This window comes from Chiloscyllium plagiosum, unplaced genomic scaffold (assembly GCF_037043375.1).
Source record: "Chiloscyllium plagiosum isolate Xiang-an unplaced genomic scaffold, Cpla_swu_hap1 HiC_scaffold_24, whole genome shotgun sequence".
NCBI lineage: Eukaryota > Metazoa > Chordata > Chondrichthyes > Orectolobiformes > Hemiscylliidae > Chiloscyllium > Chiloscyllium plagiosum.
In genome coordinates this window covers 10,569,825-10,814,258 of record NW_028270162.1, presented here as the reverse complement: position 1 = coordinate 10,814,258, position 244,434 = coordinate 10,569,825, and the positions used below count along the sequence as shown (strand labels likewise).

General features: G+C 46.0%; 2 protein-coding genes and 1 long non-coding RNA gene across 6 annotated transcripts; 1 reads left to right on the top strand and 2 right to left on the bottom strand.

Annotated features, from left to right (window-relative positions):
- Positions 1–907: 907 nt before the first annotated feature.
- Positions 908–58,075, bottom strand: LOC122562517 (tricarboxylate transport protein, mitochondrial). The gene is made up of 3 exons (XM_087999894.1): positions 57,725–58,075; positions 5,508–5,615; positions 908–1,152 (listed from the first exon to the last, which is right to left on the bottom strand). Exons 1-3 carry the CDS (start codon positions 57,816–57,818, stop codon positions 923–925), a joined length of 432 nt encoding a protein of 143 aa, XP_087856020.1. The 5' UTR covers positions 57,819–58,075; the 3' UTR covers positions 908–922.
- On the top strand, positions 58,012–69,053 carry LOC122562518 (uncharacterized). Of its 2 annotated transcripts, none has more exons than XR_006315347.2 (3): positions 58,012–58,070; positions 66,918–67,115; positions 68,460–69,053. It is a non-coding gene; the product is annotated as an uncharacterized LOC122562518 (long non-coding RNA). The 2 variants fall into 2 exon arrangements; XR_015761236.1 differs by lacking the exon at positions 58,012–58,070 and adding an exon at positions 65,310–66,171.
- Positions 69,054–85,260: 16,207 nt separating this feature from the next.
- cltcl1 (clathrin, heavy chain-like 1) lies at positions 85,261–138,528 on the bottom strand. Of its 3 annotated transcripts, XM_043715382.2 has the most exons (34): positions 138,371–138,528; positions 129,368–129,575; positions 124,522–124,790; positions 121,295–121,456; positions 120,852–120,965; positions 119,576–119,749; positions 118,862–119,059; positions 116,175–116,375; positions 115,862–116,014; positions 115,533–115,655; positions 114,435–114,572; positions 112,628–112,792; positions 111,504–111,684; positions 110,250–110,413; positions 108,256–108,381; positions 107,185–107,327; positions 105,860–106,094; positions 104,441–104,563; positions 103,482–103,627; positions 102,909–103,092; positions 102,464–102,656; positions 99,481–99,638; positions 98,648–98,812; positions 98,240–98,347; positions 96,812–96,979; positions 95,927–96,076; positions 95,555–95,686; positions 95,329–95,439; positions 94,370–94,540; positions 94,046–94,267; positions 91,762–91,782; positions 90,438–90,473; positions 88,373–88,448; positions 85,261–86,451 (listed from the first exon to the last, which is right to left on the bottom strand). In XM_043715382.2, the coding sequence occupies exons 1-34, from the start codon at positions 138,410–138,412 to the stop codon at positions 86,342–86,344; spliced, it is 5,070 nt and encodes a 1,689-aa protein (XP_043571317.1). In that variant the 5' UTR covers positions 138,413–138,528; the 3' UTR covers positions 85,261–86,341. The 3 variants fall into 3 exon arrangements, with proteins under 3 accessions (XP_043571317.1, XP_043571319.1, XP_043571321.1); XM_043715384.2 differs by lacking the exon at positions 90,438–90,473; XM_043715386.2 differs by lacking the exons at positions 90,438–90,473; positions 91,762–91,782.
- Between the last annotated feature and the right edge of the window lie 105,906 nt (positions 138,529–244,434).

Sequence of the window (244,434 nt, the reverse complement as noted above, 5' to 3'; positions counted from 1 at the left end):
AGAGGAAGTAATAGATTCCTTTGGAAGACAGGAATAGGCATGGTTTAGAGGGACCTGGGCCAAATGCAGGCAGTGGGACTAGTTGCATTTGGAAAACTCGGTCGGCATGGACGAGTTGGACCAAAGGCTCTGTTTCCGTGCAGTATGTCTCTTGACTCTATAATTCCTATAAAATCAGAGGAAACCCACGCAGACACGGGGAGAATGTGCAAACTCCACACAGTCAGTCACCCGAGGCTGGAATCGAACCAAGGTCCCTGGCACTGTGAGGCAGCAGTGCTAACCACCGTGCCACCCTTTGCTGGGATGTGGGTCATGAAGTCCCTCCCCAATTGCCCTTGAACATGGTGGAATTCTAGTCCATTTCAGAAGGCACTTATACCTGCAGCTCAGTCTTCTCGACCAACCCAGGAAACTAATCCAGCTGCTGCAACCTTTCCACCCGAAACAATCCACTCATTCCAGATATCCACCTCTCCTGAACTGCTCCTTCGGATTCACTAATACTCTTCTGGAGAGGTCTACCATCCTTGCCCAACCTGACTGAGCTGCAGGTATAGGTGCCTTCTGAAATGGACTGGAATTCCATCATGTTCAAGGGCTATTGGGGAGGGGCTTCAGGACCCACATCCCAGCAAAGGGCAGCATGGTGGCACAGTGGTAAGCACTGCTGCCTCACAGTGCCAGGGATCAAGGTACGATTCTAGCCTCAGGCAACTGTCTGTGTGGAGTTTACACATTCTCCCCGTATCTGCGTGGGTTTCCTCTGGTTTCCCTCCACAGTCCAAAGCTGTGCAGGTTAGGGTGGATTGGCCGTGGGAAATTACCCATAGTGTCCAGGAATGTGCAGATTAGGTGGGTTAGATTCAGAAAATGCAGGGGTTACAGGGTGGTGAATCTAGGTGGGACGCTGTTTGGAGGGTCAGTGTGGACGCGATGGGCTGAACTGCCTGCTTCTGAACTGTAGGGATTCTAAAAGAAGGAGGAGGACTGCTGCCTCATTCAGCTCTTTTGCAAACCTGTAAGAGACAGTAGGTAATCGGGGAGTGTACCTGACAGCTGCCTTGGGAATAGATCCATAAAGCAGTGAGCTCAAACCACGATAAAGCCCCTTTACCCCATGGTCCCGAACCGTCTGTTTCACACAGTCACCTAGGGAAACAAAACAAAAACAGCTGGTTCCACTTACAAACAACGTGCATTCATTTACCCCCATTTCACACAGCAGGCCATTCGGCCCCTCGAGCTAATTCCAGCACCGCCTGAAGATAACAGCCCTGGCTTGGGATGGCAGCTTTCACTCCTCTGGATCAGAGGGTCATGGGTTCTGCATCCCACCATCACTGATTTGAGACAATATGGACATTACACATTTATCGTCAGAGAGCAGTTAACAGTCAACGACATCATTGTGGGTCTGGAGTCACACGTGGGCCAGATTTGAGACAACAGTGTGGACGGGCATTGTCAGGTGCTGGGACTGAGGGAGGGCTGCACTGCCAGAGGTACAGCCTTACAGTTGTGCCAAAGGCGATAGGGTTACTCTCAGCAGTTCGCTCGGGTGGATGTAGAAAATTCCATGGATTCCTTTTTTTAAAAATCAACAAGCAGGTATATTCTCCCTAGTCCCTTGGCCAATAAGACCATAAGACATAGGAGCAGAAGTAAGGCCATTCGGCCCATCGAGTCCACTCCGCCATTCGATCATGGCTGATGGGCATTTCAACTCCACTTACCCGCATTCTCCCCGTAGCCCTTAATTCCTTGTGACATCAAGGAATAATTATCCCTCAATCAGCATCACCTAAACAGATTGTAGCATGTCATTAGCACCTTACTATTTGTGGGAGCTTGCTGTGCACAGATTAACTGTTGCAGTTTTGACATTACAATAGCAACTACAAAAGGTTTCTCTTATCTAGCAGGGAGAGGCTAACAGGGCCTAGCATGCATCATTCAGCTTTAACTAACCTCAAACTGAGTGAGCTGCTGAGCCAAATGGGCCTTTATTTTGAAAGGCCATTCACAGGGTCTGGGTGTTGTGTGTGTTTATTGCCCATCGGGTCGTTAAGAGTAAACCACCTTGCGGCAAGTCTGGATTTACATGTAGGTCAGACAGGATTTCTGTCGGACAGCATCAGTAAACATGACGGGCTTCATTTGTTACAAAGTGCCTAAGGTGGATGCTATTTAAATGCACCTTCTTTCAATTCTAGGCATATAAATGATTTGGATGTGAACATAGGAGGTATAGTTAGTAAGTTTACAGATGACACATAATTGGAGATATAGTGGACAGTGAAGAAGATTACCTCAGATTACAACAGGATCTGGACCAGATGGGCCAATGGGCTGAGTGGCGGCAGATGGAGTTTAATTTAGATAAATGGGAGGTGCTACATTTTGGGAAAGCAAATCTTAGCAGAACTTATACACTTATTGGTAAGGTCCTCGGGAGTGTTGCTGAACGAAGAGACTTTGGAGTGCAGTCATAGCTCCTTGAAAGTAGAGTCGCAGGTAGATAGGATAGTGAAGAAGGTGTTTGGTATGTTTTCCTTTACTGGTCAGAGTACTGAGTACAGGAGTTGGGAGGTCATGTTGTGGCTGGACAGGACATTGGTTAGGCCACTTTTGGAATACTGCATGCAATTCTGGTTTCCTTCCTATCAGGAGGATATTGTGAAACGTGAAAGGGTTCAGAAAGGACATTGCCAGGTTGGAGGGTTTGAGCTATAGGGAGAGGCTGATTAGGCTGGGGCTGTTTTCCCTGGAGCATTGGAGGCTGAGAGGTGACCTTATAGAGGTTTATAAAATCATGGGTAACATGGATAGGGAAATTAGACAAAGTCTTTTCCCTGGGATGGGACTGTCCAGAACTAGGGGGCATAGGTTTAAGGTGAGAGGGGAAAGATATAAAAGACACCTAAGGGGCAAAGTTTTCACATAGAGGGTGGTGTGTGTGTTTGGAATGAGCTGCCAGAGGAAGTAGTGGAGGCTGGTAGAATTGCAACATTTAAAAGGCATCTGGGTGGGTATGTGAATATGAAGGGTTTAGAGGGATATGGGCCGGGTGCTGGCAAATGGCACTAGATAAATTTAACATATATGTTCGGCATTTATGAGTTAGATCAAAGAGTCTATTTCTGTGCTGTACATCTCTATGATTCTATAATTACACCATGCTATATGAATGAGCAGATAAATGCTGATCCAACCAATGGCATCCATAGACCGTGAGTGAATAAAACCATCCTTCTGTTTGTAAATGCAGAATCTGTGCAGAGAGACGTGATAAATGGTCAGACCATCAGGTCAAAGGATGGGAGAGATTCTCAGGGCCATAGAGAGAGAGCTGTTAAACCTAGAGCAGGGTAGTGAGATCTTTCCCACCCACTTGAGAAGGCAGATGGGTCTCATCTGAAAGTCTGCACCATCCCCAGTGCAGGCCTCCCTCAGTATTGCACTGCAGTGTCAATCACTCAAAGCCTGAGGGAGGCTTTGGAGAGGTAACCAGACATTCAGAGATATTTTCATCCATTTGTAACACGTCGGGGACGGGGGTCACCATCCAAAGAGAGGGCACAGGAGGAGAAAGGAAGCAATGGGAGAGGGAGAGCGCAAGGGGGAGGGAGAAGAAGGATATAGAAGGTATTTATTAAAAAAAGAAATTCTTCATAAACTAGCCATTTGGAGACAGAACTGGCTCAAAGGTAGAAGACAGAGGGTGGTGGTGGAGGGCTGTTTTTCAGACTGGAGGCCTGTGACCAGTGGAGTGCCACAAGGATCGGTGCTGGGTCCTCTACTTTTTGTCATTTACATAAATGATTTGGATGCGAGCATAAGAGGTACAGTTAGTAAGTTTACAGATGACACCAAACTTGGAGGTGTAGTGGACAGCGAAGAGGGTTACCTCAGATTACAACAGGATCTGGACCAGATGGGCCAATGGGCTGAGAAGTGGCAGATGGAGTTTAATTCAAATAAATGCAAGGTGCTGCATTTTGGGAAAGCAAGTCTTAGCAGGACTTATACACTTAATGGTAAGGTCCTGGGGAGTATTGCTGAACAAAGAGACCTTGGAGTGCAGGTTCATAGCTCCTTGAAAGTAGAGTCACAGGTGGATAGGATAGTGAAGAAGGCGTTTGGTATGCTTTACTTTATTGGTCAGAGTATTGTGTACAGGAGTTGGGAGGTCATGTTGCGGCTGTACAGGACATTGGTTAGGCCACTGTTGGAATATTGCCTGCAATTCTGGTCTCCTTCCTATCGGAAAGATGTTGTGAAACTTGAAAGGGTTCAGAAAATATTTACAAGGATGTTGCCAGGGTTGGAGGATTTGAGCTGTAGGGAGAGGTTGAACAGGCTGGGGCTGTTTTCTACGTAGCATCGGAGGCTGAGGGGTGACCTTATAGAGGTTTATAAAATCCTGAGGGGCATGGATAGGGTAAATAGACAAGGTCTCTTCTCTGGGTCCAGAACTAGAGGGCATAGGTTTAGGGTCAGAGGGGAAAGATATAAAAGAGACCTAAGGGGCAACTTTTTCACGCAGAGGGTGGTACGTGTATGGAATGAGCTGCCAAAGGAAGTAGTGGAGCCTAGTAAATTTGCAACATTTAAGAGGCATCTGAATGGGTATATGAATAGGAAGGGTTTGGAGGGATATGGGCCGGGTGCTGGCAGGTGGGACTAGGTTGGCTTGGGATATCTGATCAGCATGGACGAGGTGGACCGAAGGGTCTGTTTCTGTGCTGTACATCTCCATGACTCTATGATTCATCTGCAATCTCCCCCTCCCCCTCTCTCTATGAGACTGGGTTTCATGAGGCTGTTTGAGTTGCTGGGTATGGAGCGTTTGAGTTGCTGGGTATGGAGCGTTTGAGTTAGAAAGAAAGGTTGGACAGGTTGGGACTGTTTTTTCACTGGAGCGTAGGAAGTTGAGAGATGACCCTATAAAGTTTCTAAAATAATGAGGAGTATAGATAGAGTTAATGGTAGTTGTCTTTCCCTAAAATGGTGGATTTCAAGACTAGGAGGCACATTTTTAAGGTGAAAGGAGAGAGATTTAAAAAAAAAACAGATGAGGCAAATGTTTCACACAGAGAGAGGCCCTACTTTGGTGGATTTCAGCTCTTTTGTCCATGTTTGAACCAAGGCTGTAATGAGATAAAGAGGTGGAGGGATATGGGCCAAGTGCTGGCAAATGGGACTAGATTGGGTTGAGATATCTGGTCAGCATGGAGGAGTTGGACAGAAGGGTCTGTTTCCGTGCTGTACATCTCTAGGACTTTATGAGAAAAGAAAGTAACAGAATCACAGCATTGTTACAACAGGGAGGAGGCCATTCAGCCCATCTCAGTGCTCCCATTAAAAACAAGCGAGAAACAAAATTATTAAACTTAAAAACTAAAATAAGGAGAAACCCACATGGCCGACTGGTAAAATGTCATTTGATGTTTGACAAGGTGAGCAGAAGCCAGTCAGAGAGGGGGTCAGCGTGGAGTCCTTACCAATTCCCTTATACCGTGGTGGGTTTGCTTTCTCATCCAGCTGTAACTGAGTCTTCACATATTCAGTCGGAAAGGTGATACAGATTTCAATGCCTCCAGCAATCCCACCTGCACAAGAAAAATCACCAACATTTAAATTCCAGATAATCACCAGGACGAAAATATTATGATCGCTTCCATGAATAGGCTTCACAAGCTGGGTCCCCACTTCTCTCGGCCGTGTGAAAGAATTGTACTTTATATAACATAGCATGTCTCCCATCCTCACAGCATTCATATAATGCCTTTCCCAACCTCAAGGTGTGATATAGTGCTAATCCCAACCTCAGGATATCACTACATCACATTACAGCCAATGCAGTCCACTGAAAGAGTCACTGTTGTTGGAACACAGGAGTCAATTGACTCACAGCAAGCTCTCACAATGAGATAATAGCCACACAGCGGCAGTTCTCACTGTGATGGTGCATAACGGCCTGGTACAGCAACTGCTCTGCCCAGGACCATAGGAAACCACAGAATGTTGTGTGCACAGTCCGGACCATCACGGAAGCTAAACTCCCATCTATGGACTCCATTCTTGTTTTAAGTCAGAGTATTGAGTACAGGGGTTGGGAGGTCATGTTGCGGCTGTACAGGACATTGGTTAGGCCACTGTTGGAATATTGCGTGCAATTCTGTTGTCCTTCCTATTGGAAAGATATTGTGAAACTTGAAAGGGTTCAGAAAAGATTTACAAGGATGTTGCCAGGGTTGGAGATTTGAGCTACAGGGAGAGGCCGAACAGGCTGGGGCTGTTTTCCCTGGAGCCTCGGAGGCTGAGGGGTGACCTTATAGAGGTTTACAAAATTATGAGGGGCATGGATAGGGTAAATAGACAAAGTTTTTCCCTGGAGCTGGGGATCCAGAACTAGAGGGCGTAGGTTTAGGGTGAGAGGGGACAGATATAAAAGAGACCTAAGGGGCAACCTTTTCATGTAGAGGGTGGTACGTGTATGGAATGGGCTGCCAGAGGATGTGGTGGAGGCTGGTACAATTGCAACATTTAAAAGGCATTTGGATGGGTATATGAATAGGAAGGGTTTGGAGGAATATGGGCCGGGTGCTGGCAGGTGGGACTAGATTGGGTTGGGATATCTGGTCGGGTTGGACCGAAAGGTCTGTTTCCGTGCTGCACATCTCTATGACTATATTTACACCTCTCATTTCCATGGAAAGACTGCTAACATCATCAAAGACCCCTCCCAAACTGATAATACTCTCTTCCATCAGGCAGAAGATACACACACACACACACACACACACACACACACACACACACACACACACACACACACACACACACACACACACTCCAGCAGGTTCAAGAACAACTTCCTTCTTGCTGTTATTAGACTGCTAAATCGACCTCTCTAACTTCAAATAATGTTGATCTAATTAATGATGATCTTGCTCTGTGTACCTCCTGTGCAGTGTAACCATGTATACCTCACTCTGTCTGAGCACTCTATGATCTGTACGTCCTTATTTGCTATGATCTGCCTGTACTGCTCACAAAACAAAACTTTATACTGTACCTAGGTACATAAATTAAATCAAATCTTTTTTATTATTCACTCATCACAGGATGTGAATATCGAGGTCAGCATTTATTATTTATGGATATTATTGCCCAGAGGACAGTTAAGAATCAACCGCGTTGCTGTGGGTCTGGAGTCACATCTCCACCAGACCAGGTAAGGATGGCAGTTGCCTTCCCCAAACGACATTAATGAGTCAGATGGGTTTCTCCAACAATCAATAACGGCTTCATGCTCATCGTTAGACTCTTAATTCCAGATCATTTTTTAAAGTCAAGTTCAAATGCCACGATTAACCGCGGTGGGATTTGAACCCGGGTCCTCAGAACATTATCTGAGTCTCTGGACCAATAGTTTATCGATAATACTACTGGGCCCTTGGTTTGCAAGTCTTCAGGAGCATAGAATATAGAACATTTCAGCGCAGTACAGGCCCTTCGGCCCTCGATGTTGTGCTGCCCTGTCATACTAATCTGAAGCCCAGCTAACCTACACTATTCCATGTACGTCCATATGACTGTCCAATGACGACTTAAATGCATTTAAACTTGGCGAATCTACTACCGTTGCAGGTAAAGCATTCCATACCCTTACTACTCTCTGACATCTGTCTTATACCTATCTCTCCTCACTTTAAAGTTGTGTCCCCTCGTGTTTGCCATCCCCATACTTGGAAAAAGGCTCTCCCTGTCCACCCTATCTAACCCTCTGATTATCCTGTATGTCTCTAAGTCACCTCTCAACCTTCTTCTCTCTAACGAGAACAGCCTCAAAGCCCTCAGCCTTTCCTCGTAAGACATTCCTTCCATACCTGGCAACATCCTAGTAAATCTCCTCTGCACCGTTTCCAAAGCTTCCACATCCTTCTTATAATGTGGTGACCAGAACTGTACACAATACTTCAAGTGCGGCCGCACCAGAGATTTGTACAGCTCATGGTTCCAAAACTCGATCCCTCTATTAATAAAGGCCAAAACACTGTATGCCTTTTTAACAACCCTGTCAATCTGGGTGGCAACTTTCAGGGATCTGTGTACATGGACACTGAGATCTCTCTGCTCATCTACACTCCCAAGAATCTTACCATTAGCCCAGTACTTTGCATTCTGATTACTCTGGCCAAAGTGTACCACCTCACACTTGTCCACATTAAACTTCTTATGTATTTTTTTCCAGGAGCTGGTCAAGGACAGAACATGAGCTGAGTCACAGGGAGAAATACCTCAGCCTTTCTCCGGCTCCTGACGTGGAATCCTTAGCACCAACGTAGAAGACACACCCAGCCAGACCTTCGCTGCTGGGCTACAAGTCCCACGGTGCCTCGAGGAGTCCTGCAAACCCATCCTCAAAACATTACGTATGGGATAACAGGAAGGTGACAGGGAAAGACCAGCTTTGGATTCCTCTGAAAGGATTCCGACAGCAATACCACAAAACCAAAGTCACACCACGGTGACCAATTCAGCTGAAGGTAGTTCTATAACGCGATGGTTGCATTCCTGGGTAACCCTGCGTTATAGAAAAAAATAGTACTTTAGAAACAGTGCTTAAAGTGTTGGCGATGTAATCATGTTACAGCCACCACACATTGCTTCTAAAGCTCAAAGTTTTACAATGTCCCCAATTCATCAATTGCATTACATCGAATTTGTGTTAATATCGTAGCAGAACGACCTGTACTTGTTATCCTGGTTCATAGTAAAGACAACAAGCTTCCTTTAGCATTTAGGAGAAAGTGAGAACTGCAGATGCTGGAGATCAGAGTCGAAAGTGTGGTGCTGGAAAAGCGCAGCAGGTCAGGCAGCATCTGAGGAGCAGGAGAGTCGACATTTCGGGCAAAAGCCCTTCATCAGATTTTCTATAAGGTTTTCTGATGAAGGATTTATGCCCGAAGTGTCGACTCTCCTGCTCCTCGGATGCTGCCTGACCTGCTGCGCTTTTCCAGCACCACTCTCGTCCTTTAGCATTCAGGAGAGGAAGAGGTGACTTGATTGAAAAAATCGAGGATCCTGAGGGGTCCTGGCAGGACTGCTGGTGGAAAAGATGTTTCCTCTCGTGGGAGAATCAAGAACGAGGGATCACTGTTCAAACATTAAAGATCACCAACTGAAACATTTTCGTCTCTCAGAGGAGAGAGAGTTGTTGCATGCACCACATCTTCAGGAAAAGAATTTCAGACTCTTGACATTTTTAACACAGAGATAAATAGGTTCTCGATAAGGCAGGGGTGAAAGGGCATTGGTGCAGAGATCCAATCAGCTGTGATCTTACTGAATGGCGGAACAGATTCAAGGGGCTGAGGGCCCTGTCTGCTCCTGATCCGTAAAGGGGCACAGTGTAGGGAGACATGTTGCTGCGGCCCACTTGCTAGCTCACCTGTTCCTGGCATTACAGGGTAACTCACTCGGACACGCCAGGACAGTACAGAGGGTGTGCAATGCTTTTTTCACATTGAGTCGTTAAACAGAAACCCTGGCTGTCCACTCTGGAGGGTAGGAAAGGTATCACTGCCTTGGTTTTGAAGAGGGAGGGGGACCGTCACCTGGGTCCAGGCCAGTATTTCTCACAGTAACACATCGTGTAATTATCCCACGGCATTCATGGAAGTTTGCTGTACGGAAATTGGCTCCTTACATCTTCCATTCTAAAGACGGACTGCACTTCGTAAGTACGGAATTATTTCAAAAGCATTTCAGTCCTTCCTATCAGTGCTTTCTTTCCCTTTTAATTTACATAATATTTATTGCACTGTGTCAGAAGAAAACGTATTGGAAGCTCCAAGGAGGAAGGACTGCGGTATTAAGACTAATCAACCTGGATTTGTTCAATGATGTCCAAGGGAGTGGGAGATTTGATTCATCTTCCGTTCCTGATGAAGATGGCAGATTCTCTTATGTTGCAGAATGGGGAGGAGCCCTGTCTCTGAACCATAATCACAGAATCCCAACAGGCCATTCGGCCCATCGAATCCACACCGACCCTCTGAAGAGCATCCCACCCAGACCCACCACTTCCCTGTAACCCTGTATTTCCAGATAGTGATCCCACTGAGCCTGCACATCCCTGGACACTATGGGGCAATTTAGCATGGTCAATCCACTCTAACCTGCACTTCTTCGGACTGTGGGAGGAAACTGGAGCACCCAGAGGAAACCCACGCAGATACGGGAAGAATGTGCAAACTCCAGAGACCCGGGTTCAATTCCCGCCTCAGGCGACTCTCTGTGTGGAGTTTGCACATTCTCCCCTTGTCTGCGTGGGTTTCCTCCAGGTGCTCCGGTTTCCTCCCACAGTCCAATGGTGTGTAGGTTAGGTAAATTGGCCATGCTAAATTGCCCATAGTGTTAGGTGAAGGGGTAAATGTAGGGGAATGGGTCTGGGTGGGTTGCTCTTCGGAGGGTCGGTGTAGACTTGTTGGGCCGAAGGGCCTGTTTCTACACTGTAAGTAATCTAATCTAAAAATATAAACAGGGGGAATCCCCCAGCTGTACTTTAAAACCCGCCTGAGAGCCGGAAAGGGGTCTCACACTATCACACCTGAAAGGTCATCACTTCCTAACTGGGCCAGTCCCCCTGAAGCCTCAGGGGGACAGCACCCTCCACAGGGGGACAGCACCCTCCACAGGGGCATCACCCCCTCCTTCCCCTACCATCCCCCCCCCCCCAACACACACACACACACACACACACACGGACATCACCCCCTCCTCCCCCTACCCCCCACAACACACACACACACCAACCCTCCTCCCCCTACCCAACACACACACGTCACCCCCTCCTCCCTACCCCCCCTAACACACACACACTCACACATCACCCCCTCCTCCCCCTACCCAACACACACACATGTCACCCCCTCCTCCCTACCCCCCCAACACACACACACACACACTCACACATCACCCCCTCCTCCCCCTACCCAACACACACATACACACACGTCACCCCCTCCTCCCTACCCCCCCAACACACACACACACGGACATCAACCCCTCCTTCCCCTACCCCCCACAACACACACACACACACACACATCACCCCCTCCTCCTCCTACACCCGCCAACACACAAACACATACACGGACATCACCCCATCCTCCCCCTACACAACACACACACACACACACGTCAACCCCTCCACCCTACCCCCCCAACACACACACACACACACACGGACATCACCCCATCCTCCCCCTACCCCCCAACACACACACACATACATATCACCCCCTCCTCCCCTACTCCCCTCAACACACACACACACACATCACCCCATCCTCCCCCTACCCAACACACACACACACACCACCCCCTCCTCCCCCTACACAACACACACACGTCAACCCCTCCTCAGTACCCCCCCCAACCCACACACACACACTGACATCACCCCATCCTCCCCCTACCCAACACACACACACACACACACATCACCCCCTCCTCCCCCTACACAACACACACACACACGTCACCCCCTCCTCCCTACCCCCCCCCCCCAACACACACACACGGACATCAACCCCTCCTCCCCCTACCCCCCACAACACACACACACACATCACCCCCTCCTCCCGCCAACACACAAACACACACACACGGACATCAACCCCTCCTCAGTCTACCCCCCACAACACACATCATCCCCTCCTCCCGCTACACCCGCCAACACACAAACACACACACGGACATCACCCCATCCTCCCCCTACCCAACACACACACACACACATACACATCACCCCCTCCTCCCCCTACCCAACACACACACACACATACACATCACCCCCTCCTCCCCCTACCCAACACACACACACACACACCACCCCCTCCTCCCCCTACACAACACACACACGTCAACCCCTCCTCAGTACCCCCCCCAACCCACACACACACACTGACATCACCCCCTCCTCCCCCTACCCAACACACACACACACACATCACCCCCTCCTCCCCTACCCCCCTCAACACACACACACATCACCCCTTCCTCCCCCTACCCCCCTCAACACACACACACATCACCCCTTCCTCCCCCTACCCCCCTCAACACACACACACATCACCCCTTCCTCCCCCTACCCCCCTCAACACACACACACACATCACCCCTTCCTCCCCCTACCCCCCTCAACACACACACACACATCACCCCTTCCTCCCCCTACCCAACACACACACACATACACATCACCCCCTCCTCCCCCTACCCAACACACACACACACACAGACATCACCCCTTCCTCCCCCTATCCCCCTCAACACACACACACATCACCCCATCCTCCCCCTACCCAACACACACACACATACACATCACCCCCTCCTCCCCTACCCAACACACACACACACACATACACATCACCCCCTCCTCCCCCTACCCAACACACACACACACGGACATCACCCCATCCTCCCCCTACCCAACACACACACACACACACACACACATACACATCACCCCCTCCTCCCCCTACCCAACACACACACACACACACATACACATCACCCCATCCTCCCCCTACCCAACACACACACACACACATACACATCACCCCCTCCTCCCCCTACCCAACACACACACGGACATCACCCCCTCCTCCCCCTACCCAACACACACACACACACATACACATCACCCCCTCCTCCCCCTACCCAACACACACACACACACACACACGGACATCACCCCATCCTCCCCCTACCCAACACACACACACACACACATACACATCACCCCCTCCTCCCCCTACCCAACACACACACACACACACATACACATCACCCCCTCCTCCCCCTACCCAACACACACACACACACACACATACACATCACCCCCTCCTCCCCCTACCCAACACACACACACACACATACACATCACCCCCTCCTCCCCCTACCCAACACACACACACACACACATACACATCACCCCCTCCTCCCCCTACCCAACACACACACACACACATACACATCACCCCCTCCTCCCCCTACCCAACACACACACACACACACACGGACATCACCCCCTCCTCCCCCTACCCCCCTCAACACTCACACACATCACCCCTTCCTCCCCCTACCCCCCTCAACACACACACACACACATCACCCCTTTCTCCCCCTACCCCCCTCAACACACACACACATCACCCCTTTCTCCCCTACCCCCCTCAACACACACACAGACATCACCCCTTCCTTCCCCTACCCAACACACACACACACACATACACATCACCCCCTCCTCCCCCTACCCAACACACACACACACACACACACACACATCACCCATTCCTTCCCCTACCCAACACACACACACACACATACACATCACCCCCTCCTCCCCCTACCCAACACACACACACACACATACACATCACCCCCTCCTCCCCCTACCCAACACACACACACACACACATACACATCACCCCCTCCTCCCCCTACCCAACACACACACACACACACGGACATCACCCCATCCTCCCCCTACCCAACACACACACACACACGGACATCACCCCATCCTCCCCCTACACAACACACACACACACACACGTCAACCCCTACACCCTACCCCCCCAACACACACACACACACACACACACACACACACACAAACGGACATCACCCCATCCTCCCCCTACCCCCCAACACACACACATACATATCACCCCCTCCTCCCCTACTCCCCTCAACACACACACACATCACCCCATCCTCCCCCTACCCAACACACACACACACACACCACCCCCTCCTCCCCCTACACAACACACACACGTCAACCCCTCCTCAGTACCCCCCCCAACCCACACACACACACACACACTGACATCACCCCATCCTCCCCCTACCCCCCAACACACACACACATACATATCACCCCCTCCTCCCCTACTCCCCTCAACACACACACATCACCCCATCCTCCCCCTACCCAACACACACACACACACACACACACACACACATCACCCCCTCCTCCCCCTACACAACACACACACACACGTCACCCCCTCCTCCCTACCCCCCCCCCAACACACACACACAGACATCAACCCCTCCTCCCCCTACCCCCCACAACACACACACACACATCACCCCCTCCTCCCGCCAACACACAAACACACACACACGGACATCAACCCCTCCTCAGTCTACCCCCCACAACACACATCATCCCCTCCTCCCGCTACACCCGCCAACACACAAACACACACACGGACATCACCCCATCCTCCCCCGACCCCTCACAACACACACGGACATCACCTCATCCTCCCCCTACCCAACACACACACACACACATACACATCACCCCCTCCTCCCCCTACCCAACACACACACACACACATACACATCACCCCCTCCTCCCCCTACCCAACACACACACACACACACATACACATCACCCCCTCCTCCCCCTACCCAACACACACACACATACACATCACCCCCTCCTCCCCAACACACACACACATATCACCCCCTCCTCCCCTACCCCCCTCAACACACACACACATACACATCACCCCCTCCTCCTCCTACCCAACACACACACACACGGACATCACCCCATCCTCCCCCTACCCAACACACACACACACACACACACACACGGACATCACCCCATCCTCCCCCTACCCAACACACACACACACACACACACACACACACACACACACATACACATCACCCCCTCCTCCCCCTACCCAACACACACATCACCCCTTCCTCCCCCTACCCCCCTCAACACACACACACATCACCCCTTCCTCCCCCTACCCCCCTCAACACACACACACACATCACCCCTTCCTCCCCCTACCCCCCTCAACACACACACACACATCACCCCTTCCTCCCCCTACCCCCCTCAACACACACACACACACAGACATCACCCCTTCCTCCCCCTATCCCCCTCAACACACACACACATCACCTCATCCTCCCCCTACCCAACACACACACACACACACACACCACCCCCTCCTCCCCCTACCCAACACACACACACACACATACACATCACCCCCTCCTCCCCCTACCCAACACACACACACATACACATCACCCCCTCCTCCCCCTACCCAACACACACACACACATACACATCACCCCCTCCTCCCCCTACCCAACACACACACACACACATACACATCACCCCCTCCTCCCCCTACCCAACACACACACACACACACATACACATCACCCCCTCCTCCCCCTACCCAACACACACACACACACATACACATCACCCCCTCCTCCCCCTACCCAACACACACACACACACACACATACACATCACCCCCTCCTCCCCCTACCCAACACACACACACACACACATACACATCACCCCCTCCTCCCCCTACCCAACACACACACACACACACATACACATCACCCCATCCTCCCCCTACCCAACACACACACACACACACACACACGGACATCACCCCATCCTCCCCCTACCCAACACACACACATCACCCCCTCCTCCCCCTACCCCCCTCAACACACACACACATCACCCCCTCCTCCCCTACCCCCCTCAACACACACACACATCACCCCTTCCTCCCCCTACCCCCCTCAACGCACACACACATCACCCCTTTCTCCCCCTACCCCCCTCAACACACACACACATCACCCCTTTCTCCCCCTACCCCCCTCAACACACACACAGACATCACCCCTTCCTTCCCCTACCCCCCAACACGCACACACACACAATCACCCCCTCCTCTCCCTACCCCCCAACACACACATATCACCCCCTCCTTCCCATACCCCCCTCAGCACACGCGCACGCACACACACACACACACACACACATCACCCCTTCCTCCCCCTACCCCCCAACACACAAACACACACACACATCACCCCCTCCTCCCCCTACCCAACACACACACACATTACCCCCTCCTCCCCCTACCCCCCTCAACACACACACACATCACCCCTTCCTCCCCCTACCCCCCTCAACACACACACAGACATCACCCCTTCCTCCCCCTACCCCCCTCAACACACACACACATCATCCCTTCCTCCCCCTACCCCCCTCAACACACACACACATCATCCCTTCCTCCCCCTACCCCCCTCAACACACACACACACACACACACACACAGACATCACCCCTTCCTCCCCCTACCCCCCTCAACACACACACACATCACCCCATCCTCCCCCTACCCAACACACATACACATCACCCCCTCCTCCCCTACCCCCCTCAACACACACACACATCACCCGATCCTCCCCCTACCCAACACACATACACATCACCCCTTCCTCCCCCTACCCCCCTCAACACACACACACATCACCCCATCCTCCCCCTACCCAACACACATACACATCACCCCCTCCTCCCCTACCCCCCTCAACACACACACACATCACCCCATCCTCCCCCTACCCAACACACATACACATCACCCCATCCTCCCCCTACCCAACACACACACATTACCCCCTCCTCCCCTACCCCCCTCAACACACACACACATCACCCCTTCCTCCCCCTACCCCCCTCAACACACACACAGACATCACCCCTTCCTCCCCCTACCCCCCTCAACACACACACACACACACACAGACATCACCCCTTCCTCCCCCTACCCCCCTCAACACACACACACACACACACACAGACATCACCCCTTCCTCCCCCTACCCCCCTCAACACACACACACATCACCCCATCCTCCCCCTACCCAACACACACACACATCACCCCCTCCTCCCCTACCCCCCTCAACACACACACACATCACCCCTTCCTCCCCCTACCCCCCTCAACACACACACACAGACATCACCCCTTCCTTCCCCTACCCCCCTCAACACACACACACAGACATCACCCCTTCCTTCCCCTACCCCCCTCAACACACACACAGACATCACCCCTTCCTTCCCCTACCCCCCAACACACACAATCACCCCCTCCTCTCCCTACCCCCCCAACACACACTCATACACACACACACACACACACACACACACACAGACATCACCCCCTCCTCCCCCTACCCCCCCCCCCCCAACACACACACACACACACACACACAGGCATCACACACCCCCACCCCAACACACAAAGAGGCATCAAGCCGCCCTCCCCAACACACAGGGGCATCACCGCCTCCCCCTCCCTCCACACCCCCCCCCCACACACAGGGGCTTCACCCCCTCCTCCTCTCCTCACACCTCCCCCTCCCACACAGGGGCTTCACCCCCTCCTCCTCTCCTCACACCTCCCCCTCCCACACAGGGGCTTCACCCCCTCCTCCTCCCACCACATCACCCCCCAACACACAGGGGCATCACCCCCTCCTCCTCCCCACACATCCCTCCACCCCCCACACAGGGGCTTCACCCCCTCCTCCTCCCACCACACCCCCCCCCACACACACAGGGGCTTCACCCCCTCCTCCTCCCACCAAACCCCCCCCCACACACACAGGGGCTTCTCCCCCACCTCCTCTCCCCACACACAGGGGCTTCACCCCCTCCTCCTCCCACCAAACACTCCCCCACACACACATAGGGGCTTCACCCCCTCCTCCTCCCACCCCCACCTTTCCCACACACACAGGGGCTTCACCCCCTCCTCCTCCCCCCACACCCCCCCCCCCCCCCCCCCCACACACACACACACACAGGGGCTTCACCCCCTCTTCATCTTCCCCCCCACCCTCCCAACACACAGGGGCTTCACCCCCTCCTCCTCCCCCCACACACCCCCCCACACACACACAGGGGCTTCACCCCCTCTTCCTCTTCCCCCCACCCTCCCCACACACAGAGGTTTCACCCCCTCCTCCTCCCCCCACACACACCCCCGCCCCACACACACACAGGGGCTTCACCCCCTCTTCCTCTTCCCCCCCACCCTCCCCACACACAGAGGCTTCACCCCCTCCTCTCCCCACACACACACACACACACCCCCCCACACACAGAGGCTTCACCCCCTCCTCTTCTTCCCCCCCCCCCCCCATACACAGGAGCATGACCCCCTCCTCTCCCCCACACACACAGAGGCAGTACACTCCACACAAACACTCACACCGCCCCCTGACAGACAGACATGGGCTGACACGGGATGGTAACTGCTTTGCAAGTGAATTCTTTGCCCCTGCTTTCAGCTTTGCTCAGACTGTACGCCTGCTGGCAAGCTCAGGGCCAGGAGCATCACCGAGATACATGAGTCGGCACAAATATAAGGAACAGTATTGGCTGCCAGGGCAACACCCCATAAACACTGGCCAATCAACAGCCAGGGCTCCCTCTCAGATTGCAATGACTGTGATTGTTCGCCTGGTGACAAACACTGGCCTGATCTGTTCGAAACGTTTGTTCATCAGTCACCCAACGCTGTTGAACAGAGTGCAGAGTTCACCAGGGTGAACGTACCACCCATTCCATCGCACTCCATCAGTTTCCTAATCCATCATTCACTACAAAGCAGTTATTCCCCATGGAAGTTTATATTCAATAGGAACACTGCACTACCCCTCTCACTGAATTTATAGTAAAGGATAGGCCAACATGGATCTGTGAACTTTCAAAACACCCACACCCCACAAGGGTAGTAATGGTGAGCAGGGGAATGGGTAAGAGGGAGGAGATCGGCACTAGGTAACAGGATGAGTGCAGGCATAGTGGGCTGAATAGACTCGCTCTGCATTCTGTGAAATGCACTCACAGACACACACTCACACACACACAGACACAGACACACACACACGTGCGCGCACACACACACAGACACAGACAAACACTCACATAGCCCCATACACAAACACAGACACACATGCGCGTGCGCGCACACACACACACAAACACAAACACTCACATAGCCCCACACACAAACACAGACACGCGCGCGCGCACACACACGCAGACATGCACACACACACGCGCGCACACACACACAAACACAGACAAACACTCACACAGACACACACAGACACAAACACAGACAAACACTCACACAGACACAAACACAGACAAACACTCACATAGCCCCACTCTCACAGACACACGCACGCGCGCGCACACACACACACAAACACAGACACACACACACAAACACTCACATAGCCCCACACACAAACACAGACACACATGCACGTGTGCGCACACACACACACAGACACAGACAAACACTCACATAGCCCCACACACAAACACAGACACATGCGCGCGCACACACACACAGACATGCACACACACAGACACACGCGCACACACACATAAACACAGACAAACACTCACATAGCCCCACACACAAACACAGACACACACAGACACAAACACAGACAAACACTCACATAGCCCCACTCACAGACACACGCACGCGCACACACACACACTCACACACACACAAACAGTCACATAGCCCCACTCACACAGACACATGCACGCACGCACACACACACACAAACACAGACACACACTCACACACAGACACAGACACACACACAGACAAACACTCACATAGCCCACACACAAACACAGACACACTCACACACAGACACAGACACACACACAGACAAACACTCACATAGCCCACACAAAAACAGACACACACGCGCGCGCACAGACACAAACACAAACACTCACATAGCCCCACACACAAACACAGACACATACTCACACACACAGACAGACATACACACAGACATACACACAGACAAACACTTACATAGCCCCACACACAAACACAGACACACACTCACACACAGACACAAACACAAACACTCACATAGCCCCACACACAAACACAGATACACACGCGCGCACACACACAGAGACATGCACACACACACAGACACACGCACGCACACACACACAGACACAAGCACAGGCAAACACTCACCTAGCCCACACACAAACACAGACACACACGCATGCGCACACACAGACATGCACACTCACACACAGACAGACACATGCACTCACACACAGACACGCGCACACAGACACGTGCGCGCACACACAGACACAGCAACACACAGAGACAAACAGACAAACACAGACACACACAGACATGCACACTCGCACAAACACACAGACATATGTGCGCGCGCGCACACACAAACTCACACAGACACATGTGCGCGCGCACACACACACAGACACACAAACTCACACACAAACACATGTGCGCGCCCACACACAGACACACAAGCACACACAAATACACGCACACTCTCATAGCCTCACAGAGACACAGACACAAACGCGCGCACACACACAGACATACGCATGCACACACACTCACATAGCCTCACACAGCTACAGACACACACACACAGCAAACACAGGGCCGCACCTTAACACGTGGGAACTAAGGGATTTAGCCACACACACACTCACTCTCAATGAGGCAGATTTTGTATCTGTGCAAGTGGTCTTGAATAAATTAAAATCTCATCCAGGCCATTGCAAAGCATCTTCAGACAGGTACAAACTACTAGGTACCTGTACTTTTAAACACACCTGTACTTTTTCAATCTCAGCTTTCTTAAAATGTACAATTTTGGGGTGGAGAGAGACTGGTGGTGAGTGAAGTGTACACAGTTCTGAGGGGCATGGAGAGGAAGCAGCTGTTCCTCTTAGTCAAAGGTTTAGGTTAGGAGAGGCACGGGCCAAATGGTAATATTACTGGATTATTAATCCAGGGCATACTGGATGACAGAGGGTGGAATTTGAATCCAATAAGAATCTGGAAGTAAGAGCCTAATGATGACCATTGCTGAAGGAAACTGTCTGGTCTGGGCCTACATGCAACTCCAGACCCACGGCAACATGGCTGACTCACAACTGCCCTCTAGGCAATAAATACTAGCCCAGCCAGAGGCAGCCACACCCTATGACTGAAGAAAAAAAATGAGGGGGCACAGTAATGCAGTGAACAATTTAGAGGAGAAGGTTTTTTTTCTCCCCCATCAAGAGGGTGGTGGGGGTCTGGAAAGCACTATCTGGGTAGGTAGCTGAGGCAGGAAGTCTTTAAAACCTTGCGTGGATGAGCACTTGAATAGTCTCAACATTCAAGGCCAAGTGCTGGAAAGTGGGAAATAGGTTAGCACAGATTCGATTGGCTGAATGGCCTTTTCTGTGCTCTTTGACGGTGAGGGGTAAATTCCAGATCAGCAGTTCATTTGCACAGTGCCCTATCTCCCTTTCATAATATTTACCGACAGAGCTGGTGCCTACAGAGTGTTCCCGTAAACATGTTGATTCAGGTTCCTGTCTTGTACATGAAAGTGAACAACAAATTTCTTCGTAAACAGCCTTGGTGGCAGAGTCTTGTGTGTGCAGGTGTGGAGAGGTGAGGATCATTGCCAGTAGAAAGCTTGAGGAAGTGGGGCCTGTACTCAGTGGGAGTTCAGAAGAGCAAGGTGACTTTATTGAGATGTATAAAGATTCTGATGGGACAGCACGGGCTGGATGATTCCTCTCGTGAGGCGTCCAGAATTAGGAGAGACTGTTTCAAATTAAAGCACCTCCTTTTCAAATAGAGATAAGGAGGATTTTCATCCCTCAGAACGTCCTTGCACTTTGGAATTCTCTGGCATGGAGAGCCATGGTCACTGAATGTGTGTGTGAGACTGAGATAGTCAGATTTCTGATTAACTAGGGGTCCCAGGGCTACTGGGGTCAGACACAAAATATGGCCACATCAGGTCAGTCATATTGTCACTGATGAGCAGAACAGGCTTGAGGGGCAGAATGGCCTATTCCCACTTCCATTTCTTGCAGATATTTCCTTTTTGACCTGATAGACATAGAATCAATGTCTATGATTGACTCCGAGAACGGGAACCATTTAATCAGAGAGTAGAGGAGGTTCATCTCTGAACCCTCCTGGGCGGCACGGTGGCACAGTGGTTAGCACTGCTGCCTCACAGCGCCAGAGACCCGGGTTCAATTCCCGACTCAGGCGACTGACTGTGTGGAGTTTGCACATTCTCCCCGTGTCTGCGTGGGTTTCCTCCGGGTGCTCCGGTTTCCTCCCACAGTCCAAAGATGTGCAGGTCAGGTGAATTGGCCATGCTAAATTGCCCGTAGTGTTAGGTTAAAGGGGTAAATGTAAGGGTATGGGTGGGTTGCGCTTCGGCGGGTCGGTGTGGACTTGTTGGGCCGAAGGGCCTGTTTCCACACTGTAAGTAATCTAATCTAATCTAATCTAATCTAAGACATTATGACACCTCTGGAGCAAGTGAGGACTCCTGACTCAGAGATAGGGACACTACCACTGCACCACAAGAGCCCTCTATTTCCTACATTCTCATCACTGCTCAAATGACGTGATTTGGGTATCAGTCCATGCCAACATATCACCTTATTTCACAATCAGTGACATTCCGTTGGTACAATATATGGATTATGGCTGTTTTAATTATTACATCCATCAGAGTTACTGGTTAAAGATGTACAATGGTGAATATACTGAGTCAAAGGCAAACTACAGTCAATTGCATCGAGGGGCCCTTTGTCCAGTGTGCCTTGGAATTCACAAACTAGAGCCAAGAGCAATGACTGCAGGTACTACCCTCCCACGCGCTTCACCAATACAATGTCTCTGTCCAACCAGCTGGCTCAGGGATTGGGTCACAGAGCCCCCGGGGGCAGGCCGTTCCATCGTACGGTCGCTCGACACTTTGCTGCAGTGTGGGAACTTTAGCCTATCATCACGTTACCCTGCCAACCCTAACTCAGTAACAAACACAACCCTCGAGTCAAAACCCCACCCTTCACACGTCAGCTCAGAATACTTCCGTGTAGTACTGACAGAACGCCACACTGTCAGTGGGTCGGTACCGAGGGAGTGCCGCACTGTCCGAGGGTCAGAACCGAGGGAGTGCCACAATGTCGGAGGGTCAGTACCGAGGGAGTGCCACACTGTCAGAGGGTCAGTACTGAGGAAGTGCTGCACTGTCCAAGGGTCAGTAATGAGGGAGTGTTGCACTATCAGAGGAACAGTACTGAGGGAGTGCCGCGCTGTCGGAGGGTCAGTGCTGAGGGAGTGCCGCGCTGTCGGAGGGTCAGTGCTGAGGGAGTGCCGCGCTGTCGGAGGGTCAGTGCTGAGGGAGTGGGCACTGTCGGAGGGTCAGTGCTGAGGGAGTGCCGCACTGTCGGAGGGTCAGTGCTGAGGGAGTGCCGCGCTGTCGGAGGGTCAGTGCTGAGGGAGTGCCGCGCTGTCGGAGGGTCAGCGCTGAGGGAGTGCCGCGCTGTCGGAGGGTCAGTGCTGAGGGAGTGCCGCGCTGTCGGAGGGTCAGTGCTGAGGGAGTGCCGCGCTGTCGGAGGGTCAGTGCTGAGGGAGTGCCGCGCTGTCGGAGGGTCAGTGCTGAGGGAGTGCCGCGCTGTCGGAGGGTCAGTGCTGAGGGAGTGCCGCGCTGTCGGAGGGTCAGTGCTGAGGGAGTGCCGCGCTGTCGGAGGGTCAGTGCTGAGGGAGTGCCGCGCTGTCGGAGGGTCAGTGCTGAGGGAGTGCCGCGCTGTCGGAGGGTCAGTGCTGAGGGAGTGCCGCGCTGTCGGAGGGTCAGTGCTGAGGGAGTGCCGCGCTGTCGGAGGGTCAGTGCTGAGGGAGTGCCGCGCTGTCGGAGGGTCAGTGCTGAGGGAGTGCCGCGCTGTCGGAGGGTCAGTGCTGAGGGAGTGCCGCGCTGTCGGAGGGTCAGTGCTGAGGGAGTGCCGCGCTGTCGGTGGGTCAGTGCTGAGGGAGTGCCGCGCTGTCGGAGGGTCAGTGCTGAGGGAGTGCCGCGCTGTCGGAGGGTCAGTGCTGAGGGAGTGCCGCGCTGTCGGAGGGTCAGTGCTGAGGGAGTGCCGCGCTGTCGGAGGGTCAGTGCTGAGGGAGTGCCGCGCTGTCGGAGGGTCAGTGCTGAGGGAGTGCCGCGCTGTCGGAGGGTCAGTGCTGAGGGAGTGCCGCGCTGTCGGAGGGTCTGTCCTGAGGGAGTGCCGCACTGTCGGAGGGTCTGTCCTGAGGGAGTGCCGCACTGTCGGAGGGTCAGTGCTGAGGGAGTGCCGCACTGTCGGAGGGTCTGTCCTGAGGGAGTGCCGCACTGTCGGAGGGTCAGTGCTGAGGGAGTGCCGCACTGTCGGAGGGTCTGTCCTGAGGGAGTGCCGCACTGTCGGAGGGTCAGTGCTGAGGGAGTGCCGCACTGTCGGAGGGTCTGTCCTGAGGGAGCGCCGCACTGTCGGAGGGTCTGTCCTGAGGGAGCGCCGCACTGTCGGTGGGTCAGTACCGAGGGAGTGTACCGAGGGATTGCCACACTGTCAGAGGGAAAGTACTGAGGGAGTGCCACACTGTCAGAGAGTCAGTACTGAGTGAGTGCCGCACTGTCCAAATGTCAGTACCGTACCAAGGGAGTGCCACACTGTCCGAGGGTCGGTACTGAGGGGGTGCTGCACTATCAGAGGGACAGTACTGAGGGAATGCCGCACTGTCGGAGGTTGAGTGCTCAGGGAGTGCCGCATTGTCAGAGGGTCTGTCCTGAGGGAGTGCCGCATTGTCAGAGGGTCTGTCCTGAGGGAGTGCCGCATTGTCAGAGGGTCTGTCCTGAGGGAGTGCCGCACTGTCAGAGGGTCAATGCTGAGGGAGTGCCACACTGTCAGAGGGTCTGTGCTGAGGGAGTGCCACACTGTCAGAGGGTCTGTGCTGAGGGAGTGCCACACTGTCAGAGGGTCTGTGCTGAGGGAGTGCTGCACTGTCAGAGGGTCAGTGCTGAGGGAGTGCCACACTGTCAGAGGGTCAGTGCTGAGGGAGTGCTGCACTGTCAGAGAGTCAGTGCTGAGGGAGTGCCGCACTGTCAGAGGGTCAGTGCTGAGGGAGTGCCGCACTGTCAGAGGGTCAGTGCTGAGGGAGTGCTGCACTGTCAGAGAGTCAGTGCTGAGGGAGTGCCGCACTGTCAGAGGGTCAGTACTGAGGGAGTGCTGCACTGTCAGAGAGTCAGTGCTGAGGGAGTGCCACACTGTCAGAGGGTCAGTGCTGAGGGAGTGCCACACTGTCAGAGGGTCAGTGCTGAGGGATTGCCACACTGTCAGAGGGTCAGTGCTGAGGGATTGCCACACTGTCAGAGGGTCAGTGCTGAGGGAGTGCTGCACTGTCAGAGGGTCAGTGCTGAGGGATTGCCACACTGTCAGAGGGTCAGTGCTGAGGGAGTGCCGCACTGTCAGAGGGTCAGTGCTGAGGGATTGCCACACTGTCAGAGGGTCAGTGCTGAGGGATTGCCGCACTGTCAGAAGGTCAGTTTCACAGGGCTGTCACACTGCTCTCACAAGGTGCCTGTAAATATCACCAGGAGATCTATTAAACGAGATGCAGAATGCCCTGTGGTGCTTTGGCCAATAATTCTCTCACTGGTGAAAGATGATGTCTGTGGGAGCTTGCTGTGCACAGATTAGAAGCCACAGTTCTTGCATTACAATCATCCTCATGCTTCACTGGCTGTAATCTTTAGAATGTTCAGAGGATGCAAACGGTGCTAGGTGAATGCAAACTTTCCTTTCTCACCATTAGACTCTTCTATGATACTGGAAAGCGTGACACATTCGGGGCTGGAGTTGTGGGGGGGTGGGGGTGGGGTGTGATGCTCCAGTTACAAACATCAGCAAGTTTTAGTGTGAGTTAAGTCTCAAAAGAACTATGAGACGATAAGAAACAGGAGCTGAATTAGGCTATTTGGCCCCACTGAATCTGCTGCACCATTCTATCCTGGCTGATAGGTTTCTCAGCCGCATTCTCCTGTCTTCTCCCTGCATTCCTCGATTCCCTTACTCATCAAGGACCTATCTAACTCGGTCTGAAAGACACTCAATTAGATGACCTCCACAGCTTTGTGAGACAGTGAGTCCACAGATTCCCCACCCTCTGGCTGAAGAAATTCCCCCTCATCTCAGTTCCAAAGGATTGTTCAAAGTTTGTGAAAAGATTTGTAACTCGGGTGCTCGTTGTTGTGGGTCTGTGGTCCCAAGCACTGAGGGCGTCACCTAGACAGGGGACGAAACGCCTGCAACACAAATTCCCACCCCAAAGGATTGTCCTTTTACTCTGAGGCTGTGCCCTCAGGTCCTAGTCTCTCCCGCATCATCTCCACATCCACTCTATTCAGACCTCTCAGTATTCTGTAAGTTTCAATCAGATCCCCCTCATCCTTCTAAACTCCATTGAGTACAGACCCAGAGTCCTCAACCATTCCTCATATGACAAACCCATCCTCCTCAGGACCATCCTTCCACAGGCTCCTCGGGATCTCCTCTAAAGCCAACACATTTTTCCTTCGGTACGGGGCCCAAAACTGCTCGCAATATTCTAAATGCAGTCAGGTCACAGCCTTATACAGCCTCAGCAGCACATCCCTGCTCCTGTATTCTAGCTCTCTTGAAATGAATGCTAACATTACATTGACGTTCCTACTGCCAACTGAACCTGCATTTTAACCTGAAGAGAATCCTGAACTCGCACTCCCAGGTCCCTTTGTGGTGCCGATTTCTGAAGCCTTTCCCCATTTAGAAAATAGTCTATGCCATATCCTTCCTACCAAAGTGCATTACCTCACCCTTTTCCAAATGGCATTCCATCTGCCACTTCTTTGCCCACTCTCCTAGCCTGCCCAAGCCCTTCTGCAGCCTCCTCGCCTCCTCGAGATGATCTCTCCCTCCACCTATTCCAGTATCATCTGCTAACGTAGCAATGATGCCCTCAGCTCCTTCGGCCTGATTGTTAATGTATAACGTGAACAGTTGTGGTCCCAACAGTGACCCCTGTAGAACTCCACTAGTCACCAGCTGCGATCCCTTTATCCCTCCTCTCTGCCTTCTGCCAGTCAGCCAATCCTCTATCATACCAGTACCTCACCCATATCACATTCTTAAAGGGGCTTGATAGGGTAAATGGAAACTCAGTATCGCAGAACCATAGAATTATTATGGTGCAGAAAGAGGCCATTCGGCCAATCATGCCCATGCCAGCTCTATTCCCTAGTGCCAATTTCCTGCTTTTTCCACATGTCCCTGCATCCCAATAACCAGCCAATGCTTCAATTTAAAATCATCTAAACTCAGAACAAAACCACTGTCCTTTCAAATGTCACAGAATGAAAATCCTGTTAACTTCCTTCCTTAACAGCACTGTGGCTGTTTGTACACCCCTCATGGAGTGCAGCAGAAAGTTAATTTTAGAGGGGTGACCAGCTGTTGAAGGGGAACTTGTTAAATACCTGAAAGGGCTGGCACAGGCGTAATGGGACAAATGGCCTCCTTTGGCCCTGTGAGATGCTATGTATTTAAATAAGCTTGCAATCTCTTTGTGATGGCAATGATCCACTGGTGTTATCGCTAGCCTATTAATCTAGAGACCCAGGTAATGCCCTGGGGTTCCAATCCTGCAATGGCAAAGGGTAGAATTTAGATCTGATAACAATTGAAAATTAAGCCTCTAATGGGGATCATGAAAGCTGTTTGCTGAACAAACTCGTCTGGTTCACTAGTGCCCTTCAGGGAAGGAATCTGCCGTCCTTACTTGGTCTGGCCCTCTTATGAACCAGACCCACAGCAATGTAGCTGACTCTTATCTGCCCCCTGGGTAATTAGGGATGGGCAATAAATGTTGACCTAGACTGTGACGCCCTCATCCCATAAGCTAATAAAAACAATCCCCAGTCCTGATGTTTACTGATAACATTCCTGATGAAGGACAAATTCTAACTTCTCAAGAGGAAGAAAAAATTTCAAACTATTTGAGAAGACAAATCAACAGAAAGAAGGTGCTGACAATCCCGGGATAATTGACCAATAACGTGATGACTGATTGGCGCAGGCTCTAAGTGCCGGCCTTCCTCACTGGGAGCTGCTCCTGGAACTTGGTTCTCAGGGGTTTCCACAGCCTGGCTGGTCAGTCACTGGAAGGCCCCTCAACCCAGCGCTGCCGGTCACAGGGAGAGACACGGAAGCTGTGATACCAATAACAGGGGATGCCATTGAAACCCAGCACAGCACAGAGCGTCAGCCACGTCACAGCCTCAGGCTCTCTCGGTAACTTGCACAGAAGAGGTTTGACAACGGCCCTTGTGGTGCAGCGGTAGTGTCCCTATCTCTGAGCCAGGGGGTTCAGATCCGACCTGCTCCTGAACACCTCTGATTACAAAATATCTGGAAGAGGCTTGATGCGGCTATAATAATGCAAAGGCTAAACAGGGTGGGAATGTACTCACTGGAAGTTAAAAGGATGAGGGGTGATCTCATTGAGACATACAGGATTCTTAAGGAGCTTGACAGGGTCAACGCTGAGAAGATGTTTCCCCTCAGAGTGCAGAGGGTACAGTCTCAGAATAAAGAGGCACCAATTTCAGACTGAGATGAGGAAGAATTTGTTCTCTCAGAAGGTTGAGAGTCTCTGGAACTCCTTGCCACTCAGAGCTGTAGAAGCAGATCCCTTGTGTGTGTTTAAGGCTGAGATTGATCAAGAATCTACCTATCGGGGAATCAAGGGTTAGAGGGAGAGGGCAGGAAAGTGGATGTGAGGAATGTCAGATCAGCCATGTTGAACGGTGGATCAGGCTCGAGGGGCTGAAAGGCCTCCTGCTATTTCTTAGGTCTCATGAGGAATGGGACTGAGTGTACGGTTGACAGGAAGAAAGGAAGTTGTCAAGAGCAGGTAGAGAGTCTGCAATGGAGGAGGCAGTGGCATCGTGCTAGTGTCCAGGGTTCCCTCAGACTTTCTCATGGCCCAAGCAGAAGTCAAAGTAGCCAGGCAGGAGGCTGGAAGAGCACGGCAAGGCAGGCAGCATCAGGAGGTGGGGAAGTCAACATTTTGGGTATTAACCCCTCTTCAGGACTGGGGGTGGGGGTAGGGGTGAGCTACAGATAAAGAGAGGGAAAGGTAGGGGAGGGTTTTGGGTGGGGAGAGGTAGTGATAGGCAAACATTGGGTAGAGTGTACGACCTGGTTGGTTGGTGGAGGGGGATGAATCCATTTGGTGGCTGGAAGCAAGGGATGGTAGGTGGAACGGAAGGGAGGGGGAGGGGGAGGAGCGGGAAGGATACTTGAGATTAGAGAACTCAATATCGAGACATCTGGGCTGTAGGCTGCCCAGGTGAAAGGTAAAATGTTGTTCCTCTAACATGTAGTCAATGCCATAATCGGCGTGCCAATGCCTATCACCACGCGCAGAATATCACAGCGTTGGTGCACTGCTTAGAAAGAACATTGACAATACCATTGGACCTTTTTCTAGAGACACGGTTCAAATCCCACCATGCCACATAGCAAAATTTGAATTCAAGTAAAATTGGAATTAATAGGAAGTTAGCCTTCCACGGCTGATTATTATCCTTCTTGACTCTTGGGAGCTTAGAAGAATGAAGAGTCAAAATTCTGAGGGGGCTTATTAGGGTGGATAGCCAAAAGATGATCTGTCTCAATGGGGAGACAGGAATTAGAGAATACAGCTTTAAGAATAAGTGATGCCCCTTTTAAAAGAGGGATGTGCTTTTAATGCCTCAGATGGTAGCTCGTGTCATATAAAGGAATGGTTGTGAAGGGGTTAATGATCATGCTACTTTGGCTCTCTATGGCGTCTCCGCAGTAACTCCCCAAGGTCTCTGTAATGACGTCTAACTCTTGTTATACTTGTTGCTATCATGCATAAACCCTGTTATTCAAGAACAGGGCCTTTCTGGAGATACTCTAGCATGATGTCTCTTCTCCCCCAATCACTAGATAGTCCCAAGGCAAAGCAAAGCCAAATTCTCTCAAGCAACTCTTACCTCGGGACTGGGAGAGGTGGCAAATACCTGACAAAATACCACAGCTACAATGTGGAATTCTGTTCTCCCGGAAGAGGAGTGATTGTTGAGATTGAGTCATTGAAAATTACTCAAAAAAGCAAGATTTGATAGGATATTTGATAGGCAAGGGATTCAAGGGTCATTGGGAGGGCGGAGAAGAAAATGGGGTGACACCAAAACACCAGATCAGTCTCTATCTTAAGGAAAGGCAGAGAGGATTGAGAAACAGCTGTAGGCCAATTTTCCTAAACAACAATCAGCTATTGTTTATTGTGGGAGGTGAGGGGTGGTTTCAGAATGACTGTGCAGGATATTAACTTTATTTGGGCGATGTCTGAACCTAGTGGGTTACTGTGTAAGCTACAGGCCAGCCCTCCAGTTCTCAGGTGTAGCTGAACATAGTTACATGCAGCACGACATGTCCACGCACTCAGTGGTGAGGGTGGTCTACCTGGGCCCCCTGCCAGTTGGGTGGTTTGCCAACATCATCATGAGTAGGGGTCTATCAAGGTCAGCCCAGAAGTTAGACAGCAACTTTCCCCAGGTAAGACAATCGAGAATATCAGTATTACCACATTGCGTGGTGTCAGCAATCTTTGAAAAATTCTTTTTTTTCCAAAGGGTCAAGGAACCTCAGGGAGAGGGGAACACGGGATTAACGAATGAGCAAAGCTAAAAACCAATAGATAGTTGTGTGTTTGAGATAAATTTAAGTCTGTACTTCACAGTTTGCTGCCTCTGTAATGAAAAGATTGATTGGATCTGTTACACTTCCTGCCTTTTTTTGAAGTTATTCTTAAGATAGTGGGTGGTGCTTATAGCACCCAGAGTTAACCCTTTCAGCCCACATACATTGGCCCAATGTGTCACCCCAGCTCCTTTTGAGAGCAATCCTACTGTTCCCTCTCTCTGTATATCCTGCTCTGTGCCAAATATCTCAACAATTTCACAGAATCATAGAATCCCCGTAGTGTGGGAGCAGGCCATTCGGCCCTTTGAGTCCACACCAACTCTCTGAAGAGCATCCCACCCAGCCCCATCTCCTTGTAATCCTGCATTTCCCATGGCTAACCCACTTAGCCTGCACAACCCTGGACAAAACGGGCAATTTCCCAAGGCCAATCCATCCAACCTGGACTGTGGGAGGAAACTGGAGAACCCGGAGGAAACCCACGTAGACGTGGGGAGGATGTACAAACTCTACACAGACAGTCGTCCAAGGGTGGAATCGAGCCCAGGTCCCTGGTGCTGTGAGGCAGCAGTGCTAACCACTGAGCCACCATACTGCCCCTAACTTGCTCTTAGTAAGATTATATGGGGGTCTCTGCCTTAATTATTCCTTCCCATTCTCCAACGATCCACTGTGTAAAGAAACTGAACCTAATGGTACAATTACAACATTTGAAAGGCATCTGGATGGGTATATCAATAGGAAGGGTTTGGAGGGATATGGGCTCAATGCTGGCACATGGGACTAGATTCGTATCAGATATCTGGTCAGCATGGACGAGTCGGACCGAAGGGTCTGTTTCTATCACTCTAATGAATTTTTCTCCTGGATAAGCATGCACTTAGACATTGCGCATTGACCAGAACAAGGTATCACGATAAGGGAAACCACAGTTTAACACTAACATCTCCTGGATTGTCTCCTTATACTACATGTTATATCCATAGAGAATGTTCCAGACAGTCTGGGGTAAAAGTAACCAGTCAGCAAATATTATCAAGTCAGCCAGGAGTGACAGACCCAGGGTAGGATCAGTAATCTACACCACAGTGTTTTACACCACCCAGGGTTATCATGGGCTGGATATTTTGTGCAATAGAACTGAAATGCAAACATAGCAACAAGCAAGGCCCAACAACGTCTCCTCTTCCTCAGGTAGTTGAGGGAATTGGGCATGACGGCGAATACCCTTGCCAACTTTTATAGGTGTGCCATCGAGAGCATTCTGTCTGGATGTATCACTACCTGGTATGGCAACTGTACCATTCAAGATCGGAGATGGTTACAGAGAGTGGGGAACTCAACCCGGACAATCACAAAGGTCAACCTCCCATCTATAGAATCCATCAACCAGGCCCGCTGTCAAGGAAAGGCCGCCAGCATTCTCAACGATCCATCCCACCCTGGCAATGTTTTTCTACAACCTCTACCATCGGGGAGAAGGTACAGAAGCCTGAACACACGTACCAGCCGGTTTTTGAAACAAGTTCTACCCTACTGTTGTTAGAATACTGAATGGACTCACAAACTCTTAGCATTCACCTGTCCCTGTGTTTTTGTTTTTGCCACTATTTACCTATTATTTACTATCTTTGCTACTTAACTCTGTGATCTGTCTGTATTGCTCGCAAGACAAAGCTTTTCACTGTGCCTCAGTACACGACAATAAATTCAATTCAATTCAATAGCAACTGACCATTGATCGAAATCTAACCCTTTCACCCAGATCTAGGTCTTTCAGAGTAATATTTTTTGGGAGTATTAACCACCACTCACCATATCTCTCTCTCTCTCACACACACACAGACACACACACACAAACTTTATTTTTTCATGGAATGAAGGTGTCACTGGCTAGGCCAGCAGCTATTGCCCATCCCTAATTGCCCAGAGGGGAGTTAAGAGTCAACCACATTGCTGTGGGTCTGGAGTCACATGTAGGCCAGAGCAGGTAAGGATGGCAGATTTCTTTCACTAAACTAGACCTCATAGTGCATTGCTTCAGATTAATGGACACAGCCTAATCTACAGCAATACATACACACCTACAGCATGTATACCTATAGCGATACATACATACCTACAGCATGTATACCTATAGCGATACATACGTACCTACAGCATGTATACCTATTGCGATACATACACACTTACAGCATGTATACCTATAGCGATACATACATACCTACAGCATGTATACCTATAGCGATACATACATGTCTACAGTATGTATACCTATAGCGATACATACATATCTACAGTATGTATACCTATAGTGATATATACACACGTACACTATGTATACCTATAGCGATACATACATACCTACAGTATGTATACCTATAGCGATACATATACACCAACAGTATGTATACCTATAGCAATACATACAAACCTACAGTATGCGCAATAAACCACTTTTCCAGCCTGAATCTTCAGGCCATTATTCCAGCATCCCTGTCATTGGAACGTTGAAGAGGGAGGAACCTAGGGTCAGGACTGTGGTTCAGTCTGTGGTCTTCTCACCTTGAGGGTTCTGGGTCAAACCTCACTCAAGAGCTCAAACATCATGTTCCAGTGCAGGATACCGGGAGTGCCACACTGTTGGAGGTAGGGTGTTTGGATGAGATGTTAAACGAAGGCCAATCTGCCCATTGACGAATGACTGCCTAGCAGGTGCTCTTGGTACATCAGTGAAAGTTTTCATGGTTCCAAAGGATCCTCTTATTAGACAGAGATTGACCGATGGGGAGTTTAACCCGAGGGTCATTACACAGGGGGAGAAGCTGGAGCTCAGCTGGCGTGGGAACTGAACCCCACTCTGTCAGAGTCAGTTTGCTTCACAAAACAGGCGTCCAGCCAACTGAGCTAACCAACCCTTGAAGGAACATGCCAATTAGGAGGAGGCAGTCCCTCAAGTCTGTATGCCCTTTTGATACGATGGTGGCTAATGTGATTACTGCACCTTCCATCTACCCGCTGGGATTAACTTTGGGAACAGGAGGAGTAGAGAAGCAATGTATACTCCTCGCATTAAACTTTGGAATTCTCTGCCTCAGAGAGCCGTGGAACCTCACTCACAGAGTGTGTTCAGGATAGAAATGGAAAGGTTTCTGCACATTGATAGATCCCACCGAATGACGTAGCAGGCTGGATGGGCTGAATGGCCTCCTGCTCCTGTTTCTGACATTCCAATGTCCAAAAGCCAAGGCTTCAAACAAAGTGAATATCACTGTGTGTCTGTGAACAAACCCAGGGAACCTCTTACACCACTGAGCAATGGTTTGCTGAGTCAACACTTGCCTCTTGAGCAATGTCCCGGGGAAGCCTGTCAGTGTGCTCATCATGAATTGGGAGCTCAGATCCCTGAACGTGGTGAAGAATGGACGTCCGCCCTTGAGTGAAGGTCACGTTTTCCTGCTGAAAGATTCACAGCTGGCAATAAATAAAACCGAGCAGCTCTGACAGACGCATCAGAATTAATAGCTCTCCTGCATTAACATTTGGTGGGACTGACAGGTCATCTCATTTATCAGACCATAGGGACATGGTAGTTTTAGGCCATTGAAAAGGCCATGAGTCTGGATGAACTGGGGGGTGGGTGGTGGGATGGGGGAGAAACATGGGCACTGCAACGCTTCTTACAATTGAACAGCTCACCCCCAAGCAAGTGCTTACAATTTGGGACGAGGGAAAGGAAGAAAAGAAAAATATGCCGGCCCTCCCTTCACCATACCCCCTCACCTCCTAGGCCAGAATCTAGAAAGAACCCCTTAACAAAGGGAGGAAACTGGAATGCTGGACATGAGTCTAGATCAGAGTGGTGCTGGAAAAGCACAATAGGTCAGGCAGCATCCGAGGAGCAGGAGAATCGATGTTTCCAGCAAAAGTCCTTCATCAGGAATGAGGCTTGTGGGCTGGAAACGAACCTGCCTTTACATAGCGCCATTCTCAACTATAGGACATTGCTTTACAGCCCATGGCATACAGCAGCAACACGAGAAATACAGTATACACAGCAAGATCCCACAAAGAGGAACAATGAGGAAATCTGATGGGTTTTATTCGGCAATTTTATGATGACTCTCCTGCTCTTCAATATGGATTCCATGGAATCTTCCACGAAAGATGGAGCCTCTGTTTGACATCTCGTCCATAGTTTGATCTCTCCGATAGTGCGGTACGCTCTCATAACTACAGAGGGTCTGCTTTCACGTTCATCACCTGGGAATGGGACTTGAACCCACAAGCTGTCGGATTCAGAGACAAGAGTGCCAATCCCACGAGCCGCAGCAGGGGGAGAGCAGGGAGTTAAAAACGGGCGCTGTGTGTATGGTCTACATGCACTGCCAGAAATTTGCCAAACATCTTCAGACAAAAAAATCTGCAGATGCTGGAATCCACAGTAGACAAGCAGGAGGCTGTAAGAACACAGCAAGGCCAGGCAGCATCAGGAGGTGGGGAGTCCTGAAGAAGGGTTACACCTGAAACGTCAACTTCTCCACCTCCTGATGCTGCCTGGCTTGCTGTGTTCTTCCAGCCTCCTGCCTGTCTATCAAAGATCCTTAGACGACACCTTCCAAGCCACACCCCATCCTGACTTGGAAATATATCGCCGACCCTCCTCTGTCACTTGGTCAAAATCCTGGAATTCCTTTCCTCAGGGCATTGTGGGTCAACTCACAGCACATGGACCGCAAGGGTTCAATAAGCCAGCTCACCCCCACCTTCTCAAGGGGGCAACTAGGGACGGCAATAAATATGTACCCAGCCAACAATGCTACTTAAAAAGATTATCAATTGGCTTTCAACGTCCAGAGAAGTCCAAGGGAGGGATCCAGCAATCAACTCTCACCCATCTAGAATCTCAGCATTCAACTCTATTTCCAGTTTCCATAATGTGACAGGACACAGCGTCAGTACAACAGAAAAGAAGGCCGATCAGTCCATCAATTCCCTGCTATCTCAAAGTTTTCACTCTCCAACCTCCACTCTACAATTAAACAACAAACACATTCAGCACCTTCTGAGCATGCTCAGCTGCTCTGTATCTTGACCCTCCCTGCCTTACAACCACAGAATGATACAGGACAGGAGGCCATTTGGCCCATTGTGTCCCTGCTGGCATTTTAAAGGGGCCAAGTGAGTCATCCTTTTGCCTTGCCTTTCCCATGATCTCTAAGCCTTGGGGTGTTCCTCTAAATTCCCCTCAGAAGCTGTCCGTCCAACCCACTACTCCTGCTCTTTTAGACAGCACGTTCCAGGCTGAAACAACTCTCAGTGTTAAATATTCACCTCCATTGGCCTTTCGCTCTTCCTCCAATAATATTAAGCCTTCTCTGGTTGCTGACACTGCTATTGTATCCTGAAAAACTTAATACCCTCATCAGAATAAAAATATTTTTGAGGAGTTCAATTAACTCGACAGGTGTGTCTATGTGTGTGCACGTGTGAGTGTGTCTGTGTGTCTGTCTGTGTGTGTATCTGTGTGTGAGTGTATCTGTGTGTGAGTGTATCTGTGTGTGTGTGTATCTGTGTGTGTGTGTATCTGTGTGTGTCTGTGTGTGTATCTGTGTGTGAGTGTGTGTCTGTGTGAGTGTATCTGTGTGTGTTGTGTCTGTGTGTGTGTGCGTGTCTGTCAATGTGTCTGTATGTGTGTGTGTCTGTGTGTGTGTGTCTGTTTGTCTGTATGTGTGTGTGAGTGTATCTGTGTGTGTGTGTCTCTGTATGTGTGTGTCTGTGTGTGTTAGAAGGGCTATAGAGTGTCATAATGTTAATACTAAGAAGTAACTTAATTTGAACATTCAGAGTCTGTTCGGCTCTCGCAGGAAAAAATTGTGGAGCACTAAGAAAGAAAATACTTAGTTCATCTCAGTCACTTGCTGTTTGTCTCTGACAGCTAAGGATTACAAAAGGGGTTTCAGTTCATTGGAGACAGAAACAGGGTGGCAGTTTGTAACTGCAGAGATGGCTGACAGGTAGACAAGCAAAGCTGGCTTATAGTGACATATACAGTGCATCTGGCTGACAGCTGAATAAATTAGCTCATCCCATTACGGGGTATTACATTTATTTTTGCAAAGCTGCAAACTGAATGAAGGTTCGGCTGAGTGGATTGCTTTTCTTTATTCATTCACGGGATAAGGGTGCCGCTGGCCAGGCAGTATTTATTGTCCATCCCTAACTACCCAGAGGGCAGCATTGCTGTGGGTCTGGAGTCACATGTGGAGGAAGGTGAGGACTGCAGATGCTGGAGAGTCAAAGTTGAAAAGTGTGGCTCTGGAAAAGCTCAGCAGGTCAGGCAGCATCCGAGGAGCAGGAGAATCGATGTTTCGGACATCAGGAATCTGGATGAAGGGCTTATGCCCAAAACATCGACTCGCCTGATCCTCGGATGCTGCCTGACTTTCTGGAGTCACATGTCAGCCAGACCAGGTAAGGATGGCAGTTTCCTTCCCCAAAAGGCATTAGTGAACCAGACAACAATCGATTCATGGTCATCACTAGATTCTTAATTCTGGATATTTACTGAATTCAAATTTCACCATTTGCTGTGGTGGGATTCGAACCCGGGTGTGAGCTGGGTCTCTGGATTAACAGCCCAGCGATAATACCATAGGCCATCACCTCCCCGAAGCGAGGCTGCCACCTCTTTAAGATTGGCTGCTTGCTTGTTTTAAAAAGACAGACTTGAGATACTGCCCGTTTCGTCAGAACTATAAGACGGGCGCTCATTAATCCAATCGGGAATTCAGGAGACCCGGCAGTGGTTTATGCAAACACCACAGCAGGAAGTCAGATAAACAGATAAAACAAAAAGGATTAGACAGTACGGTGGTTAGATTTCGATGAAGAGGGCCGAGGGGAAGCCCGAGTAGAACAGAATAAATAAGGGGAGGCCATTCGGCCCATCAAGTTGATGCCCGACTCTCTGGACAGCAATGCTGTCAGTCCCAATGCTCTCTCGCTAATATCCCCATTGCCCTGTAAGGTCATCTCCCTCCATTACACATCCAAAGTCCTTTTGAAATCACTGAAAGTTTGAAATTTCTACCCCTCCGTCCCAGATCATGAGGTCGAGGGCATGACCTCTCATTAGGAACAAACTTTCTGCAAATCCTTCTCCCCACCCCCTGCCAAAACCTTAAATCCTTCTACCCCGGTACTTGCACCATCGGTCACTGGGAAGAGAGCTCCCAGACAGTGGGGAGGGTGGGTGTACAATGGGACCATATGGATCCACTCTGGCAAATGGTGCAGACATGTTTAAGAAGAAATGTAGATGCAGAAGAGCGAGAAAGGAATTGAAAGCAAACAGAATGAGGGGAAGTGAGGGTGGGAGGGAGCTCTTATGGAGTATAAGTGATATACTGGACTGGTTGTGGGGGCACTGGTCTGATTCTGTGCTCCAGACCCCCTGTAATTGTGTAATTCTAATTCCCACCTTGAACAACAAGTGGCTTTCTCCAAGTTAATGCCCTCCCCAACCAGACTGTAAACACAGTTGCCCCTGGTAGTTCATGACTTTATAACACCACTACAAGTCGGATTGCTTCACTCTCTCTCTCTCTCTCAGCTACAACAGAAAGCTGGCAGGGAGGGGGAGTCTTGAGGGGGATGCAGGGCGATATAGACAGGCTGAGCGAGTGTGGGGCAGATACAGGTGAGAGGTTACACCGAGTTCCCTTCTGCCCACTCAGGCAGGTGTTAAAGATCCCGTGACAAACAGTATTTCCTCCCCATTTCTCATCCCATGACCACATCTCTAAAAGAAATAATTAAAACCAGCCATCTCGTCTTGACTTTATTATGGGATCTTGCTGTGTGCCACATTTCCTGACACCGCTACATCTCAAAAGTGCTGTGAAGTGCTTTGATTGAGTCTTAAACTTGCGAAAGATGCTGTCATCAGACACCAGCATGAACCTGATGGAGCGAACGACCTGTTTCTGTGCTGCAAATGCTATTGGGTGGTACATAAATCTATTTTTATTCCTGATTACCTGGTCCAGCCCAAGTGTGACTCCCGTCCACACTTGTGACATGAGTCAAGTCACTGCCTGAGGAGAAAGTGAAGGCTGCAGATGCTGGAGGTCAGAGTTGAGAGTGTGATGCTGTACCTTTGCCCCCTCCTCCCGTTTATCTCTCAGCACCCCCACCCCCCGGCCACAAGCCTCATTCCTGATGAAGGGCTTATGCCCGAAACATCGATTCCCCTACTCCTCTGATGCTGCCTGACCTGCTGTGCTTTTCCAGCACCACACACAATTCACCTCCAGGCAATGATGGGCGAGTAACAAACAGTGAGGGAAAAAAAGACTGAACTATAAAAATAGGGGGAAGGATCAGGAGTAAAGGTTAAGACAAGTTAATTAAACATGAGATGTCTGGAGAATCTTTCTACAAGTGTCTTATTGCTACCCCTCAGTGGAAAGGCTAATCTGTTGTGCATATTTGGCAATCCTTCTACATAATAAAAGCGGCTTTGATAAAACAGGAGTCTGGGTGAATGCCCTTTTTTTGCAGTCACTCAGTAATTCCCGTACACCCTGCTGTGAGGGAAGGAGCTGCCTTCTTTGCTTTTACTGATCTGCTGTGGAGAGATTATCAATGGAGGAGTCGGGAGGGAATATTAATGCAGCTACAAATGCAACACTCTCAGAAACTGAAGGTCAAAGTTCGACGCTCAATTGTCTAACTGACACCAACTCCAAGGAACCTTTTCCTCATAACTACAAAACATCAATTCACATTCGAGTCACATTTAACGGAAGTAGTTGTAGTGTCCCAGAATTCTCCTGATGGGGGCACCTTCTCCATTTGCCTACACTAACTGGCCAATCACAGGACCTTTCAGAGTTGGGTTTAAAAGGGTAACTGTGCTGGAGACTCATATTTTCAGTCACTTGAAGTAATTTTAATAGAAACCCATTAGATACAGAGGAAACTGTACGGGCTACGGAGTTAAAAGGGATTGGGTTAGTGGACTAGTAATCCAAAAACCCACACGCTAATCATTAACTGAATTTAAATTCCAGGTTAAGACATTGCTTGAGTCAGCAATAGTGATCAGGAATGCACTGATTTCTCTTAAAAATGCAACTCGCTCACTAATCTCCTTCAGATAACGAAATCTTAGGAGGGGAGAGGTTAAAAGTGTGGGGAAGGAATATTTAAATATTAAAAAGATCAAGGCAAAGACAGGGCAATGTCCAGAGAATCCTTTGATATTTGTGCTATTATCTATTACAATGCACTTGGACCTTTATTCTTTTATTTATTGTTGTGGGTATCGCTGTCTGTGTAAGCATTTATTCCCTGTCCTGAGATGCCCTGCCTTCTTATACCACTGTAGTCTGTTGTGGTGGAAGTTGTTTCTGAAAGCATGGACTGCAACACTTCAAAGGAATTTAGGGATGGGTAATCATTGCTGGTTCTTCAAGCAACAGCCATTTGCTTCGTATGAACTCATTCAGAAATCAGTAAAGCCCTCAATGGCGTATGTTCCTTTTTGTCTTGGCACCTTATGAGCAAACACACAAATAGATTTAAAGTTCACAAACACAGGTATGGAGGCTAACACAGGAGGTGACCATTCAGCCCGTAATGTCTTCACCAGCTCTCCGGATGAGCGATTCAGAGGCAAACGTTAACCCTGCACATCTTTCCTTTTCAGTTAAGCAATCTCTGCTCAAAAGCCTCGAATTACCTGCCTCACTCTCCATCAGTAATGTGGGCAGCACTGGCTAGGCCAGCATTTATTGCCCATCTCTAAATGCCCCAGAAGGCAGTTGAGAGGCAACAGCTGTGGGTCAGGAGTCACATGTAGGCTGGTCCAGGTAAAGGATGGCAGATTTCCTTCCCTAAAAGACATTCATGAACTAGATGAGGTGTTCTGACAATGGTTTCATGGTCATCATTTGTCTCTTTAATTCCAGACAGACAAAATTGAATTCAAATTCAGTATCCTGACAGGATTCGAACCCAGAACATTACCTGGGTGCCAGGATTAATAGTCCAGTGATAACACCACTAGGCCATTGCCTCCCTCAGTCATTGCTGAGTCCTGCGTGTCTGAAACGAAGGTGGGACAGCCAGTGTCGGCTCCTGGCCTCCAGTTTGTCCATTACTGAAGAGCCAAGTGCGTCAGTACAACGTTCTCCCTGACCAAACACGATAAGCTAGACCACAGAAAGTGTTACGAAGAACACCATGCGATGACACAAGATTATCTTCTTGTATTCTTGATCCGTGTAATTTCAGTTTCCAACACGACACTGAACTGGAAGAAATAAAAAGTTAGCTATGGCTGACCTGCTTCAGAACTTTGTGTAAGGCTTCAGAGAGAAACTCTGGACTCACGGCTGCCTCAGGTCACCTTGCATCTACTAATGGAAACATCCCTGGCAGCATCGAATCCATTATCTGAACTGAGCGACAATGCAAAAATCTCTCAATGTCTGAAAGCTTGCTAATGTAATCGTGGTGAGTCAACATCGAATCAGTCAACATCGAATTACTGGCACTATCACTCAAGTCATTGCCTGCTCACAGCTTCGTGAAGAATCAAGGAGACAGAAATCTGTCTCTATAGCCTTTTTTTTACAATCATCTGACAGTTTCGAACAGCACAGCTGGTCATGTCCACACAGGGCATCGCTAAAAATCACACAACACCAGGTTAGAGTTCAACAGGTTTATTCGGAGAAAGTGAGGGCTGCAGACGCTGGAGATCAGAGTTGAGAGTGTGGTGCTGGAAAAGCACAGCAGGTCAGGCAGCATCCGAGGGGCAGGAGAGTTGACGTTTTGGGCATAAGCCCTTCATCAGCCTGTCATCAGAAAGTGAAGGCTGCAGATGCTGGAGGACAGAGTTGAGAGTGTGATGCTGTACCTTTGCCCCCTCCTCCCGTTTATCTCTCAGCATCCCCCGGCCACAAGCCTCATTCCTGATGAAGGGCTTATGCCCGAAACATTGATTCCCCTGCTCCTCTGGTGCTGGCTGACCTGCTGTGCTTTTCTAGCACCACACTCTCGAATTGGTTTATTTGGAGGCACTTACCATAACCACCTGATGAAGGAGCAGCGCTTCAAAAGCTAGTGCCTCCAAATAAACCTGTTGGACTATAATCTGGTGTTTGTGTGATTTTTAAACACAGGACATCATCCAACTATTCTAACCTTATTCCCCAGCATCGTTTCCAGTGCTCATCCAAATAGTTCTTAAATGACTTGAAGGTGTGTCTCTACCACACCTTTGGGCAGCAAGTTGCAGATACCCCCCACCCTCTTGGTAAACTTTGTTGTCCCAAAATCCTCTCTAAACCTCCTCCTCCCTTCAAAAGGCCCCTGGTTATTGACCCTCTCTGCTAACGTGGGAGCTTTCTCCCCATCTACCCTCAGCTTTGTACTAACCACCTCTCCCCCACCCCCTCATTCAACACTACCTTACAACTCAGGCCTAAATTCCACTTCAACCATTGCAGTTCAAAACCTGAAACAGGATTGACAATATAGAAGATTGAACAGCACAGGCCCTTCGGCCCACGTTGTGCTGAACATTTATCAAAATCGAAGATCCAACCTAATCTACACACCCCTCCATGTGCTTATCCAGCACTTGCTTAAATGTCCCTAATGTCTTTAATCACACTGAAAACGGCTGGAAAGACTCAGCAGGTCTGGCAGCATATGTGGAGAGAGAGAAACAGGATTAACATTTTGGTTGTGAATAATTAAACACTGTTTCCCACGTTCCACAGATGCTGCCTGAGCTGCTGAGTGTCTCCAGCATTATTTTGCCCCGGTTTATCTTTCAGATTTCTAGCTCCTGTAGCAGAGAGTCTTTGTGAGGCTACTTGGATCAGTGAAAGTTCTGGGTGTCATGACCATACACTGGGCGCACCCTCTGGACGATCCAGGCACTCCGAGTTGGTACAAGTTGCACATCAACCCCTTTTTAATTGTCACGTGTCTCGTGACTGAAAAATAACCAATAGCAGAGCCTGCAAACAAGATCACCAGCCCAAAGGCTCGCCCATCACACTTCCATGGTGGAGAGTTGCTTCAATAAAAAAAAACAATAAGCTGAAATATGAATGCAAATGTTTAAAGTATGTTTGGATAAAAGTTACCAGTGAAGGTGAAAGTCAGATCAGACTTTACTATTATTGCCAACCTGGGTTTATTTTAGGATTCCTTTTCTGAAAGGAAGTCAGCAGTCGCGATGGCTTCCATGGTCAAATAGTTGGAGGTTGCTCCCTGAGGTGAGCCCAGAACAGGCCCTGGAAGTGAGTCCAGGCTCCTTTGAACACAGCCACCCTCCAGCTGTTCCTCTTCCCCACATCCTACATCCCTCCTGCAGTCTCCTTCCTGTGAAGTAGTTGCTGCATCAAGATGTTCTTCTCAGACCGTGCCCCTCAGCCAGCTTTTGTCACAAATCAAAACTAACGGGCAGCAAGCAGTCACTTCTGATGAACCGCTGCTTCACAAAGTGAGGTCAGTTCCTTGTGATGTCCTTCCTGTTCAATGCTTCAGAAACTCTGTAAACTCTTGTAAATGGAGGACAGGCTTTGGGTGAGTTACTTGCTGCAAGATTCCTCCCCAGTTACCTGCTCTTGTAGCCATTGTTTAATTGGCTAGTTCAGTTCAGTCTCTGGTCAATGGTAACCCCCGGATGGAGAATTGACCATTTTTTATCATGAAAAGAAATCCCATGTGGTTTGCTAATATCCTTCTGGGAAGGAAATCTGCCCTCCGTATCCAGCCCGGCCTATGTGTGACTCCTGACCCTCTGAAATGGCCCAGCAAACACTCAGTTCAAGGGATGGGGAAACCAATGGTGACTTTGGCAATGATGCCCACAAATGAAGACAGGATAAGGAAATGAAATTTCAAAGGTGTGGACTCTGAACACATGCCTAACCTGAGATGGCCAAACGATTGTGGAAAAAACACCATTTCCTGCTTCTTGGCAGTGAAGGAATATGCTGAAGAAATAGGTTAAATGATTTCAGTCCAACCTGCTTTTCTGGTTTCATCATTAACTTGTTGACTGCCGTTACTCAGTGCATTTCCAAACACACAGAAGTATATTGGAGGGTGAAAAATATCTATCATCTCCAACATTGCTGTGGTATATAACCTGCTTTTTCTTCCTGACTTGCATTGTCTCAGACATTCACAGGTATCCTGGAGGTTAACACTGACTATGATAAAAACAATGACTGCAGATGCTGAAAACCAGATTCTGGATCAGTGGTGCTGGAAGAGCACAGCAGTTCAGGCAGCATCCGAGGAGCAGTAAAATCGACGTTTCGGGCAAAAGCCCTTCATCAGGAATAAAGGCAGAGAGCCTGAAGCATGGAGAGATAAGCTAGAGGAGGGTGGGGGTGGGGAGAAAGTAGCATAGAGTACAATAGGTGAGTGGGGGAGGGGATGAAGGTGATAGGTCAGGGAGGAGAGGGTGGAGTGGATAGGTGGAAGAGAAGATAGGCAGGTAGGACAAGTCCAGACAAGTCATGGGGACAGTGCTGAGCTGGAAGTTTGGAACTAGGGTGAGGTGGGGGAAGGGGAAATAAGGAAACTGTTGAAGTCCACATTGATGCCCTGGGGTTGAAGTGTTCCGAGGCGGAAGATGAGGCGTTCTTCCTCCAGGCGTCTAATGGTGAGGGAGCGGCGGTGAAAGAGGCCCAGGACCTCCATGTCCTCAGCAAAGTGGGAGGGGGAAGTTGAAATGTTGGGCCACAGGGCGGTGTGGCTGATTGGTGCGGGTGTCCCGGAGATGTTCCCTAAAGCGCTCTGCTAGGAGGTGCCCAGTCTCCCCAATGTAGAGGAGACTGCATCAGGAGCAACGGATACAGTAAATGATATTAGTGGATGTGCAGGTAAAACTTTGATGGATGTGGAAGGCTCCTTTAGGGCCTTGGATAGAGGTGAGGGAGGAGGTGTGGGCGCAGGTTTTACAGTTCCTGCGGTGTCAGGGGAAGGTGCTAGGATGGGACGGTGGGTTGTAGAGGGGCGTGGACCTGACCAGGTAGTCACGGAGGGAACAGTCTTTGCGGAAGGCAGAAAGGGGTGGGGAGGGAAATATATCCCTGGTGGTGGGGTCTGTTTGGAGGTGGTGGAAATGTCGGCGGATGATTTGGTTTATGCGAAGGTCAGTAGGGTGGAAGGTGAGCACCAGGGGCGTTCTGTCCTGTTGGAGGGGTGGGGTCTGAGGGTGTAGGTGCGGAATGTGAACGAGATGCGTTAGAGGGCATCTGTAACCACGTGGGAAGGGAAATTGTGGTCTCTAAAGAAGGAGGCCATCTGGTGTGTTCTGTGGTGGAACTGGTCCTCCTGGGAGCAGATACGGCAGAGGCAGAGGAATTGGGAATACGGGATGGCATTTTTGCAAGAGGTAGGGTGGGAAGAGGTGTAATCCAGGTAGCTGTGGGAGTCGATGGGTTTGTAAAAAATGTTAGTGTCAAGATGGTCGTCATTAATGGAGATGGAGAGGTCCAGAATGGGGAGGGAGGTGTCAGAGATGGTCCACGTAAATAAGGGCTTTTGCCCGAAACGTCGATTTCGCTGCTTGTTGGATGCTGCCTGAATTGCTGTGCTCTTCCAGCACCACTGATCCAGAATCTGGTTTCCAGCATCTGCAGTTATTGTTTTTACCAGGTAAATTTAAGGTCAGGGTGGAATGTGTTGGTGAAGTTGATGAATTGCTCAACCTCCTCGCAGGAGCACGAGGTGGCGCCAATGCAGTCATCAATGTAGCGGAGGAAGAGGTGGGCAGTGGTGCCGGTGTAATTACGGAAGATCAACTGCTCTATGTAGCCAACAAAGAGACAGGCATAGCTGGGGCCCATACGTGTGCCCATGGCTACCCTTTTGGCCTGGAGGAAGTGGGAGGATTCGAAGGAGAAATTGTTAAGGGTGAGGACCAGTTCGGCCAAACGAATGAGGATGTCGGTGGAAGGGTACTATTAGGGACGTCTGGAGAGGAAAAAACGGAGGGCTTGGAGGCCCTGGTCATGGCGGATGGTCCTGGTCATGGATTCTCCATATAAATACCATGGCTACAAGAGCAGGTCACAAGCTAGGAATACTGCAGCAAGTAACTCAACTCCTGACTCCCCCCAAGCAATTATCTCCAATGCACAAGCGCAGAATGTTAGGGAACGCTCCCCACTTGCCTGGATGGGTGCAGCTCTAATGTCAAGAAGCCTTGGCACCACGTCCACAAGCATCCACTCCCTCCTGCACCGATGCTCAGCAGCAGCAGTGCTTACCATCGACAGGACGCACTGCAGAAATTTGCCAAATATCTTCAGACAGCACCTTCCAAACCCACAATCACTTCCACCATCTTTGAAGGACAAAGGCAGCAGATACTTGGGAACACTAGCCCTTCCAAGTTCCCCTCTGAGCCAATCACCATCCTGACTTGGAAATATATCGGTTCCTTCATGATCACTGGGTCAAAATCCTGGAATTCCCTCTCTAAGGGCATCAAAGTACAGGACATGGACTGCAGCGGTTCAAGAAGGCAGCTCACCCCCACCTTCTCAAGGGGCAACTCAGGACGGGCAAAAAATGCTGGCAAACCAGCGATGCCCATGTCTCATGAGTGAATTTTTAAAAATTCATTCACAGGATGGGGGCATCACTGGCTAGGAGAGCATCTATTGCCCATCCCTAGTTGCCCAGAGAAGGGGTTAAGAATAAATCACAATGTTATGGGTCTGGAGTTACGTGTAGGCCAGACCGGGTAAGGACAGTAGATTTCCTTCCCTAAAGGACATTATCATATCAGATGGGTTTTATGACAATTGACAATGGTTACATGGCTCCCATTAGTACCATTGTCATCGAATAAAAAGCCAATCTATCTGCCATAGAGTGTTACAGCATGGAAAAAAAAGGCACTTCATGTTGGGGGAAACTAAATCCCGTGTGGTGGGATTTGAAGCTATGTCACCACAACATTAGCCTGGGCCTCTGAGTTGAATTGATTGTCACGTGTACCAAAACACAGTGAAAAGCTTTGTTTTGCGAGCAATACAGGCAAATCACAGAGTTAAGTAGTATAGATAGTAAATAATAGGTAAACAGCGGCAAAAACAAAAACACAGGTACAGGCGAATGTTAAGACTAGCCCAGTGACAATACCATCTCCTAGATCACCATATCCTGCTGGCATTGAGTTAAACTGAGTTAAAGGAGGGTCACTAGCCCTCCCATTCTTTGCTAAAACTGACACCCGTTCCTCTTGGAGGATTTTCCAGGTCAATGCCTGATTTCATTTGTCCGTTTTGACCTGGTAAGATATCCCAAGCATTGCCTAGAACTGTCAGCAAACAGAACATGCTGTAGCGCAACACGGAGAGGTATACTTGGGTCAGGAAGCAAACTTCGAGGAGAAAGTGAGGTCTGCAGACGCTGGAGATGAAGTTTCAAAGCTGAAACTTTATTGCTGGAACAGCACAGCAGGTCAGGCAGCATCTAGGGAACAGAAGATTCGACGTTTCGGGCACATGCCCTTCTTCAGGAATGAGCAGAGAGTGTTCAGCAGGAGAAGATAAAAGGTAGGGAGGAGGGACTTGGAGGAGGGGCGTTGGAAATGTGATAGGTGGAAAGAGGTCAAGGTGAAGGTGATAGGTCGGAGTAGGGTGGAGGCGGAGAGGTCAAGAAGAAGACTGCAGGTCAGGAAGGCGGTGCCGGGCTGGAGGGATTCGGCTGAGACAAGGTGGGGGGAGGGGGGATGAAGAAACTGGTGAAGTCCAAGTTCATCCCCTGTGGTTGGAGGGTTCCCAGTCGGAAGATAAGACGCTCCTCCTCCGACCGTCGCGTTGTTGTGGTTTGGCGGTGGATGAGTCCAATGACCTGCATATCCTCGGTGGAGTGGGAGGGGGAGTTGAAATGCTGTGCTACAGGGTGATTGGGTTGGTTCGTCCGGGTGGCCCAGAGGTGCTCTCTGAATCGCTCCGCAAGTAGGCGGCCTGTCTCCCCAATATAGAGGAGGCCACACCGGCTGCAGCGGATGCAGTAGATAATGTGGGTGGAGGTGCAGGTGAATCTGTGGCGGATATGGAAGTTTCCTTTGGGGCCTTGGAGAGAAGTGAGGGGGGAGGTGTGGGCGCAAGTGTTGCACCTCCTGCGGTTGCAGGGGAAGGTGCCGGGAGTGGAGGTTGGGTTGGTGGGGGGTATGGATCTGACAAGGGAGTCGCGGAGGGAGTGGTCTCTACGGAAAGCTGATAGAGGAGGGGAGGGAAATATATCCTTGGTGGTGGGGTCCGTTTGGAGGTGGCGGAAGTGACGGCGGATGATGCGCTGTACATGGAGATTGGTGGGGTGGTAGGTGAGGACCAGTGGGGTTCTGTCCTGGTGGCGGTTGGAGGGGCGGGGCTCAAGGGCGGAGGAGCGGGAAGTGGAGGAGATGCGGTGGAGGGCACCGTCGACCACGTCGGGGGGGAAATTGCGGTCCTTGAAGAAGGAGGCCGTCTGTGTTGTGCGTATTTTGAACTGGTCCTCCTGGGAGCAGATGCGGCGGAGACGAAGGAATTGGGAGAATGGGATGGCGTTTTTACAGGGGGCGGGGTGGGAGGAGGTGTAGTCCAGGTAGCTGTGGGAGTCGGTCGGTTTGTAGTAGATGTCCGTGTTGATTCGGTCGTCTGAGATAGAAACAGAAAGGTCTAGGAAGGGGAGGGAGGAGTCCGAGACTGTCCAGGTGAATTTGAGGTCGGGGTGGAAGGTGTTAGTGTAGTGGATGAACTGTTCAACCTCCTCGTGGGAGCACGAGGTGCCTGCTCCTGCCCCACCGAACTCGTCTCCGCATACCTTGACTCCGTCCTGTCCCCATTAGTCCAAGAACTCCCCACCTACGTCCGTGACACCACCCATGCCCTCCACCTCCTCCAGGATTTCCGCTTCCCCGGTCCCCAACGCCTCATCTTCACCATGGACATCCAGTCCCTGTACACCTCCATCCCCCATCACGAAGGACTCAAAGCACTCCGCTTCTTCCTTTCCCGCCGTACCACCCAGTACCCTTCCACCGACACCCTCCTTCGACTGACTGAACTGGTCCTCACCCTGAACAACTTTTCTTTCCAATCCTCCCACTTTCTCCAAACAAAAGGAGTAGCCATGGGCACCCGCATGGGCCCCAGCTATGCCTGCCTCTTCGTAGGGTATGTGGAACAATCCATCTTCCGCAACTACACTGGCCCCACCCCCCATCTTTTCCTCCACTACATCGATGACTGTATCGGCGCTACCTCGTGCTCCCACGAGGAGGTTGAACAGTTCATCCACTACACTAACACCTTCCACCCCGACCTCAAATTCACCTGGACAGTCTCGGACTCCTCCCTCCCCTTCCTAGACCTTTCTGTTTCTATCTCAGACGACCGAATCAACACGGACATCTACTACAAACCGACCGACTCCCACAGCTACCTGGACTACACCTCCTCCCACCCCGCCCCCTGTAAAAACGCCATCCCATTCTCCCAATTCCTTCGTCTCCGCCGCATCTGCTCCCAGGAGGACCAGTTCAAAATACGCACAACACAGACGGCCTCCTTCTTCAAGGACCGCAATTTCCCCCCCGACGTGATCGACGATGCCCTCCACCGCATCTCCTCCACTTCCCGCTCCTCCGCCCTTGAGCCCCGCCCCTCCAACCGCCACCAGGACAGAACCCCACTGGTCCTCACCTACCACCCCACCAATCTCCATGTACAGCGCATCATCCGCCGTCACTTCCGCCACCTCCAAACGGACCCCACCACCAAGGATATATTTCCCTCCCCTCCCCTATCAGCTTTCCGTAGAGACCACTCCCTCCGCGACTCCCTTGTCAGATCCATACCCCCCACCAACCCAACCTCCACTCCCGGCACCTTTCCTTGCAACCGCAGGAGGTGCAACACTTGCGTCCACACCTCCCCCCTCACCTCCCTCCAAGGCCCCAAAGGAAACTTCCATATCCGCCACAGATTCACCTGCACCTCCACCCACATTATCTACTGCATCCGCTGCAGCCGGTGTGGCCTCCTCTATATTGGGGAGACAGGCCGCCTACTTGCGGAGCGATTCAGAGAGCACCTCTGGGCCACCCGGACGAACCAACCCAATCACCCTGTAGCACAGCATTTCAACTCCCCCTCCCACTCCACCGAGGATATGCAGGTCATTGGACTCATCCACCGCCAAACCACAACAACGCGACGGTCGGAGGAGGAGCGTCTTATCTTCCGACTGGGAACCCTCCAACCACAGGGGATGAACTTGGACTTCACCAGTTTCTTCATCCCCCCTCCCCCCACCTTGTCTCAGCCGAATCCCTCCAGCCCGGCACCGCCTTCCTGACCTGCAGTCTTCTTCTTGACCTCTCCGCCTCCACCCTACTCCGACCTATCACCTTCACCTTGACCTCTTTCCACCTATCACATTTCCAACGCCCCTCCTCCAAGTCCCTCCTCCCTACCTTTTATCTTCTCCTGCTGAACACTCTCTGCTCATTCCTGAAGAAGGGCATGTGCCCGAAACGTCGAATCTTCTGTTCCCTAGATGCTGCCTGACCTGCTGTGCTGTTCCAGCAATAAAGTTTCAGCTCAGGAAGCAAACTGTTGGTCAACAAGGTCAGCTTTAAAGAAATCTGTCTTGTGGAAGAGAGGGTGAGGTAGAGAAGGGGAAGTTTAAGGAGGAAGTTTCAGAGTTGAACGTCCAGCTGAAGGGATGGCTGCCAAGGTGGAACAATTAAAACGTTATAAAATTTAATTACAACAATTATAAGGGGCGCTTGAGAGGCCAGAAACAGAGGAGGTACGGAGATCTTGGACATTAACAGAGCTCAGCAAGATAGCGGCCATGCAGGGATTTGAATATTCAGAACTGTACAGCACAGAAAGATCTTTGAAAGAACCTCCCAATTGTTACCTTGCTTTTCCCCCAAAACGGTGTACGTTAGTTCTATTCAAATTAACGTTCAACTGCCTTTTGAATCATCCTTGGATTGCCCCAGCCTTGCAAATAAAAATCAGGGCTATTTACCAGAGGAAACAGATGGCTCCTCATTCACTCCATAAAAACACTTCAGAATTTTCAGCACCTTTTGACCATCTTCCCCCCACCCTCTCTCTTGGCCTCTTTATCCTCTCCCCTTGCCTTTACACTTACAGGGAGGTCTCTTGGTATCGTACTGGAGACCACCCCCCCCCCCTCCAAACTTGGAGATTCTCCAGACTGGCCAGATTTGTACTCAATCCTCCAGCCCCCACCTACGTTTCACTTTGGAAAGGTCTAGTAGGCACACCTTGTTTTTATATTCAATGTTCCCACCACCCCGAATATCCGAAACACTGTTTTACCTCCATATCAATCCAAAGACTGTGAGTACGCAACCCCCTAACCCCTAGGCTCTCGCATCCCCTCAGAATCGCAAATTTTAAGAGGCCCAAGAAACAATTGGGGTCAGTGAACGTAGGATGGGTAGATGGGATTTTGAGAGCATTTGGAAATGGTCAGTGCAGGTTTACCAGACCAGTGCAAACCAACGGATGCTGATGGGGCATGGAGCATAAACCCAACCAGTCATTCCAATCAATGAACAATGGGGTTCTTTTATTTACCGCAACACTCGACACCTAAGAGGTATTAAGCCAGGCTTGATAGCTCTGCAGGAGCTATCTCCTCCTATGGTTCACGATAAAATGACTCATTGTTCAGCAGTGAAATTATTCTTTCCTTATCCTATTGCTCTCCTTCCAATGTCATTGCCATCAGTATCTTCACTCTCATATGAGAACTGAAGATGGAGCCCTGAACCCCACCATCCGCCTTAAGTAGAGGTCACTGGGTGCGGAACACGAAACTTTCTGTCCCCTTCCTTGCATTAGCCAGAGGGAAGGCTCCTTTCGCTGTTTCCTCCTGGCTTCCACTTCTTCCCAACAGCAAGTCTCACGGTGCACCATCCCTTTCCGGATGCTCTTCCTGCACTTCGGACCGCCTGGGGCCACTGATTCCCAGGTGTCGGTGGGAATGCCGTACTTCCCCAGTGAGGCCTTGAGGGTATCCCTGAAGCCTATCCCTCTGTCCCATGTGGGGCTGGCCTGCCATTTCAGAGCTGGGAGTAGAGCATCTGCTTGGAGAATCTTGTGAATGACATGCCTAGCCCATCGCAGCCGATCAAGGGGAGGGTCAGTGTCTTGATGCTGGGGATGTTGGCCCGGTTGAGGACGCTAGTGTTGATATGTCTGCCTTCTCAGTGGATTCCCAGGATCTTACACAGGCAGCGTTGGTGGGACTATTCCAGCACCTTGATGTCCCTGCTGTAGACAGTTTGTGTGTCAGAGCCATACAGGAGACTGGGAACCACCACAGCTCTGTATACCATGAGCTTGGGGTTGGAGCTGATGTTGCTGTTCGTGAACACCCTTTCCCTCAAACGGCCGAAGGCTGTGCTAGCACACTGGGGGTAGTGCTGGATCTCTTCATCAGTATCTGCTTTGGTTGGCAGGACATTCCCGAGGGATTGGAAGGTCCAAGGCCTCTCCATGGACCTTGATGATCGGGGATTCGCTCTGCAATGCTGGGCCTGGTTGGTGGGGGGCCTCGGTCTTGTGGATGTTCAGGGTGAGCCCCATGCTCTCATATGTCCCTGTAAAGGTACTGACAATGGGCGGGAGGGACAATCACTCTCTGAGATCACACACACACACACACCATCCACGTCCTGCAGCTCGGTGACACTGGGTTGGGGTGAGTTTGGTTTTGGTTTGAAGGCGGGGGGAGGTTGAATAATTTCCTGCTACTTCTGGAGGTTAGCCCCACTGCAGCGGGGAGCTTGTCAGTGGTGAGGTGAAGCATTGCAGTGAGGTAGATCGGGAACAGTGTTGGGGTGATGACACAGCTGTGCTTGACACTAGTCCAAACGGGCAATGGGTCAGGGATGGAGCCATTTGTCATTAGCATGTCTTGCATGTCATCGTGCGGCAGGCGAAGGATGGGGACAAACTTCATGGTGTAGCCAAAGCTGAGAAGGACACGCCATAATGTTTCCCAGGTGACGTGTGAAAAAGCCTTTGTAAGGTCAAACGTGGCCATGTCCAGGGGGAGGCTCTGTTCCCTGCATTTCTCCTGCAGCTGTCACACAGTGACAATCATGTCCGCTTTGCCCCTCTGTAGACGGAAGCCACACTGCTATTCCAGGAGGAATTCCTCAGCCACAGGGAGGAGATGGTTCAGGAGGACCTTGGGGGTGATTTTTCCGATGATCGACAGCAGGGAGATTCTCCTGGGAGCACGGAGACACCCGGACTGAAGCATGAGGCCTACTGGCAGGAGCCTCCCTCCAGACAGCTGCCTCCTGCCGCCAAACATGCCAGAAGGCTGAAAAAAATTCCAGTTAGCCTCTGAAGACAGATGTTAAGGAGCGCAGCTCCCACAGAAAGTGAGCAGTCTGTCCAATCATCCAATACCCCATCTCCCACCCAACCCCACCCTCTGCTCTGCTTCTTGAAGAGTCGCTCTTTAAAAGCCAAAGGTTTCAGCATTACCTTCCCTGACATCACCCTGCCCCCATCCTGACGGTGCTCAGCAATGCCCTTCACTGGCTGTGGAATACTTTGGGAATGCCAGAATTTCTGCAAGACAGTGCGGAAACACAAGTTTCCACCGTTGTAGTCAGACAGCAGTACAAGTCGCAAGAGAGAAATCTGAGTGATAACATAGCCAGCTCAGTCTGGCCTTCACTTTCAAGTTTTACTGAGGCCTCCGGATCATAAGAAGAGCAGTACTTGAGCAAAGAAACCTTGCACAGCTTGTACTGATGTTCACGTGGTCCTGGTCTATCAAGGTGACAGGGGACAGCTGTACAACTGTGCTCTTCGCAGTAGAAAGGTTTTGAATTTAAGTGCCAAGACCCACCACTGCCTTGATATTCAGGGATGCTGAAATACTTGCCTATGGAGTAACGAGAATCCTGCTTTTGTTTGGAATTGCAGTTCCTGGTTTCATTCATCCCCTTTGGCAAGTTGACCACGAAGTGAGGGTGACAGAATTCACATCAGGTCAACTGCACAGAAACAGGCCATTCAGCCCAAGTTGTGCTTCTATCCACTTGCAGGGTGTGAGTCACAGGATCATATAGTGCAGAGGTCCTTCGGCCCACCTAAACTACACAAGACTCACTTTCCAGCCAACTGAATGTTAAGAAGAAATGGGTATACAAATAGGAAGGGTTTAGAGGGATATGGGCCAAATGCTGGTAACTGGGACTAGATGAGATTGGGATATCTGGTCAGCATGGACGAGTTGGACCAAAGGGTCAGTTTCCGTGCTGTGCAGCCGTTTGACTCCAAGATGCAGTCAGAGCTCGGTCAACAGTTAGATATCTGTTAGCCCACAATGGGGGCTCAAGTATTCATCGAGCGAGCTGAGTGGGGAGGTATTTGTCCATCAGCCTTGGCATACAAGTAGCCTCCCAGTGCCGGAGTGTACGATGGGAAACATAAGTCAGGCACTCCTCAAGGGAGACCAGAGAGAAGGAGGAAAGGAGTTGGGTGAGCTACAGAGCTCACTTGTTGATCAAAAAAACATGGTCGAGGATGTAGCTCTGGGAGTGGAGCTTGGCTGAGAGAGTTATAGGAGCGAGAGCGCAACTTAAAAAGCAGAGCCTCAAATCCTTGGTGGCTGTCTCCAGAGTCACCTGCCTTAGCTCTGTCTGCTCCTCATAGATGCTGCTTTAAGCCTGGTTCACAGTCACCTCATCCAATGGGTCTTTCTTTGGCTCAGCATCAACTTTGGCCTGTCACAGCCTCAAGTCATTCGGTGCAATACAAAAGCAAGTTTTTGTTTTAGAATTAGAATCCCTACAATATGGAAACAGGCCCTTCGGCCCAACGAGTCCACACCGACCCTCTGAAAAGTAACCCACCCAAATCCATTCCCCTGCCCTATATTTACCCCAGACTAACGCCCCTAGCACAATGGGCTATTTAGCATGGCCAATTCACTGGACCTGCACATCTTTGGATTGTGGGAGGAAACTGGAGCACCCAGAGGAAACCCACGCAGACAGGGGGAGAATGTGCAAACTCCACACAGACATTTGCCCGAGGTTGGAATCAAACTCAGGTCCCTGGCGCTGTGAGGCAGCAGTGCGAACCACTGAGTCACCACATTGTTGTTGTTTTTCCTGGTTTGGACCAACAAGTTAGAATTGCAGTTTCCATTCTTGTCTGGATTCTTTAATTAACAAGTGAGCATTGCCAAACAGTGAAATGAAATTATTGGACAAAGGGACAGTGTCTATCCTACCTGCCTGTGCCTCACCTGCTATTTATATCTTATTGCACAGGAATTTTAATAACACTCTCAGAACATACATAAATCCTGTTGAACATCCGGCAACTTTCTTCGATATTATTCATTCACAAGGTGAGGGCCAGGCCAACATTTATTGCCCATCCCTAATTGCTGTGGGTCTGGAGTCACGTCTAGGCCAGACCAGGTAAGGATGGCAGTTTCCTTCCCTGAAGGACATTAGTGACCCAGATGGGGTTTTTCCAACAATTGACAATGGTTTTGTGGTCATCATTAGATTCTTAATTCCAGATTTTTAAAAAATCACTTCACAAATGCAACTGGGAGTTTTTTTCTCTTTGTCTGTCTCTCCCTCCCTCCCTCTGTCCCCTCTCCCTCCCTCTCTGCCATTGGAAATCTACAATCTAATGATAGAAGCCAGATTACAAACAAACATGAAACCGAGATTTGCATCAAGTATATCAGCACAATCGAGGTAGAACAACTGTGGTGTGAGAGGGACAGGGTAGAATTTTAACAGGATACAATTCCGAAACTAGTTAAATTATTCTTCAATTAGCAGCAGCCTATAGACTGACCCGATCATTCATCTAGCTCATGCACACAGTTAGGCTTGACGGGCTGAATGGCCTCTTCCTATACCCCACGATCTTGCTGTTTGTGGATCAAGGGTTTCTTTCTCGAAAAAGCAGGGGAACCAAGCTGCATTTATCTAGAACCAGGTTTAGGTCACAATGGTGGACCACGTGCTCTCGATGTCAAACACTAACAGGGACAGTGAAGAAAATGCTGCAATGATTTACGAGGAGATGGGGCAAGATGGGGCTCTCTCCTCTGGAACACAAGAGGCTAGGTTCAAATGTGGATATGGAGAAACTGTTTCCACGTGTGAGTGAGCAAAAGGGCAGAGAGTGAGACAAAGCACCATTAGCAGATCAAAGGCCTGGGTATCATGGTAGTGTCCCTATCTCTGAGACAGGAGACCTGGGTGCAATTCCCAGAGGTATGTCATAGTATGAAACCAAAAAAAGAGAAAATGCTGGAAAATCTCAGCAAGTCTGGCAGCATCTGTAAGGAGAGAAAAGAGCTGACGCTTCGAGTCTAACTGACCCTTTGTCAAAGCCAAAGAGGTATGTCATAGCATTGCTGAACAGTGTGATTAAAAAATACCTAGATCTCTCTGCCCTTCCTTAAACAGCAGCACTGGTTTTTAAAATTCCAGCTGGACAGAAATCCCAGAGCTGGGCAGTGCGGGTGGAGCAATGAAAACTGAACAGGCGAGATTCTATACAATTGGTGGAGGAGCACAGAAATGCTGAAGGGGTTAAAGGTCGGAGGACATGACATAGATAAGGAGCAGGAGACTTACTAGCTAAAGGTTTTAGAGTTCACACCCAACTCAGGGAGAATATATCCCTGCTGAAGGTGAGAATAGATGGGAGAAATTCTGAGCGAGGTGAGGGGTGGGGGTGGGGTGGAAATAGAATCAGAGAATTGTTACAGGACTGAAGGAGGCCATTCAGCCCATCATGCCTGCACCTAGTGCCAATCTCCCGCCTGTTGCTCATTAACGCCTCACACCATTTTATCCAAATAACCAGCCAACGCCCTCTGTATTGAGGGGTAACATTTCTTATAGAGATACAAGGATCTCCCTAGACATAATCAACATAAAGCAAGCTGTCAAGGAGGAGAAAACACAAATGTAAATTCTAGTTTTTAGTAATTCCTGGGAACCATTTACAGTAAAATCAAAAATGAAACACAAAACCTTGACTAGAGATGTCAATGGTATTGATAACGCATCAGTATATATTAAATACAATACTTTAATTCTTATATCAAAATATCTGATCGCACAAAAATAACCATTTTTAAAAAATAAAAGTGTTCAAGTGGCTTCCAATTGCATTGCAATGATCTGGCTCAGACAGACTCATCATTATTAGACAGAGTTGAATGTGCACTTTTACCTAACTGTCTCCCACAGCCTGACATTTATTATTCAAGAACACAGACCTGGGACTGATCTGGTGACGTCTCAGTCCATTTGCTGATCGGTCCCATTCCTCACTCACACACACACCCACACCCCCAACAGCAAGGGACACAGACAAAACTAGGAGGACACACGTACACAGAGACAAGGACACACCCAAACATAGGCACACACACACACAAACCCACAGACACAATCACACAAATCCCACCTCCCCCATACACAGTGCACACACAATCACACAAACCCATACACACAGAAACAGACACAGGCACAGTGCACACACAATCACACAAACTTACAAAAACACACACACAGGGACACACTCAGAGACAGACACACACACACACAAAATCACACAAACTTATAGACACACACACAGATAAGGACACACTCAGACAGACACACACACAATCCTACACACAGAGAGACATACACAGGCGCACACACAATCACACAAACCTATAAACACAGACACACACAGATAGTGACACACTCAGAGGCAGACACACACACAATCACACAATCCTACACACACAGAGACATACACAGGCGCACACACAATCACACAAACCTATAAACACAGACACACACAGATAGGGACACACTCAGAGGCAGACACACACACAATCCCCCACCCCAACAAACACACACAGATAGATAGACAAACACAGCGAGAGGCAATCCAAACCAAGGTGTAATTCTGACGGAACCCTAAGCCGAGCGAGCGAGCCTGCCTTGTTGTGCATTCTCCAGAGGCAGTGCCTTACCTGCCAGGATAGCTTTGCCCGGGTGAGTCAGCTTGGCTTTCGGGGCTGCAGCAGCAGCAGCGGCGGCTGCGAGACTCGGCCTGTGTGCTGACATCTCTCACTGTCTCTCTGCTGCCTACAGGCGCTGCACTGGGCTGGGTCCCTGGTAAAGTCCCTTCCTCTGCCCCTGTGTGTGTAAGAGCAGCGTGGCTGTGAGAGCCCCAGACCGTACACAGGGCGGAGACTACACCGCCTTCATCTGGCGTCACATCCTCAGCATCTGGCTGTGTGCCCAAGGGTGGAGAGAGCAGGAACATTCAATATGACACAGGAATCAACACTTTCTAATACGCCTGCAAGAAACAGGGTAGGTCACACAGCCCTGCTCATTAATGCCAGCTCTGCTGGGATCTTCACAGAGCCTTGTTTCCTCTTAGTATGTGAAAGACAGAATCTGAAATAGATTGGATACTCCCTACACCCGGAAGGGGCAACACTAGAAGGAAATTAAACACTAAACCAGCCTTTTACAAATTACAGCTTCATAAACTCACCAACGGTCCCAGTGCACAGAGCTATGTCGTAACCGTGTTCCTGTAGACACCAGGTTATAGTCCAATAGGTCTATTTGAAATCACAAGCTTTTGGAGCGCTGCCCCTTTGACAGCTAGGTCCAACACTGGCACCTCCACATTGTGGAGGGGAGATGATGGCCTAGTGGTTATTATTAAAATAAAAGCAAATTACTGTGGATGCTGGAATGTGAAACCAAAAGAGAAAATACTGGAAAATCTCAGCAGGTCTGGCATCATCTGTAAGGAGAGAAAGGGACTGGCGTTTTGAGTCTAACTGACCTTTTGTCAAAGCTTTGACAAAGGGTCAGTTAGACTCTAAATGTCAGCTTGTTTCTCTCCTTACAGATGCTGCCAGACCTGCTGAGATTTTCCAGTATTTTCTCTTTAGGTGAGTGCGTATTATTGTTGGATTGGTAATCCAAGACCCAGCTAATGTTCTGGGCAGCTGGCTTTGAATCCACCACAGCAGATAGGGGAATTTGAATTCAGTTTTTTAGAAACTGGAATTAAAAGTCTAATGATGGCCATGAATTCCATTGTTGATTGTTATAAAAGCCCATCTGGTTCACTAATGTCCTTTAGGGAAGGAAACTGCCCTCCTTACCTGGTCTGGCCTACATGTGACTCCAGACCCACAGCAAATGTGGTTGACTCTTGACTGCCCCTTGGGATGGACAATAAATGCTCCATCGCCAGTGATGCCCTCATCCTGTGAACAAATGATAAAAAATATTCCTGTACTGTAGGGAGAGCTGGACCCTGCACTAACAGCACATGAGAGCACTGGAGACATACCCTCAGCAATGCCTCTGTACTGGGGGGGGGGAACACAGTGGCTCCGTGGTTAGTGCTGCTGCCTCACAGCACCAGAGATCCAGGTTCGATTCCAGCCTCAGGTGACTGTCTGTGTGGAGTTTGCACATTCTCCCCGTGTCTGCGTGGGTTTCCTCCCACAATCCAAAGATGTGCAGGTTAGAGTGAATTGGCCATGCTCAATTGCCAGTAGTGTTAGTGCATTAGTCAGGAGTAAATATAGGGTAGGGGAATGGGTTTGGGCGGGTTACTCTTCAGAGGGTCGGTATGGGCTTGTTGGGCCAAAGGGTCTGTTTCCATACTGTAGGGAATCTAATCTAATCAATGGGAGAGACTATCTAAAACACCTTTTTGAAGGCTGGTCTATAAACGTTCAGGCAAAACCAACTCCAACAAACTATCCCCTGAAGGTCTCTTTTGCAATTCTCAAATGGACAGCAGGCTAGTGGAGAGTTAGAAAATGTTACAAAGACACCAAGCAACATTGGACACAGAACAAGGCCACACCTATGGAAGGATATACAGAAATTAGGAGGGATGCAGGAAAAATTCATGAGAGTTGATTCCTGAGATGAGGAATTAAACTGACATGGCCAGATTGGCAATGTTATCTCAGACATGGTTGAGAGTTGATTTGATGGAAGTTGATGTAATGAGCGTTAGCCCATGTAAATTGTACCACAGAAACTCAGGTTCTTACTGAGGCAGATATCTGCAAGTTTATTAACAACTAACCATGTGAAGCAATGACATCTCAGATTTATAGTCTGGGCAATATGCTTAATTATTACATTGTCCACAATACCATTTCACTTGGCTTGTACCTAAGATTGTAATATTCATCCAGGGAAACTACGCTGGTGAGTGGAGGTCGCAAGCTCTGATTCTTTGTCCTGGTTCATATTGGGATGACTCTGCATTCCTGTTCATACTACTGTACCGTTTCCTCCCTTCTTTCCAACAATGTGTTGTGTTTGTGTGATGGGCTGGTAAGAGCTTGTGAGAGAAGAGCTCTGTAGATCTGCTTTAAAAAGAGGAACTGCCAATGGGGGTAGACCATTGTCTTGAGTATGATGGAACATGGCCATCCTCCAAAACCTTGGCAATTAGCTCCACATTTAGTGAGCACGGACTTTATGATACAGACAGTGCATTCTACAAGAGCATTAGATCAAAGATGGTGAAGAGAGAGAGGATAATGAAGTGGACCCACAACTTTCTGCAAACCTCTTGGAATGGAGTACAGGACTATAACGTTTCACCGAACACCAAGCATACTGAATACGACAGTTAATGTGTCAACTACCATTGCATGGGAGAGATCTTTGATTTATCTCACAAGCGTGAATTTGTTAAATAGTCAACAGCGTGTGGACTTGCCCTCGGACATGGGGAACCTCAGCGGCATGGGGAACATACTGGCACTAGAGGGGGTGCAGAGAAGGGTCTCTGGGTTGATTCTGGAGTTGAGGGGGTTGGCTTATGAGGAGGGACTGAGTAGACAGGGATTATATTCATTGGAATTCAGAAGAATGAGTGGAGATCTTATAGAAACATAAAATTTTGAAAGGAACCGATAATATAGAAGAGGAAAGGATTTTTCCACTGGTGGGTGAAACTAAGACAAGAGGGCACAGCCTCAAAATTAGGGGAGGAGCAGATTTCAGACTGATTTGAGAAGGAACATCTTCACCCAGAGGGTTGTGAATCTGTGGAATTCCCTGCCCAGGGAAGTAGTTGATGCTAAGGTGTATAATTTTTTGAACAGTAAAGGAATTAAGAGATACGGTGAGAGGCCAGGTATGTGGAGCTGAGGTTTTACACGACTTAGTTGGTTGGGCAATGTCTTTATTGATGCCGGGCCAATGGATAGATTCATGTGGCAATCTCTTGGTTTTTGCCCTTCCTGAGTTGAGGTGTACGTGGTCAAGCATAACTTGGCATTGAGCCTGTGGAAGAATCCTTTGAAAGTTACATTCCTGGAGGATGCTAGTCTCTGAATGACGAGAGAGGACATTGTTGCTTGGGAACCCACTGAGGATGATCATTGTGAACTGTTTCAGCCAGATATCATCAGCTGGAGCTTGTTCTCATTGTTCTGATTGGTTGTGACCAAAATCAACATGGAATCCATCCTCAAACTCAGAAACGTGGAAAATAGATACAGGAGTAGGCCATTCGGCCCTTCGAGCCTGCTCTGCTATTCAATATGATCACGGTTGACCATGCAATTTCAGTTTCCCGCATCTGCTTTCTCTCCATACCGGATTTGACAATATCCACTGAGGGAATAGCTGTTGTTCTTGGTAGGTTTGAAAGTTGGCTGTGGGCATTGGGAATTGTGAGGCTGGTTTGTGTTGGACTCTGAAGCCATATGTTTGGATTCTCAGATGTAGATGTTGTAGCAGTGGACATGTATTTGTGAGAGGGTTTCAACAGCTCATTTCTGGTAGTTTGTGCTCAGTATGAACAATGAAATGCTTATGGAATAGATATGTATGGAATCATTGTATTCCATAAACAAGAGCAAGGGATTCCCTTTCTATATTTGAGTAGTTACCCAGCCTCCTGTAAGGATTTTCAAACCAAATACAGGTTTGATTCGGAGATGCCGGTGTTGGACTGGGGTGTACAAAGTTAAAAATCACACAACACCAGGTTATAGTCCAACAGGTTTAATTGGAAGCACACTAGCTTTCGGAGCATCACTCCTTCATAAGGTGATAGCACCTGATGAAGGAACGACGCTCCGAAAGCTAGTGTGCTTCCAATTAAACCAGTTGGACTATAACCTGGTTCTGGATTAGAATGGTGCTGGAAAAGCACAGCAGTTCAGGGAGGAGCCTCGGATGCTGCCTGAACTGCTGTGCTTTTCCAGCACCACTCTAATCCAGAATCTGGTTTCCAGCATCTGCAGTCATTGTTTTTACCTCTGGACTATAATCTGGTGTTGCGTGATTTTTAACCAAATACAGGTTTGTCATTCTGTCATAGACATGCTCTAAAACCAGACTCTTAATCCAGATACCCAGGCAACGTTCCATGGAATCATGTTCAAATCCACCATCTAGAATTTGAATTCAATGAAAAACGCCTGGTATTATGAGGCTGATGACAAGCATGAAGCCATTATCAATTGTTGGAAAAACCTAGCTGGTTCATTAATCTCCTTCAGGGAAGGGAATCTGCCATCCTCACCTGGTCTGGCCTAAAGGTGACTCTAGACCCACAGCAATGGGGTTGACTCTGAGGGTAATTAGGGATGGGCAATAAATACTGCCTGGCCAGCGATGCCCTCATCCCATGAATGAATAAACGAAAGTAGTGAACTTGGAGGAATGACAAGGGCAGCCGGGGAGCCGTAGTCTGGAATCTTCACTGTTGACACTAACGGTTTTGTTACCTTGTGGATCACAATAGTCTGTAGATCTGTAGACTGATGATGGAAGATCCCATTCCAGGTTTCTATCCCAAAGAGCTGTATTGACATTGTAGAAGGATGATGCCAATGCTTGGTGTGTCAGACCCTTTGTACACAGTTAACCTATTGTGTGGGGACTACACCATGCTGCGCCAATTTCCTGAATACATCCTGTGTGAGATGTGTAAAGGGATTTACATTGGCACCAGTGTCAATAGTGGCATTTAGTTTCTTTCAGGGTATATCACTTGGATGGAGGGATCAGGTTCAGCTTTTCTGACGGCATCCATGTTGTGTGTCACATTGACCACACGCAGTGTTGCCTGGGGTCAGCAAACTGTAAGGTTGGAGCTACCTCCTGGACTTTGTTGACAAGTCTCTGAGCCACGGACTGAAGTTTGGTAATGTCCGTTTTTTGATTGGCTCTTTTCACAGGCAGCTGCAGAGAACTGAGTTTGGTTTTCTCTGAGCACTTGGAGGCATTGCTTTGTGTCAGCTCAATGCCCTCTGATAAAACACAGTTTGTATTGGACATGAAATGCTGGTGTTTGGGACAGTCCACCTCATGTACAAGATTTCTGACAATTTGATTGAATGTACATCCTTCTTATAGCCATGCAGCAAATGTATAATCTTTAGATTCGCCCAGAAGTATCTTTGGGAAAGATTTGATGGGAGTAGAGGCAAAAAGCAGTACCATGAATCTTTCAGCCAAAGTCACATGACACCAGGTTATTTTCCAACAGGTTTATTTGAAATCACAAGCTTTCAGAGCACTGCTGCCTCACAGCACCAGGGACCCGGGTTCGATTCCAGACTCGGGTGACTGTCTGTGTGGAGTTTGCACGTTTGCCCCGTGTCTGAGTGGGTTTCCTCCCACACTCCAAAGATGTGCAGGTCAGGTGGATTGTACATAGGTGTATTAGTCGGGGGTAAACAGCTCTGAGTGGGTTGCAGTTTGGAGGGTCAAAGTAGACTTGTTGGGCTGAAGGGCCTGTTTCCACACTGTAGGGAATCTAATCCTTAACCAAGTGAAGTTTGTGAGGTCAAATAAACCTGTTAGACTATAACCTGGTATTGTGTGATTTTTAACTATATACTAGCTGATATTTTCCCCTGGCTGTTGGCTGTATGACACGCTGACCTATCACCTCCATCCCCACCCCCATTCCCCTATTGTACTCTATGCTACTTTCTCCCCACCCTCACCCCCCTCTCATTTATCTCTCCACTCTGCAGGCACCCTGCCTCTATTCCTGATGAAAGGCTTTTGCCCAAATGTTGATTCTCCTGCTCCTCGGATGCTGCTTGACCTGCTATGCTTTTCCAGCACCACTCTGATCTAGACCATGAACTCAAACCTGTCAATCCGAAAGGTGACTCCAACCTTAAGTGGATTGTAATTGGAACATTTTGGAAAGTTCTTTGCGATCATCACTAGAAATACCAAAAGATTTTATTCTTCCCAATCCTTTGTCTCCCAAAGTGATAAGAGGCTTGACTTCCTGCCTTTCTTCATCAGCTCTTAGTTTATCTACAAAATAAAGGTTCAGTCTTTCTTCGAATGACAGAAATTCTCTGAAAATTTCACTGGAGTGCCCATTCATGTTTATTTTCCATCCTTACAGTACAGTGTTATGTTTTTACGCTAATAGATAGAATATTGTATTGCTATGTTTTTTCTTATCTCTTTTTTTCTGTTTGAGATGTTGCTGTTTCCTTTTACTGATTTTCCTCAGAAAAGAAATAGTTGCATCACGTGGTGTTCATGCCGATAAGTAATGGAATGGAGTATTTCACACCTTTTTCTTGGTTTTGCATATTTTCTGAAGAAAACACAATGACAGCGTCAACTAATAACTGTCCACAGGAAAGGTTTCAACAATATGTAGAAGAGCTTTCTTTTCTAGCACTTTGTGCCGTATTTTGTTTTAACGATGACTTTGCTAAATCAGAATGTCTTTTAAACTGCTTTTGTTTTTAAAAATTGGACACACCATAGCCTTCTGTTAAAGAGAGAGATCTGTGCAGTAATACCACAGAGACACGGAAGATTGTGATCAGTCTGAACAGAGAGGGAACAATGAACCCCTTTTGGTGGAATGAGTTGAGAATCAGAAGTGACAGATTTAAGGTGATTTACAGGAACTGCAATGGTGACAGGACTAAGAATTCTTCTTTCACAGAGAGTAATCAGAATCTAGAATGGACTGTCTGAGAGTGTGGTGGAGACAGATTCAGTCACATCTTTGAAATGGGAATTGGATAAGCACCTGAAGAAAACAAATTTGCAGGGCTACATGGAAATTGAAGGAGAGCAGAACAAGGCGTAAATATGAATCTGTGATGGAGGACAGCCCGGTGGCTCAGTGGTTAGCACTGCTGCCTCACAGCGCCAGGGACCTGGGTTCAATTCCACCCTTGGTCAACTGTCTGTGTAGAGTTTGCACATTCTCCCTGTGTCTGCGTGGGTTTCCTCCCACAGTCCAAAGATATGCAGGTTAGGGTGAATGGGCCAGGGGAAATTGCCCACACTGCCCAGGGCTGTGCATGCTGGGTGGGTTAAATTCTGTGTCTTATGATTCTCCTCCACAACCACCTGATGAAGGAGCAGCGCTCCAAAAGCTAGTGCTTTCAAATAAACCTGTTAGACTATAACCTGGTGTTGTGTGATTTTTAACTACATTTCCCCCAATTGCTACATCTTGCAGTCTGGAAAAGTTCCACAAAGTTAGTCAAATATTTTTGAAATCCGTCCTAATCCTTTGTATTTATTTTCTGTTTATCTGTAATAATCTCGTCCTCAGATATTTGAAAATTCCAGATGCTGAGGTATAATTATACCTTGCTTTTTAAAACCAGCAATTTGGTGGAACAGAATTGCTGTATCGCTGAGAAAAAAAAGACATTTTGTTGAAGATTGTTATCTTGCAATGCTCTGGGCAATTTAAATGAGATACCAAAGTAAAAGGAAAGCAACATTTATACCACATGAGAATAAAATGACGATTGGTTGGCAAGTGGTTGCTGATTGGTGGAGGTGTTGCCATGAAGGATGCACCAGTTAATGATGACTGACGATTAACAGCCAAGCTTTGTTTAATCTTAAACCAAGGCAGATTGGCTTTGACTGGCCAAGGAAATATACTGAGAAATGAATCAGAGAACGACTGTCAACCATTTTGTTGAGTAGAACCAGGCACAACATGCGTACACATTGCAATAGGACAGGTCACTGAGTATTTGCGAGTTCCAGTACGCCATAGTGCCTGATTGGTAATGCTCGTCAGTGTAATTCTTCATACACTCAGGACTATCAGCAAATGTTGTCCAGACCCTTCAGCCCAACAAGTCCACACCGACCTTCCGAAGAGCAACCCACCCAGACCCATTCCCCTACATTTACCCCTTCACCTAACACTACGGGCAATTTATCATGGTCAATTCACCTAATCTGCACATTTTTGGACTGTGGGAGGAAACCGGAGCACCCGGAGGAAACCCACGCAGTCACGGGGAGAATGTGCAAACTCCACATAGAGAGTCGCCTGAGTGGGAATTGAACCCGGGTCTCTGGCGCTGTGAGGCAGCAGTGCTAACCACTGTGCTACCGTGCTGCCCATAAACAACTCAGAAACAGACTCAGTGCTGCGAATTCTGTAAGTATTGGCTACAGTCATTCCTGATGAAGGGCTTATGCCCGAAACATTGATTCACCTGCTCCTCGGATGCTGCCTGACCTGCTGTGCTTCTCCAGTTCCACCTCTGGACTCTGATCTCCAGCATCTGCAATCCTCACTTTTTCCTACAGTCAAAACCTTGCTTGTTACAAGCAGCTGAAGGGGTATGCTGGCTGATAATGACCTGCCAGTCTTTGGGAGCTAAAGCCCAAATCGTTTTTAAACCTTGAGCACGTCAGCTTTGTCTGTCCCCATCGATCCACTGCACAGCACACATTCTATCTATCGCCATTATTACATGTCTGCCTTCCTTTCTCATCTTTTCGATCTCTTGTAACTATACTACACGCCAGCCTGCTTATTTTCCAATGTCGCTCCATGCGCAGACCACTTTGTTCATCTTTGCATTCCCATATTGCGCCCACTTTATTCAAACACCATGTCAAATGCATTTTGTGCTTTCTTTCATGAAAAAAGTTGTCTTTTTCTTCATCAATAAAAATTGAAAGAACTGTGGATGCTGTAAATCAGAAACAAAAACAGAAATTGCTGTAAAAGCTCAGCAGGTCTGGCAGTGTCTGTGGAGAGAAACGGTTCTGAGGAAAGGAAACGTTAACTCTGATTTCCCTCCACAGACGCTGCCAGACCTGTTAAGCTTTTCCAGCAATCTCTGCTGTTGTTCTTCTTTTTTAAAATTGAATCACCCGTTTTTGTTCTGAATTCAGAATGATGCTGTGAAAAGCAGATGTGACGAACGCAGGGGTCTCTACAGTCGCATGCCATTATATATCCTTCCCGCTGACCCATGACTATATAGAGGAAGCTGAAGGAAGAATGATGTTTGCAGGAAGGCTTAATGGAGCAGCCCCGCTATCGGAGAGGGGCCGGAGAATGGATTTAAGGAAGCGGTAGAAATGGGAGAGGTAACATTACAGCCATGTTTGTTCACAAATGGTGGAGAGCTGCCAGTTACAATCTGTGAAAGGTTGATGGAGGGACAAACCATCATCACCTTTAAAAACTAAACCACAAGCGCAGCGCTTGGAGTGCCACTCACTACAGAGCAAGAGCCAAATACGGGCAGGAAGGCATATAGTGAGCTTTGAGAAGATTTGTAGCTCAGGTTGAGGTTCTGGATGTAGGTTTATTCCCTGAGCTGCAAGGTTCCTTTTCAGCTGTTTTGTCACCACACTAGGTAACATCATCAGTGAGCCTCCGCTGAAGAACTGTAACAAACACTACATTTGACAAACAGGCAAAACACTAGCCACCAGGATACACGAACGTCAAGTAGCCACAAAATGACATGACCCTCTCTCACTAGTATCCTTACATACGAATAAGGAAGAACACCACTTCAACTGGGACAACACATCCATCTTGGGACAAGCTAAACAGAGACACGCATGAGAATTCCTAGAAGCATGGCATTCCAACTGGAACTCTATCAACAAACACATTGACTTGGATCCCATTTACCACCCCCTGAGAAAAAGAACAGGAAATGACATCACCAACCCAAGGAAACCTAAACACTTAAATAGAAAGCAGGTCACTAACGCCTGTGCTTCACTGATGATGTTACCTGGCGTGGTGACGAAACGTCCGAAACCGAACTTTCCAGCTCAGGGAGCAAACTTACATCCAGAATGAAGGCAAATGTAATGACAGCATTTATTTTGAGAAGACTTGAATATAAAAGCTGGGATGTATTTCAGAGCCTCGGGTCAGGCTACTTTTAGAGTATTGTGTGCAGTTTTGGGTTCCATATCTCTGGAAGAATATACCGGTGTTGGAGCATGTTCAGAGGAGGTTCATGTGAATCATCCCATGAATGACTTAACATATGAGGAAAGTTTGAGGACTCTGACTATATACCTGATGGAGTTTAGAAGGATGAGGAGGATCTAATATAAACTAATACAGAATACTGAATGGCCTGGACAGAGTGAATGTTGGGAAGGTGTTTCCATTGCAAGGAGAGACTAAGACTCAAAAACACTGCCTTAGAATAAAGGGAAGACCTTTTTGAACAGAGATAAGGAGCAAGTTCTTCAGCCAGAGAGTAGGGAATCTATGGAATTCACTGTCACAGAGGCCAGGTCATTGAGTATCTTTAAGACAGTGGTAGGTTCTTGAGTATCAAGGGGACCAAAGGTTACAGGGAGAAAGTGGGAGAACAAGGTTCAGCCATGATTGAATGGTGGAGCAGACTCAACAGGCTGAATGGCCTAATTTTTGCTCCTATGTCTTATGGTCTTAAACAGTGGCTGCACCTGGAGGACCATCAATTTGGTGAAAGATGCTCTATGATCTGCCCTAAACCTGTTGGTCTTCAAGAACAAGGAGTTGATCCTGCCGGAGTGTTGCTGACAGGCACATCCCAAGGTTCACGATAACAACATGCTGAGGGACGCACTAAAGCCTGGGGCAGCTTTTGTTGGAAAGACCACTGTCTAAGGCTTCCCTGCCAAAGGATAATGAGGGCCCATTCAGCTGCAAGACCCTCTCTTTGCCTTAATATATGGTGTGAGTTAAAAATCCCCTTGTGCCACTACACAGGGTGCAACGTAAAATTCCAATGTATCATTTACATTTCTCTTTCTTTGCTGGAAAGATTAAACAGACAAGAATGAGAATGCTTTTGTATGTGCTTATGATTAATTATTTTATGAATAAAGTATAGTTTTGCAATAAAAAAAGCCAGAAAATGGGATGTGGCTGGATTATGCCATTTTCTGACTGGAAAGGCTACAAAAGGGACAAATGAGCTCTTGCTGAGTCATGAACCTTTCGGAGTCATGTATCTGTGAAATGTCTGATGCACACAACGAGAATGTTAGAAATGTAACCCCTCAGAAATAAAATCACCCTTTCTACAACCATCATTACGAAAGGTTTCTACATTTATCCCCTTGCTCAGGCTCATTTACTTGTAGTGGAACCGTTGGAGGTTTATGAGCTGTATTGCAGTGATTTGTAACACTGATTACATTCGCGCAGAGTCTAAACGTGCAGTGCTGGAAAAGCACAGCAGCTCAGGCAGCATCTGAGGAGCAGGAGAATCAACGTTTCGGGCATTAGCTCTCTACACGAATGTCATCCCTGATGAAGTCACCTTATTCTAGTGCTGCCATCTACTGATCAACAGTGGAAGAACACGCAGCAGTCAGTATGGTACCAGCAGACAGGGCAGTATGCCTACGTTGTTGGAGGCACAAGGAATAAGTTTCTACATCTTACCCAGCCCAGACATTAGTCCTTCCTCAACCACCAGAGAACAGTCATTTCCCTGCTGTGACCCCAGATCTTGCATGAACTCCCAAATTTTCAGTCTGGTCAACCGGAGAGGGGGAGGGGGTGGGGCAATGATCGAGTGAATTTACCACTGGACTATTAACACACAGAGCCCAGTAACATTCCAGGGGACCTGGGCTTGAATCCTGCTACAGCAGATGGTGGATTTTGAATTCAATAATTAAAAAGTTTGGAATTAAGAGTGCAATGAATCGACTGTCGGAGAAACCCATCTGGCTCACTCATGTCCTTTAGGGAAGGAAACTGCCATCTTTACCTGGTCTGGCCTGCACGTGACTCCAGACCCACAGCAATGTGGTTGACTCTTAACTGCCCTCTGGGGAATTAGGGATGGGCAATAAATGCTGGCCTAGCCAGAGATACCGACATCCTATGAATGCATTTAAGAAAAAGAGTTGCTGGGTGCATTTGGAGGGTGGGACAACAGAGAGAGGTCCCTATAGCTACTGATTAAAGTGGCTGCAGTTAGGGATGTGGTTACATCAAGTGAGATTCAGCACCAAGGGTTGGGTTGTGTGTTTTTTTTTAAAAAATCCTCCTCCTTTTCACAGGCTCTGTTTGCAACTGAAGTCAGGTCTGCAGGGCTCTTGGTTTAAATTCTTTCATGGGATGGGGATGTCACTAGCAAGGCCTCAGATGTCCCTAACTGCCCTCAAACAGAGGGTCTCTAACCACATTTGTTCCACTGCAAAGTCTATCCAAAGGATGCCCACTTTGAAGAAGTTCCCCGTTCTCCCTCAGATGTACACTCAAAGTCCCTTTCTCACTGCCACAGCACCATGACCTCCTCAGGCCTCCAGACCACCCAATGGAACAAACTGGCTACTACAGGTAGGATTCAAACTCATGGCCCCAGAACATTAGCCTTGGTCATAGGGTTAGCCCTCCAGTGGAGTCGGACCTACACTATCATCTCCCCCCAGCCCTGATTTCTCCAATGGCCCTCACACAGCATTAGCAGAGAGAGGTTTTAATGGGGCCAGAGTGTCATTGGGTTTGTAAAATCCAACAGGACAAAGGTCAACTTTGAGATGTGACCAGGACTCTGAGCTCTGCACTTGACTCCCTCAGTCTTTCCACTTCCCTACTTTTATTTAATTTCAAAAATATACTTTATTCACACATTATCTATAATAATTTGAAGGCAAAACAGGGCTATACAGACTTTGCAGAAAATACAGGCTTTTTGACAAACCCCATTTGAGCTTCAATCCAGGTTTCTAAAGGTAAAAGGAAAATTATTTACACTCCCAGTAAGGCTACAAAAGGAGAGAGTGAAATTTAACAGACCCTCCTATTTTGGCAGGGCCACCTCAGACAGTGGTATTTCCACACTGCACATTGGCAGCAGCTGCCCTAGGCTTTAGTACATAGACATGGACCTTGGAATGTGCCAGTCTGCAACATACTCAGGGTCAACTCGGCCTCTATTAGGGCATCAATGTGGACTTCACCAGTTTCCTCATTTCCCCCCCCCCCCCCCCCCCTTACCTCAGTTCCAACCTTCCAGCTCAGCACTGTCCTCATGACCTGTCCTACCTGCCAATCTCCCTTCCCACCTATCCACTCCACCCTCTCTTCTGACCTATCACCTCCATCCCCATCCTGCACTCTTTGCTACCTTCTCCCCAGCCCCACCTCCCCATTTATCTCTCCACTCTGGAGGCTCCCTGTCTCTATTCCTGATGAAGGGCTTTTGCCCGAAACATTGATTTTCCAGCTCCTCTGCTGCTGCCTGCCCTGCTGTGCTTTTCCAGCACAACTCTGACCTAAATTCTGGTTTCCAGCATCCGCAGTCCTCACTTTTGCCCTCTGCCTCTATTCTTCCTTAGCATTCTGTATCAAAATAAATATTTAACAAAGTCACAAAAAAGGTGGTATTAGTGAACACTTTGTTGCATTTTCATTCTGACCAAGAGGACAAGGTTGAAATAGAAGTATACAGAACTAGACTAAAATGACAATGATTAGATAGAAACAGACTCTGCAACTGTGACAAACTGATTAACTGGTTGCAAATTGGAACTTCAGGTGTTAGGCAAAATATAAGGTGGAAAATACCGCCACCTAGTGTAGGAAATACAGCATTTTAAACAAAGGGAAATTGGCAGATCTTTCAGAGACATTCCAAAACGTTTTGTTAGCTCAGCTGGAAGATTTGTAAACTGTGAAGGAACACAGTGTGAAATTCCCACAGAACATTGACAAGTTGGAGGAGTGGGTGGATAGGTGGCAGATGGTGGTCAATGCAATGCTGAGAAGAGTGAGGTTATGCATTTTGGTAGAAAGAATTTTGAAAGACTATCAAATAATGGGCACAATTCAAAAAGGGAGTGCAGAGCAGAGGGAGCTGGATGTAACTGCACACAGATCATTGAAGGTGGCAAGGCAGTGGAGTAGCAATAAATAAAGGATACAGTGTTCACAGCTTTATGAATAAGGATACAGAGTACAACATGGCTAGATGAAAGTGAGGACTGCAGATGCTGGAGATCAGAGTCGAGAGTGTGTTGCTGGAAAAGCACAGCCGGTCAGGCAGCATCCAAGGAGCAGGAGAATCGACAATTCAGGCATAAGCCCTTCATCAGGGTTAATTAATTGGCTTAGGGATGCACCTGACCTCTTCCTGACCTCTCCGCCCCCACCCCTCTGACCTATCACCCTCACCTTGACCTCTTTCCTCATCGCATTTCCAACGCCCCTCCCAAGTCCCTCCTCCCTACCTTTTATCTTGGCCTGCTGGACACACTTTCCTCATTCCTGAAGAAGGGCTTATGCCCGAAACATCGATTCTCCTGTTCCCAGTATCTGCAGCCCTCACTTTCTCTCTTGAGGGATGCACCATCATGGTTCAGGAAGTGAAGACCAATGGACCTCCCTTCCCCCTGGAGGCATGGGTCTGGGAGCTATTAGAGACAGGACGGGCATGGAGGAGGGGGTATGCCGTGAGGGAAGGTTTGAAAACAATTGAGGCATTTTCATTGGAATGGAGAAATTTAAATTTAGTGTCTCTCTATATGCTGAGTTTTCAAGATTAAGGCAAATGGTGGAAATATTCCACTGTTTGAACAGAGGAAAGGGAAACATTTAACTAAAAGAATGAAATGGACGTTCTTTGCAAATGGCAGAAACAACATCTGGAGTTTTTTCAGACCGTATTGTGTAATGTGCATTAGTGTCAAGTTCATGATAGCGGCCTACCGTTCAAAACAAGGCAGCTCAAATTCGGATTCAGTTAATTCAATCTGGAATAATCTGATTGGCTGTGATAACCATGGAACGACCAGATTGTTGCAAACACTAATCTGGTTGACCAGGGTTAGTTAGAAGGAAACATGTCATCTATACCTGATCTGGTCTCCACGTGACTCCAGTCCCACAGTAACATTCCTCTGAACTGCTCACTAAGTGAAGAGGTTCAGAATGTGCAAGTATCACAGATATTAGGAGAAAGAAAGTGATTTGTTTACTCTGAGAATCACTCAGGGGCAGCTGAGTTGGACAGCTCAATAATCTGTAAAGATTCTTTATAAACCAACATCAGAGTTAGTCTTTCACAGCTGACAGCAGGTTGTTTAAATGCTCACTTCATATCCAATGCCCTTGTCATACAATAATGGAAAAGCTCCGAGGAATGGCTGGGAAGGTATCATTGGAGCCAAGGAAGGTCAAAGCAAACTGGTTTCCTTTTGGTGTCGGGAGATTAAATTTGAAGGTGAAGGATGGAACCTTGAACTGCACCCAATATCATCGAAGAAACGTAACTTGAATTTTTAAATCACTTGCTCTGTGCAAGGGAAGTAAGTTATGGTCAGTTTCTCTTTTACCCTGGAAATGCTATTATTATTTAGCCTGTGTCCTTAAACCTCCTTTCACCACCACTGTTGAGGACCCATGGAATTAAGGCATGAGGTAGTATACATTTCAGACAGACAGATGACAGGTTGCAAATAGCACATGGTCATACTTTCAATACCAGACTTCAAAACGTCAAAATTATATAATTAAAACGGCAAATTTCACACAATGTTCATGTTGGAACTGGAAATTTAAGCACATCCCAAACCTGCACTTTCCCCCCACTCTCCTCCAAATGGCCTTCATTTACGTCCAGTCCTTACCATGAAAGGAACATATAGCTACATCTTAGAACCCCTTCTACATCTTAGAATATGGCATGTTAAAATTTGCATTCGCATTACACTTTGCACAGCATTACGATACCAACTTCACCGATTACAGAATATCAAGTCAGTGTTGCAAGGAAATAGCCCAGAACAGAGGGATTGGGGATTTCAACCATGTCTCTGCGGCTCTTAAGAATTCAGTTAGAGCCTCCCCCCAGTTTTACATCATATCCCTGCAATGATTTCTGCCTCCCATTTATTGAAGTCTCAGTGGAAAGCTGTACATGCCAATTCCAAACTAAGCACAGTGCAAGGCTCTTCAGGAAGTTATTTAAAATTTGAGCTCTCAGGTAATTGATCTTTTAGCTATTTGACACTGCAGAGAATGGTCAATTCAAGGTGGTGTTGACAGAGACGGAGACAGTGAGAGCACGCGCAAGAGAGACCTTGCAAAACAGAAAAGCAAACAAAAGTAAGCACCATCCAGAACATTTAACTATGAATACACTTTGTCATTGCTATTATGTTGAATAAGTGCAGTTTAAGTGAGCAAAACATAAAAAATATTCTTTGAAATGCAGTCTTTGAATCAGCCTTAACAGAAGGGCTCCTCTCCCATTAATCTGATGTTCATCTTATTCAGTGTGAAACTGATCAATGAATTTGCACACTTCACTCTCTGGACAATATACATCCTCAGGTTTCACTTAAAGTTGGATTGCTCACAGAATTATACTGTTGGGAAAATCCTACTTTCCACTAATGCAATTCCACTTGCTCAGTCACTTTTTCACATTAGCACTACCCCACATTAAGCAACTAATTTAAAAAAAATTCAAAAATTTGACAAATTGCTTGTAATGTTGCCATAACAAAAACTACACATCAATTGTCCCAAAGAAAGTCTGTGCGAGGAGACACAAACGTAAGAAGTTATTACCCTCCACCCCGCTATTCACTTCAGATGTGACCATTGCTAGCTGGTTCTCAAAAGGTGGTGGGAGCTGCCTGTTTGAACTACAGACAGACAGTACTGTTAGAGGGGGAGTTCGAGGATTTTGACCCAGGGACAGTGAAAGAATAGTCATACACTTGCAAGTCAGAATTGTAGGTGGTTGCAAGTGGTGTTCCCTGCTATTCCTGTCCTTCTAGATGATAAACAGACATGAAGTTTGGAAGGCATTGTTTAAAAGAGCATTGGTGAGTTTCTACAGTGCATAAGTCACACTGAGTGACCATGGTGGGGTTGGGGAAATGTGATACAAATGAAAAGGCTGCTTTGCCTTGGACGACGATGACGAGTATAGTTGGGATTGTACTTGTAATCTTAGGCATGTGGTGTGTATTCCATCACACTCCTGACTTGAGACTGAATGGTCAACAAATACTTACATCCTAATGAAGTATTTCTAATAGCCTTTGGAAATGTAAGTGGAAATCATTGTCTATACTTAAAATATTGCTGTATGCTCTATTCCTCTCTAGTGAGCCAACTAAAATGTGCCCAAGGATGGATGATGGCTACAGATACATCACCCTAATGTAGGAAGACTGTTTGGACTTGGCTGCACAGAATGGCTATTCATAAGAGTAGAATTTGAAGGTGCCTGACAACAATAGAAAGACGCACAAAATCTGACTGCCAAAAGCAAATCATCTTCGCTCAGCTCAAAGGCGGCATGGGAATGAGACAATGAGAGAAGTAATGTTTCAAATCTTCCCGGAGGGCTTAACGTAAATACAATAGCGATGGCAACATTCACAAGACCCTTACTGAGGAGGAAAGGGGCTTGGAGGAATCTCCTGTCTGGAGGTACAATTCTTTGGGAACATGTTGGCAAGAGAAAGTATAGAAGAGAGGAACGCCAGTGATCACAAAGCTAAGGACCACCTCCTGGATTTGGATCTAGGATCAGGCTCATCAGCCACACAGAGCCCAGGACCAGTGACATAGAATTTCTTAAATGGACATTCATTAGTGATTTATCAGTAAATGGCAGAACACAACGATTAGGCCAGACTACCCAGAATTGTATGACGTATATTGTTAGAGTCATAGAGGTGAACAGCACAGAAACAGACCCTTCCATCCAACTCTTCCACACCGGTCAGATATCCCAACCCAATCTAGTTCCACCTACCAACACCTGGCCCATATCCCTCCAAGCCCTTCCTTTTCATATACCCATACAAATGCCTTTTAAATGTTGCAATTGGACCAGCCTCCACCACTTCCTCTGGCAGCTCATTCCATTCCCCTCTCACCCAAAGCCTATGCCCTCTAGTTCTGGACTCCCCCACTCCATTGTCCATTTATCCTATCCATGCCCCTCAGGATTTTATAAACCTCTATAAAAGGTCACCCCTCAGCCTCCGACGCTCCAGGGAAGACAGCCCCATCCTGTTCAACCTCTCCCTATAGCTCAAATCCTCCAACCCTGGCAACATCCTTGTAAATCTTTTCTGAACCCTTTCAAGTTTTACAACATCTTTCCGATAGGAAGGAGACCAGAATTGCATGCAATATTCCAACAGTGGCTTAACCAATGTCCTGTACAGCCACAACATGACCTCCCAACTCCTGTACTCAATACTCTGAGCAATAAAGGAAAGCATACCAAAAACCTTCTTCACTATCCTATCTACCTGCGACTCTACTTTCAAGGAGCTATGAACTTGCAGTCCAAGGTCTCTTTGTTCAGCAACACTCCCTAGGACTTTATACAATTAATGTTAAGTCCTGTTAAGATTTGCTTTCCCAAAATGTAGTACCTCACATTTATCTAAATTAAACTCCACCTGCCACTGCTCAGCCCATTGGTCCATCTGATCAAGATCTCATTGTAATCTGAGATAACCTTCTTCGCTGTCCACTACACCTCCAATTTTGGTGTCATCAGCAAACTTACTAAATATACAACAGACAATAGTGCAGGAGTAGGCCATTCTGCCCTTCGAGCCTGCACCACCATTCAATATGATCATGGCTGATCATCCTTAAATCAGTATCCTGTTCCTGCCTTATCTCCATAACCCTGGATTCCACTATCCTTGAGAGCTCTATCCAACTCTTTCCTAAATGAATCCAGGGACTGGGCCTCCACTGCCTTCTGGGGCAGAGCATTCCACACAGCCACCACTCTCTGGGTGAAGAAGTTTCTCCTCATCTCTGTCCTAAATGGTCTACCCCGTATTTTTAAGCTGTGTCCTCTGGTTCGGTACTCACCCATCAGCGGAAACATGTTTCTTGCCTCCAGAGTATCCAATCCTTTAATAATCTTATGTCTCAATCAGGTCCCCTCTGTCTTCTAAACTCAAGGGTATACAAGCCTAGTCGCTCCAGTCTTTCAGCGTAAGGTAATCCTGCCATTCCAGGAATTGACCTCGTGAACCTATTCTGCACTCCCTCAATAGCCAGAATGTCTTTCCTCACATTTGGAGACCAGAACTGCACACAGTACTCCAGGTGTGGTCTCACCAGGGCCCTGTACAGCTGCAGAAGAACCTCTTTGTTTCTATACTCAATTCCTGTTATGAAGACCAGCATGCTATTAGCCTTCTTCACTACCTGCTGTACCTGCATGCTGACCTTCATTGACTTGTGAACAAGAACACCCAGATCTCTTTGTACTGCCCCTTTACCTAAATTGATTCCATTTAGGTAGTAATCTGCCTTCTTGTTCTTGCCACCAAAGTGGATAACCATACATTTATCCACATTAAACTGCATCTGCCATGCATCTGACCACTCACCTAACCTGTCCAGGTCACCCTGTATCCTCCTCACATTTCACCCTGCCACCCAGCTTAGTATCATCAGCAAATTTGCTAATATCATCTTCTATATCATTAACATATATGATAAAAAAGCTGCAGTCCCAGTACTGATCCCTGCGGTACTCCACGCCATTCCGAAATGCTCACATCCAAATCATTTATATAAATGATGAAAAGTGGCAGACCCAGTACCGATCCTTGTGGCACTCCACTGGTCACAGGCCTCCAGTCTGAAAACCAACCCTCCACCACCACCCTCGGTCTTCTACCTTTAAGCCAGTTCTGTATCCAAATGGCTCGTTCTCCCTGTATTCCATGAGATCTAACCTTGCTAATCAGTCCCCCATGGGGAACCTAGCCAAGCGCCTTACTGAAATCCATATAGATCACATCTACTGTGCTGCCCTCAATCTTCTTTGTTACTTCTTCAAAAAAACTCACGTTTGAGAGACATGATTTCCCACATGCTGAAAATGTGTTGCTGGAAAAGCGCAGGTCAGGCAGCATCCAGGGAACAGGAGAATCGACGTTTCGGGCATAAGCCCTTCTTCAGGAATGAGGAAAGTTTGTCCAGCAGGCTAAGATAAAAGGTAGGGAGGAGGGACTTGGGGGAGGGGCGTCGGAAATGTGATAGGTGGAAAGAGGTCAAGGTGAGGGTGATAGGTCAGACTGGGGTGGGGGCAGAGAGGTCAGGAAGAAGATTGCAGGTTAGGAAGGCGGTGCTGAATTCGATGGATTTGACTGAGACAAGGTTGGGGGGGGGGGGGGGGGGGGGGGGGGGGGGAGGGGAAATGAGGAAACTGGTGAAATCCGAGTTCATCCCTTGTGGTTGGAGGGTTCCTAGGCAGAAGATGAGGCGCTCTTCCTCCAACCGTCGTGTTGTTGTGGTCTGGCGATGAGGAGTCCAAAGACCTGCATATCCTTGGTGGAGTGGGAGGGGGAGTTGAAATGTTGAGCCATAGGTTGGTTGGGTTGGTTGGTCCGGGTGTCCCAGAGGTGTTCTCTGAAATGCTAATACACAAACTTACAAGACACATTTCTGGCTTTGCGCCTTTATCTGCTACAATAAATTTGCCCGAAATGCCGATTTTACTGCTCCTCGGACGTCTGCCTGAACGGCTGTGCTTTTCCAGCACCACTCTAATCTTCCTCCAATTTAGAACTTCAACTGTTAGATCTGGTCTATCCTTTTCCATCACTATGTTAAATCTAATAGAATTATGGTTGCTGCCCCCAAAGTGCTCGCCCCCGGACAACTCTATCACCTGCCCCACCTTATTTCCCAACAGTAGGTCAAGTTTGGCACCTTCTATTCGGTACTGTTAAATCCACATACTGTTAAATCAACCTGTTGGGTCATGTTATAAAATCATAACTGGGGCACGTGGGACTTTAACCCAGGCCTTCCAGTGCAGAGGGAGGGACATTGCCACTGCATCGCAAGTGTCTTTAGCATGGTGTGTTTAACTATTTAACCACAATTATCTTACACCAACATGCAGTCATTAGGTATCTCACCATAGGATCAAAATGTTAGAGACAGACTCAATCCTTGGAAAGTTCTATACAAAGCTACATTGATAAAAAGGTACACAGTGTCCTTTGGCAGGTATTCAAAAACATTTCTAATGGAACTGTTTGCCATATTTTGGCTACATAATGATTCATTGTGATTTAAGTGACAAAATGTAGGAGTGTGCCTTATACATAGCTCAAAATTGATTACTTAATTGCCACAAGTGATACTAACCCCCATTAACAGATACATTGAAACCTTGCCTGTGGTTCTCATTGAAAATGTTCTTGACAGGCTTCAACCTCCTGTTAAAACTTGTGAACTTATAGCCACTAGAGATTTACAGCTGATGGCACAATCCCCAGCTGAGATGACAATGCAAACTGGAACTCCATAAATACTTGCATATCACCAAGCTGTGCTTACCAACCTGTTCAGATATGTTACTGAACTTCTGGTACAAGGAGGACTTGAAACCTGGGCTCCTGGTCCAGAGACAGGAACACCACCACTACACAACAGCCCTTTGTGTATTAGCATTATAATGAGTTCGACATAATCACAATACACCCAAAGCAATGTGAGGTGGCAGTTTGGGGAGGGAATGAGGCACCATTTCCCGGTTTATTTTCATTACAAACTTACAAGACACATTTCTGGCTTTGCACCTTTATCTGCTACAATTGGTATTTGTACACATTGCGGTTTAGAAATTGAGATTCATTCAGAACGGTTTTTGGATTAATTGCCTGCATGGATACTCAGTAACACTGGAAGACAAGTGCTGTTGGGTGAAGATCAGCGGCTGCTGGCTTTGCACTTTGGATCTTTGAAAAGCAAAGAAAATCCATTTCCATCAAAATGTGGAATCACAGCTAGCATGTACACATCTTCAATTCTCTGCATTTTACTTCACTTGTAGCTCTGTGACAAGTTAGCAAACTACATGACCAAGATCGACGATGATATATCCCTCCCAGATTGTCTCAATGCCTTCTATGCTCGCTTTGAGCAGAATTTCGGACGAGAGAGGTAACATCTATTCCGACAAGTCCTGACAAACCTATCCCAAACAGTCTCTGCATCAGAGGTCAGATCAGTTTTCCTTCGTGTGAATCCAAGGAAAGCGATGAGACCAGACGGAGTACCAGGCTGTGCACACAGAGCATGCACAGATCAATCTCTCCTGCAGCAGGCCACTGTCCCTGCCTGTGATAAAAGAGCCAGCATCATCCCTGTACCTAAGGCAGCTCATGCAGCATGTCTCAATGACTACCACCCAGTGGCCCTTACATTGGTGGTCATGAAGTGCTTTGAAAGGCTGGTCATGGCATTAAATCACTACTTTTGATCCACTCCAATTTGCCTATTTAACCAACAGAGCCATGTCAGATGCCATATCAGTTGCCCTTCACTCCTCCCTAGAACATCTTGACAGAATATCTAACGCAAGAATCCTACTCATTGAAAGTTGAACTGTAGTTAACACTATTATCCCCTTGAGATGGATTACTAAACTTAGTAATCGCTGATTAAGCCCCACTCTGCAACTGGATCCTCAGTTTCCTGACCCACAGGCCAGTGAAGATTGGGGACAATATTTCATGGTCACTAACACTCAATGCTGCTGCATCAAATACCAGACTAATGCCATTTACAAGTTCGCTGAGGATGCCACCATAGGTTAAATCTCAGCTAGTGATGAAGCAGACTAGACAAGGGGAAGACCTGGAGAATAGTGCAGAGAGAACAATCTAGCTCTCAATGCTGGCAAAACAAAGGAACTCATTGCTGTTAATGTGTAGGGGGCATGAGTAACATCCTGCAGAACGTCAGAAGTGGAACAAGGAGAGAGTGACCATCAACAAGCATTCTTGGACTCGTAGATAAATACTCTTGCCAACTTTTTAATAGGTGTACCAGAGAGCATTCTGTCTGGATGTATCACTACCTGGTATGGCAACTGTCCATTCAATATTGGAGACGGTTACAGAGAGTGGTGAACTCGGCCCAGACAGACAATCACAAAGGCCAGCCTCCCATCTACAGAATCCATCTACCAGGCCCACTGTCAAGGAAAGGCCGCCAACATTCTCAACGATCCATCCCACCCTGGCAATGCTTTTCTACAACCTCTACCATCAGGGAGAAGGTACAGGGAGAATGAACACATACACCAGCCCGTTTCACACCAGTTTCTACCCTACTATTAGAATAGTGAATGGACTCAGATTCTTAACATTCACCTGTACCTGTTTTTGTTATTGTTGCTTTTTACCTATTTACTAAATATGCAACTCTGATCTGCTAGCATTGCTCACAAGACAAAGCTTGTCACTGTGCCTTGGTACATGTGACAAATTCAATTCAAATTATGGGTGCAGAATAAATTCATTCCGAACTGCATAACCCTCTGCAGTCACTCCACTCATTCTCTATACCTAACTGGAAGCTACTACTTTGTTACTCTAGTTCTTAAGTCCCTCAGTTAGTCACCTTCCAGGTTAGGTGCACAAACTGGCCTCTGCCACAAATATTAGGCACTGGACTACTGACAGCTGTCAAGATCAAAATTCCTAAAATCTGCCTCCCTTACCTCAAAAGATTTTTTTTAAGTTAAAAAACTCTAACCAAACTTTGTTCAACTAGTTTAATACAGGCAAAAAAGTGGGGTGCTGGAAAAGCACAGATCAGGCAGCAGAGGAGCAGGAGAATCGATGTTTCACACAGAACCCCATCATCAGAAATGTAGGGGTGGTAGAAAAATTTGATTTTGCCCACATGCCTAAAGGGCTTATTTCCAAAACTTCAACTCTCCTGCTCCTCAGCTGCTGCCTGATCTGTGCTTTTCTAGTACCACACTGATCTCCAGTCCTCAGTTTCTCCTGGTTTAGTGGAGCTCTGCCAAACTGAAAATGGTGTCAAACTCAAAATCAGCCACCATCTGAGAGCAAACCGGATGGCTCAAGTGGCCTGTACTTGTTCCTGGTTTGTAAATTGACTGATTCCTGTGAAGTACCTTGAGAAATAAGTGGTCCAAACAGATGCAAGCTGTTGTACACACAGTCATATGGCACAAAGAGCCTTTGATCTAGCCAGTCCATGCTGAACATAATCCCCAAGTAAACTAGCCCTACCTGCCAGCTCCTAGCCCATATTCCTCTAAACCTTTCCTATTCATATACTTAACCAGCACGGTGGCTTAGTGATTAGCACTGCTGCCTCACAGCACCAGGGTCCCAGATTGGATTCCAACCTCTGGCAACTGTCTGTTGAGTTTGCACATTCTCAATGTCTGCTTGGATTTCCTCCCACAGTCCAAAGATGTGCAGGTTAGGTGAACTGGCTATGCTAAATTGCCCAGTGTCCAGGGATGCATACATAGGTGCATTAGTCAGAGGTAAATGCAGAGGGGGGGGGGGGGGGGGGTGGGAGAAAATGAGGCTGGCTGGGTTGAGGGTGGGTGTGGACTGGAGTGCTAGAGATGTATAGCACAAAGATCATTCAGCCCTTGTCCATGCCATCTGGATATCTCAATCCACTCTAATCCTACCTGCCAGCACCCAGCTCATATCCCTCCAAACCCTTATTCATATACCCCTCCAGAGGCCTGTTAAAATGTTGTAATTGTACCAACCTCCACTTCCTCTGGCAGTTCATTCCACACATTCACCACTCTGCATGAAAAAGTTGCCCCTCAGGTCTTTAGATCTTTCCCCTCACTAGCCCTGTGCCCTCTAGTTCTGGACTCCCCACTCCAGAGAAAGACTTGTCTATTCACCCTCTCCATGCCTCATGATTTTGTAAATCTAAAGTCACCTGACATTCCAGGGAAAAACAGCCCTAATCAACTTCTCCCTAACTCAAATCTTCCAACCCTGGCAACATCCTTTTAAATGTTTTCTGAACCCTTTCAAGGGTCAGAACATCCTTCCTTTAGGAAAGAGACCAGAATTGCAGACCAATATTGCAAAAGTGGCCTAACCCATGTTCCATACAGTTGCAACATAACCTCCCAACTCTTGTATTCAATCCTCTGACAATAAAAGCATACCAATTGCCTTCACTATCCTATCTACCTGCGACTCCACTTTCAAGGAGCTATGAAACTGCACTCCAAGGTCTTTGTTCAGCAACACTCCCAGGACCATACCATTAAGTGTACAAGTCCTGCTGAGATTTGCTTTCCAAAATTGCAGCACCTCACATTTATCTAAATTAAATGCCATCTGCCACTTCTCAGCCCATTGGCCCATTTGATCAAAATTCCAATTGTAATCGGAGGTAACCCTCTTTGCTGTCCACTACACCTCCAATTTTGGAGTCATCTGCAAACCTAATAACTATACCTCATATGCTCATCTGAAAAACCCTCCACCACCCTGTCTACCTTTGAGTAATTTCTGTACCCAAATGGCTAGTTCTCTGTATTCCAAGAGATCTAACCTTGCTCACCAGTCTCCCATGGGAAACCTTGTCAAACACCTTACTGATGTCCATATAGATCATGTCCACCATCCTGCCCTCAATCCTGAGTTTTTTTTTTGAAGTAAAAACCAAGTTTGAGACATTATTTCCCATGTACAAAGCCATGTTGACTATCCATAATCAGGCCTTGCCTTTCCAAATATATGTACATCCTGTCCCTCAGGACTCCCTCCAACAACCTGCCCACCACTGATGTCAGGCTCACTGGTCTATAGTTCCCTGGTTTGTGCTTACCACCTTTAAATATGGCACCACATTAGCCAACCTCCAGTCTTCTGGCACCTCACTTGACTATTGATGATACAAATATCTCAGCAGGAAGCCCAGCAATCACTTCCTAGCCTCTCAGGAGTTCTAGGGTACCTGATCAGGTCCTGGGGGATTATCACTCGAGTTTCAGGCCGTCCAGCATTTCCTCCTCTAATGGAGATTTTTCAAGATGTCATCTACTTCTAGATTCCATCTCTTCCATGCCCTTTTTCACAGTAAATACTGGTGTAAAGTACTTTATTTCCTGCAGCTCCACACAAGGGTACCTTACTTCTTTGAGGGGCTATTTGCTCTCTAGTTACCCTTTTGTCCTTAACGTAGCCTGGTCTTTTGTCATTGGTTTACTACAATTTTCTCACCCAATTTGGATCAGAATAAAGGATGAAACCAAGCAAGGAATGGCTTATAACCATTCAGCCTAAACTTTTAGTATGGAGTGTGCCAGGAATTGTGTAGTCAAACTCAATGCCCAGCTTATCAAAGAATATAAGTGCATAAAAACACTAGCATATCCATTGCTGACAACTGCAAAACTAAATGCATCTCCCAGAACAATTAAAACCACAAAAATCACGAAACAAAAGCCATTTGTTAGGTATTCTCTAGCTATCATTTATAGCTGGCCAACAGCCACCCCCACCACACTGCCAGTTATTAGTTAGACTAAATAGAATACAAGTGGATCTGTTAGAAGATTGGTCAAGTTAATTACTTCAGCTGAAGTCAGAAGCTACTCAGATATTGCAGTCTCATTACCCATCTTACTGGCTTATTAACAGTGCATTCTTACCAAGCTGTTGTCACTGATAATTACCTAAAAAGGCATTTGTAGTGAATGAGAAGCATAAAATATTTATAACTTTCTCCCAAACTTGTCTTGCATAGAAAGTGAACATTGCAGATGCTGGAGATCAGAGTCAGAGTGTAGTACTGGAAAAGCACACAGGCAGCAGCCAAGGGTCGGAGTCAATGTTTCAAGTGTAAGCCCTTCATCCTTCCCCATGAAGAGCTTATGCCCAAAACATTGTCAACTCCTGCTCAAAATGCTTCCTGACTGCTTTTCCAACACCACACTTGACTAAGTCTGATGAAATTAATTTGTTAAAACCAAAAATCACATGACAGGTTTATTTGAAACCAGTACTTCCTCAGGCAGAGAGAGAGAATATATACTTTAATTTATGATAAAGGATCATATAAAAGATCAAGGGAGATAGAATTTGTAAGTTGTTTGAAGTACATTTCCTCTAGCTGCCTGAAGTGCAGAGACTCCAAAACCTTACTGCTCCAAATAAACTGGTTGGATGATAACCTGGTGTCATGTGATTTGTGACTTTGGCAACTCCAGTCCACTGACATTTCCACATCTTTATTAAAACCAACATTGCAAAAATGTATCTTAAAATTGGATTCCCAAAAAGATTTAGGTTAAAACCAAATTAAACTACCCCATTATCACTGCCCAGTGTCCACATACTCCAAATGCTTCTATAAGTGGCTTCAACTAATAGCAGGCTAACATTTCTGCACATCTAGTAACATGGAGACAATGAATTACTCAGCATAGTGGTGTCATGAGACATATGTAAACTTTATTTATCCCTCTGGTGACATGGCGAGGGCAGCAGGGGGGGGGTTATGTGGGAAGTCCAATGCACATCCATTTCTTTTAGCTAACTCAATAGGTTAGCACAACTGTACAAAGTAATATTCACAATACCATTGCTGTTGAAGATTTTCCAGCACAATTTCCCTTTAAATACATGTCACCACTATAACCAACATTCTGGACTGAATCCAATTAGTTCCATTACAAGATGGCCTGCAACTAACTGCCTTTTCAATAAATTTGCCAGAGGTATGAAATATTTCAAGAGATTCAGAAACTTCAACCAAAGTGCTGACTGACATGGGTTTACATTCTATTAAACCTAATATTCATGATTAGCAACAAAAGCTCCTTACCATAAATTTTACATTAGGCACAATATTTTAAACAAGTGGCACACACCCTTTCTTTGCATGGAGGCCTGAACTGATGCAGAACAGAGTGCTCCACCCACAGAAGATAGAACGCTTTCACATGAAGTGACTAGTGAATTCAGTTCTGCACCAACTAGGAACGCAAAAAACCCTGCATTCACCTTCCAACTTCACCTTTAGCATTACATATTGGCAAAACATGCAGATACTGGCAAAGTAAACTTCCAAGTTTAATCTCCCTGGGATTATCTGAACACTGCCATCAGTACCATTACTCATCTCATTGAGGGCAAGCTTTACACAGGTTGGGGAGAGGAGTGTGGGGGCAAAAAAAACCATCCACATTGCACTAAGCTGCCAGCTTGAAAACAAAAGATGGCAACCAACCTATTGGAAATATTCATGACTAGATTCAATAAACTAGTTAATACTTGTCTTAATCTTTAAGTCAGTGCCTCAACAGTTTGTAGTTCCTAAATACGGTTTTTAAAAAAGCTACATTGAAGTTGAAATGTAAGAGAGTGTAATAAATAAAATAACAGAAGTCCTTTATAAAATCTTCATGCTGCAGAGGAAGTGTTTGGCTGTAATCCTGTGCTCTATGACGGTCGTACATTTTTCATGAAGATTCAGGGGTAGCAATGGTGAAGTTGACAACGTGATGTGGATTCTACATGTTGAAGCCATAAGCAGGCTGAGCATAGCCAGCTGGATAACCATAAGCATAGCCAGGCTGAGGAGGGACTGCAGTGGAACCTGCTGTCAACATTAACTGCTGACCTAGAAAATCACAAGGCAAAAAAAAGTTAAACAGATAATACATTAGATCTGGTCACTGGTGAGCCCTTTTACAAATTTAAAATATTCAAGCTCAGCAAATCAATATCTATACAGACTTCAATATACAGGAATTTCTAAAATCAGTTTGAATACTGAGCTAACACAGCAATCCTCAAATCCTGTTCAGTATTGTTTCTCTTCAGCCCAGATCTATTGATCAAGGAGTTACAGGAAACCTGATCTTACATACCCACCTTTGCAAAACAAGGCAACTCACTGCCATTTCTCTTTTGGCCCAAAGCACAAACCTAAATTTAGGAACTAGAATCACTGCTCAGACCACAATTGTGGATCTACCAAAAGTGGTAAGGAGGTCTGGAAGGGGAAAAAGAATCAAAAGTAATACAGATTCATTTATGGACAAGGTTCACTATTCATAGAGTTAGGAGCTCAGATAGCTGAGCTTGGAAGTGAAGATGCAGGAATACAGATTGTGAATATAGATTAAACTTAGTTGAATGTGCTGCAGAGTGCAAATAGTGTTAAGTTGAAGGCAGATACTGTACCCTTAAAGCTGGCAAGCACCTGTCATATCACTGCTGGAAAATTGAAAGATTAACATTTTGGCTGTAACCTTGATACCAATTGTTTTCTCAGCAGCTTGAATTTAAATGGTTAAATTATGCCCCAAGATACTAAAACCAATTGAATTTGAAATTTTACTGTTTTGATAACATTGAACCAGTGAGATGATCAATGTTTAGGGTATAAAAAGCAGGCATTTTGGAGTTAGCCAAAAAGAGCACCATCTGCCATTGAAAGACCACTAATCACCACTCACAAAAGTATCATATGAAACATCTTTGCAGCAAAAGACCAGAGACAACCCAGGGGAGGTCTACAAGCAGGAAGATAAACACTGGGGATGACAGCTGCTGTCTGGTTTTGAAAATACAGCTGGTATAAATTTAATAGGGGCTTATTGGATCAGTATACGGTTATGGAATGGGGTAGATAACAAATCTTCAAAGAGAAAGGAGGCTTAGTTATAAATAGTTGTTGATTAGCATTCCTTTTAGAGTTGAAAATTGCTTTTCTTTAAAAAGTGGCATTTGGGTAGTTGTCACTCATACTTGAATAGATTTTGGACAGGTGGGCTTTTGTGCCCTTGGTTTAATTAGCGGAAGTGTTTACTGCCATGTTGTAACACTAATAACAAGCACAAAAAAGTGTGTTTAAATCAGAATACAAATTGACTGAGTTAACAGCAGCAACAGGTTTTGGACATCTCATGGAAACAATTTTGGTAACTGAAAAACTGCCTTCTCGATCAGGAGAAACCTATCAGATCATGGCCTATTTATTGTTCAAAAGGTCAGTGCAAAACATGAAATTACTACCTTGCTGTGCACTGCCAGTTTATCTCCTAGATAAAGTTTTTTTGGCTTTGGACAAGACTTAAGTCTAGTTATGGTCCAATGTGAAGTAGAATAAAAGAACTATTTAAAAAAGCTAGAACAAGTATAAAAGGAGTCAATCAACAAGACTGCAGTTACACATGGGAGAGAGTGAGGACTACAGATGCTAGAGATCAGAGTCAAGTATGTGGTGCTGGAAAAGCAGAGCAGGTCAGGCAGCATCCGGGGAGGACAAAATTCAACATTTTGGGCATAAGCCGTTCAGAATAATGTTCGAGGAAGGGCTGCTGCCCAAAATGGCAAATCCCCTGCTCAGATGCTGTGCTTTTCTAACAACTGTAGTTGGATGTAGGCCAGGTCAGAGCTTTGGGTACATCAACTGGAAGAGAACAAATCTGGCTCACTTTATAAGTAACCCAGAATTATTGGGCAGATTCTAAATTCAGGGATATCGGAACTAGAATAGAATTGTTATGCATTACAGCTTAACTAATCAAACCTACCAAATACTAGAGGAGCTGGTTCAGCCACTTGGTCTTCATCTTTTCTCAAGCTATCTGAAGCATCAAGTTTATCAACCTAAGGGTAAGAAAAATTAAAAGCAAATCGATATCAAGTTCACCAAAAGACTACAAAATGCTATTTACTACAAACAAAGTTACTACCCTCCAAACATTTACAAAGAAATACCATTGTTCTGTACACAACCAGAATACTTACCTAGCTACTTTAGTATCTGCATCAAGAACCACAAAATTCTATTACTGGAGAACATTGCAGAGTTAAAATCTACACAACACATTTAACATTTGCACTGTACAAGTAAAAAATACCAAGTCATTAAATGCTCAAATAATGCATATTAACCTGAATGCAGAAATTCAAAGTGTTAATGCATATTCAGAAACAAGAGTGCAGAGGCTTTAAGTGAATTGTTGAACACAGACTTCCTTTAGGAGCACCTTGCGGCAGGATATTTTTACATAAAATAGCAGACCACATCAGCTCCAAAGAGGGCACTAAGTCTATAAGCATGAAATCTGAATATAGGCTCATTTCTACTCCAGTTCTGGGCTTACATTCAAAAGCTAGAGTTCCTTCTGACAGTGATGCTACAAATCAATCCTCTGCCTGGGAACATAGATGTTTGTTTAGGGCAGCTTTTGCTACCTGCTGGGGCCAGGCCAGAGGAGGGGAACGGTCTTCAAAATACTAGTTATTTTAAGGAACACCCACAGCACAACTAGATAGTGAGCTCTAGGCTAGAATTGGCATAGAGTTTTAAAAATCAGGTTGATGTGCAACTTGAAGGGAGCTTACTGCTAGGCAGTCTAAAAAAAAAAGAGGGGTAGAGGTTAGGAAGGTGTTCTGAAAAAGGAGACTAGTGCACCTTGCAGATGATACTTGTTTATTCCCTTCACTACTACAATGTGAATGTTTGCCAATAAAGCAGGCTTCGTCCTAATGACACCAAAACATCAGAACAAAAATTTGTTGACAAAAATATTAAGAACTTCAGATGCTGTAAATCAAAAAGCCAAATTCTGCTGGAAAAACTCAGCAAATCTAGCAACATCTGTGAACAGAAATCAGAGTTGATGTTCCAGGTCTGGTTCTGGGGAAGGGTCACCAGACTCAAAAGGTTAACAGATTTCTCTTCAGATACTGCCAGACCTGCTGAGCTTTTCTAGCAGCTTCAGTTTGTGGTCAAAAATGGTACTCATTTTTCTTTGAAAAAGTCAGACCTGCTGAGTTTCCTCCATCAGCGTTTGATTTCTAGCATCCTCAGTGGTCTCATCTTTTGTTGCAGCTGCACTCATCTAGGCAAGTATTCCATCACAGTGATGGATGCCTTTTTGGATGTGGCCAGGCTTTGGAGAGTCTGGTAGAAGAGTTCCTTTCTGCAAAATTCTTGGCGACCTACTCTTTGTAGGTATATGACAGGTCCAGTTCAATTTCTGTCAGTAGTAACTAACTAGGATACAGATAGTTGGAAATTCAGTGATGGTAGTACCATTTGGGGACAGGTGAATACCAATGTAACATGCATTTACTTGCCACTTAACAGCCCAATTCTAGACATCCAGGTCATGCTGGATATGGATAGGTCAATCTGGAGAACTGAAGATGTTACATTACAGAACTGTAATGGGCAAATACTAATCAAGTGGGCAACTGAAGGACCGAAACAGGACCTGTTAAAAAGTCATATGGAACAGTTGGAGCTCAGTCTTCAGATTCAAAAAAGGACCATTCCAAAACAAACTCCTGCAGCAATGTCAGCTTCCACCAGCTCCCAGTAGCCCATATCCCACTATTAAAACCCAATCGTCTGACTGCATGAAAAAGCATGCATTATGGAAAATATGCAGAGGAGAGCACACATGGTTATCCAACAGAACAGTTCCACAAACAATCCTGATTAGGACAGGTTTCCACACAGAGCACATGTATCAGGTACAGTGTTAATGCAGCAAGTTACCTTGCATGCAGTAATGTACATTGCAGCTTGGCCTAGAAGCCTATTTAAATCAGCTGTCTATTGCATCAAATGCAAGTTAACCTTACCGATATTGCTTTGGATTTAACCAGTTGATCAGTTGGCTTGAAAAAAGTTCAGTGTTGGGATGGGGAAGAAATGGGGTAGAGAAAATAAGGCTGCATCACTAAAAGTTAAAAAAGGAAACAAACATTCCAAAAAGAGTCATTGGTCAAGGTTTTCCACCTCAAGAGCTGCGATGCACCAGTTCAGAGATATTAGTGAGCCATGCTGGATAGCAGGGGAACATTTTAAATTCAGCCTCAATAGGTTTTGTGGGGCAAGCTTAAAAAAGTATATCCAAGAAGGAGAAATGTTGGCAATTTTGAATTTGTTGCTCAGGCTGTAGGTTTGCTCACTGAGCTAGTAGGTTTGTCCTCAGATGTTGTCACCATGCTAGGTAACAGTGAGTGCTTGTTTTTTGTCCCACTTGCTATGTGCCTTGGTCTGTTGTAGTGGGTGAAATCACTTCCAACTCTGAGGGGTTGGTAAATGGGGCCCCTAGGCATCATGGGAGCTCTAATGAATTTAAAGGACCGTACAAAACATACGGTCAGCAGAACAATGTCATACAAAATACCCTGCAAGGACTGCACCAACATTACTTTGGATGGACAGGCAGGAAACTAGCCACCAAAAGACATGACCAACCATCACTAGTACCCATACACAGTTGGAGAACATCCATCCATCCTGGGACAGGCTAAAAACAAAGGCACACTGGTATTCCTAGAAGCCTGGCATTCAAACCAGAACTCTAACATTAATTTGGACCCCATTTACCAGAAGTGATATCACCCACCATAACAGACCAAGACACAAGCAAGAGTGGGAAAGAACACCAGCACTTGAGGCTCATTGATGTGCTTATGGTGATAAAACAGAACAAAATCTACCAGGCTGAGAAAGGATGTCTTTAGGTAACACATTAAAGACAGGTTCAAATTACTGTAGACCAAAATTCATTATTCAAAGTTCAAAAAGTGATCTTGTAAGCAAGGTGGAAACACTGGCAGGGTTTTAATTAAGAGCTTGTTTCACAAGTCCACAAGGAGTTGCAAAGCACATCTTGGAATAGAAGTACTGAAAAAAGATTAAGGACATATTTAACATGTTTTACAAGAGTGACCTCAAAAGTAGCAAAATCAAAAAACCTTGCAGTTAGACAAGTGGTTAATTGAGGCTTTGAAACAACTAGTCGTAGGAGATAATTAGTTAAGGGTTAGTCAATTTCTATACTATAGAATTAGAAGGCACTCAATCATGGCCAGGTTAAGCATATCCCTCCGCATTAAGCGAGAACACTAAAGCCTCATTTGAGAAAGCCTAATAAGAGCAAGAGCAGATTGTCACCTTTTCCATTAGTTCATCAACCTGCAAGAAAATTCAGATGTCAAACTCCAAAGCAAAAAAGTAGGTCAAGCACAGGAAAAGAAAAATCATACAAACTTTTGCAGTTTTCATAGGGCAATTCCACAAGGTGTTTCAATTTCATAGATCAGAAATACCTTCACTAAGTCTCAACTGGCTTTGTTTCTTTCTAACTACTGCACACATTTATGACTGATATCGGTAAGTCACTGTTCCAAACATCAATTTAGAATGGATGGCATGAAACATTAGTGATCAGTGATGTCAAGTCCAAAGAATGGATGAATACTGACTCTAGAAAAAAAGTTATTGAAATATCTCCTGAAACACTTGCCAAATCTAAAGACTTTACCAGTGTTTGGTTAATATTTGAGAGTCATACAGCACAAACAAACCCTCAAGACAACTCATCCACACTGACTAGATATTTTAAACAGATTACATCCAATTTGCCAGCATTTGGCCATCCCTCAACCCTTCCTATTCATATACTCATCCAGATGCCTTTAAAAGGTTTAGTTGTGCCAGCCTCCTCATTCCATATATGCACACCTGTGTTAGCACACTGCCCCTCCGGTCCCTTTTAAATCTTTTCCCTTAGCTTAAACCAATGCTCTAGTTTTGGACTTTCCTCTCCTTTCCCTTCTTCCCCACCCAGGAAGAGGAGACCTGGCTATTTACTGTATCCATGCCCCTCACGGATCTTTAAGCTTCTACACAGTCACACTTCAATCTACACCTCCAGGGGAAATCCCCAGCCTAACCAGCCGCTTCCTATAGCTCAAACCCTCCAACCTGGCAACATCCTTAGACTTTTCTAAACCCTTTCAAGTTTAGAATCTCAAAGCAGGAAGACCAGAACGGGACACAGTATTCTAAGTGGTCTCACCAATGTCCTGTGATGTTGTGGTTGTACAGCTTCTATGCTCCATGCACTGACCAAAAGTCTCAAAATGTCTGCCTGGAACTCCACTCAAGGAACGATGCATCTACTGAAACCACTCATCTAAAAAATGGACCATTTGCCACTCCTCAGCCCAGGTGCACACCTGATAAGACTGGAAGGGACCCAACTTGCCTATTGGACTGGTTCTGTAGGTAAGCTTAGCCCAGAGAGCAGAACTGAGTTATACAGCATGGAAACAGACCCTTCAGTCCACACATCTGCAGACATCCAAAACCTGACCCTAGCCCCATTTGCCAACATTTGGGGCATTTCCCTGTAATCAGTTGGAAAATTGTCATACCAGAGGACAAATGGAAACTTCCTGCTCTTATTGGATTGAATAAAAACTTGTGTGGAATCTAAACCTTTGAATTGTTGCTCATCAGAATTGGAGGTGCCAATTTGGTAATGAACTGAGCTTCCAATTCAGAACTGCTAAATTGCCCTCAATCTGCAGTCATAAGGCAAGAGAAACTGCCATGATATTGCTTCATTCCTCCCTCTCTGAAGTCAAGTCTAACTTCATGTGAAACGTTTTGGACCAACCTTGGGCAGTCTTAGCTGCCCAAGTGTGAATTCCACCCCATGTCATTTCTCTTAAGACACTCAAAAGATCAAACTTAGTTACTTGTCCTAATATTGTGATTTCAACTAGAGGGGGACTTCAAACAGGTCACTAAGATGATCTGAAAGCAAGTTACTGCACCAGATCTGGAGAGTCAACAGGAGTAATACTTAAGCCAGCATTTGCACTCAAGACACCAAGTGAACAAGATTCAGGTTTAATGTCCACACATCAAGCACTTCTCTACTTTAACCCCATTTCCCAGCACTTGGTCCATACCCTTGCAGGCTATGGAGCTTCCAAAAAAAAAAAAACGTGGTTCCTGCCTGCAACTCAGACAGATAAGTTTGAGCTAGTCATCATCCTTAAAATATTTCCTCATCCCTTTGAAACTTAAATACCCCTACTAATTGATCCCTCCAAATGCAAGTAGTGAGGGGACACACCAAAAAAAAAAACACTATTGCTATTAACCCTCTACCTCAATTTTGTAAGCCTCTGACTTCTGCTCCAAGCAACACTCTGGTCAAATGTAGCTTTACTTCATTGCCTAGGCTGAAGTCTTTTCATTGTGGTTTAATGCATTTTCTATTCAGCTTTTGTCATAACCTCCCAGCTTTTACACTCAAGCCTGGTCATCTGAAAATTTTCTACACGAATGCTGTGGAAGAAATGTTTTGACAAGACAAACAGCACATAAAATCAGGAGTGGTGCAAAGACTGCTCAAAAAGACAACTTTTAAAAGTTCACTTACTTTGCTGAGATATTCCCTCATAACTTGAATAAAATATGGCATTGCAAAGTCCATGATGTTGTGTCTCCATGACAGCTCAAGAACCACATCTGGCCGTAACAAATCATAGCATGTGAATAAGCAGGACGCAAAACACTCTTGCTTGCCCTCTTCCAGGAACCATTGCAGAAGTTTCTCAGAAAGCTCAGTGTCCTTGGATTCAGCTGTATATTGCATTGCATCCTACAAAACAGTCACTCAAAACTTACCACTGCACGAAACATTTAAAGTTTTAGTCAATGCAAGATTCAAAACATTGCTCCATACAATTCTACAGAAACTTACCTTGTACAAACAGTCTTTTTTGCAGAGTTCCACACTTTGTTTCCAGCGATTGTTACCTTTGTAGAGATAAGCAGCAATACGCCTAAACTCAATTAGCTCATGCTTTTCCAGGCGCTGAGCAAGGATAATGTTGTCGAAGTTATCATATGCGTCAATAGATGTACGCAAACCCTGTGACAAGAAAAACCCAAGGTAATCTTACTCAAACACTGGCCGATTGCCCTTCAGATGGAGGTCAAAGCTCAAAAAGTCCAAGTTAAACTGTTTACAGATGCTTTCATGGCAAAATCTCACTAGATTTTTGTTAGAGGGAAAATGGGTGTTCCTGGCTCGATGAGCATTAACACCAATCCCCAATTATCCTGGAGTGGTGGTTGAGGTACATTGACAGCAGTTCCTGACAAGGAATGTTTTTGACAGATCATTTCCAAGTTCCTTCCAGAAGACTGCAACTTGGGGTTTTGATCAAGTAGATGCAGCAGCGCCCACTCAAAAGGAAGAGAGTAATTAGAACAGAGGGATTAAGTGTTGTTAAAGAAAGCTTTTCACCAAGACATCCAATATTCCAAAAAAGTTACAATGCTGGCTGTTTAAAGTAGGTTCAAGATTGTCAGTTATGAAAGTAAGCCAACCCTCAAACCATTAGAAAAATAAATCTTGTCAGTTAGTGGAATATTCATATTCCAAGATAATTAATACATAATTGACCATGTGAAACCAAATTAACTGCAGGCACAAATATGCCATGGAAGGGATAGTCAACAATCCCAAGACACTGAATAGGCAGCTTTGATTTCATGTGGGATATTCCAAGTAGGATGGGAAGGAACGAGCCAGGGCAAGACTGCTGAGCAAGTGATTCAATAAGAACTTGGGAATTCACTGGAGTGGTCAGTTGCCCTTAAGCAGCTACTCAAGAGCTTGCCAAGAGTTTAAAATTATTAAATATTGCACGGTACCTGATAATCCTCCTCTTCAGTAAGCAGGTTGTTCAGAGCTTCATTCACAGCTTTATTATTGTGATTTTGAACAGAGCGTAAATATGGTTTTATTAGAGGCAATTGGTTCACCTGCAAGCAGAACACAAAATGGTCATGGCAGCATTAAACTTATCCACTGAAGTTACTCATGAAATGCATGATCAGTGTCAGTTACTGATTTTGTTGTGATTCAGTCATGGCTCACCTTACTGAAGAAAGTGACTGCCCTGGTATGGTCTAAACGTGGTGATAGCACCATTAACAGATCATTGATCAACAGTGGTTTGTAATCCAAGTAGAACTGCAGGGCCTTGTAATACAACTCTACATTAGCAACCTATTTAAAATAAAAATTGGAGAATTAACAACTTTCCAAGTCACCTGAACTTAGTCTTAAGAGGAAGATCAATTCCCAAGATTGGTTATTTCAAAACCTGAGTGAAACTGTTCCACATTAGGAAGTTTTAACCAGGCAGTCAACAGCCATTGTTAAAACTAAGACTATTCAGAACAGCAATCTTTAGACCATTACATCACTGGGATGAAAGTATGTGTTATTAGCAATGTAATGCTATACCTTTGCGATTATATCTTTATACTGCCCTTCCTTCCAAGCATCTGTTGGGTGACTCATCATAGTTATGACTGCATTGTCATACTCTTCATATTTATCATAAAGGAAGACCAGCTCAGCCCAAAGGTGCGCCTGCTCTGCTGCACGAAGGACCTAGATAGCAAAGGGAAAAGTAGTATGAACAAAGTGTTACTCAAGTAAGATCGGTTAATCTACATAACCAAAAGGACTCCAGTTATTAAAAATGTTCAAAACAAGAGTATTACAATTCTACACCCAGGTTGACACTAAAGAGATGCAGGCCAACATGACTGCTTCTGATAGCTACCCGGTTTAGTTCCATTCACCAGCTTGGTTTTAACGTAGCTCTATAAAATTCAGTTTATATTTATTAAAAAAGTAACTCCAATGCCCTGAAAACAGGGGAATCCAGATAAACATCTGCGTAAAAGGTTACCTCACTTCTACCTTTGCTTCTTTTGACACCTTAAAATCTATTATCTGGTGAAGAACCTCACCCATGGAAGATATTCAACATTTTCTTCCATCAACATATTAAAAAAAAAGTGTTGAAGTGAGAGTTAATTGATGCACACAAAGCAGTGTATTTATAACTTAAAAGGCATCAGGAAAGCAGAGTGAAAATTTGTATTCCAATTCCATTTCACCAGGGTTGGTGTCTCAGCCAAGAATAAGGTTGCAAAAAAAAAAACACCTAAAAACAAAAAAAAAAAAACAAAAATAGAATCTCAGCAGGTATGGCAGTATCTATGGGTTGGAACTAAACATCAGTCCATCGACCTTTCTTCAGATCCTAGACTCTGCAGCATGCACCCACAGTAGTTAGTTTGGACGATGCATCAGTTTTTAGTGGAATAAGACAAATACCTTCGGAATATTGACCCTGGACCAGAAAAGTTCTAAGTGTTCTCTCATCTTTTGTGGTTTGAATTTGGAGTATAGTATTGCCAGCTCTGTGAACATTCCCATGTGAGCCCGTTCCAAGCCCAATGCTGCTTCCAAGAGAGAGATCAGTTCCTCAAAATACCCTCGATCCTAGTTAAAAACAAAGTAATGCATAACACACCGATTAAGTAATTAGAGACAAGTATAGTAGCCCTACCAAGGAATCAGGTTTTAACTGGAAAGAGACTTAATGGGTGAAGATTTCAATGGCTCATTTTTTAGTTATGACATATGGAAAACTAGTTTCCAAAGTGGTTCTGATAAAGATCAAAAGTAAATCTGACATTTGGTTAAACTAATAGGAAATAGCACTATTCTTTCATACCTGCTCCAGATTGTACAATATAAAAGTGAACAAACCAAACAGGAGCTTGGTTGCTAAATCTGGTGAATAAGTTTACTTTTATTGCAATCATTTGAGGAGAAAGTGAGGGCTGCAGATCAGAGCTGAAAATGTGTTGCTGGAAAAGCGCAGCAGGTCAGGCAGCATCCAAGGAACAGGAGAATCGACGTTTCGGGCATAAGCCCTTCTTCAGGAACGTCGATTCTCCTGTTCCTTGGATGCTGCCTGACCTGCGGTGCTTTTCCAGCAACACATTTTCAGCAGTTGCAATCATTTGCTCAGTCAATAGCAGGATAAGTGCCTACTTCATCTGCTGTCACATTACAATGACCAGCCTGACAGACAGCAATGTGGCATTCATCCAGGTCCACCCACCATGCTCTCCCCACACCATGTAAAAGCCACTGGGGAAGAGTGTACTTTGCCCAGATGAGTTTAGAATTCCTGTTGTTAATTTTGATTGGTAGCAGCAGAGTGCAAGTCAATGATTTAACTTCTGGCTACTTCAAAATTGAATCTAAACGGAGGAAAATCTACTGTACTTCTGCCTTTGTAGATAATATCTACAGCACAAATTTAACTTCAGTTTTGATAACTGTTACAAACTGACGCATTAACATGTTCATTGATACCAGAATTTAAAAGTTTGTCAGGATTGGTGGGTCTGAGATTATAGGGAGTCTCTGAATAGGCTAGGGTTTCCCCCTGCACAACTGGAGGATAGGAGGTTGAGGGATGATCTCAAGTTTATAAAATCATGCAAAATGAATGGTGTATGGAAATGGACTGCCAGAGGAAGTAGTGGAGGCTGCTATAATTACAACATTCAAAAAAGGCATTTGGATGGGTACACGAATAGGAATGACTGAGGGATATGGGCCAAATGCTGGCCAATAATGATATCTGATTGGCATGTTGTTTGTGCTATACAACTATGAATTGCTGCAACTCCTAGTAAACCATCTCACAGCAGCTGAGGAATTATAGAGCTGTTGTAGAACAATTACCTGGTAGTAACTGATCAACTCCTCAAGTTCATCTGCATGGATGACAATGTGTAGGCCACATATCTGGGCTAGACGGAATTCTTGGCCATCAACACAGGCAAAACAAACCTAAAGATGGATGAATAGGAGAGCAATTTAAAGATTATTCAAAATCACATGATTAATTGAACAGTGCCCAGATTAGAGTTGCTGTGCAGAGTTTGGGTGAAACTTTAATAGCTTTAGTACAAGCTTCAAAAGTTCATCCTTATTGTTCATTTGCAATCTTTAGGTAGCTAGGGAAGCCATGTTTAAAAAACATGTTTTGAATACAAATGGCTCTAGCAAGGCCAGGATTTTTAGGTACCTATAAAATCTTCAAAACCAGCTCGAGTAATACAAACAACTGTTATTGGCTGCATTTCATACCTCTTTCCAAGTTCTGGTGCTGTTAGCTTTGCGAGCACTGTCCACAGCAGCTTGGTACTCGCCTAGATGTACCAGAGTGGAAGCCAAGCGAGCGAAGTTGGACACATTGTTGTAAAGTAATTTTGCTGCATCATACATGCCATCATCATAACAGCGATCACCAACCTATGTTGGAGGTAAATATATTAGCTTCATACATTAGCATACTGTTGGGCTGAATGGCCTATGCTGTACCCAGAGTTAGAACACTCAACGGTTCTTAGAGCTCCGATTCACAGCACAATATTACAATTCTGCACATTAAATTTAGTGTCAGTAGTCCAATTGCTCCATAAACTAAAAAAAACTTTTCAGGTGCCCAGCAATGTCCCTTTCCAACAAAAGGAAATCACAGTGCATTTTCACCACCCTAGTGGTCAGCAAGTTAACTAGACTTTAATTCACTGAAGTTGAACATTTTCTGAAAATTAGTCTGGCCATTATCAGCCATTTCATATGGCTCAGACTGCACAAACTTATCTGGGTCCCACAGCACTTGGACCATGGGCCATTTGAAAAATTGGCTTTTTCCACATTTGCTCTCCATTTAATGGAACACATTACATATGGAATTCTAAATGCATGTGTAATCTGCTTTAATGAGTTGCAGCTTTTAAGGACTTGCATGCAAATTAAATGCTTTGCCTTGTAAAACTGAGCTATCTAAACTGCATCATAAAGTTGACAAAAAGACAACTGAAACCAAGATTGTTGAACAGACTTAATTCAATAGTGTAGTCATTTAAATGCAGAGTCTAAGTGCAGTCTTATAAAAGAATGTCTTCTGGTATTACTTGTTGAATGTGGGCATTGTTGGGTCCATTAACAAATTCCTCCAGTTCAGACAAACGGTTGGTCTTTGCCAGAGCAAATATCAACTCAGTCTCCACATATGACTCTTTGGCTTTCTTCCTAGCCATTTGCAGAAATTTCACCAGGTCTTCCCAGTTATCTGAAAGATCAGAAATGGGGATTAAATAATCACTGCTAAAGAAGAATTGACCACATCAACTAAGAAACATTTACACACTTGGCATCAATACCTTTTTATATAAAAAAGGATAGTTTAGTATCTTGAACAAAAAACCCAGTACGGCAGCATCAGGTAATGCAGATTAAGAATCAACTTGATATAACATTTTGCTGGCACTCATTTTAGAAAGGGGAGGAGCACAAGTTCAGCTCTAAGTGAAAGAAACTCAAATTCAAAGAATATTTTATAGTTAGTACTTTCATATTCCATTCCTCAGTTGGTTCTTGATCCAGGTTAGGCAGTTGTCACAATAGCTATTTCCCATGGAGTAGGGATCTAGGCAGCAAGGAAATGGATTCTCAACCATTGAAAGGCTTGCTGTAGGTTTGGGATGGAATCAGATGCACCCATAGAGTACATCAATCAATCAATCTTCAGGAAGGGGGAAAATGCCACTCCCTTAAATGGGACAAGATATTTCAGGTCTGGTCTAGAGATCCAGGGAGCTGTTGAGGCTGTTAAATCCTGGATCACTCACCAATACAAATCTTCCAAATGCCCTTCAGCCCAAACCAGAAATCCCTCCTTATGTGCTGGAAGTCTAGTTTTAAATAGCAAGCTCAAAACCAGAACAAAAAAAAGTGACTGAAAGATGGTCTAACACCACAACATGTAAAACAAACCTGGAATTCCTTCCCTAACAGGAAGGTGGGTCTATCAACAGCACAGCCTGCAGTGCTTTAAGAGGCTCCAGCTCACCATCTTCAAGGGCAACTAAAGGACGGACAGGCAATAAACTCTGGCCAATGACACCCACGTCCCATGGGAAGACCAAAAACCCCACAGGACAAGTTTTCTGAATTGCACAATTAAAAAAGGACCATCCAAAGTAGAAACGATACCTGACAAAGATATCAGCTGCATGACAAGGCTTTAAGAATAGAGAGCTAACAAAAAAATGTGGCATTTTGTTTAAATCAGTGCAAATCAAAACAATTTACCTTTAATAGAAGGAACAACTTGCCTTTACAATTCCAGTTAATATAGTTACACTATTAAAGTGCTGCACAGAAGCAGACAGGAGTAGATACCTTCAAAAATCAGCCTCTTGCCTAGATGGGTTATGACACCCAAGGCAGGTGAGACTAACTTCAGCCTTTGACTCAGACAGGGACACTACCACTGCACCACAGCCTTCCAACAAGTGTATATCTAGTTAAACGGAGGGAATAGTGGGACAGATGAGACAACACTCCTTTTGAAATGGGTAAGTGAATTTGAATTAGCATTGTCACATGTATGCATTAGAGTACAGTGAAAAGTTGATAAGATGACATTATGTGGCAACTTGGGTACAATCCTTTGTAGGAGAATAGATAAAGTTACATTACAGCTATACACATAGTATAACCATACATCAAAACAAATTAAAATGCAGACTCTTTCCAAGGGCCCTCTGCAGACAACCAGTGCTGGGATCTCCAGTCAGATTGCTGGCTACTACCACACCACCTTGGATAGGTGCCCCAGCTTTAAGCCACCAACTGGAAGTCAAAGGCCAAGTGGGGAAAAAAAAGTGACACAGACTGGATGGAGCAGGAGTGTCCTACTTTGCTATCTTATCAATGGAGTGGAAGTATGATGTTTTGGAGAAGTAATTCTCCAACCTTGGAGTTGGATACCAAAAAAATGCATGACTGCCAACTTTGGAGACTTGACCAGAGTTAGTAGATCAATTCAAGAGCAAAGGGGTTAAAATTAAATTGTTTTCCGATGAAAGCTTGAGAGAGAAACTGGATTAAGAGATTTGACTTTAAAAATCCAACTGTCAACAGGAGCCACACATACAAACCAATAATAAAAAAAAGGACCTTGACTCAAGTTTCATGAAAGTTTAGATATATTGGTAGGTTAAGGAAGTGGGCAGGAAGTTAGCAGATGGAATGTGTTAGGAATATGTTAGGGCAACGTGAAGTTGTTCAGTTTGAAGAGAGAAGTGTTTAAAATGGAGAAAGCCACAGAAAGGTCAGGGGGGTTTGGGAGTACTTGCACACACTAGCAGCAGGTGCAGGTGATCAGGAAGGCTAATACTGGCCCATACTTTCAAGGGGGCTGGAATAAAACAGGGAAGACGTACTGCAACTGCACAAGGTGCTGGTGGGATGACAGCATTTTTGATCTCCTTAAAAATTCTCATTAGAGAAATCAAAAGTTTGAGGATGTTTGCTGGTAATGAAATGATCTTAGAGTAAGGCTAAGGAGGTAGTGAGCTTTACACTGGATTTAGAATGGAGGTGGTGATCTTATTGAAACCTGTTGAAGTGACAAGATAAAGCCAGTGAATCTGCATTCTTGTTTCTGATCAACTACAGCAGCTGTGAGGATAGTGCCACTGGGCAAATGGGACTAGAGGATGGCAGGTTGTGTCAAATGCCGCTGACAGGATGAAACAATACACACTACCAAGGTCTCAGGATATGTTTAAAAATTTTACCTTAATACTGAGGTTGAGGAATTCATAAAAAAGTTAAATGTTGACATAGTCAGGAACTAACGATAAGCATGGGAGAATAAAAAAGGGACCAAGGTGAAGGAACAGGTCACAGACATAGGAGCCAGACATGGGAATCCAGGTCAGGTGATCAAGTTTATGGAAACAGGTCATCTGACAGGCTGAGGATTAAAAATGGGAAACGGGAGGGGGAAACAGAAGCAGATTAGTGATTGCAAAGTTGATTTGGGAGAAAAATGCTTCCTGAATGTGCATTAACTTCATTCTGGTTGATTCATTGACCATTACTCACTGTTTTTGTTGGCTGCTTTCACAACCTCCATATAGGCAGAAGGATCATCAGCCTTGATGTAGGAATCGATGGCTTCTTTAACCAAATCCTTCTGTAATTGTGCTCTTGCCAGCTGACTCCATACTGCTGGCTCATTACAACGTTCTGCAAATTCATAAGCACGATCGAGATTGCCAATGTGGTCAATCAGAACCTAAAAAAGGTCAATGAAAAGCTTTATTAAAAAAGCAAAATAAAAAAACCAGAAGGTTTTCAAATCTGTTTGACCACCAACCACAAAATTCAGTTAAAGCCATCGTACTTAACTGGCTAGTCCAATGCTGGAGATAGAACACTTAGCAATACAAACTACTAATCCACTCTGCTCATTTTACATACTTGGGCACATCTACTTATTCAGATGCAAGTGTCTTAAATCCTTCAATAGAGAGGAAAATATTCTTGCCTGCACAGCAGAAGTGTTCACGTCAAACTTTCGAAAGATTGCAAATGCTTCTTCAAAAAGCTCATTACTGATGGCAATGTTCGCAATATCAGGAGCATCGTAGTTGTCGAGACGATTAATGTACTCCATAACACGGGTGCGATCTGCTTTAATAGCAGTAAGAATCAAGAGGTTCTGTAGATTCCTGTGAAAGAAATTTCATCAAAAGCACAAGCCTTAGGATTAATTCTATAAACCTCATGGTCAGTGCAGTTAAAGTGACAAATCCCTTTGAAATAACAGTAAGGTAGTTACTATAGTTGGATTTCTGAGCCTGAACATTATTTTTTTAAAAACAAAGAATCCTGACAGTTAACAGCAAGTTGACATAATTAATACTATTCCTATCACCATTCAGATGGCAAATTTTAATTTGGCATTGTAATCCTTTCATGAGCTGGTTCCCACTATAAAAAATTAAAGGTATTGGGTAGTGAAAAGTCACTAGTTTTGTTAAATATAGCCAGGCATTTATTTCTAAAAACAGGTTATTCATAGATTTACAGTGAACAGAAAGAGTCAAACATTTCTCACCTATGTTCACTAAAGACATTGTTATCCAAGACTATCTTCTCAAGCAATTCAATCAGCTCATTGGGGAGGTCAGCAGTCATAAAGGCTTTCACAGTGACAGATACTTCTTCTGGATCCTGGGTTTCAGACAGGGCTGTTTGGACAACCTGAAAAGCAATTACTTTCACTTTACAAAGTGGTTCATGAGGCTCAAGAACAAGCTGTTGTAAAGTGAAGAGTCAGCTAAGCTCAGAATGTATTAGCTGGTTAAGGGAGATATTCAGTAAGATGAAAAGAAGAAATGAAATAATTCACAAAAATCAACAGATGTTACATCTTTATTGTTGTTTGCCAAATTGCTAAAGAGCAAATATTTAAGTTACACAACTTCATTGCAGTCCTGTTATAATTAATTTCCAGAAGTTCCATGATAGTGAACTAGATTAGCCCAACTTTGAAGACCTTGATCTCCTCAAGTGTCATTCTGCTTAGAATGACACTACTGATCTGCAGCCAGTTTTAATAAGTTATGAGAAGTTGTCTTCTGGGATTGGAGAGAAATTTAATTTGAAAACTGACATCTTATCTGTATACTCACCTGAAAAAAAAGCACTATTATACCCCAAAGACCGAAGTTATTCTATTTGAAACATTTGAGTTTTAGTTTCAAAAACTCCTTAAAATTTTCCACCTTTTAACCATTCCAGTTGAAGTTCATTTAGCAAGCTGTCTACTCTGCTTAGGAAGGGAGTAAAGCAATAGCTAGATCTCTACTTTTCCATTCACAACAAAAATAGTGGCACTGAGATGTTTCAACTCTGGGTTCAAGTCCTACTTGATCCAGAGGTGAGGCTTCACATGTCAGTTTAAAGTTATGCAGTGCGTGAGGATTTGAAATAGTACCAGTCTGACTGGAAGTACATTTAAATCAGGCAGAATATTTCCCTTAAGCTTTCATAATTAGAGAATGTAGAGCATACCTGGTCAATCAGCTGGCGTCTAAAAGGATTATTTTCTTCAAGAACATTGGCCCAAAGCTGTGGATCTTTTCTACGTACAAGATAACGAGCCTCACTCTTGAATAGAGAGTTCTCATTGCAAACCTAAGCATGAGATTAAAATCATACAAGTCAGCTGTATGCATCACTCCTTAACTTTAAATTGCCAACAATTCAGAAAGCTCTTGCATTAAAAAAAGTTTGTATTGGCAGACTACAACTGGCTTATCAAATTGCTCCTTTAAAAAGTTCTATAAAACAGGGATTTTCTAATCATTAGATTAGAAAGAGGATAAATAGAATTGATCAAGTATATTTTACCCCTCAGCTGCCAGAGCTGACAGATAAGGATGAGAAGTTCAAATATCAATGTTTGTTCATTCCCTCTATTGAAAAACCAAGCATAAAAGGGCTGCATTAGCTGTTAGCATGGAGAAATCCACGTGTCTGAGCTCGATTAGATTACTTACAGTGTGGAAACAGGCCCTTCGGCCCAACAAGTCCACACCGACTCGCCAAAGTGCAACCCACCCATGCCCCTACATTTACCCCTTTTAACGTAACACTACGGGCAATTTAGCATGGCCAATTCACCTGACCTGCACATCTTTGGACTGTGGGAGGAAAGCAGAGCACCCGGAGGAAACCCACGCGGACACGGGGAGAATGTGCAAACTCCACACAGTCAGTCAGTCGCCTGAGTCGGGAATTGAACCCAGGTCTCTGACGCTGTGAGGCAGCAGTGCTAACCACTGTGCCACCGTGCCACCCAATTGCAAATCTAATTCCAGGTTGCAACCTCAAAGCCCAGAGTTTGGACAGCCAAACTCAGGATAATTTTTAGTTCAGAGGAGTGCTTTTTCAAAAGCAGTCAGATTTACAGTGCAAAAGAAATTTTAAAAAGCCCCACACAATGTCTGCACTAGTCAAGCACTCCTACCTCATCTTCCAGAACTTGGCCAGCATTTAAATGCTGCAGCACTTTGCTAACCAAATGCTTAAAACTGGAGATAGCTCATTACTAAATCACCTTTTCAGGCAAAGTTCCAGATACCCAATACCCAAAGTGAAAGATTCTTCCTCAAAATTCCCTCTAAACTTCCAGCCCCTTACCTTAACTAAGGTTGCCTGATTAACACCAAGGGTTAATATTTCTCCCATTTGCTTTGTCTATGCCCCTCAAATTTGTATTCACCTCAAAAAAAGCCCCCATTCAGCACTCTGCTCAAAAATGAACACCATCCCATATTCTGATCCATCTCCTTTGCACCCACAAGATCACATCCTGAGCTGTGGCTGTAACCAAACTTCTTGCACAAAAAAGACCAATGAATTTATGAGTAATAGGCCAGCTTTTACCCAGACAGTACCCATCTTAAAATGTTGTGCCAAGACACTAACCTTGATGAGATCCAAATCACACTGGCCTCGCTCATAAGCCACACAAGCCAAATGCGGATCCCTCTTTTCACAGTACTTGCCAACCACTGAGCTATCATAGAAGGGGTTCTCACGCAGAAAACGCTCAGGATTGTTATTGCTATCGATATAGATTTTAGCTAAAGCATTGTGAGTAGCAGGCTCTTCACAGCCTTCATGAATTCTAGCCTCCAGCCAGGGAAGCAGCAATTTCAATCTGCAGACAAATAAAAGACAAAAAAAAAACAGCCTTAGAAGCAGCAGCAACTGGTAAATTCAAATCAAGGGCAAGTACGTCAAACTGGGGAATGACTTGGAGGTGCTGCTGTTGGACTGGGGCATCCAAAAGTTAAGCTCAGAGGTTACAGTTCAACAGATTTATATGGAAGCACTAGCTTCCAAAGTGCTGCTCCATCATGTGATGAACCACCTGAAGGAGCAGTGCTCCAAAAGCTAGTGCTTCAAAATAAACCTGTTGGATGAACTTTGTGTTGAGATTTAAAATTGGAGCATTCATCGCTTTAAGGTGGCTATGTGACTTCCTGAAATATACTTGAAATCTTCACCACTCTAATCTGAAGGATCTCTGGATTCCTGGTTTCAGAAGTTTATAACCAGGGGAGGAGGTAGCTAAAGCAAATCCAGTGGTCAGCTGCAGCTCTTTAGCTCAGATGGAGGTTCAACAACTCAAATCCAAACAATTTAGGCAGACATTCCTAGATCAGTATACACAGTCCAGAGGTCTGTCCAAAAACAGTTCTAAGTGTAGCTAAATAAATTTTACAACAGGGAACATTGACCATTGCTATCACCTGGATCAGGGTAAATTGAGTGTTTAGTATTAAATTACAGAAGTCTGGCAATTCAAGGTGCTACAGTTTACATTTCAAAATAAGCCAGTTCTCACTGATCTGCTTAGTGTCTGATGTTCTTTCATTCTGCCTGATTTTAATATTCCCTTCCTGCTAATCTGTTGCAGTATAGTACAGACTAAACTTCAATATATGGAAGTCATCTACAGCTGTAGAGTGCTCCATAATGACAAATTCCCATTAAAATGGTACAGTTAAATGCTGCAAACAATTGACAATGCACAAGATAGGGTTCAAAACGTCTGCTGTAACAGATCTAGCAATTTAGCTGGACTCTTCAGTAATCAGAAGATGTTTCTGAATAATTCTGGGGCAGAAGACTGGGATGAAAAAAATACCCTGATCCTGCAGGTGACAAAAAAAATAGTACCATAAAACTAGCAGCAGAAACTTCATTCACTTACCTCAAAACACAAGGAAAAGTCAGTTACTAACCTGTTTCTTTTCTCTACTTCGCTCACAAGCTCGTCAGTTGAGAACTGTCCACGGACTACAGTGATAAGATTTTTGATAACTTCTTCAGAGCAATCCACATCCAGTAGTCCACCTACCACTACTGGAAGCCTGCTGGGATTCACCTGCACACAATGAGACACCACATATTGGCAACAGTTCTGTTTATCCAACCAGCATAAGGAAAACTGAAGTGCATGAACTTGGTTCTTGCATGAAGTCATTTGCTTGAGAATTATTGGTTTGGCTACCTCTTTAGCCACTTTTTCCAGGCAACGCATTTCCATAGCTTTCCATGTACAGAAAAAAAAATTCACCCTCAAATGCCAAACTGCTTCTCAGGATTTTGTAGCAAAATATCACTAATATAGGACGATGTTTGGCCCATTGCATCAAGCCGGCTGTTCAGCCCTACATTTGTTCTTCCTGCTATTCTTGGATTTATCCTGTTACCCTTCAATACTCTGGAATCACAGCAACAAGCCAAATACAATTAAGGGCAAATGGTATAAATTACAAGAGGAGTGCCAAGTGTAATGACCTAGAATTGTGCACAACAGTGCAATCTCCTTACCCAAGGAGGTAGTTGCTGTACAAAAAACCCACCAGCTGACTCCTGGGATGAGTGATTGATGCAACTGAGTAGACCAGGCATAAATCCCAAGAGCCTAGATGAAAAGAATCTCATTCAGGAGTTAACAGCACACATGCCAGGAAAACAACTGTGGCTAGAGAGGTTCTAGAATTAGGGTAAGCACTCAAATCTCAGACTAAAATGTCTTCATTCCAAGATTGCTAGTTTTGAATTGGCTATCCCAAAGTATGTGGGCTCAGCCAGAGTATATTCACTGCTGTGTGCCATATTTTTGGCAACAAGGGATCCAGGATATTTAAAAAAGTTGTATGAGTTGAGTTCGACAGTTATCTTATTCAATGGTGGAACAGGTATGAAGGGCTGAGCACCTATTGGATGATTATGAAACTTAATCTGTGAGCACTTTTGCAAAGCAGTGATCATAGTTATAAGAACAGCTTAATGATTATTTCACTGACCTTCTGGACATAGATTTCAATGTATTTCTGCAGGTTGTTGCGATACAGGTACAGAACAAGGTCATGGACAAAGTCAAATCGGTCACACACAATGATTAAGGGAAGTTGGTCTGTCAGTTTGGCTTCCTGAAAAACAAAACATCATTACTACCCAGCACAAGAAAGGCTTCAGGTTGCAGTGGCCCAACTTCCGGTCAACTAAAGAGTCTGTCACTTTCAAGCACCACAGACTATGCAAGGATGGCAGATTGTCTCCAAAAAAGTTAATGATGGATTTTAAAATGCTAGCTGACTGATTGTCACAATGAAAGCTTCTTTAAAGATTTTGCATTATAGCCCCTAATTTACCTCTACACCAAAATCTGGTTCCATTCGAGACCATTCCATTCTAAGCACCATGGCAGGAAAGTAGACTCTTCATTCAACTAATCCACATCAACTAAACTAATCCCACATGCCTGAAGTCTTGCCTATTCATGTAGTTATCCAAATGTCTTAACATTGTAGCTGTACTTGTACCACCACTTCCCGAGTTCATTCCACATGAACCACAAGGTTACCCCTCATGCCCTTTTTAAAATAAAAAAAAATCTCCCCTCACCTTAAATATGCCCCATAGTTTTGAACTCCCCACCCGGGGGAGGGGGAAGAAAGAAAGAAAGACCCTTGCTATTCACCTTATCTAGGCTTCATGATTGCCAACTTCTATAAAAAAGGTCACCCCTCAACCATCTACACTCGGAGGAAGTCCCAGTCTCTCAAAATTCCCAGCAACATCCTGAAATCTTTGAACCCTCTCCAGTTTGCATTACCACTTTGAAAATGGACAATAGCCTGTGCTACTAAAAATGGCAGATAATTCAACACCTGCAATATTACAGGAAATTTCAGTTACAAAATGGTTGAACTGCACAAATCAAAGTAGCAACAGAAAGTGGATTGTCTATCCACCTTCATCTGTGAAGCTGCATCCTATAAGCAGACTTCCATTAGTTGAATTAATCCTGTCTGCTCAAAGTTCAATGTTAATTCTGCAAGTACAGATGAACAGTGAAGCATTTAAAGCATTTTCAGCATATTAGATAGGCATTGATCATCTACCCATGACAAAAAAATCTCATTACATAAGAGAATTGCACATTCAATAACTTAGCTATCAACTGCTCAGGTTTCATTAACTGGACTTTACAAGTAATTTATCTTGAATAAGGCTTACCTTTTCATTATAATTATAGGACAGCTGAAAGACAGGGGGAAAGCAAAGTACTTGGATAGTAAACTAAAACAAAATGCTCTGGCAAGGCCAAGTGTTTTAGATTGGTGATCCATCAGAATTGCTAATTTCCACTACTGACAGCACTTTAAAAGACAGACTTGCAGTTATAACCACCTTTGACTGTTTGAGGTTATTAGGTTCCCAGGTGAAGTTTTGTAAAGGAATGGAACCATAACCCTCAACATACACAGGATTGAAGCTCAGGGTTGCTTTTCATGTGGAAGAGAAATCTTGAGTGTTGAGACCTTGAGAATTCTCAATCTTGGAGCAATGGATGCTCAATGGAATGTAATAATAATTCTTAAAGTTTGAATATTGGAAACTTTTCCCCTACCCATAAAACATCTTGAAGGGCAGAACAGGCTGGAGTGGCCATTGAAACATAATTGGGAACACAGCCACTTCTGTAATTATAGACAAGTAGTAGATGGGGTCGTTAGCAAACTTTGGCAAACAGAAATATCATTTTAAAGCCAGATTGTTTAGTATTCCCCAAATCTAAATAGATATAAGATCTGCACTGGAACAGGTTGCGTATGGTCACTGAAGAATATTACCCCCAGCAACACAGCAGCCCTTCAGTGCTTATTGGAAGGGCACTTTAAGGCTGCAAGCCAAAAACTATATTTTCCAGAGGCAAGAATGACCAAAAGTGGGCAGTGTGCTGCCAAGAATGCAATGAAGCTGGGCCAAAGGCACCACATTTTATAAAGAGTACCTTCAGGAAATTCTTCACACGTTCTGAATCATAGCAGTTGCTCTCACGGCATATACGCTCAACTTCTTTAATTTGTCCAGTTTTACATGCTGCCTGAATATACTTGAAGTGAACATCAGGCTCCTGACTGAAATTCACAATGGATCCAAGGAAATAAAATAACCCTAAATTTGAAGGAAAGAACAGGAGGTGCAGATCAAAACTCAATTTGCTCCAAGCAAATATTTCAGAAATAGAATGCTACAAATATAGATGAACTGACAATGCAATCAATGCCAGAAACTGCCAGTCATTAGCATGAAGATTGCTGCAAGACAAATTGTCAAAAGAAAAAATAATCTGCTATACAAGTTAGAACCATTAGCATTATTTTATAATGAGTTTAAAGATGTCTAAATAAAATGTCAAAAAGCCATTAATAGAATTACCCTCATCTCTACACATGCTTGATTTAATCTCAAGAGACAGTTGTTTAAGAGTCAGAAGGTCTATTTTCTACATTCCTAAAACACAGGTAGACTACCTAATTTCACATTGACTTACCTCGTGGAGAGAAAGTTACTCCTTGCATGATTCTGCATTAGAACCTCAATTGCCTCAAGCATGTTAGAAGCCTTCACTATTCCTATCTTTGAATGCAGTTTATCAGCTGCTTTTTAAGCTGAATGAGTCATTGTATAGTTTGTGATCATTAAAAACATGCTTAGCAGAAAAATGAAAGCCAGTAAGTTTTGAACATTGATATATTTGGACTTGTGCAGGCGATAAATCAGACCAAATCAAAACATCTCCTGGATAGAGTCTCCTGCAATTACACTCAGGGGACAATATTGGTTTTAAAAGTAGTGGATATATCTACAGAGACCAGCTTCGGTATTCACAAAACCAAAAAAATACAGAAAACGAAAAACAATTAGAATAAGGGCAGATAGAAAAAAAAAGGATGAATGCACTAAGAAAGGTTAGGAAAGGAAACAAGTAGAGATTAAAAAAATTCTTAAAAAGATAAAAGTTTCAGAATGTAATTGCATAGATGGGATCTGCAGTCTCAAGTTTACTAATGGTTTAAACAAACAGCATTAAATCTGCACTAGACTTTGTCCTGTAAAGTTAAAGCAACAACATCACTATAATTTGAGAAAGGGGCAAGAGGTTTAGCTCAAGTCAGTGAGTTACTCACAATAAGACATGGATACAAAACAGCTTCCTTGGAATTCAGGTGGTGCAAGAGACTAGAGTCATAAAACAGCTTACCCTCATAACTCTTAAAGGATTCAAAAAGTTCCACCAATGACTGAGTGCCAAGCTGCTCATGGTACTTGGATGCTACTTGCACACAAAGCTGCAGATTCTGGCGGATGTTAGCTGACAACATGGCACGCAAGCACTCAAGGGAATCTTCTACAGAGAGTGCACCAAAGAAGTTCACCAGCCACTAGAGGTAGGGAGAAATGAAAAACATTTTAAGCCCTAGTTTCCAAAAGCATAGCAATCATGTTTAGCTCAGAACTTACAAGACATTGTGAACAGCTCATTATCTTTGCAGATTTGAAATGTTTACAATAAAATCCAGAGGAATAAAAGTCAGTAGTGAGTATTACGGTCTGGGGCAGCATCCTGAAGTGCCATGGAACACTAACCTGGAATTCTGCATAACAGCCAAAGTTAGCCTAAAAAAAAATTCTACACAATTCTGGAGAATAGATATAGCAGGCACAAGAGTTTATTGACATTTAAGTTCCCAGCCTTGAAAGTATAATTTGAAGGAGCTGTTCAAATTCTAGGAGATTGTGACTTTCCTGGCTTAGTCAATTCTCTCAAGTGTGTAGTCAGGTGAATATAATGCTATCCTGAAATCAAAAACTTAGCAACTGTAAGTCTCTAGAGCACCACAAGCTGCTCTTCAGGTGGCAGTGACCATACGAACACCTAATCTAAGTTGAAAACTGAAGTAATGCAGAGTTAGGATTACTTTTTCCTGCCAAAGAACTTTGCTTTTCAGACTATGTCCAAGGCCAAACTCCTTTTCTAGGATTCAACATGCTATTTGCATGTGGTCTTGCTGCCCCTGACGGAGGAAGGCTTTAGTAGTTCAGGTGTATATTTCGTTGCTTCAGGAAGCCACTACTCGTGAGACCACCAATTCAAGAAAAAAGTTTCCATCCTGATGTCTTACATTTATGCAAGACTGAGATTTTTTTTTTTAAATAAACTAGTCTCAAGTTACTAAAGCCATTCATTCACATGTTTTTTTTTTAAAAAAGGTTACTTTCAAACCAACATTGAAAATGCCTAAGATTAACAACTTAGGCTATATTAAAGCTGCATTTCACACAAATTCCACTTAGACTTGAATTCAGTATGTTCTAAACTCATACCTCAGGGTTCAAAAGGTGAGTGTGTACAACAGCACGTTTGATATCATACAAATCTGTATAGTGCTCCAAAGCCCTTTGCAACAAGCCAGCTTTTTCACATAGCTGGGCAATATGGGCACGATCATAGTGAGTGAACATCTGGTTTCCTAGGATTGCATCAGCCACCTAAGAAAGTAAAGTCCCATTAGTAAGGATGTTAGGTATGCACATAACTCGAACTGCAGTGATCAGCTGCTACAATTGGCTACATTGGAATGTAGCAATCTGGAGGTCATATGCTGAGTCTCTAGAATATGAAGATAAAGCAGATCTACAGAAAGATACTGAATGGACAGGAAATTGCTCAAAATGCCTTTGATTTTTGACTGTTAGCCAACATGCAAGCTAATGTTCAACTAGCAAGGACATTAAACAGTTACAATGTTATAAACCATTGCGATGGAATTGCCTTAAAATATATCTAATGATTATTAGAATTATGTCTGGTTTGTAGAATGTTAAGTCACTTGAAATTTTGACCAGCTTAGGCAAGTCAGAGTCCCAGAACAAAAAAAAAGTCGGCAAGTCCATCTGACACAGGGATTAAATCAAGTTAAAACCAACATTTAAAATGGGAAACCTAACCCCAGAGGAAATACTTCTCTTGCCTTAATCTATAAGATTATCTGTTCTGATTCCAATTGTTTGAGGCAATGATTGAACAAAAAAAAAAAATTCAGTTGTGTGGGTGAAAGTGTGTCTCATTAAAGTGATTTTTTTTTTGCTACTCCAAAAACCTCCAGATTGATGAAGGCAGAGTAGTAGATGTGATCTATATGGACTTCAGTAAGGTGTTTGACAAGGTTCCTCATTGTAGACTACTTAGCAAGGTTTAGACCCACGTCGAATAGTGAGGACTAGCTATTTGAAATCAGAACCTGCTCAAAAACAGTACAAGACAGAAGGTGACCGGGGCTGCTTTTCAGACTGGAGACCCGCGACCAGTGTGCCACAGTGTGGAGTCCACTGCTTTTCATCATTTAAATATGTGGTTTGGATTTCACTGCAGGAGGTATGGTTAATAAGTTTGCAACATTGGAAGTATAGTGGACAGCCAAGATGGTAACCTCCGGGGAGTTCAAAAAAGAAGGGCACCTGGAAGGGCAACTTTTTCCATAGAGTGATGGATACATAGAATGAACTGTTGGAAGGCAGCTGGTACAATTACCCACTTAAAAAATAGGCATCTGGATGAGTATATGAATAGGAATGGTTGAGGGTATATAGGCCAAAGTGGGCATAGATTAGTTTAAGATGTCTGGTCAGCATGGACCAGTTGGACTAAAAAGGGTCTTTCCCATGCTGCATTACTAGGTAAATTCAAAGAGCCTTGCTCATTCCAAGGCCCATTATACTTGTCCCAAGAACTCCAGCCTAAATGTCCACACTGTATTGCAGTAATGTTACTTTGGCTTTATACAAGGTTGTAAGTGTAATGTTTACTTTTTGTGTAAAAATATAGTACTTAAGGCTATTCCAGACACTAGGAGAGTTTGAGGGCTAACTAAATTTGCCAGATTTAGTATTTCATTTGTGGGTTAGGACTGAAGAAATCAGAAGAGGGGTCAATATTTATATTAAAAGGCACTTTTTACAATCCAATGAGTATTCAAATGTCATGAGACTTTTAGGCATTAAAATATCTTCAGACAAAAAAATTCAAATGTTGCTACTTTACTTGACACAGTGAAGGCCAGAGATTAGTTCTTAAACCAAAGAACAACCCAAAACATCCAAGTATTCATGGCTAGTAAAGTACACTTCCCACCTGCGGTGCATGGATCAGATTCATTTCAAGAAGGCGTGTTTGTAAGTGACCCTCAGAAGGCCTGTTATTCTTCAACGCATCTAATAGGAAAGATGTACACTGCTGGATCAGGTTATTTTCCATAAATACATCCACAATCTGGAAGGAAGGGAAAATTAGCATCAACTGTCAGGAACTTGCACAGCTCTTTAAAAAAGGTTTGTTTTTGATTTTAATCTGTTATGGACAAACTGACTTCTGATCCATTCAGCTGATCCTAGGGAAGCGGTTAGCGCTGGGTAAGATTTTTGACTAGAACGATCAAGCAATTTCAATTGGAAAGGCATGGGTGGATAAAAATCTGGGGTTGTTCTGTGAAGCTCCACAGAGAACACATCTGACAATTAATGGCCAGATTAAGTTATGCACCTTTATGTAGTTTCAGGATTGAATATCTACATGCAATATTGAAACAACAAAAGTCATGAAAAACTGATACAAAATTTTAGAAATCACCGAAGGCCACAGGAGAAAATCCATGTTACTTCAGAAAGCAAAAAAAAAAATTTAAAAGTCATCTAGATTTTATCCCACTTTACAGGATAACTAGAGAATCCACATTTATGCCACAATGAGCATTCATTCACCATAATACAAAATGGGAGTGAAATCAGTTACTCACTTTATTTACCAGCTTACATTAGAACTCTACAGTTCCACTAAAGCACAATGCTTTATAGAATACTATTTTCAGGCATGGGGCTTGAAATTAGCCCTCTAAAATTATGCTGATATGGAGTTTACAAAAGCAACTGTCAAACTAGCACATGTGTCAGAACTACTGCTTGTTAAAAACAAAGGTCACAGCTGAGTGGAGTAGGTTTTTAAGCCACACTAGACCAGAAACAATAGTTCCAATTTTCCACATCAGCCACACTTCATTAATCCAATAGACAGATTCCTAAAAACTAATTTCAACCCATGATAGGAGATGGCTAACAATCCAAGTCTGGACTCATTAACACTTGGTTCAGTTAACAAGCCAGCTGAAGACCCACCAGCAGATCCTTCCTTAAACTTCAGCTGCAAATTAAAAAGCTTAGAAATGTTCAAACTGACCTGATTAATATTAGCTAGGGGTTCTTCATCCTGGACAAGCATCTGTGCAAACTGAAGTCCTTGGTCAGGGCTCACTCGCATAACATTTCTCAGCAGGAAGACCCAGTCTGGAGTGTAACCAACCTGTTAAACATTTGTATAAGAAGTTGGACTTGGGGTAAACATTTGGGAAGTCAAGAAAAAAAAAGCATAACACAATCTGGTGCATTTCAGACAAAGTTATTTAGTACATTGAATACATGTGGAAGTGCTGAAGATTTCTGTTCAAGTTTTACCCAAAACATTCAACAGGTATTGTAAAGTCAATAGAAGGATGTAGGACAAATTACCTTTTTCGCATACAGAACAATTTTCTGGAATTGTCCAGTTTCTGCAAAACACTGTATAACTTTATTTGGCACATTGGCACGGAGATAGACACTTAAAGCTAGTGTGGGATCAGCTGTCTTCACCAAGTCTCCCAGTTCCTCAGAACACTCCAACTACATTAAAAAGCAAACATTAAAAGAACAGGTCAACAATAAATGCAGATTCATGAAACATACTCCACCACAAGTGCTTGAAGTTACAAGTTTGTAACTTGTATTCTAGCTCCAAATAATCAGTGCCCATTCTCAGGAGGAATTAAAGAGCTGTTGTTACCTTATCTTCCTTCAGCCATTTTTCCAGCAGTTGCTTGCGGCCTTGTTGCAAGACAGGACGGCAGAGTTCCAGTGATTCATACTTGTTCAATTGTCCCTGATCAAGGAGTATCCCAAAATACTGCAGAAGAGGTGAAGCTTGCCCTGGCTGGGCCGGGACTGTCTGGAATTTTCTAATTGTGTCTGGAGTCCGTAGAATACCCTACATGAACACAGTAATTGCAAGGTGAAAAGCTTTAATAGTCACAGGTACCAATTTATATCACAGCATATAGAATAAGCTGATCTACTCATTGCATGTTTCAGGATTGCATTGCTTACTGAGGAGAATAGAGGTTCCTCTGTACTGACACTTTCCTAACAGTGCTAAGAACTCATTTCAACCCTCTTTTTTTTGAATGGTCTAAGCTTAAGGTGCCTATAATATCTTTATTATTTTCACCAGAACACCTTGATTAACCAGTTGACTTGGTAAAAACAGTGACTGCAGATGCTGGAAACCAGATTTTGGATTAGTGGTGCTGGAAGAGCAGTTCAGGCAGTATTCGAGGAGCAGCAAAACAAAAAAAAGAAAAAAAAAAAAAAAAACGACGTTTCGGCCAAAAGCCCTTCATCAGGAATAAAGGCAGAGAGCCTGAAGCATGGAGAGATAAGCTAGAGGAGGGTGGGAGTGGGGAGAAAGTAGCATGGAGTACAATAGGTGAGTGAGGATGAAGGTGATAGGTCAGGGAGGAGATTGGAGTAGATAGGTTGAAAAGAAGATAGGCAGGAAGGTCAAATCACAGAGACAGTGCTGAGCTGGAAGTTTGGAACTAGGGTGAGGGGGGGGGGGGCGGAAAAGAGGGGAAATGAGGAAACTGGAAGTCCACATTGATGCCCTAGGGTTGAAGTGTTCCGAGGCAGAAGATGAGGCGTTCTTCCTCCAGGCGTCTGGTGGTGAGGGAGCGGCGGTGAAGAGGCCCAGGACCTCCATGTCCTCAGAGTGGGAGGGAGAGTTGAAAAGTTGGGCCACAGGGCGGTGTGGTTGATTGGTGCGGAGATGTTCCCTAAAGCGCTCTGCTAGGAGGCGCCCAGTCGCCCAAATGTAGAGGAGACTGCATCGGGAGCAACGGATGCAATAAATGATATTAGTGGATGTGCAGGTAAAGCTTTGGATGTGGAAGGCTCCTTTAGGGCCTTGGATGGAGGTGAGGGAGGTGGTGTGGGTGCAGGTTTTGCAGTTCCTGCAGTGGCAGGGGAAGGTTGTCAACTTCCACCTGTGGTATAATCTATTTGGCAATCTTGCCTTTTTGTTTTGAATATAAGATAAAGCTTTGGCAACATTTTCTCATTCCATTCGTGTTGGAGTGCTAAGATCACAAGTTATGCAATGTACCAAGTTTTCATAGAATCCCTACAATGTGGAAACAGGCCATTTGGCCCAACAGGTCCACGCCAGCCCTCCAAATAGTAGCCTACCCAGACCCATCCCCCTATATTTACCCTGACTAATGCACTAGCCTACAAATTCTGAACACTATGGACAATTTAGCATAGCTAATTCACTTAACCTGCACATCTTTGGACAGTGGGAGGAAACCCATGCAAGCAAATGTCTGTCAGGAGTTTTCCAGCCTCTGGTGACTGCATTGAACCTGGGTCCCTGACAGAGGCAGCAGTGTTAATCACTGAACCGTTGTGCCACACTAATCAAGGTTTTGAATGCCTGTAAGTATATTCAACATTCTAGAGTGCACAAGATTTCACCAAATTGTCTAATAGTAGGTTATTGCACCCACTGATCCAGCAGTAGAGTTGGCCTTTTCACATCTGAATAGATTTAGTTAGAATGAAGTCCACTGCTTGCAGCAAGAGCACATTAGTGGTTATAGGAGGAAAAAAAAAAAAAAGGTGAGGACTGCAAATACTGGAGATCAGAGCTGAAAATGTGTTGCTGGAAAAGTGCAGCAGGTCAGGCAGCATCCAAGGAGCAGGAGAATCGACGTTTCAGGCATAGGCCCTTCTTCAGGAACTATGCCCAAAGTGTCGATTCTCTTGCTCCTTGGATGCTGCCTGACCTGTGCTTTTCCAGCAACACATTAGTGGTTATAGGTTTACAAACAAGACAGTACAGCTGTTAAAATGTTGCAGTTAGGAATAAGGAAGACCTGGACTAGATACATGTTTAGGATTTTCAAAACTTTAAGAACAAGAGGCTGTTAGGCTGGCAAGCATTGATGAGACAGTGCAGCACCATGCACAAGAGAACAAAGTTTGAACAGTACAAAAATGGAGACAAAAACAGGTCCTTATGATTATAGCACTCCAACACTAATGGAATGAGAATGTTGCCAAAGCTTTATTTTATATTCAAAACAAAAATGCAAGATTACACCACAGGAGGAAGTTGACAAGTCAACTGGTTAGTCAAGGCATTATGGTGAAAGTAATAAAGGATATTATCGGCACCTTAAGCTTAGACCATTCAAAAGAAGTAGAGGGTTGAAATGTGTTCATTACAATGTTAGGAAAGGGTCAGTAGAGGAACCTCAATTATCTGAGGGACACAGTTGGGGAATATTTCACTCTGTTAATGGAATGCCAGATAAGAGTGAGCCAAACATCAGGACCTCTTGTTTGGATAATCAGAATTAGTTAACTGAATGCCAGATAGAGGTTGTTCTTGTGGCAGAATGAGAATGCACATACCTTTGGTGCTGATGCAGCAACTTTAGCAGCTTCAGCATAATTTCCTTGTGCGAATAAAGTGTTAAACTTTCGTGCAAAGAGCTCCTCAGCACCAGCAAGGTTGCTTCTCACAGCCATTCGGAGAGCAAGGTCTGGGTTTTGGAGCACATTAGTTGCATAGTTTACAATATTCTCTTCTTCCACACAAACAGATAATACCTGGAGGCAAACAAAAGTGGTCAATTAAGGAACATTCAATATACCAAGAGCTCTACACAAGCGAAAGTTGACAGTGAATGCAAGCAAATTGTAAGAGTTAACAATGTAATCTACTCCCAATTAAGTCACATCCAAGAAATTACAACAACTTGATTGTATACAGGACAATGAAATAGTTAAGGAGTCTACAATTTGTTAGTTACATCCTGAGGCTAAAAAAGGTATAATCTACACAAAAAAGCCCCATTGTTAAAAACATTCTTTGCTAAAAGTGAATTACATTCTCACTCATGCTGACCATACTAAGCAAAAAAGCCTACTTGGAAGTGGCTTTTGTAATGCCAGGCACCCTGATGAAGAAACTTTAATGTGCTCTAGAGTCATTGCTACATTACAGTTTGCAATTCAGGACCATAACAAGTACTTGCCCTCACTGCTGGTATAGGAAGCACTATACAAAACAAACTTCAGTTTGCTTACTACCACAGAAATTGCTAACAGCCTTGGATAACATACTTGGCCTTTTTTATTGACTCCAATGATGCCAGATGTAGGTTCATGGGGAGCAGTCACAAAAATGGTCTCAGCACTAATACGGTTCATGTAGATACAAGCACCAGATTCCAAGTCATACAAGTGGATGTAGCCATATTTGGTAATGAGATATATAACCCCATATTTTGTTCCAATCTGGAAAAGAAAAATATTGGAATGACAACAAATTTCCATTACATTTCAGTATTTCCATCTTGGATGCCAGCAGAGTACAAAGATGAGGAATGAAAGAAAAATCAACACTGGATCATGCACACAGGTTGGAGGCATAGAATCAGATTCCCTATAGTGTAGGGACAGGTCATTTGGCCCAGAGTCCACAGTAACCCTCTAAAGAGGATCTTACCCAGATCCACCCCACCCCTATAACCCCTGTACCCCCATGACCAACCCACCCAAGCTGCACATCTTTGGACTGTGGGACAAACTGGAACACTGAGGGAACACTGAGGAAACCCAGACACAGAGCACTGGGAGATGTTAAACTGGTAGTGAGATCCATCAAGTCAAAATGGAGCTATAGCGCTAGACCCTGCAATACATTTGCCATTCAGCTGATTTGATACTTCAGTTTTATGTACTTGCTATAGCCAGTTAGCCCACTCAATTCAAAATTCTATAGTCTAAACTACTGAAACTATATATAGAGTAGTAAGTGGTTCTCCAAACTTCACACTTGCAGTTTAACTGCACCACCTAGGTGACTCAAGTCAGCTGAAAGCAAAGTATTTTTAAAATTTGGTAAAGAAACCAACTGAGTGTGCACTGTCTGGTTATAAACTCAACTGGAGACATCCAGCCTCAATGCAGAGACCAGAATGGGGCCACTGACTTCGAAAGATAATCCTGCCTTTAAGTTGTTAGTCTTGCAGTTTAAAGAAAAATATACACTTGCTAGTAAGAAGTGCCAGAACATATGGGAACAGGGCCAAGAGGACCTTCAAGCCGTCAATGTTGGCAGGAGACAAAAATATTCCTTCAAGTGACAATAGCCATTACCAAAACAGGCTCAGCTTGTAATTAGCAACTCATTGGTAAAGCATTCTTCATGAAGCCTCAAGATAGCTACAAATATTGCACCAAGTTGTGATCATGACAAACCTAGGCTATCAAAATATATTCTGTTGAAAAATAGTTTTCAATAGAATGCTCATTACAAGACAATTACACTTTGCTAAGTAGCATGCAACAGCACTGTGGTTTATTGTAAAGTGTTTAGAATGAAGCTGGCACTTACTTGCATTGCTACTGGAAAGTCAGTTTGGGCCTCCGGAGGGAAAAACACATCCACTGCTCTCTTTGTAAAAGGCTGGTTTCCAGCAGCTGGCTGACCTACTTCTATTATATGTAACTGCAAGAGAGAGTTTACAAGTCAGTTTCAAAAAGCCAGCAATAGACAAGCCACAAAATACAGACAGTGAAGCTGTCAATTACCAAATTTTTAGGTGGATTATCTGGGATGCAATGTGATGCATGTCACTGCCTATGATGCAAAGTGCAATTTGCTAGTTATCAGATCACCGCTTTCTCTTTATAGTACCTTGAAGTGTTCAGTACTACTTGTGGATATGGGCTGTCAAATTTACATTTGCAGGATGGTGGGAAATAGATTAAAATACACCACAAAAAGGAGTCTCCATCTAGCAGTAGGAAGTGTTTAACCAAAACAATGTAATTTACCTTTCCTCCTGCTTGACTACGAACTGCAAAGCAAAAGAGCGTTGACTGTGTGGGATTCTCTTCCAATTTGAAGTCAGCAAAAGCTGCAGCATGTCCCTCAATCGGCTGGGACACCTTCCTGTCCACAGAGTACAGCTGCATCGCACCAACCACCCTGTTTTGCTAAATGAGGAAAAGCAAAGTTGTAGGAAATGCAGTCAGTTCAGCTGTGACCAGTGCTAGGTGATTCAGGTGGTCTGAAGTGGACAGCACTGTACTATACAGGGTTACAATCCACATTTGATTAGCAAACAATTTAATTCCTTAAAAAGGATTACAATTGCAGACCCAAATAGCATTCAGCAAGAAAACCATGAGCACTTTAGTCTGGTGGCCCTGGTAGTATTTGCTGTGTTTCAGATTCCTAATTGAGCCATATATTTTGCAGCAAGAACTAATTTATGCTTGGCTGAGCATGACAGCTTGTTTACTGGTTACAAGGGATTTACTGCAAAGATGAGCCAAGACCAAAAAAAAATTTTGCCAAAGAACTGCCAAATTGACAGACTTGAATCTCTGGTGGCTAAAATGTGAAATTCCTTTCCTAATTGGATTATGGGTCTATTTACAGATGACTGACTGCAGTGGATCATGGTGGCAATGCACTAAATTGAAAGGCAACCAAAAATTGGCCAAGTGACAGACAGCCAGAGACACCAACATCCTACAAATGAAAACAAGTCTGCATGGAAGATAGGAAAGGCCATATTAGCTGTGCACTTCAAGCTGGAGGGACATGCACTGCTTTGGCAGGTTACCTGGGAATTGGACTCCATTTCAGTCACCTAGGAGGGTAAAGCCTACTTCTAAACATTCAACTCATTGAGGATTCACCATTATCTTCAACTATGATCTTGCTTGGAGACTCCTGAATTAAGTTGTTCAAGAATCCCTGAAGGTCACTAAATTGACATTATGAATCATTAGCTACACTGCAGTGACAGTTAAACTGGACATAGAAAGTTGTACTAATTCAGTTAGAGGTTAGAGAATTGTCCAGCAGTCCAAATGTTGACCACAAAAGGGGCAGATCAAACCTTGTTTGGGAATAAGTTTACAGCAAAATAGTTTTACAAGGCAAGTCAGCATTATCCTGACAACCTTCAAACATCCTAACCAACAATTAAAAAAATTCATGTGGCATCCATGTCTCTTCTCAAACACACCAAAGCAAGATCTTGCTTTCAATTGCTTTACAGCAAATGTAAAAGTAGAATTAAAAGCTTAAATGCCAAAAATATTAAGTCAGTGGCATAATTTCTATTAGTTTCAATGTGCTGGGTCCCTAATGGAAGACAGTAGCAGCTCATGGGACAATTATGTATATACACCTTTAAGTTAGCAGAGGACTGCTCTGAAAAATGCTCTAGCCAAAATGTAATCTTTAGGTCTTGGATTACTGCAAACACATTACAGCACAATAAGACCAAGGGTTGTACAACCTTCCAGTGATGGTTTATGGCACCTAACAGGAAGGCTGGTTGAACCAAAAAAAACTCAGGAGGTTTGACAGCATCTGTGGACAGAAATGAGAGTGTGTTGCTGGAAAAGCACAGCAGGTCAGGGTCAAACTACATTTTGGGCTGGAGCCCTTCAGGAATGTGCTGATGAAAATGCAGGGTTTTTTCTGCTCCTTGGATGCTGCCTGACCTGCTGTGCTTTTCCAGCAGGATTTGAGCTCCAGCATCTGCAGACTTAACTCTGCTTTCTCTCCGCAGGAGAGAAGAGTCCAGTGACTTGTAAAGAAATAAGACTGCACAACACCAGTATTTAGCCCAAGTTTTCTTAAAAGAAAGACACTTGAAGTTATAAACATCTGAAAGCAAGTTACAATGCAGTTTGACAACTGAATGTCCTATTTTAGATACTGGAAAGCACAATTGCTTTTCAGCATCTAAAAACAGAATTCCAGAAAACAGGACTCCAGACAGACGATTCCCCAAGCTGAAAGGGAAATGAAAAAGCTTGTCACCAGGTGAAATATACCACACACCTAACATTTTTCACAACCTTTCAGAGCGTTATTGTCAACTCACTATGGGCAGTTCATTGAAAAGTTTCACTAATGCTAGAGTCAAATATGAAAGTGATTAACACTATTGTCCAGTTATATCCAATTGCCTAATTCAGGTTAGAATTTGCACACCAAGTATTTTATTGGACTAAAGTTTTTAAAAAACAATGGCAAATGAAATGGAAATGCTGATCTATAACTTAACACTACCACTAGAACTGCTGTTCAACAAATAGATAAAATGTGGGTGGGGAAAACAGGAGTCAGAAGCAGTGTTCTGACACCAGACTGGATCAAGAGTTCAGTTTCTTGATTCTTTCAATTCCCATAATGGCAGGGATTTGTGGATACACTGATTCTCAGTCTCTGGTTCAGGATTCTACCTCAGCACCTCTAAAAAGGAGATTTTCCACTTTTCCCGAGAGGATTTTATAGCAAGAATGATTAAGGCAGGCAAGGAAGTGTGGCTAGAGGAATTCTTCTTATTTGCCTATACAAGGACAAGCTGAATGCCAGGAGCCAATAATGAAGTACTCGAGCCAAGAACAGGTCCAGACTGAAAACTAAAATAGCAGTCTGAGCAAAGTTGCCCTGAACAATGATGCTACTATTGCCTAGAATGCTCCCTCACTTAAATTCACAAACTTTCAGTAATGGGTTTTTAGAAACTAAAATATTGTTTAAAGCAGCATCCTTTCCAGAACACCTGGGAGGAAACCCACAGAGGGAGATGTGTCAATGCCACAGACAGCTGCCCAAGGCTGGAACTGAACCCAGGTCCCTGGTGCTGAGGAAGCAGTGCTGATAACAGAGCCACAATTACCACATTTCACAACAAGAGATAACATTTTAGTGATCCAAGTGAAATGACGAGCATAATCCAGGACACAATTGCTCCTCAAAGTGCAGGAGGTCACAAGACAAGCTGACAATCTAATGTCCCTCCAGAAAGGTGGGACTAGAATGCAGTATTCTCCAGTACTGTGCTGAATGAGACAGCCTAGATTTTGCACTTAAATCCCATTTTGACATGAATGCAATGTTCTAACCAGATGTCAAGTGCATTAGCTTAGCTACTACTTAAGGTGTCAGTGGAAATTCTTTAGACTAGCAGCGAGAGAGCGCGCAAAAAAAAAGTGTTAAGGCATATAGCTTGAGGAAAAAGATGATCTACCTGTGCAGAAATTCCAATTAGAAGCAACCACTTCTGCTGAAGGTCTGTCCTGTAGTTAATGATTTGACAGCCAGCCAAGCTGGCATGCCTATCAAACATCTTCTGTGGCTGAGAGTCACCTTCCATGCTCCAATGGAATACTGCAGTCTCAGTTACTAGGGCAACAGTGTTTAAAGAAATCCATTTCCAGAATGTGACTTCTTCAACCATATTATGAGCTTTCACTTTGCTCTTCATTTCAATGTTAAATATTTGTAGGGTTTTGCCAGCTAGTACAAACAAAAAAAGTTAACATTAGAACATCAAAGCAGCATTTGACTATATCAGCATGTAGAATTCTAGTAATGCACCATATAGAAATCAAATTTAACAAATACCAAATATCTGTAGTTGAGGTCCTTGAAGGTTTACAAGAATGCATAAACATCTTTAGTGCAGTTATAAAAGCATCAATCCAAGCACTATTCCTTGGCCATAGTTAAGTCTTTGTTAGTAATTGGATTTTTCAAAATTGCATACATGTTGATAGTACACATTTCCACTAATCACAAGCAAGTTCACTCCAAAGCTATTCCTAAAACGTAAACTGAGTCTAATTATGACCTTTATCTTCACTAGTCAGTGAATACAACTGAAGATCAGCTACACAAACTGTCTACGATGAGGGAAGATTAAAGTGTTTACAAATAGATTTTGACCAATAATCTTGATTACTAAAAAATGGCAAGGGTGTCAGTTACAAAGCAACTAGATAGAGGAAAGAATTTTTGATGCACTACAAAAAAAAAGAGAAGGGCTGGGGACCTTTCAATCCGCCCACAAAACAGCATGAAAGTCTGGTCTAAAAATTGCAAAATACCAGCCAATCTCTAGTGTACACAACATGATTACCCCTGACATGTTTAAGATTGTATAGCTGTTAGTCTAATCTAAGCATTGGTCACCCTAATTTGGCATTGAGGAAGTATTGCTGCAACAATGGCATTTTGCAATAAAATGGATTCACTTTGAACCAGGCCAATAGTGTTGCAATAAGATCACCATATGTAGATTTGCTGAAGCAACCCCTTGTTCTTGACCTTAGGAACAAGTTGCTTTGGAGCAACTATTAATACAACAGACTCCTAATATAGCTGCAATAGGGTTAAGGTTAGGTCTCCTTGACTTGGGAATCAGTGGGCATGAGACATGAGCAATGAGTGGCCAAGGGAAGGGAGGCCACATCCCAAAAGTGTGCATATAGAACATTACAGTACAGGCCCGGCCCTTGATTTTGTGCTAACTTGTGAAATTAATCTGATGCCTATCTAGCCTACACTGTTCTATTATGTCCAATGCCCATTTAAATGGACTTTACATCAATGAGTCTACTGTTGCAGGCAGGCTGTTCCACACCCCTACTCTGAATAACGAAACTAAGCATTTTCTGCAACATGGAGTTTTTCCAGCCAGCTGCAATTTTGAATCATTCAGCTATCAGAATGCACATAGAATCACCAATTCAAACATTGCATGCTAACAAATCCTACACAACATCTGAATTACAGTACAGTAAATGCTCTCCATTCAGCCAAACTCCATTTCTGGATACCACCAAGTGAGCCACTCAACAGAAATGCAAGCTTATTTGCCAAGGCTCATCTTCACAACGGTAGACTAGAGCAGAAAGCACACAGCACAAAACATGCAGAGATTAGTGGATCATTCTCAGACAGCAAACCACAGTCTGCAATACATTTAATGTCAGACACATTTGCAGCACCTAGTTAATATTTCAAAAACTTCATTTATCACTAGTTATCCCACTGACTATTCAAGAAATCTAAAGTGATGTGTCATTTGTGCTGGCTTGGCTGGAGCAGCTTGCGAAGGAAAGTTGTAATGCTGCAGATGTTAACCATTTATACTGCAGGACAAGTCCTACAGCACCTACAAGAGCTCAGTATTTCTCTTACTTCAGTCACTGTCATGGTATTTGGCTGATTTTCAATTACATTGATCACCATGCAATTCAGACATATGAGCAAGTGACTAAATAGAATACAACAATTTATGAATGTTAAAGTGTTGTGGTCAAACACAACATTGCAATCTTTGCAGCAGAGTCACAATTCATGTTAGCATTTCTATAAACCAAAAAGTGCTAAGTTCAATTGGAATTGAAGTTCCTTGATTAGGAAAGGAAATAGAGCCTTATTTTCAAAAGTGAAATCAAATTCTTCATTAGGTACAGGAAACTGGACAACCTATTATTTTGACTTTTTGCTGATGTCTACAGTAACTCTGGCTTTTAGAAAAAAACTAAGACCATTAGCAACTGTATCCCTTTGCTCTGAAAATCTGACCAAGCCTTAGTGTCTATAAGATTTCAGATTACCAATTTGTTGACAGCGGTCTGTGAAGTGACTTCAAATCTTTTCTATCTAGCCCCTTTAATACGAGGATGAAATTGGATAAATTCTACTGTATTATGAAGTTTGCAAAATGTACTTATGGAAGCAATTCTGCAGATGTTTAACAGAATGGTGATTCTTTTATTACATGGAAAACTAAATTTGAGTATTTAGTGTAACTATTGCAACAATGTCATGTGTCTGGTACACAAATCAAATCAATCAATCACTTTGGTGCTATTAAAATCAGTGTTTACTTGAGGGGTTCAGATATTTTTGTCACTCAAATTTACCAAATCCATTACTCCAACATTAGGAGAGTCACCATACATTTTATTGGCGCTGTAGCAAAATCAGAACTACTGTTCTTAGATTACTATGAATGGGGAAGTGTTACTGGCATAAACAGGAAAGTATTTTCACCAGCTGACTCCAACACCTGCATATTAAGCAGTCTATTTACATTTAAATGAGTAATGCTGTTGCTTCTTTAACAAGGTTATGTTTTCCTTGTCTTTGTCCCCCAGGAGATCAAAAAGACAGGTTCTGAAATGTCTGGGGTTGATTTATTTGAATCTTAAGGTTTAAAAAAAAACACTTGTACAATGAAAGGGGTGTAGCCAGTTTTTCCAACTCAGCTTTGCTGAGTTTTGGGTTTGGTTTTAGCGAAGCTGTTGGACCAAACAAAGCAGGTTCATATGAATTCTCTGACTTCACTCCTGCAAGACCCTGTGATTTTTACCTTTGTTGCCAAGGGATGTTTATGGGGATTGTTGCAAGTATTTGGAACAGCATCATAAAGTTAAAATTGGTTGGATTTTCAGATAGATTATTCTGCATTCTGTTCTCTTGTGTTTCTTTCAGAAATCTTGTAAATAAGTTCTGCTTTGTTTAAAAACAAAGTGGCTGGGCCAGCTGCATCCCTCCTGGAATAGCCACTTTACCCCCACTTAAAATTAGTAAAGTGGAGTCTGGGCTACTTTCAAGAAAGTGTTTTGAGGGGGTCTGGCCTGGTCTATAACAAATGGGGGTTGATTTAGAAACTTTGACCACTTACATTTATGCATTGTATTATGAATTAACTCACCTTCAATGGGAAATACAAGTCCAGCCGATTAAAGTCTGCTTACAATACAGTAGCTTTTGAGTATTACCTTTTATTTCTAAACTGACCACTTTGTTCAACCACAACTTTGACAAAGCTAGCAGTAATTTGAACATCCAAATGTTTAAACATTGAGATAATCAAATACTTTGTGTGAGCGGCATTCAGTAAAAGTTTAAAATCTAGGTGAAACTGGAAGATTGATCACATCTTAGAATTAACTAAGATCCTTAATTTTCAGGAATATGGTGCATGATCAACATCTCCATCTTGATGGTTGAATTAATGCCATCTCATTCACAGAGAAAAGCAATGCTAAGACTGGTCCATGTGCAGCATGGGGGCTCAGTGGTTAGCACTGCTGCCTCACAGCACCAGGGTCCCATATTTGATTCCAGCCTTGGGTGACTACAAACTCCCCACACATTCAGTGTCTGCATGAGTTTCCCCAGTGCTCCGGTTTCCTTCTGCAGTCCAAAGATGTGCAGATCAGGTGGATGGGTCATGGGGAATTGCCCAGTGTTAGGTGCATTAATCAGAGGGAAATTAGGTCTGGGTGGGTTACTCTTCAGAGGATTGGTGGGACTTGTTGGGCCAAAGGGCCTGTTTCCACACTGTAGGGAATCTAATTGGCCCCCATACCCATAAAGATCAACTCCTTTCACCATTGACTTGGAGGAGTCAGTACATACCATAAACAAGAAACACCTCACAAATTCAAATGTTTGCTGTGACTATCAAGAGGACAACAGCAGCAGATACATGGGAACACCACTACTTGTCAGCACCCTTGAGCTACTCATTATCCTGATTTGGAAATATTGTCACTGAATCAAAACCCTAGAACTCCTTAATGGAATAATAGAAGTACCTACACACCAGGTGGACTGAAGCAATTCAAGGTAGTAGCTCAATACCTTTAGAAACAATTAAGTAGGTAATAAATGCTGGCTCAGCAAGTGACACCAACTTCCCATGACTGACTAATGTGCACTCCATATTTTGTGAAATTCCCAGCCAGTCTAATTAGACTTGCTATTTCAAGCTATTACAGGCAAAACTTGAGATTTGCATTCCCCCATTTAACTGGAAATTGATGTTATTCACAGCAACAAATGGATACATTAAATGAATGTTGTGGTTTGCTTTTAAATGAAAAGACCCATTTACTACTGAGACAAAACTACCACAAAACACATAACTCACCATCTGAATCGAGACAAGAATGCAGGAAGGAAAATATTTGATCAGTAACTAAAAAAAGTGTGCAAGCAATAATTGTGCTCAATACCAAGAATACAAAAGTTACAAGATTAAAACTTCACTACTGTTAAACTCAAAGACTCACCTTTCAGTGCAATCACTTTGCTTGCTGGGTTCATGATGACACTGTCAGCAGATATTGGACGCCGAATCGGATTTGCTGGATCATTCAGATCAATCACCACTACTTGTGCCTGTTCTCCCACTTTCTCCCTGATGCAGATGAACTTGTCGGATTCCATGGTAAGAGTACTGAATCCAATATTGGCAGGATTCACACCTTGGTTTTGGAGCTTAAAAGAGACAAATTTTGCACATTGAGTATTTGGCATACTGCAAGTGGAAAAGTTACAATTTTAGTATCCCAAGGATCCAGTTTAAGAGTTCAAAGGAATGTAAAAAAACACACCCCATCTATAGTAGTTAGTGAAGTCACTTGGCCCAAGCTACATTTAGCTGCTTATTTCCATTTACTGGGTAAAGTGACAAGTGTTTGGAACCAAAACAAGTAAACAAGTAATTCTTATTGGGCTAAGGAAAGAGTAGACAGTTTGCATTAGAAATGATTACTTCAGTTAGTTATCCTACATTGGTAGGAATGTTTATGCTCCATTTGAAGTGGTATCTTTTGAATAGAAAAACCTGCTAGCTCAAGTTGGGCAATTTGAACACAAACTTGATATTTGATGAACCAAATTACTGAAAAGGTCTTTCCAAAATGTTTGACATGTCATTTAAAATGATAAGTTCCCATCTCTATACTTCCTCCTCTAAAAGTCTGAGATCTAGACAAAAAAAAAAGCAAATTTGCACTTTATTGGTTCTCAAGGAAAGGTTTTCTTTCACTACCATTCCCACAAATCAAAAATACAATTCCTTGAAGAGCCTATGCAAAACAAAAAAAAAAAGTCTTAGAATCACCACTGGTCACACTAACTGTAGTGCAATAATTTTAGTATAAACAAATTACTACTGGTGCAAAAACATTCAAGAATCTGGTTCTCATATTAGCAGATTCAGTGAACTTGTTTCAGCAATTCCAAGTTAGCAGATTGATGTCAACTAAGGAACCCAAATTGGATTTGCCCATGAAGTACAGGATTGGGGAATTTTGCCACTTTCAAACAGCAACTCTGGAAAAGTATATAGTTTTCATCTGAAGATTCAGATAATGCTGCAGAATACTAGCATGTCTGAACTACAAAAACACTTCCTGAGCAAGTAGTATTTCTCCCTTGGGCAACTGGAAATGAAGCAATTCTAAATTCCTCATGGAGAAAAACAAAAAGCTTTAACATTGAAATATAAAAAAGGCTCTCCAAGCACAGGATGCTAGCAATTGTCTAGTAATTCCAGTTTAAAAATCAGCTTCAAAAAAGGTTTCTTTAAGTCTTTCCCAGCTGAGGAAGCTATTCAGATTGACTGACTTGCACAGAATGAGACCTTCAGTCCAACTCATCCATGCTGACCAGAAATCCCAACCCAATCGCATCCCTTCTGCCAGCACTTGGCCCATATCCCTCCAAACACTTCCTATTCATATACCCATCCAGACACCTTGTAAGTGTAGTTGTACCAGCCTCCACCACTACCTCTGGCAGCTCGTTTTATTCATGCACCACCAGGTGAAGGGGTTGCCTTTTCCCCTCACCCTAAACCTATGCCCTCTAGTTCTGAACTCCACACCCCAAGGGACCTTGTCTATTTACCCTATTCATTCCCCCTATGATTTTATAAACTTCTATATATAAAAAAGTCATCCCCCTCAGCATCAGGGAAAACAGCTCCAGCCTATTCAGCCCCTACTAGCTCAAATCCTCCAACCCTGGCAACATCCTTGTAAATCTTCTGAACTCAAGTTTCATAACATTCCTCCTACAGGAAGATCAGAATTGCACACTATTCCAGGAGTGGTCTTGCACAGCCACAACATGACTTCCCAACTCCTATACCTTCTGCTCTGTCCAATAAAAACGACAGCATACTAAAAAAACCTTCAGAAATATTGAAGCTGTGCCATAGCTTTGGCCAGTTATAATTTGAAGACAACAGTACTGCAGAATATTAACAGCAAGCTCAAAACCATAGTTGTTCTGTTAGAACATGGTACGTTCACTAGTGAAGAGAAATCAGTAATACCCTCCTAGTTGGTGCTTCCAAAAAAAAAGTTAATTTGCCTCCAGGAATGATGACAGGCTTTTGCCCAAACCATTAGTGTTCCTGCTCCTCAGATGTGGACTGACCTGCTGTGCTTTTCTAGCACCACAATCTCTCAACTGACCTCCAGCATCTGCAGTCCTCACTTTTGCCTAGGTGACTTTAACCTCACTGAATCCTCTTCAAAAGATGCCTACTTGAAGTTCTCCTCTCCCCACAAAGATCTGAGAGTCTCTCACTGCAACCCCAGGTCATCGCCTCCACCCTAAAGTTCTTCAGACATCCTAAAAACAGGCTTGCTGCCACAGCCACATCTCCTTCCTCAGTGCCTGCCTATGAAACTAACTGATCCCACTCTACAAAGCACATCCATCTACAGGGATGAAGTCAAGAGTGTGATGGAGTACTCCCCACTTGGCTGGATGAGTGCAGCTCAACAATACTCAAGTGATGCCATCAGTGTAGAACAGCCTATTTGACTGGCACCACATCCACAAGAATCCACTCACCACCTCCACTCAGTAGTGGCAGTGTTGGTTATCTACAGGATGCACTACAGAAATTCAGTGATCCCTCGACAGCACTTTCCAAACCAACGACCACTTCGATCTAGAAGACAAAGGGCAGCAAAAAAAGTTTAAAAAAAAGGGAACACCAACCTGCAAGCTCCCCCTCCAAAACTGCTCACCATCCTGATTTGGAAGTTTTGCTATTCCCAGTCACTGGGTCAAGATTCTGGAATTCTCTCCCCAAGGGTATTGCAAGTCAATCTACAGCATGTGGACTGCAGCAGTTGATCACCATAACCTTCCATGGCAATAAGTGCTGGCCAGCCACTGAATAAATTAAACAGATGACACTGACCAAATGATTCACTAAGATTTAGTCTCTCCAATGATAAGATCAAAATCTCAAGTGTCACTTTTCAAAATAAAAAAAACCTGGCTCCTTTGAAGCAGTGATCAATTTGCTTTAGTCTCAATAGCATACATGCTGGTCAGTGACATTCATATCTAATGAATAGTTAAAAAAAAGGGTGCAGTAATATCCAGAACAGAATGTGAAAATAGACAAGTCCCCTGGGCCAGATGGGATCTATCCTAGGATCCTCTGGGAAGCAAGGGAAGAGGTTGCCGAGCCTTTGGCACTGATCTTCAAATCATTGTCTACAGGAATAGTGCCTGAGGATTGGAGGATAGCAAACATAGCTCCCTTGTTCAAAAGGGTAGTAGAGACAACCCTGGTAATTACAGACCAGGGAGTCTCACTTCAGTTGTTGGTAAAGTGTTGGAAAAGGTTATAAAAAAGAGATAGGATTTATAACCATCTAGAAAAAGAATAATCTGATCAGGGACAGTCAGCACGGTTTTTGAAGGGTAGGTCGTGCCTAACAAATCTTATTGACGTTTTTGACAAAGTGACCAAACAGGTAGATGAGAGTAAACTGCTTGATGTGGTGTATATGGATTTCAGCAAGGCGTTCGATAAGGTTCCCCACAGTAGGCTATTATACAAAATGCAGAGGAATGGGATTGTGGGAGACATAGCAGTTTGGATCAGTAATTGGCTTGCTGAAAGAAAACAGAGGGTTGTAGTTGATGGAATATCTTGGTGTCCAGTTACTAGTGGTGTACCACAAGGGTCGGTGTTGGGTCCGTTGCTATTAGCCATTTATAACATGCCTGGATGAGGGCTTAGAAGGGTGGGTTAGTAAGTTTGCGGACACTAAGGTCAGGGGAGTTGTGGATAGTGACGAAGGATGTAGTAGGTTGCAGAGCTGGGCTAAGGTGGCAGATGGAGTTTGATGGAGTTTGAGGTGATGCACTTTGGACGGAGTAATCGGAATGCAAAGTAATGGGCTAATGTTAAGAATGTTGGGAGTGCAGATGAGCAGAGAGATCTTGGTGTCCATGTACACCGATTTCTAAAAAAAGTTGCCACCCAGATTGACAGGGTTGTTAAAAAGGCATACAGTGTTTTAGCTTTTATTAATAGAGGGATTGAGTTCTGAAACCAGGAGGTTATGCTGCAGCTGTACAAAGCTCTGGTACAGTCACACTTGGAGTATTGTGTACAGTTCTGGTCACCACATTAAGGATATGAAAGCTTTGGAAAGGGTGCAGAGGCGATTTATAGGATGTTGCCTGGTATGGAAGGAATGTCTTACGAGGAAAGGCTGAGGACCTTGAGGCTGTTCTCGTTAGAGAGAAGAAGGTTGAGAGGTGACTTAGAGACATACAAGATAATCAGAGGGTTAGATAGGGTGGACAGGGAGAGCCTTTTTCCAAGTATGGAAGTGGAAACACGAGGGGACAACTTTAAAGTGAGGGGAGATGGGTATAAGACAGATGTCAGAGGTAGTTTCTTTACTCAGTAGTAAGGATATGGAATGCTTTGCCTGTAACGGTAGTAGATTCGTCGCATTTAAGTGCATTTAAGGCATATGGACATACATAGAATAGTGTAGTGGGATGGGCTTCAGATTAGTATGACTGGTCAGGCAACATCAAGGGCCTATACTGCACTGTAATGTTATGTAACAGTAAAATAGTCATCTAAGGGCACTTAGTCTTTAAAGTGAGAATGGAAGGTCACTGAATCCAGAACATTGACTGGTTTCCCCCTACCCCAGAATGCTGCCAGACCTTGGCAAATTTTACTAGTAAAATCAGTTTTGTTTCTGCAATTAAGCAGTTCCTTTCAAACTCTACTTGCTGTTATACAGTTTGCTTAGTTATGTGAATTTGACAGGGCACTACATGTTGCTTGCAGTGTCTGTCCTGCATTGAGGGAGTCAACTCACCCCCAAAAAAAAAGGCTTACCTTGATTCAAAGTCTTTGTCACTAATTAGTTATGCATTGTAAGGAGGGCAAACCTATATACTTAAACTTAATGCTGGAGGAACGCTAGAAGACAAAAAGAAGTCACTGCACTTCAAGTGCTACAACTTCCACAAGATATGGAGAAGGGAAGCCCCTGCTTTTGCTCAACTCTAATTTGTTTCCCTAGCTACCAGCTCCCATAGTCTCCTTGGGCATCAAGATTAAACCAGTATATGGAACAAGCTTCTAATGTCATTCATACCAAATGCTACTTCAGCTTATCCATTTGAAATTCATGCCTTAGTCAAGTCCTGAAGAAGGGCTTATGCCCGAAACGTCGATTCTCCTGTTCCTTGGAGACCTGCCGCGCTTTTCCAGCAACACATTTTCAGCTCTGATCGCCAGCATCTGCAGCCCTCACTTTCTCCTCAAGTCTTGAAGTGACAATCTGATCCTTCACTGGCTGGCTTGATCTCCCAAACGTTGATGCACAAAACATAACTGCATCACTTAACTCCTGTTCACTTAACTCCTGCGCTTGCTGCCATCTGACCAAGAGATGTTTAACAATGCTCATCTTCAAACCCCACACCGTGCTTAACTATTTCTGGATTCTTGAAAAAACCTGAAAAATGCAGCTGGCAATTTAAATTGCCTAGGCCCCGAGTTCTGGTATTCCCTTCCGACAACTCCATCTTGCTGTCACTTAAAAAAAGTCTAACCAGCCTCTGACACCAAACCCAATAGACCTTTTGAACATTTAGCCCAGTGAAGCAACAGGTGAGGATTGTAGAGGCCACTACATTTAAAGTGTAATTAAAGAGATGAACAAAGTCTTGCAGATTCACTTGTCTTTCTCTACCAAGACATTCTTATGCCTGTACTATAATCTTCTTTCTGGGGGCCAACATTGTTTGCATTCTTTACTGTCTGTTGCACCAGCATGCTTACTTTAGTGACTGGTGCAAGATACCCTGGCCACTGATTACTCTTCACTAAAGAATCTACTTTTTGCTACCAAACTGGATAACTTCATATCCACATTAGACCACATCTAGCATGCATTTACCCACATGGCTTGTTCAAATCACACTGCAACACAAGAATCCTGCTCACACCACCCTTCCACCCAGCTTTGGTCTTATCTACAAGATTTAATTCCTTGATCCAAAAAAGCATTCCGAGTGAATAGCTGGTACCTTAGTACCAATCCCTGCTGTATTCTACAGTCACTGTCATTCAGAAAAAGACCACATTCCTTTTATTTCCTGTCTAACCAACTCAATATATTCCCACCCAATGATAAATAAAATTATCAATCTCATATCCACAATGAACCATACTTATCAGCTGCAAGTTACAATTTAGGCACCCAATTCCCTTACAACTGTTAAGCAAGTCATGTTACTGCAACAGTATGAAAATTAGTTTGCAGACTTAATGACTAAGCCAAATGTTCAAAAGTCCCAACTGATCAGAAAAAAACTAAATATTGCCCTGACAATCAGTACAGAGTGTTTCTCTAAACCAAACAGCACCCAATTTCAACACTGCAGTTGATTTTAGTTAGTATTACGCTGTAAACTTCCTTAGCAACCTTGGATGGAAATGAAAAAACCTGGATCCCATTCTCAACAATTGAACTATGTCAGCAATCTAGCCAAGTTCAGACTCTTGCCACTATAACCTGTATATTATACATGTTAGTGTGGGAACTGCTGCAATATCAAGAACAGGCTGTGGTGAAGTGTATCCAATTGTACTACTCTTAAATCTGAGAAACAAAGAAGGTTTTGCAGCTCCAATTTAAAGTGAGCAGCACAAACAGTTAAAATGACATTTCAATCTGCCTCCAGAAGTCAGTTGTCAAATTATTCAAACATCGAACCCATTTCACAAGTATGAACACTTTTGCCTGGTGGAAAAAAAAAGGCTGAGCTTCAACTACATGATTAGATCAGGAAAACAAGTCACAACTACAAGTTTGTTGGAAAAGGAATCTGCAAAAAATTCCAAGCTCCTGTATTCAGATAGATACCCATCTTAGAACCTATATTTCCAATTTCTTCAGTGAAACCTTGAATTTCAGTGTCCCAAACAGCTTTGCCCAGATGTGCTATGGCATTAACTTAAGGAGGCAAGTTTTCAGGTAGGTCATTAATATTTCAATTTAATGATTCCTTTGATTCAAATAGTAAGATACATTATGAATTATGCAAAGAATACTTACTAGGAGCACCACACTACCAAGAGAATACAATCTGTTGACAGTGTTCAGAGTCTTTTGAAATACGATCAGCAATTAAGGCCACAAGTGCATTAGTATTCAGCTATCAGAATCTATTAGCATTGCTGGTTTTTGGGTAACAGGCATCCACAATTGTTATGATCTATTAAGCCCAAGTTTAAACTTTGTAGGTATCCATTAGTTAATATTTAGAAAACAACAGACTGTATTGTCAATACCAGTGACGCTTGCGTGCAAGCATAGCAAAACACTAATGCAATTGATGTTTAGACTATGTCGACCACGCAGGCTGTTGACTTGTGTCCTGATGTAGGTATAACCACCCCTAGCAAATAACAGCATTAGCTAGCAATCCTTTTTCCCGTTTGGTCGGGGGACATTTATAATGTCAGTCAAAAGTGCAAGGGTGCTAGAGACGAAGCCCAAGACGTTTAAGTGCATTTCAGGAACGTTTATTGAAATCAGCACAACTTCGGAGGAATTATCAAACGCTTCACTAAACCAGCGAAGGATTCTAACGATCATTCACGAGTTCGACCATCTTGTAAGCCATTGATCAATAACCATTGCGACAAGTGTGGTTCTGTTTACATAGGCGTGAAGAGATGTCAGGGGAGTGAGAATGATCACGCTTGGCAATCTCCAACTATCAATATTGTAAGAGCGCTCCGGGAGGGTGAAAACCTAAGTTAACATCGCCAGTATCAAGAGATAATAGTTAAAATTCCTGCTTTAAAAAAAAAGAATACGACAACATACTTCGAACTAGTCCGGAGGGGGGGGGGGGGGGGGGTGTCATGACAAGACAAAACCCTTGAACCCACACTTAAAATCCATGCGTGGAAATGGAGGACACTAATTCCTCGCACCAACGCGGCTCCAATAACAGTTTGCTGCAATTGAAGTGAATCCATCAGGAAGATGGAAGTCTTTAGCACTACACCATGCAATCAACTGGAAAATTCGGTCCGACTGCTGCCAAGCTAAAACTAACGGGAATAGCTGACTTCAAGTCATTAAAAAACAGCAAACTTGACATGAGGGGGATTAAAGAAGAAAATCTGGATCAAACATCTCATGTTTGCTGCACCTAATGGTGCCAGTTTCAACTGAAGAGTTTAAGAACGAATGATCAAAACAGTTGTTCCGACTGGCCCCGAGTAAGACGAGGCAGTGTACAGAGTGAGGCAGCCCCTTGCTGCAATGGACTGGCTGGTCTGGAACGTGACAGGGCTGGGAGTAATTCATCACCAAAATAAAGAGGCGGCGTTTTCAGTCAGTCATTGCAATTTTTATTTTGAAGGGGGGGGGGGGAAAGAAAATAAAAGAATCTCCTGGTTTAAAACTCTCAGAACGGGAGAATTACAGATATTCGGGATAATCAGCACCGTTTGCATGCACCACACCCCACCCCTTCTTCAGTCAATCCTCAGAGAGAGAGAGATTCGGGAAAAATAAAATCCTGTAGAGAATTGAACATTTAAGAAGAGCCGCCTTTTCATTCAAACTCATCCGAGTGATGGGTGGATGGATGGATGGATGGAGAGGTTGCTCTCTATCCCACCTCCCCCTGTGCTGCAGCAGCAGCCCCTCACACGGTAACCACCGCACGGTCAGCAAGGCCCTGTGAGGAACCCTGTGGCCGAATAGCTGGGGGTGGGGGTGGGGGGGGGCTGAAGCTCCGGGTGCGTGGGGGGGGTTAGGTGCCCTAACCACCTCCGCACCCCCCCACCAACCCGAACCCCAGGCTTCAGCAAGACTAGGCCGCGGTTGCCTAACAACTGGGCCCCGGGGGTGGGGGTGGGGAGTGTCCTGCCGCCCCCAGCCTCACCTTTAAATTATTTATTTCTCACTCCTTACCTGCAGGTGCTCCTGGAAGCGGATGGGAAGTATCTGGGCCATGTTTATTCCTCTGCCGGTTTCCCTTCAGCAGTCAGTGCGGAAGACTTGGGAGGGGGAAGGGAGGTCTGTGAAGAGTAGACGGCCCCCGGTGAGAGAAGAGCCTCAAGCCGCCCCCTGTCTTTTTTTTTCCCCCCCTCCAGGATTCAGCGATCGGAACGATGTGCGCATGCGGCCCCCGGGCCCGCCCTAAAGTCCACCCCGGCCCGCACCGGGCGCCGCCCACCCCGTCCCTCATTCGTCGCTGGGATTGGCTGTCACACGGAGCATCCAATCGCAGCCTAGGTTCGCGCACGTGGCACACCCCTCCTCTCGAGACTGACGGCTCGCTTGTCTAAACCTCGAAAAGCTGTTGTCCCGCCCCTCCATTGGTCGGGTCTTTGCTATGACTGACAGCCCGCCTGTTCAATCGGCATCCCAATTGAGGCGGACGCCGGATCTCCCCGTGTTCGTATTGCCGACTTTGCAGTGATTGAAAGGTGAGCAATCCAATTGGTACAGCTTCTCTCTCAACGATCCCGCCTCTCGGCCGCCCGCGCTTCTCCGGAAGAATGACTGACGGGTCTAACGTCCAATCGTTGCAACATACCCGCAATTGACCACGCCCCATCCATCCCGTCGCCTCCCCTAGCCTTATTCCATAGGGTGTCCTAAAGTGACTGACGACTAATCTATCCAATAAAAATCCACATCATACAGACGTCTGCCTCCAGGCCACCCTCATGCATTCCAAGCAGTGACTGACGGCTCAGCGTGACCAATTGCCGCTTTGATTCCGCGACCGCTCCGCCTTCACGCGCATCCTCCTAATGATGGACAACGCATTGGGCCCAATCTACGCGCGGTTCCTTAGTGCAATCCCCGCCCACTGCGCCGACAGAAACCAATCGGCGCCTAAGGAAGGCGGGACGAGGCGCCAGAAATGTCAATTACGTGGCCCCAGCCTGTGCGCGTCCTTCCCGCGGAGCAGCAACCTCCGCAGGGACTATAGAGTCCACCCCGCACACATCTCATTTGCTGCGCTTGGGGAAAGTTGATTTTAACTGTAATCTGACCGTGAATCTTAAGTATTCTCGCGGTCTGCGATTTTTTGGGCGTGTGCTTCTGCTGCATGTTGTTTGGCTGTTTAGCATATTCCCACAGCTTGTGTCCTTCCGCCTGCTGCAGACTGCTACATCATGTCACGTGATGGTGTTGGTGCCAGGGGTTCCCTGCATTTCTCTGCTGCCAACATGATGCAGCAGGATTTTAACTTAAATTTGCGACAGTACTGTGTTGCTCAATTAGAGCTGCATTGTTAAAGCTTCAAAGTTAGTTCTATATACAGCGATGAGAGCATTTTATACAATAATAATGCACAATAATGCAGAAAATTATAAATAGAAATGCAACCTAATATTAAACACATTGGTGGGTGGACGGAGTAGCAATTTAAAATATCTGCTGCCTGTTTTGATAAGAGCAAGAGTAGGCCACTCAGCCCCTCCAGCCTGTTCTGCCATAACCTGTCTGTGGCCTAACTCCATATATTGTACCTGCCTTGGCCCATAATCCATTAATATCTTTGCTGATCATGTATGTGCCTTTTCTGTCTTCTGGAAGTATGGTGACTAAGTTCAGGCACCCAAAGAAGCATTTTAGAAACATTGTGCAGGATTTGCAGGAGAGTGGCACTAATTTGTAATGCTCATTTGGAGAGCTGGTGAAGACACAATGGGCAGAACAGTCTCTCAGTAAATGTAACAATTCAGTTTATATTACAGAATGGGTACTGGAGTGAAAAATGTGGTCTTGCATTGTTATTGTAATCCAGTATACACAAGGGATTGGGTTTGAACTTAATTTAACAAGTGTTTCACTTTAAGTAATTCCTGCAGAATACAATATTATTATGACTTGTATAATGTGTAGAATTAAGAACAATGCATTATAGATTTAATACATAATGAAATTAATTGAAACCTTCTTGATATCAGAGAGATGTTGCTGAAGCTTTTCATCTTGTACTCATCAGGATAAATGCAACGTTGCCTAATTTCAACTACTACAAGAGAAAATAATGCTAATTGGTTGATGTTTTCAGCAGTTTTCCAGTTGTCTCAGAGTCATAGTTTCAGAGTCATAGATGTATGGCACAGAAACAGACCCTAACTCGTTCATACTGACCAGATATCCCAACCTAATCTAGTCCCATTTGCCAGCCCTTTGCCCATATCCCTCTAAACCCTTCCTATTCATATACCCATCCAGATGCCTTTTAAATGTTGCAATTGTACCAGCCTCCACCACTTCCTCTGGCAGCTCATTCCATACATGCATCACCCTCAGCATGTAAAAGGTGCTCCTTAAGTCCCTTTTATATCTTTCCCCTCTCACCCTAAACCTATCCCCTCTAGTTCTGGACTCCCTCATCCCAGGGAAAAGACTTTGTCTATTTATCCTATCCATGCCTTTCATGATTTTATAAACCTAAAGCTGTATAACCAATTAAACTGCATTGCTGATGTTACATGTGAAAGTATAGCTAGTTGCAGATAACATGCTGAAGGAGATGGATACTAAGATATTAAAGAAGACTGAGTAGATGGCTCCTGCTGAGAAAGGTGGGCAGCATGGTGGCACAGTGATTAGCACTGCTGCCTCACAGCGCCAGAGACCCGGTTTCAATTCCTGCCTCAGGCAACTGACTGTGTGGAGTTTGCACATTCTCCCCGTGTCTGCGTGGGTTTCCTCTGGGTGCTCCGGTTTCCTCCCACAGTCCAAGAATGTGCAGGTTAGGTGAATTGGCCATGCTAAATTGCCCATTGTGTTAGGTGAAGGGGTAAATGTAGGGGAATGGGTCTGGGTGGGTTGCTCTTCGGAGGGTCAGTGTAGACTAGTTGGGCCGAAGGGCCTGTTTCCACATTGTAAGTAATCTAATCTAAGTAAAAAGAAAGGGTTGTTCTGCTGTCATACAATGGATATGAGGGAAGATATATTAATTGTACATAAGGGTATCCATTGCATGGGTTTCAAGAAACCTGCACCTCATGTCATTACAGTGATTTGAGTGAAGGAAATGGGTATTCCTGATGTCCAGACTGATATTCGTTTGAACAAGACTGGGCAAAAAGCCCCAGGAATGTTCCACATCACGTTCACGTGCATTTATCCCCAAAGCACAACGAAGATGAGGATTTTCCTTACAAACTCAACACGCTGGTTGGAGTGATTGTATGAGGTCAGCTGTTTGGACCTCATAGAATATGAGTTCCCTGATCGGGGCTGTTAACCCGGTCTAATCTGGCTGACAGATATAAACAGGAGTGTCAGAGGTTCTGCTCCCTCTGAGAGCTTGCTCTGACGGAGCTGGATCACTGTTGAGGACTCTGTGTGTGTAAATAAAGGGGGACTTGGTGGCGAGATATGGGCCTCTGGTGAGTTATTTCATTGGTAACCTGTCGCATCCTGCAAAGGTCTGCAAACTGTCAATGTTGAGGAAAATTGAACTGTAAATGCTTTGTTAAAGCTAAATTTAAAAATGACTGCATTTAAAAAAAAAACAATTAAATCTGGTGAGTTCACAAAAGAGCTATATGTACGTCTGTGTGAGGAGGCCACAGAGAGTTGTGGACAATAGTCTTTGGGAGTAGGTGTCAGTCTTGGCTAGTGAGAATTAATTGAAAAAATGTAAGTCCCTTTAATTATGAACACCTCTGCATTGTCAGAGCGCGATGACTCAGTGGGGAATTTTCTTGCTTCCGATTCAGAAAGTTGTAGGTTTAAGCCCCAGTTTGGAACACTCTGGTTTGAGGAGAGTACTGGGGAAAGGCTGAGCCATTACAGTTCCTGTCATTTAGATGAGCTGAAACTGAGTTGTAAAGTGACTCAGATTCAGTTGAAAGCATGTGGAGAAACAACACAAAATCAGTATGAACTGTATAAAACAAAAGGGTACAGCTCTGATGTACTATGCAGAAGGGGCCTGGGGCTATATATATGTATAACTCATTGAAGGTGGTGGGTCAGATTAAGAGATTGTGGTGCTGGAAAAGCACAGCAGGTCAGGCAGCATCTGCGGAACAGGAAAATTGACGTTTCAGGCATGAGCCATTCCTGATGAAGGGCTTATGCCCAAAATGTCGATATTCCTGCTCCTCGGATGCTGCCTGACCTGTTGTGCTTTTCCAGCACCACACTCTTGACTCTAAGCTCCAGCATCTGCAGTCCTTACTTTCCTCCTGATTAAGAGATTGGTTAATGAAGTGTATGATATCCCAAGCTTATAGGTTGAGGTGTACAGTTCAAAAGCAAAGAAATTATGGTGAACTTTTGGAAACCTCTGGCCTTAGCTGGATTGTTGTGTTCACTTCTGGATGGCCCTTGTTGGGAAGAACACAATTACATTAGAGAACATGGTGGAAACATTTACGAGAATCCTTCCAAGGATGAGGGGAATAGATTGAAAAATTAAGGTTTCGAGTTCAATCTGTTCCTCAGAGTATCAAGGAAGAGTCATATTGGACTGTAAATAGTGATATTACAGTGGTAACATCAGTGACCTAGTCATTCAGAAACTCAAGCTAATAATCTGGGGACAAGGGTTTGGATCCCATTATGGCAAATGGTGAAATTTGAATCAGTTACAGTCTGGAACTTTAAAATAAGCTGGCCTCATGGTGACTACGTAACTGTTGGTGATTGTTGTAAAGACCCATCTGGTTCACAACTGTCCTTTGGAAAGGGAAAATCTGCTATCCTTACCTACATATGACTCTAGACCCACAGCAATGGGGTTGACTCCCTGGCAAACCAATCATTTCAAGTGGCATTCAGGGCTAAGCAATAAATTCCATTCCTGTCAGTGACACCTAAATGAATAAAACAAAACTCAAAGCATTAACTCTGCTTATTCTTTCACAAATGCTGCCAGACCTGCTGAGTTTCTCCAGCTCCCTCTGTTTTCCTGAATGCTGGAGATCTGGAATATACTGGAAAAATCTACCCTTCAGATCTCCAACATTCACAATACTAAGCTTCTGTTTAATGCATGTTTGCACCATTAATATTTTGTATATAATGTATAATCAATAGATTGTAATATGAATAGATAATGAGACAGTTATGGGAGGGGAGCTATTTTTGGAGGTAGAATATCTTTTGATAATCTTACTTGGATTTGTCACTTTCCAAGCGTTGGTGTCAGACGGATGTTATCAGACTGTTCTCCACTTGGCAGCTGATGTGTGACTGTGGTGTTGTTGACGTAATTCTATCTTTACTTTTTGGTTATGAATAGCAGTTGTACCCTCAGAAAATTTCCATAAGACCAATAAAAACATATGAGGCTGTGCAATATCCAAGGCGCAGGGTAGCACGTGTGGTCTGTTTATTGCAAGTGGTGATCCACAGCTTCGAATGAGGATATTACATCACTCTGTGTATTACTTATGTCTGGGAGCAGGGGCACCTCAATAAAATATTACAAGGAAAAGGGGAAGGAGAAGGTGTGACAGAGAGTACATATTTAACATGCACACTGCAATAGAACAATAACAATGTTTTGCATTCATATAGTACCTCTAATAGAATTTACTGGAGGATTATAAACCAAAGCCTGAGTGGGCTGGATAGATATTAGGATTCATGACCAATTGCATAGCTAAGAGATAGATCTTAAAGCGGGAGAGAGAAAGGTGAGGAAGTTTAGTGAAGAATTTCAGAGGCAAGGGCAGCAAGATCTGAAATTATGGTCTGTAGTGTACCAAAGGTCTGGAAACTGTGTGGGTTGGTCAGGGAGTATGCTTGATATGAAACATAAGTTGTGACTATCAGAAGTATTGCAATTATATTGAGGCAGCTCGGAGCGGAACACGCTGAATGGAGTAAGGTTGCATTCGGTTGCAGTTTCTGTAACTTTTAATGGTAAAATGTTTCATAATGTACTTTTACAAATATTATAGATAAAGTATATTTCTCAGAAAAAAAATCAATAAAATCAGGAATGTTCTAGTGGGTTGATTTAAAGAAGCGCAGAGGTTTTGAAGGGTTGTTGGGGCTTTGGAAGGGATTCCAAAAATAGGGAGAGGTGAGTTCAGGGCAGGATTTGAAACCAAGGATAGGAATTTGCCAATTGGTTAACCACGAACCAATGAAGAGAAGCAAGCGCAGGGGTCAGGTGAACAGGAGGTGTTGTGAGTGTTGGAGTGTTTATGGAGGGGAGGATATGGGAAACCAGGCAGGAGTACATCAGGATATTCAAGGTTAGAACTACATGCTCTAGTCCAGTAACATCTGTGGCCTAGCGCCCCATTATAGTTCTGGTTATCTCTATAGTGACTCTGCATTGATCTTTACTTATATTAATAGCATAAGAACTAGAATCAGGAGTATGTTATTTGCAACTGCTTCCCCTGCTCTGAAACATCGATTCTCCTGCTCCTCGGATGCAGCCTGACCTGTTGTGCTTTTCCAGCACCACACTGTCGTTTCTGTATCTTCTGCCTGACAGAAGAGGTTGTAGGAGAGCTTTACCGATGAGCAAGGGGTCTTTGATGATGTTGGCAGCCTTTCCACAGCAACAAGAGGTTTAAATGGAGTCCATGGATGGGAGGTTGGCTTCTGTGATGGTCTGGGCTGTGCGTACCATCTTCTGTAATTTTTTACGGTCCTGGGCAGAGCAGTTGCTGTACCAGGCTACCATGCACTCGGACAGTACATTCTCAATAGCATCGGAGGCAGTCCAGAGAAAGTTCACTCGGTTGACGCCGGGTGTGGAGGGAATGTCTTATGAAGTAAGGCTGATGAGCTTGGGTCTGTATTCATTGGAATATGGAGAAGGAGAGGCAACCTTATTGAAACACCTAAGATTCTGAGAGTGTTTAACAGGATATTTGTGGAAAGGTTGTTTCCCCTGTGGGAGAGGCCGGGACCAGACATAATCTCAGACAAAGGGGTCGTCTATTTAAGACGGAGACAAGGAGGAATTTCTTCTCTCAGTGGATAGTCAATCTGCGGAATTTGTTAACACAGAGGGCTGCTGAGGCTGAGATAGACAAGCTTTTAATCAAAGATTATGGGGAAAAGTCAGAAAAATGGAGGATTTTCAGATCAGCCACGATCTCATTGATTAATGGTAGGCAGCAGACAGGATGGGCTGAATTGTTTACTCTGCTTTTAAATCTCATCAATGGTTGATAGATATTGGTGATAGAGTTTGGAGGCAGCAGGGAAATTGAGAGGGGTAATGGTGAGATGGAGCTGTGCATCCTCATATGGAGTCTGACGCTGTCTCTTCGGATGAAGTTGCTTTGGGAAAGCATGTAGCTGAGAAATCGGACAAGACCAAGACCGTGGCCAGGTAAGGAAATATAACTAGGTAGGTGCACTGACTGGGAAACAGTGTTGGTGGAGGATGATGTGGTCAAAGGCTGAAGCCTCTTAATATGTTACAGACAGTTTGCAATGTCTCACAAGGTGACAATATGATCATGAACAATGTATTTACATAGCGAAGCCAGATTTGCAAGTGTGCCAGTTACTTCATCAACAATCTCATAAAATCTGGCAGCTCTGTGGCTCAAAGAGGTTACCACGAGATTGGCCTCAGCTGCAGAATCATTTGGAACACTCCCAATTTCCAACTAGCTGAGAGCCAAGAAGGAAGTGGTGTAACTGTAATGACTTAATGGCCTTCTGAGGTCAGATCTGTGATGGACTATATTGTTAGATCAGACTGTACGACTGCGCTTATTTCTTAGAAGTTCAGGCTTAATGAATTTGTTCATGTTCTGCGACAGTTTGGCGTGGGGAGTCATACATAGAGTCAAAGAGTCATACAGCACCGAATCAGACCCTTCGGTCCAACTTGTCCATGCTGACCAGACATCCCAATCTGGCCTAGTCCCATTTGCCAGCATTTGGTCCATACCCCTCTAAACCTGTCCTATTTATGTATCTATCCAGGTGCCTTTTAAATGGCCTCCGCCACTTCCTCTGGCAGCTCATTCCATACACGCACCACCCTCTGCGTTAAAAAGTTACCCCTCAGGTCCTTTTTAAATCTTTCCCCATCCTCGCCTTAAACCTATCCCTTCTAGTTTTGAACTCCCTTACCTTGGGAAAAAGACCTTGTCTATTCATCCTGTCCATGCCCCTCGTGACTTTATAAACCTCTATAAGGTCACCCCTCAGCCTCTGACGCTCCAGGGAAAACAGCCCCAGCCTGTTCAGCCTCTCCCTATAGCTCAAATCCTCCAACCCTGGCAACATCCTTATAAATCTTTTCTGCGCCCTCTCATGTTTAACAACATCCTTCCTATAGAAGGGCAACCAGAATTGTATGCAGTGTGTCAAAAATTGTTTCATCAATGTCGTGTCCAACTGCGACACCATGTGCCAACTCAATGCACTGACCTATGAAGGCAAGCATGCCAAACACCACCTTGACTATCCTATGTACCTGCAGCTCCACTTTCAAGGAACTATGGACATGCACCCATTGGTTTCTTTGTCCAGTGACATTCAACAGGACGCTACCATTAAGTGTATAAGTCCTGCACTGGTTTGCCTTATCAAAACGCAACATCTCGCATTTATTTAAATTGCACTCCTGGACCCACTGGCTCATAAGATCAAAAGATACAGGCGCAGAAATTAGGTCATTCAGTCCATTGAGTCTGCTCTGCTGTTCAATCATGGCTGATAAGTTTCTCAACCCCATTCTCCTGTTTTCTCCCCATAACCCTGTTCAAGATCCCTTTGTACTCTGAGATAATCTTCATCACTGTCCATACACAGTCCCTGGTGTTGTATGCAAACTTACTAGCCATGCCTCCTATATTCACTCTCAAATCGTTTATATAAATGACAAATTGTAGTGGACCCAGCACTGATCCTTGTGGCACACTGCTGGTCACAGGCCTCCAGTCTGAAAAACAATTCTCTACCACCACCCTCTGCCTCCTGCCTTCAATCCAATTTCGAATGCAATTGGCTATCTCCCCCTAGATCCCATGTGACCTAACCTGACCAACCAGTCTACCAGGTGGAATCTTGTCGAACACTTTGCTGAAGTCCATATAAACAACATCTATTGCCCTGCCTTCATCAATTTACATTGTCACCTTTTCAAAAAACTCAAACAATTTAGTGAGACATGATTCCTAGATCAGCAAAATAAATGGAAATGCCTCCCTGGCTGCTCTAATTTCTATGTCCATCATTCTGATCCGACCACCCAATTCACATTTTTTTGCAAGTGTGGATTTTTGAAAACCTATAAATGTATTATCTCTTTTTCTCTTGCTCTCCAAAACTAGATTTGCTTTCCATGGCCCAGTGTGACCTTACTCAGGTAAGTCTTGCAGGCCAATAGTTCAAGTGGATATGAGAGAATTAGAATGGGTTGAGAGAGCAGGCAAAGCATGGTGGGGGGAGGGGGGGGGGGGGGGGGGTGTTGGATTAAGTAGGGCAGCTGCTACTCTTGGTGTGGGATGTGGGATTGGTGTGGTTTGGTGTGGGATTGGTATGGTTTGGCGTGGGATTGGTGTGCTTTGGTGTCTATTGATTGGAATAGACATGGTGGGCCGAAGGGTCTATTTCTGTGCTGTATGATGCTAACATTTAACAGCTGCTACTCTTGGTGTGGGATTGATGTGGAATTGGTGTGGTTTGATTTGAGATTGGTGTAGCTTGGTATGAGATTGGTGTGGGATTGGTGTGGTATGGTGTGAAATTGGTGTCGGATTGGTCTGGGATTGGTGTGGTATGGTGTGGGATTGGTGTAGTATGGTGTGGAATTGGTCTGGTATGGTGTAGGATTGATGTGGTTTGATGTGGGATTGGTGTGGTTTGGTGTGGGATTGGTGTGGTATGGTGTGGAATTGGTCTGGTATGGTGTAGGATTGATGTGGTTTGGTGTGGGATTGGTGTGGTTTAGCGCCTATTGGTTGGAATAGACATGGTGGGCCGAAGGGTCTATTTCTGTGCTGTATGATGCTAACATGTCACAGCTGCTCCTCTTGGTGTGGGATTGATGTGGAATTGGTGTGGTTTGATTTGAGATTGGTGTGGGATTGATGTGGGATTGGTCTGGGATTGATGTGGGATTGGTCTTGTATGGTGTAGGATTGATGTGGTTTGATATGGGATTGGTGTGGTTTGGTGTGGGATTGGTGTGGATTGTGTCTGTTAGATGGAATAGACATAGTGGGCTGAAGGGCCTACTTCTGTGCTGTATGACGCTAAATGTCACAGCTGTTACTCTTTGGCCTAGGCCCAGTTGGTTCAAGCAGGGAGGGATCAGCCAGACTTTGTGGCTCAGAGAGACCGTTTGTAACCTTGGTATCATTTCTCACCCTCAGATGAGATTCTAACCACATACTGACGTGTTCACAGGGTTCATCTTGTTCCTGCTTCAGTTCATCAGCTGCTGAAGCCCTCAACCGTTGCCCTTCTGATCCAGAGCCTGGACTTTTCTAACACATCCCCAGCTGGTCTCCTGCATTTTAACTTCCTCATTTTAACTCAAGCTCACCTATTCACCCCATGAGTCCAATACTTGCTGACCATTTTGCAACACATTAGTGTCATTGTGTCATACAACACAGAAATAGGCTCTTTGGCCCACTGTGTCTATTCCAACCAACAAACACCAAACCATACCAATCCCATGTACCAAAGCTTGGCCCACAACTTACAATGCCCCTGGAAGTTTAAGTACTCATTCAGATGCTTCTTCAATGTTGCGAGAGTACCTGACTCCACCACCCTCTCAGGCAGAGTTTTCCATATTTCTACAATCCTCTGGGTGGCACAGTGGCTCAATGGTTAGCACTGTCACCTTACAATGTCATGGACCCAGGTTTGATTCTAGCCTCGGGTGACTGTTTGTGTGAAGTTTGCACGTTCTTCCCGTGTCTGTGTGGTTTCCTCCTACAGTCAAGGATGTGCAGGTTGGGTGGATTGGCCATGCTAAATTACCCAATAGTGTACCAGGCTTAGGTGCGTTAGCCACAGGAAATGTAGGGTAACAGGATAAGTGGGGGATGGCTCTGGCTGAGAAGCTCTTTGGAGGGGTGATGTGGACTAGATGGGCCAAATGGCCTGCTTCTGCATTGTAGGGTTTTATGAAATATGGCACATTGATTTTAACATTCCCATCTTTATTTTTAAGCATCTCCACCCTTCCCTACTTCTGCCTTTTCTTCCAGCCACAGAAATCCTCTGGGATATCAGCACTCCTCTAATTCTGACTTCTTGGCAGAATGGCCACCTTTAACTACATTACACTAAGTGAAGCCAATGGTAATATTACTGGGCGAGTAATCCAGTGACCCAGCTAATTGTCTGAGCACGCGGGTTTGAATCCCACCAGGAACATCGGTTTAAGTTTGAATTCAAAGCCTGGAATCAAAATGGCGACCATGTGCTGATTGTTGTAAAAACAGATCTGGTTCACTGGCATCCTTTGGGAAGGAGACTTCCCAACCCTATCTGGTCTGACCAGGCTCCAGACTCATGGCAATGTACTTTTAGAGACAAATGCTGTTCCAAATCCCATAAAGGAATAAAAAGAAAATGGTGTCCTTGCCTTTGGTTGCTAAGGCCCCAATCTTTGGAATTCAGTACCCAAGTCTCTCAGCCCCTCTTCCTGTTTCTCTTACTTTAAATCCATTTTCTTGACCAAGATTTTGGTCATTACCAAATAACTCCTTATGGGTTTCAGTGTCAAATCTTGCTTTCTAATGCTGTTGTAAGGCTTCATGGAATACAAATTACAAAAAGAAAATCTGGATTTTAGGGTCTCATAATGACAGTGAAACCATAGTTGATTGTTGGAAAAACCCATCTGGTTCACAAATACTTTCATAGAATCCCTACAGTGTGGAAATAGGCCATTTGGTCCAACAAGTCCACATTGACCCTGTGAACAGTAACCCACACAGACCCATTTCCCCTGACTAATGCACCAAACCTACACATCCCGGAAAACTATGCACAATTTACCTTGGCCAATTTGCCCAACCTGCACATCTTTGGGTTTTGGAAGGAAACCCACGCAGACACATGGAGACTGTGCAAACTCCACACAGACAGTCACCCAAGGCTGTGATTGAACCTGGGTCCCTAGCGCTGTAAGGCCACAGTGCTGCACTAATGCTGTTCGGGAAAGAAATCATCCTTACCTGGTCTGGTCTACATGTGACACAAGACCCACAGCAATGTGGTTGACTCTTAACTGGTGATTAGGGATGGGTAATAAATGCTACCAAGACTGAAATATATGGAAAGATACAGGAGTCGAAGTATGTCCCATTCTTGTCAAGAACCTATCTATCTCTGTCATAAAAAAACTCAATGACTTGGCCTCCACAGCCTTCTGCAGCAATGGGTTCCACAGATTCCCCACCCTCTGACTGAAGAAATTCCTCATGTCAGGTCTAAAGGGTTATCCTTTCACTCTGAGGCTGTGCCCTTAGGTCCTAGTCTGTCCTACTAGTGGAAACATCTTCTCCACCTCCACTGTATCTAGGCCACTCAGTATTCTGTAAGTTTCAATCAGATCCCCCCTAAATCTTCTAAACTCCATCGAAAACAGACCCAGACTCCTCATGTGACAAGCTCTTCATTTGCGGGATCAGTCTTGTAAACTTCCCCTGGACCTCCAGCGGCTTGGAATACATTAAAGACGCTGGATAAATATAAATTGTTGTTGGTGATTATCCTGTTGGAACATGTGGCTGCAACACAAGGTGTGGATAGATGCAGTTTCATGTCCTCTTGACATAGATATCTATGTTTGCCCTGAAATATGGACACTTAGCGAGATCAATAACAAGTTATTAAATTCATAGATGCCTTTAAGATTATGAAGGGGTTTGTTGGCTAGATGCACAGAAGATATTTGCATTTGAATAGGAGTCCAGAACAAGGGGCAATTGAAAAAAGACATCACAAACAAATCCAATTGGGAATTCCAGAGGAAAGTGTTTCTGGTGAGTCTGTGGAACCCCCTATAACAGGTAGTAGGTGAGGTGACAATTATAAACACATGTAAATGAAAACCAAATTAGTACAGATGGGAAAGAAAGGACTAGAAGACTATTGTGCTGGGGTAAGATGACGTAATGTAAGAAGAGCATAATGTTAGCACAGATTAGTTGGGCTGAATGGCATACAATGTAATAGTATACAAAAGAGGGCTAATTCTATCCGAGCATGAGTCAGCAACCTCAGGCGACCTAGTCAGCAAAATGAAGTGTCCTAATTGAAAGCAGCTGCATGAACATCATGGGTGAAGAGTAGGTCAACATGTGAGGCCTGGGAAATAACATTTATTATTCACCCACCAACCATTCACAGGCAATTGGGAATAGCGCCACTGGGAGTTTGGTGGTTTGTTACAGTTTAGTCATGCTTTCTGAGTTGTAGCAACATGCACTATTACATGCATGTTGCAGTCTGGAGCTGTAGATAGAGAGGCTTCAATATTCTTTTCATCACGAGACTGATCAAAAATTTCTCCTGTTCCTGCCATAGAAATATTTAGAGGCCAATACTCAGTCTGTTTGGCCACATTATGTGCACATTGTTTATGGTCATCTACCCCTGGGGTGGAGCTCGAACCCAGCACTTCAGGCTCAGAGGGAGGGACACCACCATTGTTTCATGAGACATCCCCGGTCCGGTTTGCAACATTGTAACTCACTGAGTCAGAAGATTTAGGCGTTAAACCCCAAATGTGAGGACTCAACACCAGACGCCAGGCTGACTGTCATCCGAGGGATTCCGGATTGTCCGAGGGGGTCTGCTTTCTAACCAGATGTCAAATCGAGGCACCTTCTGCATCAGAATGGGCCTAAAGCAGCTCCTTTCGCCACAATCGCGAAGGTGAGGCCGGAAGTGACCTCTGACATCCCTTAGCCGACATCGCTAACATAGACACTCAGGCCATCGTCACGTTGCTGTGAGTGTCAACGCTTTTTCCGTACAGACACCATGAGAGCCAGCTTAGATTATGGGGTTGATCCTCTTGAAGAATCGTCAGACTGAGAGAGGAGCGTCCTCAGAAACTAGGAGTAAGTGAGGACTGCAGATGCTGGAGATCAGAGTCGAGAGTGTGGCGCTGGAAAAGCACAGCTGATCAGGCAGCATCCGAGGAGCAGGAGAATCGATGTTTCGGGCATAAGTCCTTCTTGAGGAATGTGGAGCCCCTTTCCCCATCCACATTCCTGATGAAGAGCTTATGCCCAAAGCATCGACTCTCCTGCAACCTCGGATGCGGCCTGACCTGCTGTGCTTTTCCAGCGCCACACTCTCGACTCTGAGAGAAGACCGTGTCTCCCCACTGAGCTAAGGTTGACTCCCAGGGCAGTTGCCACTAGCAGCTCAAAGCAGTGACCAACTGATGTGCATCCAGTATCCACTGAGATCTGTAATTAGTGCCAGACTGAACTCTCATCCTGGTGTAGGAAGTGGGTGGAAGTTCCAATGAGTGGGTGATTAGTCATCCTTGCTTTTGTGCTGTTATGTCACTGGCAGTCTTTGATTAAATTATTGCCTTGCAGTGCACCACATCCCAAGCAGGCTTTACTCAATATGTATTTGTTGAAATTACTAAATTAAATAGGAATGTCTCGGTTATTACAGTGATTTGTGGACTGTTGCTGCATGAGTCAGTTTCAGGAAAAATGGAAGGTCACAAAGAAAGAAGGAAAGATTTACAGCATAGAAGAATACCATTTGGCCCATCATGTCCGTACTGACCGGAACCTATCCCATTTTCCAGAGAATGACTACCATTCCGAACTCCATCCTCCAGGAAGCACATAAGTGTATTGGAGGAGATGTTTTTACTGGAACATCCACAGGAATGAGAAACTTCTGTTATAATCATAGGTTGGAGAAAAAGCGGGGACTGTCCCCATTGGGCAAGAAGCGGGCGAGAGGACATTGGATGGACATTTTCAAAATCACGAGAGTTCTGGACAGCGTAGGTAGGGAGAAACTGGAAAAGGTTCAAAATGAGACAGCATAGATCTGAAGAGTTTTGTAAAGACAGCAAATGTGATGAGAAAATGTTTTTTCTCACAATGAGTCATTAATGTCTGGAATAGACAGACTGGGAATGTGATGGAGGCAGGTTCAAGGGAGGCACAGGCCATTAGATGATCATTTGATTAAAAGCAAATTGCAGGGTTACAGGGAAAAGGCAAGCACGGGGCTCTAAGTGATCACGCTCATTTGCAAAGCCAGTTCAGACATAATGGGTCGAATGGCCTCAATCAGGACCAGAATCACGCTGTAATTCCTCATTGTAACCCTGCAGGTTGTTATGAAAGTGTAGGTGTGTACTGTACCTTTAAGAGAGCGAGGAAGCTGTCAAGGCACAGAGTATGCTGAACAATTTAAAAATGTAACATATAGTTGAAACAAATAGCTGGAGTTGTGTTGCTATGGGGAGAAAAAGGTCAAATTTGGCCAATCAGTTTAAATTATGCCCCAGATACCAAAACCCAATCGAATTTGAATTTAATGTTTTGATGACATCAAACCAATGAAATGATCCAATATTTTGAGGTATAAAACTGAACATTTTGAGCAAAGAGCACCCAGAAGTACAGACTGTCGGCGAATAGCTCTCTGAAAGGTACCTGTCCATAAGTAAATTTGTGCAGCAGAAGACCGAAGTAAAGACAAATCTACAGAGGAGAGTCGACAGCTGGCTGGTTTTTGAAACGTGAGTTATTTTTGTAAATTTGAATTGGTTTTTTGTATCAGGCCAGTATTGTGGAGTGGAAGGTAAGATATAGGTTTAAGGGAAAGGAGTTGTAAACTGTTGTTGTTTCAAAGATCTCTTTTTGGATTTAAAGAATACAATTGTTAATCTTTACTTTAATAGTGACCTCGGGGATAGTTCTTTGCCTCTTGAAATGTCACAGATTATGTCGCGAGGTGAGGTCCTCTGTGTGTCGGGTTTAAATTAGCAGAGGGGTTTACCCCATGGGTGGGGGGGGTAACAAGGGTCAGGTAGCTCAAGTGCAAACCTAAGTGGTTCCTGTTGCCTTGAGGATTTCCCACCAATCCAGACAGTGAGTTCTAGCCTCCAACTACCCTCAGGGTGAAAAGAACAGGTTCTCGATCCCTCTCCCTTCCCCAAATCCTTTCACCAATTTCTTGAAAACTCTGTCCCTGGGTTATCGACTTTCCTAGTAAGAGAAGTTGGTCCTTCCTATTCACTCTCCCTTTCTCCCTTATCATATTTAACCTTTCAATTAAATCATAGTTATTACTTTGACAATATACTTTATTCATAAAAAATATCATTATATCCAAAAAGTTCTGTACAGTAGCATATGGAGAAATGAATAAACAATGTAGAGTGACTCTATCCAGCAACAAGCCAAAGACTTTTCTTACTAGTACAAGACTATATTTACATGTATTTGAGGCACCGGGGTCCAAAAACTGAATGGACCCCAATTAACTTTGGCTGAAAGACCTTAGAAAGTAGGCTTTCCCCTCAAGTGGGGTGGCACGGTGACTCAGTGGTTAGCACTGCTGCCTCACAACGTTAGGGACCCAGGTTCAATTCCACCCTCGAGTGACTGTCTGTGTAGAGTTTGCACATTCTCCCCGTGTCTGCGGGGGTTTCCTCTGGGTGCTCTGGTTTCCTCCCACAGTCCAAAGATGTGCAGGTCAGGTGAATTTGCCATGCTAAATTGCCCAGAGTGTTAGATGCATTAGTCAGGGGTAAATATAAGGTAGGGTAGGGGAATGGGTCTGGGTGGGTTACTCTTCGGAGAGTTGGTCTAGACTTGTTGGGCTGAAGGGCCTGTTTCCATACTGTGGGGAATCTAATCTAAATATTCTCCCTGTGTGTGCGTGGGTTTCCTCCCACAGTCCAAAGATGCACAGGTTGAGTGGATTAGCCATGCTAAATTTCCCATAGTATTCAGGGATGTGTAGATTCAGTGCATTAACCATGGAAAGTATCGGGATGGGTCTGGGTGGCATGCTGTTTGGAGGGTTGGTGATGGGCTGAATGGCCTTTTTCCACACCATATAGATTCTGTGTTCAATTGCCATGCCTTGGCGGCGGCTGCCCCACATCTCAGTTACATTTTCCCTCAGCCTCCCCCTTTATGTGGAGGAGCCGGTGTTGGACTGGGGTGGACAAAGTTAAAAATCACACAGCACCAGGTTATAGTCCAACAGGTTCATTTGGAAACACTAGCTTTAGGAGCGCTGCTCCTTCATCAGGTAGCTAGTGGGGCAGGGTCAATAATTAAAACTGTCAGTTTCTAGTGGTATCTGTACATGCTCAACACTGTCTCACTTCCTAACCTGATCAGGAGTTCTCTTTGTGAGAATGTGCTAACTCACAAAACGATTGTTCATGAAATGTGTGCAGAGCAGCACTTCATCAGTTTGTAATAATGGGCCCGGCCATGGAACAGAAATCCCTGGACTGCTTTTACTGTCAGTGATCAACAACTGACACCAGATGTTTATTCACTCTCTGGTGACCCATGACCAGAAGCTGAGCTGGAACAGCCAAATAAATACAGGAGCTGGGGTCAGAGGCTGAGAATTCTGCATCCTGTAACTCACCTCCTTGCTCCTCAAAGCCTTTCCCGTTATCTAACAAGGTGTGAGTCCAGAGGGTGATAGAATACTCCCTGAGCAGTTCTGAAGCTCACAATGCTTCACATGATTTCAGGACGGTATGGGTCACTGCTGTTGTGCCTATGTTGCTGCCTCCAAACGTGCATTCCTGCCATCTATTGACTGAAAGATGTATTGCAATCAGTCAGCAATGGGTGATGAGCAACTAAGCAAATAGGACCACAATGTTGCACCCCTGGCTCGGTTCAGCTTAAGGGGCCATGCTCCAGTTTTATTTGGACTGACGTAACCCATGAACCCGAAGCCTCAGTATCCACAAGACCAGAAAGGATTGGAGAAACTCAGCAGGTCTGGCATCTTCTGTAGAAGAAAAGCCAGAGTTTTATTTTAAGAATCCCTACAATGTGGAAACAGGCCATTCGGCCCAACAGGTCCACACTGACCCTCTGAAGAGCATTCCACCTCCCCTCCCTCCACTGCATTTCCCATGGCTAATCCACCAAGCCTGCACATCTCTGGACAATTTCCCATGGCCACTCCACCTTAACCTGCACATCTTTGGACTGTGGGAGGAAACCAGAGCACCTGGAGAAAACCCACACAGACACGGGGAAAATATTTAGTTTAGATTAGATTCCATACAGGGAGAATGTGTAAACTCCACACAGACAGTCGCTCGAGGCTGCAATCGAACTCAGGTCCCTGATGCTGTAAGGCAGTAGTGCTAATCACTCAGCCACCATGCTACCCCATCAGTTCATGTTTCAAATCCAGTGATCCTTCAGATTTCCAGCATGTTTTTATTTACGATTACAACAGGACTACAGCGATTGTGAGCCACAACTGTGCTGGGAATGCTTAGCAGGTCAGGCATCTTCTGTGGAGAGAGAACCAGGTTAAACCTTTCAGGGCATTGACCCCTTTGCCAGAATGGGAAGAGGTTGGAGGTTCAGCAGTTCAGAAACAAGATGGAGGAGGCATGATGATAACATTCAAAATGGAATTGGATGAATATTTGGTAAAAAGGGATCTGATTAAATGGCTCTACCAAAGAGTTTATGTTGACACAATGGGCTGAAAGACCTCTATCTGTGCCGTATCATTGTACAATTGCACAGAAAAAGGGGAACAGGGCAAAGTGGGAAAAGACGGAAGGTTTTGCGTTTATATCATGCCTTGCACAATCTTAATGCGTCTCCAAGGTCTTTACAGCCAATCAGGGAATTATTGAAATCATAGAATCCCTGGAAGCAGGCCATTCAGCCCATCAAATCCACACTGACCCTCTGAACAGCACCTTACCTAGACGCACTCCTCTCTCCTATCTTTGTAACCTTGCGTTTCCCATGGCTAACCCACCTAGCCTGCACAGTACAGGGAATTTGGCATGGCCAATCCACCCTAATCTGCTGGAGTCGCTTTTGTAAAGTAGAAAGTGAGGAAGAAAATCAATGGGAGGATCTGTGACATTCAATAGCGTTCCCTTCACTGAACACCCCAAACCAACATCCTGTAGATCCCAATTGACCAGAAACTGAACTAGACTAATCATATAAATACAATAGCTACAAGAGCCAGTCAGAGGCTAGGAATCCAACACCTCCTGACTCCCCAAAGCCTTTTCATCATCTACAAGGCACAAGTCAGGAGGGTGAAGGAATACTCCCCAGTTGCCTGGATGGGTGCAGCTCCAACTCAAGAAGCTTGACACCATCCAGGACAAAGCAGCCGCTTGGTTGGCACCACATCCACAAGCATCCACTCTCTCCATCGCCAACGCTCATTTGCAGCAGTGACCATCTATGAGGTGAGCTGCAAAAATTCCCCAAAGGTCCTGAGACAGCACCTTCCAAGCCTGGCCATGGGTTTGGAAGGTGCTGTTTAAGGAGCCTTGATGAATTTCTGCAGTGCGTGTTGTAGGTGGTACACACTACTGCTACTGAGTGTCAGTGATGGAGGGAGTGGCTGTTTGTGGATGTGGTGCCAACCAAGCGGCTGCTTTGTCCTGGATGGTGTCGAGCTTCTTGAGTGCTGTTGGAGCTGCACCCATCCAGACAAAGGGGGAGTATTCCATCACCCTCCTGACTTGTGCCTTGTAGATGGTGGGCAGGCTTTGAGGAGTCGGGGGTGAGTTACTTGCCACAGTATTCCCAGCCTCTGACCTGCTCTTGTAGCCACGGTATCTGTATGGCTAGTCCAGTTGAGTTTGTGGTGAATGGTAACCCCCAGAATGTTGATAACGAGGGATTTAGTCAAGGGGCGGTGATTGGATTAGCTTTCGCTGGAGACAATCATAGCCTGGCGCATGTGTGGGATAAATATCACCTTCCAGATGTCAACCCAAGCCTGGATAATGTCCATATTTTGTTGCATTTGAACATGGACCGCTTAAATATGTGAGGAGTTGTGAATGGTGCTGAACACTGTGCAATCATCAAAGAACATTTCTATTTCTGACCTTACGATGGGGGGAAGGCCATTGATGAAGCAGCTGAAGATGGTTGGGCCTAGGACACTACCCTGAGGGAACCAGATGACTGATCTCCTACAGCTACAACCATCTTCCTATGTGTCAGGTATCCAGATATGACTCCAATATACAGAGGAACCTCAATTATCCGAAAGACACGGGTGGGGAATAATTTGTTCAGATAATCGAATATGCGGATAATCAAATGCTCAGATAATCAAATGCCGGATAACATAGTTTAGTCAAGCATCGGGACCTTGTGATCTTGCCGGATAATCCAGAATTTGGATAATCAAATGTTAGATAATCGAGGTTCCACTGTACTTTCTTTTAAAACTAAGGCCTGTTTACTCTGCCTGGTGAATGTGAAAATCCCATTGTGAAGACTGGCAGGGGAATTATCTCCCTGTGTGTCCTGGTCATTATTTATCCCTCAGGGGAGGCACTGTGGCTTAGTGGTTCGCACTGCTGCCTCACAGCACCAGGGACCCAAGTTCGATCCCAGCCTTGGGCGACTGTGTGGAGTTTGCACATTCTCCCTGTGTCTGCGTGGGTTTCCTCTGGGTACTCTGGTTTCCTCCCACAGTCCAAATATGTGCAGGTTAGATGAATTGGCCATGCTAAATTGCCCATAGTGTTAGGTGAATTAGTCAGAGGGAAATAGGTCTGGGTGGGTTACTCTTCGGAGGGTCGGGGTGGACTGGTTGGGCTGAGGGGCCTGTTTCCACACTGTAGGGAATCTAATAAAAAAAATCAATATCACGAGAGAAAGAAAGATAAATCATCAATTATCCACCCGCTGTGTTGTTGCTGCTTTGGGAGCTTGCTGTGCACAATCTTGTCACCATGTGTCTGAAGTTTCAACAGCATCTCTGCTTCAAAACTGCTCTGTAGCGTCATAAATCCATCTGGGATACCTTCGGACTGTGAGAGAGTCTTTTTCCTCAACAGATGATGATATTCCCTAACAAACCTGCTCAGAGGTTATGACACACCTTTGGGGCTTGGTGAGTCTTGAACCCAAGTCTCCTAGCCCATAGTTAGGGACACTAACATTGCACCAAAATATCTGGGTGCTGGCTTTACAGCTCAATTCTGCTCCAGCTGTCTGTCCTCCTGGTCCCACATCAAGCTGTCAGCACCTTGTTAATTCATTACCCTTTCCCATGCCAGCTCCACACTATCCCGTTATTATTCCACACTGATCACTGACCAAGTCCCTCACTCACTCTGTGCTCCCAAACTCTGCGTCCAACACACTCACACACACAGTCACTGACACATATACTGACATTCTTGATGAAGGGCATATACCTGAAAAGTCGATTCTTCTGCTCCTCGGATGCTGCCTGACCTGCAGTGCTTTTCCAGCACTACATTCTCAACACATAGACACACTCACACTCACACAAACACACACTCACTTACACCATATACTCACACATAGGTAACACACACTCTCTCTCTTGTCTCTGTCTTTCTCACACACTCCATACACACTTTCCACACACAAACATGCATACACACTCACTCACTCACTTATAAACTCACTCACACACTCTCTCTCACACTCATATTCTCACACACACATGCACACAAGCACTCATACACACACTCACGCACACCATACATACACACATACACATGCTGATATACACACTAATACACACACAGACACATTCACACAAACACTCTCTCACACACATTCTCTCACACACACACACTCTCACACATATACACACACACACACTCTCACACACACACTCCATACTCTCACACTCACACACTCTCTCATACACACACTCACACTCACTCTCACACACTCACACACCATATTCACACACACACTGTCATACACACTCACACACGCACTCTCACTCTCTCTCACACACATACAGATACAGTCTCTCTCTCTCACACACACAGACACACTTTCTTACAGACACACACACTCTCTCTCTCTTACCCACACACAGACATACACACTCTCTCTCTCTTACCCACACACAGACACACTCTCTCTCACACACACACTCTCTCTCCCTCTCTCTCTCACACACACACACACTTCTAATTTTAATAAAGAACTGGCCACCCTCCCACTGAAGCCAGACGTTGTCCCCACCCTGCTCTTGGATTGTCTCTCTGTCTGTGTGTTTGTGTTTGTGGTTACACTGGGACTTTGCAGCATCTGTGGAAACAAAGACCTGTCAGTCACTGGGACCGGCAGGGGATTCCTGTCAATCAGTGACTGGCTTCACTTCCTCTCACCAACAAAAACAGCACCATCTCGGAACTCTCTGCAAGGAATGCTGCTGTCAGAGTCACCTGCCTTTGGCACAACCAGTAGTTTTGTGCATTTCAAAGAATGCTTCAGTGATTTAAATACATTCCAAGCCTGGGCCCAGGGTAACAGACACTCTGAAATCGAAGAAGCAGAACTACATAGGTCTCTGAACCGTGCATGAAGATATGAGAGGGTTCCTGTCTGCTGGTGATTCAAATGCATATGGATTTGGAAACTTGGCTCTGATTGTGTCTCAGATGTACAACGTAATGAAGAGGCAGCAGTCACCTGATTTGTCCACTGTACTGATACCAACATTCATTTCTCCAGTCTCCTCCTCTGAAATAAAAGAAGCTCTAATCTTGTGTGGCATAGTGGCTCAGTGGTTAGCACTGCTGCCTAAAAAGCGCCAGGGACCTGGGTTTAATTCTACCCTCGGGCGACTGTCTGTGTGGAGTTTACACATTCTCCCTGTGTCTGCATGGGTTTCCTACCACAGTCTGAAGATGTATAGGATCAGGGTGGATTGGCCATGGGCTATTGCCCATAGCGTCCATGGAAAATGCAGGGATGGCATGGGTTTGTGGCAGTATGGACTCGATGGGTTGAATGGCCTGCTTCCATACTGTAGGGATTCTGTGACTGAACCACAGTTCCCCATGGCCTCCAACTCCCCAAACATTGACAGTAACTGCTCATTTCAGTATTAACCAAGTCCAGGCTGTGGACTGGCCCCATATTCCCCCTGTGGGAACATCCAGCACAATCTGAATTCTTAGTCATGGCTTTGTGGAGTTTTATTTGAACAGGTGTGTTTCATTTCCTTTTCTCATTTTGTTATTGTTTTCCATCTTTCGGATTTGGTCAGCAGGTGGAGACATGACGTCAAATTCCCATCTTGGCCTCTGTAGCCAAGAAACATTGGCAAAGGTCACTTCAGTACAGTTACCTGGTTGGTCCAGACATGATAGATCTGGGAGGGGATTGTGGATGAGAGTTCCCTCCCAACCTCCCCTCACATTCCCTGTCTTCCAAGGCTGTTGATAATTTCACTACAAGTGAGAGGTGTAGATGGTGAATATTGTCACTGGTAACCAGGAAGACGGTCACTGATGGCTGTGGCATTTGGAAGGGCAGATTACCGTGTGGAAGGGCCCAGGAACAGCAGAAACCCCAGTGATTCCTGCACCTTCTCAACCCCCTGCAGGAAACCGGGCAGAGACTGCGTTCATACTTGAGTTTTTAAATTTGATTTGATTTATTATTGTCACATGTACCTAGGTACAATGAAAAGTTTTGTTTTGCGCGCAGTACAAAGATCAGAGAACGGAGTGAGCAATACAGAGTTACACAAAATTGAGTAAAAAGCAAGATCAGCCTTAGGTTTGAAATTTGAGAGGTCAATTCAGAAATCTAATCACAGCGGGGAAGAAGCTGTTCTTGAATCTGTTGGTTCATGTGTTTAAGTTTCTGTATCTTCTGCCCAATGGAAGAGATTATAACCTGGGTGGGAGGGGTCTGTGATGATGTTGGCAGCCTTTCCGTGGCAACGAGGGGTGTAAATGGAGTTCATGGATGGGAGGTTGGCTTCTGTGATCATCTGGACTATGTTCACAACTCTCTGTAGATTCCCTACAGTGTGGAAACAGGCCCTTCGGCCCATCCAGTCCACACCGACCCTCTGAAGAGCAACCCACCCAGACCCATTTCACTCTAACTAATGGACCTAACACTATGGGTAATTTAGAATGGCCAATTCACCTGACCTGCACATCCTTGGACTGTGGGAGGAAACCGAGCACCCGGAGGAAGCCCACGCAGACACAGGGAGAATGTGCAAACTCCATACAGACGGTTGGCCAAGGCTGGAATTGACCCTGGGTCCCTCAGTGCTAACCACTGAGCCACCGTGCCGCCCTGAGCAGTTGTCATATCAGGCTGTTATGCACCCAGACAGTACGCTGTCAATAGTGCCTCTGTCAAGATTGGTGAGGGTCCTTATGGACATGCTGAATTCCCTGAGCTGCATGAGGAAGAAGTGACGTTGTTGTGCCTTCTTGACCATTGCCTCAACATTGGTGATTGTCACTCCAAGGAACTTGATGCTCTCCAGCATCTCCACCTCAGACCCATTGATGTAGACAGTAGCGTACCCTCCTCCTTGCTTCCAGGAGTCAATGATCAGTTTTTTGGATTGGATTGGATTCCCTACAGTGTGGAAACAGGCCCTTCGGCCCAACCAGTCCACACCGACCCTCCGAAGAGTAACCCACCGAGACCCATTTCCCTCTGACTATGATTGGGTAGTCTTGCTGATGTTGTGGGAGAGATTGTTATCTTTGCACAAGGCCACCAAGCACTCTATCTCTTTCCTGTATTCTGTCTCATCATTGTTTGAGATCCGGCCTGCAAAAGTGCTGTCTTCAGCGAACGTGTAGATGGAATTCGGACGAAATTTGACCACAGTCATAAGTGTAGAGGGAATGTAATAAGGGGCTGTGTATGCAGAGTTGGCCAGTACAGTGAAAAACACCATCCTGCAAGATGGCACGACAGCAAGGGAAGGTAAAACAAATGCCAAAAATTAGACTAACCTGATGAGTAGGATGGTGGCTCAGTGGTTAGCATTGCTGCCTCACAGCGCCAGGGACCCGGGTTTGATTTCAGGGACTCGGCTGACTGTCTGTGTGGACTTTGCACCTTCTCCCCGTGTCTGTGTGGGTTTCCTCCGGGTGCTCCTGTTTCCTCCCACAGTCCAAAGATGTGCAGGCCAGGTGAATTGGCCTTGCTAAATTGCATTAGTCAGGGGTAAAGGTGTCTGGATGGGTTGCTCTTCGGAGGGTCGGTGTGGACTTGTTGTGCCGAAGGGCCTGTTTCCACACTTTAGGGAATCTAATCTAAAAAAAACCTAAACCAGATCTCTGAGCTCCCCCAAGTTTGAAACCCTGTGTCTTAAATCGCGAATGAGCATGTAATGTGTGGGGACCCCCAGCAGATGGCAGTATCTGGCTGTGTTATCACACATGTTGATTGAGTCAGGTTTCAGGAGGGAGTTCTGCCCAGAGCACTGTCTGTGGAGCAAGACATCGGATAGTTCCTGCTGTCTCCAAATATATTTTTTTTAATTCAGAAATGAGGTTTAATTACAGCGTTTAGAAGAAATCGCTTGAGAAATGCGGGCCACTTTGTGAATTGTGCATTCCTTTGTCTAGGTTTTACAGGCAAAGTTTAGTTATTGGAGATATGAACAAGTGGCAGTTGTTCCTGAGCTAAGCACATCCCAAGGAGAGAGGCCTGCAGCTGTCTCACCCTGTAAATACTGAATAAAAAAGACATCAAGCAACTTCGCATTTTTAAAAAGAAAATTTGTAATTCATTCCCTTCTGTTGACTCTGTCTGGGGTACAGTTCCACCTGGACACACACCCCCCACCTCCTTCAGTCATCTCATGACATGTGTGAGCTCAGACACTGAGTGTTGGTTGGCACTTCCACTGTGGGGGGCATCACAGCTGTGCCTGAACCTGCCGCACTTGCCAATATTCAGAACATGAAGCTGGCTGACAAGAGAGATGCGTTGTTGACCATCCAGGACAGGAATTTCAAACAATCGCAACAATTTCCGCTATTTGCAAGTTGACTCTGATTGGTCAAGGTGTTGCCGGGGAGAAATCGACAGAGAATGCTGGGATCCCCAAGCTCTGGGGTAATGTTTAAAGAAGTACAAGGCTTAACCAGGCTCCTTATACATGCCCGAAACGTCGATTCTCCTGTTCCCTAGATGCTGCCTGACCTGCTGCGCTTTTCCAGCAACACATTTCCATCTCTGATCTCCAGCATCTGCAGACCTCACTTTCTCCTTATACATAGACCTGCCGACGGATATGGTTCATTTCTATCAGGCAATGATCTATCACTTGCCTGTTAACCCAGAGCCCCAGGTAATGCTCTGGGAACGTGGATTCAAATCCCGCCAGATGGTGGAATTTGAATTCAGTAGCTTAGAGTCATAGAGATGTACAGTACAGAAACAGACCCTTCGGTCTAACTTGTCCATGCCAACCAGATATCCCAACCCAATCTAGTCCCATCTGCCAGCACCCGGCCCATATCCCTGTAAACGCTTCCTATTCATACACCCATCCAAATGCCTCTTAAATGTTGCAGTTGTACCAGCCTCCACCACATCCTCTCACTCAGCTCACTCCATACACTTACCACCCTCTGCGTGAAAAAGTTGCCCCTTAGGTCTCTTTCATATCTTTTCCCTCTCACCATAAACCTATGCCCTTTAGTTCTGGACTCCCCGACCCCAGGGAAAAGACTTTTTTCTATTCACCCTATCCAAGCCCCTCATGATTTTGTAAACCTCTATAAGGTCACCCCTCAGCCTCCGACGCTCCAGAGAAAACAGCCCCAGCCTGTTCAGCATTTCCCTATAGCTCAAATCCTCTAACCCTGGCAACATCCTTGTAAATCTTTTCTGAACCCTTTCAAGTTTCACAACATCTTTCCAATAGGAAGGAGACCAGAATTGCATGCAATATTCCAACAGCGGCCTAACCAATGCCCTGTACAGCTGCAACATGACCTCCCAACTCCTGTACTCAATACTCTGACCAATAAAGGAAAGCATACCAAATGCCTTCCTCACTATCCTATCTTCTGGAGAAGTAAGAGTCTAATGATGACTGTGAAACCATTGGTCAATTGATAGGGAAGGGGAAAACCCCACCTGGTTCACGAATGCCCTTTAGGGAAGGAAACTGCCATCCTTACCTGCTCTGACCTACATGTGACTCCAGCCCCACAGCAATATGGTTGACTCTTAACAATTAGGGGCAGGAAAAATGCTGGTCTCTCCAGCGACACACTCATCCAGTGAAAGATTTTTTTTTAAAAGTGTTACTGAGCCACATTACAAGCTCGATGGATTGTCTTCAGTAGATAGTTCATGTAGCAATCAGCATACTTGGGGTTGTTGAGCAAGTTCTGCCAAATCACGCTGAACAACTGATATTTTCCTTTGCGTTTTACAAGTGCAGGACGTCTGAGTGTGGGCTGTACTTAGGTGATTATGCACCAAGGGGCACACTGTTTGAATCAATCACTGGACATACAGCTGACAGACTGGGCACCACCTACAACAGTACAGCACAGGAACAGGCCCTTCGGCCCACAATGTTGTGCTGAACATGACGCTAGATTAGACTAATCCCTTTTGCCTGCCCTTGGTCTACATCCTTCCATCCGTTACACAGTAAGCTGGGCCCTGACACTTACTGATAGCTTTACTCCAGGATGTGGAAGGCAGAGTATGTCTTGGATTGCCAGGGACTCTCTGTCCCTGTCATGTAGCTGACTGTTCCAGGACAACCCATCTGCATGCTATGGATAGCTTGATTTAAGAAAAGGCCAGTGATGGCAGAGTGTGTGGAATTGTAGAGGTTCCTGTGGGGGTTTGGGAGAGGAGTGAGGCGGCTGGGATGTGGACAGTGTTGCAGCTCCCCAGGCTGACAGTAAGGGTCTTACCCCAACTCCCCTGATCCCAGCTGCAGTCCAGGCTGTGCAGTTGTGGAGACCCATGTTCCAGATTCTGATCCAGCAGCTGTGGCAAATTTTTATATCAAAGGACTCAACATTGGTGCGACCCAGCACCTTCAATGGCAGGGTTGCTGTCCCTCCATTCCCTGTGAGGAGGGACGATGCAGGACTGACCCATGAACAGGGACTTTATTAACCCATATTCCAGCAAGCGCTCCCACAGCAGTATGGGGTAATGACACTTCATTTGACCCCAACACTGGGACCAGAATCAAACACAGAGTCCATCCCAATTTTAAAATTGGCTGATTGTAATGTGGAACCATACTAAATATACCAGGGAGGGTCAGTGTGTGTGGGACTGTACCCCAGGGAGGGTCAGTGTGTGTGGGACTGTACCCCAGGGAGGGTCAGTGTGTGTGGGACTGTACCCCAGGGAGGGTCAGTGTGTGTGGGACTGTACCCCAGGGAGGGTCAGTGTGTGTGGGACTGTACCCCAGGGAGGGTCAGTGTGTGTGGGACTGTACCCCAGGGAGGGTCAGTGTGTGTGTGTGGGGGGGGGGGGGGGGAGCTGTATTGCAGTGAGAGTCAGTGTGTGTGGGACTGTACCCTAGTGAGAGTCAGTGTTGGTGTGGGACTGTACCCCAGTGAGAGTCAGTGTTGGTGTGGGACTGTACCCTAGTGAGGGTCAGTGTGTGTGTGTGTGTGTGGGGGGGGTGGCTGTATTGCAGTGAGGGTCAGTGTGAGTGTGGGACTGTACCCCAGTGAGGGTCAATGTTGGTGTGGGACTGTACCCCAGTGAGGGTCAATGTTGGTGTGGGACTGTACCCCAGTGAGGGTCAATGTTGGTGTGGGACTGTACCCCAGTGAGGGTCAGTGTGCGTGAGACTGTACCCCAGTGAGAGATGGTGTGTGTGGGACTGTACCCCAGTGAGAGTCAGTGTGTGTGGGACTGTACCCCAGTGAGAGTCAGTGTGTGTGGGAGCTGTACCCCAGTGAGGGTCAGTGTGAGTGTGGGACAGCAACCCAGTGTGTGTCAGCGTGAGTTTCGGACTGTACACCAGTGAGAATCAGTATGTGTGTCGGACTGTACCCCAGTGAGGGTCAGTGTGTGTGTGGGACTGTACCTCAGTGAGAGTCAGTGTGTGTGTCAGACTGTACCCCAGTGAGAGTCAGTGTGAGTGTGGGACTGTACCCCAGAAAGAGTCCGTGTGAGTGTGGGACTGTACCCCAGTGAGAGTCGGTGTGTGGGGGACTGTACCCCAGTGAGAGTCAGTGTGTGTGTGGGACTGTACCCCAATGAAAGTCAGTGTGTGTGTGTGAGACAGCGCCCCAGTGAGAGACAGTGTGTGTGGGACTGTACCCCAATGAGAGTCAGTGTGAGTGTGGGACTGTACCCCAGTGAGAGTCAGTGTGAGTGTGGGACTGTACCCCAGTGAGAGTCAGTGTGAGTGTGGGGCTGTACCCCAGTGAGGGTCAGTGTGAGTGTGGGACTGTACCCCAGTAAGAGTCAGTGTGAGTGTGGGACTGTACCCCAGTGAGAGTCGGTGTGTGGGGGACTGTACCCCAGTGAGAGTCAGTGTGTGTGGGTCTGTACTCAGTGAGAGTCAGTGTGATTGTGGGACTGTACCCCAGTGAGAGTCGGTGTGTGGGGGACTGTACATCCCAGTGAGAGTCAGTGTGAGTGTGGGACTATACCGCAGTGAGAGTCAGTGTGGGTGTGGGACAGCACCCCAGTGAGAGTCAGTGTGAGTGTGGGACTGTACCCCAATGAAAGTCAGTGTGTGTGTGTGTGTGTGTGTGCGTGAGACAGCACCCCATTGAGAGACAGTGTGTGTGTGGGACTGTACCCCAGTGAGGGTCAGTGTGCGTGAAGCTGTATCCCAATGAGGGTCAGTGTGTGTGAGACTGTACCCCAGTGAGGGTCAGAGTGAATGTGGGACTGTACCCCAGTGAGGGTCAGTGTGAGAGTGGGACTGTACCCCAGTGAGAGTCATTGTGTGTGTGCGTGGGACTGTACCCCAGTGAGAGTCAGTGTGTGGGGGACTGTACCCCAGTGAAAGTCAGTGTGTGTGGGAGCTGTACCCCAGTGAGGGTCAGTGTGAGTGTGGGACTGTACCCCAGTGAGAGTCGGTGTGTGGGGGACTGTACTCCAGTGAGAGTCAGTGTGTGTGTGGGACTGTACCCCAGTGAGGGTCAGTGTGTGTGTGGGACTGTACCCCAGTGAGAGTCAGTGTGAGTGTGGGACTGTACCCCAGTGAGTGTCGGTGTGTGGGGGACTGTACTCCAGTGAGAGTCAGTGTGAGTGTGGGACTGTACCCCAGTGAGAGTCAGTGTGTGTGTGTGTGTGTGTGTGAGTGACAGCGCCCCAGTGAGAGACAGTGTGTGTGGGACTGTACCCCAATGAGAGTCAGTGTGAGTGTGGGACTGTACCCCAGTGAGGGTCAGTGTGAGTGTGGGACTCTACCCCAGTGAGAGTCGGTGTGAGTGTGGAACTGTACCCCAGTGAGGATCAGTGTGAGTGTGGGACTGTACCCCAGTGAGAGTCAGTGTGAGTGTGGGACTGTACCCCAGTGAGAGTCAGTGTGAGTGTGGGACTGTACCCCAGTGAGAGTCCGTGTGAGTGTGGGACTGTACCCCAGTGAGAGTCAGTGTGAGTGTTGGACTGCACCCCAGTGAGAGTCCGTGTGAGTGTGGGACTGTACCCCAGTGAGTGTCGGTGTGTGGGGGACTGTACTCCAGTGAGAGTCAGTGTGAGTGTGGGACTGTACCCCAGTGAGAGTCAGTGTGTGTGTGTGTGTGCGTGCAACAGCACCCCAGTGAGAGACAGTGTGTGTGTGGGACTGTACCCCAATGAGAATCAGTGTGAGTGTGGGACTGTACCCCAGTGAGGGTCAGAGTGAGTGTGGGACTGTACCCCAGTGAGGGTCAGTGTGAGAGTGGGACTGTACCCCAGTGAGAGTCATTGTGTGTGTGTGTGGGACTGTACCCCAAAGAGAATCAGTGTGAGTGTGGGACTGTACCCCAGTGAGGGTCAGAGTGAGTGTGGGACTGTACCCCAGTGAGGGTCAGTGTGAGTGTGGGACTGTACCCCAGTGAGGGTCAATGTTGGTGTGGGACTGTACCCCAGTGAGGGTCAATGTTGGTGTGGGACTGTACCCCAGTGAGGGTCAATGTTGGTGTGGGACTGTACCCCAGTGAGGGTCAGTGTGCGTGAGACTGTACCCCAGTGAGAGATGGTGTGTGTGGGACTGTACCCCAGTGAGAGTCAGTGTGTGTGGGACTGTACCCCAGTGAGAGTCAGTGTGTGTGGGAGCTGTACCCCAGTGAGGGTCAGTGTGAGTGTGGGACAGCAACCCAGTGTGTGTCAGCGTGAGTTTCGGACTGTACACCAGTGAGAATCAGTATGTGTGTCGGACTGTACCCCAGTGAGGGTCAGTGTGTGTGTGGGACTGTACCTCAGTGAGAGTCAGTGTGTGTGTCAGACTGTACCCCAGTGAGAGTCAGTGTGAGTGTGGGACTGTACCCCAGAAAGAGTCCGTGTGAGTGTGGGACTGTACCCCAGTGAGAGTCGGTGTGTGGGGGACTGTACCCCAGTGAGAGTCAGTGTGTGTGTGGGACTGTACCCCAATGAAAGTCAGTGTGTGTGTGTGAGACAGCGCCCCAGTGAGAGACAGTGTGTGTGGGACTGTACCCCAATGAGAGTCAGTGTGAGTGTGGGACTGTACCCCAGTGAGAGTCAGTGTGAGTGTGGGACTGTACCCCAGTGAGAGTCAGTGTGAGTGTGGGGCTGTACCCCAGTGAGGGTCAGTGTGAGTGTGGGATGTACCCCAGTAAGAGTCAGTGTGAGTGTGGGACTGTACCCCAGTGAGAGTCGGTGTGTGGGGGACTGTACCCCAGTGAGAGTCAGTGTGTGTGGGTCTGTACTCAGTGAGAGTCAGTGTGATTGTGGGACTGTACCCCAGTGAGAGTCGGTGTGTGGGGGACTGTACACCCCAGTGAGAGTCAGTGTGAGTGTGGGACTATACCGCAGTGAGAGTCAGTGTGGGTGTGGGACAGCACCCCAGTGAGAGTCAGTGTGAGTGTGGGACTGTACCCCAATGAAAGTCAGTGTGTGTGTGTGTGTGTGTGTGTGCGTGAGACAGCACCCCATTGAGAGACAGTGTGTGTGTGGGACTGTACCCCAGTGAGGGTCAGTGTGCGTGAAGCTGTATCCCAATGAGGGTCAGTGTGTGTGAGACTGTACCCCAGTGAGGGTCAGAGTGAATGTGGGACTGTACCCCAGTGAGGGTCAGTGTGAGAGTGGGACTGTACCCCAGTGAGAGTCATTGTGTGTGTGCGTGGGACTGTACCCCAGTGAGAGTCAGTGTGTGGGGGACTGTACCCCAGTGAAAGTCAGTGTGTGTAGGAGCTGTACCCCAGTGAGGGTCAGTGTGAGTGTGGGACTGTACCCCAGTGAGAGTCGGTGTGTGGGGGACTGTACTCCAGTGAGAGTCAGTGTGTGTGTGGGACTGTACCCCAGTGAGGGTCAGTGTGTGTGTGGGACTGTACCCCAGTGAGAGTCAGTGTGAGTGTGGGACTGTACCCCAGTGAGTGTCGGTGTGTGGGGGACTGTACTCCAGTGAGAGTCAGTGTGAGTGTGGGACTGTACCCCAGTGAGAGTCAGTGTGTGTGTGTGTGTGTGTGTGAGTGACAGCGCCCCAGTGAGAGACAGTGTGTGTGGGACTGTACCCCAATGAGAGTCAGTGTGAGTGTGGGACTGTACCCCAGTGAGGGTCAGTGTGAGTGTGGGACTCTACCCCAGTGAGAGTCGGTGTGAGTGTGGAACTGTACCCCAGTGAGGATCAGTGTGAGTGTGGGACTGTACCCCAGTGAGAGTCAGTGTGAGTGTGGGACTGTACCCCAGTGAGAGTCAGTGTGAGTGTGGGACTGTACCCCAGTGAGAGTCCGTGTGAGTGTGGGACTGTACCCCAGTGAGTGTCGGTGTGTGGGGGACTGTACTCCAGTGAGAGTCAGTGTGAGTGTGGGACTGTACCCCAGTGAGAGTCAGTGTGTGTGTGTGTGCGTGCAACAGCACCCCAGTGAGAGACAGTGTGTGTGTGGGACTGTACCCCAATGAGAATCAGTGTGAGTGTGGGACTGTACCCCAGTGAGGGTCAGAGTGAGTGTGGGACTGTACCCCAGTGAGGGTCAGTGTGAGAGTGGGACTGTACCCCAGTGAGAGTCATTGTGTGTGTGTGTGGGACTGTACCCCAGTGAGAGTCAGTGTGAGTGTGGGACTGTACCCCAGTGAGGGTCAGTGTGAGAGTGGGACTGTACCCCAGTGAGGGTCCATGTGAGTGTGGGATAGTACCCCAGTGAGAGTCAGTGTGAGTGTGGGAGAGTATCCCAGTGAGAGTCCGTGTGTGTGTGTGGGACTGTACCCCAGTGAGAGTCGGTGTGTGGGGGACTGTACCCCAGTGAGAGTCAGTGTGTGGGGGACTGTACCCCAGTGAGAGTCAGTGTGAGTGTGGGACGGTACCCCAATGAAAGTCAGTGTGAGTGTGGGACTGTACCCAAGTGAGGGTCAGTGTGAGTGTGGGACTCGACCCCAGTGAGAGTCGGTGTGAGTGTGGAACTGTCCCCCAGTGAGGGTCAGTGTGAGTGTGGGACTGTACCCCAGTGAGGGTCAGTGTGAGTGTGGGACTGACCCCAGTGAGAGTCAGTGTGAGTGTGGGTCTGTACCCCAGTGAGAGTCAGTGTGAGTGTGGGACTGTACCCCAGTGAGAGTCCGTGTGAGTGTGGGATTGTACCCCAGTGAGAGTCGGTGTGTGGGGAACTGTACCCCAGTGAGAGTCAGCGTGGGTGTGGGTCTGTACTCAGTGAGAGTCAGTGTGATTGTGGGACTGTACACCCCAGTGAGAGTCGGTGTGTGAGTGTTGGACTGTACCCCAGTGAGAGTCGGTGTGAGTGTGGGTCCATAACCCAGTGAGAGTCAGTGTGAGTGTGGGACTGTACCCCAATGAAAGTCTGTGTGTGTGTGTGTGTATGTGCGACAGCACCCCGGTGAGAGACAGTGTGTGTGGGACTGTACCCCAGTGAGGGTCAGAGTGAGTGTGGGACTGTACCCCAGTGAGGGTCAGTGTGAGTGTGGGACTGTACCCCAGTGAGGGTCAGAGTGAGTGTGGGACTGTACCCCAGTGAGGGTCAGTGTGAGTGTGGGACTGTACCCCAGTGAGAGTCCGTGTGTGTGTGTGGGACTGTACCCCAGGGAGAGTCGGTGTGTGGGGGACTGTACCCCAGTGAGAGTCAGTGTGAGTGTGGGACTGTACCCCAATGAAAGTCAGTGTGTGTGTGTGTGTGTGTGTGTGAGACAGCACCCCAGTGAGAGACAGTGTGTGTGTGGGACTGTACCCCAATGAGAGTCAGTGTGAGTGTGGGACTGTACCCCAGTGAGAGTCAGTGTGAGTGTGGGACTGTACCCCAGTGAGAGTCAGTGTGAGTGTGGGACTGTACCCCAGTGAGAGTCGGTGTGAGTGTGGAACTGTACCCCAGTGAGAGTCAGTGTGAGTGTGAGACTGTACCCCAGTGAGAGTCCGTGTTTGTGTGTGGGACTGTACCCCAGTAACAGTCCGTGTGAGTTTGAGTCTGTACCCCAGTGAGAGTCCGTGTGAGTGTGGGACTGTACCCCAGTGAGAGTTGGTGTGTGGGGGACTGAACCCCAGTGAGAGTCGGTGTGTGGGGGGGTGTACCCTAGTAAGAGTCAGTGTGAGTGTGACTGTACCCCAGTGAGAGTCAGTGTGAGTGTGAGACTGTACCCCAGTGAGAGTTGGTGTGTGGGGGACTGTACCCCAGTGAGAGTTGGTGTGTGGGGGACTGTACCCCAGTGAGAGTCGGTGTGTGGGGGACTGTACCCCAGTAAGAGTCAGTGTGAGTGTGAGACTGTACCCCAGTGAGAGTCGGTGTGAGTGTGGAACTGTACCCCAGTGAGAGTCAGTGTGAGTGTGGGACTGTACCCCAGTGAGGGTCAGTGTGAGTGTGGGACTCTACCCCAGTGAGGGTCAGTGTGAGTGTGGGACTCTACCCCAGTAAGAGTCAGTGTGAGTGTGAGTCTGTACCCCAGTGAGAGTCCGTGTGAGTGTGGGACTGTACCCCAATGAGAGTCAGTGTGAGTGTGAGACTGTACCCCAGTGAGAGTTGGTGTGTGGGGGACTGTACCCCAGTGAGAGTTGGTGTGTGGGGGACTGTACCCCAGTGAGAGTTGGTGTGTGGGGGACTGTACCCCAGTGAGTGTCGGTGTGTGGGGGACTGTACGCCAGTGAGAGTCAGTGTGAGTGTGGACTGTACCCCAGTGAGATTCGGTGTGTGAGGGACTGTACCCCAGTGAGAGTCAGTGTGTGTGTGTAGGACAGCACCCCAGTGAGGGTCAGTGTGAGTTTGGGACTGTATCCCAGTGAGAGTCAGTGTGAGTGTGGGACTGTACCCGAGTGAGAGTCAGTATGTGTGTGGTACTGTACCCCAGTGAGAGTCCGTGTGTGTGTGTGGGACTGTACCCCAGGGAGAGTCAGTATGTGTGGGTCTGTACTCAGTGAGAGTCAGTGTGAGTGTGGACTGTACCCCAGTGAGAGTCCGTGTGTGTGTGTGGTACTGTACCCCAGTGAGAGTCAGTGTGTGTGTGTGTGGTACTCTACCCCAGTGAGAGTCAGTGTGATTGTGGGACTGTACCCTAGTGAGGGCCAGTGTGTGTGGGACTGTATCTGAGTGAGGGTTTGTGCATATGTGTGGGATTGTACTGCAGTGAGAGTGGGCTTGTGACCCAGGGACAGTCATGTGTGAGCGTGCAGGACTTGATTGGATTCAAGGTAAAGCTCAATGCTGCAGAGGATGGAAGAATCCATGGTGGCCTAGAAAAACAGGGGGCTTTCACAGAACCCCGACAGTGTGGAAGCAGGTATCGGGATCTGTACCGACCCCAAACAGCATCCCACCCAGACCCATTCCCCCCCATCCTCCTCTTTCCCATGTTTAATCCACCTACCCTACACATCCCTGGACACTATCAGACAATTTCCCATGATCAATCCACCTGACCTGCACATCTTTAGACTGTGGGAGGAAACCGGAGCACCTGGAGGAATTCCACGCAGACACGGGGAGAACGTGCAAACTCCACACAGACAGTCGCCCGAGGCTGGAATCAAACCCGGGTCCCTGGCAGCAGTGCTAACCACTGAGCCACCGTGTCACACCTAACTGTCTTCGACAAAGTGCCACAGGATCCTTAAACATCCACCTGCCGAGGGCGACTGGCGCTCTGAAGCAAGGAGCTGGTGGTTTTGTTTTTGGGAAAAGCACACTAAATAAAGTGAGAAACTCCAGAGAGAGAAGCTGGCTCTGGGGAGGTGCAGCCAGCCAGTCCTTTAATGAACAAAAAGCAGCTGCTGGTTCTGCACAGACGGCCTGCACGCTTACGGCTGTGAGCGGCCCTGTTTCTGTGACAAATAGACCTTTGAGTAAAGGGGGACAGTGCTCCCCCAGTCACACCCCTAAGCCCTCAATCTCAGGAACCCTTCACAAACAAAGTTGATGTCCAAAGGGCAAGGTGCCTTCCAGTTGTGATTAATATGAGCCACTCTGCAGTCACTCGCTCTGTACAGCATCTGAAAAATAAGCAGCAAGTCTCGGGAATGAGAAGGAAATCTCATTGTGCCTGAAACAAATCTGGAAACAAGACCGAAGCCAGACAGCATGAAAAATAAATAACCTTTTTGTAAAGCGGCGAGGGGGTGGGGTGTGTGGGTCCCATCTCATTATACCATAATGGAACACTTGCGTCAGACCGACCCCCAGGAATGTCCCTCAATGTGGTGTGGAATGTAAGCTGCTTTCCCTCCATGCCCAGGCAAGCATAGCTCCTGTTTCTGAGCTGCACATCAATGCCACGTCTGCAGTCCAGTACCAGTGACTTGGCAGGCCATTACATAGGGAGATCCCAGACAGCGTAGTGGCTTGTGGAGCTTTTAACACAGCACAGAAAAAAGGCCCTTTGGCCCATCCTGCCCAGCGATCTGTTGTAATCCCATTTTCCTACAGCGGTCCATGACCTTGCATTCCATGGTGTCTTGAGCATTCATCTAAATGCAACTTGATGGCTCCTGCCTCGACCTCTCTTGTACTCAGACCTCTCTGAGACCCATCAAGGGTTTAATACAGAGGTGTGTCTGCACAGAGAAGCTCTTGATGGAGATGGGGGAGGGTCTGGTTAATAAACCATACAAGGGAGGGAGCTGGTGATTGATGAACTTGGTGTACTGACTATCTCAGCCTTGAATAACGTCAATGGTCCACTCTCCAGTGATCTCTCATGTAGACGAATGTGACAAAAGGTTGGCAAGGAAGCTGTGATGTCACAAGCACTTCTGACACCCTCAGTCTGATTATGTCGCCGCGGAAACAGATGGGGATGAGCTGAATGTGGCGTCTGACATGATCAAAGTGATAATGAAGACTGAGGGGGAGGGGAGGCCTAAACATAGCAGGATAACCTCAATGTAAGAATGTGGCAATTTTGGGGTGATATTAGCTTTTCCAAAAGGGAATCTGAAAGTCTCTCCTCCAAAAAGCTGCTGCTGCTGCTGACTCTGGAGGGCAATTGGATCTTTCAGAATGGAGATCGATAGATCATTGTCAAGTTGATAAATCATTGTCAGGTTGATAGATTATTGTCAGGTGAGGTTATTAAAGGTTAGCCCACGGTTTCATTGAATGACCAGATTAGGCTAGATGATGGGCTGAATGGCCTCTTTGTGTTCCTACGCATCCATCTCTTGGGTGAGACCTTACTTGCAGTTAACCCCAGGTATCCTGCTGTTCCAGTTTTCCACCCGTTGATTGCCAAGCCGTGGTTGGTTGAGTTTGAGCCTGTGACCTTTCTCTTTGGCTGATTATTGTCGTGGCCTCTCGACATATGTTCTCGTGGTGGCGATGCTTATTTGATCAGTGAAGCTCAATGTGCCTGTTCTGCATTCCACCATTCTCAAGATTTAAGCAGGCATCAGCTTGTTTATTTTAAAGAAGCCATTTTAAATCCCAAGTCTCTGTAATTCTGCACACACTGCTCGCTGTCCCACATTTACACTGTGACTGACCTCAAAAGGCACTTTATTGGTGGCAGAGGGTTAAGACTTCCCGAGGTTATGTCGGGTGATGTAGAAATCACAGTGATAGAGTCACAGAGTCTTACAGCACAGAAACAGACCCTTCGGCCCAACCAGTCCATGCTGACCATAATCCTAAACTAAATTAGTCTCACCTGCTTGCGCTTGGCCCATATCCCTCCAAACATTTCTGTATTATTCATGAACATATCTAAATGTAATTTAAATGTTGTAACTGTGCCCGCATCCACCACTTCCTCTGGAAGTTCATTCCACACACAAACCACTCTCCATAAAAAAATGCCCCTCATGTTTTTTTTAAATGTTTCTTCTTAAACGTATACTCCCTAGTATTGAAATCCCCCACCTTAGGGAAAAGACACATTCCATTCATCCTATCTATGTCCGTCATGAGTTTAGAAACCTCTCTAAGGTCACCTGTCAGCCCCCTGCGCTCTTGGTAAAGAAGTCCCAACCTACCCAGTCACCCACCACCTCTGTCTCGTTGACCTACTCTGGTTCCCAATGAAGCAGAGGCGCCTTCAGTTTTCATCTTTGTGTCTGACTGCCTTCCTGGCCCCATCATCAACCCTCCCACCCCCTCAGCCCCTCTCTCTTCCTGCTCCACAAACCTTCACGATAGCCATCCTCCAATCATTCTGGCCTCTGCAGAACCCTCCCTTTGAATTGCTCCACAATTGGTGGACATCCCTTTGACTGGCAAGGCCTCCGAACCCCTGAATAACCTCTTACACCCCTCGGTCCCTCTACCCCTCTCCCCTCCTTTAATTCATTCCTCAAAACCTACCTCTTTCACTAATTGACGTACCTGATGTAGCTTAGCAGTAGATTAAGTTCCATAACATTATTTTGTGACTGCCCGGGGATGATTCATTATGCCATGGAGCGAGGTGGGGTGCGGGTGCTATATAGATGCAACTTGTTGTTGAAGTCTTTCTTGTCCTCTTTCCATGTTTCCATCTTCTAATACAGCCCTGCAACCACCCAGCCCAGTGATACCACAGTCAAAGGACAGAGAGATTGCAAAGTCCCAGTTTGTGTTGCATGTGCACATTTATGAAAGCAAGAAAAGCAATCAAAAAGCAAGAGGGGCACATTGATTACCAATTAGCATTGATACACAGTATCAAAAACTCAAGGCTCTGAACTATGTGGTCCTGACATGCAAAGCAAACATTCTAGATTAAAGACCAATTAGATTGTGATTTGTGGCCTGTTTGATCAGCTATTATGTGAAAGTAAGGTGCTCTCATCTTTTTTGATGAAGTTACCGTAAAGGAGATACTCAGTTGAAAAACAGATTGTGCTAAAGTTGACTTCCCTCGGCATTGAAGCAGATGATTTATAAGTTGACAGTGTGCTATTTGCTATTCTTAGGACTGAAATGAATTTACGATGAACTGCACAGTATTTGCCTGGGCTCCCGTCCCACACAAATTTCAAGTTAAAGCAAGGAAAATGATTATTCCGAACAATGTTTGCAGCAATAATCGTAAGCTGGGTTTGCCAGAGGAACATTAAAGCCTTCAGATAATTGGCACTTCACCTCAAACACAGGCAAGCACAGGTAATAGTTTCTGAGCAGAGGCCTAGTTGAGTTCATCAGTTGCCTAGGTTACAGGAAGCCTATTACTTGAGAGAGCAGCTTAGGCCCAGATATCTTTCAACATAAGTGTCTACGAACACCCACAGTTGTCACTCCTGATTGATTGGTTTGGAATGATGCAATGATTTCTTTTTAATAAACCATTACAGGTTAAATTCAGCATGAAGGCTGGGGAACCTAATAATAAAAGGGATGAACATTTCTGAGGGGTGCACCCACTCTGCTGTACCAAAATAAATAAGCAAAAGTGCACATTTTAGATTTTCTTGCTGGCATCACTAAGGGTGGAGGAGGGATGGGCCAGGGGAGAATGTGGGGAGAGGCTTTGGATTGTAATGCAGAGTGATGCTAACAGCATGGATTCAATTCCTATACCAGCCAATCATTTTCAGCTTCTCCCCCCACCTGAAGCATGGCCCTCAGGTTAATTCACCACCATCACCCCTCTCTAATGAGGCAGCAGATTGATGGTCTGGTAAAACTAGAGTCATACAGCACAGAAACAGACCCCATCGATCTAACAGACCATGTTAACCGTAATCCCAAACTAAACCAGTCCCACTTGGCCCTTATCCCTTCAAACGTTTCTTATCTTTTAAACATTGTAACTATACCCTCATCCACCACTTCCCCTGGAAGTTCATTCCACACATGAACTGCCCTCTGTGTTAAGAAATTCCCCATCATGCCTTTTTAAAATCATTCTCCTGCCCCCGAGTCTTGAAACTCTCAGAAAATTACCCCTGCCTTCTCCTTAGCCATGCCCCTCAGATTTTATAAACCTCGATAGGGTCACTCCACAACCTCCTACTCTGCAGTGGAAAATGTCCCAGCCTATCCGGCCCCTCCTTATACAGGTATCCCCCACTTTTCCAAAGTTTGCTTTATGCCATTTCACTTTAACAAAAGACCTGTGTATGGAATGAGCTGCCAGAGGATGTGGTGGAGGCTGGTACAATTGCAACATTTAAGAGGCATTTGGATGGGTATATAAATAGGAAGGGTTTGGAGGGATATGGGCCGGGTGCTGGCAGGTGGGACTAGATTGGGTTGGGATATCTGGTCAGCATGGACGGGTTGGACCGAAGGGTCTGTTTCCATGCTGTACATCTCTATGACTCTATGACCTACATTAGCACCTGCTTTTGCTAAGCGAAAGAGATCTGAAGAGGATTTTCGATTTCACAAGAAAAAGCAATATTTTTCCCACATAAATGGGTGTTTCTTCACTTTACGCCATTTCGGCGTATGAAAGCTTTCATAGGAACGCTCTACTTTCGGATTGCGGAGGGATACCTGTAACTCAAATCCTCCATTCCCGGCAACATCCTGGTAAATTACTTCTGAACTCTCCCCAACTTAATAATATCCTTCCTATAATGAGGAGACCAGAACATAGCCATGAGGAACAGCTAAACCCACATAGAGCCCAAGTCACTGGCCTGGTAGTCTCAGCCAATACTCCTCCCTCTGCTCCCATTCCCTTGGATGTAAATAATGACAGAGCAATCCACAGTGTGTGGGGAAGATTATAATCTTGTGATGGACTACTTCCCTAAATGTCCCGTTGCTTGACAAGTTAGTAACACCCTCTGTGAGACCCTCACAGACACAACGGGCACTATTTTCTGTTGTTTCGGTGCCCTGCACTGGATAGTGTCTGACAACAGGCCAAATGGAAGAGATACGTGACAAGTGAGCAGGTAGAGATTTACCAGAATCCCTCTGGAATACCCTGCCTACACCTTCCCACTTTACACCCACACCCTTCCCTTCCTTTACAATGCTCGAAACCCTTTTTCTTTGGCCAAAACCAGCCCGGATATTGCCTCAAGTTGCTCAGCATCAGCTCAGTGTTTTATAAAACCTGAGTGAAACACTTTGAAGTCCTGTGTAAATACTGAGTCATCATTGAATGTTGATTAACTTTTAAGGTTTTAGAATAAGGTTGTCTTTCTTTTTGCTGTAGCCTTGACTCACCACCTTCCTTTAACTGGTCAGTATCAGAACCTGAGACTGGGGACTTTTCTTATTGACTTGTGGGCCGTGGGAGTCACAGGCTGGGCCCAGCATTTATTGCCCATCCTTAGTTGCCCCTTGAGAAGGTGGTGGTGAGCTGGCCATCTTGAACCGCTGGAGTCCATGTGCTGTGGGTTGACCCACAATGCTCTGAGGGAGGGAATTCCAGGAATTTGACTTTTGCAAGAAGTGTCAGAGGTCATACCATCACAGAGCCCTAGAGGCCGATAGCACAGAAAAAGCCCTTCGGCCCATTGAAGCTGTCCCAGTCAAAAACACCCATCTCAGTCTATTCTAATCCCATTTTCCAGCACTTGGCCCATAGCCTTGTAGATCTTGGCATCATAACAGCACATCTAAATACTTCCTCAATGTAATCAGGGTTTCTGCCTCTGCCACATTTACCTGTCGGGAATTCCAGATTCCCCACCACCCTCTGAAAACATTTTCCTCACATCCCCCTAACCCTCCTCCCATTTACTTTGTGCCCCTGGTCATCAATCCCTCCTTCCCAAGGGGAAATGTTTCTTCCGATCAATGCTCCTCGCAATTTTATTAATATCCAATTAAATACCTCCTCAGTCTCCTCTGCTGTAAGAAAAAACAACTCCAGTCTGTCCAATCTCTCTTTATAATTGAACCTGTCCAGTCCGGGTTAACATCCTGGTAAATCTCAGGGCACTCTGTTTGCAAGGCCTGCAATTGTCAGGCCTATGGAGCGAGGGGCTATTCTCTGATGGAAATAGCCCAACCCTCCCCCTACCATCCCTCAACACGAGAGATCGAGACTCCCTCTCTCCAAGCTGCCTGTCAGAGTCCCTCATCACCGTGACTCTCAAAAGACTAGGCCCTCCAGGAAGCTTTGAATCCTCGCTGCAGCCAACTTGGATGTGTTTGCTTTAACACCCAGATATTGGTCGCTATTCCACCCTATGACCTGGAGGCTGCAGTGAAAGAGGGGGGGGGGGGGAATGCAAGAAGAGAGCAGAGAAAGGAGTGTGCATGATGCCGGGGAATAGAGAGAATGTTGTTCAGGCTCCAGGGTGAGCTGCAGGCCCCGAAGTCTGGCTGTTGTCATCCAAGCCAGCGGAGAGAGCCGTGCCCAGAGGAGGTGACCACCCTCACTGACAGCTGCATTGTCTCCTCGATGATGAATGGCCTACCTGGGCCGAGTGAGGCCATTGTCCCTTGCGAGACCATGTCCCCTCAGCCCTGCTGATATTATCTCCCTCACTGCGCTGTCACTGCCTCATACGACGTGGCTGGAAGGCATAAGCTAAGAAAATGCTTGAAACCCAATCTGTTGGAGCTCAAAGATGCCCACTCAGGTGAGAGTCCCCTCCCCTCACCTGCCTAGATGTTAGTCTCTTATCTCTTGATGAATGGGGGATATCCTGACTAGTCACATTCTGCAGTGTGCCAGCACTTGTGGCCATCTCCATTCCTCAATTATAGGCTCCTATCTTGTCCATCTCCTTTCTTTCACAGTCATCCATCATGATTAGATCCATGCTGTTCAAACACCAACCCAGGGAGAGTCACCTTCGCTGCCCTTCAGAGATCAGAGGGGATCCATCGTAATGAAGGCAGGTGAATTCGAAGGCCTCCGCGTTAACAAACCTATGCTTCCTCTCATAAAAGATCTTTAAACATCAGTCTGGGTTTGCTTGTGAGGCGGCCATAAAAGTTGTTTGTCCTCCCTTCCCCTTCGTAAAAGCACAGGCTGACAAGGTTTACAGGGGCGGTATCATTCTATTGGGAGATGACAGGTACAGAATCTGTTGCTGACTGCCTGCTGACTGATCCCACCTTCCAGTGGACGCTTCGGGTGAACAGGCGCCATTTGTACAGCATCCGTACACAAAGCCGGACAATATCAAGCAGCTGGTCATATGTCAAGTCTTTAAACTTACAACTATACACAGGATCACGTTCAGAAATATGAGCGATCTCAAATCAGACAGTCATAAATCAGGAACCCCCCTCTGTGTATGCATGTGCGCATGCACACACACATAGAAACACGTACTCCCCATATAGACACACACCTCACACACACACACACACGTAAGTACGTATATACACACACACACACAGACATACACATATATACACACACGCGCACAAACACACACAGAAAGACATACACATATACACACACATGCACGCGCACACATGCGCGCACCAAAACACACACAGAAAGATATACACATGCACAAAGGTGCAGACATACAGACACACACTAGGTCACACACACATGGACATATTTACAGACACACAAACACACACACACACAGATGCAGACAGATACACACACACATGCACACACTCAGATGCAGACTCACACACATATACAAACACACACAGATGCAGAACAGACTCACACACATATACAAACACACACAGATGCACACAGACTCACACTCATATACAAACACACACAGATGCACACAGACTCACACTCATATACAAACACACATAGATGCAGAACAGACTCACACACATATACAAGCACACACAGTTGCAGGACAGACTCACACACACATATATAAACACACACATAGATGCAGATAGACTCACACACATATACAAGCACACACAGTTGCAGGACAGACTCACACACACATATATAAACACACACATAGATGCAGATAGACTCACACACATATACAAGCACACACAGTTGCAGGACAGACTCACACACACATATACAAACCCACACCCAGATGCAGACAGACTCACACGCATATACAAGCACACTCACACAGATGCAGACAGACTCATACACACATATACAAACCCACACACAGATGCAGACAGACACATACACACACATACAAACACTCACACACACAGAAGTAGACAGACTCACACATATACAAACACTCACACAGATGCAGACAGACTCACACACACATATACAAACACACACTCGCATAGATGCAGACAGACTCACACACATATACAAACACACACACAGATGCAGACGGACTCACACACACATATACAAACACACACTCGCATAGATGCACATAGACTCACTCACACAGACAGATTGGGGAATTATGATATGATTATTACCAGGGCATCTCATAGAGACCTACATAATTCTAACAGCATTAGACAAGGGAGGTGCAGGAAGAATGTTCCCAATGTTGGGGTAGTCCAACACCAGGGGCTCACAGTCTGAGGAAACAGGTGGGCCATTTCAGACTGAGATGAGGAGAACTGTGTTCACCCAGACAGGGGTGAGCCTGTGGAATTCTCTGTCACAGTTAGTGGTCGAGGCAAAAACATTGAATGTTTTCAAGAAGCAGTTAGATCTAGTTCTTCGGGATAAACGGATCAAAGGGAGAACCTGGAGAATAGGGCATTGAGCTGGATGATCAGCCATGATCATATTGAACGGTGGAGCAGCCTCGAAGGGCCGAATGGCCTACTCCTGCTCCTGTTTTCTATGTCTCTATGTAGCAAATTTAAAAACAGAGTTGAGGAGAAGTTACTTCTTCAAAAGGAATGTGAATCTGTGGAATTCACTACCCCAGAGGGCAGTAGATGCCGGGACAGTGAGTACATTTAAAGAGGAGTTGGACAGATTTTTAATGAGTAATGGGTTGAAGGAATATGTGAAGAAGGCAGGGAAATGGGGGTGGGGAGAGTGGGGGGGGTGGGGGGTGTTGAGGAGCATATCAGCCATGATCGAATGATAGAGCAGACTTGATGGGCTGAATGGCCTAATACTGCATCTATATGTTATGAACCTATGAACTACACAGCCAAACAGGCAATGGGAGGTTTGGCTCTGGCTGGGTGTGATGCTGAATTGCAATCCACCTCAATCCAAGGGAAAGATGAAGCCAGACTAAGAGGGGCTGAATGGACTCCTCCTTCGGCTGTTTGTGCAGTGGGGAGCTCCTCAAGCAACTCCTTACAAAGTGTTAATTGAAATTGAGCTTTGGCTGAAATAAAATAGAAAGCAAATACCAGATTCTGTAAGAAATGTGGCGTTGTGGCAGCCTTTCCTGTAGTTTGTTACTGTCCTGTCTTCAGACGCACGCTAAATATCTCCTGCCATGAAAAATGTACAACGCAGCATTAAAAACCTTGCTGGATCACTGCAATTTCATCCATTGGACAAACAAGTCTTTTGGAAAGAGTAGACGAGAAAATACAAGTGCCCGACTAGGCCGTGACCAAACCAAACCGCGACGGAGATTTCTACATGTTGCAAGAACGAGGCACAGATTTATGGAACACAAGGTAACAAGGTCTGTGGCCTAGATCAACACTTAGTCCCAGGATCGCTGTAAATATTCCTTTACAGGCTTACACAGCAGCCAATGAAGCACGGTATGTCTGTCAGTCAGCGGAGGGTGGGGGGAGGTAAAAGGGACATGTTTGAAAAAACAATCCTTACAACGGGCTCCAAGCTTGGGTCAAGAAGCTGGACTTGCCTCCAGAGGCAGGGGCTGAGGGTAGGAGATGCTGAAAAGGTATCACCTCCAGGTTTCCATAGACCAACAACACTTCCCCATGTAGTACTGTCCAGTCCCATTAGTCTCATTGACAAATCTTATGGGTTATTCCATTCAGTCTCGTTGTCTTTCCTTTTATTGATATGCGGGAGTTGGGCATCGCTGGCTGGCCAGCAGTGATAGCCCATCCCTAGTTGTCCTTGAGAAGGTGGTGGTGAGCTGCCTTCTTGAACTGCTGCTGTTGTCTTTTTCGGTTCCAAGGTCGATGCCAGTGGTCCTCCCGGTTTCATTTGTTTGTTGTGACTTTCTAGCGATTGGGACAACTGAGTGGCTCGCTACACCATTTCAGAGGGCAGTTGAGAGTCAAACCACATTGCTGTGGGTCTGGAGTCACATGTAGGCCCAGACCAGGTAAGGATGGCAGTTTCCTTCCCTAAAGGACATTAATGAACCAGATAGGGTTTTCCAACAATTGACAATGGATTCCTGGTCATCAGTCACCTTCAAATGGGGATATCGATCTGGCACAAAATGTGGTAAGCACAAAGGAACCTTAGGGAGACAAGGAAGCCAATCAGCCCCTCTTAGGCCTACTGAGAGTTTGAGATCATTTTCCTTAGAACAGAAGAGACTGAGGGGGATATGATTGAGATGTATAAAATTATAACAGTTGTAAATGAAATAACTCTACAGAGGCCAGTATCCCATCACCAACTCACTCTTGACTTGCACTTGACACTGCTCAGGCTCCCTCAGAGCTAGCTCTCAGAGGGAGCAGAACCTCTGACACTCCTGTTCATATCTGTCAGCCAGGGCTCCCTGATTGGACCAGATTAACAGCCCCAATCAGGGAACTCATATTCCACACAGTCCACCTGGCTGACCACGTTACAATCACTACAGTAGATAGGGTAGACAGGAAAGAAAGTTTCCCCACAGGGGCGGGATCCATGCTGTAATTGTACCAGCCTCCACCACTTCCTCTGGCAGCTCATTCAATACATGTACTACCCTGTGTGCGAAAAAGCTGCCCCTCAGGTCCCTTTTTAATCTTTCCTCTCTCACCCTGAACCTACACCCTCTAATTCTGGACACTCCCACCCCAGGGAAAATACTTTGTCTATTTATCCTATCTATGCCCCTCATGATTTTATAAACCTCTATAAGGTCACCCCTCAGCCTCTGACGCTCCAGGGAAAACAGTCCCAGCCTATTCAACCTCTCTCTATCGCTCAAACCCTCCAACCCTGGCAACATTCTTGTAAATCTTTTCTGAACCCTTTTAAGTTTCACAATATTCTTTCATTCAAAAGTCATTTATTCATTCTTTTAACATCATAGAGAATGACTGGAAAAGACATTTATGCTCAGTGTGCGAATTGTACAAGTTTTGTCACTTTCCAGACCACAGTCTTTATCGTGATCCTACCCCTTGCTGCAGGACATGGGTCTTTTAGCCAGGATGTTTGGTTGTCACAGAGGACCATTGGAGTATTGCGCAAAGGAATGTTAGTGCATCTTTACCTGCCGGTGAGATACCCCCCCAAAGCCCCCTGACTGTCCTGCCTTTATTCCGTGACCTGGTCAATTCCAGTCTGAAATTACAGCTAGTCATACCTCAGGGGAGGGCTGCAAGAACCGGAGCCACAAGATGCCTATCAAAGAGCCTGGATTCACTTCACTACATCACTGAAGCGAAAAGGAGAGGGAGGCACGTTTGTGTTTATTTTTCAGACCCTTTTTATTGACTTGATCTACGGCCTTGAGGGATGGGTTAATTGGGTGTCTGTTCATGAAGCGGGCACCTGTTTGGTGACAGAGCTCCCAGCATATTAAAGAACACTCCGATTCAAGTTTCAGAGATGACAAGCATTCCCAGACAAAGGCAACTCAGTAGGTCTTGTTTTGGGTAAAGCTGCATTAAAGTCTGGGCCTACTTAGCCATTTGGACTGAGGCCTATTTGACCATTTGTCGTTTCAAACATCCCAGCGAGGTTGCGGTTCACCATGTGTGTGGGAACAACTCAAGGTCAAAGGTTAATAAAGCCTCGAGTGTCCAGTACATTAAGGCTTCTGTCAAGTGAAACTTAGTCACTTATAGCAAGAACTCATTGCCACCACTGTCATCACCCTTTCTAAAGTGGACGGACTAAAGCATCTCCCATAACGTGAAAACACCTCACCTGTCAGCACAAGATCCCTAACAATACACCTGTGTGTTACTTGAAGTTTAGGACAGTTGTAATTTATACTCAAAGCATCTCTCAGCCGATTGTTAATATTAAAGACTCGGGACATTTGAGGTTTCAGGCCTTGAAGCCTCACATTCCTGTTCTGAAAGGCCTGACACTTGCCTGTCACTGGGAGGGGCATACTGTCTGAGTCAATCATTCCAACGGATGTGGAAGGTGCTGTTAATTTTTAAACAGCTGTTGCTGCTCCTTACTGCGATTGGGATTTCCTCGCAATGTTCCCATTCTCGACGTTGTTTGAGTATGGGAATTCCCTCCCTATTGGCAGGATGGGCAATAAATGCTGACCTTCACGCTGCCCACACGCTGTTGAGGAATCAGAGTAGGAGTGTCTGTGGAGTCAATCACTGGCTTGTCCCAACCTCAGGTGCAGGAGGCCAGTCGACAGCTGAGGACCTGGATTGAAGGGTGAATGTGATCAGGAGGCAGACTTCCATGGAAGGTTTTGATCATGTCACTGATGCGGCAGTGCCTTTTCAGGACATAGGCAACTTACCTCCAGATCACTGACGGACTGTGCCAAGGAATGAATCCTGAAATGGGCTGGAGTGAAGCCTGGCACCACTAGGGTCAGGCCACAAGTCCCTGCCTGGGGCCCTCAAAGTCAGCTCTTGCCCCCACACCCCTGTCCCACTGCCTCTGGGACCTTATGGGTTGGGGGGGGTGAGGGTCAGGGGCACAGTGTGTCTTTGTGCAGGCTCACCCACTTCAGAGAGTGATCAATGCCCTCTTGCATCGTGCCAATGAGTTGACCGGGTGACCATGGATGATGACAGCCAAGGCCCATTGGTCTTGCAGTTGTGACTCATTTCCCTCAAGTTTGAGGGCTCACTCACCATTCTTGTTTTGCCTTCCCAGCTCCCGGGAAACAGCCGGCAGTGACTCTGACTGTCCCTCTAAATGTCAACTGTCAGACAGCTCCATGATCGCATTCCAGGGAGGTCTCACGGTTCATCCCCTCTAGCCCCCTGCAGCTTTCTGAGGACCCTGGACTTCTGCCCCAATCACAAGGTCTGGGGAGATCCTGGGTGACAGTGGCTATGCCTTCCAGAGCTGCTCAATGACACCAGGACAGTGTCCCCCATTGCACTGCACCATAAGGTACCAATCCATCTCCATCAGAGACATATCAACATTGCAAATGGAAGTGGAATTAGACCACTTGGCCACTTGTTCCTGGTCTGTCACCCTTGACGATCATGGCTGATCTGTTTGTGTTTCAACTTTCCACCTTTCCCCAATAATTCTTGATTTCCTTCCTTACGAAGAATCTATCCCGCTCTGTATTAATAACATTCAATTACCCACCTCCATCACCTCCTGAGTTAAAAATCACACAACACCAGGTTATAGTCCAACAGGTTTAATTGAAAGTACAAGCTTTCAGAACGCTGCTCCTTCATCAGGTGGTTGTGGAGCAGGATCAGTGATGTGCAACTGAAACAATATATTGAACAAACAGCAATCTAGGTTTGTTCAATATATTGTTTCAGTTCACTGTGATCTTTTGTTATAAATTCTGTGTATTCTGATCATGCTCCACAGCTACCTGATGAAGGAGCAGCGTTCTGAAAGCTTGCACTTTCAAATAAACCTGTTGGACTATAACCTGGTGTTGTGTGATTTTTAACTTTGCCCACTTTTGTCCAACACCGGCATCTCCATATCATCACCTTCTGAGGCAGAGAGTTCCAATTATACATATTCCCCATAACTCTTCTAAACTCCATGTAAACAAGTCCAACCTATCCTCACATGACAATCTATTCATTCCAACTATCAATTTCATCTGCAAGTTCCTCTCCAAGCCACTCACCATCCTGACTTGGAAATATATCGCCATTCCTTCACTGTCGCTGGGTCAAAGTCCTGGAATTCCCTCCCTCAGGGCATTGTGGGTCAACCCACAGCACATAGACTGCAGTGGTTCAAGAAGGCAGCTCATCCCCACCATCTAAAGGAGCAACTAGGGACAGGTAATAAATGCTGGCTCAGCCAGCGATGCCCACCTATGTATTTTTTAATGCATTCATGGAATGAGGACATCACTGTCTAGGCAACTATTGCCCATCCCTCTGGGTAACTGAGAGTCAACCACATTGTTGTGGGTCTGGAGTCACATGTAGGCCAAACCAGGTAAGAATGGCAGTTTTGTTCCCTGAAGGGCATTAGTGAAGCCGATGGGATTTCCCCCCAACAATGGATTCCTGGTTATCATAGACTTTTAGCTCCAGATGTTTTATTGAAGACCCGGGACATTACCTGGGTCTTTGGATTAAGAATCCAGCCATAATACCACTAGGCCATCATCTCCCACATCCCACAATCCTCCTCTGAACCTTTTCCAATGCATTTACTTCCTGCAGTATTCAGGATGTGGTCTCACCAACACCCTGTATAACTGAAATGTAACACCCTTCCTGTTACACCATCGTACAGACCATGGGCATGTTGAAAATGCGTTCCAGTGACTTTGAGAGGTCAGGGGGAGCTCTGCAGTATGAAGCATATGGGGTAACCTTGGTACTCATACTATGTTGCGCACAGTGAGACTGAGCAACATAGTGAACCATTGCTTTGGGCCAGCACAGGAGGGCAGCATCCCCTCTGTAACTCAGACAGAGCTCAGCAAGAGGACACGTATGTGTACAGACTTCTAATGGATGCCTGGGGAGTGGAGAGGCATGTGACTGGGAGGTTGGGGGGGGGAGATACCACAAACACAAGATTGGGGAACACAATGCAACCATTCTCCTGCTCGGGGTGTCTACCAACAGCTGCCTGGTTCGCTTTCAGGGGTTAACTCAGAATCTGCACCCTCTCTCACTGAGAACTGCAAAGCTGGTAGATCCCAATCACACACACAGATTCACTTCGGGAGACTGTTACCCAGGACATGTGACAAATCAGCAGACTGAAAACGATCGCCATCTTGGAAGCTGCTGCATCATTTCAGCGCCTTGATTTCACACGAGGCAGTCCCATTCGCCCTGTGTAACACAATTACCTGGACACTTCATATGAAGGTGTAGCTGCATTCCTGTGCATCACACAGACTGACGGCTATCTCAATGAACACTCACATGAAGATTAAGTAAGGATTGATTGCAAACACCCAACATTATGACCTCCTAAACAACAAAGGAGATGTCTAACATCACCCCCGCAGCCATCACTGATTACCAACCAGGAGTCGAAAAGGGTGGCGCTGGAAAAGCACAGCAGATCCGGCAGCATCCGAGGAGCAGTAGAGTCAATGTTCGATGAAGAGCTTATGCCTAAAACATCGATGCTCCTGCTCCGCGGATGCTGCTTGACCTGCTGAGCTTTCCCAGCTCCACCCGTTTCGACTCTAATTTTCCAGCTTCTGCGGTCCTCACTTTCTCCTAGTTACCAGCCAGGAGGCTCATCAGTGCAGTCAGCTTTCTGACTAATTTAATCCCCACAAACGACAATGTCAATGAGAACATAAGAAAGCAAAGAATTGCGGATGCTGGAAATCTGAAACAGAAACAGAAATCGCTGGAGAAACTCAGCAGGACTAGAAGCATCTGTGGAGAGAGAAAGCAGAGTTAACGTTCTGAGTGCAGTGACCCTTCTTCAGAACGAGAACAAAAATATTGATGAAAATAATAACGAAAACAGGAGATTATGCGATATTGATACGTGACAAAGTAAGTGGTGTAAAAATACCCACGCTACCTTTGTGATACCTTTGGCTCCTTTGTGTTTATTTTCCTCCCAACTTTACCTCTCTGTGTGAACTTACCATCACCATCTGAGCTGGAGATAGTGTGTTGCCCAAGTGCCTGAAATGACTTTGATGTGTTTCCCCAGGAGATCCAGGGCCTTGTTTCGAAGGCTCCATGCCCTGCCTGGGTGAAGGGACAACCTCCTCAGCCCTGCATCCCCCGAGGTCATTGGGTCAATGGTAAGGGGAGGCTGAGAGGCCTCTCGCCATGGAGTACCCCGAGAGGAAGCTTGGGGACAGCAGGAATTCCCTCCCGCTCCAAGGCACGATGGCAAGTCCAATGAGAATTGATATTGAGAGGGCAGATCGAGGTGCCCTCTTCCCACACCCTCCCTCACTCGCCTAGCAACTGCGTTACAGGGCCAATGGCTGGAGTGACGGACAGCGAGAGAGAATGCACATGGGTTGATTGTTCTGACCTCTCAACACAGGGAGCTACAGGCCCAAACAAGGCAGAGCCTACAGTGTGCACGGACTCCGCACACCCCTTACCCCGTACTCCACATGAAGCTGCACATAGTCCCTGCCCTCTCCACCAGATGGTTCACTAACCTGGACAGTCGCTGGACTAATCATCCACAAACCTCAGGTTGATGCTTTGGCGACATGTTTTCAAATCCCACCATGGAAACTTGAATTCAATGCAAATCTGGAATAAAGAGTTGGCCCAATGGTAACCACTGTCAACACTATTGATTGTCCTAAAAACCCATCTGGTTCAATAAAAATCTGGAATTAAGAGTCTAATGATGACCATGAATCCATTGCTGGGGAAATCTATCTGGTTCACTAATGCCCTTTAGGGAAGGAATTTGCCATCCTTACTTGGTCTGGACTACATGTGACTCCAGACCCACAGCAATGTGGTTGACTCTTAACTGCCTTCTGGAGTAATCAGCGATGGGCAGTAAATTCTGGCCTAGCCAATGATCCCCACACCCTGTGAATGACCACAAATCTCTGCTGCTTTGTCGTTGTGACCACTCAGCTCCCCTTGGTTACCATGGGGCTGATTGAGGGCCCATTCCCAGCATTCATTGCTCCAGCACCTGAGGCTATCACAGTCTCTCTCAGTCTATGAGGCTGTGCTCACTGGAATTCTAGAGTCATAGAGTCATAGGGATGTACAGCACAGAAACAGACCCTTCGGTCCAACCCGTCCATGCCAACCAGATATCCCAACCCAATCTAGTCCCACCTGCCAGCACCCGGCCCATATCCCTCCAAACTCTTCCTATTCATATACCCATCCAAATGCCTTTTAAATGTTGCAATTGTACCAGCCTCCACCACTTCCTCTGGCAGCTCATTCCATAAACGTACCACCCTCTGTGTGAAAAAGTTGCCCCTTAGGTCTCTTTTATATCTTTCCTCTCTTACCCTAAACCTATGCCCTCTAGTTCTGGACTCCCCCACCCCAGGGAAAAGACTTTGTCTATTTATCCTATCCATGCCCCTCATAATTTTGTAAATCTCTATAAGGTCACTGGGCGGCACGGTGGCACAGTAATTAGCACTGCTGCCTCACATCACCAGAGACCCGGGTTTGACTGTGTGGAGTTTGCACATTCTCCCCGTGTCTGCGTGGGTTTCCTCTGGGTGCTCCGGTTTCCGCCCACAGTCCAAAAATGTGCAGGTCAGGTGAATTGGCCATGCTAAATTGCCTGTAGTGTTAGGGGCAGGGGTAAATGTAGGGGAATGGGTCTGGGTGGGTTGCGCTTTGGCGGGTCAGTGTGGTCTTGTTGGGCCGAAGGGCCTGTTTCCACACTGTAAGTAATCTGTAGGTCATCCCTCAGCCTCCGACGCTCCAGGGAAAACAGCCTCAGCCTGTTCAGCCTCTCCCCATAGCTCAAATCCTCCAACCCTGGCAACATCCTTGTAAATCTTTTCTGAACCCTTTCATGTTTCACAACATCTTTCCACTAGGAAAGAGACCAGAATTGCACACAATATTCCAACAGTGGCCTAACCAATGTCCTGTACAGCTGCAACATGACCCTTGGTGAGTGGCACAGTGTGTAGCTGCTCTGGTGGGCGGTGCAGGAGGAGAAGGTGACATTGCATCAGGAAGGCTCCATTTTCATTCTGCTGCCTCATGCCTCACCGTAGGCCGCAGCCTGAACTCCACCCCCCCGACCCACCTTTCTCACCAATCTGCCAGCTTCTTTCTCAGCAGGAACTTCAGATCAGGTATCCTGTTCCCCTTTTGGATAAGTTTCCACCTGCCTCTCAGGGGAAACTAGGGATTTGGCAACTTGGCAAATGACAATAGACCTTTCTCCGCACACTGTGTGGGCACATCTCTGTCTCTCACATACACATTGGCCCATCGCTGGTTTTGGTTGTAACCTCGAACCAGACTGTCACATGTTTTGGCCTCACACGCCATGCCGTGTTGTTTGTCATCCATTCCCTCAGTCAGAGCAGCCATAGGCCTCCTGTGAATACGGAACCTGGCGACCGAGGCCCGTGACCTGTACCTAGACAGATCGGAGGAGATCAGTGATCCCTCCTCAGGATCACAGGCCGGGTTAACCTCGAACAGGGTCGCCTTGCACAGGAAGAGCGCCCCCATGCTGTTCCCTGGTGACCTGCAGGGAACAGATGGCTCTGAACTGGATCTCAGTCTATACCTTTGCTCTAGCATCTCGAGGTTATATGCGCAACATGAGAGTTGGCGGGTGCCCCTGCTGAGATCACGGTGATCTGCTCCCATCCTAATGTGATCTGGTACGGTACCTGAAGCCACTCCTTTATAAATGGCCACCACAGTGACCCCTGATCAGTTTACAATCTCCCCTAGATATGAGGAGGGACTTTTACCTTCAGCAGTGTATTTGTACCTGAAGAGTGATATTTATGTTTGCTCTTGTAACATAAGAACAAGAGCCTGGTAACGTGAAACTCAAGAATTCAGTAGACTTCTATTTCAGCTCCTGGTATCTACATATATTACAATCAGAGGCACGGGTAATTCTGATAGAAACTGAAGTACGCTTCCCCTCAGCATGCCATGCTTCAAGAGGATTCAGTAGGATGAAGAGTGAGACCTTTGTACCATCAGAGATGAGATGAGCTTGTCCTTTAAGAGGATACAGCATGCTAACTGTGAGACTCTAATCCTAGAGCCAGGATTAAAGCTTTTAGGAGGTAGGGGATTAGTTGAGGGGAGGTCTAGGGTAATGAAGTTCTTTGTAAAATCAGTCTGATCAAACTGCGGCAGGAACAGAGGAGGATGGGACCTCTCCATCCATTCAGGTGGCTACTTCATTGCCAGTCCCCACCCGCTGAACCATGGTGGGACAATCCAATGTGGAGCTTCTGGGTTAAACCCCACAAGCAAGTGAGAACCAGGTTCAGCATTCGATTGGCATTTTGGAAAGAGTGAGTGTATTTTCCACAAGGTACCGCCAGGCTTAACACCGATTAGCTGACAGGCAGTGACCCGTTAACGGTCACTTGGTCAGGGCAACTCACAGGAAGTGACAAAGCCTCCGCTTATCAATCTGCCCCCTTCCACCTTCTTGTGTAAAATTAGACCCTCCTTGTCTCAGCAAATCACAACTCAAATACTCTTACTTGTTTTCACCTCTGCTCCAACACTGCTTGAACCCTTGCAAGGGCAACAGCTCAGCTAATCCTCCTTCAATGTCCACAACAGGCCTTCCCCCTTGAGCACTCTACCCTGGCCTGAATCAATACAAATGGATGTTGATACTGTTTAAATGGCGCTGAATAGCTGTCAATGGAAAACAAATACTTAGACAAAAGCCCTGGAATTGTGCGTTACGTTTACCCACCACTCTAATTTTTACAGTCTTCACTTCAAGAAGTGTTTAATCCTTTGTTCCTTTCTGTCTTTCTATTCTCTCTCTCCTTGCTTTTGTAGGCATACTTTCAGAGAGAGGAATTTGTATCTCCATATGTGGCTTTCCTTGACCCCAGGACATCCCAAAATGCTGCAGAAGACAACGATGTGCGTTTCTAATTTCACACAAAGAACGATGCGGAGGCTGGAAATCTGGAAACAAACTGAAATGAAATTGTTGGAGAGACTCAGCAACTTGCACTTGCAGAGAAAAAGACAGATTTAATGCTTTGTGACCCTTCGAGTATGTTTCTCATGGAGTTATTGTTGTAACCGAAGAAATGCAGGAGCTGATGTGTACACAGCAAGCTCCCACAAACATCAATGTGATCATCAGTTGTTGTGACATTGAGTGAGAGGCAAACATTGCTCAGGAATTACTCCCCTGCTCCTCATTAAAAAAGCCCCATGGCAGGTTAAGTGGGCAGCAGGCAGGCCTCGCACTGCTTCATTTTGAAAAGGCACTATAGAAAGATAAGTTGTTGTTGTCACCGAAATCCTCCAATGCTGACTTTGTGTGGATTCTCGACCATTAGGACTCTGTCACTGTGCCTTTCGGTGCCTCAGTTCTAAATTGTGGGACTCCCTCCCGAAATTCCTTCACCTCTCCAACTCTCTCTCTCCGCCTCTAATTCACCTTAAGATCTGCCTCTTTCACATTTTGTTCACCTGCCTCCATAGAAATGATACAACGCAGAAGGGAGCCATTTGGCCCATCTTGTCCATGCCGACCAAAGATACCCAGATACCCTTTTTAATCCCATCACCCTGCACCGGGTCTGTAGTTCTGCAGCCTACAGCACTTAGAGTCATAGAGTCACAGAGATGTACAGTACTAGCCTCCTAGGGCGCAGATCCAGGTACTTCTTAAGAGTTTAGAGTTTCTGCCCACACTACCAACACAGGCAATGAATTCCAGACCCTCTGTGTAAAAAAGTCTTTCATATTTAATAGGATGTTACTAGGGTTGGAGGGTTTGAGCTATAGGGAGAGGCTGAATAGGCTGGGGCTGTTTTCCCAGGAATGTCAGAGGTTGATGGGTGATCTTATAGAGGTTTATAAAATCATGAGGGGCACGGATCGGGTAAATAGACAAGGTCTTTTCCCCAGAATAGAGGAGTTCAAAACTAGATAACATAGGTTTAGGGTGAGAGGGGAACGATATAAAAGAGACCTAAGGGCCAACGTTTTCATGCAGACAGTGGTACGTGTATGGAATGAGCTGCCAGAGGAAGTGGTGGAGGCTGGTACAATTACAACATTTAAAAGGCATCTGGATGGGTATATGAATAGGAAGGATTTGGAGGGATATGGGCCGGGTGCTGGCAAATGGGACCAGATTAATTTAGGATATCTGGTGGGCATGGACGAGTTGGGCTGAAGGGTCTGTTTTTGTGCTGGACGTCTCTATGACTCTAAGAGACTGGTTTTAGGAGCGTTAAATGAGGAAAGGAAGTGGAAAGGTGCAGGAAGTGTATTTCGGGGTGTGGAGTTCAGGCAGCAGAAGATGCAGCTGCCAACGGTGGAGAGAAGGAGGGGATGGGGGGGGCGCTTTGAATGTGTTCATAAAATGTGATGGACCCTGTGCAAGACGATGGGATTAGAAAGGGTATCTGGATATGTTTGGTCGGCATGGACAAGATGGGCCAAATGGCACCCTTCTGTGTTGTATCATTTCTATAGAGGCAGGTGAGCAAAATTGTGAAAGAGGCAGATCTTAAGGTGAATCAGAGGCGAGGGAAGGGTGGAGGAGCCAGAGGAAGATACAGAGAAAAGGAACGCACCAGCACAAAGGGTTTTTAATGTGAGCTGTACTGCAAACATGGCCAGTGTAAGACTGACACAGTGCCAGATAAGCAGGCACAGTTGGAATCCCATTGACTGATTCCTAACTCAGGGCCTCAGTAACAAGTGGAACTGTGCCGATGTTAGGTGGGATCAGATTTTGCAAAAACCTCCCCACTTTTCGCTCTCCAGCCAAAGTTCAGTGTTGACATTTGTTGGCAGAGTTTGGGACCTTTGACCTCTGGGATTGGCATCCTTCCATCAGCGAGAAGTAGCAGCAATGCAATCTCAGGGCTTTGGTGATTTGGATTATGGTTAATTATTGTCCTGTTTGGTCATGAGCCATTGGCATAGGATGGCAGCACCGCAAGGATGGATATTTTGTCCAAATGGGGACCAGCCTGAAATCTCCAGCAATAGATTTAATGACAGTTAGCAAATCTCCAATACCATGACATTTTCTCAAATGACCTTGGCATACCGCCACCATCAGATGGGCGGCATGGTGGCACAGTGGTTAGCGCCAGAGACCCGTGTTCAATTCCCGCCTCAGGCAACTGTCTGTGCGGAGTTTGCACATTCTCCCCATGTCTGCGTGGGTTTCCTCCGGGTGCTCCGGTTTCCTCCCACAGTCCAAAAATGTGCAGGTCAGGTGAATTGGCCATGTTAAATTGCCCATAGTGTTAGGTGAAAGGGAATGGGTATGGGTGGGTTGCTCTTCGGAGGGTCAGTGTGGACTTGTTGGGCCTGTTTCCACATTGTAAGTAATCTAATCTAATCTAATCAGATCATAGAATCCATACAGCGAGTAAACAGGTCATTTGGCTCATTCTCTGGTTTTCAATCCCAGATCATTCACGATCTCTTTGCAAGGCAGAGCAGGCTCCAGGGGCTGAATGGCCTCATCTGATTCACCAAGAGTGAAATGTCAGGCCCCACATTCATACCCTGGTTCAAATCAGCCAGCAGTATGTAGTGCACAGGAATTGTAGCTGGGAATTATAAAAAAGAGATGGGGTTAAGAGGGGGAATCACCTTGTCTCAGGGACAGACAGGTGAAATAAGATGGCTGTGCTAGCTGCTCCCCAGGAGCCTGTGAACTATCAGTGAAATTCCTCAAATAAATCTATGCCAATAATAAATAGCCAGTATACACCTACAAATCACAAGAAAAAGTGAAGATGTATATTGGTTGAGAGAAAAAACGTATTTAACAAAGTAGGATTTTATTTCTAGTCTTTTTTTAAACACTGGTTTTCACAGTCTGAAGAAATGAGTGCATGCAGTGATGTTTTTATAATCGAGCATTAATCTACTGGGAAAATAAAGCTGGGGTATAAGTCAAAGGTAATATCACCACAGACCAGTGGCTGCTCTCATTCGAGAGAGATGACTGGTAACCCTGAGGGTCACCATACCTCAGGTGAGGGGAGAGGTTGGGAGAGAGAGTCCCTCATGGTCAAATCAGCTGGTGCGGGAATTGAACCCACACTGTTGGCATCATCAAATTGACCAACTGAGATCACCAGTTGTTCCTCTTAGTCAGAGGGTCAATAACAAGGGGCATGATGTTAAAGTGAAAAGCAGGAGTTTTCGAGGGGATTGAAGCAAAAGCCTTTATCGCCCAGAGGGTGGGGAGGATCTGACAGGGAGGGGCCGTTGGGGGGGGTGGGTGGTTCCTCACAACCTCTCTTGAAGAACAGGGTGAACCCCACATCCGTGGAATCATTTTCCGTGATTTCAGTTACTTCCCACGGCCCAAACATATAAAAGGGAAAGTTCCAGGACTGGGGGGCTGCCGGAAAGGTATCTTTCCCAATGAAATCAATGGGTTCACAGTTTTGGGTTTCTCCAGGTCCTGGAGCGTATCCTCCATGGGTATGGGGTGGGGCTGCTGTACTTGGATGAGCACGCAGAGTGTCCTAACTGTGTCCTGATGCAGGGAATTGGGTCTGGTGTGGGCAGGAGCACTCGGAGTGTCCTAACTGTGTCCTGATGCAGGGAATTGGGTCTGGTGTGGGCAGTAGCGTATTTCTGACAGTACAGATTCATGGATCCAAGATCCTCCTCTGTCCTGTACGGTTCTATGAACCAGTCATACCCCCAGATGTGGTATAAGGTGATTGAGTTTGATATCGAGGTAGGGGTGCACAGTAGGCATGTACAAGGGATGGTGAAGAAAGGGTGAAACATTCGGAATGAGTGACACACAGTGGAGTATTATGTAAATAGTTTAAACAGAAGTGTTGCCAGGGACTGACTGGAGTCAGACAGCAGTCACTCAAGGGCAGGGAGGGGAAATGATTACAGTCCACAACCAAGCAGCAGGACGATCTCTCCAATGTGTGGAAGTGAACACAAAGCCACAAACCTTGTGGCAACATGAACCAGTCATATACACACTGCAAAGCAAATAAGCAACAGATAGACATTGCTGATAGAAAGGAAACAGAAAATAATGAAGACCTTCACAAACGTTACAAGCCAGCCCTCAGAAAACCTACAGGCATTTGTACTGAATGGAAGTATTATCTTTGGAAGTGCCCTGTTTAGCCAGCTATGTTTTTTTTATAATCCAAGATATTTACATTATTTTTCCCTCACATGCGTTATTGCACAGGCAGCTGTTAAAGGGAAAGGCAGCTGGACCTTCAGCAGGAATTGCTGTAAGAGTGTCCCCTTTTTTGAGAGGATTGGTAGCTCCTAAATGGACATCGGACTCTCTTCCCCTCAATCCCATAGGAGCCCTTCGGGGAGGAAGGAAGTATCCCAGAGCTGGTAATGCGGGGGGGGGATCATTCTCTGAAAAGATCTCTGTTTTCAGGCAATCACAATTGGTCCAGGTGATCACACGGACCAAGTATTGTCAATACTTTTACAGCAACTGGCTGTGACCAGCGTGAGGGAGAGGGGGAGGGGAGTGTGAGGGAGAGGGGAGTGTGAGGGAGAGGGGGAGGGGAGTGTGAGGGAGAGGGGGAGGGGAGTGTGAAGGAGAGGGGGAAGGGAGTATGAGGGAGAGGGGGAGGGGAGTGTGAGTGAGAGGGGAAAGGGAGTGTGAGGGAGAGAGGGAGGGGTGTGTGAGGGAGAGGGGAGTGTGAGGGAGAGGGGAGTGTGAGGGGGAGGGGAGTGTGAGGGAGAGGGGTAAGGGAGTGTGAGGGAGAGGGGGAGGGGAGTGTGAGGGAGAGGGGGAAGGGAGTGTGAGGGAGAAGGGGAAGGGAGTGTGAGGGAGAGAGAGAGGGGTGTGTGAGGGAGAGGGGACTGTGAGGGAGAGGGGAGTGTGAGGGGGAGGGGAGTGTGAGGGAGAGGGGTAAGGGAGTGTGAGGGAGAGGGGGAGGGGAGTGTGAGGGAGAGGGGGAAGGGAGTGTGAGGGGGAGGTGAGTGTGAGGGAGAAGGGGAAGGGAGTGTAAGGGAGAGGGGGAGGGGAGTGTGAGGGAGAGGGGGAAGGGAGTGTGAGGGAGAGGGGAGTGTGAGGGAGAGGGGAGTGTGAGGGAGAGGGGGAGGGGAGTGTGAGGGAGAGGGGGAGGGGAGTGTGAGGGAGAGAGGGAGGGGTGTGTGAGGGAGAGGGGAGTGTGAGGGGGAGGGGAGTGTGAGGGAGAGGGGGAAGAGAGTGTGAGGGAGAGGGGGAGGGGAGTGTGAGGGAGAGGGGGAAGGGAGTGTGAGGGAGAGGGGGAGGGGAGTGTGAGGGAGAGAGGGAGGGGTGTGTGAGGGAGAGGGGAGTGTGAGGGAGAGGGGAGTGTGAGGGAGAGGGGGAGGGGAGTGTGAGGGAGAGGGGGAGGGGAGTGTGAGGGAGGGGGGGAAGGGAGTGTGAGGGAGAGAGGGAGGGGTGTGTGAGGGAGAGGGGAGTGTGAGGGAGAGGGGAGTGTGAGGGGGAGGGGAGTGTGAGGGAGAGGGGTAAGGGAGTGTGAGGGAGAGGGGGAGGGGGAGTGTGAGGGAGAGGGGGAAGGGAGTGTGAGGGGAAGGGGAGTGTGAGGGAGAAGGGGAAGGGAGTGTGAGGGAGAGAGAGAGGGGTGTGTGAGGGAGAGGGGAGTGTGAGGGAGAGGGGGAGTGTGAGGGAGAGGGAGAAGGGAGTGTGAGGGAGAGGGGAGTGTGAGGGAGAGGGGGAGGGGAGTGTGAGGGAGAGGAGGAGGGGAATGTGAGGGAGGGGGAGTGTGAGGAAGAGGGGGAGGGGAGTGTGAGGGAGAGGGGAGGGGAGTGTGAGGGGGAGGGGAGTGTGAAGGAGAGGGAGGGGGAGTGTGAGGGAGAGGGGGAGGGGAGTGTGAGGGAGAGGGGAGTGTGAGGGAGAGTGAGAGGGGAGTGTGAGGAAGAGGGGAGTGTGAGGGAGAGGGTGATTGGAGTGTGAGGGAGAGGTGGAGGGGAGTGTGAGGAAGAGGGGAGTGTGAGGGAGAGTGAGGGGGAGTGTGAGGGAGAGGGGAGTGTGAGGGAGAGTGAGAGAGGAGTGTGAGGGAGAGGGGAGTGTGAGGGAGAGGGGAGTGTGAGGGAGAGGGAGAGGGAGAGGGGAGTGTGAGGCAGAGGGGGAGGGGAGTGTGAGGGAGAGGGGGAGGGGAGTGTGAGGAAGAGGGGAGTGTGAGGGAGAGCGAGAGGGGAGTGTGAGGGAGAGGGGAGTGTGAGGGAGAGTGAGAGAGGAGTGTGAGGGAGAGGGGAGTGTGAGTTAGAGGAAGAGGGGAGTGTGAGGGAGAGAGGAGTGTGAGGGAGAGGGGAGTGTGAGGGAGAGGGAGAGGGAGAGGGGAGTGTGAGGCAGAGGGGGAGGGGAGTGTGAGGTAGAGGGGAGTGTGAGGGAGAGGGGAGTGTGAAGGAGAGGGAGAGGGGAGTGTGAGGGAGAGGGGAGTGTGAAGGAGAGGGAGAGGGGAGTGTGAGGAAGAGGGAGAGGGGAGTGTGAGGGAGAGGGGAGTGTGAGGGAGAAGGAGAGGGGAATGTGAGGGAGAGGGAGAGGGGAGTGTGAGGGCGAGGGGAGTGTGAGATAGAGGGAGAGGGAAGTGTAGAGGAGTTTGAGGGGGTGGGAGGAGAGTGTGAGGTGGTGTGGGAGGCAGGCGGAGGGAGAGAGGTGTATGAGAGGGGAGTGTGGGGGGAGGGACAGGGAGAGGGGAGTATGACAGGAGTGTGTGAGGGGGACAGAGGGGTGAGGGAGAGGGGAGTATGAGTGGGGAATGTGGGATGAGGGAGAAGGAGAGGGGAGTATGAGGGGGGAGGGAGGGGTGAGGGAGAGGGGAGTATGAGAGGGGAGTGTGAAGGGGAGGGAGGGGTGAGGGAGAGGGGAGTATGAGAAGGGAGTGTGGGGGGAGGGAGAGTGAGAGGGGAGTATGAGAGGAGTGTGTGAGGGGGAGGGAGGGGTGAGGGAGAGGGGAGTATGAGAGGGAAGTGTGAGGGAAAGGGAGAGGGGAGTATGAGAGGAGTGTGTGAGGGGGAGGGAGAGTGAGAGGGGAGTATGAGAGGGGAGTGTGAGGGGGAGGGAGGGGTGAGGGAGAGGGGAGTATGAGAGGGGAGTGTGGGGGGAGGGAGAGTGAGAGGGGAGTGTGAGAGGAGTGTGTGAGGGGGAGGGAGGAGTGAGGGAGAGGGGAGTATGAGAGGGGAGTGTGGGGGAGGGAGAGGGAGAGAGGAGTATGAGAGGGGAGTGTGAGGGGAAGGGAGGGGTGAGGGAGAGGGGAATATGAGAGGGGAGTATGAGAGGGCAGTGTGAAGGGGAGGGAGAGTGAGAGGGGAGTATGAGAGGGGAGTGTGAGGGGGAGGGAGGGGTTAGGGAGAGGGGAGTATGAGAGGGGAGTGTGGGGGAGGGAGAGTGAGAGGGGAGTGTGAGAGGAGTGTGTGAGGGGGAGGGAGGAGTGAGGGAGAGAGGAGTATGAGAGGGGAGTGTGGGGGGAGGGAGAGGGAGAGAGGCGTATGAGAGGGGAGTGTGGGGTGAGGGAGAAGGAGAGGGGAGTATGAGAGGGGAGTGTGAGGGGAGGGAGAGGGAGAGGGGAGTATGAAAGGAGTGTGTGAGGGGAGGGACAGGGAGAGGGGAGTATGAAAGGAGTGTGTGAGGGGAAGGGAGGGGTGAGGGAGAGGGGAGTATGACAGTGGAGCTTGGGTGGAGGGAGAGGGAGAGGGGAGTATGAGAGGGGAGTGTGAGGGGAGGGAGAGGGAGAGGGGAGTATGAGGGGGGAGTGTGGGGGGAGGGAGAGGGAGAGGGGAGTATGAGGGGGGAGTGTGAGGGGGAGGGAGGGGTGTGGGAGAGGGGAGTATGAGAGGGGAGTGTGGGGGGAGGGAGAGGGAGAGGGGAGTATGAGGGGGGAGTGTGAGGGGGAGGGAGGGGTGTGGGAGAGGGGAGTATGAGAGGGGAGTGTGGGGGGAGGGAGAGGGAGAGGGGAGTATGAGGGGGGAGTGTGAGGGGGAGGGAGGGGTGTGGGAGAGGGGAGTGTGGAGGAGTGTGAGGGGGTGGGAAGGAGTAGGGCGAATGTCATGTTTTGGGTGAAGGGGATGGTCAGATTTCAGGACCCTGGTGATTCACTCTTACACCCACCCCAGTAGGTCACCAGAAAGCCATTGTGCGTCCAAACTCTGCCAATAATTGGCAACGAGTGCTGAGAGAATCTGTTCCCTCGAATACAGACAGGGCTCCCAGCTACTGGAGGGCCACAACTAGGCTCCTTGCTGCATCATCGGGTCCTGGACACCTGGCAACATTGAAGTTCCCCCTCAACACGCTGGTGGGCACCCTCTCCCCCCTCACCCTCACCCTGACAGCAGCAGGAGCTCTGCCTTGGGTTCAGCCTGGGTCAGGGTCAGACAGGACCTTGTGAGGCTCGACTTTAATCCAAAGGGAAATGAGAGCCAAGTGCTCTGAGGGGGTGACATCAGCCTCAGTGACCTGGCTATATGGAAATGAAGGCTACACGGGTGGCATCAAGAATCAACGCCAAGTGGTTATGACAATTCTGAAGTAATCCAGAGACCTGGACAGATGATTCAGTACACAAGCTTAAATTTGACCATGTTTGCTGGACAATTAAAGTTCATTAGTTCGATAAACTTGGAATAAAAAGCTAGTATCTGACATCTGAACCCTCAATGCCAACTAAAACTTGGATAAATTGTTGCCACCATCTCCCTTTTCTGACTGGGCCCACCATACTGGAGATCACAGCGGGTCAGACAGCATCCATGGAGAGGGAGCAAGCTAATGTTGTGATTCTAGATGACTCTTCACCAGCTCTGATGAAGAATCATTTAAACTCAAAACGTTAGCTTGTTCTCTCTCCATGGATGCTGTCTGACCTGTTGTGATATCCGGCATTTGCTGTCTTCAGTACAGATTCCAGCATCTGCAGTAACTTGTTCCGACTTAAAGACAACAGTACTGCACAACAGTGACTAGGTGCTAGATATATTCCTAAGACAGACATTGTTACTATGAGGTTTATCCTCCTCAAGGTCCACATCTGTTCTACCTTTCTCAACCCAAGGCCTCATGACATGGACAGACTGGGTGGAGCTTAAAGCAGGCTTCAGCGTTAACCCTTTCAGAACCACTACAGCAGGACATGGTGACCATTGTTATAAAAACTCACCTGGTTCACTCAGGTTTTTCATCAAAGGAAGCCTGTCATCTTTGTGTGGTCTGGCCTACACGTGACTCCAGGCCCACAGCAATGTGCTTGACTCTTCATTGTTCTTTCAAAGGAAGCAGGTACTTTGTGGTTCAAGAAGACGGGTTCAGCATCAACTTCTCAAGGGGCAACAAGGGATGGGCAATGAATACTGTGGCCAGTGATTACCCACACTCCCAGAAATGGAAAAGGATCTGTGTCCTCTGTGATTGTCACACCTAGTTGGGAACAGAAGAGTCATCACCTAATTGTATTGGTTGTGTTTGCTGCATTTAAAGGGTTAAATTCACAAGCCTGTCTCTCTCTGTCTGCACTCAGGTGCCCTGCCCTTAATATGTGAGACTCATGTATCAACATAAATGTGCAACTCAATCTCCTCAGCTCCACACCAGACTCCCCTTACTCCAGCAAGAGGAAAGATTGCTCAGTCGAGGTCACGACGCAGGTTAAATGGCAACTAACTTTAACCTCCTTCAGTTAAGAGGTCAAAGGCTATCGGTTAATCTAATTACAGTTTGAATGGTTTATACTGTTAACTCCCTGAACACAAGAGAATCAAATCCCCTCAAGGCCATTAAAATTCTTTTTTAATCCAATGATCTTTTTGTGCTTTCTCAACACAGCAGGATAATTAACCGGGCAACTACACTCATATTTTCTTACGTTCAAACAATTATCGGAGAACTCCAAGGAAGCTTTTCGAAAGTGCTGAGTGTTTTCTGCACAACCAGTCACTTCAAGAATTTTGTCTTATCGGAATTAATTTTGGATTGAGAAAGACTCTGCAGGATGTCTCCGAGGGTGCAGTGTGTTGGGGTGTTGGGGGGGGTGGGGGGGATGCGACAGAATCAAACAACGCTATATCAGGCCTTTCTAAAGATTGTATGTTGGAGGTCGGGTGTTGGGTTGCAGGAGGTACCGGGAGGTCCTGTGATCTCCACCGGGTTTGAGATCCTGAAATGATTTGCGATTGAATGGAGGCAGTTTTTGAAAAAATGACCCACATCTCTATTATTGTTTAGATCAGAGTGGTGCTGGAAAAGCACAGCAGGTCAGGCAGCATCCGAGGAGCAGGAAAATCGATGTTTCGAGCAAAAGCCCTTCATCAAGAATAGAGGCAGGAAGCCTCCAGAGTGGAGAGATAAATGGGAGGTTGGTGGGGCTGGGGAGAAGGTAGCAAAGAGTACAATAGGTGAATGTGGATGGGGATGGAGGTGATAGGTCAGAGGGGAGGGTGGAGTGGATAGGTGGGAAGGGAGATTGGCAGGTAGGACAGGTCATGAGGACAGTGCTGAGCTTGAAGGTTGGAATTGAGGTAAGGTGGGGGATGGGGAAATGAGGAAACTGGTGAAGTCCACATTGATGCCCTAGAGTTGAAGTGTTCCAAGGCTATCATGTCTTTTGTGTCCTTGGTACATCCCAATGTGCTTTATGGTCAATGAAAGGATGTTTTGGAGTGGTGTAGGGAATGCAGCAGCCATTTTGTGCACAGCAAGCTTCCACAGGTAGCGAGAATAGTGATAGGGTGGCATGGTGGCTCAGTGGTTAACGCTGCCGCTTCACAGCGCCAGGGACCCGGGGTCGATTCCAGCCTCGGGCGTCTGTCTGTGTGGAGTTTGCACATTCTCCCTGTGTCTGTGTGAGTTTTCTCCAGATGCTCTGGTTTCCCATAGTGTGCAGAGATGGGCAGATGGGTTAGCCATGGGAAGTGCAGGATTACAGGGATAGGGTGGGTATGGGTCAGATACTATTTGTAGAGTTAGTGCAGACTTAGTGAGTCAAAAAGCTTCAATTTGCACTGTAGGGGATTCCTAATGAAGGGCTTTTGCCCAAAACATCGATTTTCCTGCTCCTCAGATGCTGCCTGACTTGCTGTGCTTTTCCAGCAACATTCTAATTTAGACTGTAGGGGATTCTAGTCTATAATTCTAATTACTGCAGAAGGTGTGAAGTACCTGAAAGGATTAACTGATAACATGAGTTATTCAGATATAATATTCACTCTTCCCGTGAGAGACTAGCCAATTGTTCAAAGTGCTAAACTCTGGGTAGCTAAACAGTAATGGTGTGTTTACCATGAACTTCAACCTGAGATCTCACAAGAATCTGCTCATGGAACTCAATGTACTATAGCTTTAATGTAGTTCTGTTTAAGTGCTTTGTAATAAACCTTTCCTGGTCAACAAGAGTGAGCATCATAGGACACAGGAGCAGACATTAGGCCATTCAGCTGATCAGTGGTGCTGGAAAAGCATAGCAGGTCAGGCAGCATCCGAGGAGCAGGAAAATCGACGTTTCGGCAGGAGCCCTTCGTCAGGGATGAGGTTGAATGCCTCTGGGGTGGAGAGATTTTCCAGCACCATCCTAATCTTGACTCTGATCTCCAGCATCTGCAATCCTCACTTTCGCCTCCCTGATCAGTTTCTCTACCCCATTCTCCTGCTTTCTCCCCATAATCCTTGGCAATCAAGAACCTATCTATCTCTGTCTTAAATATACTCATGATTCAGGGATGCCGGTGTTGGACTGGGGTGTACAAAGTTAAAAATCACACAACACCAGATTATAGTCCAACAGGTTTAATTGGAAGCACTAGCTTTCGGAGCGAAGCTTCAATCACCTGATGAAGGAGCGTTGCTCCGAAAGCTAGTGTGCTTCCAATTAAACCTGTTGGACTATAACCTGGTGTTGTGTGATTTTTAACTTTAAATATACTCAATGACCTGGCCTCAACAGGCTTTCTATTAAAGACTTTGTGTGAACATCCTTTTCCACTTTGTATCAGTAATTAGATTAGATTAGATTACTTACAGTGTGGAAACAGGCCCTTCGGCCCAAAAAGTCCACACCGACCCGCCGAAGCGTAACGCACCCAGACCCATTCTCCTACATTTACCCCTTCACCTAACACTACGGGCAATTTAGCATGGCCAATTCACCTAACCTGCATATTTTTGGACTGTGGGAGGAAACCGGAGCACCCGGAGGAAACCTATGCAGACACGGGGAGAATGTGCAAACTCCACACAGTCAGTCGCCTGAGGCGGGAATTGAACCCGTGTCTCTGGCGCTGTGAGGCAACAGTGCTAACCACTGCGCTACCGTGCCGCCCACTATAGATTACTTACAGTGTGGAAACAGGCCTTTCGGCCCAACAAGTCCACACCGACCCGCCGAAGCGCAACTGACCCATACCCCTACATTTACCCCTTCACCTAACACTACGGGCAATTTAGCATGGCCAATTCACCTGACCTGCACATCTTTGGACTGTGGGAGGAAACCGGAGCACTCGGAGGAAACCCACGTAGCCTCGTGGGGGTCTTTCACCCCGACTTGAATGGGCAGAACGGAGCTCAGTTTACTGTGAGACAGCATTGCCACACACTCCCGTGAAACCAGGTTCGATTAATTGAGGCACAGGATGAGGGCATCACCGGCTAGACCAGCATCTCTTGCACATTCCTAACTGGGCAGGAGGCAGTTACAGGTATCCCCTGCTTTTCGAAAGTTCGCTTTACGCCACTTCATTTTTACACAAGACCTGTTTGGTTAGCCAAAAGAAATCCAAAGAGGATTTTCGATTTTACGAAAAAAGGCAAATTTTTACCCATATAAATTAATCCTTCTTTGCTTTACGCCATTTCAGCTTACAAAACGGAACGTTCTACTTTCAGATAGCAGGGGGAATACCTGTACCATCTTGCTGTGGGTCTGGAGTCACATGTAGGCAAGACCAGGTAAGAACAGAAGATTTTCTTCCCTCAATGGCATTAGTGAGCTAGATGGGTTTTTCCTGACTATCATTTCGTGGTCATCATTAACACCCCAATTTTTACTGGATTCAAATTCCCCCATCTGCCCGGGGTCAGAATTCGAAGCCAGGTCCCCAGAACATTAGCTGGGTCTCTGGATTAACAGTCCAGTGATATGGAGAGAGTGAGAACTGCAGAATCAGAGTCAAAAAGTGTGGTGCTGGAAAAGCACAGCAGGTCAGGCAGCACCGGGGAGTAGGAGAGTCAACATTTTGGGCATAAGGCCTTTGTCAGTCCATTGGTAATATCACTAGGTCACCACCTCACCAGTGATGGTGCCCATTGTAGATGACCTTGAGAGGCTGAGGGTGGGTCGTCTTATGCATTTCCTGTGGCCTGGGTTTCACAACCCTAAATCATATCTGTTTAGCCAGCAGAGTGCTAAAGGGTTAACACACTTGTACGGGTCACAGAGTGAGGTTGCGGGCTGTAGGAGGTGTGTGTTTTTCCTGCAAGCCTATCATCTTGTCCCTGAAGAGCAGTGGGTTTGTTTAATTCCCCGCTGATGCCAGGTCCTGTCAGTGCTAGGAAGACAGATGGCCTGTCTGAGTGATTGACAATATGTTCATTCAATTAGTTGTGCTAGCTCTCTTTAAAAACTCTCTCTGTTCACTTCCAGCACCTTGATGTTTAATAGAACAGTCACCTCCTTGATCACAGTAACTATATGGTTTCTCATTGTATTTCCTTTTGTGCTTAAAGACAGCAATGCTCCAAATTTCAACAAATGGCATTCAACCAGAAATCTTAAGGCAGATTTTTACTTACTGTTGCAAAACAATCAAAACCAGGAGGAGAGTCACTTCAGAACAGAGAGCTGGAAGGGAATGCTGTCTGGTAGGAACTACAGGTATCGAGATACTCAAAAGTCTGACAGACCACTGCGATCCCAACCTTCCTCCAATTCTAGGCTCTTTTGTATTCTGGATTTTTGTCACTCTGCTTAAGTGGTGGCTGTGTCTTCAGTGGACTTAAGCTCTGGAATCCCTGGTGAATCTCCCTATCCCGTCCAATATTTAACAAAAAGTAAGTTACCTGGTCATTATTATATCGCTGTTTCCGGGAACTTGCTGCGTTTACATTAGCAGCCACATTTCCTATTTTGCAATAGTGATTTCACCTTGACAAGTAATTCCTTGCATCTAAAGTACTTTGTGGGGTGCTATGCGGTGCTATGTAAATGCAGATCCCGCACATAAAAATCATAGCATCTCAGGGAGAGTACAGATTGACAAATTGAGGCCTTAAATCCACTCCCCTGCCTGTCCTCTCACACTGCCACTGAAGTAAATACTGAGGATTCTGGAAGTCTGACACCGACACAGAAAATGGTCTGAACCAGAGTCATACCGGACTCGAAGCACGAACTCTGCTCCGAACTCTGCAGGTGCTGCCAGACCAGCTGAGTTTCCCCAGAGTTCCCTGTGTTTGTTCCCTCATGACCATTAACTCCCTCAGAGATTAAAGATCAAACTCAGCCGTGAATATAATCAAAGGCATAACATATTCTGTTCTCTGTGGAAGAGAATTTCTTGGATTCAGGACCAGACAGAGAAGAAATGCCTCTTCATTTCAGTCCAAAACGGAGGCACCTTAACTTTAGCGGTTTGTTTTTAAGATATTTTCAGATCACTTAATTCCAGAATCCCCCCAAACAGGGAAACCATCCTCTGAAAATCTTGCCCATCAGGGCCTCCTCAGGATCTTATGTATTTCCATAAGGTCAGCTCTTATTCTCATGAACTCCAATGGGTATAGGTCCAACCTGCTCAACCGCTCCTTAATAAATGACCCTTTCATCCCAGAAATCCACTGAGTGATCTTTCTCCAAACTGCCTCCAATGAAATAGGGAGGCCACAACTGTACACAGTACTCCAGGTGCAATACTGTCTCACCAACAGCCTGTGCAGTTATGGAAAGACCTCTTTGTACCTTTACACACTGAGCCTCTTGCAGTGGAAAGCCAATTTCTTATTTTCTTTTCTAATCACTTCCTGTCCCTGTCTGCTGTTTTTTGCGATCCCTGTAAGAACTTAGTTCCTTTTGATCACAGCCTCCTGCAATCACTCTCCATTTAAATAATTAGATTAGATTAGATTACATGACAGTGTGGAAACAGGCCCTTCGGCCCAACAAGTCCACACTGACCCGCCGAAGCGCAACCCACCCATACCCCTACGTTTGCCCCTTACCTAACACTATGGGCAATTTAGCATGGCCAATTCACCTGACCTGCACATCTTTGGAATGTGGGAGGAAACCGGAGTACCCGGAGGAAACCCACGCAGACACGGGGAGAACGTGCAAACTCCACACAGTCAGTCGCCTGAGGCGGGATGTTTCAATAGCGACTAAACTTCAAAAACAAGTTCTCCAAAGGCTTTGAGACTTCGGCTGGAGGGGAAAAGGGCTTTATGGCAGCTCAGTGGCTCAGTAGTTAGCACTGCTGCCTCACAGCACCATGGACCCGGGTTCGATTCCAGCCTCGGGCGACTGTCTGTGTGGAGTTTGTACATTCTCCCCGTGTCTGCGTGGGTTTCCTCTGGGTGCTCCAGTTTCCTCCCACTGTTCAAAGATGTGCAGGTCAGGTAGATTGGCCATAAAAAATTGCCCGTAGTGTTCAGGGGTGAGTAGGTTAGCTGGGTTGGCTGTGGGTAGTGCAAGGTTACAGGGATAGGATTGGGGAGTGTGGTCTGGGTGGGATACTCTTCAGAAGGTTGGTGTGGATTCGATAGGCTGAATGGCCTGCTTCCACATCGTAGGGATTCTACGTAAATGCAAGTCTTTCTTCTCCACCCAGGCATACCAGCTTATGACATCTAGATCCAAACAGTCTTCAGATCTTTAATTTATAGGTTGAACCACCTAATCCTGAAAGCAGCCCAATTTGAGCAAGTGTGGAGAGACATCTCGGCAGAATCGCCCACCTCTGAGCTCCCTAAAGCTTCTTTGGTTACAAGGGTTACCCATCAATTTATACAGCAATGAACTGAACTTACATGACATGGCCAGAGGGACTAATGGAACAGCAATTATCCTGGGAGGGGAGGCCAGGAGGAACCCCATGATCTCCCTTCCCCCTCTTCCAAACAAACAAGGAGTGAGGAGAAATTGTGAATCAAAGTCTCAGGGGGACAGCCTGAAATCCCTCCAAACACATCTGGGATGGCTAACAGCAGTCACTGGAGGTTTCTAATGAGGAGCGAGCAGACAGAAGGAATATCCGTCTGAAGGAGAGACAGGCCTTGGCTCTCAACTCACTTCCTTTTGTTTATCACTCCAGTCACTTGCCTGTTTTTCCTCATTAGCTGAGAATTGAAGCCTGCCTCAGTGTGGGACTGTGACTCCTGTTCCGGTCACTGCTGCCCAACTGATAATTGAAAAAAACAACAAATCAATCGAAACAAAAACCCGCCAATTTTGCGTCAGTTGTTCCCCCGGGAGGTACCATCTGCCCGAGGAGAGGAAAGTGATGCAGACCCCACCCTCAACCTCAGAGCGACACTAGCATGACAATTCTTCCGTTCCCGCGCTGACAATCCCAGAATCTTGTGAATTTATTGTTGGAATGGTGGGTGGGAGCAAATTTAATGCAAAACTTCCAAAGGAAATGGAGACCCTACTCGAACCGAGCGAAGGACTACAGGGAAGAGGTGAGGGGGGTGGGATAAATAGGAGAGCCCTATAAAGGAGTCACTCAGGTATGATAGGCTGAATGGCCTGTTATCTGCACTGTCATTGTAAACTGTTATTTATTAGTTATTGAGATGCGATGAAAGCCTCATGCGCAAATGTCCATTCCTCATAGAATGTGGTGATGGGTTGCCTTCGTAAATGTTAGTCCTTGGGTTTTTAGGGCCATATACAGTGCTGTTGGGAAGGGCATTCTGGGATTTTGACCCTCCAACAATTATTGGAACAAAGGAGGCCTTTCAGCCCCTCAAACCTGTTCCGCCATTCCATGAGATCATGGCTGATCTGCGGCCTCACTCTATATACTTGCCTTTGGCCCATATCCCTTAATACAAAAATGGATCTCTCTCAGATTTAAAATAAACAAGGGATCCATCATCTACTGTTTGTGGAAGTGAGTTCCAAACCTCTCAGCCTGTAGCAGTGCTTCCTAACATCTGTCCTGACCCTAATTTTCAGACTGTGCCCCTGCTTCTAGAAACCAGAACCTGTGGTTCACAGATCCAGCACACCACCAGCTTCACAAGGGCTAGAAGCGATGGACAATGCATTTTAGTGACCCCTAGTTCTCAAGTAAAGACCCTGGTCATGGCACTGTCTTTTGCGGGGGAGCTATCATTGTTTCTTCATGCTCACAGCCCACACCATGCTCTAAATAGGCCCACAGTTATTGCTCATCCCTCATCACCCATGGTTAATCTACTCTTTCTTTCCCTGTTGAATAATGCTGATGTAATTCCTGCAAAGCATGTTGTGTGGCTTGGAGAGAAACCGCTAATGGTGTTGTGTTATTGGAAGGAGTGTGATGGAATGCACCCCATTTGCCTGGATGGGTGCAGCCCTGACAACATTCAAGAGGCTTGACACCATCCAGGACCAAGCAGCCTGCTTGATTGGCCCCACATCCACCACCCTCTGCACTCATTTTCCTTCACCATCAATTCTCGGTATCCGCAGAGTGCATTAGCTCCAAGATACACTGCAGAAATTCAGCAAGACTCCTTAGGCCGCACCTTCCAAACCCACATCACTTCCACCTCAAACTTCAAGGGCAGCAGATACATGGGAACACCTGCAAGTTCCCCTCCAAGCCACTCACCATCCTGACTTGGAAATACTGTATATCACCTTTCCTTCATTGTCGCAGGGTCAACATCCTGGGACTTCACACCCGATAGCATTGTGGGACTGCAATGGTTCAAAAAGGCAGCTCACCACCAGGTTCACAAGGGCAAGGAGGCCTAGGCAATACATTTTGGTGACACCCAGATCTGAAGTAAGGTCCCTTGGTCACTGCTTTGGCTTATGTGGGGGAACTATCGTGTTTTTCCATACTCAGAGCCCAGGCTAATAACAACGTGATCTAGTCAATGTTTATTGCTCGTCCCGCATTGTCCAGTGGGCAGTTAAGAATCAATCACATTGCTGTGGGTCTGGAGTCACATGTAGACTGGACCAGGTAAGGATGGTAGATTTCCTCTCCTGAAGGAAATTAGTGAACCAGATGGGTTTTCATGAACAATCACCAATAGTTTTGTGGTCATCATAAGATTAGTTTTTTAATTGAAATCGTACCATTGCTATGGAAATATTTGAGCCCATGTCCCCAGAGTATTAGCTAGGACCTCTGGATTATTAGTTAGCAAAAGGATCAGTAGGCCATTGCTGCCCTCAATTTCCTCAGGTAAGTGTTAGCTCCTGTGTCCATTTAAGAATTACAATGGGGTTGGATCACCGAGGTGCTGGGTTGGTTGATCCTACTGCCGTGATACCGATTGAACAGGAACAAACTTGTTTCGATGTACATAGCTGGAAATGTGTTGCTGGAAAAGCGCAGCAGGTCAGGCAGCATCCAGGGAACAGGAGAATCGACGTTTCGGGCATAAGCCCTTCTTCAGGAAGGGCTTATGCCCGAAACGTCGATTCTCCTGTTCCCTGGATACTGCCTGACCTGCTGCACTTTTCCAGCAACACATTTCCAGCTCTGATCTCCAGCATCTGCAGACCTCACTTTCTCCTCGATGTACATAGCACCTTGCAGGATATCGCAAAGTACTTTTTTGTCACTGTCTTAATGGAGGAATTGTACCAGGCATATTTTGCACAGCAAGATCCCACAAAATGTAATGAGCTAAACGAACAGGTAGCTAACTTTTATTGGCATTGATTGAGGGGTAAATATTGGCCCGTGACCCCAGAGTGAACTCCCTTGGTCGACTTTGAGAAAGTGCTGTGGGAAATTTTACCTCACCAGAGGGGCCTCGGAGTCACATTTTGTCCTGAAGATGTTTCTGGGTGACAGTGAAGCTCTGTGTGTCTGAAGAAGGGCTGTTTTGTGTACCAAAGACCATTTATCATGCTGTCGGTACAAGGTTTTATTTAATCAACACAGTACACTGTAGGGCGCTTCTAACTCTGGCTTGCACTCTGATGAACTATTTACTCGATAAATCTCTGAACTGCTTTATTTGGCTCACCCTGATGCTGAGTGGGCCAGATTTTGTTCAGGTACATAAAGTACAGGAGGTCAAGACCCTGAGAAGGGCCAAAAGGGTAGGATTTTTGTTTTGCTTTGGGGAGATTGGGCTTGTGCCACATATAGTTTTGGCACAGCATGTCTGAATAAAGGAGTCAGGTAAGTCAAAAAACCAATGGCCTCTAAGTTCTTTGGCAGATTTATTCAGTTAGTCCCACTGCCCTGCTCTGTCTCCCCATAGCCCTATCATTTATTCCTTCTCAAGTGTTTATCTAATTCCTTTTTGAGTGTTATTATTGAATCTGTTTCCATCACCTTTTCAAGCAGCATGTTTCAGTTCACATCAACTCACTGCACAAAATATTGCTCCACATCTAGTCTCTGGTCATTTGCCAATTTTCTTAAATCTATGTCCTTTGGTTATTGACCCCCCTGCCTCTGGAAAGTTTCTCTTTATTGACTTCATCAAAACCCTTCCAGGTTTTAAACATTTCTATTTCTCCTTAATCCCTCATTTTCTCTCCTTAACCTCATTTGTTCTAGGGGTAACCATCTCCATTTCTTTAGCCTCTCCCCAAGCAGTCCCTCATGTTTGAGTGTAGCTCTAATGAATCTCTTCTTCAAAACTGAAGACTACACTCCAACTGGGACCTATGTTTTATGAAAGTTAGAAACACAGAAAGTAGGAGCAGGAGTATACCTATTCAACTCTGTGCTGCAGTTCAACATGATTATGCCTGATCATCCAACTCAATCCAATATTCCCACTTTCTCCCCATAGCCCTGAGAACTATATCTACCTTTCTTGAAAGCTTTCGATGTTTTGACTTCAATTGCTTTCTGTGACAGAGAATTCCACAGACTCACCACTCTCTGGGTGAAATAAATTCTCCCTATTGAATCCCTACAGTGTGTAAACAGGCCATTCAGCCCAACAAGTCCACACTGACTCTCTGAGTAGCGTCCACCCAGATTCTTCCCCTATCCCATCACTATAATCCTGCATTTCCCATGGCTAACACACCCACTTCCCTGGATACTATGGGCAGTTTGCTATGGCCAATCCACCTAATCTGTACAGCTTTGGACTGTGGAAAGAAACACACGCAGACGTGGGAAGAACATGCAAAGTCCACACAGTTGCCCGAGGGTGGAATTGAACCCAGGTCCCTGGCACTGTGAGGCAGCAGTGCTAACAACCAAGGAACGAGAGTAGGTCACTTGGCCAAGCTGGTCTGCTTACACCAACCGAGGGGTTTCCTGTCTGTGTCTGGGATAGGGTGCCAGAGAGCCATTTTGTCGGTTCACCTCGAAATGGCGTAGGCCAAGCCATGGGCCTTCAGGGAATGGCCTCTCGTTCCCTCTCCTTGTGAATAGTGTAGTGGGTAGCAGAGAGCTACCACTCCTACTCCCATTTCTGAAACCTGCCTTAATTCCCTGGGGGATTAGACAGGGGAATGCGATTTTTGAGAAGATTTGTAGCTCAGGTTGTGGAGCAGGTTGTAAGTTTGCTCACTGAGCTGCTGGATTTGTTCCCAAACTGACAACAACAAACACATTGATTTGGACTTCATTTACCAATCTCACAGAAAAAGAACTGAAAGTGATATCACCCACCACAACAGACCAAGACACATAAATAGAAAACGGGAACACCAGGGCTTCATCAGAGGATGTTAACTAGCATGGTGACGAAACGTCTGAGAACAAATCTATCAGCTCAGCGAGCAAACTGACATTGGAAGGCTGCACCTAAGACAACACTCACCTGGTGTGCACTAGTTGGTTAACATCGCTACTTTGGCTGGTTCCAGTTCGGTGCACCATTCCTACACCCAGCATTGCTTCCTTTTTAACAAGGAAAGGACTGTTGTTTCGTCAATGCATTGGCGTAGCGTTAGCACCAGGTTCCAGAGAACAGATGTGGGCAATTTACTTTGGCTCTTACCAGCCAAACTTTTCAAGCGATGTGAAGGATTACCAACATCAACACTGAGATCTCATTGGCTGGCAAAAAGAAAAGACTTGAAGAAAGACCTGCCAAAAATGTCCATGGATAGATTTAATAATTTGCTTCATGAAATGTAGTTTGATGTTTCTATAATGAGAAAGCAAAACAAACACTTTTATTGTTAACAAGCCAAAATAAAGAATCGCATCTGGTTAGGCAACTTTCTTTCTCAACTTCAAATTAGTTCTATTTCAGATGTAGTTCATTCTTTAACTTCATTCTTGAACTGCGGCTCAGCTGGCAAGACTGATATTTATTGTCTATTTCTTGTCTCCCTCAAGAAGCTGGAGATGGACCTAGCTCTTGAACCTGTCTGAACCCGTTTGAACCTGTTTAAACCAGTCTGCTCTGCCTATGGGGACAGTCAGGACTTTGGGGATAATGGACTCCAGGTTATGGGGGAAAGTTCTTCACTCAAAGAAGGGTTGAGAATCTTTGGAAAGTTCTATCTCAAAGAGACTATGGATGCTCACACTTTGAGTCCATTCAGGGTTCAGACCAATCGAATTTCAGGATGTGAATGGAATCCAGGGATTTGGGACTAGGCCATGAAAGTGATTTCACGCAGCAGCCCTAAGGGATCGTACATCTGGCATCTTTCCCTGTTTTTAGGTCCCAAGTTTGCAATCTTCGTAAGAGGGCTCCCACAGTCCAATTACATCAGGATTTCCAGGGTTTTGACTAAAGATACAACAGTTAATGATGTCCAAGTCCGGATGGTGTGTCATCAGAATGAAACTTGCAGATAACAGTAGTCAATACACCTGCTGCCCTTCTCTCCTGGATACTGGGACTCATGGGTTGGGAGATGCAACTGAGGAAATCCTGTTAAGTTTCTGCAGTGGCTACAAGAACAGGTAAGAGACTGGAAATTCTGCTACAAGTGACTCACTGCTGGTCTCCCCAAAGCCTGTCCACCATCTACAAGGCACAAGTCAGGAGTTTGATGGAATACTCCCCACTTGTCTGGATGGGTGCAGCTCCAACAACATTCAAAATGCTGGACAGCATCCAGGACAAAGCAGCCCGCTTGTGAGCACCCCCCCCCTGCCCACCACTGGGCGTATCATTAACCCCCCTCCATTACCGCGGCTGCACCAAGATTACTCTGAGAGTGCCTTCTTCCCCAGTGATGTTTACCACTGAGAAGGTCCAGAGCACCAGTGTGGTTTACCCCCCATCCCCAAAAGCATCCCTTCAAGTCACCCCATCCAGACTCGAACATAACTGGATATACTCAAGTAATAGTCAATCCCATGTAAATGTCGACCCCCTATTTTTGACCAATTAATCTGGAATTTTCCATATATCTCGTGTAAAATTCACAGATAACAGATCAACGTTTATGAGTCAGTGTGTCGGCCGTCACGTCCCACTCCAGCCTTCCAGTCTGCCATTTGTTCCACTCTGCTCCCAGGTCTTCCAGTCCACTGGCTGTTGTGTTCCACTCCGGGTTTTCAGAATTACCATAATTCATTTTTCTTCTCCTTATACGTTTAGAAATCAGTTGGGCTTTTGCCAATGATGTGGTATGAATTTTGATGGGCATGAATTTCTGCCCCTCAAAAATAGTATCCATGTAATAGTCAACTCCTTAAATTTAACCTTAGAAAGTAGTCAAAACAATTTGACTATGACTGGAATGTATACAGTATATCACTGCTGCAGGCCCATAGTCTTGGATGCATGGCCTAACCCAAATTATTGGTAGGTCTACTCCCACTGTAGATGCAACACTAGTTCAAGAAAAAGGCTTACCAACACTTACTCAAGGACAATTAAATGCCATCCTTTCCATTGTCACCTATATTTCAGAATCAAAAAAGAAAATGACCAAATAAGCCATTGGGTGTGTCCAATGTGGGTCTTCTGCCTCTACATGACACTCTCCTGGATATCACTTGTTGACATCATCATTAGTATGTGGCTGATTCTCGGAGGAGAAAGTGAGGACGGCAGATGCTGGAGATCAGAGTCAAGAGTGTGGCGCTGGAAAAGCACAGCAGGTCAGGCAGCATCCGAGGAGCAAGAGAATCGACGTTTCAGGCCTAAGCTGTAGGTGACATCACCTGATGAAGGGCTTCTGCCTGAAACATTGGTTCTCCTGCTCCTTGGATGCTGCCTGACCTGCGGATTCTTGTGGAATAGTTACAAGATAAAAGAGGCCACTTGGCCCATCGAGTGGATCCCAGCTCTAGGGCAATTCAGCAAATTGTTTGCTTGTCTATTGTGTGACCACGCTGTCACTTTCAAAAAGGTTAACTTGTCTTTGGTTTTTTTGAAGAGAGTTTGTAAAGGCAGAAATGCCGAAGAGTCTAGGTAGTTTAACAGTTTAATAATGGAAGGGATATGGCCAGTTCTCCCAGTTCAGGTTTATTCTAGTTTTTTTTGGCTGTAGCAGTCACAAGAGGTTTTGAGTACCAGAAGGGTTGTAAGCTTCAGTAAAGGGTTCCTCTGACTTTCTCTATAATCCCTTTCTAGATGCTGTTCCCTCCTGCCTGTAAGAATCTATGTTTGAATTTATCTTTTAGCCAAGAGGTGTGTTTATGGGATGCTACTGTATTGGAACAGTTAATTAGTGATAGTTACTGTATCAGGTCAGTTAAAATTTCCAATAGTTAAGTTATTCTAAATTCTGCTTTCTTTTGTTCATATTTTAACTGTAGTCATAGAGATGTACAAGCATGGAAACAGACCCTTCGGCCCAACTTGTCCATGCTGACCAGATATCCTAAATTAATTTACTCCCATTTGCCAGCACTTGGCCCATATCCCTGTAAACCCTTCATATTTATATACCCATCCAGATGCCTTCTAAATGTTGTAATTGTACCAGCCTCCACCACTTCCTCTGGCCGCTCATTCCATACACACACCACCCCCTGTGTGAAAAAGTTGCCCCTTAGGTCCCTTTTAAGTCTTTCCCCCTCACCTTAAACCTATGCCCTCTATTTTGAACTCCTCTATTCTGGGGAAAAGACCTTGTCATTCATGTCGACCAGATATCCCAACCCAAACTAGTCCCACCTGCCAGCACCCGACCCATATCCCTCCAAACCCTTCGTATTCATATACCCATCCAGATGCCTTTTAAATGTTGCAATTGTACCAGCCTCCACCACTCCCTCTGGCAGCTCATTCCATACACATACCACCCTCTGTGTGAAAAAGTTACCCCTTAGATCCCTTTTACATTTTTCCCCTCTCACCCTAAACCTATACCCTCTAGTTCGGGACTACCCCAAGGAGTGTTTAAATAAATTCTGTTTTGCTTAAAGCTGAGTGGTTTGACCAGCTGCATCACACCTGGAATATCCACTTCACATCTGCCTTTGAATTAAGAAAAAGTTAGAGTCTAGGCTACCTTCTTAAAATAGTTTGAGGGTCCCTGGCCCATAACAGATGCCCTTTTGAAAGGTGTGATGGAGTCTATCTCTACTCCCAGACCCCGCTTTCCAGATTACAAGCACTCACTCTGCAATAAATGCTTTTCCCCCCGATCATCTCTCACCCTGCTGCTGTTCACCCTGCAATGATGTCCCCTGCACCTTGAAGGTTTCTCTGCATTTACTCTATCTAGATCGTTCAATGTTTTGAACATCTTGATCATAGCTCCTTGTAATTTTCACTTCTCTAAGGAGAACACCAACGTTTCCAACCTATCCTTAAAACCGAATGTTCCCGTCCTCAGAGCCACTTGAATAGACTCTTTTGTTTTGGCATGTTCTCTGATGCCTACACATCTTGCCTGAATTGGACACAATGCTCAGTCACCTTTATTCTATGCTCCGTGGTGTACTGACTGACCCAGTTTGATTCCAGATCCCTTTAAACTCAGTCTTGCAGAGCGCACGCCAAGTTGCAATCAATCAGTGCAACATGAGCCTTCAAAGTTCGGGTAACCATTCATCTCTCTGCGTTTCTTCCTGCCGCACAGCAAGAAAGCGGTAAGATCCTTTCGATGTCAGTACAGCTCAGTGAAATAATCATAAGAAGATGTACAAGTCGGGGGAATGTCACAATCTGGTTGAAAAATGACTGAATTCATCACTACTGATGGTAAGTGGGCAGGAATTCCATCTAAAGGGAGATCAGGTTGCAAGTTATAATTGTGAGGCCACTGCAGTAGTCCATCTTGTGTCAATGTTGACACTTAGTAGCAATGACAAAAAAACCCTCCATTACTAATTAGTGTATTGGATTGCAAATGGAAACCCTAGAGGGTGGATGGGATAGTCTCTGCACTGAGCCACAATATTTACCATGTCTTCCTCTTATACAATATTCCAAAATCCACTCCTAAACCTCTCAGCTTTATTTTACATCAATGCTTTCCGCATTAATTGAAACCTAAAACATTGAGTTTGGACTGACTATAGTTTTTCCAACCAACGTGCCAAGTGGTAGTAGTTAATACAAAGAATTGCCTTTTATAAGCCGACAGAGCCTTTTAACAAAAGTCAGCGCCTGTCGGTGGTTAATCTTCCTGAGATCATCGGGGAGGATTGACACTATGCCTTTTGGCGCAATGAAGCTACATCATACGTTTGCTATACCCATTACGTTATCCAATATACAAATACACTGATCTACTGGAAGCATCATTTTGCCATTATGAGCCCAGGTTTAGTCTGTTCTATTCAAATAATACCTTTGAGTGCACCTTCAGACATTCCTGTGTCAGAATGTTTAATGTCTGACACTTCTGTTACACAAAGGAAGACTGCATTAAAGTATTTTTTAAAAAACCTGATATGATCGAGTCAGATTACGTGTCAGGGTGTTGGGGTGGGGGTGGTGGAGGGGGCACGATGTTACCTGGATTAGCAGCAGAGAAACATTGTCCTGCAATACCCATTGCAAGCAGGGCTGGAGAGCTGCAGGGGCAAATGGATCCCTCGACAAATACACTGAAGACAAGCAGCCTGTAATGACACTGGCTCTGGGTTGGGATTTACACAGCTACCCCTTCAATCCTTGGCAAGCCAATCAGACGTTTGCAGACTGCTTTTAGGGGTGAACCACTCTCATCATGCAAGCCATTTGTCATCATCTGTTCGCAGCTTTTCAACTGAAAAATTGTCCACCATTTATGGAATTACAGCAAAAATAATTTCACTACAAAAGGCATGTTGAAAGAGGGAGTGTTAAATGTCTTCTCTCTAGCTCAGAATAGATCACATTGAAAGTCATCGAATCCCAAGCTCATCATTAAGAAGCTCTAAGGTGGCATTATGGCTCAGTGGTTAGCACTGTTGCTGCTCAGCACCAAGGACCCAGGTTCGATTCCAGCCTCGGGTGACTGTATGTGTGGAGTTTGTACATTCTCCCAGTGTCTGTATGGGTTCCCTCCAGGTGCTCCGGTTTCCTCCCACAGTCCAAAGATGTGCAGGTCAGGTGGATTGGCCATATTAAATCGTGTCCTGGGATATGTAAATTAGGTGGATTAGCCATGGGAAATACAGGGTAGGGGGTGATTCTGGGTGGGATGGTCACTGTCAAGCTAGTGTGGACTTGTTGGGCCGAATGGCCTGTATCCACACTGCAGGGATTCTATGAATATCAATAAGTGTCCCCAGCATTGAAGGTTCAGTCCTTGCCTTTTTATAGCTGTCATTGGCTCTGTTCAAGGCTGGTTTAGACCGAACTGGCAGGTCTTAATACCTGACTTTGATTTACCTTTGTTGGAGGAGGATGTGAATCCGGTGAGTGTAGGTCGCTCCTCGAGGACTGACTGAACCCATTGCCCTTTCACACCCTCATTCACTCACATTGAAGTGTCAGTCAGTGGCTGTCTCTTGCTAAGACTCTCTATGGAAATCTTCTCAAAGATCCAAGGCCAGAAAATAAATTGCTCCAATGGTCAAACACAGAGGAGGGGCAGTCTGAGTTTTCAGTCGTAGGAGAGCTCTTGCGAAATGCAGTGAATTCATGGTGTGGGTTTCTGGTGAATGAGTGTCCACTAAAAACTTCAGCAAAACATCACGGTGCGAATAGCCCTGAAGGTTGAACATATCGAGTCGCTTTAGGGACATTGTTGGTGCCTCATGCCCATCCAGAGGGGATGCCTGGTAAACTGTGACCCTTGCTTTTGGAATGAAACCCACACTCCCTCCACAGGTAACTTGCCGAATGCTGAGTATATTTTTATCAGGCCATGAACAGTCTTAGCATCCAATGTGGCTGTGCTGGGGAAGGAACTCTTGAGAGACATTGAGGTGCATGTTGTCAGAGGAAGTGAGTACAATTTCGTCATTTAAATAGGTATATGGATGGCTTAGGTATGGAGGGATACAGACCAAAAGCAGGCAAATGGGACGAGTCTAATTGTGAAAACTGGCCAGCATGGACAGATCGGGCCGAAGGGCCTGGTTCCATGCTGTAGACCTCCAGGTTACAAAATTATGAGGGGCATGGATAGGGTAAATAGACAAAGTCTTTTCCCTGGGGTCGGGGAGTCCAGAACGAGAGGGCATAGGTTTAGGGTGAGAGGGGAAAGATATAAAAGAGACCTAAGGGACAACTTTTTCACACAGAGGGTGGTATGTGTATGGAATGAGCTGGCAGAGGAAGTGGTGGAGGCTGGTACAATTGCAACATTTAAGAGGTATTTGGATGGGTATATGAATAGGATGGGTTTGGAGGGATATGGGCCAGGTGCTGGCAGGTGGGACTAGATTGGGTTGGGATATCTGGTCGGCATGGACGGGTTGGACCGAAGGGTCTGTTTCCATGCTGTACATCTCTATGACTCTATCAACTGGGACAAGTTGAGTGAGGAGGCAAAGACAAGACAGGTGAAGGATGATGTGGGGAAATGTGAGGTTGTCCATTTTGGGAGCAAAAACAGGAGGGCAAATTATAATCTGAATGGCGAAAGGTTGGGAAAGGGGGACAGAGGTGTCCTTGTATGCCAGTCGCTGAAGGGAAGCATGTAGCTGCAGAGGGTGATGGAGAAGGCAATTGCGAGAAGATGTGAGTACATTACGACCTTGATTATACGAACATTAGTTATCCGAGTTTCGGATTATCCGAACAAGATCTCAAGGTCCCGTAGAAACGGCATTAGGCAACTCAGCATTCAGTTATTGGTTAAACAGCATTATGGCACGAATTGCCGGATAACTGAGAAATATTCGATAACCAACACTGAAATTACCCCTTGTTTATGATCCGATCGGTTATCTGAATGATCAATTATTGGAACAAAATACTCCTCGCCCATCTCGTTCCGATCATCGAGGTCCTACTCCAGGTCCTACAGTACAGTACAGGAGCGGGAATACCTTGCTGCAATTGTGCAGAGCCTTGGTGAGACCGCACCTGGAGACCAAAACATTGACTGTTTTCAGGAAGGAGTTAGATCATGTTCTTGTGCCTAAAGGGATCAGAGGCTATGAGGGGAACGTGTTGGATGATCAGCCATGACCTTATTGTGGAGGTACCGGTGTTGGACTGGGATGGACGAGGTCAGAATTCACGTGACACCAGATTACAGTGAAACAGGTTTATTTGAAATCACAAGCTTTCGGAGCGCTGCTCCTTCTTCACCTGATGAAAGGGGCTACACTCCAAAAGCTTGTGATTTCAAATAAACCTGGTGTCATGTGACTTCGGACTAATATCTTATTCAATAGAGGAGCAAAGGCCCAAATGGCCTACTCCTGCTCCTAATTTCTAGGTTTCTATAAGGCCAAAGCATTCAGTATCTTGGTCAACAAGAAACTGGAGTGTGCTATGGCCGACAAACAAGGTTTCACATTGGGGCTGTTCCGTGGTCTTTGTGCAATCTGGAGATGTTGCCTGAATTGTGGATAGCCAACAGTTCTGGAGGCAATACGCAGCCTCGCTTGGCACCACTGGGGGCAGGAGAGGCATCTGAAGAGACACTACTCTGCAGCCTACTGGCCATTGAGCTGGTGTGAAATTAAGGCATAGCCCTGGGCAGTCATATTTGTCCCGTGTCTTCCATAGGCCTTCATTGTTCACGTCAAAGGCTTGAGGCAGGTAACTCTCACCATACTGAGGCCCTCGCTCTGTTTGCAGGACCTTTCGTGAGTTTGTAAAGATCACTTTGCCTGTTTTGTGGCCAGGTACACGGAGTCTGGAAGGTGTACAAGAAGATGCAAAACAGGATCAGAAGTTAAATCTGAGACAGATAAATTTTTTTTTCGCAAAGTTATTAAGGGATATGGGCCAAAGGCTGGAATATGGAGATCGACCATGATCTCATTGAATGGCAGAATAGGTTTGAGGGGCTGAATGGCCTGTTCCTGTGTGCCCAACCAAGCCTGCTCTGCCATTCAATGCTAACATGACCAACCATCTGCCTCCACTTAAGGCAATAAGACACATGGATAGAAGTAGGCCATTCAGCCCATTGAGTCTACTCCTCCATTCAATGAGATCAGTGAAACTTCCCCTCTTTTGCAGAGGGGTCAATGGCCAGATTTAAGGTCAGGGGCAGGAGGTTTAGAAGGGATGTGAGAGATTTTCTTCACCCAGAGTTTGGAGGAAATTTGGAACTCATTGGCCTGTGAGGGTGATAGAGGCAGAAACCCTTATAACTTTTAAAAATGAAAGATGTACACTTGTGATGGCAAGGCATACAAGGGCGAAATGGTAGAAAAAGGGATTAGAATAGTGAGCTGCTCATTTTTGACTGGTGTAGGATCAATGGGTTGTTTTCATAGCTGTGGACTCTGTGAGCTTACAGCTGATCTCAACTACCCTCTCGTGCTGGCCCACTGCCAGTACTCCCAGAGATGTTATGTTGCTCCATGTGGGAGCTCCCTATCCACCAACTGGCTGCAGTGTGTCCTACATTACTGTAGCACCTGTTCTTCAAGAATTGATTCCATTGGCTGTAAAGCACTACATGAATGAAAGGTCCTTGCCTTTCTAGTAACAAAACAAATGGTGAAGAAACAGAAACTAAATATCACAGACCAACATGATGCCATGACTGTGGATGGAAAATGTCTGCAGCACTAAATATTAACACATTTTCTCAAATTGTTGGCTGAGGAACATCAAGGCAGCTGCATGGTTTCACCTCCCACCCCATCACAGTAAAGCCCTTTGGGTTTTCAAGGGTTGGAGAGTTGGGATGAGTCCAACACTATCAGGCAACACTGAGTGACCTGGCATCAGACAGGGATTGACAATTGAAACCCTTGTCCTTAACCTCTGACCCCTCTTCCATTCCTCCAATCCCCAGTGGCCAGACCAAATCCCAGCCAGCTCATGACAGCACCTCTTAGCTCATCACCAGGATCTCCACTGACTGATGTGGATCCATTCCAGGCAGAGAGAATTTATCATGGGAAATAGTGAAATGACATTGAAGCTAAATATCACTGGGGGAAAAAAAGGCACGTTACATCTTTCTTTCACTCGAGCTGCCAAACATCCACTGAAAGTTAAATAATTGCCATGTGTGTCCTCACAGAGCAGTATATAAGAAATCACCAAGAAAAGTTGAAGATCCAAACAGTTAGTGAGACCTAAAATAAATTAGGCTGGTGAAATTAATGGGTCTGGAAGCTGGGAAATCCCCAGAACCTGATAAAGTACATTCCAGAGCGTTGAAAGGGATGGCTATAGAATAGAGACACAGTGGACACATTGTTGATTATTGTTCTTTCCCAAATCTATAGATTCTGGAATGGTGACGGCAGGTTGGAAGGTTGCAAATATAAGCCGAGGAGAAAGTGAGGACTGCAGATGCTGGAGATCAGAGTGGAAAAGTGTGGCGCTGGAAAAGCACAGCTGGTCAGGCAGCATCTAAGGAGCAGGAGAATCAAAGCTATTCCTGATGAAGGGCTTATGCCCAAAACGTCGACTGTCTTGCTCCTCAGACACTGCTTGACTGGTTGTGCTTCTCCAACGCCATGCTTTTCGACTGGAAATGTAAGCCCTCTATTTAAGAAAAGAGGGAGGGTGAAAGCAGAGAGCTACAGAATTGTTATCCTAACATCACAAGCAAACCAAAATGCTGGAGTCTCAATATTTTCCTTAACTACTGTTCCAAGATGTTCTTACACCATCTGGATCTTCAACATTTCTTGGTGATTTCTTTTATCTTGTAGCAGGAGGGCTTGAAGCTAGGCCTCCTCGACCCAGATGAGGGACATTACCACAAGAGTCCTCAATGCTAGAATTGATCATTAACTATTTGATAAGTGGGCAGAGTCATGGAGTCAGAGAGATGTACAGCTCCAACCCGTCCATGCCGAGCAGATATCCCAACCAAAACACCTGCCAGCACCCAGCCCATACCCATCCAAACCCTTCCTATTCATATACCCATCCAGATACCTTTTAAATGTTGCAATTGTACCAGCCTCCACCACATCCTCTGGCAGTTCATTCCACACATGCACCACCCTGTGCATGAAAAAGTTGCCCTTTAGGTCTCTTTTATATCTTTCCCCTCTCACCTTAAACCTATGCCCTCTAGTTTCCCACCCCAGGGAAAAGACTTTGTCTATTTATCCTATCCATGCCCCTCAGGATTTTATAAACCTTTTTAAGGTCACCCCTCAGCCTCTGACACTTCAAGGAAAACAGCCCCAGCCTGTTCAACCTGTCCTTATAGCTCAACCCCTCCAACCCTAGCAACATCCTTGTAAATTTTTTCTGAACCCTTTCAAGTTTCACAACATCCTTCCGATAGAAAGGAGACCAGAATTGCATGCAATATTCCAACAGTGGCCTAACCAATGTCCTGTACAATGTCCCTAGGACCTTACCATTAAGTGTATAAGTCCTACTAAGATTTGCTTTCCCAAAATGCAGCACCTTGCATTTATCTGAATTAAACTCCATCTGCCACTCCTCAGCCCATTGATCTATCTGGTCAAGATCCCGTTGTAATGTGAGATAACCTTTTTCACTGTCCGCTACACCTCCAATTTTGGTGTCATCTGCAAACTTACTAACTATACCTCATAAGCTCACATCCAAATCATTTGTATAAATGATGAAAAGTAGTGGATCCAGCACCAATCCTTGTGGTACTCCACTGGTCACAGGCCTCCGGTCTGAAAAACAACCCTCCACCACCACCGCCCTCTGTCTTCTACCTTTGAGCCAGTTCTGACAGCGGTAGTGCTTATTTTTCCCCAGCACCCATGTTGTGTGTGTGTGTGTGTGTGTATAGGTGTAGGGCACAGTGAAGAACAACAAATGTAGAAATCTTTATTCCAATTACCACAACCAGGAAGAAAGGAAACATCCGAGTGGCCAGTGACAAGGGGCAATGCTGTGTGATCAAAAAAAGTGAAGGGAAGGGTAGGGATTAAATCAAAATAGAGTTGGAGAGGGAAATAAAACTGCACGCCCCACGGTGCCCACCTCTCCTGAATACTTCAAGGATGTTGGTAAACACCGAGTGCTCCTTCTCCAGGGACACCTGGGCACGGATGTAACCAGGGAAAAGGCGCAGGCAATTGGCCCTAACAACCCCCTCCATGGCCCCCTGACCTGTTTATGGCCAGTTTGGCCAGGCCCAGGAGCAGACCCACGAGGAGGTCCTCACACCTACCTTACCCCCTCCGTACTGGGTGCTCAAAGATCAGGAGCATGGGACTGAAGTGCAACCAAAAACATAAAAGAAGATCTTTAAGGAAACTAAAAAGGGAGTCAGCATGAATTTATGAAGGGGAAATCATGTGTGACAAACCTAATGGTACTTTTGGAAGATATTGCCTGCAGAATAGATAAGGAGGCATCAGTAAATGCGGTGTATTTAGATTTTCAGAGGGCTTTTGATAAGCTCTTCCACAAGGGGCTAGGGAACAAAGTTCGATCCCATGCGATAGGAGATAATTTCCGGCATAGAGTGAGGATTAGTTAATGGAAAGAAAGCAGACAGTAGGAATAAATGGGTCATTTTCCCATTAGCTGGCTGTGATCAGTGGGGCATCACTAGGGATCAATGCTTGGGTCTAGCAGAGATCCCATAAGGAATATTTCTAAGTTTGTAAAACTGGGCAGGAATGTGAGGATAATGCAAAGAGGTTGCAAAGGGATTTGATGGACTAAGTGACTGGGCAAGAATATGAAAGATGGAAAATACTGAGGATAAGAGTGAGGCTATCCACTACGGTAAGAGGGGCAAAGTTGCAGAGTGTTTCTGAAACAGGTGTGAAGTATTGATGTTCCAAGGGACTTGAATGTTCTTGTTCATAAGTCACTGAAAGCTAATGTGGAGTTGCAGCGAGCAGTTTGGAAAGTATGAAAGAAAAACAATAATTGCTGGAGAAACACAGCAAGTCTGGCAGTATCTCTGGAGTGAAAGTTAATGTTTTGAGTCCAGTGACTCTTCATTAGAACTGCACTAAAGAAAAATCACTGGAATTGAAATGTTAACTCTGTTTCTCTCTCCACAGATGATGCCAGACCTGCTGAGTTTCTCCAGCAGTTTCCATGTTTGTTTCAGATTTCCAGCATCTGCAGTTCTTTGTTTTAAGTCTGTTGGCTTTTATTGCAAGAGGATTGAGTGTAGTGATAAGGATGCCTCGCTTAAATTGTGTAGAATCTTGGTGAGACCTCACATGGAGTACTGTGTGCAGTTTTGGTGACCTTTGCCTAAGGAAGGAGACACTTTTCATAGGGAGAGAGCAGCAGAGGTTCACCAGACAGATCCTGGGTACAGTGGAACTGCCCTATGTGGAGAGATTGAGGAAACTAGACAAGTATTCTCTCCAGTTTAAAGGTGATCTCGTTGAGACTTACAAAATCTTTAAGGGCTCAACAAGGCAGCGGAAGAAAGGCTATTTGCCCTGGCAGAGGGAATCTAAAGGAGAAAGTGAGGGCTGCGGATGCTGGAGATCAGAGCTGAAAATGTGTTGCTGGAAAAGCGCAGCAGGTCAGGCAGCATCCAAGGAGCAGGAGAATCGACGTTTCGGGCATAAGCCCTTCTTCAGGAATGAGGAAAGTGTGTCCAGCAGGCTAAGATAAAAGGTAGGGAGGAGGGACTTGGTGGAGTGGGAGGGGGAGTTAAAGTGTTGGGCTACGGGGTGGTTGGGTTGGTTGGTCCGGGTGTCCCAGAGGTGTTCTCTGAAACGTTCCGCAAGCAGGGAATCTAAAACCAAGACACGCAATCTCAGAATAAAAGCCAAATTACTGAAGACAAAGATGAAGGGAATTTCTGTCATTGAGCGTGTTTCAGAGAGAGATTGGGAGATTTCTAATGCCATGAAGAGATCTGGGGATTGTGTGGGAAAATGGCGTTGAGTTAGATGATCCACCATGATGTTATCGAATGGAGCATCAGGTACGAGGGCTGCATGGCCTACGCCTGGTCCTTTGCTTCCGAGATTAAAACTTTCGTCCTCCATTTATCTTCTGGACTTGAAAGAACACTCTGCAGCCAATGAAATACTTCTCCAAGTGATATCATTATTATAACATATGAAGCTTCAGGCTGAATTGTGCACAGCAAGATCCCACAAACACTTATGAGATGATAAGCGGATAATCTATTTTCGGGATGGTGGCCTAAGGATGAATGTTGACCAGGAGACAGGGGGTACAGCTCCTTGATCTTCCGGGTCATGATGTTGGAATTACGACATTCACCTGAGAGCGAAACGATGCAGCTTATTAACAAAGTAGTTGCTAATATTTAAGCTGCCGTCCACTGTAACCTGATCCCTGGTTTACCTGAAATGGTTGGGATGGTTCCTGGTGATGTTAAGCAAAGCCTGTCCACCATTCACAAGGCCCAAGTCAGGAATGTGACAGTGTACTCTGCCTGGATGAGTGCAGCTCCAACAACACTTCAGAACACCATCTAAGGCAATGATTTACATCACATCCATTACCTTAAACATTCACCTCGCCATCATTGACACCCAGTGGCAGCGTTATGTACCATCTACAAGATGGTAATTGGGAGGTCATGCTGCGGCTGTATAGGACATTGGAATACAGTAGGCAATTCTGGTCTCCTTCCTATCGGAAGGATGTTGTGAAACTAGAAAGGGCTCAGACAAGATTTATAAGGTTGTTGCCAGGGTTGGAGGGCTTGAGCTAAAGGGAGCTGCTGAGTAGGTTGGGGCTGTTTTCACTGGAGTGTCAGAGGCTGAGGGGTGACCTTGGAGAGTTTTATAAAAACATGAGGGACCTTGATAGAGTAAATAGGCAATGTATTTTCCCCTGATGTGGGGGAGTCCAGAACTAGAGGACATAGGTTTAGGGTGAGAGGGGAATGAATTAAAAGGGAGCCAAGGGGCAACTTTTTCATGCAGAGGATGGTGCGTGTATGGAATGAGCTGCCAGAGGGAGTGGTGGAGGCTGGCACAATTACAACATTTAAAAGGCATCTGGATGGGATATATGCATAGGAAGGGTTTAGAGGGATATGGGCCAAGTGCTGGCAAATGGGACTAGATTAATTTAGGAATCTGGCCAGCATGGATGGGTTGGAGTGAAGGGTCTGTTTCTGTGCTGTACATCTCTATTGCATTGCAATAACTCCCCAAGGCTACATTAACAGCACTTTTCAAACCCCTGATCTCAATCACACAGACAGACAGGGGCAGCAGATAAATGGGATTGCCACCACCTACAAGTTCCCCTCCAAGCTGCTCACCATCCTGACCTGGAAATATATTGCCGTTCCTTCAGTGTCACTGGGTCAAAATCCTGGAATTCCCTTCGTAATATCATTGTGGGTCAACCCGCAGCATATGAAATTAATAATGAATGAATATCCATATGCAGCAGTTCAAGAAGGCAGCTCACCACCACCTTCCCAAGGGGCACCTAGAAATGGGCAATAAATGTTGGGCCCAGCCAGCAACCCTCACGTCCCCTGAGTAAATAAATGAAAAATAACTGATGCTCGGATCAATGGAGCAGGCACATACGAGGGCACAGATGCTGATTACACCCAGACACGCTATTGGAATAAATACAGACCCAATCTTCTTGACTGACAGGATGAAGGGTATTCAATCAAATTCTTTCTCCCACTCACCACTTCCAGAAGGGAGAGATATTCTACAAAGAGGAAACTTACAGCAGGGACTATCGCATTTTCCTTCTGATGCAGGGTTTAAATTCTCACTTTAATCCCAGGGTATTTGTTGCATCTTATTTCCCAGTCTCCACCATTAAGAATTTCTTTGAATAATATTCTCTGCCAGTCGCAGGAAACATGTTTTCACCATGGCTTCACATTTCTAATGGACTGCTTCTGTGTCTCGTGTTTCCACAAGGAAATAAGATGAAGACTTCTCTTGTTTTCCAGTGTCCAGATTTATGTGTAAGTGTTTTGTTTCTTGGCCTCGTGTTCAGTCAGTACACAGAGATTTTCACCCAAGTCTGTTTCTCATCACATCTGTTAGCCACTTCTGCCATTGCACCCCCTCCATTCAACTTCCCCCCACCACCACTCTCCTTTCTGTCACCTCTCCAACCCCACTCTCTTCCCTGTCTACCTCACTTGGAACCTCTCCCCTATTTCTTTCCTTCTTCTCATTGCCTGTCCTTTCCATCTCCTTCTATCCCACTCCCTAGCCCCATCCCACTCCCATTTCTCAGTCCTCCATTTCTCTCCCACTGCTCCACCTCTCTGCCCTCACCATCCCTTCCTCCTCCATCTTGGACCCCTGCCTGCACTTCACTCCCTTCCTTTATTCACTAGCCCCCTTTGTCCTCACTCCTCACCCCCCATCCCACCCTCATTCATCTCCTCATCCCCACCCTTCTGTAATGATTGGAATGGGATCAGCCAGGTGGACCTTATATAATCTGAGTTTCCTGATTGGGGCTGTTAACCTGGTCCAATCTGGGAGCCCCAGCTGACAGATAAAGAGGGTGAGTGCCAGAGATACTGACACTCTGGTAACTGTCTCTGACTAAAGTCGAGGGCTGTTTATGCATAAATAAGGGGTGACTAGGTGATGGATACCGGCCTCAGTGGCATTGGTTCACCTTCCAGACACCCCCACCCACTCAGTAACCTCTCTGTCCCATCACCCAATGCTGACGGGCAGGGGCTGAGGACACGTTGCTAGGCAGCCATTTTGTTGAGCGGCCCCTCCCCCTGACGGTGTGTCACATGGCTCTGGGAAAATGGCAGTGGTGAAGGTCCCATTGCATCAAGACCTGACAGAGCCAGGGGCGAAGCAAGCAATCTGTGAGAACTCCTGCTCTCACTAACTACGCAGGACGAGGATCTCTGCTGTGTGATGGAGCTGCCTCAGACTCATGATAGATCGAGCTGGATAGAGGCCACACAGAGACCACAGGTAATTCCTTTAGCACTCCCACCTTCCTTCTCCACATCTGAGACACTGGTCAGGGCGGTACGGTATAGAGCAGGAAGAGGGAGGCAATACGGAAACTGAGGGGAGGTCACTCCCTCTTCCCCACTGCCTCACCTCACCCACTCAAACATCGGAGAGCCCATTAAGGAACATCTGGCCCGACACTCCTGAGAGACTGCAGCTTTCCAAGGCACCACGTGCTGTTTACAAATTGGACACAGCTTCACCGAAAGCACAAATAGATTAACGTTAACAGCTTGTGAGGCTCTAAAATTCCATTTACAATCCAAAGACATTGGCTCCAGTTAGCCCTCGCTTTTACTTCGGGTTATTTTGAAAAAAACACCATTTCCCGGTGGAGGTTGCCTGACCAACAGATATAACTCTCAAAGTAGAGTCAGGCCAAGGAGTGAACACAAGATGTTTTCTTCACAGCAAGTCTGGAACTCTCTCGCTCTATCGCCAAAGCCTGCAGACTGTGTGGTCAATTGACATTTTCAAAACTGCAGCTGATAAATTTTTGTCAGGTTGGAGCATCCAGCATTTGGAACCGAAGCTGGGAACATGGAACTAAGGTATGGGTCGGCTGTGATCTGGCTGATTGACAATCCAAGGAGGATTGAAAGGGTTGAATGGCCAGCTTCTGTTCCGATAGTTCCAAGGCTCAGCAACAAGTTACACTTAATCTTGTCTCAATCAGCCTGCTTTGTGTGCAACACATATCTCTCGTCACAATTCCATGTTGGGATATAACAACCATCTAGCATCTTGTGTGACCACAGACATTGCTGACCCATGTCAAAATGTCTACCCACAGACATTGGCTGCACTTGGGTAACATGGCAAAGGAAGTGCTCTCCAGGTTTCAGGCAGGGGAGTCCTGTTTCACTCACTCACTCACACACACATGCACACACACACACACACACACCCACACACACACAGACACACAGGCACACAAACTCTCTCTCTCACACACACACACACACACACAGACACACACACATACACACTCACACATACACACACACACGCACACACACACACACGCACACACACACACACCCGAACACGGGGACAATTCTTTGCTTCACGGGATATGAGCATCACAGGGTGAGAGGAGAACGATATAAAAGAGACCTAAGGGACAACTTTTTCACGCAGAGGGTGGTACGTGTATGGAATGAGCTGCCAGAGGATGTGGTGGAGGCTGGTACAATTACAACATTTAAAAGGCATTTGGATGGGTATATGAATAGGAAGGGTTTGGAGGGATATGGGATGGGTGCTGGCAGGTGGGACTAGATTGGGTTGGGATATCTGGTCAGCATGGATGGGTTAGACCGAAGGGTCTGTTTCTGTACTGTACTGTACTGTGAGTCTATGACAACCATAAACTTCTCATTCCGAGACACTGATCAAGATTTCAATAAAGACACTGATCGACACTTCTGTTGGACCTTAGAGATTTTCTACGAAGGAGAGAAAAGCCGACTGTCAGCATTTTCTACTGCCTAGCCCATGATGGTTACATGAGTAATAAGCACTAACTATACCAATAAACAGCACGTTGTTCCAAAGGAGCACAGTATAGGCCATACTCAACCCAGCTGTGCTTGGAAAACCCAAAACACAATATCTACAGTTGGATGTGATTGTGCAAATGAGCAGCAGTTGCTGAATAATCCTCTGTGTGTGCTGACTGCTAGACTAACAGACAACTTAAGATGCACTCTAAAACCTGTGAGGTGGTTCAGGTATGCTTGCTAGAAGCAAAATATATTCACACGCAGGCAGCTGTCCTCTGCAAACAAGAAGAATATGTTTAACCCTTGTGCCTTTTTTGAATTAAACTATAAGACCATAAGACATAGGAGCAGAAGTTAGGCCTTTCAGCCCATTGAGTCTGCTCCACCATTTAATCATGGCTGATCATTTTCTCAACCCCATTCTCCCACTTTCTCCCTGTAACCCTTGACCCCCTTGATACTCAAAAACCTATCTCCAACTTCAATATACTCAATGACCTGGCCTTCACAGCCTTCTGTGGCAGTGATTCCCATAGAGTCCCCACTCTCTGGCTGAAGTAATTTCTCCTTATCTTTGTTCTAAAAAGGTCTTCCCTTTGCTCTGAGGCTGTGCCCTCGGGTCCTAGTCTCTCCCGCCAATGGAAACATCTTCCCAACATTCACTCTGTCCAGACCATTCAGTATTCTGCATGTTTCTATTAGATCCCTCTCATCCTTCTAAACTCCATCAAGTATTCAGCCAGAGTCCTCATATGTAAAGCTTTTCATTCCTGGGACCATTCTTGTGAACTTCCTCTGAACACACTCCAGAGCCAGTACATCCTTCCTGAGATATAGGGCCCAAAACTGCACACAGTCTGACCAAAGACTTATGGAGCCTCAGAAGTACATCCCTGCTTTTATATTCAAGTCCTCTCAAAATAAATGCCATCATTGCATTTGCCTTCCTAACTACTGACTCAATTTGCAAGTTTACCTTGAGAGAATCCTAGACTAGAACTCCCAACTCTCCTTGCACTTCAGACTTCTGAATTTTCTTCCCATTTAGAAAACAGTCTATGCTTCTATTCTTCCAACCAAAGCGCATGACCTCACACTTTGCCCACATTGTACTCATCAGCTTAGAGGACCTTAGTTTACCCCATAGAAATTCTTTTTGCCAATCAGAGTCCATGTCTCAAACAAACAGCATTCTTTTCTCCCGTAGAACTAATCACTGCAGTTGTTTGGAATTTGGCATTCTTGCATTTGTCCTGATGAATGCAAGACAAAATGCTTCAGTAACATGTCCCTTTGTCCAGAGATACTAATTATCACCTGAACAATTTGACCTAGATTAGCTAAAGGCAACACCAAGCATGGCTCTGAATTGCACAAGCTGGACAGATACCACCTTCAGTCCTGTCTTTCTTGCAATAGCCATTTGCGCTGTACAAATAGTTTGTTGTCCCCTCTGGCAGTAAGTAAGGGTGGAATAATCTCCAATGTGAGAAATTCACAATGGCCCAAATTAATCCAGAGAAACGACGTGCAAAGTTCCTGGATTTAATTCAACGTTGCAAAAAAACCCTACAAAATTCCACCATTGAAAGCTCCTCTTTGCTGGATTATTGATGGCACCTTTGTGATGGCCCCATGTAGGTAAAGACCATTGAGGTAAGGCAGGCTATTCCACAAGCTTTATCTTCCAAGCATCACATTTGCAGAATTTTCAAGAATTTTAATATCCTCTTGGACATTAAGGAGTTACTAATGGGGGCAGGGATGGTGAATATAAGGTCAGAATTGGAATGAGCAGTTACACAATCTCCCTGAATTAATCATTACACCTGGAGATTTGACCGCCGAGCTGTTAGTAAAGTTGCTGGGTGGCATATGTTGGTGATTAGTGAACAGGACTGGTTTCCAAAAGTGCACCCTAATCCATTCACAGTCCACCCAACGCCCTGTACCAAGAAGGTGAGCAGTTGACAGAGATGTCCATCTCATGCCCTCAGAGTGCAATCCAGTCAAGGTGTCCATGCCAAGGAGAATCCTGTTTTTGTCCATGCCACTGGGAATTCCTTGTTTGAAGTCGCTGGGAGTGGAAACTGACTGGAGAGACAGTAATCCTACCAGCTTTGGATGGACATCGTAAAACAAAAGGCAAGTTGTCAGCTGAACCCTAAAGATTGGATTTCCATCTCCGATTCAGCACAACCAACCCAACATCAGATTTTGTAGAATTTATTAACGCAGAGTGGGCTTTCAGAATGAAAACTGCCTCATTGTCCTGAACAGTGAACAGGTAAGAGAGAGGTAACTGTTGGTACTTCAAACTAAAACCAGATTATATTTCAAATACAAACTGGATTTGTCACCAACATAAAACAGCAGGGCGATTAGTGTGAGAGTTTAGATGCATGACCTTTCATACAATCATAGTCATACAGTACAGAAAAGGCCCTTCGGCCCATTGAGTCTGCAATAACTACCATTAAGGGGAGCTAATCCCAATTACCTACACTTGTCCCATATCCATGAATGTTAGAGTGGTCAAGAATGCATATGGCACACTTTCCTTCATACAGGGTATTGAGTATAAGGGTTGGCAGGTCATTCACAGTTGCATAAGACTTTGGTTCGGCCACATTTGGAATACTGTGTACATTGCTGGTCGCCACATGGCCAAAAGGATGTGGATGCTTTGGAGAGGGAGCAGGTGAGATTCACCAGGATATTGCCTGGTATGGAGGGTGCTAGTTATGAAGAGAGGTTGAGTTGATTAGGATTATTTTCATTACAAAGATGGAGTTTGAGGGGAGACTTGATTGAGGTCTACAAAATCATGAGAGGTATAGACAGGTTGGATAGCAAGAAGCTCTTTTCCAGAGTGGAAGACTCAATTACCAGGGGTCATGAGTTCAAGGTGAGAGGAGAAAAGTTTAAGGGAGATATGTGTGAAAACTTCTTTACACAGAGAGTGGTGGGTGCCTGGAACGCGTTGCCAGAGGAGGTGGTGGAGGTGGGAACGATGGCGTCATTGAAGATGCATCTAGACAGATAGATGAATGGGCAGGGAGCAGAGGGATGCAAATCTTTAGAAAATAGGCGACAGGTTTAGATAGAGGATCTGGATCGGCGCAGGCTTGGAGAGTCGGAGGGCCTGTTCCTGTGCTGTAGTTTTCTTTGTTCTTTGTTCTTACGATATTTGAAATACTCATCCAAATATTTTTACAAGGTTGTGCATTCCAGATTCCCACCACCCTCTGAGTAAAAACTTATTTTTTTCCCCAAATCCCCTCTTCATCTCTTGCCCCTCACCATAAAACGATGCCCCCTCGTGATTGACCCCTTAACCAAGGGGAACAGCTGCTCCCTATTCATCCTGTCCATTCTCCTCAGAATCTTATACACCTCAATCTTTTCCCTTCTCAGTTTCCTCTGCTCTAAGGTAAACAATCCAAGCTTATCTAGTCTCTCCTTTTAGCTCAATTGGTCCAACCCAACCAATACCCTGGTGAACTTCCTCTGTACCTCTCGAATGCTGTCACTTCCTTCCTGTAGTGTGGTGACCAGAATTACACACAGTTCTCCAACTGTGGCCTAACCAATGCCCTGTACAACTCCAACATTATCTCCTTGCTCTTATAGTCTATGCCATGAGCGATGAAAGCAAGTGTCCCATAGGCTTGAAGGTAGGAGACAGGGTGATGGTGGAGGGTTGCTTTTCAGACTGGAGGCCTGTGACCAATGCTGTGTCACAAGGATCAGTGCTGGGTCCACTGCTTTTCATCAATTATATAAATGATCTGGCTGTCGATGTAGGAGGTATGGTTAGTAAGTTTGCAGATGACACTAGAACAAGTGCTGCAGTGGACAGTGAAGAAGATTATTTCAGAGTACAATGGGACCTTGATCAGGTATGGGCCGAATGCTGGCAAATGGGACTAAGTCAGATTGGGATGTCTAGTCAGCGTGGACGGGTTGGGCCGAAGGGGCCGTATCTATGTTGTATGATTCTAATGTGCCTTAATTATCCTATGCACAATCTCTGCCGACTTTAGGGATCTCTGAATAATTACCCCAAGATCCTTCTGTTCCTCTGAGCTACCCAGGGTCCTGCCATTCATTAATTACTCACTGGTGTTGTGTGACTTCCTCCTTATTCTCTGTAAGGATTGGAGTGAACTTACCTTTAAGTCTTTATCTCTGCATAGAGAGCGCGAGAGGTGATCAAACAGGATTTCTGACCTTGAATTCTGTTTTATGCACTCATATCTCTGAGTCAAAATGTTGCATGTTCAAGCTCTCCTTCAATATTTTGAGGGTTTAGCCTAGATTGACAGTGCACTGCAGGACTGAGGGAAATCTGTGTTGCTGGAGGTGCACCGTCTGTCTTATATGACCTCAGACCGATGCTCCATTTTCTCTCTCCGGTGAATGTAACAGATCCCTTGGAGACTATTTTGAAGTAAAGCAATTTTTATCTCTCAATAATATGCTCTAAATAAAAGGTGCTCAATGATGCATTGCCGTCTGTAGGAGTTTGCTAAAGCCAAATTGACTGTGACTTTTCCTACGTTATAATCAGTGATGACATCTGCGATAGTGTTTCACTGACTATAAGATCTCTTAGATTGGCTAGCCAAATGCAAAGTTAAAAATCACTCAACACCAGGTTATAGTCCAACAGGTTTAATTGGAAGCACTAGCTTTCGGAGCGCCGTTCCTTCATCAGGATGCATCAGGAAGGAACGGTGCTCCAAAAGTTAATACTTCCAATTAAACCTGTTGGACTATAACTTGGTGTTTTGTGATTTTTAACTTCGTACACTCCAGTCCAACACCAGCATCTCCAAATCATAGCATTGCTGCCTTATAATTCAGAGTTCAGATGAAGGCCTGTGAATACTGGGGCATGTAGTGGCCCTGAGGGGTACTATGCAAATGCAAGTTTCTTTTCTCCAGGAGTGATGGGGCAGGAAATGTGAAGATACCCAAAATTGGGGTGGGGGTACGGGGTGGGGAAGAAGAAAAGACATGAGGCGACTGCAAAGGAAAGAAACAACGTGCATTTGTATAGCACCTGCATGTTCCTAAATCACTTTGCAACCAATGGAATGTTGGGATCGCAAGAAGGGACTCTGGAGGGTGAGTTATTGGTTTGAAGACTGTGCTGTGGTGTTCGCTGTGTGAAATCCATTCACCTGGATGACAGCTGAGTTGGTTTTTGGACCAAATTTCCATTCCTGACAGAAGACCCGCTCTAGGGTTTGGAAAGCACCGAGTGTTTTGTTAAATCGTGCCTTGCCTCAACTTATTCCATCATGAATTTCATCACAAAGGGCCTGGAAGGATTGGTCGAAATTTGAAACAGTCATATCTGAATTGCCCAACAGTGAATTAATCAGCTTCACATCATTTAGCTCCATCGAAAGAAGCACAGTAAATCAGGGAGATTTAATTTTTATTCATTGCCACCTTTTTGGATAACCCACTATTTAATTACATTATTGATTCCATTACAAGGATAGAAACAATTCTGTGATATTAGAAAGCTTTGGCCTAAGGATCCAGAATAGGCCTTTTAGAACTGAGATGAGGAGGAATTTCTTCACCCAGACAGTGATGAACCTGTGGAACTCTCTGCTACAGGAAACTGGTGAGGCCAAAACATTGAAGATTTTCTAGAAAGAGGTATTTATAGCTCTTAGGGCTAAAGTGATCAAAACATGTGGGGAAAAGCAGGAACAGGGGACTGAGTTGGATGATCAGCCATGATCATATTGAATGGTGGTGCAGGCTCGAAGGGCCGAATGGCCTCCTCCTGCTCCTATTTTCTATGTTTCCACGGTTTTTGTGAATGGTACTCGGCTTAATGTTGTTCATTCAAATATTTGCAATTGGCATTTCTTTCTAAGTGCTTTGTACATGCACTGGATTAAACAAAATATGTGTTAGGGACCAGGACAGACCCCATCAACACAGTTCAAGAAGATAGTCCAGACCCTAACTTTGCTAGCTGTTTTAAGCAGGTGTATAATGGATATTCCAGGAGTGATGCAGCTGGTCAAACCACTTCGTTTTGAACAAAGCAGAATTTATTTACAGACTATCGGATGAAATACAAACAAAAGAGAACAGAATACAGAATTAAAGAACCTCTCCGAAATCCTAACAGACTATCCTAACTTAATGATGCTGTTCCAAATTTCTACAACAATCCCCATAAACACCCCTTGGCAAAAACAAAGGTCAAATCAGACACAGGGTCTTACAGGAGAGAGAGACATGGCAGAGAGGGATTCAGCGTGGAACACCTTCTTCCACTGAGCTGTTTATTTTGGATTCCCAACTGACAACTGAACAGCAGCCTCAAAAAACTGACTGCTTGCTAAAACCAAACCAAACAGGAGAAAAACTGAACTGGGAGAACTGGCCATTCCCCTTTCATTGTATAAGTGTTGTTTAAAAACTTAAAAGCTTCTTCAAGTTGATAAACCCAGACATTTTGGAATCTATGCATTTATAACCCCTCTGAGTAAAACACAAAGCACAACTTAACCTTGTTAAAGAAGCAGCATTGTCACATATTCAGTTGTTAAAATGCAGATGGAATAACAGAGAGAAATGCCCAATGTCAGCCCTTGTTTTGGCTCAAAGCTGAACCCTGTTGGAAATTAATCTCTCTGTGTAGAACGGTATCTAACTCACAGTTGTCAGTCCCTAATAGGAGTAAAAATGGGGACAGCCAGCTCCTCCTCCCTAGACACTGTTCAGTTATTTGTTGTGTGAAGGTTTCAGGACCCTGGAGCAACCTTCTAATGAAGTCACAGATGCACAACACTGGGTATAAATAGCACAGAGTGGGCATTGGTGGAACACACTAGGAGGAGGACACTGGAAGTTTATACACGGCTCTGGAATCTCATGACAATTGAGCCCTCAGCTGAAAGATTTCTATCAACATATTGACATGAGCACACAAAGAGTACAGATTACTCCATACCCAATGTAACAATCAGTTACTGTACAGACAACAGAGGGATTGGCAAGGCCTGATGAACAGGGCAACTCTGGGTGCTACCAAAGTACAACAAGCACTTGGTTTAATAGCAAGATCTCCACGGGACTGGCTGTAGATGAGGAAGAGGAGCAGTCACGAACAGATTCCAGGGAGCGATGATGCAAAGGTCAGCAAAGAATTCATTACGAGAAGCTACCAGACTACAATTGGGTAATTAAACATTGATCCAAAGTTAATACTTTGTGCACAGATCCTTCAGATATTTTGACGATATTAGAAAGACGCTTTATAAATATAATGACTTGGAGATGCCAGTGTTGGACTGGGGTAGACCAAGTTAAAAATCACACAACACCAGGTTATAGTCCAACAGGTTTATTTGGAAGCACCAGCTTTCATCTGATGACACCACCTGATGAAAGATCAGCGCTCCGAAAGCCAGTGCTTCCAAATAAACCTGTTGGACTAAAACCTGGTGTTGTGTAATTTTGAACTATAAATATAATGTTTCTTTGGCTTCCTAATATCATAAGAAGAGTCCTGTAAGGGATTGATTGTAGTAATAAAGTGATTCTCTTAGAAATGGTAATGATGGTAGATTCTCCTGTTGCTTTGACAGGTGACTGATCAGCAAAATACAAAGGAAACAACTGCTTTGCATTCATGATTCATGTGTGATATCTGACCAAGTTTTAATTTGCATCCTGATTACAAATGAAGTCAATGTTGGTGACTGGGTGGGGGAATTGGCTTTGTGCCATGCTTTCAGCATGGGGTCTGCAAGGTTTTATAGAGTCATAGAGTCATACACCATAGAAACAGACTCTTCAGCCCAACCAGTTCATGCTGACCATTCATCTCAACGCCTTTATAATTCGATCTGAACCTGGCTTTAACCCATTCAAAACCTACTTACCACTTCCCTGGAGTTAAAACTGGGTTCTATAACTCTATGTTGAGGCTTAAACAGATCATTTGAAAGGAGACTCTATTTTATTCTGTGCATCCAAGAGGTACTATATAACACTGACCCCAGTAACTCAAAAATATGAGTCAACCTTTGGCTTTTGTGAAGCCATGATATCAGATCCATCACCATCTGGGATTTGCCAATTTGGATTGCAGGAATCCCTGGAGTTTGTCACATGAAAGTGGGTCAGGTTGGAGGCTGGTTAGCTCAACTGGCTGAACAGGCAGTTTGTAATGCAGAGTGAGGCCAACAGGGTGAGCTTAATTCTTGCTCCAGCAGAGTTTCCCATGAAGGATTCTCTTCCTCAACCGCTCCTCTTGTCCCTTAATTAAACCAGCACCAGTCATCTCTCTCACTAATCAGAGAGCAGCCCTGTGGTGTGGTTAGACTGCAGCAAATTTACCTTTATTCACCAAAATGAAACCAGGAATGGAAGGGTTAAAATGAGGACAGCTTGTGTGTTCTCATGAGGTTCAAAGGTGGCTGATCTAATTGTTTAAAATAACAAAAAGATTTGGTTTTGATTTGATTTGATTTATTATTGTCACATGTACCTCGGTACAGTGAAAAGTTGGGTTTTGCATGCAGTCCAGTTGCATGCAAAAAGTTGGGTTTTGCAGTTTGATATGCAATCATACCATATAAAGGGCATTAGGGTAATAGAGCTGAGCGAGGGATACCATGTTACAGCTGCAGAGAAGGTGCACAGAGAGCGAGATCAACATTTAAATTTAAAATTTGAGAGGTCCATTTAGAAATCTGAGGACATCGGGAAAGAAGCTGTTCTTGAATCTGTTGTGTTTTCTATCTTCTGCCTGATGGAAGAGGTTAGAAGGGATTCTAACTGGGGTGGGATGGGTCTTTGATGATGTTGGCTGCCTTCCCGAGGCATACATGGATGGAGGTTGGTTTGTGTGATGGTCTGGGCTGTGTTCACAGCTCTCTGTAGTTTCATACGGTCCTGGGCAGAACAGTTGCCGTACCAATCTGGAGAGAATGCTCTCTAAGTGTAGATACACAAAATAGCCTCTTCACTCTGGTAGGTGGACAATGAGGAGAGAAATCAGATGCTGTTTGTCAAGGGAAGTATAAGTTGCGGGGAGGTTAAAACTTTTCTTTCATGGGATGGTAAGCATTACATTTATTATCCACCCTTACTCGTTATTGGGAAGCTGATGGTAATGACTATTTGTCCACTTATGGAGGAGCTGGAAATGTGTTGCTGGAAAAGCGCAGCAGGTCAGACAGCATCCAGTGAACAGGAGAGTCGACGTTTCGGGCATAAGCCCTTCACTTATGGAGGAGCCAGTTATCGAACACACAATGTGCTGTGAACATAACTGTGGCAATGACTTGCTTCCTAAAGGTCTGTGAGACTTAAGAACTAGGAGCAAATGCAGGCCATTCAGCCCCTCAAGCCAGCGCCTCTATTTGATACGATCATGACTGATCCCATCTGGGCCTTACTTCACTTTCCTGTCTCCCTCCATAGCCTTTTAACCTGCTATTGATTACAAATCTGTCTATCTCCTCTATCAGTTTACTCAGCATCCCATGTCTTCCACAGTGTTGGGAGAGGGTGGGATTCCACAGTTTTTGACCCTTTGAGAGACAGGGACTACTTGCTCTGGATGGATCCAACAGTTACACATGAAATGCCTCTGGAACATCATGAGTATCAAATGACTATAAGAACTAAGAACAGGAGGAGGCTATTCAGCCCCTTGAGCCTCCTCCACCATTCAACGGGATCATGGCTGGTGTGACATTCCTTGGACATGTTGTTGCCTTCCAAATCTGTGCAGAAATTTCCAGAACTCTACATTTGTATGTCTGTAGGAGGGCAATATTTCCAAAGCCAAGGTCCTTCAAAGATCAGAGACATTTGGAATTGATAACATGCACTGTCTGAGCCCAGATTTTTACAGCTTTTACGAAAGACCTACATTAGTACCTGTTTTGGCTAACCTAAAAGAAATCCATAGAGGATTTTTGCATTTATGAACAAATGCAACATATTTCCCATATACATTAATGCGTCTTGGCTTCATTCCATTCCGGCTTACAAAAGGTTCCATAGAAACACTCTACTTTCAGATAGCGGGGGATACCTGTAACCTTCGAGAGAAAGTGAGGGCTGCAGATGCTGGAGATCAGAGCTGAAAATGTGTTGCTGGAAAAGCGCAGCAGGTCAGGCAGCATCCAGGGAACAGGAGAATCGACGTTTCGGGCATAAGCCCTTTTTCAGGAGGCTTATGCCCGAAACGTCGATTCTCCTGTTCCTTGGATGCTGCCTGACCTGCTGCGCTTTTCCAGCAACACATTTTCAGCAGCGATACCTGTAACCTGTTGGACTATAACCTGGTGAGGTACGTTTGTGATCTCTTGTTAGAATATAGCCAGGTATGGTAAGTTTGTGATAAACCTTTGGACGATAACCTGGTGAGGTATGTTTGTGATAACCTGTTGGACTATAAGGTAAGTTTTGGCATTGCCTGTGAAGTCAGGCAAGGTGAGGGAGTTCTCAAAGGCCAATCTCTGGAATGGGGCACTGACTGGGGGAAACATGGAGGCTGGGGAGTGATCTGAAGGAGCACTCTCCCTTCTTACAGCCAGCAAAAAGGGCTGAGGTCGCAGGGCAAAGCCAGGAGGTCCCAACAACTCCTGACAATTGGCCCTTGTTCGAGCCTGGGGGTCCAAAGCCACAACAGATTGTTAGTGCAGGCAGGAAATGGCCAGCTTCGATGGTGAGGGTAAATCGCAATGATATCTTGAATCACTGTGGCCAGTGTGGTACAGGCCCTCCCACTGACCTTTTTCTATGTTATGGTGCAG

What these genes read in the sequence shown, in the direction of transcription:
- LOC122562517 (XM_087999894.1), bottom strand. Translation starts at nt 57,818, where the DNA reads ATGTCAGCACACAGGCCGAGTCTCGCAGCCGCCGCTGCTGCTGCTGCA. An exon ending in GGGCAAAGCTATCCTGGCAG is followed by an intron (nt 5,616 to 57,724) that starts GTAAGGCACTGC and finishes TTTCTTGTGCAG; the next exon opens with GTGGGATTGCTGGAGGCATT. An exon ending in ACCACGGTATAAGGGAATTG is followed by an intron (nt 1,153 to 5,507) that starts GTAAGGACTCCA and finishes TTGTTTCCCTAG; the next exon opens with GTGACTGTGTGAAACAGACG.
- cltcl1 (XM_043715382.2), bottom strand. Translation starts at nt 138,412, where the DNA reads ATGGCCCAGATACTTCCCATCCGCTTCCAGGAGCACCTGCAG. An exon ending in CAAAGTGATTGCACTGAAAG is followed by an intron (nt 124,791 to 129,367) that starts GTGAGTCTTTGA and finishes TGTTTGTACTAG; the next exon opens with CTGGCAAAACCCTACAAATA. An exon ending in GAAAGCAGCCAACAAAAACA is followed by an intron (nt 99,639 to 102,463) that starts GTGAGTAATGGT and finishes CTGATCTTTCAG; the next exon opens with ATAACTGGGAAGACCTGGTG.